This window comes from Rhinichthys klamathensis, unplaced genomic scaffold, assembly GCF_029890125.1.
Source record: "Rhinichthys klamathensis goyatoka isolate OS25496 unplaced genomic scaffold, OSU_Roscu_1.1 h1tg000521l_1, whole genome shotgun sequence".
Classification (NCBI taxonomy): Eukaryota; Metazoa; Chordata; class Actinopteri; order Cypriniformes; family Leuciscidae; genus Rhinichthys; species Rhinichthys klamathensis.
Genome location: NW_026607000.1, coordinates 108,237 through 396,594, shown reverse-complemented (window position 1 = coordinate 396,594; position 288,358 = coordinate 108,237). Strand labels below are relative to the sequence as shown.

General features: G+C 41.8%; 4 protein-coding genes and 1 long non-coding RNA gene across 12 annotated transcripts in view; all 5 read right to left on the bottom strand.

Annotated features, from left to right (window-relative positions):
- Positions 1 to 6,773: 6,773 nt before the first annotated feature.
- Positions 6,774 to 112,184, bottom strand: syt2a (synaptotagmin IIa). 4 transcript variants are annotated; one of them, XM_056238361.1, is made up of 9 exons: positions 112,110 to 112,184; positions 37,374 to 37,595; positions 27,280 to 27,440; positions 18,386 to 18,517; positions 16,342 to 16,509; positions 16,053 to 16,220; positions 13,682 to 13,799; positions 8,071 to 8,204; positions 6,774 to 7,987 (listed from the first exon to the last, which is right to left on the bottom strand). In XM_056238361.1, the coding sequence occupies exons 2-9, from the start codon at positions 37,567 to 37,569 to the stop codon at positions 7,772 to 7,774; spliced, it is 1,293 nt and encodes a 430-aa protein (XP_056094336.1). In that variant the 5' UTR covers positions 37,570 to 37,595; positions 112,110 to 112,184; the 3' UTR covers positions 6,774 to 7,771. The 4 variants fall into 4 exon arrangements, with proteins under 4 accessions (XP_056094336.1, XP_056094335.1, XP_056094334.1 ...); XM_056238360.1 differs by lacking the exon at positions 112,110 to 112,184 and adding an exon at positions 111,857 to 112,081; XM_056238359.1 differs by lacking the exon at positions 112,110 to 112,184 and adding an exon at positions 66,745 to 66,961.
- A 24,056-nt stretch (positions 112,185 to 136,240) lies between these two features.
- LOC130073000 (uncharacterized) lies at positions 136,241 to 145,575 on the bottom strand (the record flags this gene model as incomplete). The annotated part of the gene is made up of 8 exons (XM_056238358.1): positions 136,241 to 136,838; positions 136,996 to 137,043; positions 137,701 to 137,769; positions 138,012 to 138,065; positions 141,366 to 141,422; positions 141,944 to 142,045; positions 142,252 to 142,518; positions 145,314 to 145,575. Coding segments are annotated over 8 exons (867 nt in total), but the record flags the coding sequence as incomplete, so codon positions are not given.
- Positions 145,576 to 152,976: 7,401 nt separating this feature from the next.
- Positions 152,977 to 245,984, bottom strand: LOC130072998 (titin-like). Its single transcript, XM_056238357.1, has 15 exons — positions 245,957 to 245,984; positions 243,201 to 243,485; positions 242,684 to 242,938; positions 242,066 to 242,350; positions 241,513 to 241,767; positions 240,931 to 241,215; positions 240,469 to 240,720; positions 164,190 to 164,471; positions 163,799 to 164,062; positions 157,313 to 157,594; positions 156,922 to 157,185; positions 155,432 to 155,713; positions 155,041 to 155,304; positions 154,421 to 154,702; positions 152,977 to 153,275 (listed from the first exon to the last, which is right to left on the bottom strand). The coding sequence occupies exons 1-15, from the start codon at positions 245,982 to 245,984 to the stop codon at positions 152,977 to 152,979; spliced, it is 3,864 nt and encodes a 1,287-aa protein (XP_056094332.1).
- Positions 209,054 to 223,585, bottom strand: LOC130073002 (uncharacterized). Its single transcript, XR_008804200.1, has 3 exons — positions 223,496 to 223,585; positions 209,554 to 209,601; positions 209,054 to 209,204 (listed from the first exon to the last, which is right to left on the bottom strand). It is a non-coding gene; the product is annotated as an uncharacterized LOC130073002 (long non-coding RNA).
- Positions 245,985 to 285,012: 39,028 nt separating the features above from the next.
- The window catches only part of mybpha (myosin binding protein Ha), a 28,662-nt gene continuing 25,316 nt past the window's right edge, over positions 285,013 to 288,358 (bottom strand). For all 5 annotated transcript variants that reach the window (XM_056238390.1, XM_056238391.1, XM_056238393.1 and 2 more), the window contains 2 exons: positions 285,510 to 285,556; positions 285,013 to 285,282 (listed from right to left, as the gene is read on the bottom strand). The gene's annotated coding sequence lies outside the window, so the exon portion shown is untranslated. The remainder of the gene's footprint in view (positions 285,283 to 285,509; positions 285,557 to 288,358) is intronic.

Below are 288,358 nucleotides of genomic sequence, written 5' to 3'. Positions count from 1 at the left end.
AATTTGAGACCGGCCTTTATTTGTCCGCGTTGACCACGCCCCCGGCCACTATCAGAGGCCCGGCGTTTATTTGAATACCGGTCTTTATTTGAGGAATTACGGTATTAATCAAAGAACAAAATACAAAGGAAAACTCACTTGACTGAATAACCTTCCTAACTTTAAATGTAAGCATTAATCTGTATAATGTTTAGAAAGAAGACTATCCAGTGTTATTTTTACATTTCTTTACTTTATTTAATTTCTGTAGTAATTCTTACCTGAATTCTATAATGTAATTCTATACTGAAAAAAAAAGCGTACAGCTGTTTATTTAATTTGTCTCTAAATTCTATTTTATTTATTTGTGCTATCGTTTGCCATTTGTTTACCATTTGCTGTGTGCAACAAATTTACTCAAATTATCAAAAATTATGTGATAATAATAAAAATATCTTTATGGCAGTATAGATGGCAGATTTCCCTGTGGTATCGGAAATGATATCGAAAATCGATGTTTTCCAAGGTATCGTATCAAAATTCCAGTATCGTGAGAACTCCAGTAGAAGCCGGAAAGTCCAGTTATGACATTTTGATTAAATATTATGAGATCAAAAATAAATAAATAAATTAATTAAATAAATAAATAAAAATGAAGTGATTTCCTGCTGATAAAAAAATGGGTTCTTTTTAGAATTGTTCATTGAAAGGTTCTTTGGGGTGCCGAATATGGTTCTTCTGTGACATTACTACTACTACAAAAAAAAAAAAAAAAACGTTTTGGCACCTTATGGTAAACCATACTTTACCACAATTTAGTTTGTGTGGCTGGTCAACTAGGTTTTTTGGTGAAACTGGTTGACTAGACTAGTGAAACGCTTGCTGTTAAGAAGCTTTGTGGGAACACCAGCACACAACAAGCATCCAAACCACCATTGTTCACCAACTGGCCTTTCAGCAGGGAAGAGCTGTACAAACTGCCATTCCTTTAAAGAGTATTTGATCATCTATCAAATCGAATTGTCCTGAAGCGGTCTAATATAGTCCAGCATGATCTTCAGAAGCTCTGCCAGAACATTCTAAAAGGAATGTTCTGATGAATGATGTCACTCATTGAACTCGATTCCTGTTCACTTTTACAATTGCAGTGTTTATATATGAACTGACGGGCTGGAGAATGGATACATGATGGCGCCATTATTGAATGTGTTTTATATTTATTTATGCCTTTTTGTTTGTAATTAAGAGTGTCTATATGGATAAAACAGAAAACACATAACACATATAATATGCCGTTTCAAATGCTTTGTGTTTATTTTCACTGTCCACTGTTTTTAACCTGTAACCTTGAACCAAATCTCACAGCACTTTGTTTATGATTGCGTTTGTTGTTTGCCTGTTACGATTATTAATAACACTGTAAAATGCAGACAATGTAGTCAAGTGCCTTTTAATGTGCAGTGCTGCCCTCTGCCTGCCAGCATGATCACACAGCCATTTTAGCTTCCACCGCTTCACTGTAATGTGGTGTCCTTATGCGCCTCTGAAGAAAGTACAAGTCAGTTACGTGGAATGCCAGGTGTGCATTTAGACTTAAATTCCATCAGCCATTTCTTATCAGACCATCTATTCCTTTTCCCTAACAAAAATAAACTTAAAGTTCATTTTATTATGTAAAATTAAGTATAATTTCAAGCATTCTATATGTGCACTGCAAAGGGGGATCAGATGTATAACTTAAAAAAAGTGAGGAAACCCATTGCCTTAAAACTATCAAGTAAATAAACTTCATGTAATTAAAAAAAAATTGTCAAGTTCACATAACTTATTTTTTGAATTACGCATGAAGTTTATTTACTTAATTTTAAGGGAACCGGCTTCCTCACTTTTTTTTAAGTTAAGTCAACTGATTTTTACAGTGTTGTAAGTATACAAATATCTGTGTACTAGTATGTATTATTAAAACACTTCTTGGGAGTAAATTGGCGTGCTTTTAAGTGTTACTACAGCTGTTTACATCTAACTTTTCTTTACTATGACACTACATTAAGTTTACTTGGAAAATATGTGAATTTTACCTAATAAAATAAACTTGACGTTTACTTCTTTTTTGAAAGGGTTTTTGAAGTCAGTACCACCTTTTATTAAATATCTGCTTCCTTAATCATTGTCAGAGCTGTAAAAGATACAAAATAAATAAAGCAAACAGAGAAGAAAATCAGTGTCAAATAACGTACACCAACATTATAATCAGAATGAAGTGTAATTAAAAGGCCTTTATTTTCTCATTTGTTTCAGTACAGAGCTGGTAACACACATGATAAATCTGTAGAGCTATTTGGTTCCCTTGACGTCTTTACAAGGATTGCTGATGCTCATGTACTGTCCACTAGGGGGTTGTGGGAAGAGTCTGTGAGCAACGTTTTCTCAAAGTGTCCCATCAAGGGCTAAAGCATGCGATTGATCCACACTAGGCACGACAATACGGACATGAACACACGCACACATACGAGAACACCGAAACGGGTACGAACATAGCCTGAGGGCTAAACCCTCGCAGTCTCCCACCGACGAAAACAAAAAAAGACCACCACAGATAGAAAAAAAGAGCATTTTACAACTCCAGATAAGCAGAATGAAAAGTGCAAGAGAAGAATCAAATAAAAGAGATACAATGGCAGGCTTTTAAATCCCCCCCCCCAGAACTTTTGCTATGTGATTAACCAAAGCAGACATGATAGCATCGGCTAGCATTCAAAAACAAAGGTGATGACGTCTCTGTTATGGGCGTTAGAGCAGACTCTCATTGATTTTGTATGACATAAAACAGTCACAGAGCATTAACAAAGACAACTGAGCTGGTCTTGTAAGCTGATTTATACATGGAGAGCAAGATAAAGATGGAATCCATCAGCGTTTTTTTTTTTTTTAACTGCTCCCACATATCTTTGCTTGCAAGTCTATGGTTGGCGATCAGGAATGTTTCAAACAAATGCTCATTGTGCATGCTGCCATATAGGCAGAATGGCAGTGCTCGAGTAATTCACAAAAAAAAAATAAAGATTATTTATTAAAGGGCCAATGCATTATTCTTTTTAAAGTCACACACAATCACACTCAAACCTCAAGGAATGCTGATTGAAATGACTCGGACAAGCTGAATTTCTGCTTCATCCCACGAATTTGGGATTGTGAATTATTATTAAAATGGTAAAAACAAGAACTTTTACATCCTGTGTTTTCATGGCTAGACAGCCATTCTAAACCTCCTTTTTAATTGCCCTTTTAATAATGCATGTGTACACATACACAGTGGAATGGCAACGAACACATGTGTGTGTTCATACAGACGTCCCTAGCACACTTTGTGTTAAATCAAGGCGTTTACAAAACTCAATACAGACTGAAATCATCCTAATAAACATCAAGACACATTGTTAACAGAAAAAAAAAACGGACTATTGCAAGTTGAACTGCCAATAATTCTTATAACTTAGCACATTTTAGGAAACAGTCTGGCCCCGTAGCTTCACAGACTACATGGAATGTCGAGGAGGAACTTCGGCCTATGAAAGGAGGACACGTTTTAGGATCATCTATATAGCTGAGCTCCAAAGATTTAGCTCAAGTCTTATGGCTTTATCTTAGTCACACTCGCACACACAAACTTACTGTTTATTGGCTAGTTAAACGCTGTTATTATGTAAAAGACTCATAAAGAAAAGCTTCTTTTTTTTTAGAAAACAATGGGGACTCCAAGTTTTCTGTAACACGATTGATAATATTGTGCTCTGGCGACGTCGTCGCCAAGGTAGGAATCAGTTGGTCCGAAAAAAAATCACGTAAAAATGACGTAAAGTCAGATAAAATGGCAGTAAACGTGACTTCTCTCATTGGCACTGACAGTGAATAAGAAGGGAAAAAATAATAATAAAAAGATTCTGTATGATCCAGAACTTTCAGACAGAGATACTGATTACTGCTGATTACAGGATCCTACAGGATGGAGGAAAATATTCACTTGGAGCCCCCGCTGGAATTTTTTTACTTCCCAACAAACAAGAGGACAAAGAAACGTAGAAATATCACTCTGAAAAATAAATATAAATAAATAAATTAAGACATAAACATTTTGTTCCTTAACAATATTAGTAGACGGCAAGCATGCGGCTACGGTTTCATTCTATATTATTTCACACAAAGCACTTAACATACAGTATTTGCTCATGATGTCCAGGCATGGATTGAATCTGAAAATGAAGATTAGTCTAGTTTACTTCATATTCTCTCCAGTACCCACTCACAGAAAATAAATACATATTTGATTTGATTAGAAAATATACACAGTATCTTATCCTCCTCCGTTTTGTTATTAAAATGACAAAGAACACCTACTTAGGTACACAATATATTATTTTTTTTGCTTCATCTCTGAAACATGCGCATCTTTTTTGTATTGTAACATGCAGTATCATAAAGTAGGAACTATGCATATATAGGTCAAACTACACGCCTATGGGTTTGGGGAGGGGGTGTTAGTTGCAAGTTACGACTTTTATTTTTTTTGTGAACGTTCTTTGAAATAAGGGACATATTTGTGTAAGAGATTAAACCTGAAAAAATGACATTGACAGAGTAAACAAAGACAGCGATCCCTAAATGATGTTTCGATTCTAGCGGAAAAACAAAAGCATGATAAACAAATAATCACACATTCATTAGACCTGCAAAAATTTCAAACGGCACTGTGAATGTGGACGGAAATACCTGCTATTGCAACTGAACACAGCCTTTCAGAAGAGCTGCTTCTGTTTTATCAAGGGAAACGTCACTGAAGCAACTTTCAAACAAAGATTCTTTCTGAGTCTCTGCTGTCTTCAGATATTTCAATGACACAAAATGGCTTCAACTGCAATTTGATTTACTTTGTTTACGAAATAAACTAGGATCAAATAATTAGCCCCGCCCCTAACCACAGCAGATGGTGGTGGGAAATATTTAAAATGTTAAGACTTAAAGGTAATGCTCATCCAAAATGGAAAATTCTGTAATCATTTACTGGTATGACTTTTAGTTTTTTTTTTTTTTGTCCATACAATGAAAGTCAATGGGGTCCAATCTTGTTTTGGACCCCATTGACTTTCATTAATTGGACAAAAACTGTCCTTAAAATATCTTCTTTTATGTTCCACAGAAGAAAGAAAGTCATACCGGTTTGAAACGACACGAGGGTGAGCAAATCATGACAGAATTTTCAATTTTGGGTTAACAGTGTAAATTTCTCTTCCTCACACAAAGCTATTGTGGGATTTCTGAAGACTTGGAATATAGAGCATGAGCAGAATTGAGTTCTTTTATTGTGCAAATCTGTCCTGTTTCATTATTATTTTTTAAAAAGGTCTCTAACATTCTGCAATAAAAACCTTTGTGTGCCCGCAGGAAGACAAAATCATAGGGCTTTCGAATTTCACGATCACAGACTTTACCATGAAATTGGAGAAACTACTGCAATCATCCAATCTGATTGTGGCAGTAGAGTGATGTTTTCTTGTTTTTTTGGTGGGGGATAAAAGCCGCTAAAGTGACGTTTCCTTACGAGAGTGAGTTTTTAATGGGTTACAGCATGTACACAACAAAGTCTCCCTCAAATCCACTCGTGGGTCTTTACATGTAGTTTTTGGCCTGGTTTAAAAGTCTATACTCAATAAATTATGCTCCACAAAAAGGTCTTGATCCAAATCAGGTTTGCGGATTTGCTTAATTTCCCAACAACTTAATAATTGAACCGATATCACAAGGTATCATCATTGCCAAAAGAGTTTCTCCAGGCAATATGAGGATAAAACGCACAAAGATTTACTTCTCCGTCGGTCTTAAGCAAATCATATTCTGAGATTCACATCCTCACACAATGACTCATCATACTGTAAGCCCTAAAGCAGCTTTCAGTTGATACAATTTCCCTTTTTAAACAAATGCAAACTCTGACAGCTCATATTGATATTGACAGAGCAACATGTACAGAATGCAGTTCCAGTAGTGCAAATAAGTTCAGTGGTTTGGTAAGATGTGCAGTAAATACACACGTAACAGTACCCTCCATCAACTCTTCTCATAAATCCATAAGAACTTCTGGTTTAAACATTGAGTATAAAATGAAAACAAAAAGTGATGGAAGTTCTCAGAAGGAATAGTTCACTCCATGTTTTTCGAAATCTGAATGACGTACTTTCTTCCGTCAGACAAAGGGAGAAATTTTGAAGAATGTCCAAGCTGCTCTTTTCCACACAACGAAAGTGAATGGCGACCAAGCAAGATGTTTATAGAATTTTGTGAAAAACAACTTGAGTGTCACTCTGTCAGATATGTTGGGTTCACTGGGGTTCTATATAGAACCCTATGGTTAGAACCCTATCTATATATTCTTGACTCAGTTTTAAAGAATCCTATATGCTAAAAAGGTTCTATACACTGAGAAATGTCTTAAATGATTGAATAATCCTTTCAAGCTTAATGAGTTTTTTTCTATTGATAAAGTATGTTTACAAGCTGTTTAATTCATACAATATAATTCGCATTATAAATTGTTGAATTAAGCTAAATCCTTAAAATGATAACATGGAGGGAACCCCCAAGAGATTCTATATAAATTAAACTCCCGACCTTTGAGGTTCTAGAACTTTTTCTTCTAAAAGTGTATGGCTTCAGAGAAGACTTGGGATATAAATGGATGATTAATTTTTTTTAAGCTTGATGGTCCCCTTTGACTTCCATTGAATGGAAGAGAGCATGCTGTGAAACATCTCCTTTTGTGTTCCACTGCCGCAAGAAAGGCAAGCGAGTAAATGATGACTTAATTTAAATTTCTTTTGGTGAACTATTCCTTTAATGAGTGGGTTCAGAACATCAAAAAACACACGAAAACTCCAGAATGCAGGTACAAATAAAAGCAGATTAAAACCGAAGCATTGACTGGAACAAAAACACACCTTCGTTTAAAGTGCTCAGGCAGAAGACATCTACAAGAAATCAACACAAAGAAACAAATATACCGATGCTAACAGGAAGACGTCCCTGGAAGCTAAGAATTGCTTATTTCGTGATGTTTCAAGGCTTGTCTCCTTTTTGTCAGGGTTTGTTAGGATGTTGGGCAGTGGAAGAACCCAGCTGACAGCTGGAACCAAAGAATGGAAGAAGAGGTTGTTTTGCAGGCAGTGTAATCGACACCTGAAATATACCGTCTGGTTGGGTCAGGAGCATCTAGTCCAACTATCTCTCCAGTCCCCATTTCCTCTAGTTTTTTTTTTTTCACTTTACTTTAAACCATTCTTCAACTGTCCTTTCAGACTCAACAAACGTAACAACTGATTTCATCTAGATGACCAGCGAATCTAGAAGGAATGTGTTAAATTAGGCAGTGGAAGAGGCAGTGTTTTCTATCCCTGGTCCCCGATGGAAAACTTTGGAATGCTTTTGATCTGTTGGATATATGGGTGTGAATGTGAGCTTACATCTCTTCTGTGAATAAACCTCAAGGATACACAGGCCTATGAGCTTGGCCTGTCTTCAAAAACTTCTGTGGAAACAGTCTCGCTCATCACACCCTGATCCACTATCTCATTTTAGCAGTTGATGAGGCCGAATCGTCTTCTTTAATACCTTTAGGCTGGTGGCCCATGGCTGTAATTCGGTGCTGACTTGGTAAGATGACATGTAGTGCATGTTGAAAAGTGGAAGAAAGAAATGTAGGAGGTAAAGGAGAGAGGGAATGAGGGAAGGAAGAAGAACAGGATTACTTCTTGGCAGTGAGGGCTGCTAACGTGGCATCCACCTCCTCCTCAGGTTTGAGTGGATGCCACTGAGCGACGGGCCTGCGTGGGTTTGCCAGCATGTCGGACCAGTGCCGAAGCTCAGTTCCCTGCGCTTTGCTTCCCACCCAGATCTTCCCGATGGCGTCGTTCTTGCCGATCTTATCGTAGTCGAGCACCGTGACCACAGCTTGTATTTTCTAAGAAAGAAACAGATATTGTGCTCAAAGTTTGAAGGAGCACAAAAAGGGTAAACTCTTGTGTTGAGTCGTGTAAAGCGTACCTGCATCTGGTCTTGTGGGATCTCAAAGCTGAAGGACTCGTTGTAGTACGGGTTCAGCGTGTTCTTCTTCACAGTCGTCTTCTTCTTCTTCAGTCGCTTCCCATTTTGCAGAAGATGAATCTTCACATAGGGATCTGTAAAGGTTTACAAGTGCCAGTCGTTATGCAATTATATTAGATAGGGGAAGGAAGTTGATTTAGCGATGTGTAAGACTGTAAAACTGGTTGGAGGAACTGTCCTGACCTATTGGTCTATTGGTCTATTGAAACAAAGGAACTTGCTGAAAATTAACATTCGACCTCCCCCTCACGCAGTCTCACCTGATTTACATTTCATTCTCTCACCCAGTAACAGCTAAAACTCACATAAGAATATATATATGGTTTAATGTGAATGATTATTGTGTTTAGTATCATTTTAAAGGTCTCAGGGTGGCTGGTTCAGATGTCTCATTCCAAAAGAGTAAAACAAAAGGAAATAAGGGTTTTAAGAGTTTAGGAATAACTGGCACACAAAGGAATGTGGTCTCTAGGCACTCCCAAATGTGTAAATTCTACCCCCAGTAATGGTGGGGGAATACAGTAAATTTCCACTAAACTCTAGTTTTACATATCAAATAAGGTCTGGCTATATAAGGAAAATGCAACGAGAGCTCAGGGCTCTTTCTGTATTTCAGATAGACCGTGAGGTAGCTCATGTAGTTCTTAAATGTTGGGTTTGCATCTATTTCTCTTATCCTAAAGCATTTGATGTTTTGTATTGATGATCTTTGAACTGATTATGAAATTGGCTTAATATTTTTACCTGACATAATAAATTGTTATATTTGATTATTCTAACAGACTTTGACTTCATTTTCATTGGAGTTAAAAGGAATAGTCAAACATTAACGTATATTTAATGATGCACAGATATCATTGAAAAACTTTTTCATTTTATGGAGTCAGATGAAACGAGTTAATACATAAGATAAAATGTATTGCATTTAATTAAAAATCCCTTTGCCATGACGGAACACGCGTGAGACCTTATTTACAGATGTTATGGGAAAAACAAAGATGAACATATCGCTATTCTTAGCGGATATTCAAACTAATATTTTTGGATATAATATTATGAACATCGACCTGAAGAATGAATGCTATATCGGATGCAGGTAATACACTCGTTTAGTTGATCTCTCTCTCATAATACCATAATGTATTCTACATAATACAATAAGCTTCAATGAGTACTAGTTCTAAAGTGGTGTTTTAGAATTAGTAACGGAGGCTTGGGCTCAACTATCAACTTGCGATTTAAATCCTTGGCGGAAGGAAGTAGTTCTGCACAAGAGTTTTTTAAAGACACTCCGTTGTTTTTTATTTTTTATTTACCAACCCGATCTCACGGCAATTCTTACGAATTTCACAAGGTGGCTAATTCGTACGAATTTATACGACCTCACTCGTACAAACTCGTAAGATTTTTGCTAATTCGTACATATTTTACGAGTTACTAAATTCGTATGAATTCGTACGAATGACCTACCCCTGACCCCGCCCCTAAACCTACCCATCACGTGGGTTTAGACAAATCGTACTAATTGTATCTTTTAATCACTTGTGAGATAGCTCCCTTGTGCCGTCGAACTGTTGTATAAACGCAATATTACACACTAAATCTGTGTTAGTGAGCACTTCTCCTTTGCTGAGATAATCCATCCACCTCACAGGTGTGGCATACCACGATGCTGATTAGACAGAATGATTATTGCACAGGTGTGCCTTAGGCTGGCCACAATAAAAGGCCACTCTAAAATGTGCAGTTTTACTTTATTGGGAGGGGAGGGGGGGGTCCGGGGGGGCTTCCACACATGAATTTCCCACTGCAAACACACCCGACCGAAATTACTAAAGCTGCCACGACTCCTACAAATCAAACGACGATATCGAAAAGATATTTTGTGTAATGTTTCCCGATTCAGAACTATTAAAACGTGTTTCTTGGTGAAATTTGGACTAGCACCATTTATTAAATGGCAGTTGATTTCAGAGGTGAGCAAAGACTCTTTTGTGTGGTTATGTTCGACGAGAGCCTTAACAAAAGTACCAACAACAAACAAACTGATATGCATATTCGCCACCGGACTGGTGACTGCGTTCAGTTTCAATATTTTGGTTCCCAGTTCCTTGGACATGCTACAGCTCAGGATTTACTTCATAATTTTATGGTGAGTTTTATGCATGCATAATCTCTTATCCTGTCAGCTTTTATGATTTGATTATGTAACTGTCTGAACTCATATTAACAATAATTGTAACTAGGAAAGATATTTTTGCCAAAAAGCAGGGTTTTACAAAGCATGGTCTAAAGATGCTCGTTAAAAGATTGCAATCTCTATTCAAACGGACATTCAGAGAGAGAGAGCAGTTGACATTTATGTACTTATGTACTAAGGATTGATGAGCCAACACAATGATTATAATGTAAACTCTTGACAGCTGACTTCTGTATGCAATCCATAATTTTTTGATAGCCCACTTATGAATAGCCTGGGGTCTGTAGAACAGAAATATTTTATGACACATCCTGTTACGGAAGCAGACTCAAGAGATGGTAAATGAAGTTAACAGGAGTTTATAGACAACAATGAGCAGGGACAGAATGCAGGGAAGTGATATGGACAATGATACTTTGGAGAGCGGTGTGCAGGCGATGAGTGGAATGGTTCTTCTTACAGTTGTGGAGACAGATTGCTGGTACGAAGAACACTGAAGATGTTGGAGATGGAGACGCTGGAGACAATGGAGATAAAGGAGAATCTGGAGATAAAGGAGATGCTGGAGATAAAGGAGATGCTGGAGAGTCAAGATTAGTAATATCAGGGTAAGTAGTCCTCTTCGAATGAACGAAACTGGACCGTGAACAGAAGTGAAGAGTGAGTCTTTATAGAGGTGGGGATGATGAGGTGCAGGTATGTGTGATTAGGAATGACGTGCAGGTGGGAACACAGGAGAGTAATGGGAAATATAGTGCAGGATCCTGGCAGACCTGTAACACGTCCTATATTAAATTGCCATTCAGATTTTTTACTTCAATGAGTATGTGGAGAAACTAAATGTACGAAATATGGTGTCTACAGCAATGGACAGGCCAAACGTAAATAGGAAGTTTTTCGAACTCCTTCAGCAAGAACAATTGGAGCAATTTGGAGGATCACATCTTGCTGTTGTTGGAAGTTGTGGACTCCACACTCTGCACAATGCCTTCAAACGTGTTTTTGCAAAATGGCAGATAGACAAACTGTTGAAGGCTTTACATTCACTGTTTAAATGCAAGAAGAGAAGATTTTTTGTTCTGTGACCAAGTCTTCTAAATTCCCATTGCACTTCTGTGGTCACCGTTGGCTGGAGAACTTGGAGTGGCTGACAGAGCTGTGGAGATTTGGCCATCCATGGAGACATATGTTGATGCAGTCAAATCTTGGAGTAGTATCAAACTGATCAGCCGGTCATGCATTTCTTACACAAAGTCTTTAACTTTAAGCATATTAACTTATTAACTTAACTAAGTTTCTTGAGAACAAGCAGCTTCTAGGAGGGGTCTCAGCTGGTATTTAATACTCATATTTTTTTATGTATTTTGTGTTTACTATGTAAAATTTGTAAAAAAAAAAAAAAAAAAAAAAGTTCAGGTCAGCAAGACTAGAGTATTTAAAAAAAAAACTATAATAATAATAGTAATTTATAATTTGGTTTATATTAACATTTATTTTCCCAATATAATTTTACAATAAAAAATTTATATTTCTTGGTATCAGGTGATACAATAACCCAGCAGTTTGGCAGTCTACTTCATCTTAAAGCCAAGTCTTTTGTCTTTTTCCGTCCCATGAACTAACGGCTTGACGAATTTTTACATGGTGTCATCTGTGGATCTTACAGCTTTGGAGCTTCTGCAAAAAATCCTCCTTTTGTCTTATGGACAGGCAATGGTCGGAAGAGGGTTTTCTGTAAGGAAGTGGAAACATACAACACGAAGGAAGACACAGGCTGATCTGTGATTATGTCAGGATATCAGGTGGAATTTCGAATGTGCCTTTATCAAAAGAGTTACTGAATGCAGCTAAATGCTGCAAGATCAAGATACAGACTCCACGTGGATGAGGAGAAGAGAAAGAGAAAAGCCAATGAATGGCAGCAGAGGAAGACATTCAGCAACTGAAGAAAGAAAAGAAAACATTGGTTGATGTTTGTTCATCTCTGGAAAAGAATGCTGACCTCTGTGCTGAAGAGGCAGAAAGGAAGCACGTAAGTCAGATGGTACAGCTCATTAGCAAATCAAATGCACTGCGGAGACGGTTGAATGATAAGCAGAAGGAAAAGGAGGATTTGGAAGAAGAAATTGCAAAGAAAGCTGTTGAACTTGGCCAAATTGATTAATGTTTTGCTCCAACATATTCAAAATCTTCTCAGTATTTGCAATGCTGATGTATTTGAGCATTCTTTTGTCTTCAAAAGAAAGAAAACTAACCTGTGTTCATAGTTTGTCCAATTCAAATCTATTGTCCATTTCAAGGTACTGTTTTACAACAAGATTTGATGGAGATTGCTTGTATTTCATTTCAGGACTTTGACATAAATGTTGAGAGAGTTTAAGCTCTATTCAGGAGAAACAGCATTGTCATAGAGGTACATAGATATACAATGGGTCTGATCAGAAGGTAAAAGTTAGTTCCACATTCAAGTAGTTGAAGTAGAGGTATTCAAGCCTTAACATACTTTATGTAAACTTAATTAAAAATAAAAAGTAAGTTAGATCAGTTTGTATTTTTACTTTGAAATGTTGCCATAAATACAACTCTTCATGTGCTCCCTAGAAACTATACTTAGAGAACACATTGCCATTTAATTGTTGTCCCTTCGATTTTTTTGTTCCTTCAATTTTTTTAGTTGGTCTTAAAAAGTTATTTAAAAAGTCTTAAATGTAGCGTCATAAAACCTGCAGAAACCCTGCCACCAGTGTCCCAATATGTAGTGAGCCAGGGTCTTTACTGTCCTTACCAGTGCCCGAATTCGTGTACACAATAGGGAGCTAGGGAGCTGATTGAGACGCATCCTAGGTCTTTGTTCTGTAATCACTCCCAATTTCACTCAAGATTCAATAATTAAGAAAGGCTTTTAATCCTGGTCCTTGCAATGATTTGGGCAGTGCAGTTCTCATAGCCACCAGCAGATGGCAGCAGTGAGAACTGACTGGAGGGGAAGCGTGGCGCAGGACTGCAGAGTCAGCACGTGAGCGCTATCTTCTTCTGCATGGCTACCGCTGACACTAAAGCACAGGCGTGACACGAGTGCACTGCTGCAGCACTGAAGCCTGCTGTGCATGTCTGACAGAAACATGACCAATTAATGAATTCATTAAAGCGGAGACAAAGACTGAATAAAATATGCACATAGCATATGCACTAAGCCTAAACCGAAAAGAGAAAACATTATTTTATTGTTATGGCATGTGCATGAACATCCAGTCTTCTGCGTGCATTTATCTCCACCCACTCTCTGGAGGAGAGAGAAAAGAGAAAAGCTGTGCATTATGTGTGTGTGTGTGTGTGTGTGTGTGTGTGTACCTGAGAGTCCCCCAACATCCATCTTTTTTAGGTTCTTCGCCTCTAGGATACAGATGGTGAGTTTTCCAGCTGTAGGTACATAGCGCAGAGAGATGCAGATATCTCCAAGCTTTTCAGGCTGTGTTGGGGAAACATAAAATAGTTGGTCTTAAAGGGACAGTCTGAAGAACTCAGTCTGATATGAATGATGCCAAATGTTGGGTGTCCGATCATGACATGACCAATTCAAATATATTAATGTTGTAAGATTTAAATATGCAAATCATATAGGCCTATATAATTTAAATATAATATAAATATAGTTGATCATCTCCTAACAAGGCCACATATTAAGGTCTGGGTAGATGGTAAGCAAACAATCAGTTGTCGTAATGAACGTGTTGGATCCCGGAGAAAAGGGCAGGAATAAAGATCTGAGCGACTTTGACAAGGGCCGAATAGTTATGGGAAGGCGACTAGGTCAGAGTGTCTCTGAAACGGCAAGACTTGTGGTGTTTCTCCAGGTCAGCAGTGGTGAGAATTAACCGTGTCCGAGGAGGGACAAACTACAAACCGGCGCCAGGGTGTTGGGAACCCAAGGCTCATCGGTAACGCTTCCTTTTACAGTCCTGTTACCCATGTACTTGCTATGTGCTTATTATAGTAATTATAATTACTGGGTAATAACTAGGTACTAGCCCTGAACCTACCCCTAAACCTACCCCTAACCCATGTACTTACCTTATATTAGCCAGCACTTTCTAGGTAAGTACACTGTAAGTACACGTAAGTACTGTACTGTAAAAGGAAGCGCTACCGGCTCATCGATGCACGAGGGCAACAAAAGCTATCCCGTCTGGCCCAAGCCAACAGAAGCTCTACTGTGGCACAAGTCACACAAAAGTTTAATGATGGTTATGGAAGGAATGTGTCATAACCAACCCAATCTTATGGCAATTCATACGTATTTTACGAGGTGGCTAATTCGTATGACCTCACTTGTACGATTTTTGCCAAATAGTACGTATTTTACGAGTTGCCCAATTCGTATGAATAACCTACCTCTTACCCCACCCCTAAACCTACCCATCATTAGACAAATTGTATGAATTCGTACGAGTGAGGTTATACGAATTTGTACGAATTAGCCACCTCGTAAAATACGTGCGAATTGGTCATGAGATAGCGTTGGTCACAACACAGAGTGAATCACACTCTGCTGTGTATGAGGCTGCTTAACCGCAGACCAATCAGAGTGCCTATGATGACCCCTGTCCACCGCCGAAAAGCCTACAATGGGCACGCGAGCGTCTGAACTGGACCTCAGAGCAGTGGAAGAAGGTCGCCTGGTCCGACGAGTCCCGTTTTCTTTTACATCACGTGGACGGCCGTGTACGTGTGCACCGTTTACTGTGGAAGTGATGGCACCAGGATGGGAGAGAGTGTGATGCTCTGGGCATCTTTCTGCTGGGAAACCCTGAGTCCGGCCATTCATGTGGACATCAATTTACACGTGCCACCCACACCAAGTACACCCCTTCATGACACTGGTGTTCCCTGGTGAAGGTGGCCTCTTTCAGCAGGATAATGCACCCTGACACACTGCACACATTTTCCAGGAATGGCTTGAGGAACATGATGAAGAGTTTAAGGTGTTGCTCTAGCCTCCAAATTCCCCAGTTCTCAATCCAATTGAGTATGCGTGGGATGTGCTGGATCAACAAATTCAATCCTCAGCAGCTCCACCTCGCAACCGACAGGACTTAAAGGATCTGCTGTTAATGTCTTGGTGCCAGAGACCACATCACACCTTCAGGGGTCTCGTAGAGTCCATGTCTCGGCGGGTCAGTGCTGTTTTGGCAGCACGCGGAGGAACAACAGCATATCAGGCAGGTGGTTATAATGTTTTGGCTCATCGGTTTGTATATTTTTATTTGCACATTTAAATCTTACAAACTAGATTCGATTAGGAACATTTTCTGTAAATAACAACATCATTTCGGTCTTATCCTCACAGAAAGCTATGGACTATGCACCTCTATGGTATTTTTCTTCACTGTTAACTTTAAAATGTTTTAAAAAGAGCAGCATGAACATTCGATCTCCATCTGTGGTCTACAAAAGAAAGAAACGGGTTTGGAACAACATGGGGGGCTGTAAATGAAGACACAATGACAAAACAGATTTCATTTTCAGTGAATAATACATCAATAGTTTCTCTTCAGTTATTAAATAGTCCTTCAATTATTTGCTAAAGGGAACATCACATTTGTAACATGTGTTAAGGTAGAGATTATTATATGAAAGCGTTATGAACCATTATTGCAGTCTATTATTAGATGGCCACAGCTGCTCGTTAACAATGCGAATGACAGATGAAGGACAGGTTTACCTCTTCTTTCTCTGCGCTGTCCAGGTCTCTCCATTGCTCGATGGGTTGTGCCAGGTCCAGGGTGTTCATGGGAATCTTCACCTCACCGATCACGTCGTGCTTCGAGAAACGGTCAAAGTCGTACACAGACATGACCAGAGTCTTTCCTCCCATTTCATTGAACGCAATCTAGAAATCAACAATAGCTCATGAGTGCCCGGGACATAGTAGTGATCGGGGTGTCTAAACCCTGCTCTGCACACATCTGATGATGACGTTAACTGGAACCGTAATTAAATCAATACTCTACCTTAAAGTTGAAAGTCTCGTTGAAGGTAGGGTTAAGGGTTTTCTTGTGCACCTTGGTGTCATACTTCTTCTTCTTGTCTGGGAGAATGAAAACTCTGACGTACGGGTCGGAGGTGCCGCCACTGTCCATGGAGAGAAGATCTGCAGCTTGCAGGATGCCCACTGTCAGCTACATTGTAAAAGAGTGTCGATCTTAAAAATACGCATGTATTCAAGGTGTAAGGAAAATATGTTATTACATTGTATTTGACTTCAGAAAGTCCCTAAGTTGAAACTTTTTAAAAACTAGATGAAATCAAAAGGATTTTCCCCTTTCCTATCTTATCTTAGATCATCTAAAGGTGTGGTCCCAATAACAGTCAAATGTTGCAGGAAAAAAAGGTCCATTGTCTATTGTTACTCTCAAACCAAGCAGATTTCTCTTGGACAACATGGCGAATCAGTGTGACCAACTTGAACTTGCTGCTAAATCTGCTAAATTCTAGATTGAGTTTATTCCTATTCGAAATAACTGGATTTCGCTCATTGAAATTCACCAAACAAAGGTAAATGTGACCGGAAAGCTAAGTAACACTAAAACCAGAAAGCATATCCTTTTCCTGAAATAAAAGTAACTGAAATAAAAAATAAATAAAAAAATTGCAGTAATAGTAATAGTATTTTATTTCCACTAGCTGCCAAAGCAAAATTTCTCATTTTCATTTATAACGTCCATCCATCCATCCATCCATCCATTCTTCAAACCGCTTTTCCTCTGTAGGATTTAGTTTAGTTTATATTGATGTACTAAAAAATAAGTAAAACTGAAATACAAATTATTTCATGAACATATTTTTTCTTCTTCACACAAAATCACAAAAACTAATTAAAAATATTAATAAAAACTATAATGGTATCTCAATGATACAAAAAATTGGTGTATACATGGTGTTAACATAAATCTAGACAGAGTCATTTGGAACTTTATTCATCTGCCTTTGTCTGACTTCCTTCAAACGCTTGTGATACTGAGTTAATACTTGTTCAAAACAATCATTTTAGCAAAGTTTGTACTATTTTATGTTTATTTTGAAAAATAAAAGAATTCATTTTTGTTCAATAAATATGTAATTAAAATATGTTTATTTAAAAAAAAAATAGAATCAAAATTAAAGTAAAGATTCTGAAAGCATTGAGGGACATCCCATTATAATCTTATAAAGCTTTACAGTAGTCCAAAAATATGATATTTTATTATATTATATATGGATAATATAATTTTTTTTTTTTTTTAAATATGGTTTCATTAGAAATATGGTGATTATCTCTATGGACACCCAATTTGATATATGATATTTGTCATCTTAATCTAACTGTCATGTCAACAAATGGAAAAGTCAGCCAGCTGTTTATCATGTTCATCATTGTGCCTTACTTTTACCCCAAATACCATACTTTTACAAATTCTTTTGTTATTGAAAAACTGTTGCTTTAATTACCTTGAACAAAACTGAAAATCATTAACAAGACATTTGTCTCAAAATATAGTCAATAATTTTATCGATTCTCCTTTGCTACATAAATCTACAACATATTAAAAAACATTAAATATTAGATCAAATTAGTGCAGAATTAACGTTGCTGTCCACAATCGCATCAAAGATCAGCCAAATTTCCATGTGCATCATCAAAAGTGGTTGTTAAAGTCCCCCTGCAGTCAATAATTGTATCCCTTAAAACCCATCTTTCAATTAAAATTGAAATTAAACATTTATCATTTATAATCAAAATTACATATTTAAATGTTTTTCCTTGAAAACATTTCTTCATGCCTTAAAATAGCTTCAATGTAACTCTACACCCTTGCCTCATTTAGTATACGCGGTTCTATGAATATGCAAATTATCCCCGCCTCCACTCACTCACAACAGCTCAGAGATCCACTCGTTGACGATCACGCGTTGACGTGATTGGTTACAAGGTAGTTTTACACATTTCTCTTTCCCTTTAGATATTAAAGCTGGTTTGTTTTAAACATACTGTAAAAAGTGAAGTGATCAAGTTACCTTGTTGTCTGAGAAGTCATAGTCTAGGGAGAACTGCAGTTTTCCAAGCTTCTCCTTCTCTTTAGGCTCCTCCTCTTTCTCTTCAGTTAATCCCATGTCTATATCTTCTTCATCATCATCATCTTCCTGTTTCTGGAGAGACAAAAGCACAGATGGCCGTTACAGGAGAAACTAGAACAAAGGTGATGGAAGGTAAATGAAGTTCCCCAAACATGGTTCTTTGGGCCAATTCTCCGCTTACCTGAAGTTTGCCGGGTGTCAAACAACCCGGGTGTGTTACTGTATGTAACTGTGTCAGCGATGACCTTCATAGCAACATGACTTGATTTCACTTTTCCTTTCATGACACCATTTGCAACAATCTACATTACTTTTGTTGAGGGAATGAAGGATTCTAGTCCTAAAGCAGTCGGTCCGTAAATTGATTCTCAGTCTGCAGGGTATAATAAAACCCTGAGTCTCGCTTGAAGAAAAGATTCAGAGGATACAGAAGGGAAGTGTTGGCGCTTTAAAAACAATACTCATATCAGGACACATATACAATGTAAAATGATGGACAATTTGGAAGGAACGTTGTGGCAGACAGATACTAAAGATCACAGTACAAGAGCAGAATTAGTGTTATTTTACACATCATTATTTCTCACGGTTCCTCCCTGCTGCTCTTCAAAATGACAATGGGAAAAAAGCCAAAGTGAATCTTAATGAACTTATTTCATCATTTAATCTGTTGGTGATTTAATTTCATGTAATGGTTCTGTTGTAATTAATACTTTTGTGCCCTGTGCTGTAATTGAATATTAAAGAAACATTTCTTTACAAGGCTGTCTATTGTGAGCTATATCTACACAATAGAACATACACAAACACAATTTTGATTGGATTTAATTAAACATAACTTCGTAGTGTAATCATAAAAGAAGAAAAATCAAATGAATTGCAGGAAGGAGAAATAATGACATGTTTTCTGGTGGAAATATGTCCATATATTCTTTTACAGATAAGTCAAGGCCACTGTCTTTGAGAGTCTATGAAACATTCTTTGCTACTAAAATTCTTCCAATAATGTGGAATGTGGGCGCTGTTATTTGTCGCTGGATTTGCCAAAGTATGTGAGGTTTGTGGCATCAAATCTTATTCAAAGATTAGTTTGAGGCACTGAGTAGAGAATAAATTACTGTATGCATAACTATATAATTTACTCTCTAGGAATCAGTCTTATAACATTTGAGTGGACAGAAATGGTGTTGAAGGTCTATCCACATTTACTTTAACTTCTCCTGTGTTTTCTTTATAATCGCTTGTGAAAGTGCTAAGATTTGAATGAGGTTTTAAAATCTTGGTCTATCACCGAGGGTTTATTTAAAGGGTTCACCCAAAAATATGGAAATTTTGTCATCATTTACTTACCCTCATGTTGTTCCAAACCCATAAAATGTTCGATAATCTTCAAGACACAAATCTCAGAGATTTCTGTCTCTCCATTGAAGGTTCATTCCACCAAAACTTTGCTTTAAATGGCTCATAAAGAGAATGTAAAAGTAATCAATATGAATCAAGCCGTTTAAATCTTCCAAAGAGACACAATCACTTTATAAGATGAAGAAATTTAATTTAAACTAATAAACTTTGGTCAACACAAGAGCACATCAAGTACAATAAGTCAATAATATGAACTTTTTGAAGCATCAGCGTTTTGGTGGAATAAACGTTCAATGGAAGGACTATGGAAGTCAATGGGGACCATGAACTGTTTGATTAGCAACATTCTTCAAAATATCTTCTTTTGTGTTTTTAGGTGTAGCCTATTTGTTACACTGTAATTATACATTTAAGTACCGAGTAATATTAAGTAACTACATGTACTTACTAAAGGGGTAGGATTAAGGTTTGGTTTAGGGTTAGTTGCATGTAATTATGCACAATATATAGTTATTACTTTAGTAACTACATGTACAGTAACCTATGTAACAATGACACTGTATAATAAAGTGTTACCAGAAATTCATTCAGGTTTGTAAATGATGACACAATTTTTATTTTTGGGTGAACTATCCCTTTAAGGGAACATTCCATTTTATCTTTTGACATTTTGAAACGAGAAGCAACATGTTAGACAAACGTCCAACTAAATCGTGCCATGACTAATGTATGTTTTTCTGTTAACGTTTTAAGAACAATATTAAAGACCAGGTAACTTTGAAAGAATGTTCTATAAATGTTACTTGAAGAACGTTTGTTCATAACTTGTTCCCTGTAAGCAGTAAAGTAGAGCAGACTTTATGCTGATAACCAAAAGTCTCAGTCTGCTAGTCTAGCATTTGTGTCCTCTGAAAGAGAAAGAGTTAATGTGCTACATAACCCTGTTACATGACTAACACTGCTTTTGGGGTTAGCAGTGACTCCAAGCAAGTTTAAACCGGGTCCCCACTGTGACTGTTCATGAGATCAAGCATGTGTTATGCACGGTGAAGAATTTATGAAGCCTCAAACGCAATGCTAGTGAAACAGCAAATATTAGCTTACATAGATGGAGATGTCTGGTTCAGCTTTGGGAAAAACAAGAAAATAAAATAAATACAAGAATACAAGACGAACGAAAAGAGTTGAATCAGAATGTCTCTAAATAGAACAAAATATGCTTGGGGTGAGGATTTGTCCTTCCTGACCACTCACCCCAAATATACATACACACACAAATTCAAAAACACACACAGAGACACTCTCTCTAACACACACGTACATAAAAAAGCACCATTTCTTATATTCTAACTGACATGGTAAAATGCATTCATGCATGCCAAGACACAAAATGCACAGTCTGAAAATGCTCCGTATTGATTGCATAATTGTTCAAGCCATAGTGAATAAAATCATTGCGATGCTGGCATTAAATCTGGAGGATGATTAATGATGTAACAGACTAATGCAGTTTTCTTAATATGAAGTGTGCGGTGGTTCTCTTACGTAACTTGCATTGAGCATTCAGAAGCAGTCATGCTAAGTTACGGCACATTCATCTTAGTAAAGGTGGCAGATGGAATAAGAAACGGTGAAGGAGAAATCAATCACTCACAATAAACGATTATTTGCACCAACAGCCCAGTGATCAAATCAGCACGAAATGATTAACCATATTGCATTATGATTTAAGTTCATAATTTCAGCTTCTTTCCTACCCCAACAATAAATACTGGCCTGTTATGTGCCCAAAGTGTATGATGTGCTTTATTTGTGAACAACCAAGAAAATGTATGCGTGTTAGGTCAAATTATTAATCATGAAGACCTTTTAAAAAGGTTTTTACATAATAAATTAAAGTTATTGGGGCAGTGAGATATCAAATGTGAAGTGTGTAATTTCGGCGCCACTACCTTAGTGGAACTGCAAAGATAATGATTGTTTTCAAAAAGCAGTAGGGGGCGTGTTCACTCATGATGTGGGAGGAGAGAGTGAGCCAATCAGCAGTAGAGGGCGTGTTCACTCATGATGGGGGAGGAGAGAGAGTGAGCTAATCAGCAGCAGGGGGCGTGTTCACTCATTATGTGTGAGGAGAGAGAGTGAGCCAATCAGCAGTAGGGGGTGTGTTCACTCATGATGTGGGAGGAGAGAGTGAGCCAGTCAGCAGTAGGGGGCGTGTCCATTCATGATGGGGAAGGAGAGAGTGAGCCAGTCAGCAGTAGGGGGCGTGTCCATTCATGATGGGGGAGGAGAGAGAGTGAGCCAATCAGCAGTAGGGGGCGTGTTCACTCATGATGTGGGAGGAGAGAGAGTGAGCCAATCAGCAGTAGGGGGGGTGTTCACTCATGATGTGGGAGGAGGTAGTGAGCCAATCAGCAGTAGGGGGCGTGTTCACTCATGATGTGGGAGGAGAGAGTGAGCCAATCAGCAGTAGGGGGTGTGTTCACTCATGATGTGGAAGGAGAGAGAGTGAGCTAATCAACAGTAGGGGGCGTGTTCACTCATAATGTGGGGGGAGAGAGTGAGCCAATCAGCAGTAGGGGGCGTGTTCACTCATGATGTGGGAGGAGAGAGAGTGAGCCAATCAGCAGTAGGGGGCGTGTTCACTCATGATGTGGGAGGAGATAGTGAGCCAATCAGCAGTAGGGGGCGTGTTCACTCATGATGTGGGAGGAGAGAGTGAGCCAATCAGCAGTAGGGGGTGTGTTCACTCATGGTGGGGGAGGAGAGAGTGAGCTAATCAGCAGTAGGGGGCGTGTCCACTCATGAGGGGGGAGGAGAGAGTGAGCCAATCAGCAGTAGGGGCGTGTCCACTCATGATGGGGGAGGAGAGAGTGAGCTAATCAGCAGTAGGGGGCGTGTCCACTCATGAGGGGGGAGGAGAGAGTGAGCCAGTCAGCAGTAGGGGGCGTGTCCATTCATGATGGGGGAGGAGAGAGTGAGCCAATCAGCAGCAGGGGGCGTGTCCACTCATGGTGGGGGAGGAGAGAGTGAGCTAATCAGCAGTAGGGGGCGTGTCCACTCATGAGGGGGGAGGAGAGAGTGAGCCAATCAGCAGTAGGGGCGTGTCCACTCATGATGGGGGAGGAGAGAGTGAGCTAATCAGCAGTAGGGGGCGTGTCCACTCATGAGGGGGGAGGAGAGAGTGAGCCAGTCAGCAGTAGGGGGCGTGTCCATTCATGATGGGGGAGGAGAGAGTGAGCCAATCAGCAGCAGGGGGCGTGTCCACTCATGGTGGGGGAGGAGAGAGTGAGCTAATCAGCAGTAGGGGGCGTGTCCATTCATGATGGAGGAGGAGAGAGAGTGAGCCGATCAGCAATAGGGGGCGTGTCCACTCATGGTGGGGGAGGAGAGAGTGAGCTAATCAGCAGTAGGGGGCGTGTCCACTCATGAGGGGGGAGGAGAGAGTGAGCCAATCAGCAGTAGGGGCGTGTCCACTCATGATGGGGGAGGAGAGAGTGAGCTAATCAGCAGTAGGGGGCGTGTCCACTCATGAGGGGGGAGGAGAGAGTGAGCCAGTCAGCAGTAGGGGGTGTGTCCATTCATGATGGGGGAGGAGAGAGTGAGCCAATCAGCAGCAGGGGGCGTGTTCACTCATTATGTGGGAGGAGAGAGAGTGAGCCAATCAGCAGTAGGGGGTGTGTTCACTCATGATGTGGGAGGAGAGAGTGAGCCAGTCAGCAGTAGGGGGCGTGTCCACTCATGAGGGGGGAGGAGAGAGTGAGCCAATCAGCAGTGGGGGGATGGGGGAGGAGAGAGTGAGCTAATCGTTGTTTTTGTATTTTGTGGGCGGAGCAATGAAGGGACGGCGTTGATTGTTTGGGTTGATTTCAAATATCAATAGTGTTTCTCATAACTTACTGCACCTTTAAGCGCTGGGATAGGAGAAAGTATTTTAAAAATGAAGATACACACATCACCTTTAACGGTATTTCAAACTAAAGTGCAATAAACGTACGCGCGCGCACCGACACACACACACACACACACACACACACATGTATATACAAAAGTAATATAAAACAAACGAAACCATTGCAATAGGTCTCCTGGTGAAAGGCCGTTTCCCACGCCACCTACTTCATCCCACGGCTTATCTCTACATTTCAGGAAGAAAGTAACAGATTCTTTGATTGTTTCTACACAATGGGTCATCCAGGAAAGTTACTCTCAAGTCAAGTCATGGTCATTCACTGGTGCCTGTATGAAGGGCATGCATTGGGCTTTGTCTCAAATGCTGCTTCACCTCATCTGGACATTTCTCCTGCTTTCTTTTACAGGCTAACTGCTTTAAGAAAGGTTTAAACTATGCAGATGTGTACTATTGTTAAATAACAACTTATCTTAGGGATCATTTAAGGGACCAAATCGTGACGCTAAATGGGTGGAGCAGCTTTTAGAGAACAAACCACCAACCGTACCCTTTCAACATGCATGTTAGTGAGGATTGGTGTGTTGGTGTCTCTTAATAAGCTAGGATGAAATTTAAGTTCATAACCAAATGCACATACAATTCTAAAGGGCCATTCCTTCTACCCGTTTGGCTTTAACCCCCCAAACCGCCAGTGTTCATGTTGCATGTCAAACTGGTGGAATGCGAGCCCTCCCCAAACCAACCCCAAACTAGTCCTCAAGCAAACCTCAGCACCCCTGCAGCTTGCAAAACTCAAGAAGAAGCCAAATATTTCATTCCCAGCCATATGTCATAGCTCATTTCCCCAGCCCTGGTTTGAGCTTTCACCAGGCGGTCAGAGAGGGGCGCTGCAAGCCATGTCACACCTACCGTAAGATGACAGGTCCACGACAGTCAAGATACACGGAGCACATATCAGACACAAAGCGGGGAGGATAGAGAGAGATGAAGAAATGGAGAGAGAGGAAGAGATTGAACTCACAGAAGACAGAATCAAGTAGAGGAAATCAAGTAACACTCAATGGCATGTATCAAAAATGACACATTTTACTTTAAATAGACACATTATGTTATTGCATAATACGTTAAACATTGCATATAACAAATTAAACCAATGAAATTTGAGAAGCAAACCACATAGAGGCATTTTACTGTACAGGGCAAGTGTAATACAGTAAATGTCCAAAATAATGCATAAATAGCCAGATTGGTGACACATTATAAACTGATATTCAGTTTATCTTTAGGTTGTTGGTGAATGTTTGCTGGTACCATATAGGATTTTATCATGACCTTTTATCAACACAGTCAATAATACAAATAATAAAATGGTTGAAATGAAAATTAAATATTTAAAATGCATAATTTTTGTAATCATAGTATCAAAATGAAGACTTGTTTTGATTATTTCAGATAATTATTAAGTAGGTAAAACTAAGATTTCTTAAAATGCACTTAATTACAAACAGTTAAACAAATGAACAATATATAAAGGTGAAAAATATTAAATAATATTAATAGGTATTAAAGCAATCAAATTATTTTGAAGTGTGCTCTTATTTGAGAGAGTGTATCATTTGAGATACTATTTATTTAATTTAACTTCATAGATTTGTCATTCTCATTATACATCTATTTAAGAGTTACTTTTGCGACATATAAATGGGTATATAAACTACTTATATTTACAAAAAGCTAGCGGACAGATATGCATAAAAAAATAAGTTACAATAGCCCCTGGTCTCCCATAAATAATAAGCCTAATTTGATGGAGTTTTAGCACAACAACGATTTTTTTTTAAAGATTATTTATAAAGAAAATTATATATTAGGATATGACAGGGAGAACTTTAATGATTCTCAAAGGAAAATTAGCTTGTCACAATAGCAAACATACAGCACACAGCGGGATCTGACACAACACGGCAAATATAGAAAAACGGTTTAGCTTCAGCTATTTTATTTCCAAAACAGAGATTAAAAAAAGAGAAAGATTTAGTGCTGCTGTGCATTCGCTGGAAAATGTGTCATTTTTAACACAAAAGCACAAGAGATTAACAGCACATACATTCTTCTGGAAACCAAATTATACGAACACGGCAAATGAATTGATGTGGCGGGAAATCTTTCATGTAGCTTTCCTGCTTTACAGGCAGCAAATGACGTACAACACTGAATATTTTATATTCCATGAATATTAAATGGATAAAAAATCTTTCCAGAATACCAACCATCCATTTGCTTGACCTAGAAGCTATATTAAGGATATGTGAGGTAGTAACACAGACGTTTTTAAATCAAGCTTTGGTGTTTTGAGAACGCTGAGTCTTTCAAATATATTGCACGACCAAAAGCTTTAAAAGCCATAAACAAGGGAAAGATTCAGATTAGATATGTCTCGAACCCTATTAAACTCATTAGCGACAGTCGGAAATTAGGCAGTGGAAAAACGTTAATCTTTCTGTCTCTTTCAACACAGCCGTGACTTGAGTTTTAAAGGAATAGTTCACCCCAAATTTTAATTTTAGTTATCATTTACTCACTGTCATGCCACTCTCACATTTTCTTTTCTTTTGTGAAACATAAAAGGAGATGTTTAGCAGAATGTTCAAGCAGCCGCTTTACCATTCAATGAGTGAATGGTGATTTTTCAACGCTATCTCACGAACAATTCGTACGTATTTTACGAGGTTGCTAATTTTTTTAAACCCCAGTGACAGGTAGGTTTAGGGGCGGGGTCAGGGCTAGGTCATTCATACAAATTCATATGAATTGGGCAACTCGTAAAATAAGTACAAGAATTCGTACGAGTGAGGTCGTAAAAATTAGCCACCTCGTAAAATACGAACGAATTGCCGTGAGATCGGGTTGGATTTTTACTGCCTAGCTCCGAAAGGACAGAAAAGCACCAGGTTGGTGTGATTAACGGTGTAAGCTGTTTTCATCTAAATGTATGATACTTTATGTTATTTTCTTAAAAGGTTATTATAGTTAACTAAATGTAAATACCACACACACACACACACACACACAGACAAAAAAACACTTTAGTTTCATTAACAAAATAAAACTTTAAACACTTAGGTAAACTAATTGCCAAGTTGATGTGGAAAAATAACTAAATCTAAACAATTAAAATAATCATTAAAAAAACAACTATATAGACATATTGAAAAACTATAAAAATACCATAAACATACAACAAAATAACTAAAAACTTTTACTAAATTACTTAAAATCTGAAATAAAACCTAATTCAAAATCTTAATAAAATAATAATAGTATCTCAGTGATCTCAAAATAACATTGTTTTCCATATCATTTTGGTGCTTGGCATTATGAATGACCCTCTTTATTGTCTCTAAAAGAACTAAAGTACTTGGACTTTTTGTGTGACATCTCATTTTATGTAATGAGAAAGGCTTAATCAGAATGAGCGAGTACTGTTTGATGATAGAGTTTTTCATTTTGGGGTGAACAATCCCTTTAAGGCTGAAGAGCTGGTGTCGGGTGGTCGTACCTCTCCTCCCTTCATGTTCTTCATGCCCATCTCTCCCTTCCCTTTCTTTCCCTTCTTGTTTTTTTTCTTCTTAAGGCAGGTCTTTTTAACGATGCAGAAACAGCAGGTGAGAATGAGGACCACAGCTACGATGGCGATGGCGATGATGGCCCAGGGAGGCACTAAAAGTGAGAGAAAGACAGAGAATAAGGGGCTGTAAATACAAATCTAGATTTATCAGGGCCATAAAAGCCCTTAATCAATACAGAACAGGACCATGACTTAACTTGCCAGCAGCAATCACCCTGTTGCCCGAGACTGGTTTCCCACTGAAGCTAAGCAGTTGCTACTACTCATGTTTACTCTTGGAGATCACTAGGGCATTGTTAGGTGGTTGATAGGATGTTCTAGATGGTTGCTAGGGCATTGCTAGGGTATTATGAGTGGTTGCTATACAGTTCTGGATTTCTAGTAGGGCTGCCCCCTAATAGTCGACTAAACATTAGTCGATGAGAAGTGGCTTAATCGACCAAAATTGTATTAGTTGTTTAGTCGCAGAACAACAACAACAACAATAAAAACTCCACAGGAAGTGGCGAAGTCACGCAGTCCGTGAGGGACAGATCGTTAATGGCGAGTCCTTGAGGTAATTACAATATGCCGGGCAGGAAATCCAAACGTTCGCCTATAATTCACCGACCTCAAATATGGCTTATTATTGAAACATGCAAGTAGTTGCAACTTTACTTGGTCACTCGCTCTAACGTTAACCTAGATAAATGTGCGCTACTATTAGGCGCACATCCAAGTGTTTGTTCGGAGTGTGGAAGCTAAAGTATTAGCGCGATTACAGCATGACGTGTAAGTGATCGCTCTGGCGCCTCTATTCATTCCTGACAACAGCGGAAACAACTTTATATACTTTGGCATTTTTGGTCGTAAAGATAAGAGTAATTCGTTATCCGAATTAAAATATATATATATACTTTTACTGTGGAATGGAGCATATCTCAAAACTGAACCGAAACTCAGAGTATAGGCTACTTGCTTCACAGACATGAGGAAATACATCTATAGAAAGCTTGAAATGTCTACTTTCCAACAAACCAAGTAGAATTAAAAACACTCTCTGATTATGTCATTTGTATGAAAGGTGCATTTACCATGGTTTAACCATGTTTTTTTTGTTGGTTTTATGTGTAGTAAAACCATGGGCAATTTTTGTAAGGGGTCAGCATAGTCAACTTCACGTTTGCATCTGACACTTACTCAGAAAACACTAGATTATTAATAAATAAAATGTCTCCTTGCTATTTTATTCGGACACATTCACAACCTTTTGCCAGTGCTTTGCGGCAAGCTTTATGCGTGCTTGAGCTTGGAATAGACTACAATATGTCTAATATATATATATATATATATATATATATATATATATATATATATATATATTAAAGGTTCATTAAGGTTTAGTATTCCCTCCAGTATATATTGAAGTAATTAAATTAATATAAACGTGTGAATAGTTGACTAATGCCTTAAATGAATGTCTACAAGAGTGGACATTAATATCTTTAGTCTGGGGCAGTTTCTGTAAAAATAGTTTCTATTGCTAGATTGCAGCAAGGGTGTTGTGTTTGTTTATTAGGGCATTGCACGGATGTACTTAGTGGCAGCTAGGGTTTCACTAGGATCTTCCGAGTGGTCACTAGAGTGTTGTTAGGTGGTTGCTAGGCCATTACCAGGGTGTTGATATGTTGTTCCAGATGGTTTCTAGTCCATTGGCTGGTGGCGGCTAGAGTGTTGTGGTTGTTTTCTAGGGTGTTGCTCTGTGGTTTCGAAGTTGTTCCATGGTTACTAGGGCATTGCTAGGGTGTTCTGAGTGGTTGCTCTGCAGTTGCTAGGTAGCTCTGGGTGGTTTCTAGGGTGTTGTGGCCACTTTCTACGGCATTGCTAGATGGTTTATAGGATGTTTCTATGGTTGCTAATATTGCTACTGTGTTCTGAGTGGTTGCTATGCAGTTGCTAAATCTAGGCAGTACAGTACTGTCTGACACGGTCCATTTGTGATGCGATCTGGGAAAACCCGTCAGATGTCGCGCTGGGGCGTTCCCTTTCGAGGGAACTCGCGATGCGTCACTTGACGCTTTGGGAACGCCCCCAGCGTGCATGCGTCTGAGCATCAATGTCAACTAGTCCAATGGAAAGAATGAGCGTCACGGGCGGGTGACGTCATGACCAGGAAGGGATAAAGGCTCACCCGGTGAAACGCGGCATTAGCTTCTGCGTCTCAGCAAGCGATCTGTGTCATTTTGTCTCTGTCTATTTACTGTTGTCTGTTGCGGAAAAGGATGGAAACTAAACAAGTGTACAAACAGTGTGCTTCTCCCTGCCCGCGTTATTTAACGGGTGGGGACACACACGAGCTTTGTGTCGTTTGTTTGGGAGTGGAGCATGCGGTCTCAGCCTTCGAGGGGGCTGAGTGCCAGCATTGTGAGATGTTACCGCTTCGCATGCTCCGCTCTCGCCTGTCACTCTTTGATAAAGAGAGTGGGCAGGCTCGCGATCCACAGGGATCAGGACCCGCGTCTGCTGAGGCAGCGCGGAGAATGCATTCCTGGGGATCGCAAAAGGATCTTTCGGAGGGGTTGGTGACGGGTCCGAGGGCTCTTTCTCCTTCTTTACCCGAGAGATCCAGTGCTCTCTCCCCGGTGTCGGAAGCACGCTCTGCGGTTTCTTTCGCCCGGGGAGAGAGCCCTCCATTACTTTATTGCTCTTCCTCCGAGGAGGTTGATGCGATGAGTGTGGAGAGTGTAAGCACACACATGGGGGAAAGAGATTCACAATTTATTTCCCCAGCATATGATGAGCTGGTGGATGTTATGTCGCGGGCTGTAGAGAAATTTAAATATTGAATGGCCATCTGAGAAGAAGGGCGCTCGTCCTAAAAGCAAATTAGATGAGCGCTTTTTATCTTCCACCACATTATCTCCACCACGAGGGCTTCCATTTTTTCCCGATTTGCACAATGAAATTTCTAAATCGTGGAATAAACCATACTCATCACGTCTTTTCAGCCCTCATGTTAACACTTATTCGAGAATAAGAGGGCTGAAAGAGTATGGTTATGAGGCGATGCCCCAGGCGGAAGAGAATTTAGCCAGTTATCTTTCCCCTGGTCCCGCATCGTCTCTGAAAGCCTCGGCTTTGCCCACTAGACCGCTTAAAGCCACTTCGGTGTTAGTGGGCAAAGCTTATACGGCAGCAGGTCAAGCTGGAGCATGTCTGCATACTATGGCAGTGCTCCAGGCTTATCAAGCTGACCTGCTGGGGGATCTGGATAGTAGTGAGGGAGTCAGTCATGACGATATTCGTGAACTTCGTCGGGCTACCGATCTTTCTCTCAGGGCTACTAAGGAGACCGCCAGAGCAATTGAGCGGTCTATGGCAGCCTTGGTAGCTACTGAGAGACATTTGTGGTTAAATCTGTCTGAAATTAAAGAAAAAGATCGAGCTTTTTTATTAGATGCTCCGCTTGAACCTTCTGGTCTCTTCGGCGACGCAGTCCACGCGGTCGTCGAGAGATTTCAGGAGTCAAAGAAACAAGCGGACGTTTTTAAAAAGTTTATCCCTCGCCGGGTCCAGCCCCCTGGGACTGCTGGGCGTGAGCAGCCCCAGCCGTCGAGCTCATCATATCGTGTGCATCAGAAAGAGAGTGTTGCGTCTCGTGCACCTCCACGTAGAGACTGGAGACGGACGCAACCCTCTCAACCGAAGTCTTCTAAGTCGAAGCCGGATCTGAGGACCGTTCTTCAGGCGAAGAAGACTTCGGTTCAAAAAAAAAAAAGGTCCTGATGTTCATGCATCAGGCCTGTGAGGACAGCCCCGACCGAAGTGGAGCGGTGTACACCTCATTATACGGTGCCCGTTCCATTTCGGGGTCCTCACGAGACCGTTCTGCCAACCCTGCCACCCTTGGTGCTTCAGGGCGCAGCGGTCTCCAGCGAGTCGCTGATGCTATGCTGCGGCACAGCATCGGTTTCGCGCCCTCTGAGGGGGGCCTTAGAGCGGCCAGTTCAGGTAGTTCCTGCCATTATGTTTCAGGCTCCGGAATTGGCTGTCTCGATAACACCAGAGACCAGCCTCGAGAGGCTGGTTCCCTTAGTAAATTTTCTGGCAGCGTGGAAGCTTCTGCCGAATATTTCTCATTGGGTCCTGCAGATTGTAGAGAAAGGATACAGAATCCAGTTTGGTTCTCGTCCTCCTCGTTACAACGGGGTGCTGCCCACAGTGGTGCATCCCGAGCAGGCTCTGGTAATGGAGCAAGAGGTAAAGGCCCTGTTAGCAAAGGAAGCTATAGAACAGGTGTACTCACCCGACAGAGAGTCGGGTTTTTACAGCCGTTATTTCATTGTTCCAAAAAAGGATGGGGGGTTGCGTCCCATTTTAGATCTTCGTCTGTTGAATCGTTCAGTACAGAAACTCAAGTTCAAGATGCTGACACTCAAACAGATCGTGACTCAAATCAGGTCCGAGGACTGGTTTGTCACGATAGATCTGAAGGACGCCTACTTCCATATCTCCATCCTCCCTCAGCACAGGAAGTTCCTAAGGTTTTCTTTCGGGGGCAAAGAATACCAATATCGGGTTCTTCCTTTCGGTCTAGCTTTATCACCCCGCACGTTCACGAAATGCGTGGATGCAGCTCTAGCCCCTCTCAGGCTTCAGGGCATACGTATTCTGAACTACATCGACGACTGGCTGATTCTGGCGGAATCAGAGCAGTTGGCGGTTCGGCACCGAGGTGTCGTTCTCGCCCATATGCAGATGTTGGGGTTGAGGCTCAACGCCAAGAAGAGTGTTCTTTCTCCAGTACAGAGAACCACTTTCCTTGGTGTGGTATGGGATTCAGTGACGATGCGGGCCACTCTATCGCCCGTTCGTGTAGCTGCTATCCTGACAGCCACCAAAGAGCTAAAGCTAGGCCAGTCACGCACTGTGAAACAGTTCGAGAGACTGTTGGGTCTCTTGGCGGCAGCGTCCAACGTGATTCCTTTTGGCCTGCTGTACATGAGACCTTTACAGTGGTGGCTAAGGACCAGAGGGTTCTCCCCGAGGGGAAACCCACTTCGTATGATCAAGGTCACGCGGCGGTGCCTTCGTGCCTTAATTATATGGAGGAAACATTGGTTCTTAACCCAGGGTCCGGTATTGGGAGCTCTTTGCCATCGTGTTACGATCTCGACAGATGCTTCCCTCACCGGCTGGGGAGCGGTAATGGAAGGCCGCTCGGTTCAGGGTCTGTGGAAAAGTCATCATCTTTCGTGGCACATCAATTGCCTGGAGATGATGGCTGTCTTCAATGCGTTGAGACAGTTTCTCCCAGACCTGAGGGGCCATCATGTGCTTGTACGAACAGACAACACATCAGTGGTCTCTTATCTGAACCGTCAGGGGGGTCTGCGGTCGCGTCCGCTCTGCAAACTGGCGCACCAGATCCTCCTGTGGTCTCTGGGGAAGGTACTCTCCCTGAGGGCAGTGTATATTCCTGGGGACCAGAATGTGGGGGCAGACATCCTGTCGAGGCAGGAGCTGAGGCCAGGGGACTGGAGACTCCACCCCGAGAAGGCGGTGGAGAAAATTTGGGAGTTTTACGGCCAAGCAGAGGTGGATCTGTTTGCGTCTCAGCACACGACGCACTGTCCACTTTGGTTCTCCCTTACTCACCCAGCCCCCCTGGGGCTGGATGCTATGGTGCAGACGTGGCCGAGGCTACGTCTGTACGCATTTCCCCCTGTTGCTCTGCTCCCAGGAGTTCTGGAACGAGTCCGCCAGTACGGAATAAGCCTACTGCTTGTAGCACCACGCTGGCCGAGTCGGATCTGGTTTGCGGACCTGATCCATCTCTTAGACGGTCCTCCCTTGGAGATCCCGATCAGGAGAGACCTTCTGTCTCAGGCCGGGGGCACAATATTTCACCCTCGACCAGAGATTTGGAACCTGTGGGTTTGGCCTCTGAGGGGGCCCAACTCATAGAGAGTGGTCTCTCAGCTGAGGCTGCTGAGACCATCCTAAGCTCCAGAGCTCCAGCTACTAGGAAACTATATGCGCTGAAATGGAAAGTTTTTTCTGTATGGTGTCACCGACATCAGTGGGATCCGGTTAACTGTTCTGTGAACACAGTACTCGAGTTCTTGCAGGAGCGCTTTACGTCAGGTTTATGTCCTTCCACACTTAAGGTTTACGTGGCGGCCATTGCGGCTTACCACGCCCTGGTTGGGGGTACATCGTTGGGTCGAGACCCCCTGATTACACGTTTCCTTCGTGGCACATTGAGGCTGAGGCCTGCAACTCGCACTAGGGTGCCAGCTTGGGATTTGGCAATAGTACTAGAAGGCCTGTCTAGGGCTCCATTCGAGCCCTTAGATTCGGTTTCAGAGAAATTTCTTACCCTTAAGACTATCTTTCTGCTAGCTATTTCGTCCCTTAAGAGAGTTGGAGACCTTCAGGCCCTTTCGGTTTCCCCCACTTGCCTTGAGTTTGCACCGGGGATGGTCAAGGCATTCTTATATCCAAAACAGGGATACGTCCCTAAGGTGCCGACCTTGATTCCGAGGCCTATCGTGCTGCAGGCTTTCTGTCCTCCTCCTTTTACATCTGCGGACCAGGAAAGGCTGAACCTCTTGTGTCCAGTGCGAGCACTGGATACTTATGTTCATCGGACATCTTCTATGAGGAAGTCCGACCAGTTATTTATTTGCTTTGGATCACCTAAGAAGGGTCTTCCTGCTTCTAAACAGACGGTTAGCAAGTGGATAGTCGAGGCTATTTCACTTGCATACGAGTACTCTGACCATCCGTGTCCCTTGGTGGTCAGAGCTCACTCAACGAGGGGTATGGCGGCCTCTAAAGCCTTGTTATTTGGGGTTTCCCTCCAAGACGTTTGTGATGCGGCAGGCTGGTCCTCACCGCTCACATTCGTCAGGTTTTACAGTTTGGACCTGGATGCTGCCCCAGGTTCTCAGGTGCTTAGTGCTTAGTTCCAACAGACTGACACTCAGGTACTTGGAATTCTGGCGTTTTGGGTATTCTCGTTCCCAAAGCGTCAAGTGACGCATCGCGAGTTCCCTCGAAAGGGAACGTCTCAGGTTACTACTGTAACCATAGTTCCCTGAGAAAGGGAACGAGACGATGCGTCACCCTGCCATACTTCCTGCTTCCCTGTGATCGGCTTGCTTCGACTTTTTGAAGCTAATGCCGCGTTTCACCAGGTGAGCCTTTATCCCTTCCTGGTCATGACGTCACCCGCCCGTGACGCTCATTCTTTCCATTGGACTAGTTGACATTGATGCTCAGACGCATGCACGCTGGGGGCGTTCCCAAAGCGTCAAGTGACGCATCGTCTCGTTCCCTTTCTCAGGGAACTATGGTTACAGTAGTAACCTGAGACGTTTTCAGGAAGATCAGAAAATAGTTTGAATGTCAGTCTTTTGTCCAAATTTTTTTTCCAGTAAATTATTATTCTATAACATCTTGTCTCTTATCTCTGAAAATATATTGGCAAAATTCCCTTGTTTAGTGGAGAAAAATAGCGATTTATAGTGGGAAGCTGAAAGTACTTTCTTTCTCTAATGCGACCATTTCCCTCACGCCCGGCGAAGGTGCAAACAATCGACCACAGGGGCGGACTTAACCATTAGGCAAAGGTCGGCAATTGCCTTGGGCCCCGAGCTACCTAGGGGCCCCCAAAATGCCCCATTAAATTCTACTTAAGTTTTGTTTGTTTTTTTACTTTTCGCAAATTATATATTTCTAAAAAAACATTTGCGAAAAAAGGCATCAAATCATTAGTGTCGCAGACAGGAGAGGGCCCTCCACCTCACTACATTGGACTATTCCATTATCTCACTTTCTGAGTGTAAGTGACAAGGCTGTAATGCGCCAAAAAACTGACGGAGAAAAAGAAGTGATTGACAGACAGTGTAGGCTACAGAGTGACAGACAGATAAGCTACTCAAGCGGTGCTGAAAAAGCAGGAAGCGGGAGGAAAGCAAAACGTTTTTAGCAAAATTGCAGAAGGTAACAAACTTTTTTGTGATACCCGGTATGTGCTAACGATATGTTACAAGTCCATGGTCGTAGCCAGCTATGAGGTGGCCGAGGTCCGGAACTCTGTCATTTTTTACATTCAAAAATAAAATGTCAAGCTCTCTGAATGATTAATTAGCCGTTTAAACCACCTCATATGAGTGTTTGCAATTCATGTTGCTGCGAGAAGCTAGCGCAGTGAACGGGGCTTGAGAGCGCGTTGTGAGTGAGGGCGCGCGCGGGTGCCAGATCCAGTGTTGCCAGATCCACCTAATGGAAAGGTGGCAGTAGTCTTCTGGACCTGTTTTTCTGATTTAATGTGACACTTTAGGAAGTTATTAAAGTGGAAAGTTGCATGTTAGGGTTAATGATATATTAATCTTATTTCCAAAAGATAATAATCCGAATTATTTCGGATTATTATTATTTTTTTTTTCTTGTTTTTCGTAGCAATATCTGGCAACATTTTACTGTCGGCATTAATAAAAAAAAAGCTTATAGACAAACTGTAATTGCATTTAAGCTACCACATTCGGTAAGACAAACGCAATGATCATCGTGATTATCTGTAAGAAATGTATAATAACACTATCAGAAACTATAGCATAATACAGATCTGTATGAATGAAATTTGCCAAATAACTTACTAGCCAGCAGGAAGACGGCTCATGCTGTTTAGTTAACCTTTCACAAAGTCATCATAAAAACATTAATTAAAGCAGTGTTTCTCAACTAGCAATCTATTCAGTCAGTATATTTGTGTTTGATCTGTGTGAATTACAGAAATATAAGACTTGCTAGACCTACTTTTTTTCTATATTTCTTTGCACAAAACTCTCCAGAAAGTGCCATTTAAATTTTATTTTTTTAAATTCTGAAAAAACATTTTTTTTCGTTCTCTTTTAAAGATCGGATGGGGGGCCCCATACTACCTTCGCCTTGGGCCCCCAATTTGCTAAATCCGCCACTGATCGCCCATACCTGTCCGTCTCTTAACACTACCTATCAAAATAAACCACATACAGTATCATGTACAGCGAAGGTGTATCAGTGCGCATTTCGCGACAATCCTGTTTAAACTGTAACGACACGCAGTTTTATAACGTTATCTCGAGATGGAGGAGAACAAGAGAACAACAGAGTCTGAAATAGCTGCTCACTTAAATGATCTTGCTCGCCTCAATCTGCTAATTCCTGGGGATGACAGTGCCCTAAATGATGTCATAATGAACTCACAGGATGAATTTTTGAGTTTGTAAGCTTTCAAATGATACCTAATTTATGATGATTAAAATATGTGATATGAAAAAAGGCAATAAAAAAAGAGTGCCAGTTAATTAAACCTGTTTTCCTCAAAATTCCGTTCCTGAAAATCAAAGCCAACTTCAGATAAACATAACTTTTGCTACCAACAAGCTATGAAAAAAATAAAAACAGATTTGGAAAGGGCTTGATATTCCATGTGGTGGGTTTTCCCAGATCACATCACATTTAGTTAGAAAAGATGCAACACACTAAAAAACAGAGTCAGGAGCTCTGAGCTGAGTTTGGAGCTTGAGTCAGAAATGTCAGTATCTGATCAGGAATTTTGAAATGCATAAAATCACACTGCACCACATCTAGGGCCAGATTTACTAAAAAGGGCAAATTAGCGTGAGACACATTAAAGGACACATTTCCATAATGACCAACACAATCTACAGTTAGCGTCTGGTTTAAGACATGTTTTTTGGGTGGTAAATAATGCTTCAAATACCTGTAAATTGACGAGCGCAAAACTTAGTAAATCCCTTTGTGTGATTCATTTAAAAACTCTCCTCCCAAAAATTTTGCATCTGAAAGGGAAACTCCTACAAATGCATATGCAATAATGTCAGCCCGCAAAAATTACTGTGTCCACGCCATTTCAGCGCAAATTTTTCACTGCGTGTCTTTAGTAAATCCTGACAGTAGTTTTTTAACGCCGAAAGAGGGTTTGTGCTGGCGCAAGCTGTTAGTAAATCTGACCCATATAGTCATATACTCACGTGGAAGCTTGTCCATCTCATTGAGGAACTTGTTTTTGATGTCACCAAAGACATCATTCTTGCTGACTGGGCCCTGATTCTCGGTGGAGTTGTCTGCAGGTGTAGAAACAACTGGGGCCATTGTCAGGACACTGGCACCGGTGGGCTCGGGGCCAACCATGGCCGCAGGTTTCTTCTTTAACAAATTCCACTTCATGCTTGATGGCTACGCCAACAGAAACCCTGATGGAGAAAGAGAAAGTCAAGATGAAATGAGTGTGATGAGATGTTTCTGAATCCTCTTTGATGGAAACGGAATGAAACGACTTACTCCATTTAACATGCACATGCATTGCCAGCATAGACAGTTGTAGATTTGCAACGGTCAACATAATATGACATATACTCTCAGATCTCTTGATTATTGATTATTGAATTGTACCCAATAATGTGAAAGGTGATGTGCTACCTGTCAGTAAGTGGATTTCATCAGTAATAGTGTAGGGAAGGATTGAATAAATGAACATTAGGTTTAGGGTTATAAATATTATCAATTTATTTAATCTAATTAATGCAGGAAATAAAATGCTCATTTATTTCAGCCAACAAACATGAAAAGTGGCCTGGTTTTATGCCCTGAAATAATCTTTTTTTTTGTTGTTACTTCAAAGGACAACATTTTTGGAAATAGACTTTCTTATATTTTTAAGCAAATATGTATATTTATATATATATAAACATAGATAATTGCAATATATTATGTTAAATATTGTCACATGGCAGGACAGCTTTCACCTTTTACTAGAAATTTACTTTTCTAGTTTCTCTCAGAGGTAAAAGTATGAAACTCATTTGTATGAGTGCAAAAGTGTCTGTTAAAATTGTTTACTTTATTCCTGCCACATAGAAAATATCAGATGGAAGCGTAGGTTTAGGCATAAAAAAAATAAAAAATAAAACTCTTGCTTCAAAGTTCCAGATGACTCAACAGAAACCGGTCCATCCGTGCCGCAAGGAATGGTAAACATAATGAAAGGAGACTTAGCCCTCTGATTTCATTAAAAACACAGAGATATAGGCAAACAAAAAGGATTTCTCATTTCTCAAGCGTCAATTCTCTGCTCCAGTGGTGGAGAGCCTGTCCGTACCCATTGCATTGCCTGAATAATTTAATGAAGCTGACAATTCAGGGGATAAGCCATTTTATTATTCGAGGTCCCATTCCTGCACTAAGAATGTATGGCAAAATGCGCTATGCTGCAGTTATGCAATCTGACATTGCATAAGTCAAGTGGCCCACAGACAGACTGCAGGAGGAGCTAACAAAAGAGAAGATGCAAAGAAGGATAGAAACCGCCACTGTGAGTCAGAGCTGAAGCCAACAGCCTCTCGAGAACGCCAGTTTGATTAATGCCACTTCAACACCTGCGAATCTGAATGAAAACATCTGACATTCACACTCAAGCAGAAGTTAATTTGTCCCCCTGAAGATTGTCAATTCAATGAAGAAAATACACTTAAAAACAGGCTGCGTACTTAAGCCTGTGTATAAACAGTAATAGAATAAAAAATATGTTTGAATAATTTAAGAAGCAGTTAAGTTATTGTTTTAAACATAAACCTCTCAAAATGTTGCTACATTTAAGCATAAAACAAGAAATATCTATTTTGCAATTAAGAAAAGAAAAATTAAAGACACATTAATCAACTTAAAATCTTTAAAAATAACTAAAATACGTATACTGAAAATTAAATTATTTAGATACTATTCTATTTGCTTTGAAGACATTTTTAGTAAAGTAAATTTGACAATTTTTTACAAAGAAACAGCAAGTAACACACTGAATTAACAGTAGACAGACTGAAATAGTATTTTCTTCTAAAACATACTGAGTTTTTAGTGACTAATATCAGAACAATAACCCCTGCCTCTGAATTGATATAAGAAGAATTTGCGGTATGAAGCTGTTGTATCTGACATATTTAAACAATTGCTGAATTCGGAACCGCATTCTAGTATACTACTGGTACTACTTTTACAATATCTTTCTATGACAGAAATAGTAGGAGTAGAATGCGATTCCGAATTCACCCCATGTCTCAGAGCCTGGATCAGTTTCAAGAATTAACAAATACTGACAAATAATGCACTTGTTTGAACAGCTTGCAACCAGCCCACAGCTGTCCAATTATAAGATATTACTAATTCAAAGTGGAAAGAAAGAGACCTGTGATTTACGGAAATTGGCCGATTAAACGATCCCAAGGTAATTTCAACTGGGTTGCAGTAAAATGATGTAAATGCTCAACATGGAAAATGATAGACAAATTCAGATACAGGGGAACACATAACTATGACAACCAATGAGAACATGACACATGCAACAAAGGAACCAATGAAAACAAGACATTGTTTAAGATTAGCTCAAGGAAAATATGAATAATTAATTATAACTCATAGTTAATTATAAATATTTGGATCAGTTAATAGAATTAACTTGATGTTGCAGAATTAATGTTACAATCAATTAAATTAGCCTGTTCATCCAGTGAACACTCATCTATCAACTCTCGTGACCACAGAAAAATAACTCTTTTTCCTTTGAGTTTTCCTTTGAGATTTCCGCATAGAGACGACACCATTGTCAAAACGATCCCCATTCACAAGGATCCGCGAAAACGACTAAAACGCTGTATTCTGCTGCCAGGCCATTAGATGGCGATGAAACACTAAAGACTGAACACATTATATGCATGTGCATTATGTCATCGTTTTCAGAGATTCACGTTCCCTTTCCAGAGAACTCGCAATGCGTCGATGACGCTTTGGGAAAGCTTCCAGTGTGAATGTGTCTGAAGCATCTATGTCAACTAGCCCAATGGATGGAATGAGCGTCACGGGCGGGTGTCGTCATGACCAGGAAGAGATAAAAGCGCATCCGGTGCAACCGGCATTAGCTTCTGTTGCCTCAGCAAGCGATCTGTGTCAATCTGTCTGTTATATTTACTGTTGTCTGTCTGATATATATATATAAACACTATGGCGAAACAATTGCACAGACTCTGTGTTTCTCCCTGCTCGCGTTATTTAACAAGTGGGACACACACAAGCTTTGTGTGCTGTGTTTGGGAGTGGAGCATGCGGTAATCAGCCTTCGAGGGGGCTGATTGCCAACATTGTGAGAAGCTTTCGCTTCGCATGATCCGCTCCCGCCTGTCACTTTTCGGCTCGCGGTTCTCAGGGTGCAGGACCCGCGTCTGCCGAGACAGCGCGGAGATTGCATTCCTGGGGATTGCAAATGGATCTCTTTACGGGGTTGGAGACGGGTCCGAGGATCTTTTCTCCTCCCTTTCCCGAGGGATCCATTGCTCTCTCTCCATTCGGAAGCCCGCCCGGGGAGAGAGACCAATACTTTAGTGCTTTACCTCCGAGGAGGTAGATGTGCTGGGCATTGAAAGTGACACAATCAGGGGGGAAGAGGATCGCCATCTCTTTCCCCAGAGTATGAGGAGCTGGTGGAGGTGATTACTTGGGTTGTAGATAAATTAAATATTGAATGGCCCTCAGAGGAAAAGGGCTCTCGTCCTAAAAATAAAAATAAATTAAACGAGCGCTTCCTTCCCTCTATTGTTTCACCCCCATCACGGCGCCTTCCATTTTTTTCTGATCTGCTAAGCGAGCTGTCTAGATCATGGGAAAAACCTCTCATCTATATCTATATTCAGATATTAGGGGGTTGAGAGAGTATGGATATGGGGCGATGCCCCGGGTAGAACAGACGCTTGCGAGCTATCTGTCTCCCGGTTCAGCATCGTCCCTGAAGGCGTCGGCTTCTCTCACTAAACCATTAAAGGAATCTATTTCTAATCTAGTGAGAAAAGCCTTCGAAGCATAAGTCGGTTCCGAGGGCCGTTCTTCACGCTGAGAAGGCTTCGGCTCAAAAGAAATGGCGCCACCGGCGTCAGACCAGTGAGGGCAGCCCCAACCGGGGTGGAACGGTGTACACCTCATTATACGGCGCCCATCTTGGTGTCCTCACGGGACCGTTCTGCCAACCCCGCCACCGATGGTGCTTTGGGGCGCAGCGTTCTCCAGCGAGCCTCTGGCGCAGTGTCAACTCGACATTGCGTCAGACTCGCGCCCTCTGAGGGGGGTTCGAAAACAGTCTCTCTCAACTACACCAGAGGCCAGCCTCGAGGGGCTGGATCCCTTGGTAGATTTTCTGGCAGCGTGGAAGCTACTGCCAAATATATCTCTATGGGTTCTGCAGATAGTAGTAAGAGGCAGATTCCAGTTTGGTTCTCGTCCTCCAGGCTACAACGGGGTGTTGCTCACGTTAGTGCATCCCGAGCAAGCTCTGGTAATGGAGCAAGAGGTAAAGGCCCTGTTAGCAAAGAAAGCTATAGAGCAGGTGTACTCACCAGACATTCCCTCGGATCTTTACAGCCGTTATCTCATTTTTCCAAAAAAGGATGGAGAGCTGCGTCATTTTCTAGATCTTCGTCTGTTGGAGTGTTCGGTGCTGGAACTCAATTCCATGTTGCTGACACTCAAACAGATTGTGACTCAAACCAGATCCGAGGACTGGTTTGTCACGATAGATCTGAAAGATGCATACTTCCATATCAAATGAGCACTGGAGAACAGGGGGGCATGGAAGAGCAGAAGACCACCAGAGATCAGGAGGCCAGAACAAAGACCTGGGCAGTCCTCCTGGCCATTACATGAGTTTGTCATGAGTTTGTGGACATGGCTTCCTGTAGTAGACGCCACCGCCTCGGGAGGAGCTGCAGCAGATGCGGCTGCCTCTGGGGAAGTTTGTGAATCCCACACACACAACATAGCTGTGGCCACTATTGAAAGCACCATGGACAAAGGGATGATCCCCGGGACCACCGGACTTTGACTTGGGAACACTGGACTTGGAAACGTGGAGACCACTGGACTTGAAACCAGCAGCATTGGAAGTGCCGAGACTACTTGAATAGGGACTACCGGACTTGAAAGTGCTGAGATCACTGGACTTGGAAGCACCGGACTTGAGACCAGGACTTGAGACCACGATGGTCATGATTGGTAAGTTTAAAGTTGGATCAAGCTCCAGGCTATGGCATGGCAGCTATGACGTGACAAGGCTCTGGCGTGGTCATGACGTGTGGAGAGTCTGGCGTGGGAGGACTCTAGTGTGGTGGGTACTGTGTGACCCCTCGTCCGCAATTTCCACAGTAAATGAGAAACTGCTCAGTAATACGGCAAGGTCAACAACTGGGAACAGTGCCTTCAGTTCAAATGATCATTGAGTCCATTGTGAAAAACACCTTTTAGTGCAATGTCATTAAACCCACCTTGTGGCAAAGAGCACAGAACTCCTCAACATAGTCCTCAATGGTTTGGTCACCTTGACACAGGAGGCAAACTGCTGGGTTAATTTTTACAATAGTCAACTTTAGGCAAGTCGACAAAAAAAAACACCCCACCACTAAACCATGCAATAAACAAAAGCAGACATGACCTTATATAACTTGACATGACTTGAAACTCACCTAACAGCGGGTACATGAACAAAGCTAGATAAGAGACAATGGGAACATGAGGGCTATATACAGTACACTGAAAGCAACGAACCAATAAGAACATGACACATGAAACAAAGGAACCAATCAAAACATGACACATGACACAAAGATCCGAAGGGCAAGATCTCATGAGGGCAAGGGAATCACATTACAGGAAACATGACTATGACTTACTTCAAAATAAAAGATATGAAACCATGAACGTGAACAAACCAAACACCAGCAGGACACATTTAGTTGAATAAAAGACTAATTTTTTTCCAGTAATTTATTTCGATTTCATAAAAAATAATGTTAAAATATTGTCTCATCTAGTCCTTGTGAACTATTACTCTGAACTATCACACCACTATTATGCATCATCACCACCAGTAGCTGTAAAAGCCCGTTTACACCAAGACGATAATAACTCTAATAATAACGATAAAGTTTTCAATTTATCATTTATAATTGTCAAAGAATAGCCGAGTCCACACCAAAACTATAACGATAACAGCACAGAAGAATGATATTGTTAGAATCACTTTCAGAACAATTTTTGTCCAGCTGATGAACGATAAAAACATTGACAGCCAATCAGAATCCATCATGTTTTAAAGAGCTCCAGCATTTAAAGTGGCAGACAAGCCCTTATAAAAAAAAACAGAACGATATTGTGCGTTGGTGTTGATGCTGATGTATCTAATAGTTATCATTGTATTAATAGTTATCATTCTTGGTGTGGCCTCAACACCTTCAAAAACAGGCCATTATGTTAGGATGTCAGCAAACACACATAATGACAAGCCTGCAATGCTCATGCAATTACAATGACAGTTATTTAGATGATTACAGAGCATATGAGGCTGAAATAATAACTCATTGTCTAAATCAGACCGTAATGAAAATGTGATGCAATGTTTGCCGTTTCCTCCACTTGCCTTTTCTCTAGAGTGTCTTGTGCGTGTTTAACATGGTGATATGATCACTGGACTCAGTGAGATTGAGATCCATCCCCCTGTTTGTATAGAGGGAGATAGAGATGTGCGAGAAGCTTGTGTCCGTGTCTTTTCACTGGGGTGACTGCATACACTCAGAGGACAAGAGACACTTTGCTTTTTATGGGACCCATTATCTTCACTACACTCACACTGATTTTACAGCTCTCTGAGATACTCCTGCTGTTTTATCTGTGCGACTGCCAGAGCACATATTGTAAATACAACAGAACAAATAAACAGATACAAATACAATAGAAGTCTGGCTCAGATAAAGCAGTCTGCTCTGAGTGGATATGATGTCTAGAAATAATCAGATGTAATCAGCAGAATGGCCATTTATTTTGTCCTTTTCGTTTGCCAACAAACTCACTGGATATGAAACATTTGACTTACTCAAAGTTTTAGTGAGCACAAATAATCTGGATCAGGATGAGTGATCTAGGAACAGAAGAAGTAGAAATGGACCTGCTCCAAAGGACTCTTTTGGCAGACCAAATCAAACCTTTGGAGATGCGTCTAGATATGAATGTTGAATTCCATAATGATAATTGCTTCAAGGCATCAGCCCAACTTCTCTTGTACAGTGTGGGAGGAAATTCTCTATGCAATCCACACATCAACACTTTGCATTCACTGTACGTGCTATTGCTTCTTAAAGACGCTAATTGTCCATGATGATCCATTTTATGACATTGAAGTTTACATATTGACTACATGAAGTCTTTGAGGGAAATCATAATATTTTTGAGAAGAGAAAAAAGACAAAAAAAAAAAAAAAGAAAGAGAACAAAGAAATAATGAAATGATCTTTGAAAATAAAGCCCATTCGATATTTTCTTTAGCAGTGGACACTAATTTCATGACAATTAAACACATTTCACCCCCTTCCCCATTCTCATTACTGTAATGCAAAAACCTCATTCTTATTATGAAACAAAAGCAATGCACAAAAACTTAAACTATGAAGCTGCACAGCTTTGAATTAGTTAATTAAAAGTATAGAATTACAGTAATTGTACTGTTATAAAAAAATCTGTATTACAGTAATGATAACCTAATGAGAATCACAACTGTGAATAATGGGAAACAAAAGATATAAAAAATCTGGAATATGTATGATCAGTTAAAAGTGTGGGAATGTGCTTATTTGGTATATATATGTATATATATATTACAATTAAGCACATTTCCATATATAGGCTACTGCTACAATGTCAAAATAAATCTTTATGGTCCTTCACAGGCTTGATATTCGTCATGCAAAATATAATCTCTTTATTTTTTCTTTTGTTCTTGGTGACTTTTAATTTTTGAGAGATTCACTGCCTTTTTGTTGTTAACAAACATGCACAATTAAATAAAAAACAGACTAATAACCAATTATGACACAACTGTTACTAATAAATCAAATGATCACTGTAAGTCCTCTATTATGTACAGTAAATGGTCTTACTCAAACTGAGGTAAACTTATTCGTGATAGCAGGACACTTCTGGCAACACAAAAGCTATATGTCCTGCCAAACGTTTGGCTGAACAGAAACTAGAGAGAGAGTGGGTAGTCTCTACAGAATCAGAGCTCACAGTTATGGCATGGTGCACGATATTGCTCAAAACAACAAAATAATATTAACAAGAAACATTGTTTTGTGTCCTTGTATTTAGATGAAAGGACCTTGAATACAGTTTGACATTGTGTCCTGATTTGATTTTTATTATGTCCAAAACACAGCAATGTCACAGCCATTTTATTAGTTTCTTCAATCTTGCAGTTATGTTTGCATAACAATGCTTGTATGTGCCAGTGTGGCATCATTAAATATTAGACAAGCTTCCCTTTTACTGACAGGATCAGTTACCGAGAGTAAGATGGTTTCTCATAGGGAATGAAAAAGTTTCATCATTATCAGCAATCCAACATAATTTCATCTGTTTTCTGAATAGCACCCATAGCACCAATATCTTAATATCATAAAATGCACATACATGTAGTGTTGGTCAAAAAGTCTGGAACACTTACATTTACACATTTATATGATAAAATATGTACTCTTTTCAGTTTTAATATATTTTAAAGAAAGTAAAACTGGATCTATTCGCAGCAGCGTGCTTTATTAATACACTCCAAAAGTAACAAATCACTCTCAAAATATATATAGTAATGAATCTCTGAGACGGTCGGAAGTTGTGAAGAGGCTGTCATCGTCATATTTAACAAGATGAACCAGGTTTAAAAAATCACTTGTATGGTCCTCGAGGGAACGATCCCCCTGGGAGAGGAGGAGGATTTGGACCGCTGCTGTTTTCATATTTCTATCACAGCTGGCTGACGCGGAGAAGGAAAACAAGCTGGATCTATTCGCAGCAGCGTTCTTTATTAAGACACTCAAAAAGAAACAAATCAATCTTTAAAGGGACATTGTGTAGGAATTTCTCCCATCTAGCGGTGAAAATGTATTTTGCATTCAAACGAATTGTGCTCTCCAGTGCCTAGCTTCTCCAGCGCACTGCTCTGCTCCTCCGCTTCTGCTGCGTTCAGTTACATGACGCTGGCTCTGAACGAAATCGCGTTGTGGAAACGCGTTGGCCTAGTACTTTTTGTCCCTTTCTGTTATTATAGTTTTTCAAGATGGCGGAACTACATGGAAGCCTCCGTGGACCTACCCGTCCCATGTATATAAAGATAATAAATTCTTCGTTTACGAGGATAAGTCAGATAATTGGCAGAGGTATTTGTACACCATTGAGGACATATTTATGAATAAAAATATTGATTTTAAATAATAAAATACATAAAAAAGTACACATTGTCCCTTTAAGGGCAAGATTATGGAACAAAGACAAACTGAAAACAAACTCAATACATACTAACGCAAACCAATCAATAAAAAACGATAAACAGGTGCAGTGTTATAATCAAGCAAAAAGTCACCAAGGAAACAAATGCAAACAAAGGAAACGGATCAGCAAACACTGAAAAAACAACTCAAAGTCCAACAGAAACACAGACCAAACGTGACATTGTAGCATTATAAATGTCTTTACTATCACTTTTGATCAATTTAATGCATAAAGTATAACTTTTTTTTTTACCCCAAACTTTTGAATGGTAGCATATCACATTTTCCACATAAATATAAAGTAGCACAACTGTTTTCAACATTGATACTAGTAATGATATAATAGTAATTCAGCTTTGATCACAGGAATAATTACATCTTAAAATATATTCAAATAAAAAGCAGTTCTACTAAATAAATATATTTCACATTATATTATAATATAATACTTCATGTATATAAACTGATTTATTTGGACATTTAGAACAGCTAACTGCTAAACTGCTAGGTACATTTCTAAACTAAAAATAAATTTAGTTTAAGTAACAGCTAAACCTTTTGAATTGTCACACTGTTATGAGTTCTTTCATTGTTTGTAGCTGATACCTCTGAAGCTGGTAGCTCAGCCTGTTCTGCCTCACAACCTTGTGTGCGTAATGTTGACAAACTGCAGCTGTTCAACAAGTCTGCAGTTGACAGATAATTTAAAACGTCACAGTCAGACGACCAAGGACTATTGCCCTCTCTAGCCTTCACAACTAGCTTCCGATTCCCTTTACACAGCCGTTTGCCAGGACTTTATCCCATACATGAGAAAACTACATAAATAAGCTCACCCTATCTCAGGCCCTCAGCTGTAACAAAACGGAGCCCAAAAATATAGTTATGGTGTGGACGTGCATTGTCACACCACTTTTCTGCTTTATGGTGGGATTTATTCAAGGTGCTGCTTTTGTAAAGAGCGTATGGGCTCACTGAAGGGACAAATGTAAGACACTGACCGGTGACACTTCGGCTCAGCAGGATAAATCCGCTGGAATGGTTGGGTCAGCACTCGTAATGCTTGAATGAGAACCCCAGTCATGAAATTTGCCTTAAGGCAGGTATTTTGCCTTATAATTTTATTACTGTCTAAGAGAGGGAGGACTTTGGCTGATAATGATGGCAGTGTGTTTCTATAGGGGCTTTGCATATGAAACACTCTCATCTGTAATTTATTTTGCTGGGGTTTGATGGCATGCCTTTAGGAGGTGTGGTTTTGGACAGAGGGGGTGTGATTGATGTTAACCCTCTGGGGTCTGAGGTGTTTTCAGGGTCCTTGAGATGTTTTGGTATGCTCTGACATTTCTGCTTTTTTCAGTTGCTTATAAACATATTAATGGCACAGGTGAAATTACACTCTATATAGCACACACAGGGCTACCATAATATGTGAGCAACATGTTAATACATGTTTGTATTGTTGAGAGAATATTGTTTATGCGTGGTTATTGAAGAAACTAAAAAATAAAGTTTCTAATATAAGGCCACAAATAACATACTAAATATCTGTCCACAAGACTTTTGACTAGTGGATGTTGTCGCCTAGAGTTTTTGCTTCGAATTGATCTGAAAATCATTCTGCCTAATCATTCACATAAAACAATAGATTGTTTTAAATTGTGAAAAACATTTTTTTGTTTGCAAAGGCAATATGCGGATGGGCGGAACGGCCCAACTCCCTCATGAATAATTAGGCAGTTCTCACCTGAGCAGACTGCATACTAATGAGCCTTTCATTCAGTGGTGTCACACAAGAAAGAATGCAAGGACAATATATATATATAAATAAATAAATAAATATGTATACACACACACACACTTAATACTATAACTGATTTTTGTTGTATTTTTAATCAAATAAGCGCAGCCATGGTTAGCAGAAGAGAATTCTTTTAAAAGTATTTAAAATCGTACCGACGCCAAACTTTTGAACGGTAGTGTGTATATATATACAAACAATCAAAATATAAATGAAAGCCAAAAGCACATTTTTAGTCACACCTTTTAGCCATCCACATACCATTTTTAGCCATCCACCGCGGTAAAAATAAACCAGTCGCATTTCAAAGTCGTTCGCGAAACGACCGCCAGGTGGCGCAAAGGGACATTTAGCAAAACGTAAGTGGGGCTAATGTCTGTAGCCTAAGGATGAAATACTACAAGTTATGGTAATTTCCAAATAAGCCTACAACAAACATTTATAGCCTACTCCGTAATTGTTGGTCATACAGATAAGATATAATCTTTTAAAACTGTAAAAGGCTAAAGTATAGGCCTACACTCACAGGCTAAATGAAAAAATCGCTCATGTGAGAAACAGACGTTTGGATATTTCTCAGTGAGAAAATTCATAGCCGAGCGGTAGAACTTAGGGTTCATCATCAAGATGACACGGGTTCAAATCCCGCACAAACAAGATCTGCTGTATTTTTTATATTTATTTAGATTTGTCTAGCTCTAAAACTTTGTTTCACCATAGTTTTTTTTTTTGCTTATATTTATAAAATACAATTATCATGCATTTCCATTTTACACTAAGGAAAAAAAATATTATCCAACAGAACGACTTTGCATCTGAATAATAATAGGCTACCAATCGTAATTTTAAAAGCAGTTATGTAAAAATTAATTATATATAGCCTATATATATATATATATATATATATATTTTTTTTTTTTTTTTTTTTCAGGGCTGCCAACTCTCACGCATTGAGCGTGAGAGGAGGCTACTCACGCAATTGACCCAAATCTCACGCTCTCACGCCACACCCCCGATTTCTCACGCTGAAGTGTCAACCCGGTCGGTCAAATTCCTAAAAGATATAGTTTATCTATAGATCTACCTGTTGAGCCACTCGTGATCGACTAGTTATACCGCAAATTAGTTAAAATATCCCGTAATCTATCTAGAGCGAGCGTGCATGCGAGACAGATATTGTGCTCCAAACCATGCGCGCGCATGGCAGAGAGGTCTGTTCCCCACAACCTAGAGTTTTTAAAAACATGGTTTTAAGTAAAGTGTGATTTGCCAGGGGGGACTAGGATTTCCTTCTGGTCTAAACATCCCTGCTTCTGCTGAATTATTTTAATCCCCCCCGTATTTTTTGGTCATACAGATAAGAGTAGGCTTACATCGTTCAAAACTGTAAACTTGTATTCATATAGGCTAACGACAAAAACAGTATAGGCCTACAGAGGATCTACTCAAACATGCAATGTAAGCGCTTCCCAATGAGAAAATGACAAGACAAGGGTGAAAATCTCGCTCTATGTAGGCTAAATCGCCCTGAATTAAAATGTAAAAACAAATCATATAATGTATTTGTCGAAATGTTGCGATATTGTTTCATTTAAGTTCATAATTATTCTATAAATGTTATTTAATTTAGCAGCATTACCACGAAGCACCGTGTTTCGATATTTATTTGAATAATACAAAATAAAATAAAAACTTAATTCACAAATTGCATGCCTTGTAAGGATCCAAAAATCCCTGTAGAATTTAATATTGAGTTGAACATTTTGTTCATGACAACAAATTAACATGCGTTTTTTCAGATTATATTTAGTTTTGCTTGGAAAAAGCTGGCCCAAACAAGTTTTATTTCATCAATTATTGAAATAATGAAATATTTAGTAATTAACTTTTGTGACAGAAATATCACTAGGCTACATGTAACTTAAATCATTTAATTCCTTCATTATCAACACTGTCTAGAATAGCGATTTAAGTGTGAATTGCGACTTCTCTTTGTGTTAAGTCAGCCTCAGACTCCGATAGCCTGTGGGGGGTTGGAGGGACATTGCTGGACAAAGGTGTTAATGTTCCTCTTTCATATGGAGAGTGTCGGATAGCCAGCCTGATGAGCAGGCAAAATTATAGTAAGGATAAATCTGTGTCCAAATGTAGACCCCATATCTTATTAAATTATAAATATTGTAGTTTATTTATTGTAGCCTATTTAAAGTTTTTTTCACACAAAATTTCAATTGAAGTTATTGTAAGGTGAATTCAACAAGGCATGCTGTGTCTTTGAAGCAACAATTAAAGGTTAAATAATTTTTTCGTGATTTGTATGGCTGACACGCAGCGACATATACAGTATTATCAGCTGTATGATGTGTTTTTACCCTGAAATGTTTAATTTCGAGAGAGAGACCCGCGCGCGCAGCGAGGGAGACTAAATAAACTTGTTAAAAAGAGATCCAGCGCGAGAGAGGCAAAGAGAAACGCATGTTTTTAATTTAATTATGTTTCTTTGGACAATTTTCGTTTTGTAGGCCTACTGTTTTAATTGTTTAATTTAGCTGTAATTTCTTTGGCAATACAAATTTAAAATGTCGCAAGAATAAGATTAGCCTAGTGTTTCTTATTTTGCATCGCAAAAGAAATAAACTCTAAACAAGATGCAACCCTGTTTTAAATTAAAAAATTTAAACCTTGAAATGTTCGAACTTGGTTTCAAACTTAAGTAATTTTAGTGTTCTTTTACATTACACAATAATTTCGCAGACTAAAGACGAGCTTCTTCATTTTCATTTTCTGATGCAATCGGCTGACAATCTTCCTTCATCAGTTTTTGTCGTTTGTGCAGCGGCTGCGGTTCTACAGGAATTAAGAAACTCTTGACTTTAAATAAGTAAACAGATATAAACAGTTACCTATTTAAGCATCAAGGTGGGAAAATATAAACGTAGGACAACATCGGTTAACAACATGTATGCTACAATGAGATTCGATCTCGGGTCGATTGAAGCTCCTCAAAGCTCGTGTCGTTGCGTTGATCACTGAGCTACCGTCTGTACGCTGATAAAGTTGTAAAGCCTCATTCATGTAGCCTAAATGTTTTTATTGCAATGTTTTATGTTGAAATGTTTTCATTATTTATTCAATTACATTTCAGTAGCCTAATTTCAGTATTGTGATTATGAATTATTTTAACTACGTTTCACTTGTTGAATTCATCTGCTACCAGCTTTCAATCGCTCTGAATCAGCGCGGTGCGGCAGCAGATTACACATTAGAGAGAATAAACCGGAATAAACGAACACTTTTCAGAGTCTATGATTGTAGCGCCTCTTAGCGGTAAAAGGCAGCAAATACACCACACATTTTACCGCCGCGGTGGAACGGCTGATGTGGGCATTGTCATGGCTTGCCTCGACATTTGCGTTTGAATAGCGCGCGTCCTCCGTGGGCGTGTCAGATTAACGCGTAATGAAGTGTAATGAGCTGGGGAAAAAAATACTGACAGCACTCTCTTTTCATACAGATTGCATAAACTGAGAATATTTGTTTTTTATATATATTACAAATTTATATAAAAATATATGGAAATGTGCTTATTTAAATTTTTATATAAATTTAAAAGAAGAGAATTTAAGCTTCATAAAGAAAAACCTCTCGTGCCTGTGTGACAAGTAATCGCGGAGTTACAGTTAATCTTAGGACGCGTTTCAGAATGGACATCAGTGACAGAGAGAACGCAGAACTCGCATCATGTTTGTTTTTCTTTATTTGGTGAAAAGCACAACACTTTGTTTTTATTGTGAGTATCCACAAAAAAAATAGAAACTTAACAGGATCTAATGATGTACAACACTTATATGTAAGATCAAAATTAACCGAGTATTTTGAGTCTCTTTTACACTGATAAGAAAAAAAGCGAGACAATCGCGCCGGCGCGATAGCCGACCCCAGGGGGTTAACAAAATGGCAGAAGTTAGCAAAATGCTAATAGCATAACAGCACCATTATGAGGTCTATAGGACAATTCAGCCCTCTCCAGGGTTATTATAATTAACTGAAACGGAAACTAAAATCATAAAAAAAAGCCATTTGTTACTTGAAATAAAATATGATAAGACAATGAGACATGAGAGCTATACATATACTCAAGGGCTGCATCCGAAATCGCATACTTCCCTACTATACAGTAGGAGAAAAACGGTATGACAAAAAAAAAAAAAGTAGTATGTCAAAATCAGTTGGCCTATTGGCCCTAATTGAGACCTGGATCAGACCAGAGGACACTGCCACACCTGCTGCCCTCTCCACTAACTTTCTCACACACCCTTCGCCTGACCGGGAGGGGTGGAGGTACTGGTTTGCTCATTCTCAACGATTGAAAATTTGATCCTTTACCATCTCTGTGTGACAACAGCTCATTTGAAAAGCATTCAATTACTATCCCCAGTCCTATTAAAATCCATTTTGTAGTCTTTGACTTACAAGTAGACTTGGCAGTTTCTTGGGGGGAGTTGGATGTGTTACTCTCATCCTTCCCTGAAGATGGTACTCCTCTCGTAGTTCTTGGAGACTTCAACAACCACCTAGAAAAGCCTCAGGCTGCTGATTTCCACACTCTGCTCGCCTCATTAGACCTCAAACGAGTATCTACTGCGGCTACTCACAAATCAGGTAACCAATTGGACCTTATTTACATGCGTTTCTGCTCCACTGACCATACACTGGTTACTCCACTGCACACCTCATATCACTTCCTCCTCACTCTTAACCCCAACCTGTCTCAGGACACAACACACATTTCTCCACAGGTCACCTTTCGGCGAAACCTACGCTCACTCTCATCCTCCCGCCTATCCTCTTTGGTCCACACTCCTCCCCCTAATCAGCTCTCATCACTAGATACTAACAGTGCAACTGAGACTCTTTTCTCCACTCTAACATCATGCTTGGTCAATTTCTGCGCCCTTTCATCCATGCCAGCCCGCGCCACCCCCTCTGCCCCCTGGTTATCTGATTTCCCTTGCAAACATCGTTCTAAACTCAGGGCTGCAGAAAGGAAGTGGCATAAATTGAAAGATCCCACTAACCTTGGGTTGTATCAATCCCTCCTCTCTTCCTTCTCAGCTAATGTCTCTACTGCTAAAATGACTTACTACCACAACAAAATTAACAATTATTCCGACTCTCGCACGCTTTTCAGATCCTTCTCCTCTCTTCTTAACCCTCCTCCTCCTCTTTCATCAACCCTAACAGCTGACGATTTTGCCACATTCTTCATAAATAAAACAACCGCCATCATTGGCCAATTTGCCACACCACAGACTGACACACACATCTTAATAGCTAACACACACATTCTCCACTCCTTCTCTCTGCTCTCGGAGGCAGAAGTCTCCAAACTCCTCCTTTCCAATCACCCTACTACCTGTCCGCTTGATCCTATTCCCACTTATCTTCAAGTCATTTCTTCCTCAGTTGTACCTGCACTTACTCACATCATAAACACCTCTCTTCACACTGGTACCTTTCCCACAGCATTTAAGCAGGCTTGGGTTAACCCAACTGCTTAAGAAACCCACTCTAAATCCAGCACATCTGGAAAATTACAGACCGGTATCCCTTCTTCCATTAATTCCTAAAACACTTGAACAAGTTGTTTTCAACCAAGTCTCTGCCTTTCTTACACAGAACAACCCCATGGACAACAACCAGTCTGGTTTCAAAAGCGGCCACTCAACTAAGACCGGCCTACTCTCGGTTATTGAAGCTCTGAGGCTGGCAAGAGCAGCATCCAAATCCTCAGTTCTCATCCTGCTGGATCTGTCTGGTGCGTTTGACAGTTAACCACCAGATCCTCCTGTCAATCCTAACAAATCCTCAGTTCTCATCCTGCTGGATCTGTCTGCTGCGTTTGACACAGTTAACCACCAGATCCTCCTGTCAATCCTAAAGACGAAGGGCATCTCAGGAACCGCACTCCAATGGTTCAAGTCTTACCTCTCAGGTAGGTCCTTTAGGATGTCGTAGAGGTGTGAGGTGTCTTAAGTCGCAACATCTAGCTACTGGGGTGCCTCAGGGCTCAGTGCTTGAACCACTTCTTTTCTCCATTTACATGTCATCACTAGGATCTGTCTTTCAGAAACATGGTTTCTCCTATCACTGTTATGCTGACGACACACAACTCTACCTCTCATTCCAACCAGAGGATCTGACGGTAGCTGCTCGCATCTCGGCCTGCCTGACAGACATTTCTTGCTGGATGAAGGACCACAACCTTCAACTAATCCTTGCAAAGACAGAGCTGCTTGTGGTTCCAGCCAACCCAACACGACACCACAACTTCTCCATTCAGCAAGGTTCATCATCCATAACTCCATCAAGGTCAGCCAGGAACCTTGGAGTTGTGATTGATGATCGATTGAACTTCACAGACCACATTGCTAGAACTTACCGGCCCTGCAGATTTGCCTTATACAACATTAGGAGGATCAGGCCCTTCTTATCAGAACATGCTACACAACCCCTTGTCGAAACTCTTGTTCTTTCCAGACTGGACTATTGTAATGCTCTCTTGGGAGGTCTTCCAGCTTGCACTGTCAAACTTCTGCAACTGATCCAGATGCTGCAGCTAGAGAGCTATTTATCGAGCTGAAGAGAGCACACTTTACACTCTCCACACACATTTGCACTGGTTGCCAATTGCCGCTCTCATCAAATTCAAGTCACTGATGCTTGCCTACAGCACAACCACCAGCTCTGCTCCCTTTTACCCAAACTCATTACTCCAGACTTATATTCCATCCATAAACTTGCATTCTGCAATTGAAAGTCGCTTGTGGTGCCATCTCAAAGAGGCACAAAATCACTTTCACGGACCTTCACCTGGATTGTTCCCTACTGGTGAAATGACCTGCCTAACTCAACCCGAGCTGCTGAGTCCACAGCCATTTTCAAGAAACGACTGAAGACTCATCTTTTTCGGCAACACTCGATCAATTAATACTAACACTTTCTTTTCTTTTCTATTTTCTTTCTTTTCTATTCCATATCTATTAAAAAAATACGTCTACCGTGTTAGACTTAACTGGGGATGGTCACAGCACTTACATATTGTTGTCCTGTTGCTAGTTTAATTGCTTCTACTGCTCTCCTCATTTATAAGTTGCTTTGGATAAAAGTTTCTGCTAAATGACTTAATGCAAATCTAAATTAATCATGCTTTTAGATTTCTGTCATTTAGGGTGCAAATATGCAGGGGCCCCTTCAATATGATATGATATGATATCTGATCTGATATGACATGGTATCTGATCTGATATTATATGATTTGTTACAGCAGGGCTCTGACCATATGAAGGGTCCCCTTCACAGCTAATAATATAATATAATATAATATAATATAATATAATATAATATAATATAATATAATAATACAATATAATACAATATAATATAATATAATATAATATAATATAACACTTTTATAAACCCTGTGTCCCAAGGGCGTAGGTTTAGGGGGGGACGCTAGGTACTAGTCCCAATCAATATTTTGAGACGACAAATTTGTCCCCACCAATATTTAGCAAGCTCCGTTAGGCTACACGCGCGGGCCGGGACTACTTTTTGTGCTTGCACTCATTGGCAGCGAGCGGGTGGTGTGTGCGTGCGTGTGTGTGTGTGCGCGTGACGACGCCGACGGTAAGTTACCAGGGCTGTCTCTCTGCCTGCCATATATAAAGGCCAGAGTAAAATATTTTAATATTTCGTTTTTTTGCCCCTTTTTGTACTTTGTAGATCAGCTATGTCACCCAAGAAGAAGAAAGGGGACATACAAAGCTTTTTCATAAAGCAGAGTGTAAGTAGGCAAAAATAACTAGCCACACAAATAACTAGCAGTAGTAGTGACTGACCAGGCTTTCAAATGCAGATTCTACTGTGGAAAACTGGTGATCCTGGTTACCCAGGATATTGTTACAGTTAAACCTAGCTTCTGCAATCTTTCAAGGTTAGGAGCATTAATTAGGGGTGTGCAGCACGGATAGACTCATAGAAGTCATGATAGAATGCTACGTTAGCAAGTCACTGAATGTTAATTAGCCTACCTTAACTTAGAATCTTGCAGTCATAAACAGTAGATCATCTGAGACATTTTTCGTTTCTACATTCTGTTTATGTAGCTAATGTATTTGTGAGTGTAGCTTGCTAGACACATGTGCTGGAAAAACATGTTGGCAATGTTAAAAAGGCAAAAGTTAACACTGTTGGTTATTCAAATATAATGAATCATTATTTGATTGATAATATCCAAATAACAATATCTGGTAGGAGGGTTGAACTTGCTAGGATATCAGCCACAGAATTTATGTTAAATAAAATGTTTGGTTGTTCAGCATTACACAGTCTCAGGTTTTTATTTTTTAAGAGTGCATTTTTGAGATTATACAGTTATACTAGCTCTTTATTGACAGTATACAGGATGCTGTATCGGGGTCAGGATAGAATATAATGAGATAAAGTAGATGTCCCCACCAAAGCTTAGACCAAACCTACGCCCATGCTGTGTCCTGTTGTCAGATTGACATCCATGAAATATTTGCAATCGTAATAATCCTGCATTTAAAATTCTACTTTGAAGACAAGAGACACTCTTATTTCTCATTTTTATATGACAACTAAAAACATCTTCCAGAACATTTATCACAGTTGCACTGCTATTGCATCACTCACAGGGATTGTAAGATGCTCGATCACAGTAGAATGAATGAGGATGAAGATTGCAGTGGTGAGTGTGATTCAGAGCAGTGGATTCAGCAGCAGTCTGACCTGGGGCTCTTCCCAGCCTCTGCTGCATCATCCGCCTCCTCACGCTCAAAGAGCAGTAGCTTTCCCTAATTAAATTGTTTTAATTAAATTAACGAGCATCACAAGCCAGACTCCAGCTGACCAACTTCAACCTTAGTTCAACTCATAAATCACTCAAATGATTGCATTCTGGTTTGCCGATAGGTCAGAAATAACAAAATGTCATGTTTGATTTTATGAAATCGTTAAATATCATGATTCTGTCTAGACAAGTGTTAGGGATGTGAAGTGCTGTCAGTGATTCAGTTAATCTCATGTTGTGTCCACTGTTGTAAGACTAGATTTTTTTCCTATGCAGTTGCTAGGGTGTTGCAAGGATGCTCTGGCAGCAATACAAGTAGAAATTTGAATTAGAAACAAAATAAATTTGTTGTCCATTTAATCACCCAAAAGAAGAAAATCTTTAAGTCCAGTTGCTTAACCGTGTAAGGCCTGACATATGAAAATAATAGTCAGAAAAATATATTCTTTTTTAAAGTAGGGGAAGACCTCTCTTTAACAAGCTGCATGATTTGACATAATTGTTCATCCAGTTATGCAGTTTAATAAACTGGGTTTAAATCAATGACCTTTTGTATGAGAAATATTAATAATAGGGATGCTTGCATTGCCAAACACCAGTAATTATGTACTGAGATTGAGAATGACAGACAGGGCTGAATGTGTATTTAGTCATTCAAATATGTCAAAAGTACCATTTAAACGAGCTGTATAGGCTTATTGCTTTTGCTTAAAAAACAGAGGAAGAGACAGCGAAAGAGTGACAAACAAATAATCAAAAAGTATAAAGGAGTATTAAAGGGAAGTTTAGTTCCACAGCATAAGCGTGACGTTTTTGGACTGAATTCTAATACAAACCAATTATTTGCTTATTATGTAATGCAAGGTACTCAAAATACCATTGAAAAACATCATATCTTTAGTGTTTTTTTTTTGTACCAATCTAAAAAGGGGTTTAATTTTCAAAGCACAGTGCTCAGTATTTTTGTCTTGATTTCCAGTACAGAAGGTCATTTTGCTCAAGTCAGTCAAGTACCTGGCTGCAGCACACTTTTTTTAGCATCTCGATTCATGAGCATCTCATTGCACCTCGCTGTCACGCTATGAATGATTGTCACCATGAACTTTTTCTTGACACAAACTGTTGCCTGACGAATTAGCAGACTTGACACCATAACCAATTAGAAAATGAGAAATGAGTTAACACATTTGAGTTTAGTTGATACTTAGGCTAGATGTCGCTTGTTGGCAAAAAAGACATACAATAATGATAGAAAATCATCCTTAAAAAAGGATATTGTAATGGATAGTCCACTGAAGGCTAACAGAGTGCAGTTTATTGATAACTGGGAAACAAGATACAAAACAAACAGAACTAAGACACGGCATAAACATGAGCACTAGAACTTGACTTGAACATCACTATAAAAGACTTGACAAACTCACCAACAGTGGATTACATGAACAAAGCGACAATGGGAACATGAGAGCTACATATACTCAAGGGCTGCATCCGAAATCGCATACTTCCCTACTATACTGAACAAAATTATAAACGCAACACTTGTTTTTGCCCCCATTTTTCATGAGCTGATCTCAAAGATCTAAGACTTTTTCTATGTACACAAAAGGCCTATTTCTCTCAAAAATTGTTCACAAATCTGTCTAAATCTGTGTTAGTGAAGACTTCTTTGCCGAGATAATCCATCCACCTCACAGGTGTGTGACAGCGTGATTATTGCACAGGTGTGCCTTAGGCTGGCCACAATAAAAGGCCACTCTAAAATGTGCCGTTTTATCACACAGCACAATGCCAAAGATGTCGCAAGTTTTAAGGGAGCGTGCAATTGGCATGCTGACTAACTGAGCTGTTGCCCGTGAATTGAATGTTCATTTCTCTACCATAAGCCGTCTCTAAAGGCGTTTCAGAGAATTTGGCAGTACATCCAACCTGCCTCACAACCGTAGACCACGTGCAACCACACCAGCCCAGGACCTCCACATCCAGCATCTTCACCTCCAAGATCGTCTGAGACCAGCCACCCGGACAGCTTCTGCAACAATCTGTTTGCATAACCAAAGAGTTTCTGCACAAACTGTCAGAAACCGTCTCAGGGAAGCTCATCTGCATGCTCGTCTTCCTTATCGGGGTCTCGACCTGACTGCAGTTCGTCGTCGTAACCGACTTGAGTGGGCAAATGCTCACATTCGATGACGTCTGGCACTTTGGAGAGGTGTTCTCTTCACAGATGAATCCCGGTTTTCACTGTACAGGGCAGATGGCAGATGGCATGTATGGCATCGCGTGGGTGAGCGGTTTGCTGATGTCAACGTTGTGGATCGAGTGGCCCATGGTGGCGGTGGGGTTCTGGTATGGGCAGGCGTATGTTATGGACAACGAACACACGTGCATTTTATTGATGGCATTTTGAATGCACAGAGATACCGTGACAAGATCCTGAGGCCCATTGTTGTGCCATTCATCCACGACCATCACCTCATGTTGCAGCATGATAATGCACGGCCCCATGCTGCAAGGATCTGTACACAATTCTTGAATGCTGAAAACATCCCAGTTCTTGCATGGCCAGCATACTCACCGGACATGTCACCTATTGAGCATGTTTGGGATGCTCTGGATGGGCGTATACGACGGCGTATTCCAGGTCCTGCCAATATCCAGCAACTTTGCACAGCCATTGAAGAGGAGTGGACCAACATTCCACAGGCCACAATCAACAACCTGATCAACTCTATGCGAAGGAGATGTGTTGCACTGCGTGAGGCAAATGGTGGTCACACCGGATACTGACTGGTAGATCACGTGATAATGACAACATGGCGAATGTAGTACATCCAGATATACACTCATACTATATAGAACACACTTTTTTAGCGGTCGGGAAAAAATTATTCAAAATTAGGAAATACTCAAGAGAGTATGCGAGACTTAGGCTTACGATGCTTTTGGGAACGTTGCTTTATGGCCTCTTGACAGCCAATGTCAAAACCAACCACCTGACAGTTTAATGTAATGTTAACCCATAAAGCTAAGTGGTTTCTTAAGTTTGATAATTAATCTGCTATGTCATGTTTATGACATGTTTATGACAGGTTGTGTTGTATTAGTAATGTCAAGTTGTCATGGCAAAGACACTGACAGGTTATGATGTATTGGTTTATGTCAAGGTGTCAAAACGGACATCTCAAACAATGTCATTGCATTAAAAATTTCATAATTGAGCAATTGACACTTAATGACAGTTGTCATAAACATGCATAAAACCTCCTTCATATTCATGACATGTGTACAGGACACATGTCATGAATATGAAGGAGGTTTTATATTTATGATTATGAAGGTGTCATGACAGTCTTATGCACACCCCTTCAAGTAAAGTGTTACCGATATTTTTTTCCAGGAGAACAAGACAAAGATACTGATTACAAAACTGATTTTTTTTCTTTTCAATGTAGCTGTGACTGCAGCAGACTATATTTATTTCTGCACCCCAGCAGCACAGTCACAAATAGCAATGACAGCAAGCAAATACGACAGAAACCGAAAGCAGAACACAGACCGACTATCAGCCGAAACACAAAGTGACAAAGAATTAATGGAAACTATAACCATTCTGTATGTCATTACTGTCAAACGCAAGAAGAATGAGAAGAATCTAAACTGTAGTCCCAATAGTACAGAGGAGCTTACTATCAAGATCCTACAGCTCACCACATAATGCCAGAGGATGCAGGAACAAGAAGTCCCGCTGTAAACAACAAACCTTCTGAGACAGTGAACACGTACTAGACAGTCAGGGCACCACACACTCGGACATGAGGACATGCACTGGCTGAAAACTCCTTGTTCTCCAGCAAGGCCAACTATAGATGGAGCATGTTTTCACCTTTACTTTTTTTCTGTTACTGCTGATCAGTGTTTAGTAAGAGTTTTCATTATGACTGTCAAATGATTGCAAACTTTAATTGAATTAATTACATGATATGCCAATTATTTAATTGAATTAATCACAACTAGCCACATTAATTAAATTTGTTGAGATAGTTGACTATGGTAATTTAATAACGACATCGTCTCCGGCTCTGTTCTCACACGTAGATGCATTCCGGAATTGATCCCGACAATGTTACAAGGGTCAGATACCAGTATCAAATTCCTAGTTTGCATTCACACAGAAGGCTCTCTGTAATTTTAAGGAATTCAAGGCCAGTGTGAATGTAGCTTTAGGGCCGTTCACACATGGGGCATGTTCTTGCAATCCGTCTTTTGGCCATTCAAAATTACAGTATCTGTGCATTCTGCCAAATTTATTTTTCATTCGTAACTATCAATTTAAGTAAAAAAAAAAAACTGACATAAAATAATTTTAGCTCAGAAATGAAAACATGCATCATACAACATATTCAACATTCAATCACAACTGAAATTGCTAAAAATCTTAGTGTTTTTTCTAATCTCTTAACTCTGGTAGGTTAAGGGATGTTCCCATTCATTCTCAAACGTACGGCCATATTAAAAACAGATCTTGTCCTTAGGCATTTCATTACTGATGGTAGAACATTTCCGCTGGAACGCCATCTGATTGAGCTCAGTGAGATGAAAATGAGTGTTCCCCGCACATCCCAGCGGCTCCAGACCGCTCTGTTTGCCATTTAATGAGGTTTTTGCGGCCCTTGGGCCGAAGCTGGACGTACAAACAAATGCGAGGGTGGAAACTATTCACAGACTATAAAACGACTGCTCACATCACATATATTAATTCAGCTCTCAGATTTGTAGATTACAACTGAAATGTCACACATACTAATTTCAAATCAGTGTATGACTTCTACTCAAACAAATTTGTAACACTGTTGGACAACAAGCATTTTCACAAACCACCCCCCTAATAGCTCTGGGTGGACTCCTTTAACAAGTTCCATGGGCTTGTTTTAGCCTCAGTGCTTTATCCTCAAGATAAAGCTGCTGTTCCTCATTAATTACGAATTGAATGTTTCAGTTTATTGTCACCACTATGGCTTTTCAATTAAGCAGCTGTTTTTACTGAGGGCAATACGGCTTCACTGCACCGTGACGAACAGGCGCACAACCACACCCTCTTTTCAGAGATACACATTAGCCAAATAAGCTAGTTTCACACTGGCTTCCTCTACTCGTGGATGGATGTCACTGATGCAGATATGGCCAAATCTGAGGTACAATTTCTGGGTAGGAGCTAAGGCTCTACCTGAACTGATGCTGAATTAGTATGTCCAGTACGGGTTTGGTGGTAGAGTAATTGGAGTATGATGTTACCAATGGAAAGTAACTGTAACTGAAAGTAAATGTAATTGTGTTGTAGTAATAAATTTGACATTGATATGAGGGTAGGTAGGCAGGCATAATCAGAGGCATAAGGTACTGTAAGTAGTAGGCCTACATACACTGAAACAATAACAAAACAATGCATTGACATTTACTTTTTTTACTTTTGATACTTAACTACTGTTAAAAACGAGTACTTTTGTACTTTTACTTAAGTAAAAATCGGTCTTTACAACTTTTACTTGTAACGGAGTAATATTTGACCTCTCAAGTAAGAAAGTTGTGTACTTTGTCCACCTCTGAATTAGAGTATGGTGTTACCAATGGAACAGGGAATTCTATTCCCAGGAAATGTGTGTTCATAAAAATACTTTGGATAGTGGGTTTGCCAAATGTGTAAAAGTAAATTCTGACTTAGAATATTAACATGACTTGACTTCAAATTACCTTTCTTCAAATGAGATTGCAAAGTGTTAATGAAGAATCTTTCAGCAGTTTTTGTCCATACAATTAAAGTCAACGGGGTACAACATTGTTAAGCTCATTGGTTCTTGCATGTCACGTGACTTGTCATGATGTCATAAGCCCCTTTCACACAGCGTGTTGATCCCGGGAAATTGCCGGGAAATTGCCAGAACGCCTTCTGTGTGAACGCAAACACGAGCCGGGATTGATGCCGGGATCGAGGCCGGGTTGGGGACCTAGTAACATTGCCGGGATCAGTCCCGGAACGCGCGCTGTGTGAACAAAAGCCATAACCAATGCCGTGTCGTAATGATGACGCTGAAGTGAAGTGAAAGCAGGCTAGTGAAACCGTAGTAATGCGCTAGTTTATGATCGAATCAGAGAAAAAAATGCACAAGCATGGTTTCTCCAGAGAGAAATCGCAGCTCATAAGCAAAGTATACACGCTGCTGATACATTACATGTCACATCGATGTCACGTGTCTTTACGGGATTTTTACGGGTTGTGTGTGAATGCACTCTCTGATTCCGGAAAATCACTGGCAGTGTGAATGAACCAAAATCAAACGAACCCGGGTCAAATCCCGGGTCGCTTTATCCGTGTATTTTCTGGAATCTCTGTGTGAAAGGGGCTATAAAGTGATCGTATTACCTCAGAATACTTTGATTAAACCACTGGACTACTTTTATGTCTTCTTTATGTCCAACTTCTAACTGTAAACTTTTGGACCCAATTGACTATGTGTGGACAAAACAGCAAGATACAATAAAATCTCTCATTTGTGTCCGGCAGAGAACAGAAAGTCATACAGGTTTTGAATGACATGAAGCTGAGTAGACAATGTCAGACTTTATTCTTTTGTGTGAACAAACCAGGTCGGGACACCTGCATGCAAAACACTATTTTATGGCTCCTGAACACTTTTAATATAGAGAATGGTTGTTTTTATGGGGGTTGTCCTTTATGCAGCTTCACAACCATTTTTTTTTTTTTTATCTACAAACAAAAGAATCACAAGGTTTGAGCGAATGCGGGCAAGTATGATAACTTTGTAAGAACACTTTTTTCTTGATTGAGTTTGAGACAGAACACTGTCAATAAGGGTTAGGTTCCCAAACTAATGAGCTATATCCCGAAAGCAGGCATTTCTCCCCATAAAGAAGAAGAGAGAGGTATTACACAGCGATTTTGTCCTTTTTTTCGGTCTGAATTGACCTCTCTAACAATCCCACGGGGCAACTTTTAAATAATGTTCTCCTGCTATTAAAAGCTATGATCCGTTGTAGTACTGACCATCACTTGTGTCTTATCGAGTGTAATTCATCATAACGCAAAACTGTTATGCGAGACCAGATGGGAACATGTGTCCATGATGATAAATGACACTAGCTGTTTTATGGTTTCTCTCAGATTTATTATTGGTCAGCTGCATACTGGGAAGATACTCTTTTCATTTTTTAAATGATGATACTATTTATTTTTAATACATTAGTTGCCAATCCGCTGACAGAAACCATAAAATATAGATGAAGGGAAAAGTTTAGTCGACATACTATCTTTATCATCATAGAAACATCATTGGATAAACATTCCTCATGTACAACTCCAAAAACATTTCCTATATTCACAATTCACTGCAGTTTCCAGCTGAAATCAGTGTTTTACTGACAGTAAAAGTATTGTATTTATTTTTACACAAATTATGATTACAGGGGCAGATTATTAATTAATTGGAGTTCCTTGCACAATGCTATGTTATGACTATAGTGCATTTACATTTTACAGCTACTAATTGGCCATTTAATTTCTGAACTTCCGAGACACTGTAAGTAAAACAGACTTTAGAGACAATGGATAAAAATAAGAAAAGGACCCTATAGTTATCTCACTTGTGTTTCCTCTGGCAGTTTCAGATCTCAACAATATTCAGAACTCTGAAATATCAGTGTAAACTTAAATAGAAAGACCAGAGCTTATGTATCCACATTAAATGTATAGCTCTAACTAGACACCAACGTTTATCTCATTTGATTCTATTGTATTCTTTCTAAGGAATTTTGGGATGTTCTCATGTTCCTCTGTAGCATCAGAAACATGGTAATTGAATATGCAGATATCTTATATGATGGCTAATCCTTCACATTTCATGTATCAAACACATATGAACATACACACTTAACACAAGGACCCTAAAAATGAGCAAAAACAACCCAACCGCTTCAATGCCTGAAACCAGAGTGATCAGACAAGCTATAAAGCACAAACACATTTTCAAATTTCCCTTATATATCTAAGCTCAATGCCACACTGTACTGTACTCAAGCTCAAGGTCTAAAGCCTTGATGACACAGCATTTGTCCTTGAGAATGTCCCTTCCTTGTGATCCCCAGTCCTCTGCAGGAGAATCCCAAGAGAGCGAGAAAGAGAGAGAGAGAGAGAGAGAGAGAGAGAGAGAGAGAGAGAGAGAGAGAGAGAGAGAGAGAGAGAGAGAGAAAGAAAGCGAGAGAGAGCTGCCGAGCATCTAAGGAAGTTCCCTTTTCATTCCACTGTGTCAAACTGACACTTCTAGCATCCAATATAACCACCAATTCAAGCGTTAAGCAGAAACACTATACAGCAACCAATGTGACAAGAAATGTAAAACCAGTTCAATCTGAGAATATTTGATAAAAAAAAATACAAAAAAATGTTTGAGAATCATGCTGATTATCAAGTTTTTTATAAAGTGTTTTTGCAGAACACAAGATTGCAAAGGGCATTTAAACGAAAGCAAGCAGCATGTATTCGGTTTCCAGCCTCTCTTTGCTGTACCGCAGAGCTCTTTTAGTGCACACCATTGTCTGTGGTCTCCCTGTGATCTGCTCTTACGGCAGCTGAACCAACGAGCCGCAGCATATTGTCTTGCCGCTGTTCGGTGGTGGAGAGGAGGGTGTCGTTCCTATTGCCCCTCTGGGGAAACGCGGCAGCTGTCAGCGGGACTGACCTTTGGAAACTCTCCAGGAAAGAGACCAGCTCCCATTGACGGACGGAGTAAACACCCACCAGCCGACAGCTCTCGGCTGACTTTGCCCTTGCGCACTGTTCCGGGACCAGCTTCCCGTGAGGGGTCTGTGACTCCAGTCTTTGTGAGGTGTGACAGAAAGCTGACCCGAGATCAGTGTGCAACACAAGTTCAACAAAAACTAACCGATAAAAGCTGATAGAGACGCGCCGACTGGGACAAACACTCCAAGCTCGGGACCATTGCAGCCCTTCCAATCAAACATCTTAAAGCATCACTAGGGATCACTTTAGAGACCACTTTTCTTCAGACTCAACCTATTAAAGATGCTTTAGAAGAGTTACCCAAGAGTAACATATGTATGAATCACACTGCAGTACTCTAGCATTCAGCGAGGCCACTCTCGAACGGGCTTCCCTCTCCGCTGCACGATTAAGTCATAACCATCTAATGCCGTGGACAATCTTTCCAGAATCCAGCACAGCACGTATCCGGATTATCCCATTTTGCAGCACCTCTGAGAATAAAACACATTGATAAACCACACACCTGACTGCAGTGATCTCCTCGGTCCTAATCCTCAATGAGCGTCTGGGCCATACACCAGCGAGGCACTTAAGGGTTAACGTTTCAGCGGCGCGTGGATGTCTCCTGCTCGTGCTCTTCCATCAGCCCGAGAAACTGCAGTCATTCCCCCTCTCCACTCGTTACTGCAGCACTACACACACACACACTCCAGTGAACACACACATACACCCCTCCCCTCCTCCTGTGCGCTTTCTCAGCCACTTTCTCTCTCCCACAGAGAAATCCCCCCCCCCCCCTCTCAAATACACACACCCTTTTCCCTCTCTCTCTCCGTTTTCCTTCCCCCACCCTTCCCATTCCATCCTATTCCTAAGCTGCCTGATTGGAGATGCTGCTCACACAGCTCTGCATACATCCCGCTTCTTTTTTTCTCATGTCTCCATCTCTTGCGCTGTGGGGTAATCAGCTCGGGTCAATATGAAACACTGCCATGCCGTCCTCATCAGACTCTGTGACCTCAAAACACCCTGTTGTTTTTCACCTAAATGTAGTCTGTGAGACTGTAAAAATGCAATACTGAATGGCTCTCTGGACAGAGGAGGGACAATGGAGCGATTGAATGAATTTATAAAGAGGGGTGCTGCAGAGGTTTTGCTGTTCACAATATGTTGCAGCAGAGAGAATGAAAGACAGAGGAAAACCATAAAGATAGGGCGTGAGAATAGCCGTGGACTTATGTGTAAGGGATAATGTACAGTCAGCTGTCATTATTGCTAAATAAACTCACTGTACATTATTCCACTTATTACGTGACAACTTGCCTAGTAAATAAATATATGGAGATGCAGAGTGACATGAGCGACATGAGACTAGCACACAAGCCTGGGACAATGGTCAGCTTTGTACAGGTTAGTGTTATTACAAAAACATATCCGAGTAGAGAATGCCACGATTGACCAATCAGAACCATTTCAGAGAGCTGTGTATTAAAAAATAACTAAATAATCAGTGTGGTAATACTAATGAACCATAGCTATTTTTTAATTTTAATTATTTAATAATAATAATAATAAAACATTCTCTGACCATTTTATCTGTTTACTTGCATGTCATTTCACCATTAACCAATATTAGAGAACCATGAACGTGATAATGTGTCGTTAAGTTATTATTATTATATATATATTTTTTTACGTTATTCTGTTTTGCCAAGCAGATCTATACAGGTGGAGCTGGGGAAGGTGGAGGGTTTCTGAAAGCATACTGCTCTGCTAAGGCAAACGCTGACCAAGTATTTGAAGGTTGAGCAGCGAGCTCATTGGCTACTGATACAGCCGTAACCAATCAGCTGTGCCCTATAGAGAATGATGCGATTGCAAGCAGATTAAGTTAAGGACTATCAACCTGCGCCATCTAGAGTTTCATGACAGAACTTTGTATAGTTTATGTAAGGGATAATGTACATCCAGTCGGTTGTTGTTGATGTACATTATCCCGCTTATTACACGGCTACTTGCCACATTAGTAAATAATTAGACACAAAATATTGATCTGAGTCTAAATATTTTATTAGCTCTTTAAACGCAAAGCTTATGCGGAGAGAGCAGTTGCTACTGCGGTAAGTTCAAACTAGACGGATATTTAAGGGATATGGTATACAGTCATACCACTTATTACACAGAATTTCGCCACATAAATAATTATGGAGATAAGAGTTTTTAAAGTTTAGAAACGTTTTAAAATAGTCACAAAATGGCAGCAGCTGCGTTTGTATGAAACAAGAGAGAGCGCGTCCACGATACTGGATGGCATAATTAAATAACTGTACACAAAATATTGATTCGACTGAGTTGTATTAGCTCACCAAAAGCAAAACTTCCATGAAGTAAACCCGTTCCTAGCAAGCGTATAGCACTGCTGACTTCAGTAACCCGGATGAGCCTGCGTTATCAGTCATCAGCGGTTGTTATCAGGGAATAACATACCGCTGGATGGCAAGATTGACCAATCAGAATCAAGTATTCCACAGAGCCATGTAATATAAATATATATGTATATATTTATAGCAAAATATTGAACTACAACTGAAATTTAGTAGTAGAAAGACATACTTGACTAATCTTTGTTTTTGTTTTGTTTTTACAAAAAAAAGGAAAATATACTGGTAATTTTATTCATTAAGTTTGCGTACATTTCCTTTAAGCCTAAAACACACAACAATTCAATGCTTAATTCAAAACATGAATAAAACCTAAAAAAAAAAGAAAATAAATCAATATGTAAAATTCGGTATTCTTCCGTATATACTTATATGTGGTGCATAAGATGTACACACAATTTCTACAACACTTATTTTATGCAATATTTATTAAAGATTCACTAAACAACATTGCACTGGCAATTCATTAGCAAGGCTGTAGGTATTTTAGTATTGACAATTAATTGATTTTAGTGATGTCCATACTCATGAAGTCATGCTTGCTATGAAACCATATGTGGGCTCAGAGCATAGCTGTCAACATTTGGTTTTCAAAATCCGGGAGATTTGTGTGTGTGTGTGTGTGTGTGTGTTGGGGGGTGGTGCTCGCTTTCGGTTTGAGCTTTCTGCGACTGTGCAACTGGGGTATAGGTTGCCAGGTTGAGATGACAAACGGGTTGAAATTGTATATGATGTGTGGATTGTGTGAATATAATGCATTTAATACAAGATCTGGCAACTGGTCGACATTACACAAACATATTGGTCCGATTATTCATGAAGGAGTTTGGGCCATGCAAATTACGGGAGTTTCCCGGGAGAAATAACAAACCGAGAGGGGTCCGGGAGATAGGGCTAAAAAACGGGAGAAACCCGGGAAAAACGGGAGTGTTGACAGGTATGGCTCTGAGAGAAAACCATTAAAATGTGAAAACGTGATAAACATATAGCCATAGTCTGCTGTAAAAACCTGTCTTATAGGTGGCTTATTATGCATTATGATTGTTTGTCATTTGGTCAAATATTAAGTGTAGCAGCTGTACTACCAGATGGTGTAGATGTGGTTGAGCTGGTAGAAAATTTGATCAAGCTGATTAGAATAATCTAGAACCACCAAGCTACCGTGTTTCATAACCAGATGTCTACCTTAAGCTGGTATATGAACTGGTTTTTCAATCTGAGCCCATGACGAATATAGTCTACCAGGTAAACCAGATCCACACTTGATGGTTAACGCATAATCCAGCTTGGACCAGCTACAACCTAGTCGCCATGTTTAAAAAAAATGTTAAACTGAATGTTTGCTTGATTTTACTACAGTCAATTACTGAAATACATTTTTAAATAATGCAACATACTCTCCAAAGTCACTAAAAATATCTGAAAAAAAAAAGTGCTTTATCCATTTTGGATAGAATTTGGACTGGAATTGAAACTAAGCAAAATGGCTACTTGGGTTAAGCGCACACAGAAAAAATGTCAGTCAATACCAAATATCGATATATATAAAAACCAAATATTGAGTGTAAAAACACTAAATAATGGGTTTCAACTCTGTGACCTAAAGTCACATCTAAAATGTCACAAAAGCCATTTCACCATTTGAAGAGCTCTGAAAATTCTTAATGATACAGACGTTCAACCTATAATTTAACATATGCCTCATATACAGTCCCATTTTGCAGCATCAAACGGTTTCGTCAACCCCAAATCAATGCAAAAGCATTTTTTCCAGCAGCTAATGGAAGCACTGAAGTGCTCAAAACCCCCTCATTATTTGTGACTGAAAATAAAATGATAGCCGTGAGGTAAATGTAATGAGAGAAAGACGTACAGTAGACAATTCCAGGGTTTAACAAGTGTTCCCCAGCATTCATCGCTGATGTAAGTGTTAATGCACACCAGAGTAAAACAGCACGGGGTGGCGTATTCATGGTTTGCATGTAGTCTGTGTTGGTCCACTGTGATTTCAGTCTCGGCCACCCGGGAGATCGACAGCTGGAGACTCGCAAGGCTTTTATTACGTGTCACAAAAAATTACCCATCTCCCTTAAGTGTGTCTGCCTCCTTCAGAGCTGATGAAAACGAAATCAATAACGCCTCAATCACTCTAAGCAGGAAAGAAAGGTATGGCCTTTTCCAGTCCTCCACCTAGTTCACAGTGAGAGCCGGATCGTTTGGTCCTTACACACTGTCAATATTTGCCACAAACACAAGCACAACATTATTTACATTTACGGGGAGACTTGGATTCTTTTAGAAGCAGGATCTTGGAATGGTTTCAAAAATGCACAGTTCTCTTTTCATGAAGCAAATACACTTACAAGTGCTCAAAAGTGTCTAAACATGGCCTGTGGTAACTGCTACACCCAAGTGTCTCCAAATCGACAGACTACATCAGAAAATACAGATGTACGTTAGCAAGTCTTGAGCACTACATAAGACAATCGAATGGTGCAAAACAGCCTTTGTAGAAGCTACAGTATAGTGACCAGCCACCAGATGTAAGTGATCGAAGTAAGATGCTTTCAGGAACTAGCCCTTCAGTGACCACAGAGTATTGACTGATTCTGGATCTATTACACACACTGGTGACCTCAGCTTGGACCCCAAGTGAATTTTGTCCTGAAGCGTAGCTGAGACCGGATGGAGCTCGGCATTCACTCTTTCTGTTTTCTGTCTTTCTTCAACACTATTCTTCATTGATATCATGATCTAGATCTGGGTTTCTGAAATGGTGGTTTGTGAGTGTGGCTGCACGATTAATCGATATAAAATGTGATATAGCTTGGTGCAGTTATCAAACAACGCTATCTCACGACCAATTCGTATGAATTCGTATGAGTGATTAAAAGGTGGCTAATTCGTAATTCATACGACCTCACTCGTACGAATTCGTACGATTTGTCTAAACCCACGTGATGGGTAGGTTTAGGGGCGGGGTCAGGGGTAGGTCATTCGTACGAATTCATACGAATTTCGTAACTCGTAAAATATGTACGAATTAGCAAAAATCGTACAAATTTGTACGAGTGAGGTCGTATGAATTAGAACGGGTAACACTTTATTTTAAGGTGCTTGTAATAAGCAGTAATTAACAGTTAATAAGACACTTATAAGACCTTATAAGACACTTATAAGACCTTATAAGATGCATATAAGATGCATATAAGCATTAACTACTTCATATAAGGGTTAATTAAAGGTCCAGGCCCTGAAGAGATCAGGGAAACTACTCCCTCTTGGGAAGGTCAATTTTTAAGGGCCTGGGAGTTTGTGTTACCATTTATGTTTGTTCGGCTGTTCTAAAAGTGCAATGTATTGATACTTGAGAAATGTATTATTTAATTTAATTTATTTATTATCATTAGTTAATGCTTATATGCATCTTATATGCATCTAATAAGGTCTTATAAGTGTCTTATTAACTGTTAATTACTTATTACAAGCACCTTAAAATAAAGTGTTACCCTTTTCATTTCTTAAAGAACCATGTAGGAAGACCCACCATGGCCATTTTCCGGGATGACAATGTCAAGATTCATCAGGCTCAAATTGTGAAAGAATGGTTGAGAGGGAGCATGAAAAATCATTTTTACAGTTTTACTCTGAGTCCAGACCTTAAATTCACTGAAGGTTTTAGGAATGTGCTGGAAGAGACTTTACAGAGTGCTGGACTCAAGATCTTGACCTAAAATGTATGCACTCCTTGAGGCAAATAAATGTTGTGATGTTACTTCCATCAAGAGGTGCAGGCAACTTAAATCCAAAGAGCAACTTTTTTTTTAGCCGGGCAGTGTGCATATGATGTGATTATATAATATTACAGAACCATGAACATGTGTTAAATTCTTAAAATATTTGGTCACACTTTAGATTAGGGTCCAATTCTCACAATTAACTAACTATTAACTATTGAGGGGTTCAAAAATAAAATATTTTACATCTATGTGGTTCGGCTGACAAAACAGTTTGGGACTCCCTGATTTAGATCAAAGCCAAAATGAGCGAACAAACAATCTTGCGACAGCTGAATTTTCAACTTCAACCCTAAATGATTCACAATGAAGCCTCTCCATATTTAATCAGATACAGTCATTTGAATAGTTGGAATTTAAATGAAGCAACATTTCCAAAAAGGAGAATTTTCTGCTCTAGTCGTTTTTGTTCATACCAGGAGGCAATTAAATACATTTCATGAGAGTAGTTACAGATCTCTAATCTAATAAATTTTAATAGTAGCAGTGCATTTGCAGTTAAAGGCGGCCATAGCCAGAGGCCTATGTGACTCATAACCTACTAAAACTACTGTGGAGAATCAAAAAATATTACATAAGCTTAATGTTATGTCATTAGAAAGAATCTAAAACCCACCGGTAGTAACCTAAAAACAATACTCCCTCGTTTTGCTTTGTAAAAGGCTTTCGTAAGTGTTTCCCCATGCAGTCCCACATGGGAGTGTCTGGCCTCTTCAGTAGGGTGTAGTGTTTCAGCTCTGGAGCTGGTGTGAGTGTGGAGGGAATACCTCCAGATAGAGCATCCTGCAAACAGCTTGCAGTGGGAGCGGGGCGGGGCGGGGCGGCTCTGGCACGGGCACTGGCTCTGGCAGGACGTTCTTGGCTGCTATAAACCAGGTCCTCTCACTGGGCTTGTTTTGTTTATCATAAACAGACTGAAATATTATGCTAACTAACATTTTAAAGGTGACAAGTGTCATTCACTGTAAAAAAACAAAACAAAAAACTGTAGCTCTATCAGAACATCCCTCTGATTGTCTGAGCATCCAAACACAGCAACATTGACTCGACCAACATCTGCTGATTCTTTTTAAAGATATGATAATACTTGATGATTTTATTCAGCAAAGGTGCATTATATTGATCAAAAGTGGCAGTAAAGACATTAATGATGATACAGAAATGCTGTTTTTTGAACTTTCTATTAAACAAATCCTATTGAAAAAACTATTGTCAATATTGATAATAATAGTTTTACTTTACTTTTAATAATAGTCTTTTACGTGGTGAAGAAAAATCTTAGATCGGTTAGAAACTAGCTATCATGCTTGAAAGCCAGCAACCACCGTAAACTGGATTAAGATCAACCATACAGAAGGCCAATTTTAAAAATGTCCTATTTTGACATATATGCCATATGATTGTCACTGTGGTTTCCTCATGCACAGACTGAAGACTCCGATTATAGATACAAACTCAAACTTTAATAATAGTACTCTACAAACAAGCTGACAGGCAGGGAAAACACAAATAAACGCAACGCAACAGAGATCGGACAAAGACTGAAAGAAAGGGTGAATCTTAAATAGCAAACAGAAACGAGATAATGAATCATACACAGATGGGACAAATGAAATTACGATGATAGTAACCATAGAAACGAAGGAGTTGAGGGAAAAGAACAAAGAAAAACAGGAACCATTCAAAACACAAACTGAAAGTCCAAACATGCACTGAAACACAATGATATGTTCATAATCTGTACGTGTTAAATATATTTTTTACATTCAATTCTTAATTTTATTGCTGTTTCTTGTTGTTGTATTTGGATGTGTGCACTGGAAGCTTCAGTACCAAGAAAATTTCATTGTGTGTGCAAGCACTTGGCAATAAAGCTCTTTCTGATTCTGATATTCCATTGAAATACAGCAAAATGCATCAGAAGTCTCTTGAACTTAGAAACTTGAGCTGGTGTCCACAGGACCTCAGAAAGACCTAAAATAAGCAGCACTAGAAATATTGACTTGGAGAAACTGACGTCAATAATCCAATGGCTGAGCACAAGCCTCTGAGTGTGGAGTAATCAATAGCTTTATGACGGGGACTGAGACAGCTCTCTTATAGTTAAAGGGCCTATAATAATGAGGTTGAGCACTGCACATTTACGTCATTGGAAACGCATAGGCACAATGCCATCACACCTCAGAGATCTATAGTAGATATAGGATTTAAAACATCATAATACACACTTCTTTATCAGTGACCTCACATGAAGTGTTTACACCTATATCAGTTAAAAATCAATAGTCTTGCAAGTCAGTGTAAATGTGATTGTTTAGTTTTTCTCGTCTTGATCGACCATCTTAACCAAACACACGCACACACACACACACACACACACACACACGCTATCATATGTACATTATTCGTATTTCATCAGCCCCTCTCATGGAGTTTTAAGGCAACTATCAATTAGGGAAATGACTCAGATCAATGTTTGGGAGTGGGGTTTCCAAAGAACAAGTTTCATAACACATAAAAGATATCCCATAAATCACAGTCCTCCCCTGCAGCTCTTGAATTATCACACTCCAGCACACCCATCATGGCGCCGTCTGGCTGAACAAATCTCCTTCATAAAACTGCATTGTTGTATCATTGTTGTATTGAGTATGGTCCACTTAAATGGGTGAAAGAACCCTGGACATAAACTGCCGAGCAGAACGTAATTCTCAACCTTTTTCATTTGAAGGACCACTGCTGTCCATCACAATTTTCAAAGGCCACTCTATGTTTGCCAACATATCTTGGATATTTCTGCTGGAACTAGGACAAAGCTGCTTGTTTTCAAACTTTGACTTCAAACTGAAATTTTGAATATTGATATATTAAAGTAATGAATTATATTGTGATTCATGTTTCAAGAACTGCATGCTCATCAACAAAAAATCTATTAAAATCTCAATGTTATTCTTTTTAGATTTTAAATTAAAATATGTATTTTTAATTATTTAAATATATTATTAAAATATATTAAATATATTATTAATATTTATTTTAACAATTAATAATTGCTTTATTTAAATACTTTTAAGTCACCTATACAGCCACCTTGAAAGTTCATTGAGGCCCACTACAGGGAATAACCAACGCTATCTCACGACCAATTCGTACAAGTGAGTAAAAGGTGGCTAATTCGTACAAATTCGTACGACCCCTGACCCCGCCCCTAAATCTACCAATCACTGGGGTTTAGACAAATTGTACGAATTCGTACGACTTCACTCACGGGTAGGATGGGTAGGTTTAGGGGCGGGGTCAGGGGTACGTCATTCGTACGAATTCATTGTATTTGCATAAGGTCTAGACATGATTGAAGTACTTATTTGGCCATCTAGAGCGTGTTTCCATTGAAAAATAAAGTAGCACAGTCCAATGGAAAAACTTTTTCCAATGCTATCTCGCGACCAATACGTACGAATTCGTACGAGTGAGTACGAGGTGGAAAATTCGTACGATTTGTCTAAACCCCAGTGATGGGTAGGTTTAAGTGCGGGGTCAGGGGTAGCTCATTCGTACGAATTCATATGAATTGGACAACTCGTAAAATATGTACGATTTAGCAAAAATTGCACGAATTCGTACGAGTGAGGTCATATGAATTCGTACGATTTAGCCACCTCGTAAAATACCTACGAATTGCCGTGAGATCGGGTTGGATTTTCGGTACAGGATGAGAGCTTATTAATTACGAAAACGATTATTTATTTTTGCTAATTATTATTTTTCAGTAACTGTTGTTTCATTTTGTTTTATGTTGAAATGTCTATTTTAATTCAGTTTACGAAAATGTTTTTTGACCAATAGTTTTACTCTTAGTTTCAGTTTTCGTTTACGGAAATAGCCTTGCTTGGTAGAAGTTTAATTTTGAAGACATTTTTGTGTGGTTTTGTATTTTGGAACTGCATGTGCTGGGTCTCCAATTAAGCAAAACCTATATATAAAATAAAATAAAACTATATATATATATAAAAAAAGATTTTGGTTTAGTAACAGCCACATTGCTGTATGAGTAATAGAAACATAGCAGCATCTCTAAGAGAAAAGAAAAAAGGCATTTAGGGGTTGCTGAACTGCAGCTGCTCTGCTCAATGTCTCTGGGATAGTCCCAATCCCCATAATAACCATGACTACTATCTCCAGATGCGGGAAAAGTCAGAGATAAACTGGTTTAATCTCTCTCTCCGCAAGATTTCCTTCTCTCTGCTTCTCTCTACACACACATATACACACATTTTTTTCACCTCTTAACAGCATTTTTCAGACTCCTGCTATTTCTTGAAATTAGTACTAATGTGAGAGCACATTAAAAGATTTGTTCGCCCATGACTAGCTCATCCCCTGAGAAACTAGAGGAATCTTTCATTTGACTACTTCATTTCTACTTTCGATATGTTTCTAAACAATTGTGGCCTGCCACACAAATATGAAAAATGGCATTATTTTGACACAGCTAAATCCATAACCGAATTACACCTACGCTGTCTTGTTAGCTCTTCCTGTAGGGTACACAGACAGGCAGGAGGTACCAGGAAGCATCATTTGGCATTGGCCTTCCAAGAGAAATTCGAAAGAAGACAATTGCAAATAAAAACACATAGACCTAAACAGAAACACTCCAAGGCAGAAGCTTGCAACCCTTTGATAATATTACGGTTGTTAGCCCTCCCAAACCATGAAGAAACAAACCTAATGTGGCAGATCTGAGACAATCACTTTAAGGAGAATTGCCTCTTCTCTTGAAGGAGGTAATTGGATCTTTCTCCTACTTGTTTGTTTCCCAAGAGGACAAAATGGCAAAAAGGAAGACAAAGCATCCCTCAATGGTTGTGAATCTCTGGTTAATTGTTTTATTCGTGTCCAGGCTGAAAGCACTAAGCGCTTCTGTCCACTCTGATGATTCAATTCCAGGAATGAGGACACATAAAAGACGAGAGAATTTGAGGACAAAATGACATGCTGCTTCCTTTGTGGCATAAAGTGCAAAATCGCCTTTAAAAGCCACAGTCAAAACACATTTAAAAGGAACAAAGTAAAACTGAGGCTTAAAAAAACCCTCTAACTAGGTAAGAAACTTTAAAATGTGCTTTTTTTTTACACGAGCATTTGTTTAGCTAAAGACACAAAATCTGCAAAAGTCTACAGTAGGGTTGTCCAATCCTGCTCTTGGAGTGCCAGTTTCCTGCAGAGTTTACTGCCAATCTGCCCCAACACACCTGTCTGGAAGTTTCTAATAATCCTGACGACCTTGATTAGCTGGTTCAGGTGTGTTAGGATTGGAGCAAAACTCTGCAGAATAATGTCCTTCAAGGAGCAGAATTGGACACCCCTGTTTGAGCAAGTCATGTGACTGGTGACACACAAAATACAAGCCAAAAGTCCTCTAAGTTGTTTAAACAACACTGGATACGTTTACATGCAATCAAATAATTCGTTAGTAATCGGATTGTCGGCTCGATCGGACAGAAAAGCCTTCATGTAAATCGATCCGATTGAGCTCGATCCGAATGATATTTCGATCCGATTGAAAGGTGTGGTTTATTCCTTTTCTATTCTGATCGAGAGAACATGTAAACACTTGATCGGATTGACAACCTAAACTGAAAGGACTGCGCATGTGCAATGACGTTGAACTAGCGTAATGACGTATGACGCGCGGAACGAGCTGTTCTTCCTGATGAATAAAGTGTCATATAAATGAGTGTCCCGTCATCCTAAAATTCTCATTTCACTCAGCGTCTGTGAAGTGAAGCAGGACAACGTCCCACCAGTGCTTGTTTCGGATTCTCATCCACAGACGCAGGCATGGATAGGGGCGTTTTTACTGCGTGATAAGCAGCACGGGACAATGGTTCATATGCTCATTTACTCCAAATTATGACCAGAAATGGAAACTTTTTTCCTTTGTGTTTTCCATGTACAGACGTGTCAACGTCAACGCCATGTCAACGTTGTCAAAACGACCCCCGTTCACATTGATCTGTGAAAAAAAAACCCTCTGTGTTATCCATTCCAGGCCAGTAGATGGCGATGTCACTTTGTAAAGAAACACTACACGCCTATAGACTGATTTTGTTTTCACAAATTCACGTTTTTTGGGGTGCACTTTGAATCCTGCTTGAGTTTTCAGGCCCCTAAAGCCTAGTTCACACTACATGATTTTAAAACGTCGGGCTGAACTGTCCGGTTCACACTACATGACTTGCTCTCTGTGAAATCAGGAGTGTTTAAGTTGTTGAGCTGTTCACACCACACGACACAACGTGATTGATCCGCAACAGGAGGTAACGCACTACACGAGTTGACAACAACTCTGTCACCCAACGATTCAATCTTGTCTACAAACCACGTTTTGTCACAAAAAATCACACGATAAAACGAACCGGAAATGACGCGAAACATCACGCGCCCTAATGCCCAGCGAAGAAGACGAAGACCCATGCCTTGCTCTGATTGGAGCAACCCATGCCTTGCTCTGATTGGCTGTAGCTCATGACATCACTGAGGTTGAGTCGGGCGACAGCTCTGGATATCTAGCATGCTAGATATTTTTCTGGGCTCGGCGACACGTCTGCGAGGCGTCAGGGAGCGTCTTTGATGCGTTGTTGGCTCTTTCATACTAACAGATTGGCGAGCGTCCATCGTCCGCTAATCCCCCGCGATTTGCACGCGATAACACCCTGACCTGTCGGCGAGCTCAACGATTTGCAAATCGGGCTTAAATCGGGCTTATAATCCTGTAGTGTGAACTAGGCTTAAAACGACGTTGTCGTGACAACGAATGGCCAAAACGCATAAAAAGTTTTAAGTTTATAGTTTAAAACGATTTTTGTGTAAACTGCACCCTAATCAGTGGTTTTCAATCCTGGTCGAATTAGTAAACGACAATGGATGGCAAGAATTGATCGTTTAATCTCGTAAAATGTGTCATAGTGGACGACAACCGATGGCGAAACGGGAGAGAGATGATGATGTTGGTGCTACTAGGTGGAATTATACAATTGAGGAAAGGTTTGTGCAGCTATGGCAACAATACTCCTGACTTTATAATGTTTCCACAAGGGACTACCACGACAGGGTGAAAAAAGATAAATGCTGGCGAATGATAGTGGAGGTGCTTCAGCCACCCGGTCAGTACAAAGTTTGTTCAAGCTCTTGTTTCCAGAAGTCAGTCGCTATTTCCGCCTTTTCTATGACAACATGCACGTCGTTAAATATAGCAAGCAATGATTGGTTGGAAAGCAATTCCTGGACATGTTCCTGGAACAACAATTCGCTCCAAAAATGTTGTCCTAACCATATCCCTACCCCTAAACCTAAACCTATCCATACCTTATCCTTAAAATCAGAGGGAAATGATAAGTGAATAACACTGATGTAGAAGCACCTAACCCTGGCTGTAAGCCTAAACTTGACATGAACTGTAAACCTCAAATCTGATTGGTTGATTGGAATGTTGTTCACGGATCAACAAAGATGTTGATCCAGAAACATGTTGTACTTGGTGAAATCACGTTCACCATGTAGTCTAACATATTTCTTGTCCATGATAAGATTTTAGGGGTCAAAATCGTATAATCTGACATAGTGACTATCGCGATTCATAACCGACCAAAATATTGTGTCGTCTGAAACCAGCATTAAAGAACTACGATAGGAACTAAGATAGAAAATGCTAATAAAACCAACGTAAGACGAAAATAGTGGAATCAACTACAATGGATGTGCGAGGAAATCGGTCATGCATTTGAACATCTCACATATGAAAAACTGTAAAGATAACAACTCAGTGGTGCCCTCTACAGGTCACAAAGCAGTCATCAAGCGAGCCAGTACAGGCTCATGATACAATGGAGGTGAAACAGATGGTTGAAAAACGAAGCATTCCCTCAAAGTATGTCCATGCAACCAAAAACATGGCTCTGAATCACCACTGAATTATTCCTCTCCAATTTCCTATAAGCCAGGTCTCAGTTCAGCCTCCACCAGTGCACATGGACCACAAGAACCCTATGCAAATCCATACTTCTGCTAGAGCTTTCCACACATTGTACAGAAAAGCCCCATGGAAGGAGATTGGGAGTTAGGCTTTCATTTACTCCCGAGCAGTGCCAACACCAAAGCAGCCCTCTGGAGAGGGACACACAATCACAGCGAGCAGGTGTGACCAGATCAACGTAATATCTCAGCTGTGTAACGGTAGAGGAACTGAAGTGCAAAGGGTGTAAAAATACTCAAATACTGCTGGAAATGCCACAGGGCTTCTTACAGATTGACTTTGAGGTTTCCAGCTATCAGAAAAAGCAGCACTCTTTTGAAAATGCCATGCTATTCAACATACACGTGCTATTAAGATTATTAGGCCTACACTGTAATAAGATTTGTCGAAGTTGTAAATAAAGCAGAGATTATTGCAGTATGTTTTACAAGGATTCTACTTAATTAAAAAGTGTTTCCTAAACCATTGTCCCCATGTATTTCACAACAAATACTGGTAAATACAGCAACATTTAGTAGTAATTGGCTAAATAATATTATCTGCTTTTACTTTGCATATGGTTGTTAAGGTCCGAACACAAAGTCCACTAAAGAAAGACAAGTCCTGGGCCCGTATGTATAAAACTTCTAAGAAATGCTCTTAAGAATAGTCTTAAGCTTTGACTTAAGTGTCCAAAAATACTTAGTAAAAAGTAGGTCTTCTCTAAGAGTAGGAGACTTTTATAAAGCAGCTAAAAGCAACTTTCAGTAAAGTATAAGACTGATTCTTAAGTGCTGACTGAAGTGGCACTTAAGTGCTGCAAACTAAGGACTACAATGATGTGAACCCAAAATGGCCGCCCTCAACCTCTGAATCAGCCAATAGTGAGCATGCAAGGGTGAGGTCACAGCAGCATGACACCAATTATTTAATGTAATTATAATAAAATAATTTAATTAAGACACTGAAACTTTAATATTTAAATGAATTTTTTTATTGCTTTGTATTGTGAAAAATTATCACAAATTAGTATTGAAGGAAAATTGTCAGATTCACCCTTTATTCAAATAGAATTAAAAATGTGTTAAAGATTTTGTAAGCGTATTGTGTAGTTGTGCCTGGAGTCAATTGTTTACTTGTGATAACACAATGAAACGTTGCAAATTGTACAGACATAATTTTTAGCCAGGCTGTCATACAAATAAATTATGAACAGGTGAAAAAACAAGAGAGAACAATGAAATATTAAGAAATGATTATGTTGCAGACAGTGTATGATTTTTTTCTTATCTTTTTAGTTTTTCTAAAACCTGTAGATGTAGTTTGTCCTTATTTGTCACTTAATATTTAAAAATAATATTGATCTGTCTTCATTGACACCATTATATGAGGACTGAACTGAGCTGGACAATGACATCACTGTTTTCACCAGAGTGGCTGCATAGATAACTAAACTAAATAGATAACTAATGATTTTTTACAATGGAAATTAAAGCTTTAGCTTAAGTTCTGCCAGGAAGACTAAATTGTCACGTCACTTATTACCTTCTCATCTATCCAATCCCGGGGGTACTTCATCTGTCCATACCTCATACCCCCGGGGGTCGGCTGCGCCTGCGTCTTCAGGCAGTAAATACAGATTCCGTTACCCTCGGATTGCGAGCTACGGACGGGGCCTACGCAACATAACTTTATAACACAATACTTGCTTGCTGGGCTGTTAATAAATGTATACTTTGTCACGTCATTTTGCCTCCCGAGTCTTTGTGGTTGAAATGAATAAACACTGAACTTACTTAAGCAGGACAATGACACTATTTTCTTCTAGATCTACAGCCAAGACTAACTTTTGTTGCATTATTTTCCTGTAATCTCAGTAAAGCTGCTTTGAAACAATCTGTATTGTAAAAAGCACTGTAGAAATAAAGGTGACTTGAAATAATTTTGTCAGATAAATACCTTCACTAAGTTTAGTGTTTTGTTCTTCCCTCATATTTTAAAATATTTAAAAAATTTAAGCAAACTTGTAGGGTCTTAAAAAAAAAAATCCACACATCACTTTTGGCCACCATATTTGGTGTGGTCAGTGTCACAATAGTGCTATTCAAGAGACTAACTGTGGACTGAAGGGCCCGAGTCATCACAGGTGCACTGCTGCATTCCAGTTGCCAAAAATATAATTATTACTTTAATTGCATTGTCATAAAACTTTTTTAAAGGTAATTTACAAAAAGAATACCTTGATGATTAAACTTTTTTTTATCGTTTGATCAACTCATTTAACTACAATACATCATATTTTCATTGAAAAGTGCATGGCCTAACCTCTCTGCTGCCATCTTGTTACTCCTAACTAGGTTAGGAGACCTCTCCAGCTCTCTTAAATAATTTAGGAGCTGAGACCAAGTCTTAACACTTAGGAACCTTTATGAATCACGCTTATTCTTAAGTTTAGGAATAAGAGTAAAATTTTGTAATTCTTAGAATTTTGACAGACTTGAGACTAAAATTTTACTCTGAGTGGCTTTATACATACGGGCCCTGATCATCTTCATTGAGTATTAGCTGCACAAGATGGCAGAGTTTTGTGTGCCGTGGCAGATTGCTGACAGTTGGGTGTCTGTCATAGGCAGCATAGAGGTTATGTAATGAGTTTGGCTTTTGTCTCTAAACTGCTGATACTGCATATGGAGCTGTGCATGGTTAAAAAGAGCTGCCTTTTTACATTCGATACCTTCAATGACGTGCAGAATGCTTGAGAACAGTTGGTAGATACAGCAAACAACTAGGACTCATTCTCTTTCTACTGGCCTATTTTTTATTTTCTCACGAATCACAGTATCATGCAGTCTTGTATAATAATAAAAAAAAATTTTTTTAAAGTAACAACATCCAGCAAATTTTACAATTTAAAACTAATTTACAAACTGGTGGATCTAACAGCCATTTTCTGCTGAATTACTAAGGCCACACTGGTTCTAAAAAAGCTTTTTTCTTTTAACACTGACAACCACCATAATAACAAAGGAGGTAAAGAGAAAATGTCTAGGTTACGATGTAACCTCTGTTCCCTGAGAACAGGGAGCGCTCTCCACGTGAACCGGTGTCTGAAAAACTATCCAATCACGGCAATTGAAGTTGACCGGCGACAGCCTATGACGTCACTACTAGTGCGACCCGGAAGTATAAAGGGGCGCCTAGAGAACATGTCATCCACTTTCGTCTGAAGGGACTGTTCAGCAGGCATCCCGAGGCATGGCTTACGGTGCAGTGTCTCGTTCCCTGTTCTGAGGGAAAAGAGTTTACAGTCGTAACCTAGACGTTCTCTTTCGAAAGGCAACTCGCACTGTGTCGATGATGCTATTGGGGAACGAAGTACAATCCCACGATGCAGAGGGGAGTGCACGCCAATTATGACTTGTGACAAAACGTCAGGACTGGCAGTTTCAACCTGAAATGCCAAGAAAACACTTCCCCTTTGGGTCACATACAGGCTGTCAGTGTCATTATTCCCTTATTACATTATTATTATTATTAGTCACTGCCCAAGCAATAAGCCTCAAAGAGGCCTCCAAACAAGTAAAAGCCTACCAAAGTCGCTTAATGGCTTGAAACCAACAGCTTCCATGGAAGGGGTTCCTTTAAGGGAATATGGCCAGGGGGTCAGAAATGAGTCCCGTCCAGTCACTTTCTGAGGGGGACATAAAGTCAACCCCATATGCCACCAGGGAGGCTGACCTGATCAAGTCTACTGACCTAGTCTTGCCAACAACCTGTCTGTTTTCATAAACAGTCTCTCACAAAAACCCAATGGGAAAAACTGCAATTAATGGCAGTAATCACTCACAAATCAGATCATAGAGACGGGCATCCTGGAGAGTAGAACTCAGCATAGTGCTTTATAACCCTTGCAAACGAGGGGAGTAACTCTACTTGATCCTGAATCTACACAGTGCTTCAAGGCCCTGTGGAGGCTGGGCACTCTAAAGGGACCCTAATAAGGGGGCGCCTCCAGCTCTAGGGCTGATCTAACAGGGAGGCCCTGTGAGAGTCCTTCGACCTTCCGACCAGACTTAAGGAGTTAAGTATTCAAACAGAGCGATCCTCAGATAGATTCTGGAACACTATGCTCAACCTGATATGTTCTGACCAGGCTCTGGGCTAAAATCAGGGAGGCTCCATGGGACCTGCAACGTGATACTTAATGCCTTTGCAATGCTAAGCGTCTAACTCTTTGGGGGCTTCAAGGAGGCCTGTTAAGGCCTAACTGCTTGATAGCGAGGATGTTAGCAGAGCTAGCCTTCAGAAGCCTAGGTGCTCTCACAGACATTTCTGTGGGCCTAGTTATACGTATTTAAGATTGCCAAAAGGCAGTGTACTCAGCAGAAGTGCTATCGATTCTTTAAGCAAGGAGAGTACAATCTTACGCTACCGGAGTATCGAGGAGGCCTACTGTGAGGCCTACAACTTTGATTGTCATGGGCATCAGCCCGGGCAGTGCTTTGGCTCTAAGGGAGCATACTCAACCATCCCAAATGGGAGGGAGTACTAATCTGTCTCTACCTCAGCCTAGGTGGTAAAAGGTGATGGCATATGAGCTAAGGGTATCAAAGTACTCTAATTAATGACCCTAACAAGGGGAGCACTACCAGTATGACCCTGTGTATGTATCAGGGTCGAGGCCTATTATCTTGTAAATTTACAAGACAGATTTTATATTCTCTACTAAACCCAAAGGAATGGAGGCCTCAGTAAGTGACCAACGGCATTCGATCTCATGACTCGAATTCTATATTCGAGGGGCTTAGATGAAAAATCCTTTTTTAACTTAAGGCCTTGCTGCCAGCTTCTACAATCGATGCTGTAAAGGGCGGAGGCCTGAGCACACTGCTTCTTACTCTCCTGAGAGAAGGGCCTGACAACGCCCATAGATATCTGCATGGGAGGCTTATCGAAAGTAGCCTGCTACCTATGCTGTTATCTACCCTGTTACACCCCTAGCATTTACACATAATGCAAAAGGCGGGCCTTGGCCAGACGGCACTTGTAGTAAGAGGAGGCTAGTACTAGGACTTGCAGGAACAATTTCCTGATGGTCTAAGAAACCTACACTCAGATACTGAGAGGCTCGAATGCTTAGCAGACCACCACCAAAAATCCTAGATTTCCCTAAGCAGACCACCACCAAAAATCCCTAAGCATTAGCCAGATATCGAGGTGGCCCCATGAGGCCTACCTATATATATGGGAACTTTAGGGCCCTATTTCCTATAAAAACCATAACTAACACACCCCTTAATACCTTATAACAGGGAACCGAGGTCAATTGTTCAACCGTACAAAAAAACTCTTGTAGAGGGAGGAGCTCAACTTGCTGCCTGTAGAGCGATGGCCTAAATTAATTTTTTTCTGTCCTATCACCATAAAGAGCTCGGAAGAGCGCACTTACTACCAAACCCGATGTCAGACCTACAGAAGGGTTCCAAATTGAAGGAATCACTCATCACAGGTCCAGCCTCAGGGCTGATTCAAGAAGTGCCTGGGGTGAGGAAGTGTGCAGATTCGGAACGCAGTGTTATGCAACATTTAATGCAGCCGAGTGTGCCTTCGCCTCTCTGAACTTTCCCATCACCGTCTCGACGGAGGTGCCGAAAAGATCAGAAGGCGACACTGGTGCATCGAGAAGAAAAGCTTTCTTTTTCCCCAATGTCATCCCAGTTTAACCATAGATGCCTATCCTTGGCGACCATCGCCGCCATCGAGTTCGTCCAATTGCGGCGGCTGTTTGTTTTGTGGCCCAGAGAGCTAATCTGTGCAGCGCAGCTCATTTACACTGCGTCAGGGGAAAGACCCCGACCTTGGTCCAAATCTTTCAGCAGATCATCGTGGTGTGTTTGCATCACCAGCCAGACCCGCCATCGCGTATGCCCTGCCATTTAAGCGCAATGTTTGTTTAAAAAGCAGGGCCAGAGCACTTAGTGTTGATGCCTCAACAACCGCGAGATAGTTTGAGAACCTCTCGTCAATTGAGGCATTGACACATACCCGTGTCCGGGCATCCCCTGAACATCAGCGTAGTTTGCTCGTCGCTCGACAGCAGTGTCTCGTTCCCTTTCGAAAGGGAAGCACATGATGAATCAAAGTTGACACTAAAATAATGCAATAACCATTCTTTTTAAGAACATAAGATGTGACATTAAAAACCCTAATGTACATAACAACAAAAACTATCAAATGTGGAGTGTCACACAGGAAGAATTTTAGTTTTAATTACAACATTACAAAATAGAAAACAACGTTATTGACATTTATTTGTTTAAAAAAGCAGTAAAAACTTCAATATTGTGAAATATTATTACAATTTAAAATAACTGCTTTGTATTGTAATATATTTTAAAATGCAATTCATTCCTGTGACAGCACAGCTTAATTTCCAGCAGCGTAGCCTATTTCATAATTAAAGGCATATGAGTGGGGGAGTTTTTGATATGATGAAAATAGAATATAATCTGTATAGTAAATCAACTATATATATATACACACATACAGGTATAGTAGCTATAGATTAATCATATTATAAGTTAATTTTGCTTATATGTGTTTTAGTCTATCCTGCTTATAAACTGAATTAAGGCGACAATGACCGACAGCAGCAAGACAGAGTGGGCACTAAGCAACAGTTGGAAAGTCATTGACTTGAGGAGAATGTCACATTCCTATCACAATGGCATGGCAAAAAAATATAATAAGAAGCAGCTAAGGTCACAAGAATCAGCCACTCCAATCACAACTATATCATTCGAGGAGACATTCAGCATTTCCTAGAGCTGGAGAACACATTCAGCAGTGAGTGAAAGTCAGCGTGAAATGAACAGAACACCTCAGTCATCGCCCACTGCTAAACCCACAAGCAGTATCAGAAAAGAGCAAATGGTATATATGTTTCACTAGCACCATATCTGTACACCTGTATATCTGTGGAACCTCCAGTTCATCCACAGGCCTTTATAAATATTCATCAACTGGTATGACTAAGTCACCAAGAAAGAGCTGTGGAGAAGAGCGGGGCATAAAACGTGTCAGTTGACATGCAGATTAAACATCAGAAGTCATCAAACTTTTTCAGCGATTTTTATCATATTTTACTGCTGTTTCTATACATGCAGTTTTTATGTCCCGATGACCAGTGAAAGTGCAGTTCTGACTCTCTGCCCATTCATTTAGATAGGAGCCTGGTCTTGTTAGTCGGAAATAGCTGCCCGGAGGCGTTGCCAAGATGGCGGCCGAGTGGCATGACTTGCCTAAAAGGACTTTGTATAAATTCAATAAACATTATTCCTGTCTATAGAAATCTGATGTAAACCTATGAGAATCTATCAATATTTCTCCAAATCTGCACGTTTGAGCTAAAAGCCCTGAGGGACGTTGTTTTGTCAAGCGCTGTCATGACGATCGCACGGGAGTTTTTTTCTGAATATGAGCAGCTGACGCTCATAATTCACATTAAAGGTAACGACTCGTTTTTTAATTTCATAACTCCTGACACAAATTAAGACATAACTGTCACTATAAGTTTCTCAGACTACAATAGTGGTCAAATACTGAAACTTGAGTCTTATATCTTTTTAATGATGTAAAGTTTGTCAAGTTAATAACATTAATTATGATAGTAACTTTGAACTATTTAAAAAAAAAACGCTTCAGAGCGCCCACGCTCTGGTGAAGCTTAACAGGTTAAATCACATGAGTCCAGCCAATCAGATTTGAGCATGCTGTTTTTTGTGAGCTCTTACTATTTTTGTGTGCAATTTGCATCAGTCGGTCTGTGAACAGTCCATGGGGGGTTTATTGGGGTGCTGAGACTATTGCATAGATATCTGACCCGAAGGCCTGAAACGCTCCAGATTCATAACTCTGTGGTTCACTTCTCTTCTCTTTAGGATTTGATTATCTGTTTCTATAAAGAAAATCCCTCTTTTCCTAAAGAGTGTGGTGATAAATCTATTGGACGGTGACTGGCTCTCCCCCAGCTGTTCTCTTGGACAATGCTGCTTGTATGGAGAACCAAAGTCATCCATCACCGGCTCCCTTTACAGCTCTACACAGTCACGCCTGAAAATAATGTTCACTCAGCTGCTGATTAATTGCAACTCTCTGTGGCTCAATATGAATGTCCTGGAAATACTACTGTGCTGTGACATGCTGTTTGAAATTACACATACACACAAATACTGCTTATACTGTACATAAGAAGTACACCAGCTCCAGATTATCATTATAGAATGGAAGCAATTTTTTCACTGTAATATATATATATTTAAAAAAAGATCAATATAGTTTGCAAAACAAATCTTTTAAATACTGAGTTTGATTATTGTTAGAAATACAGAAAGAGAGAATATGTGTGATATCCAAGATTTCAAAATACAAATTTGTCATCACCATTCAATTAATAGTAATTATAAAATAACACGTCTTGTCTTGGCATACAAACTGCAAAGAAAAAAAAAAATGTTTGCCTTAAATGGATACTTCACCCAAAAATAAATATTCTGTCATGATTTATTCAAATCAAAATGATGAGATATCTTGTGTTCTGCAAAAGAATGTGTCATACAGGTTTGAATGTAGTTACTTTTTCATGGCTTATCCATCTTAAAGTACAGGGATAACTGTACGTGTTACTGAGACTTAACACTCTAAAATAGATTCAGTTTTCATCTGGTGGATATGCACATGCACTGTCTTCCCATCCTTAAATGCAAATTATTATAATCTTTCCCAGAGGCAAACAGTGAAAGTAATGCAGTATGACAAACTGGCAATGAGTATTAACCTTTGGCCCTTCAGGATTTTGAATATGCGACAGGATCCTTTTTTTGCAGGATGTTTCATTTAAATAAATAAATGAGAAGTATTAACAAAAGGAAATAGACTATTTTACTTACGTTTAAGGTGCAGTCAGTAATATTTAGTTTGTACAATAAAAAGTATTCAGCTGGTCATGTGACTTAATTATGTCTGCCACTATGAAATAACCAGTGTGGATTAAGAGCAGGAAGATCAACAATGGACATGATCTTCTCATTAAGGCAACTTCAGGAGAAGTCCCACGAGTAGAGGCGACCACTCTACATCACCTTCATTGATCTGACTCGGTCAGGAGGAATGGACATTTTACTTTACTTTAGAGGATTGGATGCCAGGGAAATGATCAGGGAAATGCTATTTGAAGACGATGCTGCCCTAACAGGACATGTTAAAAAAAGCATTAAAGCGCCTCATCAACTGCTTCACACATGCTTACAGCGAGTTTGGACTCGCTATTGACCGCCTCATAACTAACATCATGGGACAAGATGTCCCCAGCATCTCTATTGGTGATTTAGTTTTTTATGTTTGAGCTGATATATCTCCATATTAATAACAGTCTTGAACTGTAAACTCTCAAGTGTTGGCTTTTTAAATATTTGTTATGTTTAAGTGTCTATTCAGAATGACTTATGAGCATGTCATTTATGCCCCACTTGCCAAATGGGGCAGGGGGAAATGGGGTGGGTCGGGCAACACAATGCTCCCATAACAGTTTTGGGAAGGTACTGAAGCTACTATTCTCAAAAAAGGAATCTAGACCCCTTAGAGCAGAGCTACCAGTAAATGGACAAAGCCTCAGCTGAGCCCATGACCCACCAGTTTTCCCAGCCGCCGCATACACTCTGCCCACCAACCTCAATGTCATCTGACATGGTTTAGAGGGCAAAACGGGAGCCTTCAGCAATGAGGATGCACCCTAGGAAAGGTGCTACCCTAAATTTCTTTCCACCTGATGCATCCTCCCATAATCCTGCTCGCGCAAACCCTCTGCATTCCAACACTGTAAAAAATAAAATCCCATTTTTACGGTAAAATACCGGCAGCTGTGGTTGCCAGAACTTTACCGTCAAAAATATGGTAGAGACGTTATTGGTTTTACAGACTTAACTTTAAGTTTACAGTAATAAACCGTATTTCATTATCTGATATAATGTTAATTTGCCAACCTATTTATGTATTAATATCTGTTTTGAACCATTGTAATGGTGATGATATTGACAACAACCATCAATCATCACAGCAGTGATGATAGTCACATGATAAACCAAAGCTCATCGCAAGCAGCTCTTCCATAAGAAAGTTAATACTATTATATAGAAGCTGCACAGTGTCATTCACACAAACATTAAACACCATCATGGTAACATACATGAAAGTTTAAAAATGCAATAAACATTAATTTAACAACATTAAATGTAACATAAAACTCTAATGTACATAACTGATTAGAAAAGAACTAAGAAAACTAAGAAGAAATGTAGTTTTTTCAACAAAAATACATCAAATGTGAAATGTCACGCAGGGAATTGTGGGAATGTCAATTTACGTTTTTTCACTGTAAATTACAATGAGTTGTTCTTTTTCACTTTCAAAAACTGTAAATTTAACGGTATTTTACAGTTAAATTACATTAAATGTACCGTTAGGTCTATCACAGTTATTTACCGTATATAGTAAGGAAACTTTCTGTTAACCAATTAACAGTTTTGCACTGTAGCATTTTTACAGTATTTTACCGTTAAAATCACGATCATTTTTTACAGTGAATAATTTGAAGCCGAATGAACCATGCGAGAAGAGTATGGATGTCTCCATGAACCAGACACATCAGTGTGCAGGTTTGGGAGAAAATGAAGGCTTACCAGAGCTGCACACTTATGGTTCTTCAGACTAAACGACCTTCTGCAGTCTCGCGTTTCGAGCCGGACCTGTTCAAGCTTAGTTGGGCTGCTAAGCTTATTTAAGCTCTACTAGCTCATCGTAAAATAACACACAGCTCGTGACCATCGCCGGGCTTTAAAAAAAAACAGGGTATGGAGAAATGCAGTGTTTGAATTGCCTGCTCGCCATATTCTGCTTACCTTCTATTTTTCTACCTTTCTTTACACACACTGCTATTTACACAACACACAGCCAAGCGGCTTCCTGAAGACAAAGAAGCTGATGACATGTTCTTAGGCACCCTTCTTGTATGCAAGGGCACACTTTGCGACGTCATCGCTGCATCAGTCATTGCTACGTGTCTGAACACATGCCTTAGGCATTGGGTTACGTGAGGATGCGTCCCCATAGCGTCAGCAGCATAGAAATTCTCTCGATGGAAACTGTATTGTGTATCCTTTTGATCTTTCATTTCGTTGGTATGAGTCAAACATATTTCTCTTTAAACATACTACAATATGACATTTTTACTATGCGCTTGTATCAAGAAATTTTTACTGTTGATTTGCCAGTTGCTTTACTAGTGTCACCATCATGACTAGTTGTGGTCTACTGGGAGGCCTACATTATTTACAATGCAGATAATAAGGCATATTTTGTTTGCTTTAAGCAATAGTAGATCATTTGCATTCACCCTGCCTCAAGTTACCTTTGGCTAGAGCATGTATTATGGCAGAAGAGGCATTTTTCAGGCTGATCTGATAGCCTTGGGTATGTCAAAGTTATTGTTTCACATAATTCTTCCAGGCAAATAAATGTTTAATTCAAGTGCTTTTATTGTTCATTTTGTATACATAAGTTTCCCGATACACCGTTAAAATATTTTGCCAGTTAATTTAAAACATGATTCATATTGTAACATACAGTATAAATAGCTGATTTCAGTAAAGTAAAAATATATATATTCAAATGGTCTGAATTAACCAGAATAAAGATCACACGATTACTTTTTAATGGTCAGATCTGCTTGAAAAATAGATTACAAAGACCCCCTTGAAATACAAAATCAATAATTCTTACTTTTTTAATAGAAAATTGCAGTATTTATAATAAATGATTTGTCTATGTACATTATTATTATTATTTTTAAAAATGAATGTTCCCTCATAATCTTTAAACATCGTGCAGCGACTTCTCTTCTCTTCTCTTCTCTTCTCTTCTCTTCTCTTCTCTTCTCTTCTCTTCTCTTCTCTTCTCTGATGATGTGTTTACTGGCGTGAGAGCGGGACAACCTGTCACTCACATGAGATCCACCAATAGCAAACCACAACCATCAACCATCCAATCATCCAATCAATTTCACATGGACAAAACAAGTCCCACCCTTCATTTGTCCTTGTTTGAGAAGTCAATTCACTAATAGGGAATAGAGAGGACCATCCGACCACGCCACGCACACACGCGCACACACACATTTCAAAGGTGTGAATGTTTATCACCAAATTACACATGGCTCTATAATCTTGGAGTTGAATCAACAATCATTCAAGGCCAGGAAAGGAGAGGACAGGGCTAATCGATTCTCAGTTAGCAGCCATGTGGTAATTGTGGAGGTATCAGCCTCCCGAGGTGAACTGCTGTGAGCTTTAAAGTCTACAAATGACTCCAGCCCTTCAGGGAGAACGTGGATAGCGCCTCAAATGGGTGGATACACAAATGACATGCGTTGTTTAGTGCTGCTTGTGTTAAATGTGTTACTTGTCAGCTGATTTTCCAGTTAGACTAGTAGTTTATGACATTCCACATATACGACTGTAATTTATAGTATAATGCTTGTAAGAAGACTTAATATATTCTATAACATCCCCATGTTTATGTTTATCTGAGTGTTAACTGTGATTTCTGTGACATTTATTTATGTTGTTCTCCCTAAAAGAATTGTACACTCCACTGCTGCAGAATTTCTATTTAATATGACTTATGAGATAATGTTGCTGATGCCAATGCAAAAACAGCCTTTAAAGGGGAAATTATTTTTCCAATAACTTCTCAAATTATTATTTCTCTGCTGAAAGAACACTTTCTCGCTCTATTAGTCATATAAGATGCAAATGACGCCAGACAATGTGCAGTCTTTCCATATTCAATTTGTCATATCAATGCCTTTGCATTTGGGTGTTTTTTAATGGTTCCGTAAACATTTCATTATTCTTTTTTTGTTGTTGTACATTTTCTGTTTGCCTGTTCAAAACTCACCACCACAATGCTAATGTGTTTCCAGGGTCTTGCTGTGCAGTTGCTAGGGGTATTACTAGGGCGTTGGGATTTGATTGCATATTGCCTCAAGTCAAACGACCTCATGCTCAGATTTCCACCATATTGTGGTCTGTAGACATCCTTAACATATAGGTGCTGTTTTCAGTGCAGTGTTGAAGTGTTTACAGTGTTGAAAGGGCAGGACAGCTCTGTGTACAGGCCTCATTTGGCATTCATGTCTTGGGTGGCCAGTCTGTCTCTCTCTCTCTTGCTCTTTTGTAGGATTGCTCTTGCTCTACACTAGAAGTAAACAGCAGCTTTGATCAATGATTCCTCCGCGCTCTCCTGCCTCACACGTCCACTCTCCGGCAGATGGTGGACGTGCAGCACAATTTACTACAGCAGAGAAACCTCAAAGTCTTGACTTTAATGCACCTCTGTGGCGCCCTCAGTCCAAATGTTCAATATCTAAACCTAAATCATTTTTAAAACGCAGCATATGAAGGTCTGTTACCGGGAGGCTACTATGAACCTGTATAATTAATGATATAGGACTTTCTGAGCGATAGTTAACAGCACAGAAATATAAAATTAAAAAGCAAATTTTTTGTTCAATTTCACACATCCATGTATAAATTTGCATTAATGTTTCTGCGTTTACAGTATGAATATATCCAACATTAAAGTCAGGGTGAAATTTCTATGCAAGTAGCGATTTAGCACCAGACACCTCTCAAATAGCAGCTGAAACAAAATGATCAAATACTTCGAACCAGGGGCATAGCCAGAATTTTATTTTTGGGGGGTCCCGTCTTTAAATGAGGGGGCAATATATATATATATATATATATATATATATAGCCAGAATTTTATATACCTATTCTGGTGGGTGCGGTGATGCGGTGGCGACTCATGTAACATGTAAGGGTGGCGCTGCCAATAAAGTACCTAAAAGCTGTCACAAAGAACCGGCAAAAGTAATGATTATGAATATGTCAAATATAGCAAGGAGATATTTTCATTGTTTATTAATAAACAAGTGTTTTCTTTGTCGGCTAAGATGAAGTTGACGATGCTGAGTGATTCGCGATCTTCAGTAGTGAACGCGCCAGAGAGAAATGCACATTTCATAAGGATTAGCTATATAAGCAGAGAGCAGTCTGTAGTCTGTTTTCTTTCGTTTAGAATTGTTCTGTTTAAAAGTAGACATGTGAGGCAAGTAGGCTACCTTATATGCTGAGTTTCGGTTCATTTATGAGACGAGCTCCAGTTCACGCGCCGGCGCCTCCGTTTTTATTAAGTCAAGGCAATTGGTTGATGAAACATTCATTAAAATTAAGATACAATTAATACAAAACGAAATTCAGGTTAAAGAAAGGGTTTGTGCTTTCTGTTTGATGTCTCTGTGAAAGTTTTAAAGCATCTTTTAGTGCCGCTTTCAGAGCGCTCACGTCCGTAACGGAGAACACGTCTGTAACATTGTTTTTTCCTCATAAATGCGAACACGAAAAATAAAATAAAATAAAATGAATATTTTATGTAGGCTACTGTGGAGACTGAGGAAACCCTTCTTCATCCGGTGGGTAGTAGGCCTATTACTTTGGTTTGCGCAGTGTAATTCACATAATCACTAAAAAAATATTTTGCCTATAAATATTTTTTTTTACGCAATCAGAAATCTGAGGGGCCGGACATGTAAATGAGGGGGCCTAGGCCCACCCAGGCCCCCTCGTGGCTACGCCACTGCTTCGAACTGTTGAAGTATCTTGTGTTCAGATGCAATGAGCTGTGGCTCTTATGTAGCCACTGCTTGTTCAAGTCTGGTTTAGTCCTTTCATAAAAATTTAGTGAAAACACTTAAGTCTATAAAACCAAAAGTTTACAACGCTCTCAGTAATAAATAAATAAATCACATGAGATGAAGACTGTAACGAGCATAAACATTGCTTCGGCATACCATAAAGTGGAAAGATTTGATGGGAGAGAAAATCCCTAGTAATGTTTAAGTTGCTCAGCTGCTTCTTTTTTGTTTGTCAGGTAAGGGAATTAATTGTTGTTACTGTATACCACTCTCTAAAACTCACTAGTATGAGTGTAATTTACATAAAACTCAGAGATGAAAGAGCTGGACCACATCGATAGATAGCAGCGCAGCATCTAACACCATTGTGGTATCGATACTAAAGGTAGGCAATTTCCGAAGAGGCTAGCTAGCTTTAATTAGCAAGCTAGCTTTAAACTTAAGCTTCAAAGCTAGCTCGCTGTTGCTAGCCTCTTAGCCTCATTCCACCCTCCCTTCAAAACGTCTTCAAAGCCACTACAGCAGGGAGCAAACAAAAGTGTCACGAGAGACACCGTTAAACTACCTCATGTCTCAAAGCATGTAACGTTACAATAATAATGAACATAAAGAGCACTGACCTGTACCACCTGACAGCTGCAGATTCATTTCAGCGTTGATAGTGTTGCCATTGAAACGCATAAATTTGAGTCATGAATTGCTTTGAGTTTAACGTCGCGGGTTTCCATATAAACAGCATAAGCTCGTTGTTTTGGTTCAGGAGGAGCTGTAAAAGGCGGCTGCTGTTTCGGTTGCGGCGCAAGGTGACTGACGTCTGTCTAACTCTGCACAGCATGAAACACGCTGATGACGTGTGATGTCTGCGCGAGCAAGTGTATATAGAAATGCATACGTTGCATACGTTGACAGGCAGGTAGAGTATCGTATCATTGCATTCGGACCGAATTAAATGATTGGACCTAACTTTGTTATTGCTATCAGGATGTGAAGAGACTTTCAACAAGCATAGCAAAAAAAAAAAAAAGAAAAAAAAAAGGAACAAATCACCTACCCTGTTTTTAAAGTACACTAATAAAATTGATTTGAACTCTAGCTAAAGAACTACTGAATTCACCTTTAAAGAGTCATTTATTTTTAATTTGTATACATTTTACGTTTATGCATTTGGCATAAACACTTTTATCCAAAATAATTTACATTTTACATTTACAAGATATAGCCTAAATACACTCACCTAAAGGATTATTAGGAACACCATACTAATACTGTGTTTGACCCCCTTTCGCCTTCAGAACTGCCTTAATTCTACGTGGCATTGATTCAACAAGGTGCTGAAAGGATTCTTTAGAAATGTTGGCCCATATTAATAGGATAGCATCTTGCAGTTGATGGAGATTTGTGGGATGCACATCCAGGGCACGAAGCTCCCGTTCCACCACATCCCAAAGATGCTCTATTGGGTTGAGATCTGGTGACTGTGGGGGCCATTTTAGTACAGTGAACTCATTGTCATGTTTAAGAAACCAATTTGAAATGATTTGAACATGGTGCATTATCCTGCTGGAAGTAGCCATCAGAGGATGGGTACACGGTGGCCATAAAGGGATGGACATGGTCAGAAACAATGCTCAGGTAGGCCGTGGCACTTAAACGATGCCCAATTGGCACTAAGGGGCCTAAAGTGTGCCAAGAAAACATCCCCACACAATTACACCACCACCACCAGCCTGCACAGTGGTAACAAGGCATGATGGATCCATGTTCTCATTCTGTTTACGCCAAATTCTGACTCTACCATCTGAATGTCTCAACAGAAATCGAGACTCATCAGACCAAGCAACATTTTTCACAGTTTTTAACTGTCCAATTTTGGTGAGCTCTTGCAAATTGTAGCCTCTTTTTCCTATTTGTAGTGGAGATGAGTGGTACCCGGTGGGGTCTTATGCTGTTGTAGCCCATCCGCCTCAAGGTTGTGCGTGTTGTGGCTTCACAAATGCTTTGCTGCATACCTCAGTTGTAACGAGTGGTAAATTCAAAAGTCAAAGTCAAAGTTGCTCTTCTATCACAATCTGCCCAGAGTCTAGCCCGGGCAGCATCGCAGGGAAACATATTCAACCCAATTGGACTTTTGCACCACGAAAACAAACACTTGCGTCCCATGATTGCCTCTCTCATCTACTACGCGATGTCACAGTTTGACATGTCTGTCATTGGAAAGATCCACGTGGTGTCATGAATAATTAAGAGACGGTGTCTTCTCATAGGATATGAAAACTCAGACTCTCATTAATAATTATGAGACACCGATGAGTCATCAACGCACACACAGTGCACTGCCACGTCACAGCCTGTGATGAAGATTTTAAACCCGGAAGACGAAAAAAGCGGAAAAAAACTCAAATTTAACCATTTTAACCCTACTATTAAATCTAACTGATGCTAACATTGTATTCAATGGTGTTCAACACACATACCTCTGTAAAAATCTCAGAAAATTTGGTAAGGGGTTTCATGACCCTTTAAGGTTAGTAATTAGCAATTATGCATAATTTACTGTTATTAATATAGTAAGTATGTAACATGTAACAAGGACACTGTAAAATAAAGTGTTACCAAATTGTCTTATGAATTATTGTTTAATTTATACAACAAGGTAAAAGGTTTCCTTTTTGCTTTTGCTAGCACTATTTGGAGCAACCCATTCTAAGTGTATTACCAAATTTTAACATTTATTTATCTTAAAAAACGTAATAATTAAGTCACTTCCCTCTACATGACTTTTAGGATGTGCAAATGCCAGAGAGTCCTGTTTCTGTGCTCCATTGCAGGTTCATGTGAGAATTTAAAGCTGGAATTATAAGAAGAAGAAAAAAAATTCAGCACATATGAGACAGCCCTGATCTTGAAAAGCTTGTTAGCCGTTTCAACAATCTTTACTTGGTTCAAGCCATAACATTCCTTCCTTTCTTTCACAGCAAAGGAGGACTGCTTTTAAGATTCTCTCTAGGCACTGCTGTGTTCACTCACTGTGCACTCCTTTACAGGAGAACAGCCATTTTATTTATGGCTAAATGAACACATCCTTTCAGCCGGATTGGCAGAATCTGAATTATTTGGGATGCACAACATGATGCATCGCCACAGACATGCAGAGGACAGTGTGTACTCTTTGAGAATACTGTCATCGCTTAAATATGAATTGATGGCAGATAAGCTGTGATGTCCTCCTCTGTCTGTAACATCCCCCCATAGCACAGAGGAACACAATGTGATAAGCCTAAAGTACAAAGGGAATACAGTAATAGCGAAGCACGAGAGCAGCACGGTAACGCTCAATCATGCTTGCTCTAAGCTCCGCCCCTGACTCCTCCTCTCTGCCTTCCCTTTGGATTAATTATGCAGCTCACTGCAGCATTTTCAGTGGTGCCTGCAGTTTGTCCTGCCACAACTCCATGTTCCTCTCTCTCTTCCTCCTCCTCTTTCTCTTCTCTATTCTTACCGCCTCTATTCTTGGAGGTCTAAATTTGATTAAATTCTTCCCCCCTCTCTCTCACTCCCTCCCTTAATTCTCCGCTCTTCTTACAGCACCATGACAAGAAATAAGGGTGCAATTCAAGCTTGTCTGAAAACACACACAGATAAAGCTTCAAGCACTGCCATGCAGAAAGCATCATGAAGGGAAACTACTGCATACTCCCCGGTTAATGCATGGATGAGAGCATTTAACCCTTGTGGGCTCAGACCGCAACTGCACGGTCTTATTTCAGCAATTCACAGCAGCTGTTCATCAATAAATCTGGCTGTAAATAATGCAGTTATTCCAAATTGTTGTCCCTGTTAGTTTCATTGTATAGTTTGCATTCCTTTTTGTATCTTTATATGACTGGAATGCCACAAATAATAGTCTAAGATGGGCATAACAATTTACATATTAGAGAAGATGCTGGAGGACTTAAAGGGGAGATGTCATGAAAATCTGACTTTTTAAGTGTTTAAGTGATATAATCTGGTCCCCGGTGCATCTACCAACCCAGAAAATGTGAAAAGTGACAACCCAGTAACTTTATTTCGGTAAGCCTTTCACTGCAAGCATGTCAAACAATAAGCCGATCAGATTTCGCTCTCCTTCTGATGTAGGAAGGGGATCTTATTATAATATTACAGTCCCTTATCTGCATGTTTCCACCCATGGCGCCGCCATTTGGTTTTCGCAAGTGACAACAGTGTAACCAGTTCTAACGCAATGGCACAAGTTTAAGCAAAGCATGCAAACTGTTCTGTCGTTGGCTGCACAAACACAGAACACTATTTGACCAAACAATCTCACAGCTGTCTTATAAAGACCTCGGGAAACTGTGTCAACTTGTGTAAAAGTCACACATGCACCGAATGCCAAATTTTTGTAAATATCATAATCATTTGTTAACAAACAAGTATTCATTACATCAATGAGCTCATTGTTTCTGCCTTAAATTATTATATTGTTTAATTATTTTTTTTAAGTTAACTGTACATTTCTGAAATACATAACTTAGACAGTTACCTCTGATAACAGATCACTCTAAATTGTAATGTGAACTTATGCATTTTCTGTAAAGCTGCTTTGAAACGAAGTGAATTGTGAAAAGCGCAATACAATTAAAATTGAATGACGGTACATGCAAGTCGATGAGTTTCAATGAGTATCAATGAGAATTAATGTAACTCTACAACAACTACATAAATGTTTCCACTAACCATTCAGAATTGTCCAGGTTCAGTCTAAAAGTTGCAACCTCTTCCCAACTCTCTCCATGTCACGGGTGGCTGCTGGCAGACAGATGAGGAAGACGTATACGGTTCAATTCAAAAGGTTTACATTACATTTACATTTAGTCATTTAGCAGACGCTTTTATCCAAAGCGACTTACAACTGAGGACTAAACCAAGCGAGTCATCGTGAAGAGGCAAAAACAACGCAAGAAGTGCTCAAAATACAAAGTTCAGACATAGCTCGGAGTAGCATAAGCCAGGCAAGCGAGGATTTAAAGGAAAGGATTTTTTTTTTTTTTTTTTTTATGTTATGTTAAGTGCTCCCGGAAGAGATGAGTTTTCAGTTGTCTTTTGAATGCTGTCAGGGATTCTGCATTTCGGATGAGGGTGGGGAGATCATTCCACCAGCATGGAACCGCGAATGAGAATGTTCTGGAGAGTGATTTTGTGCCCCGCTGTGATGGTACCACGAGCCGTCGCTCATTGACCGATCGTAGGCTTCTGGTAGGGATGTAGACTTGTAGTAGTGAGTGGAAGTAGGAGGGAGCTGAACCTGTGGTCAATCTGTAAGCAAGCGTCAAAGCCTTGAACTTGATGCGAGCAGCGAGTGGTAGCCAGTGCAGAGAGATGAACAGAGGAGTGACGTGGGCCCTTTTGGGCTCGTTGAAGACCAGACGAGCTGCAGCATTCTGGATCATTTGTAGAGGTTTAGTTGCACATGATGGAAGTCCAGCCAGAAGAGCATTGCAGTAATCAAGCCTAGAAATGACCAGGGCCTGGACGAGAAGTTGTGTTGCATGCTCAGTTAGGAAAGGCCTGATCTTCCTGATGTTGTGCATAGCAAACCTGCATGATCGAGCTGTCTTTGTAATGTGGTCTGTGAAGGTCAGCTGATCATCAAAGATTACTCCAAGATTTCTGACCGACCTTGATGGGGTGAGTGATGATGAATCTAGCTGGATAGTGAGGTCGTGCTGAAGAGACTGATTGGCAGGGAGGATGAGGAGCTCAGTCTTTGCCAGGTTGAGCTGCAGGTGATGTTCCTTCATCCATGCCGAGATGTCCGCCAGACAGCTTGAGATCCGTGCAGCTACTGTGGGATCATCTGGTTGAAATGAGAGGTAGAGCTGGGTGTCATCAGCATAGCAATGGTAAGAGAAACCATGTGCCTGTATGATGGGTCCCAGTGATGTGGTGTAAATGGAGAAGAGGAGCGGTCCGAGAACTGAACCCTGAGGAACCCCTGTGGTCAGTTGATGTGCTTTGGATACCTCACCTCTCCATGTGACCTTGAAGGACCTACCTGTGAGATAGGACTCAAACCAGTTGAGGGAGGTTCCAGTGATGCCCAGTGATGAGAGGGCAGACAAGAGGATCTGATGATTCACAGTGTCGAAGGCAGCAGACAGGTCCAGTAGAATGAGAACTGATGATCTGGAAGCAGCTTTTGCGATCCGCAGGGCTTCCGTGACTGACAGCAATGCAGTCTCAGTTGAATGTCCTTTCTTGAAGCCAGACTGGTTGACATCCAGCTGGTTGTTCAGAGACAGGAAGGATGATACTTGGTTAAAAACAACTCGTTCAAGTGTTTTCGCAATGAATGGTAGGAGAGAGACAGGTCTGTAGTTCTCTAGAAGTGATGTGTTTAATGTTGGTTTTTTAAGCAGAGGAGTTACCCGAGCCTGCTTAAATGCTGTAGGGAAAATGCCAGTGTGGAGGGATGAGTTGATAATGTGTGTGAGAGCTGGTAGAAGTGTGGGAGAGATGGCTTGTAGAAGGTGTGAGGGGATGGGGTCTAGAGGGCAGGTGGTAGGATGACTGGAGAGGAGAAGTTTAGATACTTCTTCCTCGGTTAGTGGAGTGAAGGAGGAGAGAAGGTTATTGGCTGTGGGAGAGGTTAGTCTGGGTTCCTGTGTGTGTGAATCTGAGAACTGACTGCTGATAGTTGTAGTTTTGTTAGTGAAGAAGTTAGCAAAATCATCAGCAGTTAAAGAGGAGGTGGGTGGTGGTGGAGGTGGACAGAGGAGAGAATTTAATGTCTTGAACAGTGAACGTGTGTTAGAGGCGCTGTTGATCTTGTTGTGGAAATATGAAGATTTTGCGGCGTGAACTTCAACAGAGAAGGCAGAGAGCAGAGATTGATACCTACTGAGGTCAGATGTGTCTTTTGATTTGCGCCATTTCCTCTCCGCTGCCCTGAGTTCAGTCCGGTGTTCACGAAGAACCTCAGATAACCAGGGGTTGGAGCGAGCAGTGCGTGCTGGCCTAGAGGAGAGAGGGCAGATATTGTCTAAAAAAGAGGTTAGGATGGAGCATAAAGTATCCGTTGCAGTATTCACATCCAGAGATGAGAAATGTGAGGGTGAGGGAAGAGAAGATGACACAGCAGAGGAAAGATGGGATGGAGAAAGTGAGCGCAGGTTTCGTCTGAAAGTAAATGGTGGGGAGGTTGGTGGAGCATGGGTAGTGAGTTGTAGATTGAAAGTAATGAGGAAATGATCTGAAACTTGGAGAGGTTTAACCAAAATGTTGTCTGTGATACAGTTGCGTGTGTAAACCAGGTCCAGTTGGTTGCCTGACTTGTGAGTACCGGTGGTGATGAGCCGTTTGAGATCGAAAGAGGCTAGGAGAGAGATGAAAGAGAGGGTTTAAAAGGTTTATTCTCTAAAGATCCAACAGAAAGGGGTTGGGGTGGACAGACGACGGGGACGAACAACAAAGTCCAGGGTGGTGATGAAGGTGGTGTGAGCCAAGGGGTGGCCTTGAGCAGGGGCTGATGGATTTCCATCCAGGCCACAGCCAGGGTGGTGCCCCACGGCAGCGTTGATGGAGGGAGGAGCCATGGAGGAATACTGATGAGGGCCGCCATGGGGCTGACCGGAGAAGACGATGGCGAGGACAAGTCCACAAGTCCGCAGCGGAGGTGAAGCGATGTCTGACCTCGGTGGAGCCGGCGAGCCGAGGGAGTCCGGGCAAGACCGAATGGCCGATGGTCCACGGCGAGGTCGAGGGTGGAAGGAGCCCAGTTGCGGGAGCCAGGGCGACAGGTCGAGGCAGGGAGTAGCGCACCGAGGCAGGACGGAGCTCCTCATGCCCAAGAGGGGATGGCTCCTGACAGGTCCGAGGTGGTGCCGAGGTACTGAAGGTTGACGGAGATGACTGGGTGGCACAGATGGCTGGAGACTGGGGGAGAGACCGAAATTCCAATGCAGAATCCCAAAAAACTAAAGTGTTCGGGATAGTTTGGAGAGTGATGGGAGAGGCTGTGATTGGCTCACTACGAACCCTCGAAGTCCACCAGCACTCCCTCGGTGATGAATGGCTCGGCCGGCTCACACACCTGGCCAGGCGCGCGCTGCTCTGGTTCCGTGGCGATATGGTCCTCGGTCGCTCTTGTGGGTGCGGACTCATACATCGCGACGGTCTCCGTCACGCTACCTGCGGTGGGCTCAGGTAGACGATCCTCGCCGTCTGGGTGGTTCTGGCTGGGCACTGGATGGGGAGTGAGGCTGGCGGCATCCTCGACATCGAACGCAGATCCGAAGGGCGCCAGCACCCACTCAACATGCGACGTGAATCTCCCTCGAGGAACCTCCCCGGACAACTGTGCACATGTGGGAGCGTTGAGTCCGACATGCAGGAACGTGCACAGGCAGTTGTCCGGGAAGGTGGTCTGATGAGCGAGACTCAAAAACTCTTCTAAGTATTTCTCGAGGGAGTGTTCTCCCTGCTCAAGGCACATGAGTTTAACTGCTGGAAAGTCCATGGTGCAAGCAGGGGTGAAAACGGAACAAAAACACTGAACACGAAAACAGGGAGAGAAAAAAAAGAAAATCCAACAAACGCTTTCAACTTGTTTGGTCCGGTATTCTGTCAGAGGTGGTTGCTGGCAGACAGATGAGGAAGACGTATATGATTCACTTCAAAAGGTTTATTCTCTAAAGGTCCAAAAGAAAGGCAAACGGATAGCAACACACACTCAACATAGATAGACAATACCGGTCACTGAACTGAAACAGAACAGAACAGAACATATATACAGGTGTTAATGATTAGGGGTGTCACGATTCTCCAAATATTCGATTCGATTGAAATTTTCGATTCTAAGGTCACGGTTCGATTCGATTCTCGATTTTTCCATTTTTTTTTTTTTAAAAGCACAGGTTTTTAGAATATACTTTTATGCAATATAATATCTGACCTTTGTTCGTAATGTACCACACTACATTGTCAAATTTAAAACATTTATTAACAACATAAAGTGCTTATAATATAATACAATACCTTATATCTTTAGTCAATTGGAAACTTAAGCAAAATAACCTGCCATATTTTGCCATAACCTGCCATACGCAGATTATAAAATCAAATCAGTCATTTTAAACTGTCTGCGAAATGCAATTTCACAAACAGCGTGACTGTTCAGCGGTGCCACGTCTTCTCTCTCTCTCTCTCAAAATGGGTTGCACAAGGCAATCGTCAAGCGCGCTGCTCTCACGTTTCGCGAGTCGTGACATGACGCAGTTGTCACTTGCATAATCGGGCAAGCATTGCATCGCGAGTAACTAAAGTTTACCATTTGCACATCTTTTTAAGTCTTACCAGTTTGAACATTCAAGCGACTTTAAACAATTCAGTACGCGCGTGCTCTCTGAGAGATGGTTTTCTTTGCACACATACATAAAGCCGCCTCGCAAACAGGCAGATGACGACATTCAAGTTCACAAAACAAACAAACAGTTGTTGATTTAAAAGATAAAACTATGTTTTCGTGGAGATGCCCTGCCATGTTAGTCGTGCTGCCAGTGGAAGAATATGGTACACGCACATAGCTGAGCTTGCAAACTGTGGCTCCTTTGAAGCGCAAACGTTAAACGTTGACAACATAACTCACTGGAAATCCAAAATACTTCCACACCGGTGACTTCAATGAAAGAGTAGACGGTTCAAGTTCTGTCGATGGGTCTCCTGCATCTGCAGTTGCCATGCTATCTTTTGACTGGCTGTAGCTAAGTTAGAGGAGGTTAACTCGCAGCACTTCAACACGCGTGTTTATTTCCGTGACATGGACGTGACATGGGGGCGTGAGAGCATCGACGATTCCATTTTTTTATTCAAAGTTCGAGATTGTGACTTTTAATTTCGATCGATTTCGATTTAAAATCGAAATCGTGACACCCTTATTAATGATGGTGACTGATGAGTGCACAGCTGAATGTAATTAGTATCCATGACAACAGATGAGTGACGAAGGCAGGTGTATTAAACATAACGAGTCAAAAATTGAGCGTCAGCGTCAGTTCTGGCAGGCCAGGTAGTCAAGACGCTGCTAATGCTTTGCTATCAACACTGTCCCGTCAGCTGATCTGCTCCAGCTGAGCTGCATTAGCTGATTAACTCCCCTCGCTGCTCAATGGCCAAAGCTCAAACAAGGTGCCCTATTTAAAGCTCATTCACCTTGCTCATACATGCTTGCTGCTCGCTCTGCTGGTTTGCTGCTCGCTCTGCTGGTTTGCTGCTCGCTCTGCTGGCTCGCTGCTCGCTTCTGCTGCCCGCCACCTCCCCAGCTCCTCCTTATGCATAACGTGGCATTTGCTTATGTCATGTTGCCTGCTCTGTTCACAGGGGGATATTTTAGCTCTCACAGTCTTAAACCGTGTGAGCGTTCCCTAATGCTGCTGCTGCTGTCCTCTGACTCTCTGCTATTTCATGGTGCTCATGAAAGGTCAGAGGACTCCCTGAACAGAGCCATACCGCCAAATTTTAATTCAGGAACATCAACTTGTTTGCAATCTATTCAATAAAATTCTTAAATTATTTTTTTGTCTGTGTGTTCTTGACTTAATGGACCTGACAGAACTACATGAATGTGACACTCCATAAGGCTGCACTCCGCTACTGTTTTTTTCTGAGATTCTTGATTAATCAGATTTGTATGTTTTTTTTTTTATTGCCAGAGCATCCGAAGCATGTGTGATCAGCCATCTTCTGAACGAGGGCGGGGAGCAGTAGCTTATTTGCATTTAAAGGGACACACACAAAAACGTCATGTTTCCACTCACACCCAAAAAGGGGCAAATTTGACAAGCTATAATAAATTATCTGGGGGGTATTTTGAGCTGAAATTTCACATTCTGGGAACACCATAGAATTATATTACATAGTGAAAAGGGGCATAATATGTCACCTTTAAATTGAACCTATTATGCTTTTTTTTCAGATATTACCTTTAATGCAGTGTTTAATATAGCGTTTTGTGAATGAAAAAGGTCTGCAAAGTTTCAAAGATGCACGATAAATAAAATGCACGATAAAGTGCACGATAAATAAAGTTATTGTCTCCCAAAAGAAAGAACCCATTCTGAACTGCCGGAAACATTTCGTCAGTAATTCCAGTCTCACTTCCTGTTACAAACCTACATAGGGTTTGTAACAGGCACACTTTTGCGGACTTTTGATGATCGCTCTCCACGGCAGACCTGACAGTTGAAGTGTCGTTACATCTGGTCAGAAAACGTAGTTGTGACAAGGCAGTCTGAGCCTGACTATTTCAACGCATTCTCATCCTTTGGCGTCATATAGGTGACGCCATATGACAAAACGGCGAAATACTACGCACATGGCACCCTTTAGCGTGAATATAGCACGCACTGTGATGGGTAGGTTTAGGTGTGGGGTAGGGTCTGCGTCTCATATTCACGCTAAAGGATGCCAGCCAACTTTATGACGCCTTGGGATTGCGTGTTATATTCACGCTAAAGGGTGCCATGTGCGTAGTATTTCGCCGTTTTGTCATATGGCGTCACCTATATGACGCCAAAGGATGAGAACGGGCTCACTATTACATCTTAATACAAATAAATTTGAACAGAGTTCAACAGAAAAATATGTCGACTGTACACGTTGCTGCCTTTCACAGTTTCACAGACCTTGAGAGTGGCTTGGCAGTTCTGCAAGTGTTTATTGGAGTTCTCAAATTGATATAATAATATTTTTAACTGTGACTTTAACTGTTTCTGCGCTATGACAGGCCTCATGGATCGATATTTTTTAAATACATGTTGGTGATATATCAACCTTTCAACAAAACTCCTTTCCCTATAAATCATTAAATATGCTAATTAAAAACAAATTGCCTAAATTTAAACTTTCAGCACCAGTGACAAAACAAACTGCCGGTGTTGATACAACATACATTCAAGTAGTATTTTACAAAGTTGGTGAGATAAAAAAACAACATATTGCTTCTCAAATGCTACCCGTGCTTGTTTAGAATCTGTTGATCTTTCAAATCCGAAGTGATGCATAAATGTGTCTGATAATCTAATATAATATAGATATATTGACATATATCTATTAAAGGTTGCTTTTCCATTTATATCCCTCTAAAAGCATATTTAAATGAGTTTGTACTGAAGCAATGCACTGCTTTTACCTTTACTCTCTGAGTAGGATGACAGGACAGAGTACTAAGTAAAAACTATTGAAATTTTAACTTAAAACCAAAAATGCACACTGTCCACTCAAGTGGACATCTGAAAATCTCTTTGAAAAAATGTGAGAACAAAATAATAAGTTAAAATCTTTTTTTTCATGCCCCAAGAGCAATAAGAATACATAGAGGGAAAAAAAACCCTGAGGCTGTGATAACTCATGCATGAAAGGGTTAATAGTGTATTCAGGATCGGTTTTTCTATTCCCTGGGATTCGAAACCCATGACCTTGGCATTACTTAGTGCCATGCTGTCAAATATGAATGACTTAAAAGCTCTTCAACACAAAAGAATGTGAAAGCATTTGACGGTCATTTAGAGACATAGAACATTTTGACAGGGGATGTCACCTTGTGCGGCCGGACCTCGCTGTGACACCGCATCAGATTGAGTGATGCGCTCAGAGGACAGGAATAGTATTTTGGATGCACCGCGTGGGGGTTGGTCAAACGCTTTATGAATATCACATAGAACGCACGAGTATGATACACATTAGAATAAGAGTAATGTTTGGAGTGTGCATGCTGCACTTTCAATGGGGGGGGGCTGGGCGCTGCAACATACCGCAGTGCTTGAAGCTTTCAGCACACCCACTCCATCATCTCCTCTCTCGCTCATACTCACCCACAGTGCCCCTCTGTCTTTTATGTTCCTGTACCATTCTCTCTTTCTCCAACACATGCTCCTCCCTCTTTCTTCTGCCCTACATAGACTATTTCCTCTCCTTTACACTGCTTACACAACACCACTCTCCCGTCCTCATATACACACACTATGAACAGATAACACACACACATGGCCTACACACTTCCCCTAATGTAGTAACACGCACAGTCAAGCTTTGCTGTACCAAGATTTATCAGCTTGTCATCAAGCCCAGCAGGAAGACCAGTCTTGTCGAATGAATCGATTGCCCATTGCACAGGGATTAGTTGGGGAAAATTTACCAGAATGTTTTAATTAAAATCTGTAATTAGACCTAACTTCTTGCCTGGTTGACTTCTATTACCTCATTAGGATTATTTAAGGATCGTATTCAAGCAGTTTTATTTGCAGTGGTAATGTGTTTCCTATTGAAAGAGGAAGTTATAGGGCAGGACATTTTGAAGGACATGCCTATAGTCCTTTAGGCTACGTCTACATTAAACCGGATACATTTGAAAATGTCTTTTTCGTTTCAAAACGCTCTCCATCCACACTAGCGTTTTCAAGCATTTTCCAAATGTAAAAAAACAACAAAAACCCCCGCTAAATTCACCTAACAGCGAGTGTTTAAACCCTCATGAAAACTCACTGAGATGATACAGACGGAACAGGCATCATAAAGTTCTCATGCTATTCTTCAGACAGGATCATTTTATTTAACAAAATATCTCACCATTCACTGATGTATCCAGGTCGCACTCACTCACCATTATATATTTAGTCTAAAACGCAACTGCTCTCATGTTTTGCTGCAGTAAAGCAATTGCGAGTACATTTTCTGCCCTCTTTGCAGGACTGTGATATAAAGATTGTACAAAGAAACATATATTTAACAACATTATGAAAGTGAATGGCACATAACAGGCACAATACCGCTATACACATATCTATCGATTCAATAAGCGTTGCAAGACTGAACCTGCGTACCGTTTTCAAATACCTCCGTTTTCGCAGTCCACACTACAACGCAAAAACACCATTTTCAAAGTTATCCTCTTGGGAACGAGTTTACAAAAAGCTACGTCTTCGCATGACAAAAACGTTTCAGTGTGGACGGAAGGCCAAAACGGAGAGAAAAAGATGCGTTTTCAAACGAAAACGTATTTGTGTGGACGAGGCCTTAGGTGATCTGTTTCTGGGTCACATGCTAGAGAAAACAAAGGAGCATTAGCTAGCATTGCAAAGCACAACATGATTTGCTGTTTGCTATTGCTAGAATTACAATGTACTTATAATTGAGGTATAATTAAGGTAATTATGTATGTTGTTTGTTGCATGTATCACAACAGTTCATGAATGAAATGTCTGGCGAGTGGCGCTAAAATGCTAAAAAAATGTAGCCTTATGAAATAATGTGCCACCTACACTAATGCCTAAACCTTACTGATAATGTTATCAAAAGCAAATATGAGATAAAAACGCATTTTCTAAAGCATGCCATACCATTTTAGCTTGCTTCTACAAGTTCTTTTGTCATGACTCGTGTTTCAAGGTCCACATCGCAATTTCAATCCTGTATCAGGTGAGCTACTGAGCAAGTTTACTAAATCTGAAAAGCTAAACATGGAGCTGACACAAATCATGTGATCAAAATTAATGCATTAAAGGTGACATATTATGCCCCTTTTCACAAGATGTAATATAAATCTATGAAATTGTAGCTCAAAATACCCCCCAGATAATTTAGTATAGTTTGTCAAATTTGCCTCTTTTTGAGTGTGAGCAAAAACACACCGTTTTTGTTTGTGTCCCTTTAAATGCAAATGAGCTGCTGCTTCCGCCTCCTTCTGAAGAGGCCGGTTCTTTACATGAGCTTCAGATACTCTGGCAATTACAAACACACAAATAATTTAAAATCTCAGGAGTAACCAGTAGCAGAGTGCAGCTTTACGGAGAGACTCAGGAAGACTGCAACTTTTAGACGCACAGACGTTTCTGAATGGTTAGTGGATACACTTATGTAGTTGTTGTGGAGTTACATTGATTCATCTCATCGTTGTACCATCATGTTTAACTTTTACACAAGTTGACACAGTTCCCTGAGGTCTTTATAAGACAGCTGTGACATTTTTTGTTCAAATAGTGTTCTGTACTCGTCTGTGCAGCAACGACAGAACAGTTTGCATGCTTTGCTCAAAATTTTGCTTTAGGATTGGTTAACGTTACACTGTTGTCGCTTGCGAAACCATATGGCAGCGCATGGGTGGAAACATGCAGATTAAGAGACTGTAATTTTATAATAAGATCCCCTTCCTACGTCAAAAGGGGAGCGAAATCTGATCGGCTTATTTTTTGACATGCTTGCAGAGAAAGGTTTACTAAAATAAAGTTACTGTTGTCACTTTTCACATTTTCTGGGTTGTTAGATGCACCGGGGACCCGATTATAGCACTTAAACACAGATAAAGTCAGATTTTCATAATATGTCCCCTTTAATGTACAAATCATGCACTATGGTAAACATGTTTTTAGATCATAGCATAGTGTTGTGCAAAGAACTGCACAAAAATAAATATTTTTTAATCAATAATCTTCTCCTGTAATCATAATAGTGTGAAAAGGAATGAAAGTTGTTGGTGTTTTACTGCATGTAACATTAACTTAAGCTGATGACTGATGTATGTATAGATACATTTTTGGAGGTTTACAGATTTTTCTAACGAGAGGTTGCATTTAGATTAACTCAAAGCTAATAAAAGCTACAAAACTAGAAACCTTAAAGGGCCACTGTCCTGCAGTGTTTAGCTCCAAAACACCTGCCTGAAAGTTTCTAGCAATCCTAAAGACCGTGATTAGCAGGTTCAGGTGTGTTTAATTTGAGTTGGAGTTGAAATCTGCAGGACAGTGGTACTCCGGGAACTAATTTTGACACCCCTATTTTATAGTAAGACATGGCGCCCTCTACTGGCCCTCTAAGCTGATAAAAAAGGCATTTAAGCGGGGGTTAAGGTGCAAGGGAAGGGTAAACAGTATACATATAGATGTAATTACTGAAAAGAATTACAGATGTAATTACATGCAGGTAATTATAATAATAAAAGTACAATGTAAAAACATGTATGTACATAATAATTGCATTGTTTCAAATGATTGATTTAAATGTTAGCACATACAAGTTAAAGACACTTTATAAAGTGGGACCAACAAAGCTATTAACATTTGATAATTTGTGCTGCTGATGTGTTGATATGATATCTTAACTATTGATATAACTAACACTCTTTATTACTTTTTATTTCTCATTATTTCAATAATAAAGGCTATCTTGTAATTGATTATATAAAGAACCCTAACATAAAATAGAAGTAGGCTATAATCACCTAGATCTTTAAACACTACAGCCAGTAATACAGTCAAAACTAAGCGTTGTACACCTTGTAGTTATCCATCAAATGAATAATAAAATCATTGTTTGCCTTTAGTAATATAATAGGTATATGTTCTAATGCTGGATTTTGAGGTTACACAATAGTCCAATCTGCACTGTCCCAATAACGAATCACCCATGCAGATTTGGTAACATGCCTTCAAATTAAATGATTTCTGAGTATTTTGTACAATGCAAAAGTAAATAACTGGATTTTTATGCAGACATCATATTTTAAAATGGCTACTTACCATATGTGCCGAGTGTCCCAAAGAGAAACTTAATGGGATGTTAAGCCAAAAGCCTCAGAAAAGCACTATATTGTCTAAAATCTCCTCTCTTGAGGTGCCTTTAAAGAATACGCAGTGGCTTCAGTCGTCCGGCGTTATTCACAGTAAACTGACTCAGAGTTGAAGATCAGCTGATGCAGAAGCAGAAGAGAACATACATGCAGGATATTTCCTCTGCTCACTCAGCCCTTTAATATTTTACTGCTGTACTTACCAGCAGTGTCTCCTGATTGGCTGAGCTGCTGCACAGTAATGTATGCTCTTGCCTTTAATTGGATGGAGACAATTTATGAGGCCCGTCCAGCCAATATTCCTGTTCACTCTACTTTGTGTTCTCTCTCTCTCTCTCTCTCTCTCTCTCTCTCTCTCTCTCTCTCTCTCTCTCTCTCTCTCTCTCTCTCTCTCTCTCTCCCTCTCCCTCTCCCTCTCCCTCTCCCTCTCCCTCTCCCTCACACACACACACACACACACACACACAAAGAGAGAGATAGAGAGAGGATAGCTGAGCTGTGCAATATCAGAGGAAGCGCAGGGGATGAATGACATGTAGACTAAAAAATATAGATGAAGGCAGAAGAGAGAACAAACTGTTAACATTTACTGTAACTAGCTTTCATCGAGATCAACATACTAATGAGGAAAAGCACAAGGAATCAATAATATATTAGCAGTTCCACAATAATTAATTTTGAGAGTGCAGAAGTGTGACTGTATTTGTGTGTGTGTGTGTGTGTGTTAATAGGAGGAGTCTTTATGTACGATTATGGATTATTTAAATGTTCATAAAATAGATTCAAAGGGTCATGATAGGACAAAAGATACTTGCTATAATAAGTGTATGTTGGCAGTGTTAAGTGTTCTTGCAGTAAATGGTAAAATAATCTGCGTGAACAGTGCGTTTATGATTACAATAATAAAAAAATATATAAGTGGATGAGACCGGAAGCCTCTACACATTCAGGTTACTCTATCAAAGTTACGTTAATAACAAGGTGAATACGCATACGACCCGTGTTTCTCACTTTAAAGGGAACAATGTAATTTTACAGGTTTATCACTCAGAAAAGGTTTTGAACATTTGGACATTTACCAGGTGAACAGCATTTTTTTTTTTTTTTTTTTCAAAATGATAAATTAAGATGATTTCACTGTGATTTTTTGATAGATGAGTTTTAGACTCTCTCACTATTCTGTTGTTATCTGTGTGACATCAGTTTGTGTGTCATCAGCCTAAACAAGTTGATTTCTGTCAAATGTTCTCTTACGAGAGGTTCTCTCGTATTGCGTAAGTTTAGCTTACGCTACGGGAAAGATTCATAGTGTCTTCATAGTGTCACAAAAGTAGGGGCTGTAGGCTGACTTCCCTGATTTTTCATCTCTTCAGTGAGCTCTTCGCATCGCTGGATCTGAGAGAACCTTGCAAACCTATTCCTAAAAGAGCGCGAGTGTCTTTTAAAAGATGCCTCGCACTTCCTGCGGCTCGTGTAGCACCCCGCTCAGCGTCGGAGACCGCCATGTGATCTGCGCTCTCTGCCTGGGCCTGGAACATGCAGAGCTCGCCCTCGCGTCCGGGGGCTGCGAGCTCTGTGAAGCGCTTCCGCTGTCGACCCTGCGGGCTCGACTCGAAGCCTTCAACCCCAAAGCAGTCACTTCGCTCTCTGTGGGACCGCGCAGGAAGAAGCCCCGTTCCCTGAGACAGCCGGAACCCGTGGCCACAGCGACGCGCTCGCCGGAGAACCTCCCTCGAGCCTCGCTTTCGCCTTCCCCGCCTCCCCTCACCAACGCGCAGCTGCCGCTCACGAGCCTCACTGCCATCGCATCTGAGGATGAGGCCGAGGGACACGCCACGAGAAACTGCTGCTCCATCCTGGCATCAGACAGCGAGGAATGGTCGCTTCACTCCGCCTCCTCGTCGATCCAGGAATCCAGCCGTCCCCGCGCTGGAGCTGACGCGGAACTGATGCGCCTGCTGACGCAGGCTGTAGACCGTCTCGGGCTCGAGTGGTCGCTGCCGAAGGAACCCACGCTGAACAGGCTCGACGGCTGTTTCCTTCAAAGTCGCCACTGTGCAGCTTCAGCGAGCAGGCCCGCTCCATTCCTGCGGGAACTTCACACGGAGCTGACGAAGTCATGGAATGCACCATTCTCCTCGAGACTTCAGTCCCAGGCCTCCGCGTCGCTCTTCCAAGTGGACGGCGCCGCCGAGAAAGGGTACACGGCTATTCCCCCTGTGGAAGAGGCGGTCGCAGCGCACCTTTGCCCGTCCTCCCTGAGATGGCGGTCACGGTCAGCCCTCCCGTCAAAAGCCTGCAGAGCAACGTCCGCCTTGGTCGGCCGCGCATATGCCGCCTCCGGCCAGGCCGCGTCTGCTCTCCACTCCATGGCTGTGCTACAGATCCTGCAAGCCGACCTCCTCCGTGAATGGGATGAGAAGGGCCGGGATCCAGCTGGAGTTACAGACCTGAGAAGCGCGATGGATCTCTCTCTCTCCGCGCCACCAAAACCGCAGCTCAACCCATTGGACGAGCCATGGCCGCGTTGACTGTAACAGAGAGGCACCTCTGGTTGACCCTCGCGGATATGAGGGAAACTGAGCGAGCCAGCACAGCCTCAGCCTTCGCAGCGACGTCAGGGCGGCCGCCCTAGGTCGCGCTCAGACAGCCGTCACAGACCGCCGCCCCTCAGAGGGCCTCGGCAAAAGATCACGCTGAAGCCTGAGCACGCAAAGCCCTCCTAACAAAGAGAGACGCTGCGGCCGGACCGCCGTCAAAGTTTATTTCCCTGTCAGTCCCCTTCAAACAGGCTACTGCAGTGGTTCATTTAGCAGCCAACGAGCCGGTTTGTTCACCCTCTCGCCTGCACACAAACGCCGTTTTCACGGCGACCCAGAGAAATCTCAGAAAGAGTATTATGTCTGGTCCGGCTCACGCCGTTGGTGTTTTAAGTGTAGTGAAAGTGCCCACGCCCCAGTGTTCACCCCTACACACAAGCACTTCAAATCTCGTGTCACTCACAGAGCACACTCTCATAAAGCGCAGAAAAGCCGCTCGAGTGTTGAATGTAAGAAATGTGTCCACAGGTCTGTGCCCACTATCTGCCCGCTCTGTTACACGATCAAGAAAGCAGGTTATGAATGTAAGTCTCATGCCCGCCAGAGAGCGTTCACGCTTACTAACACAAACCTCACCCTGGGCGCCGCCCGCGCGTTTAAGTGTTATCACAAAACGCAAGGCATTAATAAGACGCTCCCCATCCATTTCGATCGGGGCGTCAAATACACTTGTAAGTCTCGTGCCCGCGCACACGCGCTCACGCTTACAGGAAGCTTTTCCGCCCAGAGCCCTGCTCGCGCGTCAAAAAGTGAGAAGAAAATGTTCCCCATCCCTTATGATTGGGACATCTCACATAAATCAGCCGGTTTCGGTTTTCAGCAAGCAGCCATTGGCTCCGGTTCAGTCTCACAAGCCCGCAAATGGCGGCGATCTGAACCCGGAGGCCATTCGCCCCCTAGCGAAGCTGCTGTGCAAAGGGGCTTTAGAAAAGGTTCCGCCTTCTCTGAGCGAGTCAGGCTTTTACAGCCGATATTTTCTCGTACCCAAGAAGGACGGAGCCTTCAGACCTATCCTAGATCTGAGAAATTTGAACAAAGTGCTTGCAAAAAAGGCCGTTCAAAATGCTTACGACCAGGAAAATCCTCGCGCACATTCGCCCGAGGGACTGGTTAATTTCTCTAGATCTGAAGGATGCCTATTTTCAGATTCAGATAAAACCCCGTCACAGGCAATTTTTGAGATTCGCCTTCGACGGTCAGGTATATCAATACACCGTCCTGCCGTTCGGCCTGTCTCTAGCACCCCGTACATTTACGAAGTGCATGGACGCGGCGCTCGCCCCCCTGAGAAGTCAAGGGCTGCGAATAATGAACTATCTGGACGAATGGCTGATTTTGGCACAGGTAGAGACAGAGCTGCTATCTCACAGAACAGTGCTTCTCAGTCACCTGGAGAGCTTGGGTCTCACGGTCAACTGGACCAAGAGCTCATTACTGCCCAGCCAGTCAATTTTCTTTTTAGGAATAGAACTGGACTCGCTGACCATGACGGCTCGTTTATCGACACAGCGCGCGTGCCGTGTTCGCCATGTTCGCCATCTTTCCAGAAGGGCAGCTTTCTCCCTTTGAAAACATTTCAAAGGATGTTGGGCTGTATGGCATCAGCTGCAGCGGTGCTTCAGCTGGGCCTACTGTGCATGCGCCCGCTCCAACGCTGGTTGAATGCTCGCGCGTCCTGCCGAGCTTGGGTTTCTGGCGGCCAGAAAATCAGAGTGACTCAGACCTGCATAGCGGCACTGCAGCCCTGGTTAGTGGCCGACTGGTACCAGCAGCGAGTGATGATGGGAACCATCTCTTATCGAAAAGTCATTACGACAGACGCGTCCAACTCGGGTTGGGGCGCGCTGTTCGAGGGCAGACCGGTCTTCGGCCAGTGGTCAGACCAAGAGAAGTGTTTTCACATAAACTGTCTGGAAATGATAGCGGTCGAGAACGCGCTGAAGCGCTTCCTCCCGTTTATACAGGACCAACATGTTCTTGTCCGCTCGGACAACATGTCTGTGGTATCCTATGTAAACCGTCAGGGTGGTGTCAGATCCAGAAATCTCTGCAGTCTGACGGAACGCCTCCTTATTTGGTCTCAGATGCACCTGCGCTCGCTGAGGGCGGCGCATGTGCCTGGCCATTTGAATGACGGCCCAGAAAAACTGTCCAGGGACAATGTTCCCCCAGGGGAATGGTCCCTGCACCCCCAAACGGTCCAGAAACTGTGGCGCCTATTCGGCAGAGCGGAAGTCGACCTATTTGCGTCAAAAGACAACGCTCAATGCCCGACGTTCTTCTCGAAGGACGAGCTGGCCCAGGTTTGGCCCAGCCTCCCGCTATATGCTTTCCCTCCGGTCTCTCTGTTACCACAGGTGATCAAGAGATTCAGGGAAACGCGCCACTCGGTGCTCCTCATAGCCCCGCGTTGGGAGAATCAGACTTAGTTCCCGGAACTAGCACGGCTGTCACACACAGCTCCGTGGCCGATTCCGGTGAGGACAGATCTCATGGCTCGCGGTGCGATCTGGCATCCCCATCCAGAGAGCTGGTCTCTGCACGCATTGTTGATCAACGGTTACTCGTTGCCCTGCCAGAAGGAGTGATGAACACGATCACGCAGTCTAGGGCTCCTTCCACGAGAAGGCTCTACGCGTCTAAATGGTCGGTCTTCTCCGGATGGTGCACCGACAGAGGTCTGGACCCACGGACATGCGGATGTCCGTGGGTCCAGAGCTGCTGGATAAGGGGAGGTCCCCATCCACGCTCATAGTATACGTGGCGGCCGTGGCAGCGTTCGCAGAATCGACGCACGGCCAGTCACTAAGAAGACATGAGCTGGTCATCTGCTTCCTTAGAGGAGCTAGAAGGATGAACCCGCCGCGCCCCCCGTCGGTTCCTATGTGGGATCTTTCTTTGGTCCTCGAGGCCCTGAAAGCCTTTCCATTTGAACCACTAGACTCCGTGGGGTTGAAATATCTATCACTGAAAACCGTCTTTCTGACTGCACTGTCGTCAGTAAAACGTGTGGGGGACCTGCACGTGCTGTCTGTCAGCGCGTCGTGTCTTGAGTTCGGGCCGAATGACTCTAAAGTCATCCTCAGACCTATACATGGCTATGTTCCTAAAGTGATGGGCACTCAGAGCGCAAGTTATTTTGCTGTCAGCTCTGCCAGCATCTGACAGCGAAAGTGATGTGAATCTACTCTGCCCTGTCAGGGCGCTGAGATTTTACGTTACGCGCTCCGCCTCCTTCAGGCGTTCAGAACAGCTTTTTGTTTCGTTTGGTGGGCGCACCAAGGGTCTCGCCTCCTCGAAACAGAGCCTGTCCAGATAGGGGACGCTATAGCAGCTGCTTACGCGTCAAAAGGTCTGTAATGCCCTCTGGGCATCAGGGCTCATTCCACGAGAGGCGTGGCCTCGTCGTGGGCGTGGTCCAGTGGGATTTCTATCCATGACATATGTGTAGCGGCGGGCTGGAGCTCCCCGTCTACCTTTGTCAGGTTTTATAACCTAGAAGTTCCTGCCTTGCAGGCTAAGCTTTTGTCAGTTTGAAGGAGATGTGTATTCTGCCCAGATATCCCTGCTCAGATCACTCTTACGTGACTCAGCTCTCCTGGTTGAGCTGCACTAGTAGGGTATGTGCCAGGTGCCTATACAGACCAGCGCGCTGCTTTGTATTCCCTACGTGTGCTTATGTACGAGTGGTGGCCCGCGTGTCTGGCCACCTTATTTTTTCCACTTATGGGATTCCCCTGAAAGTTCGGGGTCTCATGGTGGATGCTTGGCGCGCACGGCATTGACAAAGTGTTCCCGTAGCGTAAGCTAAACTTACGCAATACGAGAGAACCTCTCGTAAGAGAACGATACTCGGTTACTAACGTAACCTCGATTCTCTCTAGAGAGGGAACGAGTATTGCGTAACCGGACGTGCTCGCGCCACGAGCGACTTCGCTTCAGTCGACGAAAAACCAGGGAAGTCAGCCTACAGCCCCTAATTTTATACGCTAAGCCACGCCCATTCTGGCGGGCTGTGACGCTATGAAGGCGCGGGCGCCCTTCATTGGCCGTGACGTCACGCCGGGCTCACTGGTAGGCTGCAGCAGTTGCCGCAGGGCAGCCAACGAGCACGCGAGATGGCCTGCTCTAGGTCTGCTAGCTGCTGCACTGCGTTGACAATGAATACAAAATTAAGGATAATTTTTTGGCTTCAATATCTCGAGAAGATGAATCTTTACGAGAATTCGTAAGCTAAACTTACACAATACTCGTTCCCTCTCTAGAGAGAACCGAGGTTACGTAAGTAACCGAGTAACGTTTTCTAGCATTTTATCACTAGGCTAAGCTAACTTTGAAATACATAAAAGGACAGAAACTAAGCTACTATATTTCACCACTAGATGGCGATGTCTAATCTTTTGTTGTTGTGGGAAGGAATAAGGTTGATCAATGAGAAAGAGGATAGTGTTAATTCCTGGGCTGGCCGATGTGAAATAAAATATTATTATTATTATTATTATATTATTATTAGTACTGTTTTTAATTTTATTATATATTATACTATTTTATATGACATGTACAGTATGCAAGACATTGCCTTTTTCTTAGGTTCTAGTGTAAGCTCTTGCAATGCTACTAGCATAATACTGTATATCTACAGCTATACATGTCATGTAGCATATGTGAACAATATTCCTTTTTGACATTTTTTTTCTGAGCCTATATGATATAAATATAAATCAGCAGTAGTTATTTTCTCATGAAAATAACACACTGTCATTAATAATTAAAGACAATGATTAATTATGAACTGTAACATTGACCTAAGCATTAAGCATGCCTCTAGCAGTTAAAACATAAAATAACATTGTGCTGTGCTGTAAATTTTTTTTTTATAAAAATCACAGGTCACGGATTGCTTATATTAAAAAATATGGGTCCTAGGAAAATATGATAAGCAACTTCGTTTCTTTACATTTATGGTCATTGTTTTCTCCAATGCATTGATTGACACTGTCTGCCAATAGCCAATAAGTGCTGTAGCGTAATTCGTCCTCGTAATGCTAATCCATTGCGCCGCATCATCGTGTCCAATGGTGCGAAGCAAGCATAGCAGTGCGAGCCTTTTCCTATTGAAGTTGAGCGTGAGAGTGAAGCTAAACTTCTATAGGAATGAACTGAAAACACTCGCTCTGCTTCGCGCCAGTGGACACGCACCGACACCGTATTCTTGGCTTGCTTATTGAGAGTTGTTTAATGAATCCGCTGCATTTATCAGTCCTGGGGTGCACACTTGTTTTACATGTATTTGGCGCTCCCTATTGTTGCAGGTGTATTATAGACGTGTGAAAGTCCAGCCCGTTCTCATCCCAAGGCGTCATACATGTGATGCTTTGGACATTTCGTCGAAATCTTACGCACATGGCATCCTTTAGCGTCAATATGAGATGCAGAACCCAAGGCGTCATACAGGTGACGCTCGTCTAAATCCGACGCACATGGCATCCTTTAGCGTCAATATGAGACGCAGATCCCAAGGCGTCATAACCGTAACCCTACCCCAGACCTAAACCTACCCATAACAGTGCGTGTTATATTGACGCTAAAGGATGCCATGTGCGTAAGATTTCGACGATATGTCATATGGCGTCACCTATGACCCTGAAGTCAGTCTAGACCCTGAATATAAGACAACACCATTTTTTCAGATGTATTTCCAAGAAGAAGAAAAAAACAGTCTTATATTAACAGTTCAATTGATCATTTGACCAATTAAATTCTGTCTTTGAATAGGTCATTGAGCATCCATCGTACAAAATGCACAGCACTTATTAGCAATGTCATAGCCTATTCCATGTTCAAATACTTAGTGGGTATGCAAGGAGAGATGGCAGAAGCATCACCATTGCAGCTTTCAGGCACTAGATGGCTCTCCATATATGACTGCTGTGTTTGCGTTCTAGAGCAATGGGAAGAGGTGAAGTTACATTTCTAGCTGTGCAAAGATCCAAAACGATGCTATGCTGCAAAAGTACTCTACCAAATGTACTGTGATCCCTTGAACAAACTCTACCTGGAGTTTCTCATGAAGAGTTTTCAAAAGTCAACAAATTGTTCCAACTCGAAAATGGGAATGCATTCAAAATGCTGGACTGCCTACAAGTAATTCTTCCATACACTTAGTTTCTAAAGAGCAGTGAGGACGGTGAAATAATTATCCAACGCACTCTAGTCCCGCATTGAAGGGAAGTAGTTTTGCTACTGCTTTGTGAATGAGTGGGCTTTACCCCGCGATTTGTTGTAAAGAGTTGAGCGATTCACTTTCCCCTCCTCGCAGTTCCGGGCGGAGTTTCCACGGTTACCATCCATTGAGGAACGCTGTCGACGGGAGGCGTGAGCTACCCTGCATCGTTATGAGGGACGAAGAGGCCAAGACGGCGGTGACTTCCATGTTCTGCGATTACGAACTGTTGGCCGCCGTGAGTGGTTGCTGGGCTATTAACTTATCTCCTGTGTACTGACTGGGGGTTTTATTAGGCAGGCTTTGGTTAGGTTATAAGGTCTGGCTGCTCGTTGTAGTTTTTCTTAACAGTGAGTGTGGCGAAAGATGATCCTTTGTGTAAACAGTGCTTTAACGCAGTAGCATTTAACTGTGTGTGCGTGTCACTTCTGGCTTGGTTTATTGCGTTATGCTGTTTGATCCTGTGTACCTTTTATCACCTATGTTTATGGCTATTCAGCCCTTTTCTCAAGAAAGTGTGATCATATGTGTGATGTGATTTGTACACGAGTGTAGAATTGTTAGTAGTATGTCTACCTGCGTTGGAGTAACTGAGACCTTAGGACTTCCCTCCCCTCTAGAGGGTGCCATATCTTTCACACTGGGGTTTGAAGCAGTAGTGTTAATTGCTTATGCATAATATGCATACTTAACTAGCTGCTATCCCTAGATTTTCCACATTGACTTATAGCAGCTGTGCATAGCTGCACATATGTAGTCTATGTACTTGCTGCACCTATCCACATTGGTAATGCTGTGATTGTAGACTACGTATATGGACATTACTAACCTCCCTGCCCAGTCGTGCATATACTTGTATATATTGTGTGTGTGTTTTAAATGCATTTAAATATTGTTAATAAAACTGAGTTTTATATACCTTTTGTCTCTTGTTGCTGTACCTCAAGGGTCAACAAAAAAATGTCCTGTTCCCGTTACATTAGCTCTGTCTCTTCTTGCAATGCCTCTGAGCAATGTCGACATAGAAAGGGTGTTTTATATTTATTTATCTTTTTTTTTTTTTTTTTTTTTTTTTTTTTTTTTACAAATGAACAATGAAAAATCTTAACTGTGGAACAGAATGGGCTAGATGAATCTCACTAGCAAATTTGCTTTTGCTATGGCCTAAGGTGACTTTTGATTTTTTTTAAAGGACTTTGTCCCAAGCCAGGAGATGTTGTAAATCTCATTTAATTTGTGAAATATTTTTGTATGTATTAATTATTACAGCCTATAATAAACAAACAAGTGTAAAACTAACTAATACTATACACATTATATCTACACAGTGGATATAATATTTTATTATAACTATGTGTCTATATTACTGCTCCCCCTAAGTGCTATTTTCCTTTTCTCCTTTTCCATCTCTCCAATCCTATTCTTCTCACAGGTGATGGGAGATGAGTGAATAGTGCGTGCCCTCTTGTTTTGTTGCAATTTGAGGATTTTTGTAAAATATCAGAGTGGTTTCAGTTTAATATGTTCCAGGCTCATTTATTGATGATACATACAATAATGATATTGGGCTTGTTTGGGGCTTGTTTTTGAAGTTGTGGGTGCTTAATTATTTGTCTTCAGTTTGAATTGGCAACACTGTTCACTACTAGGCTTAAGAGATATAACCAGTTTAGATGTAAAGGATTTCAAGCTGACTAGCTGAAGATGTTACTGTATCTTTACTCATTAATAGACACAGTACTTCCTTAAAAAATCAATTCCAGCACAGCGCTATACTGAAATTACCCTTCACAATTGTAAGGTATGGACTGTCAATTGACTTCCCCCTTTCCTCAAGCAAGAAAGTGTGTACAACAAACACACACACACACACACACACACACAAAGAACGGGGTGTTCTGATACAAGACTGAGTTTTACTACCCCCTTGGAATGTCCCAGAGAGTGTGATTTTTTCCTAATTCTTGCTGAGAAGGAGAAATGAACCCTAGCTAAACCTATATATTCTATGTATGTATGTATATATATATATATATATATATATATAACCATGTGATACATATATCTAATGTTCCATCTCATGATTTTCCTTTATGTTGTTTGGTCTGTGTCCTTGTAAACTCAAATGGGTTAATGTTTGAGACATGACTTGCATACTATGAGAAACAGAAATCACTGTGTAGCATGTTTAGTCTCGATAAACTCCAATCTTCGTTCCCCATTTGTTGATTTACATTACATCTTGCTCTGTGACGCAGTGGTGTTATAAGAAATCTTGAGGGTTCTTTCTCTTAAACACCAAATTAACTGACATAGCCTATTCAAATGTCCTGCGAGATTCACCAGAACTGTGGCTCAAGCTTCAAAGGAGTTCCACGACCCCATCCATTAAGCCATTCATCCCATCTGCTCCGCCCCGGTCGTCGTCCTCTGGCAGTCTGTTTACCTGTTTTACCAGCCCTTCCCTACTCCTTTTATCATCCCTGCGCCATCTCCTCATGTGCCTCCAAAGCCCCCACCATCCCTCCCTCTTAGGGAGGTCCTTCCAGGAGGGGGCATAATGTCATGGTTCTGTTCAGTTTGTTTCATTTTAATTAACTTTTAGTTTTGTTTTCACTAGTCATGTGTTTCTTTGATTTTGTTTCCCGCCACTCATTCATTTCTATGGACACTTATTATTCTCACAGCTGCTTGTCATTTAGTTCGGTACCTCTATGTATTTAATTTCCTCCCCGTTCACTCTCAGTTGTCGGTTGTTGTTCATGTTTGTGTTTCACGCATGTTGTTACGCCTTACTGCCTTCCTGTTTAATACATTTTGATGTTATTTTTATATCCAGTCTCCAGTCTTCTTCTTCAGTCTACGTGCCAGAAAAAAGTACATAAAATGGAATTTACTTGATTTCATGGAGAGATTTTGCTGTGTTGCCGTTACCTGCCCCTACGTCTAAAAAAAACCCTGAAATCGTTATTCTGGATAGGGGCAAACTATCACCATCCCGTTGACCTCCCAGTTGACACCTCTGAACTAGACTGGAGAGAGGCTGGTATAGGCCCCCAGTAGAAGTGGAAATGAATCATGACTGTCTTGACTGTGCTAGATCTTTTCCATCGGCGAGAAGTCTGAGGATGCACAGGCACCATCAACATGCCTCGGAAGTGAACCTTGAAAGGATCGACGCCCTTCATGGCAAACGGAAAAGATGGACAGAGATGGAGGACTCTGAATTGCAAAAACTTGCAGACTCTCTGTGGGAGGAAGGGATGATGAAGAAAGATCTATTATCTCTCCTCCAGGGAAGTTTTCAACATAGTTCCATTGAAGCCCTGAAAAAGAGACTTCAAATCATCAAATGGGACCCTCAGAGATCTAACATCGAGCTAAGCCAGAACATCCCAATTGATACAGATAAACAAACAGATCTACTATCACAGCCCCGATCATTAAATCTGAGGTCGTGGACCGAGGAGGAAGATATTAAGCTGTACTCTAGAGCGGATGCGGAGTGGAGAATGGAGAAGACCAAAAAAGAACTGATGGACAGTTTACGTCTAACTGTGGCTGAAAGATCAGCGGAAGCTATTCGGAAACGCCTTTCGAAGTTGGGGTGGAAGCCGGGGGTGCTTCTCATTTCTTATTTGTGCATCCTCGTTTCCTTTCCTCGCTTCCTTTCCTCGCGTCTCAGCTCCACCCCCTGTAGGACGCGAGGGAAGGCTGCAAGGAAAAAAAATGAGGACGGAGGAATTGAATGAAAGCTTTTTTATACATTGGAATACTTGATCACTCGAACGTCACTTCACTGCGTCATCAGCAGTGCTCAAAGGATCTGCCCTTATGTTGTTAAAGTTTGTTTATTTAAGAAAGTAATAATACATAATAATAAAGCAAGATACCTTGTTGAAATATGTGAGTTGTGTGGTTTATGTAAACTACAAAAGTAAAGTATAAATTCAAATGATTGTGACAGATGTGAAGGGGGAGGAGAATTGATACGTGCGTCATGTTTAGTCGATAAAACTCTTCTGCAAAGGGTACACCTGTGTATCCTCGCTCATAGCTCCTCTGGAAGCCTCCTCACTCCTCGATCCTCGCCTCCTCGCGGTGCAATTAGAGAATTGAGATGTCCTTCAAGATGGCTGAGCTCGATCGGTTTCCGGGTCATAGGATGGAGGACGGAGGATCGAGGAGACGAGGAGGGATATTGAGAAGCACCCCTGGTGTTGGTAGCCAGAGGGGACACCCATCCACGACTTTAGACCATCCTCATCCACAGATGTCTCTCCGTGGCCACCATCGCCGCCATCGACCGACCGATCACGGCAGCGGTTTGCTTGGTGGCCTGGAGAGCAAGAATTGTGGTACGGCGCAGCTCAGCCACCGCCTCAGGGGACATTCCTGCCCCCTGGTCGAGATCCCCCAGCAGGTCGGCCTGGTATGCCTGCACCACCGCCATGGTGTGCAGGGCAGCACCGGCCTAACCTGCTGCCATGTATGCTATGCCATTCAAACGAGCCGATGTTTTCAGCGGTTTGAATGGCAGGGTTGGAGCTCTCAGTGTTGACGCCTGCCCAGACACGAGATAGTTCGCAAACATCTCATCAATGGGTGGCATCGACACGTACCTATGCTCTTCGATCCCCTCAACATCAGCGAAACTAGCCCGTTGATGTCGGTGGATACGGTGGATATGGCCGGGGAGAAAGCGATCGTCGAGCCTTCAGAGAAAAACGCTCCCAGTTTGCACAGAGGGTTCCCTCGAGAACCTCCCTTGCGTGCTCTTCTCCCAGACAGGAAACGCACAGTTCGTGTGTGTCACCCGGCGTCAAAAACCTTGGGCACGGGTCGGCATACTTTTGAAAGCAATCGGCCTTCGCTGTACGTTTCATTCTCTTACCGTTTCTTGAGTAGCATTTTCAAACAGACAGCCCCTGAAGACGAAAAGATATTGTCATGTTTGCAAGGCGCCCTTTTATACTTCCAGGTCGCATGTTAATCATTCACATTAATGATTCACGGGCTGTCGCCAATTAATATGATTGCCGTGATTTGATTGTGATTTCAGACACCTGTCACGCCTGAGGCGTTCCCCAAAGCGTCATTCGACGCAGTGCGAGTTCCCTTTTGAAAGGGAACACCATTTCCACATAATTTCAAATACCACAACATTTCAAATCCCTTAGTTCTCACATCTTCGAAAAGCTAAGCAAATCTTGATTCTCGGTTTATTACGAGCTCTGTTGCATTTGCTTTACATTTTATTTGAATAGTTTGATTAGTAGCCTATTATCATTCGGTGAATATACTGCAGTGTGTTGACAAGTTATATAAATGTTTCTGTGCCCTAATAAAATGTATATAATGTATACAAAATAAACAAGAAATTAAGGATGACACAGTATACTCACACCAGGCTAGCTTATATACATTTTATCAGGGAACAGATACATTTGCAGAGGTTTATTTCAGGTATAACTATTCAAATAAAATGTAAAGCCTACCAAATGAAAAATAAAAGTCAAATACATCACATCAAAGACAAAATAACTGCATTAGCCTAGACTAGAGCATCCTTAACTACAGTATGTTGAATGTCTGTAATCAATCAGGGAAACATCTCAGAGGATTTATCATATTACACAAGCTATGCATTGTTTGGAATATGTGAACTGTTGCAGTTAACCCTCTGGGGACCAAGAACGCACCCGTGCGTTTTGGCAGATTTTTTTCACATAGCAGAAAAATAGACTTAAACTACTCCATCATTTCTGGTCATACAGAGTTATGAAACATACATAAAAAAAACTGTTAAATGTCTACTTTTTTTATGTGCCCACCTACAATCGAAATAAAATATTGTGCTTTTGTAAAATAAAGAAAATAAACAGGGTGTGCGTTTTGCCTCTCCGTGTCCGTGAACTTTTTTCTTAAAAGTCTCTTAAACTTAAACAAAACTCAGCTAATACTATTCACCCAGACATGAGCAATATATGTTTATGATCATTTAAGTTTGTACTTTTAAATGATCTAATTTAAAACTAAAATAAATATTCCCTGTTTATGTAACAAGTGTTATTTAGAAACACGCAGGACTACCCTTGTGATACACAAGTAACAGACATACACAAATCGTATAAAAAGTACAAAATTTATTCAGACAGCAGTTCAAAAACTATTCGCAGTAATATACACGATCAAAAAGATAAAAACACAATAAATGTTATGTAGCTGGCTGCTTCAGTTCAATGGTTAGAAGTAATACCACAATCTGGCGCCCCTTGTAACCAGTGAATAAACCAAGAGAGGCTATCACACGAATTACCCTAATACGTTGAAGAAAATCGCACCTAATACAGCACACATTTACACGTGAGAAGTACACAGCAAGAGCAGATGATAAGTGTAACAATGTACAGGTGTAAGCACTTCAAAATAAACCCCACACAATAAGAGATATCATTTCTAAAACTACATTAGTTTAATTAATAGTAGCCTCCAAACTAATTCCTTTTGGATGACGCCAGACAGATAATAAAACCTAGGCGAGCAACCACAATAACCACCTCACTAAGCCAATAGAAATTTAAATAAGCAAAACAACAGTTGTGTGCATTTGGCAGAGTTTCTTAAAACACCGTCAACATCAAGTCACTCACGACCCCGCCCACTCGGCGCTCTTAGTATGGCAGGCGCTAACGGCGAAACAACAGTAATCTGCAGTGGCACACACAAGTCCCGGCTTCGGGCGATTAGCAGTAGCCTACACTCCGAATGGCCAGCAGGGAAATCCGGAACATGTGAATCCTAGATGCGAGACAGAGGAAGGGAAATGAGTTCTACACAAACGCACGTCAGTGCCCACTTGTTCATTCGTGATAAGAATTCACACTTCCCTTAATCAAGAGGAGTAGAGTGCGTTGGTTTATATCGTAGACCTCTCGCTGCCAGGGATCAATCGATAGTCGTCACGGCGTGAAGTCGTGCGTGAATGCTTCGTTGGGCTTAGCGCCGATTCGTTGGAGACCGTCGAACTTGTCGCGGTCTTTTTTTTTTTCACTCACTGGACCGCATATTGTAGCTTTATTGAGTGGATCCGCCAATCGCGCTGCAACGCCGGCTTATCAGCAATATTGGACGCACCTGTAAACAGAGCCTTACCGATACACGTGCACACCTGATAAACATTAACCCACCCTCACAGGTTGCCAACAGTCAATGTTCCCCTCCTGTTACATTTATGTAATCTATATAAAAAGAGAGAGGTGTCAGCCGTTCTCATTATCGTTCTCGGATCTCATTATTCCGCTAATGTCAGCAGCCATATCACCCTATATAATATATAAAAAGAGAGAGAAGTCAGCCGTTCTCATTATCGTTCTCGGATCTCATTATTCCGCTAATGCCAGCAGCCATATCACCCTGTAGCCCAAGACTGGTTGCCCACTGAAGCTAAGCAGGGCTGAGCCTGGTTAGTACCTGGATGGGAGACCTTCTGAGAAAACCAGGTTGCTGCTGGAAGAGGTGTTAGTGAGGCCAGCAGGGGGTGCTCACCCTGTGGTCTGTGTGGGTCCTAACGCCCCAGTGTAGTGACGGGGACACTATACTGTCAAAGAGCACCGTCCTTCGGATGAGACGTTAAACCGAGGTCCTGACTCTCTGTGGTCATTAAAAATCCCAGGATGTCTTTCGAAAGAGTAGGGGTGTAACCCCGGCATCCTTGCCAAATTTGCCCAGTGGCCTCTGTCCATCATGGCCTCCTAATCATCCCCATATATATATACCAATTGGCTTCATCACTATGTCTCCTCTCCACCAGTAAGCTGGTGTGTGGTGGGCGTTCTGGCGCAGTATGGCTGCCGTCGCATCATCCAAGTGGATGCTGATTGATTGATTGATTGATTAATACTTTATTTATCCCGAGGGAAATTTAGGTATCCAGTAACATACAAAAACAGAAACATACATAGAAATATACATACATTAAAACCTATAAAATACAATTAAAATACAATTACCTTATAACACCGTAGTCACAGTAAGCAGTGCAAAAACAGTAAATAGTGCTAATGGAGTGGAGATGTAGGTAAACCATACAGATTACAGATGGAAGTACAGCTGGAGGTAGAAAAATTGTCCAATTATCTATTATCCTCCCTGTTGTACAGTCTGATGGCCAGTGGGACAAAAGAGTTTTTAAGTCTGTTGGTGGAGCTGGGCTGAGACAGCGGTCTGCCACTGAACACACTCCTCTGCCTGGCGAAGATGTTGTACATAGGGTGGTTGGCATTGTCCAGTATGGACAGCAGTTTGTCCAGGGTCCTTTTTTCTGCCACTATCGCCAGAGAGTCCAGCTCTGAGCCTACTACTGAGCCAGCTCTCCTTACCAGTCTGTCCAGTCGACTGACGTCTCTCTTCTTGCTGTTTCCTCCCCAACAAACTACAGCATAAAAGAGGACGCTGGCCACTACAGACTGGTAGAACATCAGCAGGAGTTTTTTGCAGATGTTGAAAGACCTCAGCCTTCTCAAGAAGTACAGACGGCTCTGCCCTTTCCTGAACAGAGTGTCCATATTTGCTGTCCAGTCCAGCTTGTCATCCATTTGCAGCCCCAGATATTTGTAGGTCCTGACAACCTCCACATCAACCCCATCGATGGACACAGGCTGTAGATGTGGTTTCTTCCTTCTGAAGTCCACCACTATCTCCTTTGTTTTGGAGGGGTTCAGCTGTAGATGGTTGATCCTGCACCACCTCACGAAGTCCTCAACCAGGCTCCTGTACTCCCCCTCCTGTCCATCCTTAATACAGCCAACTATCGCAGTATCATCTGAGTACTTCTGTACGTGGCAGAGCCCGGAGTTGTATTGAAAGTCAGATGTGTACAAAGTGAAGAGGACAGGAGAGAGCACGGTCCCCTGTGGCACTCCAGTACTACTGACCACAGTGTCTGATGTCCAGCCCTTCAGTCTGACGTACTGTGGTCTGTCTGTGAGGTAGTCTGTAATCCATGTCACCAGGAGTGGATCCACCCTCATCTCTATCAGCTTGTCACTCAACAGGAGCGGCCGTATGGTATCAAAGGCACTGGAGAAATCAAAAAACGATATTCTCACAGCTCCCTTCTCCTTGTCTAGATGTGAGTAGGCCCTGTTAAGCAGATAGAGGATGGCGTCCTCCACCCCCATCTTCTCCTGGTATCCAAACTGCAGTGGATCTTGTGCGTGGTGAACCTGGGGTCTGAGGACACGGAGCAGCAGCCGTTCGAAGGTCTTCATGAGGTGTGATGTCAGTGCTACTGGTCTATAGTCGCCCGGCTCCCTGGGTGTTTTTTTCTTGGGAATCGGGATGAGACATGAAGTCTTCCAGAGCACTGGAACCCTCCCCAGCTGCAGGCTCAGGTTGAAGACGTGCTGAAGTGGCTCCCCCAGTTCCGCCGAGCAGGCCTTAAGCATCCTTGGACACACTCCGTCCGGGCCCGCTGCTTTTCTTGGTCGTAGCCTCCTCAGTTCTCTGCTCACCTGTTCTTTGGTAATGGTGATGGGGAGGGGTGTTGAGCTGTCCCTGTGTGTGGAGGGTGGTGGTGGTCTGCAGTCTGAGGTGGTAATGTACATGGTGGTGGCATTGGGGGAAGTGATGGACATGGGAGCATGAAGTGGGCTGTCGCTGGTTATGGGAGGTGGTGTATCAAACCTATTAAAAAACTGGTTCAGCTGGTTTGCTCTCCCAGCATCCCCCTCTCCTGTGATACTGCCCTTCTTCTTACAGCCTGTGATGGTTTTCATGCCATCCCAGACATCCTTCATGTTATTGTGCTGCAACTTCTGTTCTATCTTCCTTCTGTAATCCTCCTTCGCTTCTTTCAAGTGGACCTTGAGTTCCCCCTGTACACGCTTCAGCTCCTCTCTGTTACCATCCTTGAATGCCCTCTTTTTCCTGTTTAGGATGTCTTTGACATTACTGGTGATCCAGGGCTTGTTATTGGGGAAGCAGCGTACCGTTCTAGTGGGGACCACAACGTCCATGCAGAAGTTCAGATAGTCAGTAGTACAGTGTGTGACCCCCTCAATGTCCTCACCATGTACTTCCTGCAAGACGCTCCAGTCAGTACATTCAAAACAGTCTCTCAGAGCCTCCGCTGCCTCAGGAGACCATTTCCTAAAGGAACGTTTGGTCGTGGGCTGTCTCTGTATATGTGGTTTGTACTGTGGCGTGAGGAGGACCAGATTATGATCAGACTTTCCCAGTGGAGGCAGAGGAGTGGCGATGTAAGCTTCCCTCACGTTGGCATACAGGAGATCTAATGTCCTGTTTTTCCTTGTGGGGCAGTTTACATACTGGTGAAAGTCTAACAGTGTGGAGTCCAAAGTCACGTGGTTAAAGTCCCCAGAAATGGCGATGAATGCATCCGGATGTTGTGTTTGCAGTCTCGCAATGGTGGAGTGGATTACGTCACATGCGCTCTCTGCGTGCGCACGCGGAGGAACGTAAACAACAACAGCAATGGCGTGGGAGAACTCCCTAGGCATGTAATACGGTCTGAGACCTACCGCCAGCAACTCGATATCTCTCTTGCAAATGATCTCCTTCACCGTAACGTGCCCCTGGTTGCACCATCTGTTGTTAATAAACAGTGCGAGTCCCCCTCCTTTGCTCTTGCCGCTGTGTCCACAGTCCCGGTCTGCTCTCACTGAAGTGAAACCAAATAGATCCACATTAGCCGCCGGAGTGTTCTGGGTTAGCCAGGTTTCAGAGAGGCAAAGTAAACTGCACTCTCTGAACGTCTTGTTCGTCCTTACAAGGGCAGCGAGCTCATCCGTTTTGTTGGTCAGACAGTTCACATTCCCCATCACTATCGACGGAACTGCGGGTTTGTACTTCCACCGCTTAGCCGCTTGTCTAGCCTTCACCTTCGCTCCGGCTCTGCATCCTCGGTGCCTCTTCCTCAACTCCTCAGGTATGTGGTGAAAAATGCCAGCTCGTCGCATTGTTTGGAGTGAAAGCAGCTTCTCCCTTGAATAAACAAGTTGTCCACCGCTGTATTGTCCGTAAAAAGTCATTGTATCCATAGGATATATAAGGATTTACACAGCAAGTTTTATATAAAGAGTTTAGTGCTTTAAGCCACTTAAGTACTAAAAATAACACAAACACGTACGGAGCTACTGGATCTGCGTCCTGCTCGCGCAATTGAATCGCAATTGAATCTAATGAATCAACCCAAATTGCGCGCTGCACATTGGTGGTGGTTGAGGAGATTCCCCCCTCCATGTGAAGCGCTTTGAGTGCCTAGAAAAGCGCTATATAAATGTAATGAATTATTATTATTATTATTAATGTGACACGCCCACGGAGAGCGCGCGCTATTCAAATGCTAATGATCTGAAGCAACACATTGAGACGTGTAAACGCCCAAATAAACTCTGTAAACACACTATATTTAGTCAGATTAATGTACTGTCGTCTTGCGCGGCTGTGAGGAATAATCCTGGGACATTTCCCTACCTCAGAACAAGTGCTGGTTTATTTTCACTTCCAGGAGCGAGCTGAACTGTAAGTGTTTTTATTTTTGTGCTTTGTTCTAATCGCGATATATAATAACGCTAGTGTCTGTAAACGCAAAAATAGCCTACTGTTTAAATTTGAATCATGTTTCTCTGTGTGTGTGTGTGTGTGTGTGTGTGTGTGTGTGTGACTAGTTTAGGATAGATTATAAAGTTTTAACTCTAAAATAGACATTAAATAAGCTTTTGTTAGCAGTTTCTGCTAATATGTTAAATATATATAGTATGTTTTGTCAAAAATAAACTTATCAACTGTTATAGTGTTTGTTCCAGCTAGGCTATATCAAAATAATGAATCCTTAACTTTGAAATATGTATAATAAAATGTATTGGCATACTTTAAAAAAATAATACTTTATAAGAGATTTATGGAAAAAGACAATTTTCTTTCCAGCGGGTAGGCTGTAAAGGTGATGATACACAGGGCAACTTTTTGAGCAATGTTGCTGGGCAATGTTGCCGTCAACGGGCAACCAGATGAGACACAGGGCCCACGACTAATCTAAATTATCCAGATAGAAATGTATTGCCCATTTTTAATGGGAAAGTGCCCAAGCAACAATCGCTCTGCAAGATTGCCCTGCAACATTGCTCAAAAAGTTGCCCTGTGTATCATCACCTTAAGAGGTAGGCTCATGCTGTTAAGTGTACTGCATGTGTTAAGTGTATTATTTACATTGCAATACCCATAAATGAAGACAACTTAATTTATTAATATTTTTTTATTTGTAATTTTATTACAACAAAACATCCGTTTTTAACACTGTAGTACAAACACATAACACTGTGGTACAAACTAATTTAAAACATTTTATTCACAGTTCGTTCCTTGAGCATTCCTTGTCTCTCTTGTAAACATAAGTACAGTATGTTTTGTAAACATGAATATGTGCTCACTTTTTTTTTTGAAGTGCTGTAATTGTATGTGGCAGATTTAGCTGCTCTCAATGCCCTCTTGGAAGGAGTGTATTTTGAAACCAAACCGGTGTGGTTTATTTTGCAGGATAGGAGAGAGCAAATAGTGCTGTTATTCATGCTCATGCGATTTTCTGTAACTATCTTTTTCACCATGCTGAAACTCCTCTCTGAGGAGGCATTGCTATGGGGAATGCAGAGCAATGCTTTCATCAGTCTAGCCAGCTCACTGAACCTGGTCTCATTCCTCCCTATAAGGCCCCAGAATCTGTCAACTCTCTGCTCCTGGGGCAACTTTTTGCTGTCTGTGACCTGGTAGTCTGTGAACTCCCCTCTCAATTTATCTGGATCCTCAAACTTTAGTTGGGGAAACATGCGACCTAGCCTTGCCACTATGTAGTATGAACAAATGTCCAACAAATATTCAGTTAGGGTCACGTGAAAGTACTGAATTAGTATTCCTACAATACTTTTTACCTGTTTCAGGGGAGATATCAAGGCGAGATATTGGGTCCAGTACCTCCAGGTCTTTGAGCAGCTGAGATTGTAAGGGAAAGGCCTTCAGCATCTTCCCAATGACTTCCACATAGAAAGCTCTCACTGTCCTAAGAGCACAATTGTCACATAATCACATAATATATTAACCAGGAACTATGAACAAATGAAGCATCTAGGTATGATTATTACACAAGCTACAACTTACTGATATATCCTTGTCACTGACATGGAGGAGAATTCTTCCTTTTCGAGGAATGCTCTGGCCTCAGCTCCAATGAAGAGATCCTCATTTGAGAAATCTCCGGATTATCAAGGTAGCCTGCCAGGTTCCTGATTTTAACACTTTTCTCATCCTCATGGCTGTTGAAGTAAGCCTGCAGAGCAGCCCATTGATTCAGCACTCTTTCAATGCAGATGTGGAGGCTGAGCCATCGTATACTGCAGTATCTGAGCAGCTTGCATCACGTTTTCTGCCTCTGTCTGTCCTTTCGTGATGAAGGATGAGATCGCCTGTGTGCCCTTACTTGCATCTTCTGCGCGATGGTGCCGCTGTGTTTTAATGTGCTGGCTAATGTCATTTTTCCCGCCGTGGCCTACATTAAAATCTATGCGACACACCTTACAAAAAGCGTGGAGGTTGTCGATATGACTTGGTAAGATGCACGTAAATTGTTGCGTCCAACATTGTTGATATTTACAATTGTACTTTAGTTTCTTTGCGGGAACACCGCCGGCGCCTTCACCTGCCATCATGTCTATCGGCTCGCTTTTGGGTTAAACTTTCCGCGACTGCGCAGTGCGCAACTGGTTTATAGGTTGCCAGGTTGAGGTGAAAAACTGGTTGAAATTGTAAATAGTGTGTGGATTGTGTCAATATAATGCATTTAATACAATCTGGCAACATTAGACAAACATATTGGTCCGATTATTCATAAAGGAGTTTGGGTCATGCAAATTACGGGAGTTTCCCGGGAGAAATAACAAACCGGGAGGGGTCCGGGAGATAGGCCTAAAAAACGGGAGAAACCCGGGAAAAATGGGAGTGTTGACAGGTATGGTATATATGTATATATATTTTCCTTGCATTCTTTCTTGTGACACACCTGAATGAAATAAATGCATCTTTGTCTTCTCAAGTGAGAATCACCTAATTATACATGAGGGGGTTGGGCCGTTCACACCCATTCGCATATTGCCTTTCAAACAAAAAAATGTTTTTCACAATTTAAAGCAATCTATGGTTTTATGTGAATGGTTAGGCAGGATGATTTTCAGATCATTTTGAAGCAAATACTCTAGGCCACAACATCCATTAGTCAAAGGTCTTTGTGGACACATATTTAGTATTTTGTGGCCTTATTTCAGAAACTTTAATTTTTAGTTGTATCAATAAACATGCATAAACAATATTCTCTCAAAAATACAAACATGTACATACATGTTGCTCACATATTACGGTAGCCCTGCGTGTGCTAAATAGAGTGTAATTTCACCTGAGCCAGTAATATGTTTATAAGCAACTGAAAAAGCACAAATGTCAGGGCATGTCAAAACATCTCAAGGACCCCAAAAACACCTTGGTCCCTAGAGGGTTAATGGTTAGATAATAATAGAACATTGAAACTTCATTACCTTTTTGAAATAATCCATTAAACAATTTTGATGAGCTTGCACTAATATTTTCAGTTCCACTTGTTGGTGCGTTTTCCCGGCGGGAAATCTAAAAGGGGTTGGTCTGAAGTAGCTTCATTATTCATAGGTGTGGTTTGGGCGTAACGTGAAATAAACCAATCAGAGCGTCATCCAGCATACCCTTAAGAGCAGGTGCGCATGTTGCATGGCGGATTGCTACTATAACGGCAGATTTACCAAGCGCGCGCCAGGAGCGGTTCACAGCCGAGGAGACCAACGTTCTTGTCAGGATCGTGAAAGACAGAGAAGTGACGTTGTATGGGGATGGGAGAAACCCACCCAAATCAGCGTCGGTTAAACAGGCGTGGGAGGAAAAAAACTACATTTTTTACATCTTCATGGACACCACAATGATTTCCCTAATGTGTTAATATTTTTCCTTGTTATAATGTATGATTTGCAAAAATAACTGTTGCATCTGTGTAGATTACATGAGCAAAGTGTTTGCGCATTGTGCACGCTATACATTATGGTCAAACATGCGCCCTTAAAATAGCATAATGAACAACGCGCAACATGCCACTGACTTTAGACTAGGTTTTTTCTGGTCAGTGGTGCAATTGTTTTCTGGAACTGCAAAATAGCATGAGGGAAAGTTTGCGCCGGAACACGCCTCCTCTTTGCGCTGAACCACCCCGGGGAGCGCAAGTGTATTTCTTAGTTAACCGACGTGTGTCTGTGGAGGGAAAAGTCCGGTTTGCGCTGGTGCAAAATAGGAATGATACATGCGTCAGTGTCCAAAGTCATTTGCGCCGGGTGCAAGATAGGGCCCTGGGTCACATTATACAATTCTCATAGTTTTGACTTCAGTACGCAGAAAATGAGTGTATTTGGCGTTTGAAAACGAGTCAAATGAAAGTCTAACTTTGTGTTAGTCTAACATGTTTATTTAAATGTAAAAATCCAGAACCAACACACTAAAAACCCAAACACACAGAAACAATTTCTCAAATTAAAGGTGCATAAACTACATAATTATTTTGAAGCAGGTGGCACTCATACAGTAGAAAAAAAAATATTTTGTTCAATATGCAAATACAAAATAACAACAAAACAATCCAGTAGATGTATTACAATCACAAAAAAAAATCTATGGTGTCCTGTTGTAATATTTGTATTTGCAAGTAACAAATTAATCAAACTATGTACAGATATAACTTCGATTTCTTCTAATAATTGTCATTTCTTGCTGTCCGTTATTCGTCTCCCCTACAATCACTGTCTTCATTTAAGGCAGCATGCTGTCTCCATAACAGTGCTGTTCAATTCTACATTTTCTCAAGCAGTAAACAAGCTGGTTTTCAGCCTTTAAAAGTGCAGCTGCTACTAGACAAAATGCCATGCTAATGCAATCTTTTTTAATATAAGCATATGTCATTTAGCTGTCTCAGTGCAAATATAGAAACTCCATTGCAATGTTGATTGCTGACATAATGGTTCAGATTCCTGGAGAGGCAGAAACATGACAATAAATTCAAAATAAGGTTTTTATGGGTTTATCATACTTGAATTTGTTTATCTAGTGTCTGAAATTGTTCATATGACTTTTAAGACCCAGCAATAAAAAGCACAAAGAGCCATTAAAATAGTGTAACTTAACTACCTTTAAATGATGTCAGGCCATTAGCTTCTGCCGCTGGTGAGTCTTCATCTTCAAGAGAACAATTGTGAGAGTCATTTGTGATAACTGATTTCTGAGATTGTGCAATTATTCTTTAGAAACATTATTATACTCCTGCATTTTGTGTACACTATTAAAAATAAAGGTTATTTTTTGGCATTGATGGTTTCATGAATAACTTTTAAACATCAGTGGAACCTTTTCATTGCACTGAAAGTTTTTTATAGTGCAAAAATGGCTCTTTAAAGATCTAATCACTAGTAATTCTTCATCTCTGTGAAAAAAACTCATTTGGAACCTTTATTTTTATATGGACACTCTAAAAATATCGTGTTTGCTCAACTACAACAAATTGATGCAGAAGTTTGCATCAATCTTTTTGAGATATGGAAAATTTGAATGAAATTATGTTGAGGAACTTAAAGTTGATTGCTCCAAAAAATTTAAGTTGCCCCTACTAATTGAGAAATGCAGAAGTTTAAATTACACACAATATTAAGTTAATGTAATGATCAACATTATTATGTCACCAGAACTTAAAATGTTTAACTAAATCAATAAATTAGTTTTTTACTTTTAAGGTCCCCTGAATTACTTTTTAGAGTGTACTCAAATTGATAGGATTAATTTATGTTATTTTATGTTATGATATGATAGACTCTAGTAGATGTTTGTTAGGTATCTTACCTTTAATCACACCATCCACATGAACGTCTGAAACACGATCAGTGAGCAGTTCTTCTTTTTCCTCACATTCTGAATGATATTAGAAAGAGTGTAGTGATTTAGTTTTAAAATCCAAAATCATAATTCAATTAAATGTAATACAAGCAAATTCATGCAAAATGGCAGAAAAACTTTACTTGTTAATTCACTAATAGTTTTTCATATAATATTATCACAAAGGCTTGGGATATGAAATAGTACCATTTGTTAAAGTGAGTGAGTACATGTGTTTTAGATTGTAATGTCAGCCAGACACAGTTAAAGGCACATACCTTCCATCTCTGTGGGACTGTTGTCCATGTACTCCTCCAAGGGTGAAGCCGTTTCTGCAGAGTGATTAAAGACCCATAAAAATTTAAATTTGGATACATTTCACACACACACACACACACACACACACACACACACACACACACACACACACACACACACACACACACACACACACACACACACACACACACACACACACCCACACACACACATGTTGTGTTTTCATGTTTTATGGGGACTTTCCATAGACATAATGATTTTTATACTGTACAGACTGTATATTCTATTCCCTTACACTGCCCCTATCCCTAAACCTACCCATCACAGGAAACATTCTGCATTTTTACATTTTCAAACAACATCACTTAGTATGATTTATAAGCTGATTTCCTCATGGGGACCAAAAAATGTCCCCACACGAACAAGGATTTCGGATATTGCCATCCTTGTGGGGACATTTTGTACCCATAACGTAGGGTTTACCAGGCCACACACACACACATCCACACACACACATCCACACACACACCTTGTTTTTTCATGTTCCCTTTTGAGGGAACTCGCGATGCGTTGAATGACGACACTTTGGGGAACGCCCTTGGCGTGCATGTGTCTGAAGAAATTGTGAAATTAGCTTCTGTTCTTCAATAAGTTCTCTATGTTGAACCTGTCTGTCTATTTGGAGTTGTGCGTCCAACAGTCAGGAGTATATATATAAAAATGAAAAATAAGAAAGTGAAAATGGCGAGTGATAAGCAGTTCAAGAGGTGTGTGAATTCTTGTCCCAGATACATCACGGGCAGGGACACACACAAGCTTTCGATTTTTCTCTGCCGGGCATCTGCTTCAGGGTACCGAAAACGATACCCTGAATTATCGTTTTCGGGTTCTTCCCTTCGCACTTTTACCAAATGCATGGATGCAGGGCTGGCCCCACTGAGGCTCCAGGGCATCCGTGTATTAAACTGCATCATTACTGGCTGATAATGGCCCAGGCTCAGGAAATGGCACTTCGGCATTGAGATATCGTCCTTTGCCAAATAATGCGCTTGGGGTTGAGACTCGGAACGAAAAAGAGCGTGTTAACACCTGCTCAGAGAACTACTTTCCTGGGCATGGTATGGGACTTGACTACGATGCGGCCTCAATTGACTCCTGCACGTATCAAGTCCATCCTGGCGATGATGTGCAGGATAAAGCTAGGCCATACCATCACAGTAAAGCAATTTCAGAGGTTGCTAGGGCTCATGACAGCTCTATCCAACGTGTTACATTTTGGCTTTGCTTATGAGACCCCTGCAGTGGTGGTTGAAACCCAAGGGGTTTTCCCCGAGTAGTACCTAACATAAATTGCCTGGAGATGTTGGCTGTTTACAGAGTTTTGAGGAGCTTCCTTCCAGACCTCAAGGGCCACCACGTCCTGATTCGGATAGACAATATGTCAGTGGTGACCTATATAAATCGCCAGGGAGGTCTGAGATCGCGCTTCTTTGCATTAGATCCTCCTTTGGTCTCAAGGGAAATTGTTGTCGCTCAAAGAAATGTATATCCCCAAGGACCAGAATTCAGGAGGAGACATCCTGTCGAGGCAGGGGCTGAGGCCTGGGGAATGGAGACTCCACCCCGAGATGGTGGAGTCGATATGGGAGAGATTCGGCCCAGCGGAAGTGGATCTAATCACATCTTAAGAGACGACCCACTGTCCGCTGTGGTTCTCCCTCACCTGATTTGCCCCGATTGCTCTGCTCCTGGGGGTTCTAGAGAGGGTCCATTGGGAAAGGGTCAGTCAGCCATTGGTAGCCCTATACTGGCCAACTCGAGTATGGTTCTCGGACATTATATCACTCCTGGCAGGCAGAGACCTTCCCCTCAGGAGGGACCTGCTTTCCCAGGTCGGGGGCACAATATATCACCCTTGACCGGAGTTATGGAAACTGTGGGATTGGCCCCTGAGGGGATTCAGTACCTAGAGGCTGGTCTTTCAGCTGGAGTGGTCGAGACTATACTCAACTCTAGAGCCACATCCACGAGGAGACTGTACGGCCTGAAATGAAATGTGTTCTCCTCTTGGTGTAAAGAGCATGGGTTGGACCCAGTTAGATGCCCTCCAAGATCGCTTTTCTGCTGGTCTTACCTCGTCCACACCTAAGGTGTACGTGGCAACAATTGCAGCTTTCCACACTCCTGTAATTGATGGACCGCTGGGGAGACACCAGTTGGTTGTACGGTACTTCGTGATGGCTTTTTTGCTGGCTATTACATCCATTTAAATGGTTGGGGACCTTCAAGCTTCATATTTATCCTCCCTGTCTAGAATTTGCTCCTGGGAGGGTGAAAGATATCTTGTATCATGAAGTGTGGCACGGTCTACGATTCTACAGGCATTCCACCGCATGTGTCTGCGTAACAAGAAAGACTTAATATACTCTGCGCTGTGCGAGCTTTAGAGGTTTATGTTTAGAGGTCTTCTCGATGGAGGAAGTCAGACCAATTGTTAGTGCATTGGGTCGCCCAGGAAAGGATCCCTGGCCTCCAAAAAAAACAACCAGTCACTGGATTTTTCAGGCAATTTCCTTGGCCTACCAGGTGCACAGTATGCCTTCACCTCTGGCCATAAGGGCTCATTCTACTGGAAGCATGGTATCTTCTAAGACCCTTCTCTCTGGGGTTTCCCTGCAAGGAATATGTGATGCTGCGGGCTAGGACACCCTGCATACTTTTATAAGATTTTACAGTCTGCACCTTCCTTATATGCCGGACACAGAGGTGCTCTCGTCCTAAGCTGTGCCTTGACAGTTTCACACTAGGACAGGCATAAGTCGGTGTGGCCTAGTGGTTATTTCATTCCCCAAAGTGTCGCCATACGACACAGTCCGAGTTCCCTCGAAAGGGAACGTGTTGGGTTTCGACTGTATCCCTTGTTTCCCGAGAAGGGAACAAGATGATGCGTCTCCTTGCCACACCTCCGTAAGCCTGAGAGCAACTTACTTCGACATGTAAGAAGCTAACTCTATTTTGTGCCGGCATCCTTTTATAACATTCCGCTGGTGCATGCTACGTCACATGTTACGTCATCATCAAGATTGGGCTAGTTTCACACGTGCTTTAGACGCTTGCACGCCGAGTCGTGTTCCCTTCTCAGGGAACAAGGGTTACAGTTGTAATCCGAGATGTTTTATGGGGACTTTCCATAGACATTTTGGTTTTTATACTGAACAAACACACACACACACACACACACACACGTTATGTTTTCATGTTTTATGGTGACTTTCCATAGACATAATGATTTAGGAACCAAAAAATGTCTGGGATTACTGTACTTGTGGTAACATTTGGTCCTCATAACTTACGGTTCTTGGAGTCTGCCATTGAGAAAAATAAGTCATCTGGTACTGTTTCTTTTTTCTCTAAAGATAATGATAAGAAACAAACGTTTTGAGTTGAACACACAACTCTCACTATTATACTACCAATGGGCATAGAATAGTGCATAAGTATGCAAACTGGGATGCACCGTCAGTCTTGGTGAGCATAAGAGACTTCTTTCAAAAACATTTACAAATCTTGTCAAACACAAACTTCTTAATGGTAGATTATGAAAACAAACTCAAAATGGCTGAATCCAAGTCAATGGCTTAAATTTTTAATAGCAATTTAATATTTTTAGGCAGCAGCTATTTACACTAAGTGTACTCGAGGGTATCAACAAATTGAATCCAGTCTGCACTTCATCCATCGATACATACTATTCAAAGAAAATAATGCAGTACCACTTCTATTTACACTTTAAGTGAGTCTGAGCAATCGGCGACACAAGGCTGGTTGTTGGTGCTTGGTGTAAATAGACACTGCTTGTTTTTTAATGATTAGACCAGTATCATAAATAATGCTTTTTTTCAGAAGTATATTAATTGGTTTCGGTTTGTACCTGGTTTACGGGTGATTCTTAGAACGAGGCATCCAATGATCAGGAATACAATACAGCAGACGACACATCCTGAGATGGCCAGCAGAATTTTTCTTTTTAATACTGTAATTATGAGGGAAATGATAAAGTCAATCAAGTTTAAATGTCTATCATGGTAACAGAATGCTTATCTCACTGTTTTTCCCCTAAATGTTGAATCTAAATCTATGATCTTTAAAATCTTGATGATAACTTGACATTGTTCCAATTCCCAAATCATACATCTATTGTATGAAAGAAGTTTAAAAATAAACATTTGCATTACTCACTAATATTATTGGCTGTGAAGCCCTCACTCAGAGCAGAGTACAGTGGTCTTTCTGTCCGTATTCCCTTGCACTTGAATTCACTTTTAATAGTTTTTTCAGTTGCTGTCACTTTGAACATATCTGACGACCCATTGAGCCTCTGTTCGTTCTCGAACCAGGCATAGCTCCACTGTCTGCCGTCTGAGACGTTACACCTGAGGGTCAGGATATTCCCAGACATGATGTCGCTCAATTCAGTCTCCATATTTAGAACCGCAGGTGGAAGTGCTTAGAACAAAACAAAAATAAAAATTTAGGGGGGCAATGAAACACAAAAGCAATTGCACAGAGGTCATTGGTGCACAGATTTTTACATGAAGCCACATTAAGACACATTTTTACCGATGGAGACCATTATTGCACTGGATCAGTTTTTGTATTAAGCCCGGGGGCTACAGCTTTATCTGCGAATATGTGTGTTGTGTGTATGTTGTGTGTTGTGTGCGTGTGTATACGGGAGCTGGGTGTTGGTGTTGTTGATGTGGTAGCAGCTCTGGGAAAAAAGCTGTTCCGTAACCTGTTAGTGCATGTTCCTGGAGTTCTCAGTCTGCATTAGGGAAGGGTGGTAAAAAAGGGGTTTCCGGGGTGTGAGGGGTTCTGCTGGGTGTTTGTGGCCCGTGTGAGGAGATGGTTTGAATGGTTTGAATGATTTGTGTCTCACATGATTGGGAGGGTGGAACAGACAATCCTTTCAGTCATCTTCACAACCCGTTGTAGGTCTTTTTTTTGTCCACAGCAGTGCAGTTGGAATACCACACAGTGCAGCAATATGTTAGAATACTTTCTATTGTGCAGTGGTAAAAGCTGATCGGCAGTCTCTGAGGAAGCCTGTTGCATCTCAGAGTCCTGATTGAGATGCAATCCTCACATGATTGGGAGGAGGAACAGACAATCCTTTCAGTCATCTTCACAACCCGTTGTAGGTCTTTTTTTGTCCACAGCAGTGCAGTTGGAATACCACACAGTGCAGCAATATGTTAGAATACTTTCTATTGTGCAGTGGTAAAAGCTGATCGGCAGTCTCTGAGGAAGCCTGTTGCATCTCAGAGTCCTCAGGAAGAACAGTCTCTGCTGGGCTTTCTTAATTGATGCAGGTGGTTTCCTTAGGAAAGTACACTCCCAAAAAACGTGAGACTCTCTCCAACCTCTCTCCATTGATACACAAACCATTGTGGAATGTTTTTTTTTTTTTTTTTGCTTCTCCTGAAGTCTATTATGATTGATTTTTTTTGCTTCTTTTTTGTGTTAAGGTTGTTGTCCTTGTAGGTAATGTCTGTGTAGTCGTGTGTGAATAGAGAGTAGAGTGGTGGACTAAGATCACAGCCTTGGGAGACCCCGGTTCTGACAGTGATGGTGGAAAAGCAGTGGTGGACAAACCTGACGTGCTGGGGTCTATTAGTTAGAAAGTTTTTAATCCAGTGGCAGAGAAGGGCTCCCAGACCCAGTGTTTGCAGTTTGTTGACCAGTTTTATTGGATTGATGGTGTTGAACGCAGAATAATAATCCAAAAATACCATCCTGATGTAACTGTTGGGGTTTTCCAAGTGTGTAAGAGCTGCGAGCAGTGCAATTACAATACCGTCGTCTGTGGATCTGTTGATCCTAAATGCAAACTGGTGTTTGTAGACGTCAGGAGGGATATATGCTTTAATGTGGGACAAAAACAGTATCTCAAAGCATTTCATAATCACGGGGTGAGAGAGCAATTGGCCTGTAATCATTCATGCTGGTAATGGCTGAGGTTTTGTGTGTGGGGATTATAGTGACAGTTTTCAGACAGGTGGAAAAAGTGGCTTGCTGTAACGACTTGTTAAAGATGTGTGTGAATACAGCAGTGATCTGATCAGCACATGCCTTCAGTACTCGTCCTGAAATGCCATTTGGCCCCATTGCTTTATTGCAGTTGATGTTAGATAGTGCTCTTTACCAGATAGTTCTGGAAAGTAAGTGGCTGGTCGCTCTCTGGAAAGCTGTTGTCTGTGTCTGGATCTGGCCTCCTGTTAAAGCTGGAGCTGTTCTCAAAGCGGGCAAAGAAGGTGTTTAGCTGATCAGGGAGGGAGGGGTCAGTGGAGGTCCTCAATGCATTGCTTGTACTCCCGCTTTACTGTTATGATGCCTTTGTGTAGGTTGGCCCTAGCCCTCCCGTACTCCTCCCTTTCTCGTGAGCTAGGAGCTGTGTCCTGGACTCTGAGCAGCTCCCGGACTCTGTTGTTGAATTGAACCAATGCTTTTGATTGGGGGTACACATTTTTTTTTTTTTTTTGAGATTACAATGTCTGTGCAGAAATTGATGTAAGACAGTATTGTGGTGGTGTAGAGGTCTATGTTTAACTGTTCCCACCTAGCTCCCAGCTAGTATGCTGTAACTGTTAACAGTCCTGGTTTCAGTCCAGGGCTGAAGACTGTCTTGATTTGTGGTTTTGTTCTGTCAATAAAAATGCTCTCTGGGTGATTTGTTGCTGCTAACAGATAGCATCATGTTGCTTTGCCATGGCTAGCTTAACATGAGCTCGAGGATAGACGTAAACATCAGTCATACTAGTTTTAGTAACTACTGTATTTAAAATGCACTTACTTGTGAAATCAATACTTAATTCATACCACGTATGTTCAAAGCACATCCTGCAGTAAACTACACTTAAAGGGATAGTTCACCCATAAATGAAGATTCTGTCCTCATTAACTCACCATAATATCCATCCGAACCTGTATTTCTTCTGTGGAACATAAAATAAGATATTTTGAAAGTCAGTGGGGTCTAAAACAACATTAGACCGCATTGACTTTCATAGTAAGGACAAAAATTAAGTACATTCTTCAAAATATCTTCTTTGTTCCACAAAAGAAAGAAAGTCGTAGAGGAGCAACATGAGGGTGAGTAAATGCTGATAGAATTTTCACGTTTTGGGTTGAACTGTCACTAACTTCATATTTTAATTTCATTCAGTGCTTTGCCATGGTTATATTCTATAAAATAAATGGCCACAAGAGGCAGTTTATATGGGCACAAGAGACTAACTTACCTTCAACTTGTACTTGAAAAGACTCACTGTTCACTGGGAAGTCTCCTCTCTTTGCTGTGCAGTGATAGTCACCAGTGTCAGAGAGAGATGCTGAGTTGATGGTATGATTTGGATTTGAGATCAAGTGTTTTGAGCCTTTATACCAGTCATACTCCCAACCATCACCAGGCATGTTACAACCAAGCTGGACTTTCTCCCCAGTGTAGAAGGAATCAAACCACTGATCTTTTCTGATGTCTAGTTTTGGTGTGTCATCTAGGAGCAACAGAGGTTAAAAAAAAGAAAAGAAATAATGGACCACTTTCAAACGATAACGAATCGGTTACCTAACGTAACCTCGGTTCTCTCTAGAAGAGGGAACGAGTATTGCGTAAGCTAGCTTACGCTGCGGGAAAGATTCATCTTTGCTGAGATATTGAAGCCAAAAAATTATTTCATAATTTTGTATCCATACACAACGCAGTTCCTCTGCGGCAGACCTAGAGCGGGCTAGCTAGCAGCTCATTGGTTCGCTCAGAGAGAACTGCTTAAGCCTATGGGAGAGCGGGGCTGAACCCGCTTCCAATGAGAGGCGCCCGCGCGCTCATTGCGTCATGACCCGCCAGAATGGGCGTGGCCATGGTGTATATAAGGCGCTCTCCCAGGCTTATATGTTGATTTATTTCAGCGTGAAGCGAAACGCTAGTAGCGCAAGCACGGCCGGGAACGCAATACTCGTTCCCTCTTCTAGAGAGAACCGAGGTTACGTTAGGTAACCGATTCGTTCTCTTACGAGAGGTTCTCTCGTATTGCGTAAGCTAGCTTACGCTGCGGGAACACCTGGCCAACGCCGTGCGCGCTACGAATCCACTCATGAAAAACCCAGGGATATACCGGGGGAATTTCTTAACGTGGAGTGAATGTACAAAGAGGCCGCAGAGCGGGCTCATGAAGTGTACACATAAGCATGTATGGGGCCAGCAGAGCGGGCACATGAAGTGTATAAGCATTACAGGAGAGCACAAGGGGCGAACCGGTTGTGAGGGACCTCCAGAAATGCAGCTTCTTAGAGAGCTGTTCGTCAGACAGCTAGTAATTTTGCCTGCAAGGCGGGAACTTCCAAGTTATAAAACCTGACAAAAGTGGACGGGGAGGCCCATCCCGCGGCCACACAAATGTCATGAATGGAAATTCCACAGGACCATGCCCACGATGAGGCCATGCCTCTAGTGGAGTGCGCCCTGATGCCCAGAGGGCAGGGCAGGCATTTAGATGCGTAAGCAGAGGCGATAGCGTCCACTATCCATCTAGACAGTGTCTGTTTTGAGGCGGCCAGACCCTTGGTGCGCCCCCCAAACGACACGAAAAGCTGCTCAGCGCGTCTGAACGCAGCAGCGCGCGTAGTGTACAATCTCAGAGCCCGCACCGGACAAAGGAGATTGGCATCGCGCTCACTATCGGATGAAGGCAGAGCCGATAGGGAGATAATCTGAGCCCTGAACGGGGTAACAATCGCCTTCGGGACATAGCCATGCCTAGGTTTGAGAATGACAATCGAATCATTCGGTCCAAACTCAAGACACGCGGCGCTGGATGAGAGCGCGTGAAGATCCCCAACGCGTTTAACTGAGGACAGAGCCGTCAGGAAAACGGTTTTGAGCGAGAGGTATTTCAGATCCACAGACTCGAGCGGTTCGAACGGGGGTGCTTTCATAGCTTCAAGGACTATAGAAAGATCCCAAACCGGAACCGACGGGGGCCGCGGAGGGTTCATCCTCTTAGCTCCCCTGAGGAAGCGGATGACTAACTCGTCTTTGCCCAATGACTGAGCGCGTCGGGGTTCCGCGAACGCCGCGACGGCTGCCACATAAACCTTGAGAGTGGAGGGGGACCTGCCCTTGTCCAGCATCTCTTGAAGGAAAACAAGCAAAGACGGCACCTCGCACGACCGTGGGTCCAGCTGTTTGTCGGTGCACCATTTTGAGAACACAGACCATTTAGACGCATAGAGCCTTCTCGTGGAAGGTGCTCTAGCCTGTATGACAGTGTTTCTTACTCCCTCTGGCAAATCAACGAATAGTCGTTGATCACCCATGCATGCAGCGCCCAGCGCTGTGGATGGGGGTGCCAGATCGTGCCGCGAGCTTGAGAGAGGAGATCTGCTCTGACTGGGATGGGCCACGGGGCTGTCTGTGACAGCTGCGTGAGCTCCGGAACCCAATTCTGACTCTCCCAACGCGGGGCTATGAGGAGCACCGAGTGGCGTGTGTCCCTGATCCTCTGAATTACCTGTGGTAACAGAGCGATCGGAGGGAATGCATAGAGCGGGCGGCGAGGCCATTCCTGGGCTAGCGCGTCCTCGCTCTTCGAGAAATATATTGGGCAGTGAGCGTTCTCTTCTGACGCGAAGAGGTCTACTTCTGCTCTGCCGAATAGTCGCCACAGTAACTGGACCGTCTGTGAGTTCAGGGACCATTCTCCTGTGGAGATGAGGTTCCTGGACAGTATGTCTGGACCGTCGTTCAGATGGCCCGGCACGTGCGTCGCTCTGAGCGAGAGCAGGCGGCTCTGAGACCAAACTAGAATGCGGTGCGTCAGTCGACAGAGATTTCTGGATCTGACACCGCCCTGACGGTTGAGATAGGAGACCACGGCCATATTGTCCGAACGGATCAGGACGTGGTGTCCCTGGATGCGCGGGAGAAAGTGCGAGAGCGCGTTCTCGACCGCCAGCATTTCCAGACAGTTTATATGTAATGGGCTTTCCTGAATCGACCAGTGGCCGAAGGCCGGTGAGCCCCCGCAGACTGCACCCCAACCCGTGTTGGATGCATCTGTCGAGATGACTTTACGGCAGGAAAAGGTCCCCATCGTGACGCCTAGACGAAAACCATTCTGCTACTGTCCATGGCTGCAGCGCCGTGAGACACGTTTGCGTAACCCTGATCAGCTGGCGACCCGTGTTCCACGCGCGGTGGGGTACACGGCTGTTCAACCAGAACTGAAGCGGGCGCATGTGCAGAAGGCCCAGCTGAAGTACAGCGGAGGCTGAGGCCATGTAACCCAGCATCCTCTGAAAAGTTTTCAGAGGCCTGCGGGTGCCCATCTGGAACGAGGCGGCTAGACGCTGAACACTGCGCGCGCGCTGTGTAGACAGGCGAGCCGTCATCGTGACCGAGTCCAAATCTATTCCTAGGAAGGAAATCGATTGACTGGGATGAAGGGAGCTCTTTGTCCAGTTGACAGAGAGGCCCAGCGTTTCCAAATGGTCGAGGAGAACTGCGCGGTGCGACAGAAGCTCCGTCTGTGATTGGGCCAAAATCAGCCAGTCGTCCAGATAATTCAGAATGCGCAGCCCCTGGCTTCGCAGGGGGGCGAGCGCCGTATCCATGCACTTCGTGAATGTACGGGGCGCCAGAGATAAGCCGAACGGGAGAACGGCGTATTGATAAACAAGACCCTCGAAGGCGAAACGTAAGAATGGCCTGTGACGGGGATTTATCTGGATCTGAAAATAGGCGTCTTTCAGGTCTAGAGATATGAACCAGTCCCCTTGGCGCACCTGCGCGAGGAGTTTCCTGGTAGTGAGCATCTTGAACGGTCTCTTCATGAGCGCTTTGTTCAAAGACCTGAGATCTAAGATCGGTCTGAGGCCGCCGTCTTTCTTGGGAACCAGAAAATAACGGCCGTAAAACCCCGACTCGGTCATAGATGGCGGGACTCTCTCTATCGCGCCCTTTTGCAACAGCGTCGCAATTTCTGAGCGGAGCGTGCCGGCGGCCAGCGGGCTGACAGAAGATTCGAGCTGCGCGCGCGCACGAGGCGGGCGGCGGCGAAACTGTAGCAGGTAGCCGTGCTTTATAATGCTTAACACCCACGGGGAAATGCCTGGAATGGCTTCCCACGCTTTGGAGCATGCGGCTAGTGGCCGAATGGCTGTATTGCCCTGATTGCTGCACATAGCGGGCTGGACACAGTGTGTGGGCGCGCTTTGAATGTGTGTGGCAACGGGATTTGCACTCAGAGAGGAGTCTATGGGCCGTGACACAGAGCGAGCAGAGAGGGGACACGTGCACGAGCTCGTGGGCGTGTTTATGTTCTCTGATATTAGAGCGGGCTGTGCCCGTTTCATGTGATGGGGCTCTGATAGAGACACGGGATATGTTATGCTTGTGTGTATGGGTGAACACATGATTGTGGGCACATTTTCTACACAACTGGCAAAATTTCTCTTTTTGAGATTTCTCTGGGTAGCCGTAAAAACGGCTTTTTGTCGCTCGCAAGCGGGCTGGGACACCGGCTTGTTTGTGGCGGTCAACACTACAGCAGTCGGCGAAATAACGGGGACTGGCAGAGGGCGAAGCTTTGACGGCGGTCCGGCCGCGGCGGGAGAGCACCGTCGTTTTCTTGACATTGTTAGGCAGACTTCTGATGATCAGGCTTCAGCGTGATCTTGGGTCGCGGGCCACGGGGGGGCGGCGGTCTGCGGCGGCTGTCAGAGCGAGAGCGAGGGCGAGGGCGGCCGCTCTGACTGCGCTGAGTTGTTTGAGTCTGCGGAGGGGGGCGCTGTGATGGGGCTCTGGCGGAGGGCTCGTGAGAGCGGCCCGCTGAAGAGCTAGCGCGGCGGGGTAGAAACAAGTTCATCGCCTGAGAAGCTTTCTGTACTTCAGAAAAGCGATCGACAATTCCCGTGACGGCAGATCCAAACAGGCCCGTCGGGGAGAGGGGCGCGTTGAGAAACGCGGCGCGCTCAGAATCTCCCATGTCGGCGAGCGTGAGCCATAAGTGTCTCTCAGCAACACAAAGGCTGGCCATGCATTTCCCCAGAGCTTGTGCGGCGGCTTTAGTGGCGCGAAGGGCGAGATCCGTAGCACTTCTCAAATCCGTGACGGCGGGGGGGGGTTTTCTACCGCCTTCGGCCCATTCACGGAGAATATCGCTCTGTAACACTTGGAGGACAGACATAGAGTGAAGCGCAGCGGCGGCCTGACCGGCGGCGGCGTAAGCGCGAGCATGAAAGCTCGAGGTCGCTCTGCAAGCCTTCGAAGGAAGCGTGGGTGAAGAACGCCATCTAGCGGAGGGCGGGCAGAGGTGTGTGGCGACCAAGTCCTCGACGGGCGGCATGGCTGCATAGCCTTTCTCGGCGGCTCCGTCCACCGAGCGCAGCGAGGCGGATACATCGGAGCGATTTCTAGCCGAGAGCGGTGCATTCCAGGATTTTGTCAGCTCTGCGTGAAGTTCAGGCAGGAATGGAGCGGCCCGGGTGCACGCGGGGGTCGAGCGCCGATGAAAAAAGCTACCGTCCATTCGGTTCGGGGCCTGCTCGGGTGGAGGAGACCACTCGAGACCGAGGCGTTCGACGGCCTGTGAGAGGAGGCGCATCAGCTCCTCTTCTATCCCGGCGCGGGTCCCCGTCGACTCTCTCGCGGATCCGAGAGATGACCAGTCTTCACTGTCAGAAGCGAGCAGTGAACAGGAGTCCTTCTCCTCCGCGGCGTCATCGGAAACAACAGAGCGGCCACTCGGCGGCAACTGAATGTCCGGCAGGGGCGGGGAGGGAGAGCGGGAAGCGGGAGGCGGCGGCGGCGGCCCGCATGTTTCCGCTGGGGGCTCCGGCGGCCTTTGAGAGCGGCGTTTCTTTTTACGCGGCGAGAGAATAGGCGGCGCGGGAGCGGTTTTCACTGCCAGAAGTCGTGCCCGCAGGGACGATAACGGCAGGCTTTCACAGAGGTCGCATCCTCCATCAGCGAGGGCGAGTTCTGCATGCTCGAGTCCCAAGCAGAGAGCGCAGATGACATGGCGGTCTCCGTCCTCGAGACGAGCGCGGCAAGAGCCGCAGGAAAAACGAGACATCTTTAAAAAGACGCTCGGCTCTTTTAGAAATAGAGAAAGGATACAATCGTCGGATGGCCTAGCTTGCTGGGCGGCTGAAGGTGGCGAAGACGGCCGGCTTCTTCAGGGTCCTTGAGCTCGCTAGAGGATGCCTTCTTCGACGGCGATGGCTTTTCTCAGGAACAGCAGAAGCGTGCAGCTTGCTGAAGATGAAATGAATCAACATATAAGCCTGGGAGAGCGCCTTATATACACCATGGCCACGCCCATTCTGGCGGGTCATGACGCAATGAGCGCGCGGGCGCCTCTCATTGGAAGCGGGTTCAGCCCCGCTCTCCCATAGGCTTAAGCAGTTCTCTCTGAGCGAACCAATGAGCTGCTAGCTAGCCCGCTCTAGGTCTGCCGCAGAGGAACTGCGTTGTGTATGGATACAAAATTATGAAATAATTTTTTGGCTTCAATATCTCAGCAAAGATGAATCTTTCCCGCAGCGTAAGCTAGCTTACGCAATACGAGAGAACCTCTCGTAAGAGAACTGCCTTGAGTATGTTTGTTATTCTAGGTGATCTGGGAATATGAACTGAATTTCCAATTGAAATTCACTTTCCACTCTAAGATACAAAGGTGCAAGAGTAAAGAAGTTTATTTGTTTATAGTACATAATGTATTAAAGGCATAGTTTATACAAAAATGAAAAATCTGTCATTATTTACTCACCCTGTCGTTCCAAACCTGTAAGACTTTCATTCATCTTCAGAACACAAATTAAGATTTAATTGTATATTTTTGTCCCTCCATTGACAGCTATGCAACTACCACATTCAAGGTCCAGAAACTTAGTGAAGACATAAAGACATTAAGGTAATCCATGTAACTCAATTTAACCTCAATTTTATGAAGCGGTGCAAGCGTTGACGCATGCTTATGTTGACAAGAGCAGGCTCTTGCGCGAACACATGCTGGAGATTAATATTTTGTAAATAAAGTGGTAAATTATGCAAACAAAACCCTTGCATGCTTTAAAAAACTGAGGTTCAACCACTGGAGTCACATGGATTATTTTAATGATGGCTTTACTACCTTGACATAATGAACCAAAATTGATTAAAGTCTTACGGGTTTAGAACGACATGAGGGTTAGTAATTAATGACATCGTTTTCATGTTTGGGTGAACTATCCCTTTCATTAAAATTCAGCATAAATCAGCATAAATCTGTTAACTGTATAAATTGTATACAAATAAATGGCATTAGTATAAACAGGGTTCAAAAATGGCTTTTAAACAAGCAAGTATCAATGATAAATATACAAACCTGATTATGTATTTTAAACATTTGGTTGATTAGAACTATTGCACAAATCTCATTATTTATTTGTTTCGTTCGTGCATAACTGACACATATGCATCACTTTAAGTGTGTTAGTTTGTGTTAAAACTGTGTAATCCATAGACCTAAATTATTGGTTGAGTGAATAGAAAGCCTAACAAAATCCTCATTGACCTCTTTAAGGCAACTGACTGTCTCTATCTGAATTCTTTTGTTAATTTATGACTTGTACATTTTCATTTCCATCGTTTTCTCTTCAAGTATACGATTCTGAATTTTTGTTTTCCATTGAGATGCTATTTTCAAATTTGTACTTAATAGTGTCTGACCTCTGAAAGTTGTCAAGAGTAGACAGGAAACAGCAAATTCTGATATGAACCACTGTACATTGATACAGGCCAATCTAAATCAAAAACATCTTAAAATATCAAAAGCTTATTCACTGAACTTTTTTGGGAGCAAGTCTCTCTTTTTTTCCACATATATCAGTCATAGAATGTCATTTTTTTTTTCTGAAGCAGTTTTACTTGCCATGAATATGAAGTTGCAAAGCTTCTGCTTGTCTTGTAGTCACTGGCGTTCTCTTCAGATGTTTTCCTCTGCAGGTGTACTGTCCTGAATGACTCGCTTTTGCTGAGCTGATTGTGAGTGTGTTTCCAGAAAAGGAAATGTCCTTGTTACCTGAAACACGAGGTCCATCTTTAAACCATTCATGGCCCCATTCTTTTGAGTCTCCATCAATTGAACACTTCAGAGTCACTTTTTCATTTGGGTAAAATTTTTTCCATTGAGAAACTATTGACAGTTTTGGTTGAGGCGGCTCTGCACAGATAAACACCACAATAATGTAAGAGAACTGGACATTTTTTATTAACATATTAGACATTGTCTTATGCTTTGATGTATAAAACAGATTAATCTTACCTCTTATATTCAGTTTTGTGGAATTTGCAAATGTTATCTCTCTCCTTGTTATGGTACAAGTGTATTCCCCAGTATGATCAAGTGTAGCACTTAAGATAATGTTGTTCACTTGCACTGAATCTTTTTGCCACTTATATTCCCATTTTGATGTCTTCTGTTTTATGCTACAATTGAGTTTGACTTGTTCCCCAGTGTAGATTTCTTGGTATGATGGATCTTGCTTCAAAACGACAGTTGGCTTTGATCCTTTAGAATTATAAAATAAATAAATAGTAATTATTTATTTATAAAATAATGCATAATTGTTTTTATACATAGAATATAATGTATATTATATTTTATAATTATCCTTTATAACTATAAAATAATTCAAAGACTAAAAAAATAAATGTATATTTGTGCATTTATTATAATTTTAATTGAAGCCCCTTGGAAATTTTCCTAAATTGAGGCTGGCCTGGCAATAAACAGCACCAAAACTCAATATAAATAATTGCAAGATATACAAGATATACAATGTTGACATTATAAAATAAGCATGAGGTTATAAATTATGCAAAAATAAAGAGCTGTGTTCTGTATAATCTGTATCTGTATAAAGTATAATCATATAATTATAATTATAAAACGGTTAGTTCCAATCCCTATGTTGTTTTTAAATGAGCTTTCATGCATTTACACATTGGAACGTTGTTGCTGTTCACGGTCAGGGACTATTTTTTTTCTAGCGGAAGGAAGGCTTTAAGTGATTTTACCTCATGAAAGTTGCACTAATACATTTTGAATACACTTGAATATTTTTATTGTGTGGTAAACGTTTTATAAAAGCAATAAGGTACTCAAGGCTAGTGCTGTATCGTGAATAAGTCACGGCTGAATGGCGTTGCTAGGCACGATGCGAAGCGGAGTGCCTGAAACCCCTTCACCCGTGACTTATTCACGATACAGCGCAGCCTCTCGAACCTTATTGCTTAAATATAACTTAGTCAGGACATGCTGATTTTAGCTAAACTGACAACAGATGTTTATGTGACAAAACTTACCATGAACCGTTAACGAATGTGATTCGCTTTTTGCTGTTTTCACCGTCCTGTCCTTCAGCTCAGCTTGACACGTATACTCCCAGTCCCCTTTATGACTGGACTTCACTGAGAGAGTGAGAGTGTTGTCTTTTATGCTTGTTTCATCAGTGGGGACTATTTCTTCGGAGCCCTTGAACCACATATAGATCCAGTTTTCGGATTTAGGAATCACACACTGCAAAGACACTTTTTCACCAGGAAACGCTTCTGTCCAGTCTGAATTGACTTGGGCTTCAGGCAAATCTAAAGAGACGAAAACAAACCAAACTGTAACTTGAATATGTTCATACAGGGCCTAATGCTAGCATTAAATCTGATGAGCGTCAACATTCATTTTGGTATAGCTTAATCGTTTCTTTTTTATGAAATCAATTAGGCTAAAATACCTATTTAACTCTCTTGACTCCATGTCATTTCATTCAAATGTAAACATTTGGCGGACGCTTCCAAAGCGGGTCTACATTTAATCAGTGCGTACATTTCCTGGGAACTTTACTAAGGCATTGGAAACTCAATGAATGTACAATGGGATGAATATTGCACAATACAAATGACTATAAACAGGTACATTATGGACTCACCTTCAACTCGCACTTGTAGAGTCTCACTATCCACTGAGAAGTCTCCTCTCTTTGCTGTGCAGTGATAGTCACCAGTGTTAGAGGGAGATGCTGAGTTGATAGTAAAGGTTGAACCTGTTATAGGAGGTTCTGTTTGCTTTTTGCCTTTGTACCAGGCATATGTCCATCTCTCACCAGACATGTTACAAACAAGCTGGACTTTCTCCCCAGTGTAGAAGGGCTCAAACCACTGATCTTTTCTGATGTCTGGTTTTGGTGTGCCATCTAAGAATCACAGAGGTAGAATTAGTAATAATGAACTAAGTATAATAATATAATTATAAATATAACTTAGTCAGGACATGCTGCTTATAGCTAAACTGACAACAGATGTTTATGTGACAAAACTTACCATGAACCGTTAACGAATGTGATTCGCTTTTTGCTGTTTTCACCGTCCTGTCCTTCAGCTCAGCTTGACACGTATACTCCCAGTCCCCTTTATGACTGGACTTCACTGAGAGAGTGAGAGTGTTGTCTTTTATGCTTGTTACATCAGTGGGGACTATTCTCTCAGAGCCTATGAACCACATATAGATCCAGTTTTCGGATTTAGGAATCACACACTGCAAAGACACTTTTTCACCAGGAAACGCTTCTGTCCAGTCTGACTTGACTTGCGCTTCAGGCAGATCTAAAGAGACGAAAACAAACCAAACTGTAACTTGAATGTGTTCATACAGAGCCTAATGCTAGTACTAAGTCTAATGAGCGTCAAAGTTAATTTTGGTATAGCTTGGAAACTCAATCCTTTTTTATGAAATCAATTAGGCTAAAATTACGGTGGCCGAGAGAGCTCAACACGCTGCAACTGAAGCAAACACATGCAAATAGAAAAAAAAAGCGTGCAAATAGAAAAAAAAACACCTGCAAATAAAACAAAAACATCATCATCAGTTTCACAACACACGTGTGCTCCAAATACAAAAAAGCGCTGCAAATAACACAGACCACAACGGAAATGTTTCCAGGGGAACCAAATAAGTGTCGAACCCGGCTAGGACGTGCTTATTGCTCGTGAGCTTCCCTATGCCCTACTCCCTTTGAAGGGCAGACGGCAGAGCCCTTGAAGTGGGACTTTGGAGGGAGCAGAGCTCTAGTGTGCTGTTAGGCAGCCGTGTGGAGCGCACTTGATGAAGGAGCAACGAAAGACAACGTAATTCCTCATTATTTTCACCTGGGATGTTCCCATGACAACACAGCATGGTGTCCATCAGCTGAAGAGCTGTCTTACTACAGAAATATAATGCTGTTAACATAACGGTTGCAAATACATTTTGTATATTGTATACAAGGTGTATGTCATAAAAATGTAATCTCTGTATGTTTTGCAAAAATAAATAAATACATAAAGCATAATTTTAAGCTGTAAGCACCAGCACGTCCCAGCCGGGTTCGTCACTTATTTGGTTCCCCTGAAAACATATCCGTTGTGGTCTGTGTTATTTGCTGCGCGTTTCTTTATTTGGGTGGTGTTGTGAGTATTTGGAGCTCACGTGTGTTGTAAAACTGATGATGTTTTCTTAATTTGCGGGTGTTTTTTCTATTTGCATGCGTTTTGTTTTCTATTTGCATGCATTTTTTTTATTTGCATGTGTTTTCTTCAGTTGCAGCGCATTGAGCTTTCTCGGCCACCGTATAAAATACCTATTTAACTCTCTTGACTCCATGGCATTTCATTCAAATGTAAACATTTGGCGGACGCTTCCAAAGCGGGTCTACATTTAATCAGTGCGTACATTTCCTGGGAACTTTACTAAGGCATTGGAAACTCAATGAATGTACAATGGGATGAATATTGCACAATACAAATGACTATAAACAGGTACATTATGGACTCACCTTCAACTCGCACTTGTAGAGTCTCACTATCCACTGAGAAGTCTCCTCTCTTTGCTGTGCAGTGATAGTCACTAGTGTTAGAGGGAGATGCTGAGTTGATAGTAAAGGTTGAACCTGTTATAGGAAGTTCTGTTTGCTTTTTGCCTTTGTACCAGGCATATGTCCATCTCTCACCAGACATGTTACAAACAAGCTGGACTTTCTCCCCAGTGTAGAAGGGCTCAAACCACTGATCTTTTCTGATGTCTGGTTTTGGTGTGTCATCTAAGAATCACAGAGGTAGAATTAGTAATAATGAACTAAGTATAATAATATAATTATAAATATAACTTAGTCAGGACATGCTGCTTATAGCTAAACTGACAACAGATGTTTATGTGACAAAACTTACCATGAACCGTTAACGAATGTGATTCGCTTTTTGCTGTTTTCACCGTCCTGTCCTTCAGCTCAGCTTGACACGTATACTCCCAGTCCCCTTTATGACTGGACTTCACTGAGAGAGTGAGAGTGTTGTCTTTTATGCTTGTTACATCAGTGGGGACTATTCTCTCAGAGCCTATGAACCACATATAGATCCAGTTTTCGGATTTAGGAATCACACACTGCAAAGTCACTTTTTCACCAGGAAACGCTTCTGTCCAGTCTGACTTGACTTGCGCTTCAGGCAGATCTAAAGAGACGAAAACAAACCAAACTGTAACTTGAATGTGTTCATACAGAGCCTAATGCTAGCATTAAATCTACTGAGCGTCAAAGTTAATTTTGGTATAGCTTAATCGTTTCTTTTTTATGAAATCAATTAGGCTAAAATTACGGTGGCCGAGAGAGCTCAACACGCTGCAACTGAAGCAAACGCGTGCAAATAGAAAAAAAAACACCTGCAAATAAAAAAAAAAACATCATCATCAGTTTCACAACACACGTGTGCTCCAAATACAAAAAACGCGCTGCTAATAACACAGACCACAACGGAAATGTTTCCAGGGGAACCAAATAAGTGACGAACCCGGCTAGGACGTGCTTATTGCTCGTGAGCTTCCCTATGCCCTACTCCCTTTGAAGGGCAGACGGCAGAGCCCTTGAAGTGGGACTTTGGAGGGAGCAGAGCTCTAGTGTGCTGTTAGGCAGCCGTGTGGAGCGCACTTGATGAAGGAGCAACGAAAGACAACGTAATTCCTCATTATTTTCACCTGGGATGTTCCCATGACAACACAGCATGGTGTCCATCAGCTGAATTGCTGTTCTTACGACAGAAATATAATGCTGTTAATATAACGGTTACAAATACATTTTTATTTTTACTTTACAAAAAAGCTTTTAAAATATGCGTGTATGTGTGTCTCAACTTTAAAACTTTGGACCCTACATTACCTAACATTTCTTATGAAACTTTTCTTTATGAAAATTTAAACATAACATGAAACAATTTGTACAGTGTAGGCTAACTGATGAAAGATAAATATCTTTCCTTCATGTTCTTCTTCTCTATCTTTTTTATTTATTTATTTTAGTTTTCAGCTCATTGTTCTTTTCTCATTTGTATTCTGATGACATTGAACATATTGTTAATACATTTTGTATATTGTATACAAGGTGTATGTCATAAAAATGTAATCTCTGTATGTTTTGCAAAACGAAATAAATACATAAAGTATAATTTTAAGCTGTAAGCACCAGCACGTCCCTGCCGGGTTCGTCACTTATTTGGTTCCCCTGAAAACATTTCTGTTGTGGTCTGTGTTATTTGCTGCGCGTTTCTTTATTTGGGTGGTGTTGTGAGTATTTGTGTAACAGGTACAGAAAGTGTACTGTTGAAACTTATGTATTGTTTATTATAATTTACACAAAATGGTTTATTTTCATATATATCTGGTACACTTGCCTGAGAAATGAGCGTTTTCCCCTTTAAATGCTGTGATGTCATCATGAGCTACACAATTTCCTGTTTTGTCTCCTCCTCTTCTTCTTGGCATTGTTAATGCACTGAAGAGGTGGGTTATTTTTGGCTCCTGTCAATCTTAATTCATTTTTATTTTAATTGTTGCTTTTGTGTCTAAATCTTCACTTCAATTTATGTCTATTATGTTATTTTTAGGGCCGGGACTTTAACGCGTTAATTAAGATTAATTAATTACAGACTTTAACGCGTTAATTAATTACACAAATTATTTTAATCAAACTTAGTTTTGCACCGCGGAACGTTTCTCACTGGTTGAGTTTCGGCGGACCGATTATACTGGTGCACCAACTAGCGCTCATGACGAAGAAGCTGACGAGATCGCTTTGGTTGGCCGGTGGATGGAAAATTTTGTTATAAAAAGCGAATGGATGGAAGCGTCGATAAGAGCATGGTTGTGTGCAAGCTATGCAACAAGGAATTCGCTATTGCTATTATGGTGTGTTCACACCGAACGCGAATAGAGCGTCAAATACGCGTCTATCGCGTCTAGTTAGACACTTGAACATTCGCTCGAGTCCAAATTTTTCAACTTGCCGGGAAGACATTCGAGGCAAACGCGTTGCCCAATTCGCGTCATTCGCAACGCCCGGCGCGAATGATGCGTCTATTCGCGTCTTTGCATTGACTTTGTATGTAATCTACTCGCGCAAATAATTAAAGGAGCTGTATGTAAGATTGTGTCCAAAACTGCTACTGCAATCACTTTCAAATTACTGTAGAGCGGTGTATCCCCTCCCCCTCCCCCCTGACTCGAGGTTGCCAGATCGGCTGCAGGATCCAGCAGGAATGTAGTCTGCTCCAAGAAGTGGTAACTAGAGCAGAGCTGGCAACCCAGATCCCGCAACACTACTGACTTTGTGATTGGTAGATAGGTGGAGGGTGGAGCATCAGACCAAAACACAACATGACAACATCAACATCAGTTGAGGGCTGCAACTTCACTTTTTAAATGACAATATCCTGGCCGGACTACTGTTGTCAGTGATATAAGTATTTGAAATGAACATGATTTCTTAATGTCTAATGACATATCAGGGCCATTTTATGATTAATTGAAATAAATTTCTTACATACAGCTCCTTTAAATTCGTTCGGTATGAATAATTAAATTCGTTCGGTATAAGCGTTCGGTATGAACACACCATTAGTGTGTTCAATATGCTATTGCTACACTTAATGGCAAAAATTGCACTGGTCTGCTGGACTTGGTTGAACAAAAATAAACTATTTTGTTGCTTAAGCTTATGTATTCAGTCATTATTCAATAGTATACTAAAAATCCATGTGAAAAAAATTACTTCTCACTGTTCTCAGGTCAAATATTTATGCAAATAAAATGCGATTAATTTCGATTAATTAATTACAAAGCCTCTAATTAATTAGATTAATTTTTTTAATCGAGTCCCGGCCCTAGTTATTTTACTTATCTGTGTGGTTATTTTTATCATTTTTTCCCTATTTAAGTTATATTTTTGACTTTGGTCTATATATGTGGAGATGAAAGCACATGGTGATTTAAATGTACATCACATTTGTGTTATAGAGCAATTTGAGGGTGATTTATACAGATGCTTCTCTTGTTTGTGTATATCAGGTATGTTTTCTCAGTTTTATGTTGCTCTTGGCATTGTTAATGCACTGAAGAGAGCAATTTGAGGGTGATTTATACAGATGCTTCTCTTGTTTATGTAATAATAATAATAATAATTCATTACATTTATATAGCGCTTTTCTAGGCACTCAAAGCGCTTCACATAGAAGGGGGGATCTCCTCAACCACCACCAATGTGCAGCATCCACTTGGATGATGCGACGGCAGCCATATTGCGCCAGAACGCCCACCGCACACCAGCTTACTGGTGGAGAGGAGACAGAGTGATGAAGCCAATTAGTGTATATGAGGATGATTAGGAGGCCATGATGGACAGAGGCCACTGGGCAAATTTGGCCAGGATGCCGGGGTTACACCCCTACTCTTTCGAAAGACATCCTGGGATTTTTAATGACCACAGAGAGTCAGGACCTCGGTTTAACGTCTCATCCGAAGGACGGTGCTCTTTGACAGTACAGTGTCCCCGTCACTATACTGGGGCGTTAGGACCCACACAGACCACAGGGTGAGCACCCCCTGCTGGCCTCACTAACACCTCTTCCAGCAGCAACCTGGTTTTCTCAGAAGGTCTCCCATCCAGGTACTAACCAGGCTCAGCCCCGCTTAGCTTCAGTGGGCAACCAGTCTTGGGCTACAGGGTGATATGGCTGCTGACAAATGTGTATATCAGACAGAGTAAATCCAGTGAAACCGCCGCCTGTTGTCCCGTGTCTTTCTACACAACGCAGACAAGCGCTTTTATAACTGGTGTCGCGAGCCACCGGTTACATTTGGAGCTCACGTGTGTTGTGAAACTGATGAAGATGTTTTCTTCATTTCCACACTGTAAAAAATATTTTAGCAATTTAGTTATTTCAACTTATTTTTTTGAGTAGAGATAACTAGATTGTCCAGACAACAAGAAATTATAAGTTTTCTTGTTCTCAACTAGACTGAAAGTTGAATGAACAAGTCAAATTGTTATTTTAACTCAAAAATGTATGTTTAAACAACTGCACTAGATTTTCTGTTGAATTAACAAATATACTTGTTATTTTAACTTATAAATGTAAGTTGAAACAACTGCACTACATTTTCTGCAGGTTTTACTTCAATTATACTCTAATGCTTTGATATTAAACTAAACTTAATTTATCTATCTATCTTGCTGTCTGGTAGACTGTATGGTCCTAAAACCTCAAAAATAAATCCTCAACTTCAACAATGTTTTTACAATATGAGCACAGATTCATTAAATTGCACAAAAAAAAAAATCTAGCCACTTTAGTTTTTATTCATGGTCAGATTTAATCCATAATGGGCGGATTTGAGCGATTCATTAAAATGAACCGGTCAAGATGATTCGCTGAATAATGTTTTTCTCTGAGAATTTTCGAGAGAAGCCAGTGGAGACCGGATGATTTTCCATGTTGGACCTTACACGTGTCTTCAGAAGAAATAGACTGATACAGAGTAAGTGTGACATTTTATATTGTGAAAGTGATTGTTGCGAGTTTTTAGTTCGTAATAAGCGTTTATAGTCTTGTGTTAACAAATAATATAAAAATAAATCATACATTAAATTCATAAGTGCAAATGAACATTAGTAAAATTATGTTTTTCAGAATTATTCACAGCAAAAACTCCAGTGTTAAATGAACTCTCCTGGGAGTTTATATGGCTTGTTAAAGTTGGGAGTGTTAAAGTTAAAGAGCTAATTAAGTGATTCATTGAGTGATGATTGACCATTATTGAAGACACCTGATGTTAACAAGCAGAATCACTGAAGGAGCAAATCTATTTTTTAAGCCACCATTATGTTGATTAGTGTTTGCTTTAGTTGGTCTTGTGAGCCTTAAACTGTTAACATTATATTTAGTTTTGGCTGTTGTACTTGAGTTATAACTGCCAGATGGTCGAAAAGAAAAGATTATCTGACGGTGTTGGTTATGTTATGACATAATCATCACTTGACTTGCATCACAAAACTCATTTAGAGCCTAATCTCTGACTTTAAATGTATAATGTTGATTACAACATCACAGTGATTCTACAGTACAAGATCTAGAAATTTCTACACAATCCAAAGGATTTCTTAAAATTTGTTTTAATAAAAAAATGAAAAAATTTTGTGCCTAAAAAAACTTTTTTTAGGCAAAGACATAAAGAATCAGTGTATTAATCTCAACAATGGTGACAAACAGAATATTTAATTAGGAAAAGGATATTACTAAGACATTTCAGATCATAATTTATTCATACCGCAATGCATGATGGGAGCCATAAGTGAGTTTTGATTGGTGGCACCCAAAATACACTGCAACATGCTTTATTATTGTCACCATTGTTGAGATTCACAGGCTGATTATTGATGTCAGTGTGTCTAAATAAAATGATTTTTCAGAGTGTTTTGATCAGAAACACTTTTAAGAAATATTTTGGACTATATTGAAAATGCTGAAAATCGTTGGCTATAGAATCACAGAAAAATTCTCAAGTGATGATTATGTCAAAATATATCCAACACCATCGGAATCACCTTTTCTCTTTGATCATCTGCCAGTTATAACTCAGAAACAACTCCCAAATAAAATCTAATGTTAACAGTTTAAGGGTCACGAGCCCAACTAAAGCAAACACTCATCACCATAATGGTGGCTTAAAATTCGATTTTCAAAACACCACTTTAGTTGGCTGAACTTATTGGATGTAGTTTAGAAAACTTAACTTTAGTTGGCCGAACTTATTGGATGTAGTTTAGAAAACTTAACTTTAGTTGGCCGAACTTAGATTCAAAGTTCACTTAACTAAATTAAATCAGTTCATTGTACTTTATAATTTGTCAGGTTAACCTTTCCAAATTTGTCAGGTACACTTTTCGACATAAATTAGTTAAACTAAAAAGAAACATGCAAAAAGATAACACAAAATAATGAGTTACGTCAACAAACATTCTTTTACAGTGCAGGTGTTTTTTCTATTTGCATGCGTTTTTTTTTCTATTTGCATGCAGGTTTTTTTCTATTTGCATGCGTTTTTATTTTTCTATTTGCATGCGTTTTCTTCTATTTGCATGTGTTTTCTTCAGTTGCAGCGCATTGAGCTCTCTCGGCCACCGTATAAAATACCTATTTAACTCTCTTGACTCCATGTCATTTCATTTAAATGTAAACATTTGGCGGACGCTTCCAAAGCGGGTCTACATTTAATTAGTGCGTACATTTCCTGGGAACTTTACTAAGGCATTGGAAACTCAATGAATGTACAATGGGATGAATATTGCACAATACAAATGACTATAAACAGGTACATTATGGGCTCACCTTCAACTCGCACTTGTAGAGTCTCACTATCCACTGAGAAGTCTCCTCTCTTTGCTGTGCAGTGATAGTCACTAGTGTTAGAGGGAGATGCTGAGTTGATAGTAAAGGTTGAACCTGTTATAGGAAGTTCTGTTTGCTTTTTGCCTTTGTACCAGGCATATGTCCATCTCTCACCAGACATGTTACAAACAAGCTGGACTTTCTCCCCAGTGTAGAAGGGCTCAAACCACTGATCTTTTCTGATGTCTGGTTTTGGTGTGCCATCTAAGAATCACAGAGGTAGAATTAGTAATAATGAACTAAGTATAATAATATAATTATAAATATAACTTAGTCAGGACATGCTGCTTTTAGCTAAACTGACAACAGGTGTTTATTTGACAAAACTTACCATGAACTCTTAACGAATGTGATTCGCTTTTTGCTGTTTTCACCGTCCTGTCCTTCAGCTCAGCTTGACACGTATACTCCCAGTCCCCTTTATGACTGGACTTCACTGAGAGAGTGAGAGTGTTGTCTTTTATGCTTGTTTCATCAGTGGGGACTATTCTCTCAGAGCCTATGAACCACATATAGATCCAGTTTTCGGATTTAGGAATCACACACTGCAAAGTCACTTTTTCACCAGGAAACGCTTCTGTCCAGTCTGACTTGACTTGCGCTTCAGGCAGATCTAAAGAGACGAAAATAAACCAAACTTATTCTAAAACCCCAAATCTAAAACACAACACTAACCTAACAGTCTACTAATACTCTAATGACTAGTTGACATGCAGTAGCAAAGTTACTACTAGTAGTACTACTAACTCATAGAATGTACTGTATAAAGTGAACCATCGAAATAAAGTGTAACCAAAATACAATTACTGAATATATATTTTATATTATGATATCCATTCACCTTCTAGAATTACATTGTACGCAACACTTTTTTTAGACTCAGAAGATCCATTTTTTGCCTTGCATTCATACATTCCACTATTTGTCACATTGATGCTGGACTGATGTTCAGTTTCGAGATCAGCGGCGTTCTTGTACCAGTCATATTGTAACTCAGATGCTCCTTCAGGAACCTCACAGTGCAGAGTGACCGTCTCTGTGCTGTACAGCACCTTGTGAGTTGGATTCAGAGAAATGTTGGGCTTGGGAATTGTAGGGTCTAGTGGATGAATAATCCTTAGGTTAGAGTGGCTAAATACCAACACTTTTAAATACATTTGTGTAACTAAAAAATAAAACAGTTTAAAACAATACAATAAAAAATATTCCTTAAAAATTCATATAAAAAACCAGAAACAACTTATAGTATATATATATATATATATATATATATATATACATCTTACCTCCAGTGCTCTCTTGAGACGTTACTTGCACACAGACTGCCACTATAATAAAATAAATTCAGAGAAACGCTAGGTTACAGTATAGTGATTTCCTAGTTTTATTGGTTTCGATTATAATTAATTATAATAAAGGTACCTTACCTGTCAAAAGTATTTTTTTAAATGTTTCCATTTGTAGCTGCAGTCAAAGTGAACACAGATCTTGCGTGAGTCTCTGCAACAAGAAACGCTTCCTGTTAAAACCACTTTTGATGAAAACCTGACAGGAAATCATGACGTCTTGTCTACTTCCATTTCACCTTTAAAGCTGACCAAATGTTTGATATTTTGAATAACCTATTTCCTTTTTTTACGTGTAATAAAACGATGTTCAGCGAACCTTGCAAGTGTGTGCTTATCCAAGCGTTGTGTGTTGTCTGAGAGGCAGATAGTGAGCCTGCAGTATATAACAAAAACGAGTAGATACATGATTATGTGCACTCATGAAAAACGTTTTATTTAGGCATATTTAACCTCTAGAATGCACCTGTGGACAATTTAATATTATATTATATAATATTTTTTAATTATGAATACTTACCAGTTCTGAAGTTCTGTTATTGTTCTGGTTTCTGTTTTAAGTATTGTGGGTGTGGTTTGCACTATTGTTAAAAAAATATTGATGAATGCAGCTTTATCTGAACTTCCTTTTTTCCTCCATAGCTCTGCTGGATTATGACATGCATTCAAACGGTATCACACAAAATCAGAAACAAATATCACAACAAACATTTCTTGGCTAGCAATGAAATACTTTTAGTTTGAAAAAGAGGAACCTAAATTGTACCTCTCTAAAATTTGTACGCATCAACAACATATAGAGGGGAAGGACTTGAGGAACGTTTAAAGAATATGATACTTGGGATTACAGAGAGATTCATATTTTTCTCATATGTATTTGAAACAATGATGGACTGCAGCTGAATGTGCACTTTCAGCACATTTACAGCACAACTACAATGTCTTCTACAGCATATTTCTTAAGTTTTAAACAACAAATAAATATTGACAGTTATTATATCTGACAGAAGTTGTTATATCGGATAGTTTTAAACAGTTAAAGGTGGGAAGTCATTTTCTGACTAAGTCACATTCAGCCCAGCCTCCTGATCTGGCATGTGGTGAACCAACATCCTGTAAGCAGTCTTTAACAAAATGTATTGAGGTGGGGCTGCAACAAACCCAAAGCATTTTCTCAAAAAACAGCCCGGCAATAATATGTATAAGGGTGGCTTTTCTACATGGGTTCCAGGACTGCAGAATGACTTAAGAAACATTATCAGCAAGATGGTAGAAAAATGAAAATTTCTTGTCTATTAACACCCACTCCACTTATAGCAATGATGGAAATAAGTGCAGTTACAATAGCAAAATATGTTGGAGAGCGTTGCAATAGTGTGACAATATTGTATTGCAATATAGCACATTAATGTTAATACCAAACCAAAACTAATTAGTACACCAATTGTAATTGAAAGGGCTTAATGACGATATCTTAAAAATACACTTAAAATAGTAACACAATAGATGTATGAGATGATAAAAACTTAACCATTAATCGTACCCAGCATATATGTAAAATGTTACCTAAGGGATAGAAAGAGAGAGAGAGAGAGAGAGAGAGAGAGAGAGAGAGAGAGAGAGAGAGAGAGAGAGAGAGAGAGAGAGAGAGAGAGAGAGAGAGAGAGAGAGAGAGAGTGTGTAGGGAGAAAGAGACAAAGAAAAGAGGAGACAAAGAAAGAGTGCCCCAGAAAAGGGGCCGAGAGAAAAAGAAGAGAAAGAGCAACATTTACAATTATCTTTTAACCTTTCCTTGACTATGTGACTGAAACCCAAATATGAGACATTCAAACTGAGCAATTAGACCCACCAACCCACCCACAACCAATGACGCATTGTTAACTTGTTAAAGTTTATTTTGGTAGCCTTGTGGTTAATGAAATGCCAACCAACATGTACACCCAGTTCTTCCATTAAAGTAATTAGCACTTAGTACATATTTAATAGAGGTTAATGATCTGTTGTCAATATATTCAAATAAAGCACACTATTAGTAGACTCTGACTAATGGTAAATTGTGTAACCAGTGTTGTTAGTAACTGGATTAATTGGTGTGTATTTGCAGAGTGTTCCAGTTAAAGCTTTTTTAATCTATGTACAACCTTTGACCTAGCAGATAAGACCACAAGTCATATATTTGAAACCCTTCACACCTCTGTTTCTAAATCAATCATCCGGCTGGTTTATTAGAAACAGACAAATGGCGACTGCATCCGGTGCAAACCTGGGACCTTTAAATAAAATTTGACATAGAATTTCACAAACAATAGGATTTTTTTTCTTTGTTCACTGCAGGACTCCAATAAAAAAATAAAAAAAGGACAATATATTGTATTTGTAATTTATAATATATTATTATATATTATTGCAATAAGATTATTATGTCATTGGAAACACTCTCAATTACAAGGAAACCTGTTACTTACTATGCAGTTTTAATGTCCCAATGACATCAAAATTGGTGAATGGTACATAGAGCACTATATAGGGAATAGGGAACGATTCAGATATACTTCCCAATGGGGCGAATGAAGCCTAGTTTCATGTTACTGTATGTACACAACGCCGCCGACTTGAGCTTGCAAAGTTACCAGAAGTCATTTATTTTCAATGGAAGCTGGCTTCTCTCAGCTGCAAGGAGCGTCAAATCCATCGGCGTCGCGTTTTGGGCGTTTTGAGCGACCAGAGCGTCAATCGGAAAGTTGAAAGAAGCTCAACTTTATGGTAATGAGCTGTGACTCGGTTCAGCGGCAAGCAGCGGCAAAACGCCAGCAACCAATCGGAATATAGACGTCCTTCGCGCTGGCTGATTCCGGAGAAACATACAATGTAAACTTTCGTTCCTACCAAAACATCATCGCCGTTGCTGGGTTTCCTATGATTTATGATATGACGTTGTTTGCATATAGGGACCAGTTACAAAAGTACGAGGCATTGGAAATATTTACGAACGCTCGTTTTAAGCAGGAATGCAAGTAATTTACTCACGGTAACACCGATTTGACCAATTGCACAATATATGCATAATATAATTATGCAAATAATAATAATAATAGCTAATTCTTCTTTTTTTTTGGACCAAATGTGACCAAAGCGGTTATAAAAATGCTGTCATTATAAAAGGTTTCTAGTGTCAATGTACTGCTTGTTTTTTCAATTACATTTCATGTTGTGACACTTCTCTTCTCCCATTATCGAACATAGAATGCTGCTACGTCAGAGCGGCCAAAGTGTCAACAAGCTTCCCCGTACTTTTTGACAAGCGTCCTTAACAGGGTGGCCAGAGCTTCTTTGCAGTTCAAGTCGGGCGGCCACAGCTCCGGTCCAAAGACACGATAGCACAGAGGGGATCATATGTGTGAGTTGGCGCAGACCAGAAAATGTGTCAACCCATTTTAATTCTGGATAGAATGCTATATTTGAAAGCAATATGGAAGATATTGGGAAGAGACTGCGGCTTTATCGAGCTCAACTACTCTGGCCGAGTTGTGATAATAAACTAAACGCTATTGGCTATTGGCAGCTGATCCACGTCTACCTAGGAATATGAGACCTATCACTGTATACATATATAAGCTCCTTCAGTATTATCAACAGCTATCACGTTTCTCTTTAGCTAATTACCCTCCTCCATCCCCAGCTCCTCCTCACTTTTCCAAGTCAGGATTAGGCATTCTGATTCCCCTTGAATAAATTCTCAAATTATGTTGTACATTAAAATATTGACACTAATGATATCTGCAATAGATTAATGTTGGGTTTGTTCTATTGTTCCACGTTGTGATGTATACTTATTATGACGAGTGAAATGGCTTCTTGAGCAAGACTAAATCTAGGGCGGGACTTGTCCCGCACTCACGCCAGTAAACACATCATCAGAGAAGAGAAGAGATGTTGAGAAGAGATGTTGCAAGAGGGAGGAGAGGTTACTTTGATTAAAGATTACAAGGGCCCATGAAAAACAAAATAATTTATAATAAATACTGCAATATTCCATAATTGTGAATTGTCAATTTTGATTCATGGTGACTTTAAGAGGGTAAAAGTTTAATGTTACATTGAAAATATGGTATGAACTTTTTACTTTTTCTTTGTAACTCTTTCCTGAAACCTTTCAGTGCTTGGAAACCAAACATGAGGTGTCAACTTGAGGTGTGTCCGGCAGTCATAATGCATTGTTTTCCGTTCTCTGCTCTCTGCCAGATCATTTTCATTTTTAGCACACACAACCGCTAACAGTCACTCTGGCCTCTTTGAGTTGAAGCTGCTGCATTCTCACAGTTTGCACAATGTGGTTCCTCATAGGCATAGTTCAACAGGAGTTACTACATAAAAGACATGTTTTTGATGCACATCAGCTTTTCAGTGTTATTTGAGTTATCTTACAGAGTGTAACGGCATGTCCATGGTGGGAAAAAAACAAGTACAGTTGTTATTTTCAGGTTCAACATTTTTTGCAATGTGACCAAATTACTGCAATAATAATAATAATAATAATAATAATAATATATTTTATTTTATTCCTTTATATTTTTTTATATTTTATTTTTGTACTATATTAAAAAGCAGTAAATAATATTTATATCTTATTCATTTATTTATATATATTAATATATTTAAAACTATAGATAAGATAATATATTATTGTATTATAATCTGTATTTAAGGATAACTTTTAGTGGGAAAATAAAGCCAGTGACACTCTTTTGTGAGATGCAGCCAAATACATTTTTGCACATACAATATCATTTACATTTTTACATATTTCAATCTAATGTATTTTTTATGCACATCTTATTTCCTATAAAGGATGGTCACCTCTGGTGACAGAGAAAAGCAAATTGTCATCAACAAATCTCTGTACCCATTCAGTACTCACACCCACTCATTATACATGCTTTAAAACAACTCAAATTAATCAGTCAGCAAAAAAAAAAAAAAAAAATGCTTGCTTTGCATTCCTCTCCCAGATAAACACAGTAAAGGATAAATGTAACTATAATCGGCTGAAAATGCAACATGTGGCATATTAGCGTGTCAGGCACAGAGCAAACGATCCTGTACTTACGCAACTGTAGCCTCACCAAGGGAATTCTTGGCCCTGCAAGTGTAGACGCCACCATCAAAGCTGGATGGTTTGCGGATTTCGAGCGAGCACACTCCCTGGTTGTTGATCTGCCTGTATTTGGGATCATCCCCTATGAGCATCTGAATCTTCAGCCACTCGATCTTAGGCTGCAGACAAAATACATGTCATTTCAACTGACCTAGCCACAACTAACATCAGCATGTCATCCATCAAACTGGACCATTTCACAAGTATGTTTAACACATTACCGTTTAAACACTCACGCAATTAAACAAAATCAATTTTAATAATGTGTAATTAAAACAGTTTTTGACAAATGCTAAGATGAGCCTAGTGGAAGTGGCTGGTAAGACTCTTGTTTGCACAGAAACTGGGTATACAGTAAGATCAACAAGACAATTTATCTTCTGTTGAAAAAATTTAGAGAGACACGGAATAAAAAAGAGTGGACTTTTTAATCATCATCATTATCCACCTGTCCCAAATGAAATGGATCGCTCTTGGGGCAAGAGTTTATATCAAGTGTGTGTAAGAGTGACGAATAAAGACAATTACAACGTGCGGATACGCCATGGAGAAACCATTTAAATGTTGAGGATGGTTTTAAGCCTTTTTGGGGTTCAATTTACACCATTTAGTCCACCATTGACTAAAAAAGTTGGAGATCTGCTGTGGCGAGTATTACACGGCATTATTGCTGTCAATGCTTTTATTTCAATCTTGAACCCAAATGTGCAATTGCCCTTTTTGTATTGACAGGGAAACCATTTTCACCGTTTTATACATTGTGAGAAACTGAAATCTCTTTGTTTTATTGGAAACTTTGTTTTCGTCTGTCAATGAGAAGTTTACAATGTCTGTTTATATTTTTGGCTTTTTGATGTTGTAAAAAAAAAAGAAGAGGAAAGGATGGTTGTAAAACTTAATTTTAGGACAAGCAAAATTGGCTATGCTTGTAGAAGATACAAGATTGTTTATGAATCAAATTGTGTGGTAGAATTGTGTTTTAAAAGACTTATAAAAGCAAGAGTAAAGCATGATTTTGTTTTTTATCTATTCATGAAAAATGTGGAAAAGTTTGAAAACATTTTGAGTGTGATAATGATGTTTGTTTTTTTTTTGCCGAAGACAATGGGATAATTTTATGATGATTTTGTAATAGTTTTTTTTAGAATTTTGTATTCAATAAAGGTGTTATAAAAATTATTTCTCTCTCTCTCTCTCTCTCTCTCTCTCTCTCTCTCTCTCTCTCTCTCTCTCTCTCTCTCTCTCTCTCTGTGCGCATGCGTGAGCGTCTGAGCTGAACGGGTGTGGAGGGTGGAGTGTGAGAGCGTTGGCCTGCGGGCTGTGTGAGTTTTCTAACTTTTCTTCTTTCTTTGGCAAAGTTGTTGGTGTATTTGTGGAGGTTTTGCTGGAGTTAGGGAGAGTAAAACGCTGTTGTTCAGCGTGTGCTGTCGGAGATGGCAGCATCGGAGAGCGTACAGCTTGATAAGCTGACGCGGAGGAATGGCATTAAGGTCATGCCCGCGGAACGATGCTCTATAGAAGACTGCAGCATAGCAGTTGCGCAAGTTGTGGGATATAGGAGTATTTTGTCGGCATCTAGGATGAACAGTGCAGTTGTTTTGTTCCTAGATGACGTGAGCAAGGTCAATGAAATAGTCGCGAGTGGAATTGTGTTAAACGAGTCGTACACACCGGTGATGCCTTTGATGCTACCGGCGAAAAAGATTTTGTTGTCGAATGTTCCACCTTTTATAAAGGACGAAGTGATCCAAAGAGAACTGGTTAGGCACGGAAAAATTGTTTCGCAGTTTAAAAAAATCACCTTAAATTGCAAATCGGTGCAGTTGAAGCATGTTGTTTCTTTCCGGCGGCAGGTGTATATGATTCTGAACAATGAGAGTGCGGAGTTGAATCTCGCAATAAAGTTTAGAATTGATGATTTTGACTATGTAATTTACGCTACATCGGAGACAATGAAGTGTTTTAAATGTGGACAAGGAGGACATCTTGCTCGTGCGTGTCCTGAGAATGTGGAACACGATGCAGTACAGAATAATATTGAAGGTGACGGACTGAAAGATAATGTGGAGAATGAAAATCAGGAAAAGGAGGGGAGGTGCTTGAGAATGGTGAACAAACTAATCAAAAAGAAACTGAAAACAGGAGTAATGAGGAAGAAGTAGGAGAAAGGGAAATTGAAAAAACAAATGATGCTGCTGGCCCTGTTGTGAATGTAGAAGTCTCAAGAGACATTGATATGGCAGAGGATGACAATCTGTTTAAAACACCAACCTTAAAGAGAAAAACAAGTGGAAAAAGTAGAGGAAAAAAAGCTAAGAAAGAGCAGGTTCAAGAAGGACAGACAGAGGAAAAGATGGTTCAAGAAACCGTGTCTGACATTGAGCACAGTAACTCAGATGATTCTGTAACAGGAAGTGAGTGTGAGTCTGTAAGTTCAGTTGACTCAGTCTCTCTGAGAAGAGCTGGGAGGAGTGCTTACACCCTTGAAAAAATTAAATCTTTTTTGCAGAACACAAAAGGCATGAAGGGTGTTCAAGTACAAGAGTTTTTTCCAGATCGTGAATTGTTTATTGAGTCAGCAAAAATGTCAATAAAAAGAAATTGGGTTGGGGGGTCTCACAGAACAGGAAGTATATAGGTTAAAAAAAATTGTTCAAAAGGTGAGATCCAATATGTTAAATGATGAAAAGGAAGTGTTTTAATTTATCTTTTTTCTTTGTCAAGTTGCTGTTTTTGTTTTGCACAGTTTCTTTTTTTTCTCATTTATTTATGAGTAATTTAAGACTGGGCAGCCTGAACATGAATGGTGCAAGGGATTTTAGGAAAAGAGCAATACTTTATGAGTTGATAAGACAAAAAAGATTGATGTTATGTTTCTCAAAGAAACACATAGTGATATAAACAATGAAAGTGAATGGATGATGGAATGGGAAGGAAAGGTGATATTGAGCCATAAGACTACCACTAGTGGAGGTGTAGCAATTTTACTGAGAAATAATATAAATCCAGTCTCATGTGAAGTAGAGCATGTAGTCGGGGGGCAGTTGTTGAAATTACGGCTCGAGTTTGAACATTTTACTGTTGTATCTATAAATTTGTATGCCCCAGTATTGGGAAGTGAAAGAGTGTTGTTTTTAAACAAAGTTAGAGATATTGTAAAAAGTTGTAAGTCTGAAGAGTTTCTATTTCTAGGGGGTGATTTTAATTGTACAGAAGATGATAAAATTGATAGAAATCACAAAGAACCACATATGCCTTCACAGTGTATTTTAAAACAAATTCTGAAAGAATGTGAATTGTATGACATTTGGAGGGTGTTGAATAAAACACAGAGGCAGTACACTTGGGCAAAAGTGAGGGAACATTATGTGACAATGGCTAGACTAGACAGGTGGTATTGTTTTAAACATCATTTTAATATTATTAAACAATGTGCAATTTCTCCTGTAGGCTTCTCAGATCATGGCTTAGTCAGTTGTAATGTTTTTATCACCAATGTAAAGCCAAGAAGTGCTTATTGGCATTTTAATACGGTTTTATTGCAAGATAAATTTTTTTGTGAGGTGTTTGGTCATTTTTGGCAACAGTTTAAGAATAAGAAGTCGTCCTTTGATTCATTGCAACAATGGTGGGATAATGCAAAAATAGAGATACAGCAACTGTGCCGTATGTATACTTTCAATGCTTCGAGAGACATTTCCCGATCTCTGAAAGATCTAGAGAAAGAGATAATTGAAATGCAAAATTTAATGGAATCTGTTAGAGACAGAGAATGTGTCAAAGTTTTAAAGGATAAAAAGAAAGTTTTAGATGATTTGTTGGGGGTTAAAGCACAGGGTGCTCTGGTACGCTCGCGTTTTCAGAGTGTAGCACAGATGGATGGCCCAACCAGTTTCTTTTTTGGACTTGAAAAGAAAAATGGCCAAAATAGAAACATGCATTCGTTGTTATCTGAATCAGGCACAGAAATTATAGAGGCGAAGGAAATAAGAAAACGAGCGGTAGGTTTTTATTCAGAGTTATATAAGAGTGGTCACGTGGAGGTAAAGGATATAGCCAGTAAGTTTTATGTGAGTCTGCCTAAGGTTCCGGATGAAGCAAACACTGAGCTGGAAAAACCTTTTACGAAAGGTGAGCTGTATAACGCCCTAACGAGTATGGAGTGCGGGAAAGCTCCAGGGATCGAAGGAATTCCTGTTGAGTTTTATAAATCACTCTGGGCAGTTTTGGGTGATGATCTTCTGGAGGTGATTAATGACAGCGTGGCCCGAGGGTCACTGCCGATAAGCTGCCGGAGAGCAGTGATCACCCTGTTACCGAAGAAAGGAGACCTCAGAGACATAAAAAACTGGCAACCTGTGTCACTCTTATGCTCTGATATAAAAATCCTATCTAAAGCCTTAGCAGTTAGGTTGAGAGAAGTGATTGGTGGGGTCATACATATAGACCAGACATACTGTGTTCCCAATAGATCGATCTTTGACAACATTAATTTAATTAGAGATATTTTGGACGTCTCTGGATCATTGGGTTTAGATTTTGGGCTTATTTCCCTAGACCAGGAGAAAGCCTTTGACCGGGTTGAGCATAAATACCTCTGGCAGACTCTGAGTGAGTTTGGTTTCAGCCCGGGTTTTATCAAAATGATTGGGGTGTTGTATGAAAACATTGAGAGTATACTCAAAATTAATGGAGGGTTGAGTGCTCCTTTTAAAGTTACAAGAGGTGTTAGACAAGGGTGTGCACTTTCCGGCATGTTGTATGCTTTAGCCATTGAACCTCTGCTGTTAAGGATTAGGGCAAACATTGATGGGTGGAGTATACCGCAATCTGAGTTTAAGAGATATCAGCTTATGCTGACGATATTGTGGTTATGATAAAAAAACCAAGAAGAAGTAAACACTTTACAGGTAATTTTAAAATAGTTTGGTAAACTGTCTTCAGCTAAAGTAAACTGGTGTAAGAGTGAAGCCATAGTAGGCGGAAAATGGGAAGGTAGATGCCTTCCTAAACTACCTGGTGGACTTGAGTGGAAGAAAAGTGGTTTTAAATACTTGGGTGTTTATCTTGGAGATGATTCAATGTTGCAAAAAAACTGGGAAGGGGTTTTGGAAAAAACAAAAGGACGTCTGGAAAACTGGAGATGGTTGTGGCCAAAAATGTCGTTTAGAGGACGTGTGACAATTATTAATAACCTGGTGGCTTCAATGTTCTGGCATCGTTTAGCATGTATTGAGCCGCCAAGTGGACTTCTCGCAAAACTGCAGGCTGTAATAGTGGACTTTTTCTGGACTAAACTTCACTGGATACCGCAGAGCGTACTCTATCTTCCTAGAGAGGAAGGGGGACAAGGGCTGATACACCTGGTCAGCAGAGGAGCCACCTTTCGCTTGCAGTTCATTCAAAGACTTTTAACAGGTCCAGAAGATCTGGTTTGGAGAAGCGTTGCTGGATCTATTTTAAAACAAGCTGGAGGTCTGGGTTTGGACTTTACTTTGTTTTTAATGGATTCTAACAAGATTCAACTGAATGGACTGACACCTTTTTATAAAGGGATTTTTAGAGTGTGGAGCTTTTTTAAAAAGAGAAGAGGGGTTTCTGAGACATCTTTATTTTGGTTATTAGAAGAACCGACTGTGTTTGGAGCCAGGTTGGATGTATCTAATGAAATTGCATATGGGTTTGAAAATGTAATGTTTTCTTCAAAAAAGGTTAAATTGTGTGATCTGATAGCAGCTGGGGGTCCTGAGTTAAATAACTCACAAGAGGTAGCATCTGGTCTAAAATTAAAGTCGGAAAGATTGGCAAGAAAATTGTTGGAGGTTTTAAAACAAAGACTTACGATGGAAGAAAAGTCTCTACTTGTGAGTTATGGGGAAGGGAGGGTTTCTCCAAACAATAAAGATCCTTTTCCTGAGGTTTTCTTTACTCCTGATCTTAAAGGAGCTAATGGCGGGATGTTGGAGAACTTGGAAGATTTAAGTATTCACGAGGCTGACCGTAAGAAATTGTCTCGAAGCTGTGTTAAAGTTTTAAATATGAAAGTTTTAAATGGAAGAGTAGACACTGTTTGGAGAGACAAACTTGGCTTGGATCAGAGTATAAAACCTGTGTGGAGAGTGTTGTATAAGCCTCCTTTGGGAAAAAGAGTGGGGGATCTTCAATGGAGGATTTTACACGGGGCAGTTGCTGTCAATGCTTTTATAAGTGTTATTAATCCCAATGTGTCGTCTGGGTGTCCTTTTTGTAAAAAAAGAGAGACAAATTTTTCATTGTTTTATGGAGTGTTCAAGGTTGGGTTATTTTTTTGATTTTCTTAAATTGTTGTTTAACAAGTTAAGTGAGGTTTTTATTGTTCAGAGTTTTATTTTTGGTTATCGGTATGTAGCAAAAAATAGAATAAAATGTCAACTTTTAAACTTCATTATAGGTGAAGCAAAAATGGCATTATACTTAAGCAGGAAGAACAAAATGGAAGGGTCAGAAGGATGTGAAGTTGTGTCTATTTTAAAAAACATTATAAAATCAAGAGTGTGGATTGATTTTAAGTTTTATAAAATGATGAAGGACTTGACGTTTTTTTTTCAAATCAGTGGTGTTATAATGATGCAGTTTGTTTTGTTGTAGATGAACTTTTATTTTTTTCTTGTGTGATACAATAAGTATCACTAATGTGATGTGTTTTGTGGTTATTTATATTGGAACTGTGTTGTAATGTCTAAGAATTGTAAAATAAACGTTTTGTTAAAATTCAAAATTCTCTCTCTCTCTCTCTCTCTCTCTCTCTCTCTCTCTCTCTCTCTCTCTCTCTCTCTCTCTCTCTCTCTCTCTCTCTCTCTCTCTCTAACAAGATGCAGGTGTTTTTAATTTGCACTGTCTCCCGATCCTCTCTCCTGTCACAGACTTCGCTAGACCACCCCCCTTGCCACATAGATCAATGATTACTTAATTGACCACCAATAATAATACTTGATAATAACTGAGCATCAAATAAGCATATTGGAATAATTTCTGAAGAATCACGTGACACTAAAGATTAATGACGCTGCATCAGAGGAATAAATTAATTTTAATATTAAAACATAAACAGTTATTTTATTCAATTAATTGTTGTTTCGAATGAGAAGGAAGGTTAAACTTGTAATCAATCCTCCATGGGTGCTATTCAGAATACAAACGCCAAGTTCTGTCATGAAACTCTAGATGGTGCAGATGGGTCCTTAATGCAAACTGATGATATTAGCTACATTGCACAATCCGATTGGTTGTGCTCAAAGAGTTGACATGACAGAAATAAATATAACAATCACAGTAAACAATTCGTCCACTAAGTAATATAACTCACTAACCTGAAACTGGAGGTGTGTGGTTGCACACACTACTGTTCAAAAGTTTGAGGTCAGTAAGATTGATGTTTTTAATGTATTAATACTTTTATTCAGCAATGATGCATTACATTGATCAGTGACAGTAAAGACTTGTATAATGTTACATTTTTTATTTTATTTTAAATAAAAGCTGTTTTTTTTTTTATTTATATTCATCACAGAAACCTGAAAAATGTATCAGGGTTTCCACAAAAAATATAAAAAAAATCTGCAGAGGGTGCATAATTGCACACATAATCTCACATTATTTATTAATATGGAAAGATGCAAACAGCCTACAGATAAATTACTACAACTACTTCTTGATATTAATAACTAAATTAACTGTTCCTTGAAAACGTGAGTTTTTTTTGGGCAGCACACACTGACTGACAGCATATAGGTTTATACTTCTCACTGTGTGGAGATAAGAGTTGGCTCTGCCTTGAGTGCTAATGACAGTTCTCGTTCACAGGAAGTGAAACAAACATTGCATTCGGACGTGTCTGATGCCTTCCGACCTAGGAATGACCCCTAATACTCTAGAGTAACATCTACTAGAGTAACATAATACTCTAATTGACATGTTGTTGACATCCCCCCCATTTTCCAGACTTATTGTTGGGGAAAAATAGATTTTTGTGGAAAAAAATATGGTTTTCAACAGAAAATAATTTTAAGAGAAAATTTCCGAGGCGTTGTTCCAAATGCCTCGCATCACCTGTGCCTCGTGTAGAGGCCCGCTCGTCGGCGGACACCGGCACATATGCGCTTCCTGATTTGCCATGACTGCGGCTGCCATGAGTGCGACGGGATGGATTTTACCTCCCGCTCTCTCTCTCTCTCTCTCTCTCTCTCTCTCTCTCTCTCTCTCTCTCTCTGCTCGAGCCGCGCAAGAAAAAGCGGCGTTCACAGAGGATGCCAGAGCGGACGGAGAGAAGCGAGCAGAGACCCCCCCCCCCCCCCCCCCCACCGTTTACATATCGCGTTTTTTGCGCGCTCAAGTTCGTTATTTCAAATGTAGGCGCGCGGTATGCGCGCTCAAAATGGAACCGACGCGCTCGTTTTTTTCAAGCGCGTCCACGTCGCATCGAGATCCTCGCTCTCTTGTCAGTCGATGGCTCGGAAGAAAAAGGCTATCAATCGATTCCTCCACTCGAATGTTCTTACACTTTTTTCAACCGGGCTGCTACAGTAAGAGCTTTAATCTCATTGATTCCATTTGCTGATGTAAATGATGACAGACCAAGGATCCAAGTCGTGCACTCCTGTGAAAGAAATGGAAGCATTAAAAATCCTACCTTCTCAAAGCAAAGAAACAGATGAGGAGATGGAAGAACATTCTGATGGTGTAAAGACAGATGAAGTACGTCGCTCTGGTCGTGAATGAATTCCAACAGAAAAGATGCTCGCGTATCAAAGAGAGGAGTCACAAAGGGCAGAGAGAAGGCTCATGCATGCATATGAGCAATGTAAAGCTGAGGCTCGAAAGGCAAGAGGGCAGCTGAAAACGGACATTTCCGAGAGTCAGCTAGCATCACTTATAGGAAGTCTTCATGAATTGCTTGATCGAGATTATGCTCGCTCCGTCTACAGTTCTACAGTCTCATGTTTCAGCTCCAAGTCAAGTACACCCATAAGTCAACCTTCACTGAATTCCATGCTGATGGCTAAACGAATAGAGGCAGAAGCAGAGCTTGCAGCAAAGGAAGCAAAATATGCAACAATAATGGAGGAAAAGGAACAAAGGGAAATAATACAACTTCTAGATGAAAAGCAAAGAAGAGAACTTGATGCTCAAAGGAGTGAGTTTGAAAGATTGCACGCAGTAAAGGAGGTAAGAGCAGCTAGAGCCAGACTAAAGGTGTATGACAAGGAAGACATCATTCCCTTTGCTAATCAGAATGACGTTCTGCAGCAACCTGTAAGCATTCCCACACAAGACCCCGTGTATTCATCCTCCATTGAGCCAACACTTAATGCAAAAGCATCATCGCCAACTCCCAATGCGGATGTGTCATACCTTGCACAGGCTGTTCAAGACAGGATAACGCTGAACAGACTTCCAATGCCAGAGCCTACAGTCTTCAGTGGTGACCCCATTCACTTTATTGAATGGAAGGCTTCATTTCAATCACTCATCGACAAAAGACATATCTCCTCAGCAGATAAGTTATACTACTTGAAGAAGTATGTCACTGGTTCCGCTCGGAAAACTCTTGAAGGCATGTTTTACAGAAATGATGAGGAAGCCTACAAGGATGCATGGAAAAGAATTCAGGATCGCTATGGACAGTCGTTCATTGTACAAAGAGCATTCCAGGAGAAACTTGCATGCTGGCCCAGAATCCAGCCCAAGGCGTTGAAGGACTCAGAAATTTCTCAGATTTCCTGAATGCATGTAAAGACGCTATGCCTCATGTTAAGGGACTGGAAATACTGAACAATTGTGAGGGAAATAGAAAACTCGTCAGTAAACTTCCTGATTGGGCGGCTGCCCGCTGAAATCATCAAGCTACTCAAACACTGAGTGAGACTCAAGATTTCCCACCTTTTCATGATTTCGCTAACTTCATGTCAGTTGAGGCTGAGGTAGCCTGCAACCCAGTCTCTTCCTTCTATGCTCTTCACACTTCTGAAGCTAATAAGGATAAACAGAACCTCAAGGTTAGTAAGAACAAAGCCAATGTCTTCCACACAAAGATAATCACACAACATGAGAATCCGAAGCACGCTAGTAAAGTCTCTAAACCACGTCTGTTCTGTCAAAGCAGTGAACATCAAATTCATGATTGCTCTAAATTCTCTGCAAAGTCTCTTGAACAGCGGAGACAGTTCATAAAAGATACTAATCTGTGCTACGGATGTTTGAAGCTCGGTCACAGTGCCAGAGATTCTCGTTCCAGACATAGCTGTGATACCTGCAAGGGAAGACATCCTACCTGCTTACACGATGACAGCTTCATTAGAAGGGTGAAGTCCTCCCCTGCACAAAGGTTGTGACAACGTCTTTAAGTGTAGAATCTGGATGCACTTTAGCTAACACCTCAATGATTGTGCAAGTGTGGTTGTCCTCACAAAATGACCCAGCCTCTGAGAAACTCGTCTATGCTCTGTTAGACACACAAAGCGACACTGTCTTCGTCGAATATGCAGTAAATGGTAAATGGACTGCATTTATATAACGCTTTCACAGACCCAATGGCCACCAAAGCGCTTTACATTTTGCCTCACATTCACCCATTCATACACTCATTCATACACCAACAGCGGTGTCAGCCATACAAGGCGCCATCCAGCTCGTCGGGAGCAGCTGGGGTTCGGTGTCTTGCTCATGGACACCTCGACACTTGGTCAGGTGGAACCGGGGATTGAACCAGGGATTGAACCACCAACCTTCTGGTTTGTAGACAACCTACATGAACCCCTGAGCCACTGCCGCCCCACTGCCGCAGTAAGTCAAAGTCTAAAGGTTGACTCATGCCCAGTGACACTTAGGCTCACTACCATGGTTGGAAGAGATTCATTGATATCTAGTGAAAGAGTTTCCGGTCTTCGAGTCAGAGGTTTTAATTCTACGGTAATTCTAGACCTTCCCCCTGCATACACTAAGGAATGTATCCCTGTAGATCGCGCCCACATCCCTACCAGTGAGACTGCCAGGTGTTGGAAACATCTCGCTGCTCTGGCAGACCGAATTCCCCTGCTTCAAGACTGTGAGGTTGGTCTATTATTAGGATATAATTGTCCCAGAGCTTTAGCATCCAAAGAAGGGATTCTTGGAGCAGACATTGAGTGGATGTTTCACCAATTCCATGTTGATAAAGCAAATCGAGATTACTTACGATTTCTGTGGTGTAAAAATGGAGATTTCGACTCACAGCCTCAAACGTTCCGCATGAGAGTACATCTTTTTGGTGCCTCATCGTCCCCTGGATTCGCTAACTACGGACTGAAACATCTTGCAAGAGAAGGTGAACATCTGTACCCCCTAGGTTCACAATTCATTATGCAAGATTTCTACATGGATGATGGAGTCTCCAGTGTTGAATGTGCAGAGAAAGCCATCCAGTCGGCGCGAGAAGCTCGCCAGGTGTGCGCACTAGGAGGTTTAAGATTGCATAAGTTTGTGTCCAACAACAAAGCAGTTTTGAAAAGTACACCACCCTCTGAGTGTGCTGTGGGCGTTACAGCTGTCAATCTGTCCCTCACTGACCAGCCTTTGGAAAGAGCCTAGGGCACTTACTGGCATCTAGAACATGATAACTTCAGATTTCGTGTCAACCTAAAGGACCAGCCAGCAACCCATATAGAGGCATACTGTCTATAGTGGCCTCATTGTTTGACCCCCTAGGGTTTCTTGCACCATTCTTGCTCAATGGAAAAGCTGTTCTGCAAGAAATGTGTAGGAATGGCATGGGCTGGGATGATCCATTACCTGATGGTTTGCGGCCAAGGTGGGAGCATTGGAAGGCTGATCTTGAAAACTTAGAGGAGATTAAGGTGCCTCATTGTATTGTGCCTGCTAGATTTCAGAGAATCACTGTGGCGAGGGGGGCGTGGTTCAGCGAAGTCTGTAGCGGGAGAGCGAGGGCGGAACCGAGCGGTGAGTAAGTGGGTCAAGTGCAAATGACAAACACCTGTTTGTGATTTCAGTAATTGGCGTGAGGAGACCACATATAAGCGGGCCGTGCTGACAGCGGTTTGAGAGAGAGACTGGAAGCTCGTGCATGCTGCCGTTTGTGGCTGCAGCTTCTCAGGATGCCGATGAAGCAAAACTCTTTCCGCTGTTCACAGCTTCCCGATCTTTCCGTTCCGCCCTCGCTCTCCCGCTACAGACTTCGCTGAACCACGCCCCCCTCGCCACAATCACAAAGAGAGAAATTCATCACTTCTCGGATGCCAGCACGAGAGGATATGGCCAGTGCTCATACCTCAGGCTCGAGAACGAACAGGGTGATGACCATTGTTCTTTGCTCATGGCAAAATCTAGAGTAGCCCCACTTAAGGTAACAACAATCCCTTGGTTAGAGTTGACCGCTGCAGTTGTGTCAGTTGCAGTGAATGATATGTTAAAGGAAGAAATGAACCTTGCAGATGCAGAGGCATTTTTCTGGACTGACTCTCAAGTGGTGTTAGGCTATATAAACAACGAAGCTCGCCGCTTCCATGTGTTTGTCGCAAATCGAGTTCAGAGAATTAATTACAGTACAACTCCTCAACAGTGGCGATACATTCCCTCAGATGAAAATCCAGCCGACTATGCATCACGAGGTATGAGTGTCAATGATCTTGTCACTTCCAGCTGGTTCAGAGGACCGAACGTCTTGTGGGAAAGGCAAATGGCTTCCCCTGTGGATGTTAAAACACAACTTCCAATTGGAGACCCAGAGGTCAAGAAGTCTCAGTCAATTAACACGCAAACGGTACAGTATTCCTGCTTATCCAACCGTCTCACAAAGTTGTCCTCATGGTCCAAAGTCATCCAAGCAGTTGCACGTCTACTTCGTAGAGTCAGGAAAGACAAGTCAAGTGACCACAGTACAGTGGCAGAACGTGAGGATGCTAAGTGCATCATCATCAAGGACTTACAGAGTCAGATGTATGCAGAAGAGATAGCTTTACTCTGTAAGGGCAAGCAATTCTCACACAAAAACAGGCTATGCAATCTAGATGCTTTTGTCGACCACGACGGATTGCTCAAGGTGGGAGGAAGGCTTTGCAACTCTTCTGTCCCTAACTCCATTCAATATCCAGTAATAATTCCAAAGGAACACCATCTTACAAAACTTCTGATTGCCGATTGTCATGAGAAAACTGAACATCAAGGAAAAGGCTTGACTATAAATGAGATCAGATCAAGAGGATATTGGATAACAGGAGTAAATAGGACGGTAGCCTCCTTTGTACGATGGTGTGTGAGATGTCGCAAGCTTCGCAGACCTACAGAAGAGCAAAGAATGGCCAACCTGCCTTCAGAGCGTACAGATCCATCCCCTCCATTCACGTACTGCGGAATGGATGTTTTTGGTCCGTTCATCACCAAACAAAGCCGTAAATCGTACAAGAGGTGTGGACTTCTCTTTACCTGTTTCTGTTGCAGAGGCATCCATATTGAGATGTTGGATGACATGTCCACGGACGCCTTTATCAACGGTCTGCGCTGTTTCATCGCTATCAGAGGAGCAGTTCGTCCAATAAGGTGCAACCAAGGCAGTAATTTCATTGGAGCTAAGAATGAGTTTGCTAAGGCCATGAAAGAAATTGACACCAATTGTCTGGTAACGTTCTTAGCAGGAAAACAATGTGACTTTGTCTTCAACGCACCCCATTCAAGTCACACAGGACAGGAGTTTGGGAGAGACAGATTAGAACTGTGAGAAGTGTTCTTGATTCCACTCTGTCCTTATCTTCTGGAAGGCTTGATGACTCTTCCCTTCGGACCTTCTTCTACGAGGCTATGGCAATTGTAAATAGCCGACCGCTCACAGTAGACAATCTGAATGATCCTAAGAGTCCTGAGCCCCTTACCCCAAATCACCTGCTCACTTTGAAAACTACCCAAGCTCTACCACCTTGCAAGAGATGGCGCCATGTCCAATTCTTAGCAGAGAAATTTTTGGGGCCGTTGGCAGAAGGAGTATGTTTCTAACATTGCAACAAGACAATGCTGGCTTACTCCAAGAAGGAACATGCAAGTTGGAGATATAGTCTTGGAGAAGGCAGATGATCTGCCCAGGAATGAGTGGCGCTTGGCAGAAGTTATTGAGACTGTAGTTGACAAGGATGGCTTGGTGAGAAGAGTGAAGATACGTTTTGGAGACAGAAAACTGGGGAAGGATGGTAAACGTCTGAACAAACCTTCAATAGTGGATCGTCCAGTGCAGAAGCTGGTCCTGCTGCTAGAGGCAGCCTGAACTTCCTGATATATCCTTTGATCTATGCAGTTCATAGTAGAACATGTTTCAGTCTTTCCTTTACATCTAGCCTTAAACCTGGGTAATTTATTTTGGAAATCATTTGTGATTGAAGTTGAGATTTGTAGTCACTCATGATTTGGTGGGAGTGTAAATAACCCTCAGTTATTTGAATAATATATGCAGTAATTAATATATTATTCTGATATTGTTATTCTATACTTCTTAATATTAGTTTAATATTCTTAATATTGTTTATTATATTTTTGAAGATTTTCTTTGCACTCTTAGTTATTTAACCTGTAGAGACCTTGATTTTGAAAGGTGGCTTGCCGGAAATGAACAGATCGCTCGCGCATAGGAAGCGCGCATACACAGAGATTGCTGATAGACGAAGACACGGAACCATGCGGTCACGGATTCACGGATGTGAATTATATTATTAAGGCAACTTTAAAGTTAATTTAGGCATCTAGTTGCCGTTTGTTTTTATTTGAGTAGTATTTGTTTTGCATCTGTTGTTTTAGCACCTGGTTGGGAAGGAGTACAAGGTATACTTAATATATATTTATGCACTTGTATAATGCTACATAGCATATCTTGTCTTTATGATTGTTTTATATATGTTTGTTTAATTTTTGAGCAATTTAAGGCGTTTATGATAAATGTTAGTATTCATTTAGTATTGCTATATTGACTAGCAGCTACTGGTTTTTGTTTCATTTATATGAATGTGAATTATTTACATATTCCAATAATGTTAATTCATCTGTTCTAGCTCTTACGGTGTTGTGAAGGTGTTGTGAAGGTGTTACGGACAATAAACAGACAACATCAGTGAGAGAGCGACTTTTCTTTATTCAACCGGGCTGCTACACCCCCCATTTTTCAGCCTATTTTTAGGACAAAAACCTTGTCTTATATTCAGGTATATACGGTAGTTGCAAAGTTACTTATAGTCAATAGAACGTCTAAAGTGGACTCGAGATAAATTATTAAAGTTCACTATTAGAAGGGACTACCATTTGTAATGATGTCCGAAACCATAACAGACATTATCAGAATCATTCATTCAATCCTATAATGCACCTCAATAATGAGTGTACAACCGATGTACAATTAAAAGCTAGCTTCTAAAGAATGCACATGCTCTTGAGAATTACGCTGAATAAATACCCATGTCTTGCTCTGAGTTTCCAGATTTGCCAGGATTGGACACCTATGTCTTAAATTAATTTAGGTGCTACGGCCATAAACATTCAGATGGACATCTTTTGTTGTTGCAACTTGCATTGCACCCCTTCTATGGAACGTGTCTGATTGAGGTTTCTACAAGGCTCCGTTTAGCCAACTAGGAACCCACCAACTAGTGGATTTTAAAACCTGTTTTGCACAGCCATAGTCCTAATGTCATGTAACAGCTATACCCTCCTGACAACTGCCAGTCCCGGCTGAGGTTGTTGTCCCATGTCCTGTAGGAATTGTCTACAAATCACCAGAGTACAAGGAGCACGATTTCAGTGAGGCTCCCAAATTTTTAGCTCCCCTCAATGACATTCAAAAACCCTTGCTCCAGATTGTCATGATGGGACCCAATTTCTATTTTACACCAAACAAGTTCCAGTGTGTCTCAAGCTTTTTGGATGAAGTTGGAAACCTAAAACCTTCAAAGCCACAGGAGAACATCATGATGTACTTCATAGAAGGATGGCGTAGATTATTTTCCCCCATTGTTGTAAAACTTTGCTCTTCCATGTTTATCCAGACCACTGACACGGTTAAACGTACTTTTTCCACTTTGGTGCTACAAAATCAACATACATCTGGGACACAAGAGTTGGTGACAGTGTGGTAATGTACAGTAACTAAACATTGGAGAAAGAAAGCTCATGTACTGGAAATGCACTTGGAACTGTTCCTCACCTTGCTCTGAACTATTAGGCCGAGTGGAGCTTCATGGTAATTGCTTCCTCAACAGGATTGTTATGTTAGCTTCTTCCTCCCATTGGAAATGATATTTTCATAACTAAAAAGAATGACATGTATTAACCCCCTGGGATCGGCGATCACGCCGGTGTGACCACCTCGCTTTTTTTCTTATCAGTGCAAAAGAGACTCAAAATACTCTGTTGATTTTGATCGTACATATAAGTGTTAAACATCATTTGATCCTGTTAAGTTTCTATTCTTTTGTGTGTATACTCACAATAAAAAAATTTTTTGTGCTTTTTGCCAAATAGAGAAAAATAAACATGATGCGAGTGCTGCGTTCTCTCTGTCAGTGAAGTCCATTCTGAAACGCGTGAAAATGAACTATAACTCAGCGAATACTCAGTCACACAGGCATGCAGGCACACAGGCATAAAGCTTTAATTTTCTTCTTTTAAATGAAAATATTCTCAGTTTATGTAATCTGTATGAAACGAGAGAGATGTCAGTCATTCTCATTTCAGCTCATTACAGCTCATTAAGTGCTAATGTGAACATGCCCACGAAGAGCACGCGCAAACGCAAATGATCTGAAGAAAATCCATGCAAAAGTGTCAACGCTCACATCAGCTCGATAAAACACAAAAAGTTTTATCAGACTCATGTACTTTACGACGCTGTGAGGAATAATACTATCGTAATAATAATCCTGGTAAATTTACCTCAGAAGTGCTGGTAGTTTCATTTCCAGGAATAACAGATCCAGCTAAGGTGGAATAGTACATTTTTTATTCTTAAGTGCTTTGTTTTAATCGCAATATGGAATAGTGTCTGTAAACCGCAAAAAGACTGTTTAAATATTAATCGCATTTTTGTGTGTGAATGAATGAAGGGCACAGATGCACGCTGTTGTTTACAACAGCTCGCAGAAAGACTGTTTAAATATGAAACTATATTGCTATAGGGATCTCCCAGTAACGTGATCCCTCAGCCATTTTGATGGAATACCAAGCTACTCAGCTACTCAGTGGCAATGGATCTATTATTAGGGGTGGGCCACCCCCAATATTAGATCCATTGCCGTGGTTATTATTTATTATTAGTATATTATTATACCAATAGTATAATTAGTAGTATAATTATTTTTATAATTAGCCTAAATATTGCAATACTTAGCCTAAATATTGCAATAATTAGCCTAACTATTGCATTTTTTTCCCCCCACCACTATCTATTATTAGCACAGCGTTCGTCAGCTAACTCTTCACATCATGTCATCGCACTTATTATTAGCATCACAAAAATAAATATACAAGAGGAAGATAAAGGAATTAGGAATCATAGATCTATATGAAGCACCACAAGTTATTTTTACAGGCATTAAATGTGTAGAAAAACTTCCTGACATTGAGTTCGGTGTCATTTACAGCTACCTTATTCACTTCCCATCACGCTACACCGGAGCTTCATTAAAAGCATACAAAATCTTAGCAGGCTATCGGTATCACGAGTCCGGATTGGTCAGCAACTCTTTGATTTGGACGCCAGCGGGGAAGGATTTTTCAATCATCACCGCAAAGGTTGGTCAATGTATTTTTATCACCAAATTATAGTACCTGTAATAGTTTTTAAACTGAGTTTACAGGGAAAAACTGAAAATAAAATCACCAAAAAGATTAAGTGTATTTTAAATTAATTTGCTGAATCTAGTTTGATCCAAGAAAAACGAAATAATATGCTTATATACTTTTTTATTCTTGTAACTATCAAACTACTGTGACACTGACTGTCACTAGTATGATAAACTGTCATTGCAGACGTATGTATGACACGCCAATTCGTATTTCCATTTTTGCTATCAACACGCATAATCGCTTTTCAGCGTGTTTATCAACGCCTTTGACTTAACGTTATATTACTGTATTATGTATATATGAATATATGACCTACCCCAACCCCGTCCCTAAACCTACCCGTCACGGGTTAATACCATTTATGAGTCTTCTCCTACCATCCTAGGAAAAGAAATATCGCTCCACAGATGTAGATATAGATTTTGCTTCGTTTCGCTCGGACATTTAACGGCGTACACATACACGCGGAATCACTCGGACATTTAATGGCGTAGACATACACGCAAAAGATTTCGGCGAGGACATACACGCGGATAGCTCAAAATGCGTATAGATAACACGCCACTTGAATTGAAAGTGGCGTGTATGTTTACGCAAAGTCATGATGTCATGTTGGTCATTGAGACTGTTGTCTCAACCTGTGTTTCTAACGATTTATAAGAAGTGTCAAATAAAATACAAGATCAGCTTTCGGTAAAGATTTCCTTTTGTATGATCACGTATCTGTTCGCATCCAACTGCACAGCATCGTTCGGGCACGATAGGAATATTTTGTGACGAGCTGTATTATCACCGGCGTTTTAGCATTTTCTATTCCTTCAAGATGGCTGCTCCAAATGGCGTGACGTCACGCGGGACGTCCCTATACTGAGATGAGTAAAATTGGACTAAAATATGTTGAAATAAAATGTCTTTGTATAAACAACGTATTGCACTGCAAATTAACATTTATATGCCCTAATATATCATAAAAACGATTGGTCTTTGTTACAGACGGAAAATATGAAAGACAATATTTTGTTGACTAGTTTTGGATAGATTATAAAGTTTTTACTGTAAAATAGACTACTGACACATCAAATAAGCTTTTGTTCGCAAATATGTTAAATATATATATTATGTTTTGTCACAAATAAAGTCATCAACTTAGACGTTATTATAGTGTTTGTTCCAATGCAGGCTATATTCAAACTAATGAATCCTTAACTTTGAAATATGTATGATAAAATGTATACTTTAGTTTTTACAAAGAAAGATTACACTTGAAATATTGTTAAAATTTTAATTGTTGTTGAAATTGTAACCTTTTTAATAAAATAGCAAAAAATATATTAACAAGGTAGATGTAAACAAAATCTTAAAAGGTCAATATAATATAAGCCTTCTCATAAAATGATTTTTATTGTGTTTCATTAGTGACAAATTTGGGGAGAGGATACGTATTCCAAAACTTTCTGAAAATACAGTATGAGAATTAACTGCACAATTTACATTTACATTTAGTTATTTAGCAGACGCTTTTATCCAAAGCGACTTACATCTGAGGACTAAAGCAAGCGAGTCATCGTGAAGAGGGAAGAACGACGCAAGAAGTGCTCAAAATACAAAGTTTAGGCATTGCTCAGAGTAGCAAAAGCCAGACAAGGAAGATTTAAAAGGGAAGGACAGATTTAAAAGAGATTTTTTTTTTTTTTTTTTTTTTTTTTTTTTTATGTTAAGTACTCACGGAAGAGATGAGTTTTCAGTTGTCTTTTGAATGCTGTCAGGGATTCTGCATTACGGACGAGGGTGGGGAGTTCATTCCACCAGCATGGAACCGTGAATGAGAATGTTCTGGAGAGTGATTTAGTGCCTCGCTGTGATGGCACCACGAGCCGTCGCTCCTTGGCCGATCGTAGGCTTCTGGTAGGGACGTAGACTTGTAGTATGGAGTGAAAGTAGGACGGAGCTGAGTCTGTGGTAGATCTGTAAGCAAGCGTCAAAGCTTTAAATTTGATGTGAGCAGCGAGTGGTAGCAAATGCAGGGAGATGAACAGCGGAGTGACGTGGGCCCTCTTGGGCTCGTTGAAGACAAGACGAGCTGCAGCATTCTGGATCATTTGTAGAGGTTTAGTAACACATGATGGAAGTCCAGCCAGAAGAGCATTGCAGTAATCAAGCCTAGAAATAACCAGGGCCTGGACGAGAAGTTGTGTTGCATGCTCAGTTAGGAAAGGCCTGATCTTCCTGATGTTATACATTGCAAACCTGCATGATCGAGCTGTCTTTGTATATGGTCTGTGAAGGTCAGCTGGTCATCAAATACTACTCCAAGATTTCTGACTGACCTTGATGGGGTGATTGAGGATGACTCTAGCTGGATAGTGAAGTCGTGCTGTAGAGATGGATTGGCAGGGAGGACGAGAAGCTCAGTCTTTGCCAGGTTGAGCTGCAGGTGATGTACCTTCATCCATGCCGAGATGTCAGCCAGCTACTGTGGGATCATCTGGTTGAAATGAGAGGTGGAGCTGTGTGTCATCAGCATAGCAATGGTAAGAGAAACCATGTGCCTGTATGATGGATCCCAATGATGTGGTGTAGATGGAGAAGAGGAGTGGTCCAAGAACTGAACCCTGAGGAACCCCTGTGTTCAGTTGATGTGCTTTGGATACCTCGCCTCTCCGTGTAACCCTGAAGGACCTACCTGTGAGATAGGACTCAAACCAGTGGAGGGAAGTTCCTTTGATGCCCAGCGATGAGAGGGTGGATAGAATGATCTGATGATTCACAGTGTCAAAGGCAGCAGAAAGATCCAGCAGAATGAGAACTGAAGATTTGGAAGCAGCTTTTGTGATCCGCAGGGCTTCTGTGACAGACAGTAGTGCAGTCTCGGTTGAATGGCCTTTCTTGAAGCCAGATTGGTTGACATCCAGCTGGTTGGTCAGAGATAGGAAAGATGATACTTAGTTGAAAGCAACTCGTTCAAGTGTTTTCGCAATGAATGGTAGGAGAGAGACAGGTCTGTAATTCTCTAAAAGTGATGTGTCTAATGTTGTTTTTTTAAGCAGTGGAGTTACCCGAGCCTGCTTGAATGCTGTAGGGAAAATGCCAGTGTGGAGGGATGAGTTGATGATGTGTGTGAGTGCTGGTAGAAGTGTGGGAGAGATGGCCTGTAGAAGGTGTGAGGGGATGGAGTCTAGAGGGCAGGTGGTAGGATGACTGGAGAGGAGAAGTTTAGATACTTCTTCTTCGGTTAGCGGAGAGAAGGTAAAGAGAAGGTTTCTGGTAGTAGGAGAGGATGGTTTGGGTTACTGTGAGTGTGGAGTTGAGAACTGACTGCTGATAGAGGTTGTTTTGTTGGTGAAGAAGTTAGCAAAGTCATCAGCAGTTAGAGAGGAGGTGGGTGATGGTGGAGGTGGACAGAGGAGAGAATTGAATGTCTTGAAAAGTGTTCGTGTGTTAGGGGCTGTGTTGATCTTGCTGTGGAAATATGAAGATTTTGCAGCGTGAACATCAGCAGAAAAGGAAGAGAGCAGAGATTGATACATACTCAGGTCAGACGTGTCTTTTGATTTGCGCCACTTCCTCTCCATTGCCCTGAGTTTGGTCCGGTGTTCACGAAGAACCTCTGTAGCGCGTAGCGCGTGGTGGCCTGGAGGAGAGAGGGCAGATATTGTCTAAAGAAGAAGTTAAAGTGTAGCATAAAGTATCTGTTGCGGTATTCACATCTAGAGATGAGAATTGTGAGGGTGAGGGAAGTGAAGATGACACAGCAGAGGAAAGATGGGACGGAGAAAGTGAGCGCAGGTTACGTCTGAAAGTAACTGGTAGGGGGGTTGGTGGAGCATGGGTAGTGAGCTGTAGATTGAATGTAATGAGGAAATGATCTGAAACATGGAGAGGTTTCACCAAAATGTTGTCTGGGATGCAGTTGCGTGTGTAAACCAGGTCCAGTTGGTTGCCTGATTTGTGAGTACCTGTGGTGATGAGCCGTTTGAGATCGAATGAGGCTAGAAGAGAGATGAAGTCTGTTGCATACGCCTTTTCCAGATGAATGTTGAAATCACCAAAGACTACGAGTGGGGTGCCATCCTCAGGGAAAGAGGATAGCAGCACATCTTGCTCCTTAACAAAGCTTCCCAGTTGACTTGGGGGGTGATAAATAACTACAATATGGATCCTAATGGGAGTTGTAAGTGTAATTGCATGATATTCAAACGAGTTGTTATTGCATAGAGAAGAGAGAGTTGAGTATATCCAGTTGTTAGAAATGAGAAGACCAGTACCCCCACCCCTCCCAGACTGGCGAGGGGTGTGGGAGAAAGAGAAGTTGTTAGAGAGAGCAGCAGGGGTTGCTGAGTCTTCTGGACGGATCCAGGTCTCAGTCAAGCCCACAATTACTATAAATGTTTACCTTGGATATTATACAATTTGCAAGCATACACAATTTGTGGAAAAATTTTTTTTTCGAGATGTTTCCAACTGTGAACCAATTTTGTGGAATATATATATATATATATTGTCCTTGCATTCTTTCTTGTGGCTCAGCGACACATCTGAATGAAAGGCTCCTTATGCAGCTCATTATTCAGGTTATTATATTCTCAGGTGTGAATCAGAGCATTATTCATGATCATTCACACACCCACGCATATTGCCTTTCCAAACAAAAAGTGTCTTACAAAATTTAAATCAGTGTATTGTTTAATGTGAATGAATAGGCATGATGAGTTTCAGATGAATCAAAAGCTCTAGGCGACAACATCCATTAGTCAAAAGTCTTGTGGACACATATTTAGTTTGTGTTTTGTGGCCTTATTTCAGAAACTTAATTTTTTTTTTTAACCATGCAAAAACATTATTCTCTCAAAAATACAAACATGTACATACATTGCTCACATATTATGGTATTTGCCATTATTATGTTTATAAGCAACTGAAATAAGCACAAATGCCAGGGCATGTCAAAACATCTCAAGGACCCCCAAAACACCTTAGACCCCAGAGGGTTAAAAATCTTTCTCATAATGAAATCGTGTTCTTCTAATTCTTCTGCATTCCTTCACATGGATATTTGCATGTGAATAGCTCTTGCGCGTGTGGGTGTGGTCACATTAGAACTAATGAGCTTGGGCTGGAGAAACTGTACATATTGATGCTTTCATACGGATTACTTTAACATAGAATATATGTTTTTGATATTATTTACATCATTTAAAAATGGAGACTTCAAACTTTGTAAAGACATGTTTCATGTCACAGTGACAAGCATTCGCTGAGTTACAGATCATTTTCGGTCGCGTTTCAGAATGAACATCACATTGAGAGAGACAGGAGAATGCGCATGTTTATTTTCTTTATTTTATGAAAACACAACATTTTGTTTGTATTATTATTGTACACAAATATAAGAAGACATTTAACAGTTTTGAATGATGTATAACACTTGCCTGTATGACAGAAATCGACGGAGTTATTTGAGTCTATTTTGCACTTATAAGAAAAAAAGCGAATAGCCAACCCCAGGGGGTTAAGGTAAGACACTCATAGTAAGCATGTTATTGTTGAATAAACTTTACATTATAGCTACTAGTTAAACTGGTGCCAGACTAAAATGTACTAAATGAAATGAGATTGGAGTAAAAATATGAAGCCTAATGCTAAATGTATATACATGTACGACACGAGAATGTTTTTTATATTCGATAAATAAACACAGCACGATATAAAAGTAGACTAGTATGAGAGTTTATTCTAATATGGTGAATATTATAATGTTTAGACCCGTGTTTACTGTTAAATACTGTGTTTGTTGATATCTGCTCAAACATAGATATGTATAATATGGTAACAATAATGTTACCTCTAGTCATTTGTAATAATTGTGGAGGTTGTCTGTAATCTTAATCCCGTGCAAATCGGCCATGTCTGTAATTTGTAAAGTAAAAATTCTCCCTCAGGTGATAATATTAGTCCCATGCGAATCGGCATCTCTGTGATTTGGCGGGGTCGTTTATATTTTTTTAGCGGTTTTTGTTTCCTGTGCGCTTTTATATCCATCTTTCGCGAAGAATGGAGTGTTTTGATAGTATTTTGGGTGCTGGGTCATATCGCTATACACCAAACAATACAATTTGCAGAAAGAGAAATCTGAACACCATCAGAAGAGCAAAAACAAAAAGATGGATGGAGATGAATGACATGTATAGCCTATAGCAGCATGCGGTAAGGAACATTCTTCTGTTTATGATATATAATACAGCTAGACCTATAATAACGAGAAGACATTTCCAAGCAATAGCCTATTGACATCATATCCGGGAGATAAGTCAGTAAATTCAGTAAATTAAATCCCGTGCGAATAGGGCTTTATCTGAATGAGTAGTCCAGATGATTTTCACATAGTTTTGAAACAAATATTCTAGGTTACGTGATACAGTTTTCAAAAGTCATATGCTATATGCTGACATATGCATTTTCATTGGGTAGCAGAGTTTGGGCTGAATACAGTGTAAATAGACTTTAGCCATGAAAATGTCACAAGTAACAGAAATAAGCACAAATGTCAGAACACCTCCAGGGCCCACAAAACACCTCAGACCCCAGAGGGTTAACCAAGGTGTTGTGTCATCACATTTATCCAAACGCGCACCGTTAATCAGATGTTCTTCTAAAAACCACTGCCCACTGCACAAAGTTACCTCCAGATAACGTAGTTTCAACGGTGTGCTTGTCCGTCCTATGTCTGTATCAGGAGGGTGCAGACTGTGACGCCAATCAACATATTTTTCCGACGTCTACCGAACTTCCTGTATGGACTTCCACAGGACTTCTGTTTAAGGGCTAAATGTAGTCCAGATATGGTCGTCATTTTGGTCCCCTATGGGTGCAGACTGTAACGCCAGACAACGTCTTTTTTTGTCGTCTAATGATCGTCCTGTATTAACGACCAGAGGACCTCTGTGTAAGGGCTAATTGTACTCCAAATGTGGTCATTGTGGACGTCCCATGTTGATACTTTAAAGGTGCAGACTGTGACGCCAAATGACGTCTTATTTAGTCGTCCAACAAACGTCCTGTATTAACGTCCGTAGAATTTCTGTATTAGGGCTAATTATACTCCAAATGTGGTCATTGTGGACGTCACATTTTGATACCTTAAAGGTGAAGACTGTGACGCCAAACGACGTCTTATTTAGTCTTCCAACAAACGTCCTGTATTGACGTCCATGGAATTTCTGTAGAAGGGCTAATTATATTCCAAATGTGCTCATTGTGGACGTCACATTTTTATACCATAAAGGTGTAGACTGTGACGCCAAAGGACGTCTTATTTAGTCGTCCAACAAACGTCCTGTATTAACGTCCAGAGGACCTCAGGAGGTGCAGACAGTGCTTTTATACTGCACTGTTCATAACCTTTGTCTCATTTTAACTGTTCCAGTTCATTTTTCTGTAGCTTCATTTGATTGCTTTCCTTTCCACCACATAACTGGAAACACATTCCAATGTAGCCTAATCCATTCATTTCCAGTTCAAACCTGCCTTTGAGCCAAATGCTACAGGAAAATTAACTGGTACAGAAAACGTCTCGGTTACATATGGTAACCCTCGTTCCCTGAGGGAGGGAACGGAGACGTAGGTCAGACTGACCAATAGGAATCTCGCTAGAGAGAGTATGATTGCACACTAGTTTTTTGCTGAGGAGCCAAACCTGAAAAAGCTGGCCCCCCGGCGGGCGGCAGCAGATGTGGCGACGGGACCTACGTCTCCGTTCCCTCCCTCAGGGAACGAGGGTTACCAAATGTAACCGAGACGTTCCCTATCGGTCAGTCCCTACAACGAAGGTCAGACTGACCAATAGGAATCCCTAGGGACCTCCCAAGCAGAGGATGGCCCACTGGATAGTGGATGCCATCGCCTTGGCTTACCAAGCTCAAAGCATGCCCTGCCCGCTCAGGTCGCATGCACACTCCACGAGAGGCGTTGCATCCTCCTGGGCGCTGGCACGTGGCTCCTCGCTAACAGATATCTGTAGAGCTGCGGGCTGGTCGTACAGGGGAGTTGCCCCAAAGGAGAGTGTCTGTTCCAGGGCCGGAGCCAGTGTCTGCTGTTCCAGGGCCGGAGCCAGTGTCTGCTGTTCCAGAGCCGGAGCCAGTGTCTGCTGTTCCAGAGCCGGAGGCAGAGCCAGTGCCCGTTCCAGAGCCGGAGACAGAGCCAGTGCCCGTTCCAGAGCCGGATACAGAGCCAGTGCCCGTTCCAGAGCCGGAGACAGAGCCAGTGCCCGTTCCAGAGCCGGTGCCAGAGCCAGTGCCCGTTCCAGAGCCAGTGCCAATGTCTGTTCCAGAGCCGGTGCCAGAGCCAGTGCCAATGTCTGTTCCAGAGCCAGTGGCTGTTCCAGCGCCAGCGCCAGTGTTTGTTTCTGGGTTTGTGTCTATTCTTGTGACTGTTACAGTTCTTGTGGCTATTCCTGAGCCGTTGTCTGTTCCTGACCCGTTGTCTGTACCTGAGCCAGTGTCTGCTGTACCTGAGCCGGTGTCTGCTGTACCTGAGCCGGCGTCTGCTGTTCCTGAGCCACTGCCCTAGCCGCCCGAGGGGTCTTCACCGCCCTGGCCGCCCGAGGGGTCCTCACCACCCTGGCCGCCCGAGGGGTCCTCACCGCCCTGGCCGCCCGAGGGGTCCTCACCACCCTGGCCACCCGATGGGTCGCCTGCTTCGCCCTGGTCGCCGGCTAAACCATCACCCCCTGTTTCTGTTCCCTTCCATGGACCTGGCCCCCCATCCCTCCCCCTGATCCTCCTCCGTTCCACCTCCCTCCTGGACTCTTGTTTTGTTTGTTTTTTGTGGGTCTTGGAGCGTCTGGTAGCCGCTCCGTAGAGAGGGGGGGGGGGGGGGGGGGGGGGGGGGGGCTTTGTCACAGTGTCTGGGTTGTGTTCCCTGGGTTATCACTAGAGGTCCTCGTTTCCACGGTGTCATTCACGATTAACTACATTTCCCAGCATTCTGTTCTGCCACTCATCTGATCATTGCATACAGCTGTTTCCCGTCACCTTGTTAGTTCTGTGTGTGTATATAAACCCTGTCTGTGTTAGTGTTTGTCATGGAGTCCTTATCTATTATCACACCACGTTTGAGGTCTGTTTCTGTCTATTTATTGTTCCTTGTGTTTTGGATTGCTTATGTGGATGTTGACCCCTGCCTGGACTGTTTTGTGAGTAACGGATTTCCCTAAATAACTACTCTACTGCATCATTGGATCTTCTGTGTCTCTGTGAGTGTGGATCGTGACAATTACGGCATTAGAGAAGAGTCTAAAGGAAAATAATTTACATTTAGAAATCAATAGAAGAAAATATGTTCTGTGGCCACAAACACATACACAAATAATATGTTGTATACACACAGTCATGTCAGTCAGGGGGGTTTACGCCATGGAGGTATTAATATAACTGGAGACAGTGAGAAGCTCCTCCCCCTCCCATCCATTTCTATACATTTCTAGCAAACTCAGCCTAAACGGGCTGAAATTGGCCGCCACCATGATGGATATTTGTGGGCTTAATTCCGGGGTCAAAAAGTAACTTCCTATCATCGGTCTCGGTACCCAATAAGGTGCTCCATCAATGCATGCATCAATGCATGGATGGCCAATGAAACTGATTGTGATTCAGACATTGAAAAAAACAAAGCACCTGGACATTACACAAAATCCATACTGTATGTACTAACGTACCTGTCAAGGGCTTTGTGGACACAGTCCTTGGTGGTCTTTCCACCAACTTTTGATATTTGCAGCACCTGTTAGAATAACTTCATTAGTCAGTAAGGTTGACTGGCCCTCCCCAAAATAAACTAAAAATGAGTGAGTGCATTGTATTGTATAAAGCTATCTTTTACTTCCATACTTATACAACTATCAAAGCATCCTAGGCCTCCGCATCATGGAGACATTCCTCTTCACGGTCAAAGTCCTCCATAGTCTCCATCTTTTCGATGTTTACTGGTGAACTGGCAGGTTGGCTTTGCTTTAAGCAAGTTCTTATGTCAGCGAGTATGTCTAGGACTTTTTTCTGGTACACTGAAATCAATAAACACAAATAAAGATCACAATCAGTCATCTCCAAAGTTATGGGAACAGCAAGGCAAATTTCTTTCTTTTTGTTGTACATTGAAGACATTTGGGTTTAAGATAAAAATACGAATGTGAGACTAAAGATCAGAATGCCAGCTTTCAATTCCTGGTATTTACAGTACATCTTGATCTGTTAAACAACTTATATCACCCCTTGTATGGGAACATGTGACTGACAGGTGGTTCTCGTTGCCCACATGTTTACTTTTAGGTTGATTGTTAGAACATTAAATAGTGCTGCATGACTAATGTTTATTTTAGCCTTGAGTTTTACCTATACAGTTTGCATTTTTATGACCAACATTATGTTTTGTGATGTTAGTGGGTCACTGGCATAAAACAGTTGCAAGCAAGGGTTTGCAAACATTCTGTTATGTTATTGTTATGTTATCATATTTTAGTTTTTTTTATGACAAAGGCAGTGGCAGACCACAAAAAACACGGCATTAGTCAGTTTAAAGTATTGCCATACAGAGAACCAAGCCATAGTGGCCTTGGAATGTGGGATTTTTTTTTTATCACGGCCAGATCATTGGGCAACCAACGACGGCCAAAATAAAACCCCAGCAAATGTACAAAACATGTAGCGGAATGATGTTAGCTGCTACTTGTTAATCTTCGGTGCCGTGCGAAAGTTGGCCAATGTTTAGCTAACGCTAGCTAGTGGAGATTCACTCCCTCCCCCACAACAGGTTTAAGTAGGCTAGTTTAAGACAATAACACTAAAACAGCTAAAATTAGTAAAGCATAATTTAACATAAACTTCACTAAGTTGACCGAACCTACCTTGAAAAGAAGGATTTTTCAGATTTAGGCCTATATCTTGCTTGAAGTTGCTGTCGTTCACTTTTCCTGTGGTGTTTCCTGTGGAACTACCATACTGCAGGCGGGACTTCCTGTTTCATGTATATATATGCGGACCAATTCCGGACGTCATCACGACGTGCAAACTACTTTTGCTTTAGACCTAGGCTACTAATGAATCACGTTGAAAAACAATGTTATTATTTAACATAAAAAAATGCATTCACAAAGCTGCAGTCAATGATTAATGCCTCAGTCAATCAAACATTTCCCTACATTAATTTTTCATGTCAATTTCCTGCACCTGTCTTAGACGTCCACATGGCGTCACAGTCTGCACCTTCAGGGGACCAAAGTCTGACTTCCAAACATGAGGTAAAAAAATCCTCATTTGGAGGTAACTTTGCATACCTAGATCATGTCGATTTCCTGCACCTGTCTTAGACGTCCACATGGCATCACAGTCTGCACCTTCAGGGAACCAAAATCTGACTTCCAAATATGACGTAGAAAATACTTCATTTGGAGGTAACTTTGCAAACCTAGATCATGTCAATTTCCTGCACCTGTCTTAGACGTCCACATAACATCCAGAAAATTACCTATTCCGGCGTTCAAATATTGAACGTTATATTGACGTCCAGGTGGGGTCATAGTTAGATGTCCAAATAGCAGACCTAGATTGCACGTTGCATAAAGGTCAAAAATTGGTTTTGGACCGACTGACGCAATATAGACATGATCTGCCTGTCCAATAGACGTCTGATGTTTAGTGGGTGTAAAGACTTGTATGGCGAGGATCTTCTAATTTGTACCACACACCAAGCTTTTGTCACACTTTCATAAAAGGGAGAAATAAACCCAAAATCATATTTATTGCAGTCCGTCCAAAAAAGATTTTTGGAAATTAATCCAGTCCACAATACATTTGATTTATATAAGAATTTCTGAACAAATTTTTGCCTAAATGTTGCTTTTCTACTTGAGGTCTACAATACCTTGACCACCTTCTTCCTTTGGAAGATACAACATAGCCCTAGGCACCCAGTGTAATTTAAAAACCCAAAAAAGTTTTTCATTCTGACTTTTTTCAAGAATCCCAACAGGAGGCTCTAAAACAGATTTAAGCTGTGTCCCAATGTGAAGGCTGCATCCCACGAAAGGCCATATTTGAAGGTCGGTTGGCCGCATTTGAAGGCCGATTGCGTCACCGCGGCGAGATGAAGGCTGTCCCAATTTAATTCTGTATCCTTCGAAGGCTGTCTTTGAAGGCCGATTGCATAATCGCGGCACGACGAAGGCTGAAGCGACGCCAAATGCACCCTTCGTTCCCCCGTGAAAGGAAGGATACAAAAAAGGATCCATAGCGGTCTATCCTACCCCATAAGTCATTGCGCGCCGGTGACGGCAGCATTTTTATTTAAAAAAATAATGGTCTAGTGTTCGGTGGTGAACGGCAAATACACATTTAAATGTAAGTATTATGTTTTCATTTACTCAAATAGCTAGAGAAACCAGAGTTAAAAGTCCCAAGTTTTTCTTTCTTATAAACTTAATCTTAACTCATTCATCACCTTTGCGTGGCTTCATTTGTCAGGTGGTTTGAGGCTAAACTTGTGCTAATATTACTTTAATAATTGTTTCAGGGAGCAAGGAGCAGACAGCTAAATGTATTAAATTGCGATTAAATAAATAAATAAACTAAACTAAATAAATTTAATTTTATTGTAATATTTGCACAAGTCTGTCTCACTTGTGTATTATAACAAACATCACTCACCCTATAAAGCCCACAACAATAAGAAAAGCAGTAGATAAGGCAATGGGGTTTTACTTGTATGTGTTTTTAGTGCTGTCATGCAAGCTATGTCTACAAAGGTTTTAACCACATTTGAGTATCCAGAAATATGATTTCTGAAGTATTTTGTATGCATGTTGTAACCTTTGGCTAAATAATAAAAAACCGACTACGCCACCTAGGTTACTTCACCCAGGAAGGTCTAAAAATAAACAAAATACCCCCAAAAAGAATTAAACCCAAAATAATTACAATAATTTGAAGGACCCTGCTGGTTCGGATTGCGTCAAAGACGGAGACGTGACTTCCAAAAGTACAAAGTTTATTTCACACAGGAAACATTCAGTTTAAAACATCCTAAAAATAGATCTTATACAGTTTACCTATTAAATACCCACAGTTTAGAAGAGACCGTAATTAATCCACTTTAGCAGAAGGGACAAACCACACAAAACAGTGAATAAAAAGTTCTTAAAGCAAGTGATAAACAAAAATAAAAAAAACAACATCAACAGAAAACAATACACTCTCCTCTTCTGCTAGGCCTCAGTATCACAAGTCAGATAATTTGCATGTGGACATACATTGGCAAATACATTTTAAATACGGATTAGGGCAGAGGTAGTTAAAAAGCTGTGGTTCGAAGCCGCAAACGTCCACTGCGCTGTACAAATAGGACAATGAGACAACACAACCGGGTAAACAAAACAGCACAAAACAGCAGCTAGCGCTCTGGGCCGCACCTCATAAGTGAAATTTAGACTATAGTGAGCTTTATGCCACCTGCGCTCGCCATTTCACGCACTCACACGTTCCAGGGAAAGCAACGGGAATAGGAACGGGTAACCCGTTACAGCACACAGAACAGAGAAGACTAACAATGCCACATGTAACCCAGGGAAAAAATGGGTATTATAATAAATCAGACCTGAGTCAGAGGGTTGTTAAATTTGTTTATTTTCATATTGTACATTTTTTCAGTTCTGTAAAAAGAAATTTACATTGTTACCTTTATTTTACATGTAAGATGTTTACTTTATTTTATAAAGTGAAAGTTACATATGCTCATTGGTTGTGTTGTGCGATTGCCGAAGAAGAGAGGAATGACGTCAGACGAGGAAGAGAACAGTGTACAGAGAGCACGAGGAGTAGAGACCGTAATATGTGAATAACATATTTATCTGGTAACATCTGGTAGATTAGGGTGACTAATCCTCACAAACTATCGGTTGATATCTCAACGCTGAACAATGCTTTGACGAAGAGCTCCAGCCCATTCTCATCCCTAGGCGTCATGAAACTGACGCCTTGGGAATCATTTTGACCATGCTTCAATATTCTACGCTTTAGGCACCCTTTAGCGTCAGTTACGTGAAGCGATCCTAGGGCGTCATCTTACTGACGCTTTACCTTTAACGTCAGTTAGATGACGCTATCTAATCCTAACCCTACCCCAGACCTAAACCTACCCGCGTCATCTAACTGACGCTTAGGTAAAGCGTCAGTGAGATGACGCCCTAGGATCGCGTCATGTAACTGACGCTAAAGGGTGCCTAAAGCGTCGAATATTGAAGCATGGTCAAAATTGTCATTTTAGTGACGCCTTGGGATGAGAATGCGTTGCAGCAGAGCTCAATTCAGTTTGTTTACGGACAGTTGAAAGTTTGACGCGAGCTGCTGACGGCTAGTGAGTGATCGGCGGTGACGAGAGACTGCCTGTTTGTTGACTAAACAGACGGAGCTACAGTCTGGGACATTCGATTGCATCGAGAGAGTCGCACCGGCGGGGACGGTCCTGTTGCACAACACACATGTGGTGAGCTCATTCATTTGATTTGATTTTGCTCCACGGAGTGAAGCAGCCACGAGTTTTAGGCTACAACGAACCCGAGCGTCGATTCAGCATGTTGAAATTGCTCAGATTGAGGATACACTGCATACAGTGAAATGTCTTGGCCGCGTTCGTGTACGAGGAAGGACATTTAGTGTTAAACATAACATGACAATGGCTTTGTGCGAGTGTAAAGAACAGTTGAAAGCTGAAAATGTCCCACAGGAGATTTCGCCCATGGATGGTGAAGAGGCCTCTTGTTATAATTGGTGAAGCCCCTGCCGCTGCTGATGAGTTCAGTCGCAAACTGTTGAGTTTGTTACAAGCAGAAGGAAAGACAGTTGAAGATCTTCGTGATTTTTTTCCATGTTCTGAACCGACTACCAGCACTACGGATGTTCTGCAGATAGTGGGTAATTTGTTGGAAAGGACTACAAAGCCGCCGCTTGACACGGGTAGCTATCGCCGTATTCGTCTCTTTTCTGGTGTGTTGCCAACGCCATGTGGAGAAGAGCAGTTTGATAACTGGTTAGAGCAAGCTCAGTTGATGGTTGAGGAAAGTGAATGTGCAGACAAAGAGAAAAGACGCAGACTAATGGAGAGTATTAAAGGGCCAGCTCTCGAAATAGTCAAGTCTGCAAGAGTCACTGACCCTGAGATAAGTGCGGCAAAGTGCTTAGAAGCCCTTGAAAAGGCTTTTGGTACTGCATAGTCTGGCGAAGACTTATATTTTGCGTTTCGCATGATGCGACAGCAGCCAACTGAGAAATTGTCTAAGTTCCTGCGACGGTTGGAACAGGCGTTAGTTAAAGTTGTGCAGCAAGGAGGTATTTCCGTCACCTACATGGACAGAGCCAGGCTAGAGCAAGTGCTGAGAGAAGCTACTGCTTCTGACCTTATGCTGGTAAATCTTCGTTTGAGAGAGAGAGAAGAGATAAACCACCTACTTTGCTCCAATCGCTGAAGGAGATAAGGTCTGAGGAGGAATATGAGGCTTCAAGGAAAAAGATTAATCCCTCAGCACAGTGTGTTCAAGCTAAACAGGAAGTGGATGTGAAACAAGCTGAGATTCAGAGTCTAAAGGCTGAGGTGAAAGAGCTTAAGACTATGGTTGCTTCGGTGGTAAGAAAACCCATGCATGAAGTACAGGAGTGTGTCGAAAAAAAGCCTGAAACGAGCACACATGGTCCGACCCCTCTGGATGCTGAACTGATAGCCCTGAAGAAACAAGTGAAAAGGTTACAACAGAAAGTTAGTGTAGTGGGACTTATTGTGGCTCAAAAATTAAACTGATGTTTTTGGGGTAGTGCGGGTCCAATCACGAACAGGGTGGGACGGTATAAAAATAACATGTAGTCACTTCTTGAGTGTGCTTGCCGGTCGAGGGTCGCGTCATTGCCCGTGGGACCGCCCCTTGTTCCTGTAGTGCTTCCGCTTTGAGGTAGGTCTGTTTGAGCTGGGTAGTGAACACAGATGTGGGATTTTGTGTTAATTATTGTGTGATTTATAGCTGCGGGGATAGCTCACGGAGTGAGCGTTGAGCGGCGGCGGCTCTCCCTTTTGTATGCCCTCTCGCATTTCCGTGCTTCGGGGGATGTTGTGTCCCGTGTCCTGTGTATGCGTGGCGTGGATGGGCGACGGGTATGAATTAAAGGTACAATAAACGTCCACTTTGTACAGCGCTCATTCTTTTATATATTGTAAGTATGCTCATGGTTGTATTTTTTTAGGAGGAATAGATGTGTTGCGACGCCTGGTGGGCAACGCTGATTTGACGCTGCTGTTTTATACCTAAAGATTATCTCGATAACAAACTCGTCCCAACACATGTGTGTGTGCACAGCCTAAGCGTCTAGTGTGACGCCTGTTCGTTCTCCAGTAGCTACGGGCCACCGTGATCGCTGGTGTCTGCCACATACTTTCCAAGTGTTTGTATTTGTTTTGTTTTTGGTATTTTTCTTATTTTTTTCAGTATATTCATTTATTATGGTTTTGTGCTATTGACTGTTCTGATTGGTTTACTTTGAGTGGTTGCAGTGTTGTATTTGGTTGATTTGTGATTTCCATCAAGGTGCTGATAGAAGGTCAGTGAGGGTAATACCCAGCGTTGGCACTAAACCTTGAGCTTCATATTTTCATTTTTTTGTGGTTTCTAGCTTACTAATTTATTATTTGTGTATGTTGGAGTGCATTGACAAGTACGACCTGCGCGTGTGCGATTTATTTTCTACTATTTGCTACTGCAATACCGGCGCATTGCTGAAATAACAGATCTGTCTATTCACTGCCGATCATAATATGAAATTGCTATATGGACTAGTGACTGTGAATATTAAAGACTGCTATCAAATCTGATTGTTCAGCGAGTCTCTGCAAATGAGTGCCGCAGGTTCATGTACTACACATACACAAGTACACATTTATCTTCAGCATTTCATCGTCAGAAACCCGTCAAAATAAAAGTTTGGTTTATCGTGAAGAAATTACCACAGATATATTTTACTGGAGTGAAGCTATATTGTCATTTAGTTATTACTAGTACCTAGCAGTGGCAATAAAAGTAGGTTGGTGTTTGTATCAGTTTTAACACTGCTATTATGAGGTATCACCATATGTCATCATTCTTTTTTCTTTAGATTAAAGATGATATCAAGGGGAATGTCTATACTTAAAAATCCTGGGTGTTGTGACACTGTTTTTGCTTTTAGATCAACAAATAATAACCCAAAATGATTGTCTTGATAATGTCATGCATACGTTTTTTTTTCCTGTCCTGGACTCGGTCTTGACTCGGACTCGAACCTTTTTGGACTTGGTCTTGACTTGGACTCGACTAGTCATGGTCTTGGACTTGTCTTGGACTCGACAAAGGTGGTCTTGACCACAGCCCTAGAAAAAAGTACTTCACATTTGTACGTGAATACTAACGAAGTAGTTCCTTACATTCCACCACTGGTTATTTTGAAAATTAAAGTAACAAAATGTAGGCCTATTGTCACAATATAAACAAATTGTTGCGAACTACAGCTGCGTCCCATATCATAGTGCGCGTCTGAAGCGCTTGGACCGGTCTAGCCTAGGAGGATTGTTCTTGTCGCCTAGCAACTGTGACTGACAGCTGCTGATGACGAGCGGGAGTAACATTTCACTGGACTTTTTTTTTATATTCAACTGGGCTTTATATTCAAATAGGGTTGAAAACCTGTGAAAATATATTCACCACGGTCCATTTCTGTACATAATAAAAAGAATACACTAGCCTACAAAATCGCATCAAGGTAAGATATAAGTAAACATTTGAACCATATATATATATATATATATATATATATATATATATATATATATATATACTTACCTAAAGGATTATTAGGAAGGAACACCATACTAATACTGTGTTTGACCCCCTTTCGCCTTCAGAACTGCCTTAATTCTACGTGGCATTGATTCAACAAGGTGCTGAAAGCATTCTTTAGAAATGTTGGCCCAAATTCTGACTCTACCATCTGAATGTCTCAACAGAAATCGAGACTCATCAGACCAGGCAACAATTTTCCAGTCTTCAACTGTCCAATTTTGGTGAGCTCTTGCAAACTCTTTTTCCTATTTGTAGTGGAGATGAGTGTTACCCGGAGGGGTCTTCTGCTGTTGTAGCCCATCCGCCTCAAGGTTGTGCGTGTTGTGGCTTCACAAACGCTTTGCTGCATACCTCGGTTGTAACAATTGGTTATTTCAGTCAAAGTTGCTCTTCTATCAGCTTGAATCAGTCGGCCCATTCTCCTCTGACCTCTAGCATCAACAAGGCATTTTCGCCCACAGGACTGCCGCATACTGGATGTTTTTCCCTTTTCACACCATTCTTTGTAAACCCTAGAAATGGTTGTGCGTGAAAATCCCAGTAACTGAGCAGATTGTGAAATACTCAGACCGGCCCATCTGGTACCAACAACCATGCCACGCTCAAAATTGCTTAAATCACCTTTCTTTCCCATTCTGACATTCAGTTTGGAGTTCAGGAGATTGTCTTGACCAGGACCACACCCCTAAATGCATTGAAGCAACTGCCATGTGATTGGTTGATTAGATAATTGCGTAAATGGTAAATGGACTGCATTTATATAGCGCTTACACAGACCCAATGGCCAACAAAGCGCTTTACATATTGCCTCACATTCACCCATTCACTCACTCACTCATTCATACACCGACGGCAGTGTCTGCCATGCAAGGCACCATCCAGCTCGTCAGGAGCAGCTGGGGTTAGGTGTCTTGCTCATTGACACTTCGACACTTGTGTCAGGTGGAACCGGGGATTGAACCACTTTGTTTGTAGACAACCTACATGAACCACTGAGCCATATATATATATACATATATACACACACACACACATATATATATATATATATATATATATATATATATTTTTTTTTTAAAGTAGGTCAATACATTTTATCATACATATTTCAAAGTTAAGGATTCATTATTTTGATATAGATTGCATTGGAACAAACACTATAACAGTTTTGATTAGTTTATTTTTGACAAAACATACTATATATTTAACATATGAGCAGAAACTGTCTAACAAAAGCTTAGTTGATTTCTATTTTATAGTAAAAACTTCATAATCTATCCAAAACTAGTCAACGAAATATTGTCTTTTATTTCGTCTGTAACAGTGCGCATCTGTGCGTTCGTTCATTCACACACACAGACACCCGATTAATTTAAACAGTCTTTTTGGTTTTACAAACACTATTCTATATCACGATTAGAACAGATCTCAGTAGGCTATAGCAATATAGTTTGGATGTGTTCATGTAAAATAATGTGGAAGCGAGAGTGAATGAACGGCACAGATGTTGTGGTAACATCGTGCGCGCGTCTGTGCCATTCATTCATTCATTCATTCATTCATTCATTCACACACAGACACGCAATTCATATTTAAACAGTCTTTGTGCAGTTTACAGACACTATTCAATAACGCGATTAGAACAAAGCACTTAAGAGTAAATTACTTCCTACATCAGCTGAATCCGTTGCTCCTTCAAATGAAACTACCAGCACTTCTGAGGTAACTTTTCCAGGATTATTAAGATAGTATTATTCCTCACAGCGCAGCAAGACAAGGTAAAGTACAAGATTCTTATTAAACTGGATGTTTTATGCAGCTGATGTGGGCGTTTTCATGGCTTGCCTCAACATTTGCGTTTGAATAGCACACGCTCTCAGTGGGCGTGCTCACATTAACACGTCATACGCTATAATTAGCTGAAAGGAAAAATACTGACAACTCTCTCTTTTCATACAGATTACATAAACTGAGAATATTTGTTTTTTATATAAATTACTTCATTTAAAAGAAGAGAATTTCAGCTTCATAAAGAGAAATTGCTCGTGTCTCTGTGACAAGTATTGACTGAGATACAGTTTCAGAAGCGTTCGAGAATGGACTTCAGTCACAGAGAGAAGGCAAAACGCGCATCATGTTTATTTTTATGTTTATTTACACTTTGTTTTTATTGTGAGTATACACACACAAAAATAGACACTTAACAGGATCGAATGATGTATAACACTTATATGTAAGATCAAAATCAGCAGAGTATTTTGAGTCTCTTTTGCACTTATAAGAAAAAAAGGGAGCTGGTATCGCCGGCGATACCGCCGACCCCAGAGGGTTAAATCATATTTTCAATTACTGTATATATGATTTTGCAGCCATTTTGCCTAAAATCATCTTTAAATGTCTTTAATTGCTCATTGTTGCAGTTGGTCTGACACTCCCAGCCATGTTGGCATGTCTTATCGTCTTATTTGCGCTTGGCCCAGATAATTGCTGCTTGCAGCTATATTTATTATTATGTCTGATACCTGCAATGATGTTGTAATCAAGTCAATTGTGAAGGCGTTTGCGTAGTATTGTAGTTCTCATAATCAGTACACAGGAAATTAGTGTATTTGGTTTTTGAAAACCAGTTGATTGGATGCTCAAATGAAAGTCTAGCTTTGTGTTAGTCTTCCTTGTTCATTTGAATGTAAATAATCCAGAACCAACGCACTAAAAACACAAGCACAGACAAAAACAATATCTCAAATAAAATGTGGGTAAAATACATATTTTTAAGCAGGTGGCACAGTAGAAAAATCTTTTGTTCAATATGCAAATTAATTACAACAAAAAAATAATCTAGATGTATTACAATCAATATTTTTTTCTATGGCGTCATATTAATACTTAATATTTATATTTGTAACAAATTAAACAAACCATATAACTTTATTACTTCTGATAATTTTCACTTCTTGCTCTTCGTTATTCGTACTAGACAAAGTGCCGTGCTAATGCAATCTTTTTTGATACAAGCATGCCATTTACAGTAGCTGCCTCAGTGCAAATATAGAAACTCCATCATGATGTTGATTGCTGACATAATGGTTCAGAGTCCTGGAGAGGCAGAAACATGACAGTAAGTTCAAAATCTGTTTTTATAATAATAATAATTTGTTACAGTTATATGGCACTTTTCTCTGCACTCAAAGGGTTTTTTATGGGTTTATCATACTTGAAATTTGTTAACCTAGAGTCTCAGGTTTCGAGATTTCACACTGTACATTTAAAAACCCTGGATGGGACTTTTTATTTGCATATTTACAGGGAGAATATATTTTTTTTATGACAGTACAAAATGCATGAATATTTAATAAAACATTGAGGCAGTTTATGACCCAGGGTTAAAATATGTTAACTCAGGCTTAGTGTTCAAAACGGCTTTAAACTATCTTCATTTTACTACCTTTAAATGATGTCAGGCCAATAGCTTCTGCCGCTGGTGAGTCTTCATCTTCTACAAAAAAAATGTGAGAGTCATTTGTGATAACTGATTTCTGAGATTGCTCCCTTATTGCTCAGAAACATTATTATACTCCTGTATTTTGTGTACACTCTTAAAAATAACGGTTCTTTATTGGCATTGATGGTTCCATGAAGAACTTTTAACATCAGTGGTGCCTTTTAATTGCACTAAAGGTTCTTTATAGTGCCAAAAAGGTTCTTTAGTTTATTAAATTGTTTTTCACACAGAAAAAAAAAACCTTTTAAGAACTGATAACTAAAAGTTATTTGGTTCCCTTTCAACCCATCACGTTCGACTGGCGTAGTAATGTACCAACGAATTGGGATCTCACCTGAGAGCCCAATCACCTTTGAGTGTAAACCTAAACGAGCCAATGCATATTTGTATGCAATATTTGTATCGCATGCTCTGCCCCGCAGCGTGGATATAAATTCGGAAGCGGGTGCACTCACAGTTCAGCTTTTTGTTTCGGAGCAGAGCACTTGTGGCGCTACAGTGGTGGTCGCGATGTGCAAGAGCATTTTCTGCTGTTTCAATGAGAGCCTAAAAGAGCTTTCCTTTGGGCCGTTTCCCCTGTGGGCTTCAATTAACTCAGCTAACACGGGAGTTACACAGCGTCCTTTTAAAGTTGTTGTTCCACCCTTGCATTTCTGCATGTAGTCGTTCCTGTCCTCATCTAACGGCCATGATCGCTGCGTTTGTGGGTGGTTCATGTAAAAGCACAGCCGTCGGTCTTCTTGACACTGTTGGGAGATCGAGGATCTCAGTGAGAATTTATCAGCTGGGCAAAATCCCCATGGACTTCCCGCTCCTCAGTGTGTCGTGTGCCATCGAGGGCTTTTGTAGGTCTTTAATCTTCCTACTGAGAGTCAAACTATATTTGAATGTTTACATAGTATTAGTTCTTGTGACCATGTGATGTTTTTACAATTTGTCCAAAAGTGCTCCCTGGCTAAACCTTGTAAGCCTGCGAGATATCACAAGGCTCCCATCTCACAAGGGGGCCTTGTCGGCGACGCTGTCAAGCAGTGTGCCCAGCAGTTCTCAGCAGTCCAGAAGCAGGCTGAGGTAATCAAGAGCCTGCTCCGAAATGCTACCAGGCCATCGTAAGCGGGCCCCTCAGTCTGCTCGTCACCAAGGGCGTCCATTCACCTTCGAGGAAAGAAAAAAAAAGCTAGCACTATGGCGTGGCCAACTCAGCCGTGACGTCTAGCCCCCACAGGAAGACGACGACGCCAGTCTCAGCTGCTTATCCTCCAAGCGGTCGGTGAAACACCACCCCTGAGATGTGCGACTCGGAGATGGACGAAGCTGCTCTTTCCCCGGAGGAGGGACGGGTGGAGAATCTTTTGTTCAGTTTTGTTTCTGTTACACCACTGGCCACACAGCCAGCAGTACCCACATTTTCAATAAGAGAGCAGTATCCTCTATATATGGGTCCCAAGAGGGCGCTGTTGGTGGTGTACGATGTTATGCCTTACCACTCTCAGCCTTCTCTTCTGTCGTCAGCAGGCAGCAGCGTGCGCTTTGAGGATGCTCCTCGAGGAGGAAGCCTCCTCAAGCACCCTCTGCACAACCGGTGAACCAGATAAGTATTGCACCGCACACTCAGACCCCACTTCGTGGGTCACTACGGGGGGAACACTTTGCCTTCAAAGGGTGGGCATATCAGAACGCAAAGTCCTCCCCTTCTGCGGGGAAATCCCGTCCCGTCCCAATGCCAGAAGAATCACTCCCATTCCCTCCCACTCCCGGAATATGTCAGTTACAGTAAAACATACAGTAGAGATATTATACAGTACCTTGGTTGAAAAAAAAATCAATGAACCATTACTTGACTTGAACGGGTACATGAATAGACCCAAAACAACTCTAAAAATATTTGTACAAGCCATTTGGTCTAGTCTGGGTTCTTAAGGGAAAGTGTCAGAGCAGTCTTTGGGACATACCTGTCAAGTATCCCGTTTTGGCCGGGAAAGTCCCGTATTTTACCTTTCTTTCCCGCCACCCTCCCGTATTAGGATTTCCCCGTAAATCTCCCGTATTTTAACCTGCATTATTGAAAAATAATAATACCCCGGGCGGAGTAAAAAAAACCCATTCCCAATCTGAGCTCTAGCTGTCACTAGCATCGCGATAACTACAGGTAGGCCTACTGTAGGTGGCAGTTGTCGCGAGGTTAGTGTGCAGTGGTGGACGAAGTACACATACCATGTACTTGAGTAAAAGTAAAGATACTCAAGGTAAAATATTACTCAAGTAAAAGTAGAAGTGCTGCTTTTAAACATTCACTTGAGTAAAAGTACAAAAGTATTTGCCTTCAAATGTACTTAAGTATCCAAGTACTTTGATTTTTTTATGGCTATAATGTCCTATTATAATTTGTCACAAGACTCTTGCTTAACCCAGTCTAAGTGAAGACTAATGTCACTCTTGGCACACCAATCTATTAATTAAATGACATTAATAAGTCTGATATATATATATATATATAGTATATACTGTATGTATATATATTTGAATTTAATTATTTTTTTGTGTGTTTAATTTTGGAGGGAAGGGGACTGTTCCCATAAGGTATAAAACATTTAGAGTATTTACTGTATATATTTTTCTCCAGCGCCTATGGTCATAATTATTAACATCTTAATGTTATGATACATTCACATAAACCTGCACAACGCCATTAAATATATATATATATATATATATATATATATATATATATATATATATATATATATATATATATATATATATATATATATATGCACACATACACACACACACACATTCACACACGCACGCGCGCGCGCGCACACACACACACACACACATATATATATTCTATATTCTATGTTATGGGAGCCAATTTCCCTCCGAAATTAAACACAAAAACGTATTAATGCAGTGTTTCTGCTAGGCTAACGTTACTCCCCAGAAAAAAAAGCTATTACATGCAAGTAATTTTAGTGGCAACGTAAGCAATGTACATTATGCGTCAATACTTACCGATAATTGCTGCAATAATAGCTGCTGCTCTCTGTCCCGCTTAAAATCATTGTCAACGCGATTTGTTTGGAACTATTGAAAGCTAGCCTACACGAATAACGTGACCGCGCGTCGGCGAGATCACTGTCACATCTATGTTCGCAACTCTCATTTAACGGCTCTGGTTCGCGCTTAGTAGATACCGCCAAGGCAAGTTCAAAACAAAGCGCGCGCGCTGTACTGTGATTGGTGGCTCGTTCGACCAGTTACGTTTTTATCCACTCATAAATAAAAAGGAACGACTGATTTTGAAAATGTAGTAGAGTAAAAAGTAAGATATTTGACTTTGAAATGTAGTGGAGTTAAAGTAAAAGGCTCCCAAAATTTAAATACTTGAGTAAAGTACAGATATGCAAAAAAGCTACTTAAGTACAGTAACGAATTACATTTACTTCGTTACTGTCCACCACTGTTAGTGTGTGAGGTCAGATGATGAGTGACAACGCGGGGAAAACAAAAAACAAACAAAAACAGAGACGGATGATGGACGCAATGACAGAGCAAGGCACTCCTGCCAAAAAACCAAAACCCTCATGTACTAAATACTGCGATCAATGGGATAGCGAATATACTTTTCTGAAGAGGAGCAGGGTGGGGGACAGTCACGCGTTTTGTAAGTTTTGTAACTGCGACTTTAGCATCGAACACGGGCAGGGCCGTCGCTAGTGGGGTGAAAGGTGGTGACAATTATAGGGGCCCCCGCTGCCCAGGGGGCCCCACAAAATCCAGCAGTTATACTATTTAGGCCCCAGTAGTATGAATAATTCTAGTATTTATATTAGTTGTATGCCTGAGATTTAAATAAAAACCACAAAAACGTGCAATTTGGGTAAATATTTTTCCAAATATCTACTTCTCTTACCTCCATAAAAATGGTTTAGTCCGACCTAGTATTTATTAATTATTCAGTCAGGGTCAGTGACAAACATCAGATGGACCCAATAAAATTGTAAGTCCCACCCCAGCTCGTGAACAGAACCAATCAGAGTTGAGGCGGCAGCCTGAAGTTAATGATGAACTTGGTGGAAGAGCAGGAGACTTGCGTTTACACTTGGCATTAACATGCGATCACCGTGATCCGATCAAGCAGATCGGATCATTAGGCAATCAGGACATCGCGCGTTTACATTTATTCAAATTAAGCAGCCTCTGGATCTGGATAACCGATCGGATTTCTGTTTCCCGCATAATATTTAAATCAGGTCTGTGGCACGACACCAGATTAATAGTAAAGATGATACAAATTAAACAACATCCCAATTGCTTTCACTCACTCACTTTACTTTCATATGCAATCTCCATTAATTAGATCAAATTATATTTTTTGAAAGAAGGAATACTTCCAGAGTTGATCTTACAAAAATAACTGGGTTGATCATGTTAAACAAGTCACATCATCGATCATCTGGGTTTAAGGTTGCGTGCAATGACTATATTGACAGAAATGGGAGATTGATAAACATGCTAAAACAATAAAAACATTCAACATTTAAAACATTAAAAAATTCCGATTCTGATTATTCCTCTGTCAAAGCAGCTCTTCATTAAGATCTCATTACTGACTGTGAGTGTACAGGCGATCGCCTCGTTCAGATAATGTTGCACAATTAAAATGAAAAATGACACACATAAATAAACTGTTTTAAAGATTGACGTTTATTGTTCAAATAAGTTTAATTTCGTGTCTAAACTGCGTCTGGCCATTACTTTCTGACAGTCACGCGGGGAGACTGGGCGGGGATTTAAATTACGTTCACCTGTGAATGCAGACACGATGGCTGGATTGCGTTTACATTACACTGAGATCCGATCACAATGCGTCCTCGACTACCTCCGAACCGGGACACCCTGATCGGATAACATTCCGATCAGATGTGCGTTTACACTCGTCTTTTCAATGTGTATGTGGACAACATCCAGATACAGGTCGCATGTTAATGCCAAGTGTAAACGCAGGGAAAAGAAAAAATAAATCAGGGAACCAGAAATGCCAGGAAAAGACGGAGAGGGAGGCAAGAGTGGTTATCCCAGTCGATCAAGACGTTCTTAAAGACCGGTTATGCTATATTGTTATTTCACTGGGAATTAGAAAACTTCCGTCTACAGTCTGCCGTGTACAGTCATTTTTTATTATCGGTGCGCGCCACAATCGACCGAATGATTACGTGGTCTAAATTCCTATCTTTTTACACTATTGTAAATAGAGTTTTAAAAAAATTACACGAGTCACGACGCATTGCATCATGCATCTGACCTGCCGGCTGATGATATTTAAAACATAGAGAAAACACGAATACAACACACTGCACTTGGATGAATAAATGTATTCGCTTTATTTAATAATATTACCAGTTCCGTATTATCTTTATTAAAAAATAAGACAATGAATGGTTTTATTTTTTGAATTAGACTGCATTCTTGTCAATTTCTAAATGTTTACTTTTTGATTTATGAATTGTAACAGACTGATGGGGGAAAAAATATTACTTTTTAAAAATTGGTTTTATTATTATTTAACAATTTCTTGCTTTTTTGTTAGTTTTTATTAGTTGTAATTTGTATATAAACATTTAACTTTTAAAATAAAGGTTCTCTTACGAGAGTATCTCTCGTACTGCGTAATAGCTTACGCTAGGGGAAAAACTCTTTTCCGCGAGATATTGAAGCCAAAAATTATCCTTAATTTTTTAATAATGTAAAACGCTTTGCAGCAGCAAGCAGACATAGGCGAAACAGCTCGCGCGCCTATTGGCTGCTCTGCAGCAAATGCAGCAGCCTATCGAGAGAGACTCTGCGTGACGTAATGACCAATGGGGGCCATTCGCGCCCATATCGTCACGTCCCGCCAGAAGGGGCGTGGTCTCACCCTATAAATATGCTTGTTAGGCTGATACAAACTGATTTTTACCTCTTCAGCGAAGCACACGCATCGCTGGATCCGGAGTGAGAAGCCGCGCCGTCGAAGCAAGCCTTTCAGCGGGACGAGCTCTGGAGTCGCTGGCCTCGCCGCCTTCAACTGCCGTACCTGCTGCGCTTTCCGGCGTTATATATCCTTTTCATACTCTGTGTGTATTTACTCTGTTGAGAGTGTTTGTCAGCTTACTTCGCGACTCACACTTCTCTCACAAAAGAGCTGCGTCTTTTTAAAGATGCCTTCCTGTGGCTCGTGCCGCGCCCCGCTCAGCGATGGAGACCGGCACGTCATCTGTGTTTCCTGCCTGGGTGAGGATCACGCGGCTCTCGCGCTCGCTGAAGGCGGATGCCCTCATTGCGAGCCTTTGCCCATGGTGACTCTGAGGACTCGCCTGGCATCATTCTCCGAGCCTTCACCGCAGCCCGCCGTGGTGCCGCGCCGCAAGAAGCGCCGCGCCCAGCGCGCTCCCGAGCTCTCTCCAGCCCGCCAAAGCTCGCCGGTTCGCCCGCCAGCTTCGCCAACGGCCACCGCCTGCCGCCGCGTCCATCCACGAGTTTGACGAACCCACCGAGGCGTGTTCTCTTCTGGCATCCGATAGCGAGGATTGGGCGAGCTCCGTGGACCTCCCCTCCGCTAGCGTTTCCCGCCAGACCACTGGTAAGAGAGCCGGCATTGAGACTGAGCTGATGCGTCTGCTCTCTCAGGCCGTGGATAGCATCGGCCTCGATTGGGAAGCGCCCGCGCAACCACCGCGCAACAGGCGAGCTCTGTGGACCTCCGCCTTCTGTCCGCGAGTCGTCAAGGAAACGGGCCAGCATTCTACCCCGCCCCCCATGGGCGTGCGTCACCGGCAAATGAGAAAAGAGTGTGTTTTAGTCCCCGCCGAGGCCGGATTAATCTCCATTTCTCAAACATTTCTCAGCTCCTAGTTTGAGCGGCTGAAAATGTCATTATTGCAGCAATGAGCCTGTTGTATAACACGCACACCTGCATACAAACGCCGACACACACAAAACTGTGATGACACTCTCTTATCTGCTTGCGCTAGTGTAGTTCTCCCTGTGGCCCAGTGGCGGAACCTGAAGCTTTCACGTGGGAGACCCGTGTTCGATCCCGGCTCTCGCAGCAGATAAAAATTTAGTCTCGCCGCGGCCAGACTTCCACCGAAACTTTTCGCTCGTTCAGTTCCAGATAATGCGACTGTTCCAGTGTATTTTGCAGTAAACAAGCTGGTACCACGGCCCGCTTGCCTGCACATAAAGGCCGTTTCCATGGCGACCCAGAAAAATCATTGTATTTCTGGTTTTCCGGCCACAGCCGATGGTGTTATAAGTGTAATAAAATGCTCACAGCCCAGTGTTCATTTCTACACACAAACACAGCCCGCCACGGTACAGGGCTCGCACAATTGTGCATTAAATGTAGTGAATGTGCCCACAACCCAGTGCCCACATACACTACCACGGTTTCTGTAAAACGAAACCAACACAAGTCTTCCTAGCCTCCTAGGAAATTTACGGTGTTTCAGTCTCGCCGTGGCCAGACTTCCACTGAAATTTTCGCTCGTTCAGTTCCAGAAAATGTGACTGTTCCAGTGTATTTTGCAGTAAGCAAGCCAGTACCATGCCCGCTTGCCTGCACACTAATGCTGTTCCCACGGCGACCCAGATAAATCACATAAATGGTGTATTTTCTGATATTCCGGCCACAGCCGATGGTGTTATGAGTGTATTGAAAATGCCTACAACCCAGGGCTCATTTCTACACACAAACACAGCCCGCAAAAATGCAGGGCTCGCACAAACAATCCGGCCACGGCCGATGGTGTTATGAGTGTTGTAAGAATGCCCACCCAGTGCCCATTCCCACACCCAGACACAGCCCGCCACGGTGCAGGGCTAGCACAAATAAACTCGACTCAGGTCGATTGTGCAAACAATGTAGTAAACGCGCCCATGTCACCATGCCCGCTCACACTACATGCTGCGTGTCCCTTGGTTTCTGTAAAAACGAAACCAACACACATTCAGTCGGCCATGAACGACGGTGTTTTCAGTGTAATAAATGTGCCCGCAGCCCCGCGGCCACATTTTGTTACAGACACGCCGATTCCTACGGGATCTCCCCCGCTCGCTTTTTCTGCACTATCTGCCATAAAAAAGCTGAGCGCGGTCAGGCCGCCCGCTGTGATCAGCGCGCCCCCCGCCTCGAACGCTGTAAACACGGTGTTGTGTTCCCAGTATGCCCGGGCTCTCGAGTTGCCGTTTTGCCGCGACCAGAGCCCGGATTTCATTCTGCCCCTAGCTATTCATGCAGATGCGTGGTCAAAGCTTCCCGGGGTATCAGAATGGGTGCTGAACACTATAAAGAGAGGCTATTCGCTACAATTCGCTCGACGCCCACGCCGCTATACGGCGCGCGTCGAAACTACGGTGAAAAACGAAGTGTCTCATCTACTTCGTGCCAAAATAGCGAAACTACTGAGCAAAGGGGCTATAGAACCTTTATCTCAGGCTCAGAGCGAAGGGGGCCTATACAGCAGATATTTTCTGGTACCGAAAAAGGATGGGGGTCTCAGACCCATTTTAGATCTGCGACAGCTGAACAGAGCGCTTGTCAAACGCCAGTTCAGAATGCTTACGACCAGGAAAATCCTCGCGCAAGTGCGCCACGGGGACTGGTTTATGTCAATAGATCTGAAAGACGCCTATTTCCAGATACAAATAGCGTCCCATCACAGGCGATTTTTGAGATTCGCCTTCGAGGGCCAGGCATATCAATACACAGTCCTGCCGTTCGGCCTGTCCCTAGCACCTCGTACATTTACGAAGTGCATGGACGCGGCGCTCGCACCCCTGAGACTTCAGGGCATGCGAGTCCTGAACTACTTGGACGATTGGCTGATTCTAGCTCGATCACGATCGGAGCTCATAGAACACAGGGCCGCATTACTCGAGCACCTCGAGAAGCTGGGCCTCACAGTCAATTGGGCGAAGAGCTCACTGTCTCCCAGTCGGAAAATTTCCTTTCTGGGAACCGTGTTGGACTCGCTGTCCATGACAGCACGCCTGTCACCAGAGCACGTACTGAGTATTCAGCGCTGCGTGAAATCCTTCCGCCACGGCGCGATAGTTCCGCTCAAAAGGTTTCAGAAAGTGCTGGGGCTGATGGCCTCAGCAGCCTCTGTACTCCAGTTGGGCTTGTTCCGCATGCGCCCACTGCAGATGTGGCTGAAAGCGCGGGTTCCACCCAGGGCATGGACAGCGGGTCTGTTTCGCCTCAGGGTCGACCTTCAGTGCGTTTCAGCTCTGGAACCTTGGAAAGTGACCGACTGGTATCAGTCAGGTGTGAGTCTGGGGACCGCTTCGAGTGTGAAGGTGGTGTCTACGGACGCCTCCACCTCGGGGTGGGGAGCGCTGCTCGAGGGCAGACCGCTAGCTGGCCTGTGGTCAGAACGGGAAAAGCTCCTTCACATAAACTGCTTGGAGATGATAGCAGTCGACAAAGCGCTACGGCTTTTTTGTCCCCAGATAACAGGCCACCACGTCTTAGTCCGGTCGGACAACATGTCAGTGGTGGCATACATAAATCGCCAGGGCGGCGTCAGGTCACGAAGCCTTCTCAGGCTGACGGAACGCCTTCTGGTCTGGGCTCAGCACAGCCTGCTCTCACTGAGAGCGGCGCACGTGCCTGGTCACCTGAATGTGGGACCAGACAGACTGTCCAGGAACAAGGTCCCGGCAGGGGAATGGTCGCTGCACCCGCAGACGGTCCAGCTGCTGTGGAAAACGTTCGGCAGAGCACAAGTGGACCTGTTCGCGTCCCACGAAAACGCTCATTGCCCGGAGTTTTTCTCGAAAAGCAAGGACGCGCTGGCTCATGTTTGGCCCCGCTGCCCCCTATATGCTTTTCCTCCCGTCTCGCTCCTGCCTCAGGTGTTGGAACGAATCAGGGAGAACGGATGCCCAGTGCTGCTCGTAGCTCCGCTCTGGACAAACCAGACGTGGTTCCCTGCCCTGATGCAGCTGACCAGCACTGCCCCATGGCCTGTACCATTGAGGAGAGACCTCCTCTCTCAGGCGGAGGGCTCGATTTGGCACCCTCGCCCGGAGTTGTGGTCCCTGCACGCATGGGCCATCAACGGGTACCCGCTAGCCTCCCAGAAGGAGTGTTAAACACGATCGCGCAGGCTAGAGCTCCGTCTACCAGGCGGCTCTACTCCTCGAAATGGTCTGTTTTCTCTGCATGGTGTCAAGCCCAGAGCTTTTCACCTGTGGAGTGCGGGGTTTCGGAAGTGCTTTCCTTCCTTCAAGAGCTACTGGATAAGGGCAGGACCCCATCCACGCTCAAAGTGTATGTGGCGGCCATAGCAACGTTTGCAAAACCGGTGTCTGGCCAGTCGCTGGGGAAAAACGACTTAGTCGTGCGTTTCCTTAGGGGAGCTCGGAGGCTGAACCCTCCCAGGCCCCCTTCAGTCCCGACGTGGGACCTTTCCACGGTCCTGGAGGCCATGAAAGGCGCCCCGTTCGAGCCAATCCAGCTGGTGGACATGAAACACCTGTCGTTCAAAACAGTGTTTCTCATGGCTCTCGCTTCAGTGAAGCGCATAGGGGACTTACAGGCGCTTTCAGTAAGCGCGTCGTGTATGGAGTTTGGGCCTAATGACTCGAAGGTCATTCTCAAACCAAAGCACGGGTATGTCCCGAAATCCCTCAATACACCGTTCAGGGCCCAGGTAATTTCCCTGTCCGCCCTTCCGGTTCTCAGTGAGGAGGATGATGCGAGTCTCCTTTGCCCCGTCAGGGCATTGAGAGCTTATGTGTCACGCTCGTCTGTTTTCAGACAGACGGAGCAGCTTTTTGTTTTGTTTGGCGGGCGTTCTAAGGGACTCGCCGCCTCAAAACAGAGCCTATCCAGATGGATAGTGGATGCCATTGCGCTCGCTTACTCTGCGAAGGGCCTACAGTGCCCTTTGGGTGTCAGGGCGCACTCCACGAGAGGCGTGGCCTCTTCGTAGGCGTGGTCGAGCGGGGTTTCCCTGCAAGATATCTGTACGGCCGCGGGCTGGGCCTCGCCGTCTACATTTATAAAATACTATAACCTGGAGGTACCCGCCTTACAAGCTAAGCTTTTGGCGGTCTAAAATTCAGTGCTATCTGCCCCGCTGTGCGGCCCAGATGCTGAGTTTACTGCAGCCCCATGAGTGTTGACACACGTATGGCTACCCAGATCAGGCTGAAAGCTTTCACCCTGGCTGCGCGTTTTGTTGTCATATAATAGCCCCGCTGGGTGCTTTTTTATAAGGAATGACGCTTCCAGCCTCTCTTCCTCCACTCTATGTGAGTTTATGGTGATTATGCACTACATGAGCCCTGGGCTTCGGCCCCCGGGACTTTGGTGTTGGATCCCTGTACGCACGGCGTGTTGCATTGTGTTCCCCTAGCGTAAGCTATTACGCAGTACGAGAGATACTCTCGTAAGAGAACGTACTCGGTTACTAACGTAACCTCTGTTCTCTCTAGAGAGGGAACGAGTACTGCGTATCTTGCCGTGCTTGGAATACGCTCTGGTTCGCTTCAGCGGTAAAAACCAGTTTGTATCAGCCTAACGAGCATATTTATAGGGTGAGACCACGCCCCTTCTGGCGGGACGTGACGATATGGGCGCGAATGGCCCCCATTGGTCATTACGTCACGCAGAGTCTCTCTCGATAGGCTGCTGCATTTGCTGCAGAGCAGCCAATAGGCGCGCGAGCTGTTTCGCCTATGTCTGCTTGCTGCTGCAAAGCGTTTTACATTATTAAAAAATTAAGGATAATTTTTGGCTTCAATATCTCGCGGAAAAGAGTTTTTCCCCTAGCGTAAGCTATTACGCAGTACTCGTTCCCTCTCTAGAGAGAACAGAGGTTACGTTAGTAACCGAGTACGTTTTACAACAACATCACCATCTTCTGTTATGTGGGCCTCCATGTTCATCTATTGTACAGTATATGATATTGGTGGAGTGTGGTGGGGGCCCACATCAATATTTTTTCAGGGGGCCCCGAATCCTCTAGCTATGGCCCTGCACACGGGGAAGGAATGATGTATGTCAGCACGAGAAAGGGTGTTTAGCATGGTACGAAAGATTGTTACAGAGAATAGGACGATGTTAGACAACAGAACTGTTTGCTCTACTCTCATGTAAAATTAACCACTCTGGCCCAGCCCACAAATACACTCCTTCCAAAACAGTTAATACAAAGTCTGCAACAAATTTGTTCAATAACTCACTAAAAGAGTAAAGAAAAGTTATGTGAAATGAAAAGAAAAACTGCAAATGAAAAGAAAAACTGTAAAAGAAAAGCAATATGAAATGAAAATAATGTGTGGAATGAAAATAAAATGTAAATGTAAAGACAAGCTATGTTAAATGAACAGAAAATATGCAAATAAGCCTTTAAATAAATGCTCTTAATATATACCCTATATATACCATACACATATATATATATATATATATATATATATATATATATATGTGTGTGTGTGTGTGTGTGTGTTTTCATTTAGGCTATAACACCTCTCTTAAAATGTAAGGGATACAGGAGCTTGGTTGGGGTGGTGGGAATACTCGCGGTGGGCGCCGGAAAAAATTTTAAAGTGTAATGTACACACTCTAAAAATAATGTGTCAGCTCAATAACAACAACAAACTGACACAACAGTTTGCATCAATCTTTTTTGAGTTATGACAAATTTGAATGAAATTATGTAGAGGAACTTAATAATATGTAACAAACACAACTTTGTTTTTTAAAGTTGATTCCTCAAAACTCCAACTACTTGAGTAATGCTGAAATTTGAGTTTAAATTACAATATTAAAGCTGCAGTCCGGCATTTTTCCTCTTTGTCGCCATCTCTGTTCGAAATCTGCAATTGCAGTCATTCGCGGAATTATCAACTTTACGTGGGTTGTAGTTCAACACCCTCGACAAGGCACAGCGGGGATGAACACAATGTTTGAGGAGAGTGTGCAGCTGTCAGTCACCGCTCCGATGTGGATATTGTCATTCAGAATCACAGATTATTCTTTTTGGAAGTATGACCAACATAACAATTTTCACCGGGAAATGTCATCTGAACTAGTAAGAAACATTCACTTTTGTTCTGGTTCTGACATTGCAGTAAATCGCGCTGATTAAATCTAACAATTGCTTATAAGTTATCATTTCACGCAAAACCGTGCAAAGTAGCTATACTATGTTCTCAAATTGTTAATGTTAACAACGTCAGCAAGCATTGCGTGACTACATCATGTAATGTCCTTCCGATATTATCCTTGTTTTCGCATGGGTCCGGTTGCAGTCTCTTTTTTTCTGTAGCCACTCCGAAGTCCGAACGAAGTCTTTTGCATGTTACAGCGGGTGAGTCTCTAGTTGTCACTGATGATGATCGTCGTTTGAACCTTTCTGGATCCGCCATCAAATTGATAAGTTTAATTATATCAAGTGCTGTGAGAAAAGGCTATAAATCTCTACCTCCAACATCCTCACACGCAATTTAGCTTATACTAGCCGAGACTCCTTCTTTATGTGTACAGATGTGACGTAATGACGCAAAGACATGCTCGAATCTCCCGCGGAAATCCACCAGTACCACTAAAATTAAAAACATTATTACAAGCTTACCGTTTTGCATCGAGCTAAGGCAAGCAGATAGTTTTGAACACTGGCTGGTTATGTATTTTATCAAATATGTATTTTGGATAATTTTTAACCCAAAAAAAGCTACGGACAGCAGCTTTAAGTTAATGATAAACATTATGTCAACACAACTTAAACTGTTTATTGAAATTAAAATGAAAATGAAATTATTAATTTATGTTACAAATGTTAATATATGATAGATATTAGTCGATGTTTGTTAGGTATCTTACCTTTAATCACACCATCCACATGAACAGCTGAAACATGATCAGTAAACAGTTCTTCTTTTTTCTCATATTCTGAATGATATTAGAGAGATTGTGGTTTTATTATACCTGTTATACAAATCTAAACTCATAATTCTGGCTTGTTATACAAGCAAATTCATACAAAATGCCAGAAAACTTTATTTGTTGTCTTGTCACATAATATCATCACAAAGGCTTGGGATATGAAATAGTACCATTTGTTAAAGTGAATGAGTACATGACTGTGTTTTTGATTGTAATGTCAGCCAGACACAGTTAAAGGCACATACCTTCCATCTCTGTCGGACTGTTGTCCATGTACTCCTCCAAGGGTAAAGCCGTTTCTGCAGAGCAATTGAAGACCCATGCAAATGCATATATGGATACATTTCACACACACACACACACACACACACACACACACACACACACACACACACACACACACGTCGCGACTTTATGGCGACTTTTCATAGACATAACGATTTTTGTACTGTACAAACTAACCCTACCCATAACAAAAAAAACATCAGTTAGTATGATTTATAAGCTGTTTTCCTCATTGCGAACAAAAAAATGTCCCCACAAGGTCAGACACTTCTGGTATTACTATACTTGTGGTAACATTTGGTCCCCATAACTTACGGTTCTTGGAGTCTGCCATTGAGAAAAACAAGTCCTCTGGTACCGTTTCTTTTTTCTCTAAAGATAATGAAAAGAAATTAAAGTTTTGTAAGTAGTTAAATGTAAAATGTAAATAATATAATTAAAAACACAGAAGCTAAATGTTACTGTTTTTACTGTATTATTGATCAAAAAAATTAAAATAAAGTTTTGTCCCAAATGACGATTGAAGTACCATGATAATCCATATATTTTTCCCTAGTGAAGTGTACTGTGTTCATTTTTAATGATTTAGTTATAGGCTGCATTCATTTCTTTCTAGGTTTCTTTATACAATATATATTACATATATATATATATATATATATATATATATATATATATATATATATATATATATATATATATATATATATATATTTCTTTTTTTGTGTGTGCAATTTTTTTTTTTTTTTTTTTTTAAACTAACATACTTCACTATTGGGTTACTCACTCACTCTCTCTCTCTCTCTCTGGTTAATTCATTCAAATTCATTAAAAAACATATATTACAGGGCTTCTTTATTTCACTTCAGAATTCTAGATCTGAGCTGTAGATAAACGAAAATTATTTCCAGACTATTTATCCATTCTGTCAGATTTTGCGCTGCAAAACATTCACGAGTCATGACAGCTGTTATCTTGTCTATGCTTGTAAAATAATCATGACCACCAGCCGACATGAATTATATAAATAATTTTAATAGCACGGCCATTCAAAACCAGGGTCTACCATGTGCATAGTAAAAAGATCACCGAAAATAATTTTGGGGTGGAATTAATGTGAACACAGATATCGGATACAGGCCAAAAAATCAGATATGAACAAAAGATTTGATCTGTACATTGAGACTTGCCGTGTAAATGCATCCTGGGTGACATGAGGCTGGTTTCTAGTACTTGGTGTAAATAGATATTGCTTGTTTTTTTTAAATAATGAGACCAGTATCATTAACTAAGACACTTAATTTCAGAAGTATATGAATTGTGTTATGTTTGTAGCCTACCTGGTTTACAGGTGATTCTTAGAACAAGGCATCCAATGATCAGGATGACAATAAAGCAGACAAGACATCCTGAGATGGCCAGCAGAATCTTTCTCTTTAATACTGTAATAATGAGGGAAATTATGAAGTTAATCAAATTAAATCAACATTCCATTAAAACATTTATGTAGAAATTATATATAAAAAGTGTTTGTTTTTTTTGTCCATCATAATAACAGGATATTTATCTCACAAAATGTTTCTTTTCCTCATTTTTAATCTAAATGTATGTTCCCTTTAAAAAGTTACTCTCAATGCTGCGCTTGATTCAGTGCTCTGGGAACACTTTTTGTTGTGACCAGCTGTGAAATATGTGTGCAACACATCAGTGAAATTGACTTGGACAGTGATGTCATCGGAATGCACGCTCATCAGAGGCTATAGTTTGATGTGCCACAGGTGCATTGGTCTTTTTGTCTCCAGACCATACTGTGTGTGTGTGTATGTGTGTGAATAAAGCTCTATCTGACTCTCTGCTGGGAGTTAGTTTTCATTAGGCAGTGTGCAAGAATTTCCTCTTTATCCTCTCACTCTTTGTGAAAAAACATGAAAAAGGAAAAGAAAAGACAAATGAGCGATGTGCATAATAAACGGTGTGTGCCTCCATGTTCACAGCCTATGTTTAAATGCAACACACACAGTATTGCTTTGTTTGGGGGAGGAGCACGCTGCCCTTGCGTTGGAGAAGGGCGAGTGCGAGCATTGTGAATTATTCATGGTTAAGATGCTACGTGCTCTTCTTGCTTACTCCCAAGGGCCAGCACCCGCTATGACATCATGGAGCTCGCATATGGATCTGCCTGAGGGGCGATAAACGGGTCCGTCCATTGCACTCGCTCTGTCCCGGCGCTTCTTCGGCTCGTGCGGAGGTCAATGAATCTCTTAAAATCCTGTATGGATTATGAGTTGCCTATCTCCGAGTGTTCCTCACGTGATGACAAAGCGTGTGAGGAATTACTCAAGATGGTTACTTGCACGGTGGCCAGATTACAGCTAGACTGGCCACGCGAACAAGAGACCCCTTAACGCTCTAAACTGGTAGACAGATTTCAGTCTGGTGGCCAAGAGGAGGGACCCCAACAGCGGATCTCTCCCATTCTTTGATGAGCTCCATAACGAGTTATCTCGTTCATGGGGGAAACCATATACTTCTTGTGTCTTTGTGTCTTCGACGTCGACATTATCGATTATCGATTATCGTTGGTGCGAAGGCACGGGGATAAACGATGATGCCACAGGTTGAAGGGATGCTCACAAGCTATCTCTCACCTGGTTCAGTATCATTAAAGGTGACCTATAATTCAAAATTGAATTTACCTTGGTATAGTCAAATAACAAGAGTTCAGTGCATGGACATGACATAGAGTGAATCTCAAACTGGACTGTTTTCGCGTTCTCATTTAATTCACGTTTATGAAAAACACCCCTGAAAAACGGTCGGTTCTCCACACAATACCGACTGTGACGCAATAGTCGGGATCATTAATATGTACGCCTCCAAATATTTGCATAATGCCAGCCCTCAATGCCAGGCAGAACTGCGCAGCCGAAGCATGGCAGTTGCTCAGTGTGGATGTACACATGAACACAAAAGTATTTTTTAGTTCCTTCATCTGAGCCTCTGAAGAAACAATGGGTTAATTTTATTTTCTCTGGAAATTTCCAAACATTTCACCGAGTGTTTCCTCAACTTGGGCCAATACAGAGCTGGCCTCGGATCGAGCTACCAAGCAACACTTTCTGATGTGTAATTGTTCAAGTTCAGACAGGTAATCTTTCTCTCAAAATCGTTCAATACTGTTTATGCATCAGTAAGTCAAGCCAGTGACTAAAATATCAGCTTCACATCGTTTCTTTTAGTAGGATGAAAATAATCGTATTTAAATTGTGAACAAATTATATACAGAAAGCGATCAAAGAACAATCTTTCCACACAGCGCGAGTTTATCTGGACACTTGCCAAACTCGTTATGAAATCAATGACGCACGTTACACTGCACAACGAAGCTATTACTGTATTTACATCATCGTGTTTCCATTGGTGAAAGCAGAGAGAGTGCAGAAACTGCTTTGCAATGATAAGATCTTCATTCTCGCGATCACTGTCATCTGCTCAATGCTCATTACGGCAACATTTTATGTGATGGGAATAGATCTAAATACTTTAAAAACATCTCACGATTCGTTAATCTCGATAGCTGTTATAGTAAAAACGTATAATAGCAGTAGTAAAAGTATTCGGGAGAGAGTTTCACATGTAATGCGTTGCTATTTCATATGCAAGCATGTCAGCCAATCACAGCAGTGGCCGCGGTTACACTGAATCCCACAGCAGACACGCCCCTTCAAACAGAGTGTTCAAATCAGAGGCTAAAGTCAGGCTAGGAAAAATGCCATTTATTTCTAAATTATGATTATTTTTTATCTAAAAAACATACTAACATTATAAGGGTAACCCAGGAAACATTATAAAATAATAAAAAAAACATTCTAGGGCACCTTTAAAGAAACCAACTCTCCCCACTAAGCCGTGCAGAACCACCTCAACACTAGTGGGGAAAGTGTTTCAAACGGCAGGTCATGGCACACCATGGCGGTGTTACAGGAATACCAGGCTGACCTGCTGAAGGACCTGAGTGCAGGAGGTTCCATTGACAAGGAGGCATTCTTCGTCGAGCCACAGATTTGGCACTCAGGGGGAAGGGCTGCCGGCCACCCAGCCTCATCCCAGTCCTTCTGTAAAACGTGAGGCACAAAAATAGAGTGTGGCAAGTAGCACTCCCCCCTCATCAAGACTGGGGACCGGCTTACCGCCCTCAGCAGCCTCCAAAACGGCCAGACCTCAGGACTATCATCTTCAAAAAGAGGAAGACCTGATGGTCTTGCGCCCAGCTCTGTGGGGGTGGTTTTTTCTCGGGATGGGGTGCATGAAAAATAAATCAGCCCGCCCCTTCCCGTCACCCCCACGAAACCTCTGTACCATCCCCGCCGCTTCTGGTGTTTTGGGGGGCAGCGGTTTCCAGCGAAATGTTGAGTGTTCCGTTGCTTCCTGTTGTTGCCCAGGACTCATGTCTGAGACCTTTACGCGTGCTTGTGAGTTCACACTACACAACCGTGAGGGGTCCAGACACCCCCAGTTCTAAATCAATTTCATTGACGTGTTGCACACATATTTCACAGCTGGTGACAACAAAAACTGTACCCAGAGCGCTGAATCAAACGCAGCATCTCGTTCCCGCTTTTTCAGGGAACAGGGTTACAGTCAAGAAAACCGAGACGATCTTGAAAATATTAAAGATAACGTCTCGGTTACAGATGTAACCCTCGTTCCCTGAGTAGGGAACGGAGACGTTACGTCGGATGACGGAGAATGGGGGTTTCGCCAGAAAGCCTATCATCTTCGAGTATTAAAAAACAAGCCTATGGCAATGAAATGCCATGGGTCTGCGGAATTTGCATAATGTATCTCCGCCCCACCGCGTGGGTATTTAAGGAGAGACACCTGCAACAGCAGATCATATCTTCGCTGAGGAGCCGAGACTGAACTCAGGCGTCTACCCAGCGGTACAGCGGAAGTGGCAGGGAGACGAAACGTCTCCGTTCCCTACTCAGGGAACGAGGGTTTCATCTGTAACCGAGACATTCCCTTTCGTAGTCACTCCGAGTTACGTCGGATGACGGAGAATGGGGGTCCCCGTGTAATCACGCCACCTTCACAGCTGTCTTCCAGTGCCCTGCGAAGTCTGACCTCCCTGTCGTGATATAGGCACGGACGAAGGAGTCCTACTTAACACAGGAATACCAAGGTACACTGGGAAGCATATCTCAGGGGAGATATGCCACAGCATGCCTACCCATAGGGAGGACTTAAGAATACACATATGGCCGAGGGGGCTTCATATGGAGGAACACTGGAGTGACCAGCCCGTGGGGTGGCAACTTTCAACTCCAGGAGTGGCAAGGTGGCTTGCCGAGGGAAAGACACATACTCAAAGAGGCTTACAGTGGAAATACACATGTGGGGGTTACTCAGAGGAGGAACCATGCACACGGAGGCACCTAGCCGACGCACAGGCAATAGACACTGGCGCCAGCGTCAACAGTGCTGGAGGAACTCAGGGCTTCAGAGAGGAAGGCTACCTGAGGAAATATCGCACGTATCCAGTCCGTGGATTGGAATGGCGAGCAAGCGAGACACCTAACGGCTCCCATGTTAGCTTGAAAAAGACAGTACATGGGCGGAGACTGGCTCCACTCGGAGATTGTAAAATCTGGCGAATGTGTTGGGTGTCGCCCAGCCTGCAGCTCTGCAGATGTCTGTTATGCTGGTATGCCAAAGCAATGGCGTCCACTATCCAGTGGGATAACCTTTGCTTGGAGAGAGCCTTTCCCTTCAGCTTCCCACCATAACAGACAAAGAGCTGGTCTGAGGTCCTGAAACACTGCGTCCTGTCTACGTAAGCACGGAGGGCGCGTACTGGACAGAGCAGTGCCAAGGCTGGGTCTGCCTCCTCCAGGGGCAGCGCTTGCAGGTTCACCACCTGGTCCCGGAAGGGAGTGGTGGGAACCTTGGGCACATATCCAGGCCGGGGTCTCAGGATCACGTGAGAGCAGGCCGGCCCGAATTCCAGGCACGCTTCGTCAACGGAGAGTGCGTGCAGATCCCCCAACCTCTTGATGGAGGCCAGTGCAACCAGGAGCGCTGTCTTCATTGACAGGAACTTAACCCTCTGGGGTCCAAGGTGTTTTTGGGGTCCTTGAGATGTTTTGACATACTCTGACATTTGTGCTTTTTTCAGTTGCTTATAAACATATTACTGGCAAAGGTGTAATTACACTCTATTTAGCACACACAGGGCTACCATAATGTGTTATCAACATGTATGTACATTTTTGTATTTTTGAGAGAATATTGTTTATGCGTGGTTATTGAAAAAACTAAAACTTAAAGTTTCTGAAATAAGGCCACAAAACACATACTAAATATCTGTCCACAAGACTTTTGACTAATGGATGTTGTTGCCTAGAGTTTTTTCTTCAAAATGATCTGAAAATCATCCTGGCTTATCATTCACATAAAACAATAGATTGGTTTAAATTTAAAAATGACACTTTTTGTTTGGAAAGGCAATATGCGCAGGGGTGTGACCTGCTGTGATTCACACCTGAGAAGACAATGGGCCCGCATAATGAGCGCATAATGGGGCTGCATACTAATGACCCTTTCATTCAGGTGTGTCACTGAGCCACAAGAATGCAATGCAATGACAATATATATATATATATATATATATATATATATATATATATATATATATATATATATATGCCTATATAATACAAAATTGGTTCACAGTTCCAATTATTTATTTATTTTTCAAATTGTGCTTGCAAATTGTATAATATCAAATGTAAAAAATTCTAGTAATTGTGCAGTTAATTATCATACTGTTTTTACAGAAAGTTTGGGAATGTATCCCAAATGTGTCACTAATAAAACACAATACAAATAATTTAAAGAGGAGGCTTATATTGAGCTTTTAAGATTTACCTAAGATTTATTTATATGTAGCCTACATATATTTTTGCTATTTTAATAAAAAGGTTACAATTACAACAACAATTAAAATTTTAACTATTTCAAATGTAATCTTTCTTTGTATTATATACTAAAGTATACATTTTATCATACATATTTCACAGTTGCGGATTAATTAGTTTGAATATAGCTTACAATCGAACAAACACTATAATAACATCTTAGCAAACAAGCTTATTTCATGTGGCAGTATTTTACAGTAAAAACGACATCTTGTCTTTCATATGTAACATATCGTTTTTATGATTAGGACATATAAATGTTAATTTGCAGTTTAATACGTTGCTTATACAAAAATATTTTATTTCAACATATTTCAGTCGATTTTTACTCATCTCAGTATTGGAATATAGTTAGGTAAAAGCTGTTCATTCATTCACACACAAAAACGCGATTCAAACAGTCTTTTTGTTTACAGACACTATTCCATATCGCGATTAGCACAAAGCACTTGAAAATAAAGAATGTACCTATTTCCTCGGCTGGATCCGTTGCTCCTCCAAATGAAACTACCTGTAGGCTACTTCTGAGGTAATTTTTTCCAGGATTATTATTAAGATAGTACTATTATTCCTCACAGCATCGTAATATGAGTCTCTTTCGGTGGTTATCCAGCTGATGTGTGGGCGTGGATCGCCTCAGAGCATTTGTGTTTGAATAGAGCGCGCGCTCCGTGGGCGTGGTCAAATTAACTTTAATGAGCTGAGACGAGAACGACTATCATCTCTCTCTTTTCGTACAGATTACATAAAATAAGAAAACATTTTTTTTATAGAAATTACTTCATTTAAAAGAAGATAATTCAGGCTTCATGCCTGTGTGCCTGTATACCTGTTTGACTGAGTATTTGCAGAGTTACAGATGATTTTTCGGACGCGTTTCAGAATGGACTTCACTGACAGAGAGAACGCAGAACGCGCATCATGTTTATTTTTCTTTATTAGGCGAAAAGCACAACACTTTGTTTTTATTATGAGGTTCCACAAAAAAAATACAAACTTAACAGGATCAAATGATGTACAACACTTATATGTAAGATCAAAGTTAACAGAGTAATTTGAGTCTCTTTTGCACTGATAAGGAAAAAAGTGAGCTGGTATCGCCGGCGAGACCGCCGACCCCAGAGAGTTAATCTCCACTGATTGCAGAGGCTCAAAGGGAGTCCTCTGCAGGGCATATAAGACCACTGAGAGGTCCCAAGAGGGTACGAGAGGAGGGCGAGGAGGATTCAGTCTCCTCGCTCCTCTCAGAAACCTGATGATCAGGTCGTGCTTTCCCAGAGACTTACCTTCAACTGCATCGTGATAAGCGGCAATAGCGGCCACATACACCTTCAGGGTGGAGGGAGACAGCCTTCACTCCAGCCCGTCTTGCAGAAAGGAAAGCACGACACCAATCGAGCATCTCCTGGGGTCTTCTCGCCGAGAAGAGCACCAGTTGACGAAAAGGTTCCACTTCAACGCGTAGACGTGTCTCGTGGACAACGCTCTAGCGGAAGTGATGGTAGCCGCCACCGCAGGTGGCAGGGTACTCAAACCTGCCTCGTCCCATCCAGGAGCCACACGTGGAGTCTCCAAAGATCGGGACGAGGGTGCCATAGGATGCCCCGTCTCTGAGAAAGGAGGTCCTTCCTCAGAGGAATTGGCCGAGGAGGTGCTGTCACGAGGAGTATCAGTTCGGAGAACCAGGTCTTGGTGGGCCAGTATGGGGCGACCAATATGACCTGCTCCTCGTCCTCCTTGATCTTGCACAGAGTCCGTGCGAGAAGGCTCACTGGGGGAAACGCATATTTGCGTAGGCCCTGCGGCCAGCTGTGCGCCAGTGCATCCGTGCCGAGCGTTCCCTCGGTCAGGGAGTAATACAGGGCGCAATGGGATGAGTCATGGGAGGCAAACAGATATATCTGTGCGTCCCCGAACTGGTCCCATATCAGCTGGACCGACTGGGGATGGAGTCGCCATTCGCCAGAGGTTGGCCGGAGCCGTGACAGCTCGTCGGCTGCAAGGTTGCGCTCTCCTGGAATGTAAATAGCACGAAGGGACCTCAGGTGCTTCTGACTCCATAAGAGGAGGTGGCGTGCGAGTTGCGACATACGGCGAGAGCGTAGACCACCCTGATGGTTGATGTACGCTACTGTCGCGGTATTGTCCGGACGGACAAGTACGTGTTGACCCTGGAGCAGCGCGTGGAAGCGGTGCAGGGCAAGGCGTACTGCCAGCAACTCGAGGCAATTGACATGCATGAGGCGCTGGGGTCCTGTCCAGGAGCCCGCGGCTGCATGTCCATTGCACATGGTGCCCCAGCCCGTGGCAGAGGCATCTGTGGAGACAACAACATGCCTGGAAACTCGTTCTAGGGGAACTCCGGCCCGTAGAAAGCTGAGGTTCCGCCACGGGGTGAAGGACTGACGGCAGGTCGGAGTTATTGGAACTCTGAGCGTACCGTGATGCCATGCCCACCTCGGGACCCGATCGCGAAGCCACAGCTGAAGCGGTCTCATATGAAGCAATCCGAGTGGCGTTGCTGCGGCTGCGGATGCCATATGCCCCAGGAGCCTCTGAAAAAGTTTCAGTGGGACCGCACCCTTGCCCTCGAACTGTCGAAGACAAGTCAGCAGTGAGTGTGCGCGCTCGCTCGTAAGCTACGCGGACATGGCGACCGAGTCTATCTCCATACCGAGAAAAGAGATCCTCTACACGGGGCAAAGTTTGCTCTTTTCCCAGTTGACCCGAAGGCCCAGACGGGCTAGGTGCCGGAGCACTAGGTCTCTGTGTTCGCAAACCTGGACTCGAGAGTGAGCTAATATTAGCCAGTCGTCGAGGTAATTCAGGATGCGAACCCCGTGTTCGCGCAGGGGACCAAGGGCTGCCTCGACGACCTTCGTAAAGACGTGAGGAGACAGAGCCAACCCGAATGGGAGAACTGCGTACTGGTATGCCTGCCCCTCGAAAGCAAACCGAAGAAACGGTCTGTGTCGAGGTAAAATGGAGACATGAAAGTAGGCGTCCTTCAGGTCTATCGCTGCAAACCAATCCTGTGGTCGCACGCATTCGAAAATGCGTTTGGTCGTGAGCATCCTGAACGGCAGCCTGTGAAGGGAGCGGCTCAAGACGCGCAGATCCAGGATTGGCCGTAACCCACCGGTCTTCTTGGGGACAATGAAGTACGGGCTGTAAAACCCTGACCTCATTTCGGCTGGAGGGACAGTCTCGATTGCACCCTTCGCCAGCAGGGTGGCAACCTCCGCTCTCATGATCGGGGCATTGCCACCGACCAAAGTAAACGGACTCCCCTGAAGCGGGGAGGAGACCGTGCGAATTGGATCGCATAGCCGAGCCTGATAGTTCGGGCGACCCAGCGGGACAGGTAGGGAAGCTCTAACCAAGCTCCCAAGAACTGAACCAGCGGAAACATCCGAACGACAGACGTCCCCCCGGAGGGGCAGCGAAGCGGAGTGACCGGCCCAGGCGTGGGTGGCATAGCGGCCCGGTGCGGGGGCACGGTCATGCTCCGCGTCCTGACAGAGGAGACCAGGGAAGCACCAGCGTTCCACGGGGGTCTGCTCTGCCAGGGGTCTGGCGACAGAGGGGGACGAGAGTGGTGTGGTCCGGAGACGGCACACACTGTCATCCGCGCCCTCAGAGACAGAGGGGGACGAGAGCGGCAAGGCCCGGGAGCGTCGCGCACTGTCTTCCGGCCCTCTGAGGGCTCAGAGATGGGATGCAGCTCTTTGGTTTAGAAAAGATTCTCCCCCAGCCCTCCACCGGGGGAAGGAGTGGCCCTGCAACCACTCCCTGAAGAACTGCAACCCACATCTGAGCTGCCCGTAACGGGAGCGCCGCAAGCCTGGCCTTGGCGGGGCTGCGGGACCGGTACGGGCAGGGGCGCCTTCCTGCGACCACCTCCACGGCGCGGCCCGGTGCTGCTGGGGAGGGGGCGGAAGTCGCAGGAGGGCGCATTCGGCAGCAAGCGGACTGAGGCGTCTGAGCCGGCAGCTGGAGGCAGCAAAGCCGCGGGGTCAGACAAAATAGCCACAGTCCACTTTTGGGCGGCCGAGAACTGTTGGGCAGAGTCCTCGACCGCGCCGCCGAAGAGGCCAGCCTGGGATATGGGGGAGTTGAGGAAACGAAATCACTCAGCCTCGCGCACATCAACCAGGTTAGCCAGAGGTGTCTGACCACCTATGTGGACATCACCTGACTCAGGGAGCGTGCGGTCACCTACGTCGCTCGGAGAGCAAGGTCGGTGACGGCAGGCAGCTCAAGGATGAGCCCTGAATCAGCCCTACCCTCGTGCATGTCATTGAACACCCAGGAGGATGGCAATAACACGCAGTGAGGTGGCAGCCTGCCCCGCAGCACTATAGGTCCCCGCCACCGGAGTAGACAAGAACCTACAGGCATTGGAGGGGTGCTAAAGAGTCGCCACGCCAGGTGGAGGCGCTGTGGGGACACATAAGTGTTGCCACAGAACACTCCACAGGGGGAACCCCAGTGCACCCTAGGCCGCGGCCTCTGCAAGGGCAGAGAAGGCGGAAGAGGCCACTGAGCAGTCGCGAAAAGTCAAGGAGACTTCCACGATCTCATGATCTCTTCATGCACGTCCGGGTAGAATGGATTTGGGTTTGCCACCCCCAAAAACCAATCAACAGCCTTAAGTGCTCGGGACATGGCAGAAGGTTCCACACAAGCCCGATACTCACGGCAGCCCGGGAAGCATAGCTGTGCACTCTGGATCAAACTCGTTATGCTAGCACATCCGAGGACGGCAGCACAGACGAGCCATCATCTCTAGAGGACTCCAGCTCACCTTGTGATGCGGTGATACATGATTTCATCAGCCGGGGGACCGAATGAGACCGCGGGCCCGCGGGCGGGCCGGCGAACTCACCTGGGACCACGCAGGTTGCAATGTGAAAGACGGGGTGTGGACCGAGGAATTTTTTGTCGGTTTAGTTCCAAACCTGCCGTCTTAGGTCACCCTGGCCACCAGCCGAAGTATTATCTCACGTGGAAAAAAATAGATCGGGGTGTGGATGAGGGGACTCTCACTCATTGAGCTCATCGAGTCTCGACCGTTACATTGCGATGGTCACGTTCCCAGTGAGAGAACGTGACACACCCACGAGCGCTGTCTGAGCGCGATCAAAGCCCAAACACTCAAAACAGCGCTCGCGCCCATCAGCTGAATCTATCAGAATACCACACTCAGAAAAACACGGGCAGATCGTCTTTAGAAAGACGCGTCTTTAAAAAGACGTGCCGCGTGCAGCTCTTTAGTGAGAGGAAAAACTCCGCGGATGTTGAAGCGACCAGGGAGAACACACAGACTGGCAGACCACTGCTCAGCTCGCAGGCAATGTGAAACTCGCTGGATACCGCCGTCACACCAACACCGGATAGTTCGCTCGTCTCGAAGAGATGTAGTCACTGAGAAAACTCAGGATTTGGCTTGTGGAGTGAAGAGATGCTCTTGGCTCCGAAGCGAAAACATGATCTGCTGTTGCAGGTGTCTCTCCTTAAATACCCACGCGGTGGGGCGGAGATACATTATGCAAATTCCGCAGACCCATGGCATTTCATTGCCATAGGCTCGTTTTTTAATACTCGAAGATGATAGGCTTTCTGGCGAAACCCCCATTCTCCGTCATCCGACGTAACTCAGAGTGACTACGAAAGGGAACTTGACATTTCTTTCATCCAATGTATGGATGTGAATGATTTGTGGATTAAAACAGTTTAATAATTAATATTCACATTACTTACTAATATTTTTGGCCATGAAGCCTTCACTTAGAGCGGAGTACAGTGGTCTCTCCGTCCTTATTCCCTTGCACTTAAATTCGCTTTTAATAGTTTCTTCAGTTGCTGTCACTTTGAACATATCCGACGACCCATTGAGCCTCTGTTCGTTCTCGAACCAGGCATAGCTCCACTGTCTGCCGTCTGAGACGTTACACCTGAGGGTCAGGATATTCCCAGACATGATGTCGCTCAATTCAGTCTCCAGACTCAGAACTGCAGGTGGACGAGCTTAGAACAAAACAAAATGTTGTTTTATAAATAATTTTTTATAAAATGTATTTCATACTGACTCTTCTAATTATTTATAATCAATAGGCATCAGTGCTTTTACTTTTACTAGTTTTATTTAAAATGCACTTACTTGTGAAATCAATACTTTATTTAAATATATATGTATCATATATGTTCAAAACATACCATACAGTACACTACACTTAAAGGGATAGTTCACCCATGATGAAGATTCTGGGTAACAATTTATTTTAATGGTCCTTTTTGAACGTGCAGTTGTCTATAAGTACCTTTGTAACTATATATCAACTAGCTCTCATCAGAGTATTAGTAGACTGTCTGCTCAATATCTGCTAACTCTTTTATTGTGATGGTCCCCAACAGACATTCTACTGACTATAAGTAATTTTGCAACTACATGTCAACTTAATCTAACCCTAACCCTACCAGTCTACTAATACTCAACTAACACTCTAATAAGAGTTAGTAAACATGTAGGTGCAACGTTACTTATAGTCAACAGAATGTGTTAAAGGGACCATCAAAATAAAGTGAAACCAGATTAGGTCATTATTTACTAACCATCCTGAATGCTCTGCTAGTTAACTAGAGATGTTTTATTTATTTGTATTAATTACATCTGTGCCGCGAGATGTTTCAAAAGTGGTGGGGACAATATCGACCCTAATTGGTGGGAATATGTCCCACCCGTCCCACCCGCAAATTACGCCTATGATTCATGTCCTTCCGAACCTGTATTTCCTCCGTGGAACGTAAAAGAAGCTATTTTGAAAGTCAGTGGGGTCCAAAACAACATTAGACCACAATGACTTGTATAGTATGGACAAAAATAAGTACATTCGTCTAAATATCTTCTTTTGTGTTTCACAGAAGAAAGTCAGTCATAGAGGTACAGCACTAGCTTCATATTTTCATTTCATTGAATGCTTTGTAATGGTTTTATTCTATAAAATTAATGACCACAAGAGGCATTTTAAATGGGCACAAGCAGTTTGGGTAGTAACTCTAATTACAAGTAACTAGATTACGTAATTTAATTCCAAAAATGTAACTGTAATCTGTTACAGTTACTGATAATTTTTTTATGAATATTTTCTGTAAAAAGCTAGGATATGTTGAATTATGTTTTTGATGTGCACTATGTCTCCTGCCATTTAAAGGCCGTTTATTAAAGCTATGCTAATATGATGCTTTTGATTGGTTGTTGAATTTGCAGTTCCCCCCATCAGCCAATTACATCAGTCCACATTGCTGCTTAAATATTTAGGCTACAACCTGTCTGAGAGTTGCCACCATGGCGAGTGATAAAAATGTTTGTTAACTAACTAACTAATGCTATCGGGGAAGCATCTGCATGTCTGTAACTTAGCCTACAGTTAACTGTAAGCAGTCATTAAAAAAAGTAGTAAAGGCATTGCCTACTCCCGCCTGCGACACCATGCTACTAATGTGTATTCAAGATTGATTTTAGGTCTGTTTTGCTTGGTGCATGTCCAGTGGGTTTTTTAACAATGTTAATCTCCATTTATAACAAATTAGTTATGTCTAGTCTGCTAGCTAGATAAAGATGTCTTTAACAGCCACACTTCTATTTATGAATCAGTGGTGAGTACTACTGTTAGTGTTACGATGTGGTTTTGTGTCCTGCCATGTTTAGTCCTGTCTTGTCATTAGTTTTCCCAGGTGTTTCCCATTTACCACGCCCCCTTGTTATCCTATCTAGCTCGTGTGTCCCTGATTATTTAAGCCCTGTGTTTCAGCCTTGTCTTTGTGAGTTCTTGTCTAATGTTTAACGTCATGTTGGTTGTTCCTGTTCCCGAGTCCTGTATCTAGTTTTGCCTGTTGTAAAGTTTGTTAATTAAAGCGTGTGCTGCAGTTGGATCCTGCCTCATCTTTATTTCAACCGCATCACGTTACAGTTAGGTTAACCCTCCCTGGTTTAAATGTTTAAAAATAATTAACAGTTGAAAACATTTGTTAGAAATTTAGAAAAGTAATCAGTTGAATTACTTTAATAAAGTAATTGAAATAGTTACACTACTTGTTACATTTTAAAAAGGGTAACTTGTAATCTTTAACCTATATACAAAGTAACCTTTACCAAAATAGGCACTAGAGACTCACCTTGAACTCGCACTTGTAGAGTATCACCATACACTGAAAAGTCTCCTCTCTTTGCTTTGCAGTGATAGACACCGGTGTTAGAGAAAGATGCTGAGCTAATATTAAAGGTTGGATCTGTGATCAAGGTTTCTGAGTCTTTATACCAGTCATACTTCCAACCATCACCAGGCATGTAACAACCAAGCTGGACTTTCTCCCCAGTGTAGAAGAAATCAAACCACTGATCTTTTCTGATGTCTGGTATTGGTGTGTCAACTAGGAGGTAAACAGAGGTATAAATAATGGACCACTTTCAAACAATAACTGGCTTGAGTTGCATGTGCTTGTTATTCGTTATAATCCTCAAACAAAACTAAACAAAATTGCTCACTGAAAATACTTTTGAACATAGTCAGGAATCTGTAAACGCTGATACAAACCTCTTCATAATACCAATGTCAACAGTAATGCAGCTAAACATTTTCTATGGAAAGTAAAATCCTCATCGACCTTTTCAAGACACATGGCTGTCACTATGTGAATTGTTTTTTCGTTTCATTTCTGAATTTCATATTTTTCAAAAGTAGATTCACTTGCCATAAATATGAAGTTGCAAAGCTTCTGTTGTTCTTGTAGTCACTGGCGTTCTCTCACGATGTTTTCCTCTGCAGGTATACTGTCCTGAATGACTCGCTTTTGCTGATCTGATTGAGAGTGTGTTTCCAGAAAAGGAAATGTCCTTGTTACCTGAAAGCTGATCTCTGTTTCTAAACCATTCATAGGCCCATTCATTTGAATTGATTGAACACTTCAGAACCACTTTTTCATTTGGGTAAAATGTTTTCCATTTAGACTCTATTGACAGTTTGGGTTGAGGCGGCTCTGCACAAGAAACGACAACAACAACAGTAATGAACAATTGACGTGAAAAAGTGAATGAAAAGTATTCTTTAGCCAGAAACCTCCCTAGAGAAAATGTATTTTTGTAGGTTATAATTAAAGCTTTTTTTGTGCTCAGATAACATCATTATAACGATAACACTTTTAACAAGTTTATTTTAAGAACCTAGCCAGTATACTTTAAGAATTAAGAACCTAGCCAGTATACTTTCTTAAAGATTAATATATATATTTCATGCTTCCCAAATTGCAATCGTAAAATGTATATTACTTTTGATTTTAAATTTAAATTTAATTGATTTGTAGTGCTTTTTGTAATTTGTAATTAGTTTGTGTGCTTGATGAAAGCATGAACTGACTACATTTACTGTGTATTTTCATTTAGTACATAAGTCATGTCAAACTATTTTAGTACACTTATGAAATAAATGCATTTTAAATACAACCCTAACCCTAATCATTTAACTCCATTCCTTGTTGTTTCATTTACATATTGCATTTCCTGGACTTTTCTAAGGCATTGTAAACTCAATGAATGAATATTATTCCACAATAGAAATGACTATAAACAGGTACATTATGGGCCACCTTCAACTTGCACTTGTAGAGTCTCACTATCCACTGAGAAGTCTCCTCTCTTTGCTGTGCAGTGATAGACACCAGTTTCAGAGAGAGATGCTGAGTAGATAGTGAAGGTTGGATCTCTGATCAAGTGTTTTGAGCCTTTATACCAGTCATACTCCCATCCATCACCAGGCATGTTACAACCAAGCTGGACTTTCTCCCCAGTGTAGAAGAAATCAAACTGATCTTTTGTTATGTCTGGTTTTGGTGTGCTATCTAAGAATCACAGGGGTAGAATAAAAAATAATAGACTCTCTCCAAACAATATCGGCCTTGATTTGCATGTGCTTTTCATTATCTATGAGACTAAATTAATTGAATCATACTGCTAAAAGTGTCTGGCTTCTTCACTGAACTCTTTTTTTTTTGAGTGCCTGTTAATTTCATTCATATTTATTAATTATAGAATATAACAAGTAGTTTTACCATAAATATGAAGTTGCAACGCTTCTGCTTGTCTTGTAGTCACTGGCGTTCTCTTCAGATGTTTTCCTCTGCAAGTATACTGTCCTGAATGACTCGCTTTTGCTGATCTGATTGAGAGTGTGTTTCCAGAAAAGGAAATGTCATCATCACCTGAAAGCTGATCTCTGTTTCTAAACCATTCATAGTCCCATTCATTTGAATTGATTGAACACTTCAGAATCACTTTTTCATTTGGGTAAAATGTTTTCCATTTAGACTCTATTGACAGTTTTGGTTTAGGCGGGTCTACACAGAAAAACAATAAAAAACAACAACAACAGTAATGAACAATTGACTTGGAAAAGTGAATGAAAATTATATTTATAGCCAGATGCACAACTCTCTTGATTCCATGTCATTTCTTTTACATATTTGGCAGATGTTTACAAAGCGACTTACATTGTGTGCAAGGTAAGGGTCTGAATTTCATCAGTTTATTCATTTCCTGGGAACTTTACTGAGGCATTGTAAACTCAATGAATCAACAATGAGAAGAATATTCCACAATAGAAATTACTATAAAGAGTTACATTGAGGACTCACCTTCAACTCGCACTTGTAGAGTCTCACTATTCACTGAGAAGTCTCCTCTCTTTGCTGTGCAGTGATAGACACCAGTTTCAGAGAGAGATGCTGAGTTGATAGTGAAGGTTGGATCTCTGATCAAGTGTTTTGAGCCTTTATACCAGTCATACTCCCATCCATCACCAGGCATGTTACAACCAAGCTGGACTTTCTCCCCAGTGTAGAAGAAATCAAACTGCTGATCTTTTCTGATGTCTGGTTTTGGTGTGTTATCTAAGAATCACAGGGGTAGAATTAGTACTAATGAACTCTCTTCAAGCAATAACTGCTTTGAGTTGCATATGCTTACTATTATTTATAATTCAAGACTAAATTAACTGACTCATACTGCTAATAGTGTCTGGCCACTATCAACAAGAGCAGACAGGAAACTGCATAGCATGAACACAGATACAAGCCAATGCAAATGAAAAACAGCTTAAAATATAAACAGCTTCTTAATTGAACTATTTTGGGTGCCGGTCAATTTCATTAATATCTATTAATCATAGAACATCATAAGTAGTTTTACCATAAACACGAAGTTGCAAAGCTTCTGTTGTTCTTGTAGTCACTAACGTTCTCTCACGATGTTTTCCTCTGCAGGTATACTGTCCTGAATGACTCGCTTTTGCTGAGGTGATTGAGAGTGTGTTTCCAGAAAAGGAAATTTCCTTGTTACCTGGAAGCGGATATCTGTTTCTAAACCATTCATAGCCCCATTCATTTGAATTGATTGAACACTTCAGAATCACTTTTTCACTTGGGTAAAATGTTTTCCAATCAAACTCTGTTGACAGTTTTGGTTGAGGCGGCTCTGCACAGGAACAAATAAAAAACAACAACAGTAATGAACAATTGATGTGGGAAAGTGAATGAAAATTATATTTATAGCCAGATGCCCAGTTTCTTGGTTATAAAATTGTTTAGTCTAAAATACATATTGAACTCTCTTGATTCCATGTCATTTCTTTTACATATTTGGCAGATGTTTCCAAAGCGACTTACATTGTGTGCAAGGTAAAGGTCTGAATGTCATCAGTTCATTCATTTCCTGGTCCTTACTGAGGCATTGTTAACTCAATGAATCAACAATGGGAAGAATATTCCACAATAGAAATGACTATAAAGAGTTACATTGAGGACTCACCTTCAACTCGCACTTGTAGAGTCTCACTATCCACTGAGAAGTCTCCTCTCTTTGCTGTGCAGTGATAGTCACCAGTGTTAGAGGGAGATGCTGAGTTGATAGTAAAGGTTGGATCTCTGATCAAGTGTTTTGAGCCTTTATACCAGTCATACTCCCATCCATCACCAGGCATGTTACAACCAAGCTGGACTTTCTCCCCAGTGTAGAAGAAATCAAACCACTGATCTTTTCTGATGTCTGGTTTTGGTGTGTTATCTAAGAATCACAGGGGTAGCATAAAAAATAATAGACTCTTTTCCAACAATAGTGGCCTTGATTTGCATGTGCTTGAAATTATCTATAATTTGTGTCTGGCCGCTGTCAAGAAGAGCAGACAGGAAACTGCATAGCTGACATGAACACCGATACAAGGAAATGAAAAACAGCTTAAAATATAAACAGCTTCTTGATTGAACTCTTTTGGGTGCCTGTCAATTACATTAATATATTAATCATAAAATATCATAAGTAGTTTTACCTTGAATATGAAGTTGCAAAGCTTCTGCTTGTCTTGTAGTCACTGGCGTTCTCTCACGATGTTTTCCTCTGCAGGTATACTGTCCTGAATGACTCGCTTTTGCTGAGCTGATTGTGAGTGTGTTTCCAGAAAAGGATATTTCCTTGTTACCTGAAAGCTGAGTTCCATCTTTAAACCATTCATAGCCCCATTCATTTGAATTGATTGAACACTTCAGAATCACTTTTTCATTTGGGTAAAATGTTTCCCAATCAGACTCTATTGACAGTTTTGGTTGAGGCAGCTCTGCACAGGAAAACAAAAACAACAAAAAAACAACAGTAATAAACAATTGACGTGGAAAAGTGAATGAAAATTATATTTATAGCCAGAAGCTCAGATTCTTGGTTATACAATTTGTAGCGAATTAGCTAAAAATTAGGGAATATATAATTAATAATTATTCATACTGGTTATGATCAATTATTACCTACATATTTTAAATCACCCAGAAAGGGGATACATAGCCCATGTATTTGTATCTATAAATATGGATAATTAATTACAACAAATTATAATCAATTATGAATAAACCGATAGGCTAGAATAGATACATTTTCAGAATAACCTTTAACAGAATTAATTTCACAGCGAATAATATGTTCGTCCACCGAACCGACAGTACGATCTTCTTATCACCTCTAAAGAAAGATTATTCTTCTTATCAACTCTCAAGAAAGGTTATTCTTCTGGTCATGAAAACTAACTTTCCTGTTCTATTAGATCTTAAGCTTGTAGCTTAAGATCTCAAATTTAAGAGACGTTGTTAGGTGAGCAGGAGACAGAGGCAAGAAAGAAGAAATTGTTGTGTAGAAGGGATCAAACCACTGCTCTTTTCTGATGTGTGGTTTTGATGTGTCATCTAAGTCATAGGGGTAGAATTAGTTATAATGTACTCTCTTCAAACAATAAATACTTTGAGTCATTATAATTTTTAAAAAATAGTTTATAATTATTTTATTATTCTAACAATAATTTAAAGATTTATTAAACTATATTTATGCTAGGTTTGCGTATGATTTCAATAAAACACCAAGAAACAATCTTTACTAACGCAAGCTTGTTTCCCTGAGGTAACGGGAATGAGCATTGCGTTTAGTTCATGCAGTGAAATTTGTGTAGCCTATATTTTATATGACAGATGTACAGTTTCAGAAGTTTTGTTAATGGCATTTATTCCTGCAAAATAAAAGGCTGATAACTTACACTTAGTGATTAAGAAGATTGAGTGAATGTTGGTAATAGTTCTGGTGGATTGTCACCTTTAAAGGGGTGGTATAATGCCGCTTTTTACAATATGTAAAATAAGTCTCTGTTGTCCCCAGAGTGTGTATGTGAAGTTTTAGCTCAAAATACCCCACAGAATATTTTTTTACAGCATGTTAAAATTGTCCCCTTTTGAGGGTCAGTAAAAACGCGTCATTTGGTGAGTGTCCCTTATAAAAAAAAATGAGCTGCTATTCTCGGCACAGAGGGCGGAACTCCTGTGTGTTAGCAGCTCACACAGACAAGCACTAAAATGTCAGAAACTGTTTTGCCTTTTATTTTTAAACTGGAGTCGGACAATGATGGAGAGACTCAAGAAGTGACAACATGTAGAATGCAACAGGACGTTTCTGAATGGTTAGTTGATGAATGTCATCAACATTCAAGTCATTGATTAGCATATTCTGTAGGGGTGTGACGAGACAATCATCTCACGAGATGATACATGAGATTGGGGAGAACAAGACTTTTGCACAATTTTTCAGACATCCTCAATGAAAAAAATTATGATTGGAACAGTATGCAGGTGCATTTTGTAATGTTTTAACTAATAATCTTCTAATGCATGTCATTTAAGGTCTACTTTATGAGTATGAATTATCAAATGCATTGAAAGAAAACAATATACAAGCACTGTAAAAGGTTTTTACTGACTGGATTAGTGATTTTCTCCTGTATGAATTCACATCAGTCTCTTCAGACCATACTGTACCTTTATGAGCTTTTAGAACTTCTGATTGAGGATGTATATGACCTGCTAACTGAACTATTTTCCACAAATTGAACATAGAAATAAAAACAGTATAAATTAAAAAAAATAAACAACAGATCCCTCTCGTCTGGGAACTCCTACGTCTCGTCGGAGGAGTTTCCAACGAATTGGGATCACGCTAGGGAGACCAATTGCCTTCGAGTGAATAAAAACGAGTTAATAAATATTGGCATGCGGGATTTGCAATCCGCGTCCCGCCTACCAATGCGGGTATAAAGTGGAAGCAAACACACACACCTTTGCTTTTAGCTTCGGAGCCGAACTTAGTGTCCTCTGAGTGATGAGCTACAAAGATTGATTTGATATATTCACGCTCAACGAGTCTGCTGTTTCAGGAAGAACCTCTCTGTGTTGGTGTGACGGCGCTTCAGTGATCCTCGCGATCTCCCGGTGTCAGCTGTTGCTTCACGCGATCTGCCTTGTTTTCAAAGAGCTGTTGTAACAGCTGGTATTCGGTTGAGTGCGCGCAGCGGGCTTGCAGTTTCCCCGCTGTGTTGCCGCGTTGGTCCCTGTGTGTCTCGACACAATTAAGAGTGCGTTTCTTTTCTAAAAGAGCAACACGAGTGAAGTTTGCGTCCTTTTCAGGATGACGTTTCACCCGTGTGTTTCTGGATGCGGTCAACTTCTGCCTCCGGCCGATGGTCACGATCGCTGTGTCACGTGCTTGGGCCTCGCGCACGCAGAAGCAGCGTTCGTGGATGAGTCATGTTCTCATTGCGGGAACATGACCGTCGCGGTGTTGAGACTAAGACTGCGATCCCTCACCAAAGGGGGAGTTCCTTTAGAGAGACCCCGATCTAGTTGTTCTTCTGGTTCACTCCAGAAGAAAGCTACTTCCGCTGATCCCATTGGTGGTCTGAGGGTTACAGTGAGGAATGATCTGCCGGGTGAAAGACCCCCTCGGACATTCCATTCCTCTTCAGCCGTGCCACTGGGGTCTTCGGAGGAGCGTGCTGGGTCATCCCGAGTGGCTCCAGTCGGTTCCTTCGGGGCCCCTCCGGAGGACCAGATGTCGATCGAGGCATCGGAGGGAGATGAGTCGCGATCTGGGGATGACGACTCGGCTATATTGCCCCCTTCGGGTGTGGTAGTGTTGTCCGAGCCTGACCCGGAGATGACACTTATGCTCCCCCGGGTGGCCGAGAAGGTCGGGCTCGTGTGGAACCCTCCACCGCGTCCCGAACCGTCTCAGCTCGACGATTGGTATCTCGGGGCGGCCCGTGCTGGTACTCAGCGCACCGCTCCGGTTCCTTTCTTCCCGGAGGTGCATGAGGAGGTGACGAAATCTTGGTCGAACCCCTGGCGGCTAGACTGAGGTTGACTCCCTCCTCCTCCCTCACCACTCTCGATGGCGGAGCAGCTCTGGGATACGAAGGCATCCCCCCAGTGGAGCGCGCGGTGGCGATGCAACTGTGTCCCACCTCCGCTTCCTCCTGGCGGGGTAACCCTTCGCTCCCCTCTCGCGCTTGTAGGTTCTCTTCCAGTCTGACTGGAAAGGCCTACACTGCTTGTGGAGAGGCTGCCTCTGCCCTGCATGCCATGGCACTCCTGCAAGTCTACTAGGCCCGGGCGCTCTGTGACATGCAGGAGGGTGGTGTCGACCTAGGGGTGCTCAAAGAGCTGCGCACAGCGACGGACCTTGCCCTACGGGCGACGAAAGTCGCAGCGCGTTCCCTGGGTCGAGCGATGTCCACTCTCGTGGTCCAGGAGCGACATCTTTGGCTCACCCTGTCGGATATGAAGGACTCGGACAAAAACAAGTTCCTTCCTTCTCCCATATCCCAGGGTGGCCTTTTCGGCGATGTGGTGGAGAACTTCACCCAACAGTTCTCAACCGCCCAGAAGCAGTCGGAGGTGATCAAACACATCATGCCTCGGAAGCGGGCTAGGGCTGCCCCGCCTCCGACGGTCGCACCTCCAGCTGCTCGTCGCCGAGGGCGCCCTCCTGCCGCCGCCGCCGCCTCCGCCCCTGCCCAGCCCAAACAGCAGCCCGCTAAGCGACAGGGTGCCGGCCGTAGGAGAGATGCGCAGCCCGCTCAAGCCTCGTCTAAACCACTCGGCAAGAGGAAAGGTAAGCGACCCTGAGACGGGCCACCCAGTTGCTGCTCTTCAGGAGAGGGCCTCTGCACCTCTCCTTCCCCCGGAGGAGGGCCGGGTGGAGAATCTTTTGTTTCCTTTTATTTCTGTTCCGCCCAAATTCTCAATAAAAGAGCAGTTTCTGTTTCCTCTGGGTCACCCACGGTCGAGACTGGCAGTCAAGAACGACGCTCAATTGACCGTTCGCAGCTCCCTCCCCCAAAACGGCTAATGTCCAATCACACATCATAGCAACCGTTACTATGTGAGCAGGTCCGTCAAACATTGACTCCAAGCAAGATGGTGAAGCGGTGCGCCCACGGCGTTTGTAAATCGGACACTAGATACCCCGAGAGATTGTCTGGAGGAGTTGTGTTCTTTCCGTTTCAAAAGCCGAAAACACAACGTGAGCGGTCCCTACAACGGCCTCACTCCCAGTTAAATGTGTCGAACATGGTTAACTCGCGTGCAGCGTGCGTGAGACTGAGACAATGAGTACGTTTTCTAAAGTGTTGTTGTTAACATGATATTTTCGGGGGGAAATGAGCAGCAGTCACTAGCAGTGCATGCAGCACCTGTAGACTACAGTTTAGACCAGGAGTGCCCAACCCTGCTCCTGCCGATCGACTGTCCTGCACAGTTTATCTCCAACCCTAATTAAACACACCTGCCTTTAATTTTCAAGTGAGCCTGAAGACCTTAATTGGTTGCTTCAGATCCTGAAGACCTTAATTAGTTGCTTCAGGTGTGTTTGATTAGGGTTGGAGACGAACTGTGCAGGACAGTCGATCGGCAGGAGCAGGGTTGGGCACACCTGGTTTAGACTAACGTTAGAGGAGTGCACGTTCGCAACGGGGAACGCATGAAGCTTACTTGACAACATCAGTTCATATCAATATCGTAACGAATAGAAATAATGTATGGTTATCTGCATCTTTCCGTCTATTATGTATAGTTACTTTTTAAACACGACAATCGCATTCAGCATGACACGCAAGTGGTTGCCGTGGTAATGAACAACCTGCTTGTTAAAGCGAATGAATAATCCTGTATCTGAGGCAAAATTACTAAATATGCAGCGCGAGTTATATATTTCTAACTCCAAACAATTAGCCACTGAAACAGCTTATAAAATCTTCTTCAAGGCTGTGCTGGTTGCATTTGAGGTAACGTTACAGGTCATGGGGTTTCTCAGATTTCGCTTGAGACCGGTTTGAGAGCTTGAGAGCATTATTAGGCTCGATAGTAGTCGTGTCTCCTTCATTGCGTATTTTTATATTTTGAATATATCCCTCCACTGCATACTGTAACCCCTTTTGCCTCTATCTGGAGGATATCGCGGAGGTATTGCTCCAAAAAAGGTCACTGACGCACCTCTTCCCGTCATGGCAATCTGTGGTGCTGGTCGTGTTTGACCATTTGTTTGACGGGCGTAGCAACAATAACTAGGGGGCGTGGCTTTTGCGAACGGTCAATTGCCTCGTCACTCTCAGTCTCCTCCGTCGAAGAAGGCGAGAATGTCTGCGTGCACCGCCACGTTGCCTTGCCACACTCATTCCCTTCGCTCCAGCGCTCAGATGCCAGTGATGCCGCCCCGGTCTCATCACTCTCGTCTGTCGTTGGCCAAGGAGGTGCGGAAGCAAGGACTCGACGCCCCTCAGCCTCGCTCCTCGTTTCCCCTCCGACCTTTGCCACGGGACAGTCAGCAGTCGAACGCTCCAGAGAAAGATGGGCCTTCCCTGCTGCTTGCCCCCCAGTGGAGGCAGGTAAGTGTTGGACCACACACTCAGACCCCACCCTCGGCCGCAGCAATGCCTCGGAGGGCGGGTCCCTGCCTTCCACCTCGCTGCCCCTCCGCGGGTACGCCGGTGGTCCGAGTGGGTTCGTTGGTTCGGTTTCGCGAGGCCTGGCTAGCGCTTCCGAGGCCGTCCAGGTGGCTCATTCGCACCATCCGGTTCGGCTATGCAATTCAGTTTGCCCGTCGGCCTCCCAGGTACAGGGGTGTCCTCTTCACCCAAGTGCAGAGTGGCGACGCCCCTGTCCTGAGGAAAGAGATCGCTGCCCTGCTGGCGAAGGACGTGATCGAGCCGGTCTCTCCAGCCGAGATGAGGTCTGGATTCTACAGCCCTTACTTCATTGTACCCAAGAAAGGCGGTGGGTTACGACCAATCCTGGATCTGCGTGTTTTGAATCGGGCCCTTCACAAGCTCCTGTTCAAAATGCTTACGCAGAAGTGCATCTTCGAGTGCATCCGTCCCCAGGATTGGTTTGCAGCGATCGACCTGAAGGACGCGTACTTTCATGTCTCGATTCTGCCTCGACACAAGACCGTTTCTTCGGTTTGCGTTCGAGGGTCGGGCAAATCAGTACAAGGTCCCACCCTTCGGTATGGCCCTGTCGCCCCGCGTCTTTACGAAGGTCGTGGAGGCGGCCATTGTTCCCATGAGAGAACATGGCGTTCGCATTCTCAACTATCTCGACGACTGGCTGATAATGGCTCACTCGCGAGATCTGTTGTGGGATCACAGGGACCTGGTGCTCCGTCACCTCAGCCGTTTGGGGCTTCAGGTCAACCGGGACAAGAGCAAACTTTGCCCTGCGCAGAGAATCTCTTATCTCGGTATGGAGCTGGACTCGGTCAACCAGACTGCGCGCCTCACCGAGGAGCGCGTCCAGTCAGTGCTCAACTGCCTCAGGTCCTTTCGAGGCAGGTCAGCGGTCCCACTGAAGCAATATCAGAGGCTCCTGGGGCATATGGCAGCCGCAGTAACGCCGCTCGGCCTGTTACATATGAGACCGCTTCAGCGCTGGGTTCACAATCGAGTCCCGAGATGGCCGTGGCAGAGCGGCACATTCCGGGTCAAAGTCACCCTGCACTGTCGCCAAACCTGCATCCCTTGGTCGGACCCTGCGTTTCTACGGGCCGGAGTGCCCCTAGTCCAGGTGTCCGGGCATGCTTTAGTCTCCACGGATGCCTCAGCCATCGGATGGGGGGCCACGTACACGCCTCAGCTGCATTGGCACATCAACTGCCTAGAGTTACAAGCAGTACGCTTAGCCTTGTGCCGCCTCAAAGGGTTGCTTTGTCACAAGCACGTACTGGTCCGTTTGGACAGCACTGCGGCCGTTGCGTACATCAATCATCAAGGTGGTCTACGCTCCCGCCATATGTCGCGACTCGTCCGCCATCTCCTCCTATGGAGTCAGAAGTTTCTGAGGTCGCTTCGTGCTGTTCACATCCCGGGTGCGCTCAACCGTGTGGCAGACAAGCTCTCACGACAACCACCCCTTCCGGGAGAATGTTGACTCCATCCCCAGGCGGTCCAGCTGATATGGTGAATCTTCGGAGCCGCTCAGAGAGATCTGTTTGCCTCTCCGGACACGACCCATTGCCAATTGTTTTATTCCCTGACCGGAGGGTCCCTCGGCACGGATGCACTGGCACACTACTGGCCCCGGGGCCCACGCAAGTATGCGTTTCCCCCAGTGAGCCTTCTCGCACAGACACTGTGCAAAGTCAGGGAGGACGACGAAGACGAGGACGAGGACGAGGCAGACCCAGCCCTGGCTTTTCTCTGTCCCGTACGTGCACTACTTTGTTGTGTGGACAGAACGCAAAGCTTCAGGACCTCAGAGCAGCTCTTCGTCTGTTACGGAGGCCAGCAGAAGGGGAAGGCTGTCTCCAAGCAGAGGTTAGCCCACTGGCTAGTGGATGCTATCGTCCGGGCTTATGAATCCCAGGACGTACCTTGCCCACCCAGGTTGACGGCTCACTCCACAAGGAGTGTCGCTTCCTCTTGGGCTTTTGCGCAAGGTGCCTCACTGACAGATATCTGCAGAGCTATGGGCTGGGCGACACCTAACACGTTTGCCAGGTTTTCAAGCTTACGTGTTGAACCAGTTTCCTCCCGTTTACTCGCTACGGTCAGTGGCGCGAGGGAATAGGTTCTGTCGGCTTGCTCCGCCATTCCGCCTTATGAGCTGTATCCGTGCGCCTTTTTGCTCTTTGGTTCCCCAACAAACGGCTAACCTTCTGAGCTCCTCCATCACCCCTCGGCATCAGGCGTGGCGGACCGCCTGACGCTAGGTCTATTACCTCTCTTAAGAAGTTGCTAGTAGACTGGGTGACCTTCACGATGACTTTCTCGTGATCATTTTTCCACGTTCCTGCTACCCTACGGGCTAGCTCCGTGTCTTCCCCTCGACAGACTCACTCTGTCGTCCTTGCTGAGTATGCTCCCCACCCTACGGGCTGGGACTACCTCGAGGACACCCATATGTTTAACTACCCTACGGGCTAGTTCATATGTGTATTCAGTGCCTCCCTTCGGGCTGGCCAGGGCTCCGCAAGGTTCCCACATGGGCACGTTTCCCCAGTGTTATCCAAATCCACTGAGCGGGTCTTGCGGAACAGCAGTGTGATTTCCTCCTAGCTAGCTCCCGCCCGGAAGAAACTGAGAAACTGCTTGGCGGGCAGCTTAGCTGGGCGCTGGAAGGGGCCAGCATCATAGCGTCTTATTTGGGATCCCAATTCGTTGGAAACTCCTCAGACGAGACGTAGGAGTTCCCAGACGAAAGGGAACGTCTCGGTTACATATGGTAACCCTCGTTCCCTGAGTAGGGAACGGAGACGTCTCGTCCCCTCGCCATGCTTGCTGTACCTTCGCGAGGACTGGACACCGTCTGGCTCCTCAGCATAAAGCAAAGGTTTGTGCGTTTGCTTCGGCTTTATACCCGCATTGGTAGGCGGGACGCGGATTGCAAATCCCGCATGCCAATATTTATTGGCTCGTTTTTATTCACTCGAAGGCAATTGGTCTCCCTAGCGTGTTCCCAATTTGTTGGAAACTCATCGGACGAGACGTCTCCGTTCCCTACTCAGGGAACGAGGGTTACCAGACGTAACCAAGACGTTTTCTCTTAGTCTTATTAAGTGCAAACAATAAGTTTAAGTGTTTTTTGGACTTGCACTTATTGTTTAAGTGCCAATCAAATAAGTTTGACTGGCACTTAAGTAAGTTTGCCAGTTTTTGGCGAAGGCTCACTGGGGGAATGAGCCTTCGTCAAATTGACCAATCAAAATACTGCTGTTTTCAAACTTGATCATGTGTTGTGCGTAACCTACGCTGTCATATTTGCGTGAAAGTTCATTAATACAATGGCATGTGCGCAAGTAAAATATTACACTTTTTCAAAAAAAGCACGGAAAGATGACGAGGAGGTAAAAATGTGCGATCATCAACATTCTGTTTCAGCTTACTACGAGGCGACAGCGAGTGAAGCGGCACCTGAGGCTTCTCGGGACACAGAAACGCATAGGCCTTTATCACAGGAGTGTAGCGTTGAGACTTCCACGACACAGATCGGCACAATGCCCAATTGTCTGCAACTGATGAACAGCCTTTGATGACCACATTTCCTTACACTAAGTTTGCCCGAAAGAATCGTTGCTTTTTCCCAAAATGGTACAATGAATTCACATGGCTTGAATATAGTTCAACAAATAATGCTGTGTTTTGCAAAGCATGTCGGCATTTACAGTACATAACAAAATAATCTTTCCCTGCTATCTTTTGAACGGGAACTGGTGGATTCTTCGGACTATGATGACATCATTGGCATTTTTAATAATCGCCCCCATAGACTCCACCTTGTCATGAAAAAGGTAATCCCATGGTTTGAATTAGGCTATAGCCGCTGAGCTATGTTGTGAAGGGTTGGTCAAAATCCCTTGCCTCTTCAAATACATATATAATCATATATCATTTTGAATGGTTATATACTTCCTTTATAAAAATCAATAATCAAATATATTCATTATCACATAATAATTTTTATATTCTTGTGCTTGTGAAATTATATTTTCTTGAATGCATGGATGCAAGTAACCAGTTTCTTTTAGGTGCATTCCAATCTTACTTTGAGATTGCACGTAGTACACGCAGGACACGAAGGCCACGTAACCCACAAGGCCGTTTGTCTCTTTCTCTGGGATCAGTAGAAAGGTTAGAGGGTCCTAAAGGCAGCGTGGGCACATATGATTCTTCGATGGACATATGGTCAAGCTATATTGAGCGTTACTATCAAACTTTAATTGTTGTATTAAAATGTATTCTTTCCAGTATATTTCCTTCCTTGGGAGTAAATGCCAGTGATCTGTTTTTCTCCCAAACGAGTGAATGTTTTAGCATTATGTTTTGGTATACTTAACTGATAATAAGGAGCTCAGACTCTCTTCAGCCTTGATGGGAGCTGTTATTTGCTAGTGTCTGTTATTTGTGTGTGTGTGCGTATGACATTCTATGTAGGTTCTGGACGTTCGGACCAGACACCCCGGCGCCCTTCTCTAACCTGCGAGGCCACCACAGACCTAAATCTAATGAGTGGACGACAACTATCTTTACTAATGGCGATAGGCACCCCTATCTCCTCACATGTGTTAAATTGTTTAGGCTCTTAATGTTTCTTAGCCAATGAGAATCATTCAACCTGTAAGCAATGACGTAGCTTAGACCTTGGAAATGGTATAACTGCTGTGATCTTTGTAACTGTAAGCGGGGCGGCCTACGAACTCCTGTGTGAGTCTTGAAGCTGACTTCTGCTGATGAAAATGCAAACTATCTTCAGTAAAACTTTTCTTTAATTTTTTATAATTCTGACTCCGGGTCTTCATTCTTCATATCTGGTTCTGGGTCTTTAACTGTATACCCCTTACAGTTATGGTGGAGAATGCGGGCAATTATTCTCGGTGACACCCCTGGCAAATCAACAAACAAGGTAGTAAGCTTTTGTTAATTGTTAGGGCTGTCTGACTGGAAGAGATTTTGAAGGAGAGCGGGAGAGCTTCACTCCGATGAGGCGAGTGAAGCTTCACTCCGATGAGGCGAGTGAAGGAGTAAGTTAATTATACTGCTGACAGTATAAGAAGTCGCTGAGAGCGTCGTTAAGGGTAACGGCAGCAGACAGCGCAAGCGAAGCGTGCTCTGTGGGGGCCCCGCTGGGCATTACTGGTGTAGCACCACCCCAGCAGAGCACGTCCCTGGGCTAGAGGTCCAGTGGCACCGTAAACCTGCTCAATCTCTTCCATCTCAGATAGGGGATCCCCGAACTTAGTGAAGTGAATCAGGCAGTTAGGGATACTAACAATAATAGGGTTGTTTGCCAGGGATGCATCAGGAACAATTCCGAGAGAAAAATTTAAAAAGTTGTGACCCAAATTGGCATGGACCAGTATATGTAACTGTGATTTTGGAGTATACTTTGCAGTTTCATCACGCAGAAGCCAAGCTGTGTTGTTCAAAGATCGCCGCCTCCATTTCTGCAATAACTTCAGGTGAGTATGAACCATGATTAAGATATGGCAGAAAAAAATGTAATAACTTAATCAGTAACCTGAAGAGTCCTGAAACAAATAGTGAGTCAGGAAAAGCAAACGCTGTAAGCAGCTGTGCTCTAAAGCCCTCACTTTAAATAAATTTGCAGAAATGATTAAGTAAATGGTAGTCAGGATTTTGATTCTGATTGGAAATTTAAACAACTTGACTGGCTACAAACAAACAAAGAAACAGAAAAATTAAAATGTTTAGCCTCGTATTGCTTACGATGATTACAATTTCAAGTGAAAGAAATTCTGGGTCAGGGATAATTTCCCTCGACAAGCGACTAAAGTTAAACCGACACTTTGTGAAAACAACTTAGAATATTTTGCAGCTTATGAAGATTAATGTTCTGCCAATAATAATGATGAAGATTATGATTGGGCTATTATGATTAAATCCGCCACTGGTGGACTGTAAAAGAATACAGAGAACTGCTTAATCAGTGGCTCTGTTTGCATTCCTGAATGGGACACACTGCTTCAAGGGTGTGATACTGTAGTTGAGGCTGAAACAAATTCACCAGATGACAGAGAGTGTTTTAATGGTGGTCATCAGGACCATTTAATACGTAACTGTAAATTCCCACCGAGAAGGTGTTTAAAAATGTGATAAAATGACAACACATTTCTGGTAATAATATTGGTTTGAAAGTAGATCAGTGTTTAAATGACGACAGTGACATTTTTCGTCTGAGAAATAAGAGATAAAACAAGGTCAAAAGATTGAAGTCTTAAAGTGAATCCTTTTGAAGAAAAGATCTATAATAGTAATTTTTATAAGTTGATGTAAAATTAATGACTCCAACAAATGTGAGTTGCAAAATATATCAAAGTAACTTAAAGGATGATTGTGTTGCAATTAAAATTTTTAAAAAGGTTTTAGATGATATAGAGAGACTAATCTCACAGATGATTTACAATAACTGCAAAAGTATCACAAGCAGAGAGTGCTTGCCTCGTCAAACTTAGTGTGAATCCTAATTGGAGATTGATAAACTCCAAGAGAAAACTTAAGTCAAATATTAAACTATGGTTGAGAACTTGACAATTAAAATTGAGATTGAGAAATGTGAAACGTTATTGAGAACTAGAATAATTATTTTTATGTAAAACAAATAAGCAGAAGCAGTACTGGATTAACAGTTGCTAAATGCTGATTAAACAAACAGCTTGAAAAGTTGACCATGAAAGAACTAGAAGCTGATGTTTTGCTTTCAAAAGATAAGTTTGTTATTGGCTGTAAGGAAACAGTTTGCTTATCTGAATCTGATGTGTGCTGTGGCTGAAACTGCCAGTGCAACAGACTCAATCTGAGTGGAAATTTGTAATGCCTAAATTTCCTGATGTGTGGGCAAAAGACAAATATACATAATATGTTTATTTGAAACTGTATGTAATATCTGGCAAAGATGCCTTAAGCTGGGATAGAGTTAAAAGATGGTAGATAAAGTTAGACGTTCAGAGTGCAGTGTACCAGTCCCTCCCTCATTCAATGTCTCTCTCTCTTCAATGTCAGCTAAAAGCTGTAAAACTGAATGACTTTAAAGAAGTCTTTAAAATAATAATGCAGATCTTAAACGATAGAAGACATTTTATTTTATTTTAGGACCAGTAACTTCTTTGTCTCATTTAGTCTCCACCATTCAGGACCGATGGCTCCGGCTACAGATGAAGTACACTGAATGTACGGTTGTGATCTAAATTCACTGAGTATAATCCAAGTAGCTAGGTTGCTGCTTTTAAGATAGTTAATGGATTTAAGTGATTAAATACTGTTATTATTGACCTGTCTCCCTATGTGAACACTATTAGGCAATCCGAATGGCTCTGGTGACTCTTGAACGTGCCTTTCCTAAGCTCTAGAAAACAGCTGAGTTCTGTTGAAGCAAACAGCCTGTGATGGGAAAGAGCGGTCACCAGTGGGCACGAGTGGCCATCTCGATGACGGGTAAGACCTTCTATTGGCCAGACAGGGGGCAACCCAAGCCAGAGTGGATCACGTAAAGTCACTGGGCATCTCAAGATGGAGGTGTTTATGTGAGAAAGGTATGAGAGTGGAGCGGATGACTGTGAGGCCAGCAGCATCCTTTATCGTTAGGGCGGATGAGCTGTGAGGAGTTACAGACAGTCTGACCCAGAAACGTGAGTGTTCCTCTAATACCAATCACCAGAAACCGCATTCATTGTATGGCTTGTTTTTTTTATTGTGACAAGCGTCTGCAAATATGCCAGGGGAAAACACCCTGATGGAGATTATAGATAAAGGGCTAACAGGAGTGGGCTTTCAAGAGCCAGCTGAGGCCATGAAGTGATTCCCATTAGTTGTTGTGGAGACAGTAGCAAAACTTTTTATGTACTGGTTTGCCTTATGGGCAAGGAAAATCATAGTGTTGATTTTGAACTAATAGGTCTATGACATAGTTTTAACTCCTGAAGGTCGTTAGACATGGTGGTGGCTAAAGATGAAGACAGCTCTTGTAGATTTGAGAAAAGTCTGGATAACAAAGGTGAATGGTCAAAGGTTATTGTAATTAATTTAATATTACATTATGTCTAAGTTACAGCCTTAGAAGGCTGTTGAAAAAGATTATTTATTTATAGTGAGAGGGACTGCTTGAGCAGAGGAAGGGATGGTAACTGTGTCTGTCTTTCCATTATTGGCCTGCTAGAGCAAGCTGAAGCAAAATAATGATAATGAAACAAAACAACCCAGCTGACCTTGTTAAATTCTAATGAATAATGAACAGGCATGCTTTGAAACTGGTTGGGAGACCATGTAAAATTAGGTAGAAGCTACCGGAAAATGGGAAGTTTAAAATCTTATTTAAAATTTAAATCTTTTAGCAATAATATAAAGAAAAATGAACATTGAAAATGAACAGTTAACATATGTGTGTCTAGTATGAGTGCGTATGATGGTGACAGCACTTTATGTCTTGTATGTATTAGTTCGGGGTACTATTATTTCCTGATTTTGAGGATATTGTGTCATTAACCTCTGGAATTAGTGTTTTATCATTACAGATGGGTTAAGTGAAATGACCAACTTTAGAAAAGTTGATAATTCTAAGTCAATCTGATGAAAAGACAATGCAGAACATGGGACGAGCTTTAATTGGAGTGGTTTTCCAGCTCTGTCTGCTATTGGTAATTATGAATGCTTTTGTCATTTATGATATTGAACTGAATTACTCTCTGGATTAGTATTTTATATAAATTGGAATTGTAAAGAAGATTGCCGTCCATTATGGGGTAAAACTCTTGTCTAAATTCAACTGAGGGTCTAAATTTAAATAGACAACTAGGTGGGATCATAAGGATAAACGTAAAAAAAAAAAAAAAAAAAAAAAAAGATATATATATATAGACTTGACGGCAGAGAGACAAAGTGGCACATTGGCTAAGTCACTATCCAAATTATCCAGAGTGAGCTCCCTCATTTTTATTGAAAGGCCGGAGGGCGAACAAAGAAGGAGTGAATATAACTTCTAAAAAGAAAAGGTTTTATTTCTCAATCCCTTAAATGTATGTATGACATTAGATGTCTAAGAAAACTACAATTTAATAAAGGTAAAAAGAGAAAGCAGCTATATGGCTGTGGGCTGGGATCTGAGTAACATAATATTTTGGTTTCTGTAAAACTGTAAAGATAAGTGGAACTGAGACAAATACTGTGAGAAGTAGTTATAATGAAAAATAAAGTTGAAGTTAATGATAAGAAAACAAGAGTATTGAAGAATTAATAAAATACCATGATTCCCCTAACGAGGGAACTTTAAGTGTCACTAGGCTGACAGTGGTGAGAGACTCGGATGCAGAAGGAACTGGCATGTAGGGCAAGATGGAAGAAATATAGTAGAAGAAAATGTATGTTATGAAAATACAATTTCTGATAGGATTTATGGAAGTCAAATTAAGTTTAAATGGTATGAAAAAGGTTAGGGTTAGACATTGTATGATTGACAGGGATTCAAGTGATATAAGGATAAGGAATGAACAAAAGCTTTATTAAGCAGAATGGGGAACGATCCTATATTTTAGTGGTAAAATAATGACTGAAATGATGATGTGAATTTGTTTTATTTTATTTCTATTTTTGAAACAAACAAAAAAGGGTATAAGATGTTATACAATTAAAATGGTACATGCTATGTGACTGTAAACTGAAGGATGATTTCAGTAAAGACTTAAAGTGCTTACATCGATTATTATGGGTCTTAATTATTAATATTTTATTGTTTGTTGTTTATTTTTAGTTAGACAACCATTGTGTTTTAAACCTAAAGGGTCTATAAAAGGGGTAGTGAAAATAATGGATTAACCATCCAACTTTGTTTATAATAAATGGATTTGGAAATCATAATTTTATAAATAAATAAAAAACTAGTGCATATATTCTGGTATTCATGATTATAGACAATGTCTTTATTTAGGATCTGAGTAGTGACTGTGGATCTAGCCCATGCTAGTAGGAATACAGCAATAGTGCTTGCTTATTTAGCCTGGCTTCCAGAGAATAAATATGTACTTGTTTCGTAATCAGTTATGTGTTTTATAAAATTTTAACCTGACTGATAAACTGAGGAAGAATGACATTGATGTCCTGTTGTGAGTGGAAGGTGGGAGAGCCTCTTAATGGGGACTGGAATTTTTAGTATCCAGCATGTCCGTGACGAGGTGAAGAGACAAGTGTGACCCGTCAGGGGAGCATGCGTCACCACTCCTCCCTTCCGTAGTGACCTCACTGGTTAGACCAGACGTGGCGGTATTGGACCCCACATTGGTCTAAAACGGGGGACTGAAGGGTTGGTCAAAATCCCTTGCCTCTTCAAATACATATATAATCATATATCATTTTGAATGGTTATATACTTCCTTTATAAAAATCAATAATCAAATATATTCATTATCACATAATAATTTTTATATTCTTGTGCTTGTGAAATTATATTTTCTTAAATGCATGGATGCAAGTAACCAGTTTCTTTTAGGTGCATTCCAATCTTACTTTGAGATTGCACGTAGTACACGCAGGACACGAAGGCCACGTAACCCACAAGGCCGTTTGTCTCTTTCTCTGGGATCAGTAGAAAGGTTAGAGGGTCCTAAAGGCAGCGTGGGCACATATGATTCTTCGCTGGACATATGGTCAAGCTATATTGAGCGTTACTATCAAACTTTAATTGTTGTATTAAAATGTATTCTTTCCAGTATATTTCCTTCCTTGGGAGTAAATGCCAGTGATCTGTTTTTCTCCCAAACGAGTGAATGTTTTAGCATTATGTTTTGGTATACTTAACTGATAATAAGGAGCTCAGACTCTCTTCAGCCTTGATGGGAGCTGTTATTTGCTAGTGTCTGTTATTTGTGTGTGTGTGCGTATGACATTCTATGTAGGTTCTGGACGTTCGGACCAGATACCCCGGCGCCCTTCTCTAACCTGCGAGGCCACCACAGACCTAAATCTAATGAGTGGACGACAACTATCTTTACTAATGGCGATAGGCACCCCTATCTCCTCACATGTGTTAAATTGTTTAGGCTCTTAATGTTTCTTAGCCAATGAGAATCATTCAACCTGTAAGCAATGACGTAGCTTAGACCTTGGAAATGGTATAACTGCTGTGATCTTTGTAACTGTAAGCGGGGCGGCCTACGAACTCCTGTGTGAGTCTTGAAGCTGACTTCTGCTGATGAAAATGCAAACTATCTTCAGTAAAACTTTTCTTTAATTTTTTATAATTCTGACTCCGGGTCTTCATTCTTCATATCTGGTTCTGGGTCTTTAACTGTATACCCCTTACAGTTGTATCTGAAACAGTGAAGTAAAAATGCTGTAATAGTATGCTGTATATATTTGCTTGCAAATCTTTCCCTGCTGTTTTTCGAACGTGAATTGGTGGATTCTCTGGACTGAGTATGATGACATCATTGACACTTTTTATAATCACAGACTCATGTAAAAGGTAATAATCGTTGAGCTATGTTGTAGGCTGTTATTTCTGTTCTTCTGAAACGGTGAGGTAAATATGCTGTTTTAAATGTGTGCAGGTGTTAAGCTGTTTTATTTATAGGTGTTAAGCTATAGGCTATATATACATATTAGTTGCCCCCTCATTTTAAGATTGGACCCCCCAAAAATACAATTCTTCCTATGCCGCTGCTGTACAGGGAACACGATGCTGAGTTCGCATTCTACAAATAAGACATATCAGATTCTTAGGCTCTGTTGCGCAACGAATCCTCCGCCATCGTCACACAATCAGTGAATGTCTCGGTTACGTATGTAACCCTCGTTCCCTATATATTTGTCAGTGTCTGACAAAATGGGGGTTTCGCTTAGAAGCCTATCACCTTTGAGTTCTACAAAACGAGCCCATGGCATGGGTCTGCGGAATTTGCATAGCGCAACTCCGCCCCACCACATGGGTATAAAAGGAGGGATGCTGGCAATCTTGCATTATGTTTTCCTGCTGAGGAGCCGAGACTGAACTTCAGGCCAACTCTCAGCAATTGTGGCAGAGGGACGTAACGTCTCCGTTCCCTCCTTAGGGAACGAGGGTTACATGCTTAACCAAGACGTTCCCTTTGTTCAGTCACTCCGAGTTACGTCAGTGACTGACGAAATGAGGTCCTAATTTAATCACGCCACAGCGGCTGTCTTCCAGTGCCCTGCGCAAGACTGAGTTCCCTGTCGTGAGTTTGTATTTTTGAGAGAATATTGTTTATGCATGGTTATTTAAAAAACTAAAATTTAAAGTTTCTGAAATAAGGCCACAAAACACATACTTAATATTTGTCCACAATACTTTTGACTATTGGATGTTGTCGCCTAGAGTTTTTGCTTCAAAATGATCTGAAAATCATCCAGCCTAAACATTCACATAAAAAAAAAATACACTGATTTAAATTTTGTAAGACACTTTTTGTTTGGAAAGGCAAGGGGGTGTGAAGGATCCTGAATAATGTTCTGATTCACACCTGAGAAGATAATGACCTGCATAATGAGTTGCAGAATGAGCCTTTCATTCAGGTGTGTCACACAAGAAAGAATGTGAGGACAAAAAATATATATGTACTGTATGTGTGTGTGAATGTATATATATATATATATATATATATATAATCAAAATATAAATGAAAGTCAAAAGCACACTTTTATTACATTGTCATAGCTGGAAACAAATCCTGTTCAAATAGGCTGTATGGGCCATTCTACAGAATTGGTTCATACAATCTTTTTCCACTATTTTTTTATACAAATTGTATAATAGCCTTGGTAAACATTTCTATTAATTGTAGTAGTTAATTCTCATTCTGTACTTTCAGAAAGTTTTGGAATATATCCTCTCCCCAAATGTGTCACTAATAAAAAACAATAATAAATAATTTAATGAGAAGGCTTATATTGACCTATTAAGATTTTTTTTTACATCTACCTTGTAAATAATTCTTTTTGCTATTTTATTAAAAAAGTGTTCACATGTAAATCAACAACAATTACAATTTTAAAAATATTTCAAGTGTAATCTTTCTTTTTTTTAAAGCATACATTTTATCATACATATTTCAAAGTTTTCGTTAGTTTGATATAGCCAATATTGGAACAAACACTATAATAACATCTTAGGTGATGAGTTTATTTTTGATAAAACATACTATATATTTAACCAGTGTTGGGAGTAACGCGTTACAAAAGTAATGCATTACAGTAACATATTACCTTTTGCTGTAACGCAGTAGTGTAAGGCATTACTAATCAATTTTCAGTAATATTTTACTCGGTACAACAGACTTTTAGTTTTAATTGTAAAAAAAAAAAAAAAAAAAAAAAAAAAACAGCAAGACCGAGACATTAACGAATGAAAAATGCAAGTAGGCTAAATTACCTGTTCGTGGTCAGTCAATAGCCGCGTGTGGTGTCCAAGTCTGTAAATAAAGACTAAATGGCAGCGTCTGATATATTTGTATAGCGATTTATTTTTTACAGGAGTGCCGTGAAGTATGATTTCGGCCTCTGTGCTCGCGCTGGCCAGTGGAAAAGCGGTTAATGGTGAAGATGGCATGAAGAAGGCTATACATTCGCGAGATGGACGTATGCGCATTATGCTATTCGTTCTGCGTTTTCCTTTCTAAACAGTTAGGCTATGTTTATGTGGTATTTTTCATGTTTTCATCACGCAATCATGTTTTTGATGCGGTGGTGACGCGTTCATGTAAGGACGGCGGCGCTGCCAATAAAACGCCTAAAAGCTGTCACAAAGAACCGGCAAAAGCAATGATTATGAATATGTCAAATATAGCAAGGAGACATTTTAATTGTTTATTAATAAAGTCAAGATGAAGTTGACGATGCTGACTCGCGATCTTCGCAGCTGTGAATGCACCAGAGAGAAATGCACATTTCATTTCATAAGCAGAGTCTGTTTTATTTTGTTTTGAATTGTTCTGTTTACAAGTAGACATTTCAATATAGATACATTTTTCAGGTCCGTGAATAGGCTACCTTATACGCTGATTTTCGGTTCATTTATGAGACCCGCTCGATCCAGTTCACCTCCGTGTCGTGATCTATAATTGTCTGCTATATTTAGCCTACTTCTTATTTAAATCCAAGTAATTGGTTGATGAAACATTGATTAAAATTAAGATACAATTAATACAAAACGAATTATTATGTCGAATAATTGTGTCTTCTGTGTAAGGTCTCTTTGAAAGTTTTAAAGCAGTCTTTTAGTGCCGCTTCAGCGGCCGCGTCCGTAATGGAGAACTGTCACGTCTGTAACATTGTTTTTTCCTCATAAATGCGAACACGAAAATAAAATAAAATGAATATTTTATGTTCTGTGGAGAGCCAACCCTTCTTCATCCGATTTGCGCAGTGTAATTCACAGAATTATAACAACAACAAAATCGTTGCCCCCTAAAAGCTAAAGATTTTTTTTGTCACGCATGACTGTCTATTTCCCTAATATTAAATATAAAACGCATGTGTAGACTGATATTTTTCTAATGTCTGGACTCCTTTCAGGGAGGAGCCTAGGATAAACAGACGTTTCAATATTTTGGTATTAATGCATTTTCTGAGAATTTATATTTCAAGTTTTGACTGCAAATGTCATGTCCATAACGCTGGAATTCCCAAATTTTAAATAATTTATCCTCAACTAGTTTTGTGGTGTAGGTCTTCGTATTTTATAATGTTAAAGGGTTAGTTCACCCAAAAATGAAAATTAAGTCATTAATTACTCACCCCCATGCTGTACCAACCCCGTAAGACCTTCGTTCATCTTCGGAACACAAATAAAGATATTTTTGATTAAATCTGAGAGCTGGATCACTGCTACATAGGCTGCCAAAGGGACTGACATTTGACGGCCCAGAAAGTCATTAAAGAAAATGTTTAAATGTTTCATGTGCCTACAGTGGCTCCACTATAAGTTTATCAAGCGACGAGAATACTTTTTGTGCGGAAAAAAAACTAAAATAACGACTTTATTCGACTATTCCATTGCTTCCTTGTGGGCCTGAGACGAGAGTTCAAGAGATTTCCAGGACGCATGCGCGAGAACTGACACTCTTCTTCTACTACACAGCGCGCGTCTTACAAGCAGAGGAAGGCGCGTGCTGTACATAGTAGTAGAAGAAGAGTGTCAGTTCTCGCGCATGCGTCCTGGAAATCTCTTGAACTCTCGTCTCAGGCCCACAAGGAAGCAATGGAATAGTCGAATAAAGTCGTTATTTTAGTTTTTTTTCCGCACAAAAAGTATTCTCGTCGCTTGATAAACTTATAGTGGAGCCACTGTAGGCACATGAAACATTTAAACATTTTCTTTAATGACTTTCTGGGCCGTCAAGTGTCAGTCCCTTTGGCAGCCTATGTAGCAGTGATCCAGCTCTCAGATTTAATCAAAAATATCTTCATTTGTGTTCCGAAGATGAACGAAGGTCTTACGGGGTTGGTACAGCATGGGGGTGAGTAATTAATGACTTAATTTTCATTTTTGGGTGAACTTACCCTTTAAATTAACTTCAAATAATACTAATAGTAATTTAAAGATGTGGTAGCATTGGATCTGGACGGTATGGATAACGCTGGGAGTTGGAAGAGGTGTGTCGCGATTCTGCAGGTTCGTGGATCTGAGTGTCGCGATTTCGGTTTCATATCGCATATCGTTACAGCCCTAGTCATTTATAGTTATTTTGGTGAAAGTAACTCAAAAGTAATACAGGAGTAATGTAACGCATTACAATTCTGAGACAGTAATATTGTAAGGTAATTGTCAGGAATCAATCAGATTCATTCCCATCCACCACTCAAAGGTCACTCTCCCCGGAATATTAACCAGTCACACCTGTTCACAATCAGTCACCTCGTTACCCAGCCCTATAAAACACTCACGCACACCCCAGTCATTGTCAAGCCTCCAACAGGAGAAGACCGTTACCCACGATTTCCCGAAGTTTCCAAGTCTGCCAACGAAGATCCATCACGTAACTATACTCACCCCTGAATATACTCACCTTTGTCTCCCTGTCTTGCTGTCTCCAGTATTCCTGTCTGGTTCCCTGTTTCCCGAGTCCTGCCATTTGAATCCAAGTGCTCCACGTGTCCACCGAGATCTCCCTGTTCCTCCCTGGATCTGAAACAGAAAAGTATTCGTATCACTGGACATTGTCTACCCACGTCCAACTCTCTGAAGAAGGGTCTGCTCACCTGGGATCCTCTGCACGACGTGATCGTCAACGCACCTGCACATGAACTTTGTCTCTGCACATATATCACTGTAAATAAACTCACGTTTGCTTTCACTTACCTCCGCCTCTGTGCCTGTATCCTGACAGAAGGCTTGACCTGAACAGAAAAGTGAAACAGCGCGATGGAAGCTACCCGCCATGGTGATAACCCTGTACAGTCTACAGCCGCTGTTCAAAATTCCGGTCAGTCTATGCTCAGCACTTCCGCAGACTCCACTTCTTCGATGATATGCTTCGCTAACCAAGCATCACGTCCAGCGCCATTCTCCGGACGGGCGGAGGATTGCAACGGGTTCCTGCTTCAGTGTTCGCTCGCTCTGGAACAGCAAAATCAGTTATATCCCACAGAAAGATCGAAAATCGCTTTTATCATCCAACAGTTATCCGGGGCTGCTTTGAGATGGGCTGAAACCATGTGGTTACAGGAGTCCACTACAACCTCATCGGTACAAGGGTTTGTAGACCATTTTAAAGAAGTTTTCGGACGACCAGTTGATGATTCTTCCACCAGTGACAAACTACTGCAACTATACCAAGGTCGAAGATCGGTTTCTGAGTATTCGTTGGAATTTCGCACTTTAGCCTCTGCAAGTGGGTGGAACGAGAAGGCGCTCATTTCTGTTTACCGACGTGGTCTGAATCCTGCTCTCCGTCTGCAAATGGCGATATATGATGACAGTCTGGGTGTTGAAAAATTTATCCAACAATCTCTCCGTGTGCATCAACGATCTCAGGGCTGTTATCTAGAAAATCGCCGACCCACTAGTAATTCTCAGTATCCCACGGAAGCTCCGCCCGAAGCAGATGGAGAAAAGGTGCAATTGGATACTTACCGACTGTCCCCAGCGGAACGTGCCCGGCGCCGTGAACTCAGGTTATGTCTGTATTGTGGAATGGGAGGACACTTTCGTCAGTCATGTCCGACTCGACCCCCCAGAATGCTTGTGAGTTCTGTCTTTACGGCCGATTCGGTATCAGCCCCACTAACTATTTCAGTGATCTTAAAATCCACGACTTTCCATATTTCTGCCACAGCCATAGTGGACTCCGGGTCGGCAGGAAACTTCATTTCCGGACGGCTCTGCCAAAAACTCCAGCTCGAGAAATCAGCCACCGCCAGACCATACTCCATCCATGCAGTGACGGGTGAAACCATAAATAAGGGGTATGTCACAGCTCAGATTAAACCCATCATCCTGGGTGTCGAAAATACACATCACAAACTTTTTGAACCTTTCATATTAGAGAACAGTCAGACTGATCTAATTCTGGGTCGCCCATGGCTTATTCGACATCAACCCAATATCAACTGGTCATCTGGTAAGATCCTGAACTGGGGGTGTAAGTGTGCATCCAGAACTGCCGAGTTGGCGACCACATCCATCGTTGATGCACCTAACATTGTCCCAGTAAACTCAACCTCCATCGAAAGCCCCACTGAGAGTCTGTCCGTTTCCATACCTACCTGTTATTCCTCGTTTGCAGATGTGTTCAATCCTGTCGAGGCTGCTAAATTACCCCCTCATCGAGCTTGGGATTGTGCGATCGACCTTGTTCCAGGAGAACCCATTCCTAAGGGACGAATCTACTCCCTGTCTATTCCCGAACAGAAAGCCATGCAGCAGTACATTGAAGAAGCTCTGAAACAGGGGTATATCCGTTCCTCCACGTCACCTGCTGCTGCCAGCTTTTTCTTTGTTCCTAAGAAGGATGGCGGACTACGTCCTTGTATCGACTATCGAACCCTGAACCGAATAACCGTGAAGTTCAGCTATCCACTACCGTTGGTTCCTTCCTCACTGGAGCAGCTGCGTAAGGCCAAGATGTTCACTAAACTGGACTTGAGGAGCGCATATAACCTCATCCGAATTCGAGAAGGCGACGAATGGAAAACCGCGTTCATCACCCCTGCTGGCCACTACGAATATTTGGTTATGCCGTATGGACTGGTCAACGCTCCTTCCATCTTTCAAAGCTTTATGGATGAGGTATTCCGAGATTATCTGAACCGATTCGTAATAATCTACATCGATGACATTTTAATCTATTCCAAGGATCCAGTGGAACACCAACGACACGTCTCCTTAGTCCTCCAACGGCTACGTGAGTTCTCTTTGTTCCTAAAAGCAGAAAAATGCTCATTTCACCAAACTTCAGTCGAATTCCTAGGCTATCAACTCAGTGAAAGAGGAGTACAGATGGACGATCGCAAGACCAAGGCGATCACTTCCTGGCCAACCCCACAGACGGTAAAAGAATTGCAAAGATTCCTTGGCTTTGCCAACTTTTATCGGAGGTTCGTTCACCAGTACAGCCTGCTAACAGCTCCTCTAACGTCACTCCTAAAGGGAAAGCCAAAAACGCTGCTCTGGACTGAGGAAGCCAACCACGCATTCCAGTCTTTGAAAACCGCCTTCACCACTGCCCCTCTACTCCGACATCCTAATCCCGAAGAGATGTTTATCGTAGAAGTCGATGCCTCCACCACTGGAGTAGGAGCAGTGTTGTCTCAGTATTCCAATTTGTCACCCAAACCTATGCCATGTGCGTTCTTCTCCCACAAGTTATCACCCGCCGAAGTAAACTATGATATCGGCAATCGGGAACTCCTGGCGGTAAAACTTGCGCTTGAAGAATGGCGACACTGGTTGGAGGGCGCCAAACACCCGTTCCTGGTTCTCACCGACCATAAGAACCTCCAGTATCTGAAAGAAGCAAAACGACTCAATCCACGCCAGGCTAGATGGGCGCTTTTCTTCACTCGATTTCACTTCCAGATCTCCTATCGTCCAGGCTCCAAGAACGTCCGAGCGGATGCTCTGTCTCGTCTCCATGCTCCTGAAACTCACCATGAAGAACCCGAGAACATCTTGCCAGAGAAAATCTTTGTCAATCCCATTCAGTGGGACTTAAACGAACAACTGATGGAATTGTCTCGAAACCAACCCAGTCCTACGGAATGCCCAGCTGGGAAAATCTACGTACCCGATGAATTCCGTATATCACTTATCTCCTCAGCGCACTCCTCCGTTGGTACGGGTCACCCAGGAGTCACCAAAACCTGCTCCACTCTCCAAAACTGCTACTGGTGGCCCAACATGCTCCGAGACGTCAAATCATTCATCCAGGGGTGCATCCTATGTGCAATGAACAAAAACCCTCGTCATTTGCCCGCAGGAAAACTCATGCCTCTACCCGTTCCCCAAAGACCCTGGTCGCACATTGGGGTGGATTTTGTGACTGATCTTCCACCCTCCGAAGAGAACACCTGCATCCTGGTGGCCGTCGACCGCTTTTCGAAAGCGTGTAAGCTGATTCCCCTGAGAAACTTACCCACAGCATTTGCAACCGCAGAACTTTTAATGGAACATATCTTCCGGAATTTCGGCCTCCCAGAGGACATTGTATCAGATAGGGGGCCTCAATTCATTTCAAAAGTTTGGCGAGCCTTCTTTGCACTGATGAATGTCACCGTAAGTCTCACTTCAGGGTATCACCCACAGGCTAATGGTCAGGCAGAACGAAAAATCCAGGATGTCAGCCGTTTCCTCCGAACTTTCTGCCATGCCAATCAGCACCTCTGGAGTCGTTACCTCGTGTGGGCAGAGTATGCCCAAAATTCCCTTAGACAAACCTCCACCAACCTGACTCCGTTCCAATGCATTCTGGGTTACCAACCTCCACTGTTCCCGTGGTCCGGGGAACCCTCAGAAGTCCCAGCAGTTAACGCCTGGTTCCGGGACAGTGAGAGAATATGGAACCAAGCTCACCATCACCTCCAACAAGCCATAAACCGCCACAGTCACTTTGCAGACGCTCACCGAAGCAACACCCCCGAATACCAACCTGGACAATTGGTTTGGCTCTCAACAAAAGATATCCGGTTGAGACTACCCTGTCGCAAGTTAAGTCCAAGATACATCGGTCCGTTTCCCATAACAAGACAAATCAATCCAGTTACCTACCAGCTCCGTCTGCCAAGTCACAACCGCATCCACCCCTCATTCCATGTTTCCCTCCTGAAGCCCCATCACTCACCTGTTCCAGTCCCCTTTACAGATCTAGCACAAGATGAAAATCCTCCGGTACCCCCCATTGAAACAGAATCCATCTTCGCTGTAAGAGAGATCCTGGACTCCCAACGTCGGGGTGGTCTACTCGAGTATCTGGTTGACTGGGAAAATTATGGACCGGAAGAGAGGTGTTGGATACCTCGTAAGGACATCCTTGATCCCATGCTACTCACTGCCTTCCACGAACAACACCCTGACAAACCTGCTCCTCGACCTCGAGGTAGACCCCCACGACGTCGGGGTCCTAGGTCCGCTGGCGCGGACGCTGGAGGAGGGGGTAGTGTCAGGAATCAATCAGATTCATTCCCATCCACCACTCAAAGGTCACTCTCCCCGGAATATTAACCAGTCACACCTGTTCACAATCAGTCACCTCGTTACCCAGCCCTATAAAACACTCACGCACACCCCAGTCATTGTCAAGCCTCCAACAGGAGAAGACCGTTACCCACGATTTCCCGAAGTTTCCAAGTCTGCCAACGAAGATCCATCACGTAACTATACTCACCCCTGAATATACTCACCTTTGTCTCCCTGTCTTGCTGTCTCCAGTATTCCTGTCTGGTTCCCTGTTTCCCGAGTCCTGCCATTTGAATCCAAGTGCTCCACGTGTCCACCGAGATCTCCCTGTTCCTCCCTGGATCTGAAACAGAAAAGTATTCGTATCACTGGACATTGTCTACCCACGTCCAACTCTCTGAAGAAGGGTCTGCTCACCTGGGATCCTCTGCACGACGTGATCGTCAACGCACCTGCACATGAACTTTGTCTCTGCACATATATCACTGTAAATAAACTCACGTTTGCTTTCACTTACCTCCGCCTCTGTGCCTGTATCCTGACAGTAATGAATTACTTTTAAATAACAGTAACAAGTAATATATAATGTATTACAGTTTGGAAGTAACTTGCACAACACTGTATTTAACATATGAGCAGAAACTGGCTAACAAAAGCTTATTTGATGTCTATTTTACAGTAAACACTTTATAATCTATCCAATAGTCAACAAATGTTTCATATTTCATCCGTACATTCAATCACACAGACACGCGATTCATATTTAAAGTATTTTTGTGGTTTACAGACACTATTGCATATCGCGATGAGAACAAAGCACTTAAGAATAAAAAAAATACTATTTTAAATCCTTAGCTGGATCCGTTGCTCCTCGAAATTAAACCAAACCAGCACTTCTGAGGTATATTTTCCTGGATTATTCCGCACAGCCTCACAAGACGACATAGTACATTAATATGATTAAACTTGGTGTGTTTTATCCAGTTGATGTGGGCGTTTGCATGGCTTGCCTCAGATCATTTGCGTTTGAATAGCGCACGCTCTCCGTGGGCGTGGTCAGATTAACAGATAATGATGAGCACGACTGACATCTCTCTCTTTTTATATAGATTACATAAACAGGATTGTACACACACTTAAAGGATTATACAGATATATTGTTCATGCCTGGGTGAATAGTATTCGCTGAGTTTTGTTTAAGTTTAGAGACATGCTCCCGAAAAAAAGTTCACGGAGACGGAGAGGCAGAAAGCACACCCTGTTTATTTTCTTTATTTTACAAAAGCACAATGTTTTATTTGGATTGTAAATGGACACATAAAAAAGTAGACATTTAACAGTTTATTTTTTCATGTCTGTATGACCAAAAATGAAATTATTAAAGTCTGTTTTGCTGCTATGTGAAAAAAATCGACCAAAACGCGCCGGCGCGTTTGCCATCCCCAGAGGGTTAACAACATTAGGGTGCTGCTGGCCGTGAGACCAGCAGCGGGGTGAGGAGAACAAATGATTCTCCCCCGGCCCTCCACCGGGGGAAGGAGTGGCCCTGCTACCATCTCCTGAAAAGAACTGCAGCCCATCTCAAAGCAGTCTGTGTCAGGAGTGCTGTTTCACCTGGCGTTTGGCAGGCTGCGAGGCTGACACGGACTTTGGCGCCTTCCTGTGGCCACCTCCACGGTGCGGCCCTGGTGAAGACTGCTGCTGGGGCCGGTCGGGAGGGGCGGGAGCCACAGGAGGGTGCCCTCGGCGGCGAGCAGACTGAGGCATCTGAGCCGGCGCCTTGGTGTAGGCAGCTGAACGCTCGTCTCGTAGTACTGAAGATCTCAGACACAGGCTTGCAGAGGAGTGAAGAGAAGCTCTTGGCTCCGAAGTAAAAACATAATGCAAGATTGCCAGCGTCCCTCCTTTTATACCCACGCGGTGGGGAGGAGTTGCGCTATGCAAATTCCGCAGACCCATGGCATTTCCTTGCCATTGGCTTGTTTTGTAGAACTCGAAGGTGATAGGCTTCTAAGCAAAACCGATTACTGACGTAACTCGGAGTGACTGAACGAAAGGGAATATTGATTCCTGCTGCACTGTGTGTGTGCGGCGTCAACTCGTGCTGGATGAGCAGAGCAGACTTTTACATTAGTTTATAATGGTTTTATTTTTTATAAAAACAGCGACAGTTGAGGCAAATGCGAGTGTAGAGGTGGAATATTCTATGATTTATTTCAACCTCACAATTCAGTGGATATCACGAGACAGCTTTTCACTCGACAGGAAATCGTCACATTTTATCCTCGCGAGATTTCATGGCACGAGATCTCGTCACACCTCTAATATTCTGTCATGATAATCTATAAAATCGATTTTGTGGGAACTGTTGTAAGATGCCTACAGAGTGACATGCTATTGCATTAGTGTTACGTACTGTATTGCACGTGAAAAAAAGGATGCAACAGTTTGAACAGACTCACAAATGTGCTCTACTACAACAACTCTTCCTCTTCTCAACATGGACTGCGTATTCCTGGGGCCAGGGACTATGTAAATTTTAGGGTTAGTGATGTCGAGACTGTCCTCGCTGCAGCCTGTAGCATGATGACGTACTTGATTAATCAAATACATAGTTGATGTTCGACACGCATGTGCGGAATAGGATGTTTTTAACATGCATGTATTAATTTCGTATTTAAAGTATTATTATGATCATTATTAGCATTTAATGATATTTTGATCATAACAGCTCTTCAATGGATATGTTAAAATATAATTAATATCATTCGTTTAATCCCACCAGTCACAATTGTGACTGCATCTTTTTTCTTATTTCTGGAAGCTCTAAAAATATTGTTATTGGCTTTGGGCAAGAAATTCAACTTTTAAATGAAAAAATAGATTGTCTTGATTAAAAACTATTAATGTCATGTGACTAATGTGAAAGGTCACATGACCAGATCAGTTTACTTCCTGCTTGCACATCTAGAAGAAGATGTCTTCCTCAGACTACTACAAAAAGTAGTGTGAAAAACATCTTAATTAACAGATAGAACTATTATATTTTGTACATATATTCTTTAAAGGGTCTACTACTGATATGAGAATTTTGAGAATTATACTCCTGCATATATATTTTGCCCATAAGACGTGTAAATTTGTTAACGGTCACAAATGTGACCACTGACCAGTAGTATAACACAGTGCTTCATTTGAAAACACAGGGTTTTGGCTATTAATCCTACACTAAACGTATGCCACACCTGTGAGGTGGACGGATTATCTCGGCAAAGGAGAAGTGCTCACTAACACAGATTTAGACACATTTGTGAACAATATTTGAGAGAAATAGCCTTAGAAAAAGTCTTAGATCTTTGAGTTCAGCTAATGAAAAGCCCATTTGCCAGGTAGACTATTGAATGGCGATCCAGAGGTGAACTATCTGGAGGATTAGGCAGATGTTCATGAGAACCATTTGGTGTGCCCCACACATGACCACAAACAATCCTTTCTACAACGTACGGCCCATCTTCAGTGCACTGAATGAGTGCACACACATCTCCCTGAAACTGGCCTAGGACAGGGCCCAAGTGTAGTCATGGTCTAGCGTCCATAGGGGTCTAGCCGAACAAGCAGAAGTTCCTCCAGGGTATAACTTTGCACATGACAACCTTGTGACTTCACTAAGCCTCCTTCACGAAATTACAAAATGAGGTAGTGGATGTCTTGGAATGTGTTGTGTAAACAGGTCTCATTTAAGAATTTGTATGAATTCTGACTATGGTGTTTCCCACCGGTCACTTTTGTGACTGAGTATAATACCTAATATTTCACTAACTTAACCAACATAAAGTCAAAGAGGGCATAACGTTTGAGTGTTAGGGAGGTCTAAGGAGTAAAATGCATGTACTCAAATTGCAAGAAGAAATTTGGGATTAAACAGGTTAACAATAATTTCATCCTCAAGAGAGCAGTGCAGCAGAAACTTTTTGCCTTACGTGATTTTGTGTGGATTTACAATTTTGTGTGCTTGCCTAAAAGTTTACCGTGCATTATTACATTTTTATTCATACACTGTCATGAAAACACCATTTGACCAATTAATTAAATAATACAGACTGCAAATAAAACTAAATGCGCTAACTGTAAACATTTATTTATGTTAACATGCTGAAACTATTGTTATTGGTTGTTTCACTGTTTTACTTTGAACATGATTGGTTAATCTTTCTGTATTCCAGGAAACTGACCAATGACAATGTGCGTGCCTATTTTTTAAGTTTGAAAATACGTCCGTTACTGTTTGAGTCCGTGTGAGTGAGAGGTGAGCAGCAGCTGCTTGCGTTGATTATTACTTGGTCGGACCCGGATTATTTTGTATCTGCTTGTTAAATTCTAATTTTGAGTGAATTTGAGCTGTGATATGTCAATGAAGAAATGTGAACTGGAATGTGAACAGAGGAAGGGGTTGTACGTGGTCTATAAAAATACTAGCGATATCAGATAAGAACGTCTCCGGTTACTATCGTAACCTTGGTTCACTGAGAGGCGGGAACAACTCCTCCCTCTTCCACTTTTGTTGAAATCTTAAGGGCTAACGCCAGCTTGGAACAGCTGGCCAATTGTCGCAGAGTATGCAAATACTGACAGGCTCGTGGGCAGAATAAAATGCACAGACGCGACAATTGCATCAGAATCACGACTGAACGCTTGCACAGTTGATCAAACAGCTAACACGGCGGCTAACACAATTCCTGTGTCCCAATTCACACACTATCCATCCTAAATAGTATTCGAAAATAGAATTAGTACGTCCCAAATCGTAGTATGTTGAAATGAGTGTCCCAAAGAGACCCGGATGGTCTACTATATCCGGTCAGAATCCGAAGTGCAGATCGTTGCACACTCTAACGGCTGATATTGCCCACAACCCATCGCGCGTTGGACGAGGATTCAGTTAGAACTACAAACACGAGTGAAAAGTGTTCAAAAACTACAGACATGGAGGACGCGCGAGTCCGACGGTTATGTAGAGAGGTTTAGACAAAGGGGTTTGAGTGATTGATTATCAGTATCTAACCTAACGAAAATGTATTTATTCAATGTTGTCCACATTATATTGCATCTGCAGCAGCATTTGTGAACTTTTGCAAAGATACGTTTAGCCATTAACTTTTAAATGCATTATTATATTCAAATTCCAAACACATGAGGAGAGTCTCGGCATGAAAGACCCACGACTGGCAGATGAACGTGCGACAACAATTCTCTCCGAAATGGTAAGAAATTAAATTAGATTGAATGGAGGATTTTAACTGTGACGAGATGATTGACAGGGCAGTTTAAATATGTAAATATGTAAACGAATATCAATAAATATTTTAAATGTTTAAATTTAAATGTTATTTAAATCTGTTGACAGTGTTGTAGTCGAGTCACCAACTGTCGAGTCCGAGTCGAGTCTCGAGTCCCAGTGTTCGAGTCCGAGTCCAAGTCCGAGTCACCAAAGAAGAGTCCGAGTCGAGTCCGAGTCGAGTCACTATTACCTGAGTTCAAGCCCGAGTCGAGTCTCGAGTCCCGTGTTCGAGTCCGAGTCGAAATTATATACACTTAAGCCAAATCAAGCAACATTTTTCAGGCACTCTTTCTTGCAGCTAGAAATGTGTATGATATCAGAATTGGCTTTATGCCCAGCTGCACTACTTCCTGAACTTCAGCCAGCTCCTTGTTTCCTGTCTGCCGTTATTGGACAAATTGATCAATTCAGGTGTGCCTGATTATTGTTGCCGTGACTACTGAGGTCAGGCACACCTGAATTAATCAATTTGTCCAATAATGGCAGACAGGAAACAAGGAGCTGGCTGAAGTTCAGGAAGTAGTGCAGCTGGGCATAAAGCCTATTGCCTTTGACCTTAGTTCAAATCGTCAACTAGCTGTGGCACGATTATTTATTTAATTGTTTAAATACATTTTTGGATGATCAGTCAACTGGAATGGATAAAGAAAACAAAAAAGAAAGCCTAATTGGACAGAGGAGGATAAATGCATTCTTCTTGACGAATATGGTAAAAGAAAAACAATTTTGAAATTTTGAAAAGTAAACTAAATCCCAATGTAACTGTGGCAAAAAAACAAACAAACAGAAAATGCAGTGCTATAAGCAGTTGTAACTCCGCAGGAAAAGAGTGGTTGCGATGTGTGACATAGTCAAGGTCGCCGTCTAGTTTGTTAGCTAAAATAAACATAATTGTGTTATTGTAGGCTATGATAAGCGGAATTAAGCGCTGAGCGCGTCTGATTTTGGCTCAGCGCCAGCCATAGCACGAAAGCACAGTTTAAATCTGGTACCTTTTAATGTCACGTCACTGTACATCGAAATTGAAATTGCTGATTAGATGTAGAGGAACTTATAGTGTTAAATGAGTGTTACGTTAACTCTCTCACGAGAATGCGGCGTAAAGTGAGTGACGTCAGTGAGTGTGTTGTCAAGCGAGGAGAGCGAGCGGTAGCAGTGTCTGTGAGGGAAAAAATAGATCACGGCCGGTCTTGGACCCCGAAACAGGAAAAGTGTAACATCTTATATCAATTTTTTATAAACTATTTAGTCAGAAACAATGTCATTCATTTGATGAATGCTCAAGTACGATTGTTAATGTTTAATGTTCAGTTATTTTTGACATTTAATAGAGTTGTGCAGTTGTTTCGCTTTACTCAAAAAAATAAAATAACACTTCATTTCAATATTTACTAAATTGTTTTAATGAAAATTACAAGACCCTTGATTCATTTTTTAACCGTGTAATAAATTTCTCGGGAAAAATAACAAGGTATAACAATTGTTTATTAATAAACTAGTGTTTTCTGAGTCAGTGTAGGCTGCAAAAATATCAAAATGTATGATGCTGACTCGCCATCAGCAAGTGGATGCGCCTTTAGAGAGAAATGCACCTTTCATACGGACACATAATCAGAGGGTATTTGATTTCGATTCGAATTTGTTCAGTTAAAAGTAGATGTTTCTGTGAGGCAGGTATAGGGTGTGCTTTGGTTCATTTTTGAGACGAGCTCCAGTTCACGGAGACCGAGAAGGCAGAAAGCGTGTCCTGTTTGTTTTCTTGATTTTACAAAAGCACGTTTTCTTCTTATTGTGAGTTTACACAAATAAAAGTGGTTTGTAGAAGAAGTTTTAGAACTAAATGATGTTTTATTATCTGTATAACCATAAATAATAGAGTATTTTAAGTTGTTTCCACTGTTGATAGGAAAAAAATGCCAGTGATCGCTCTGGCGCCTCCATGTCATGCAGTAAGCGGGCGTAATAATGCGCCTAATAATAGAAAACATGTATCTAGGTTAACAGTAGAGCGAGCAGCCCTCTTCATGTTTATCAAATCATGCGTTTTTTACCTACCACGAGTAACCGATGCGCCAGTTTCAAAAAGGCAGCGGTGATGCGGTAAGAGCATAACCTTAGTATAGAGAGAGGGGGGATGCAGAGATGTTGCTGCATCTTTATGCTAACATTTCTGATAGTTTAAATGATCAGCCCTCAGGGGGCCCTCAAAATGCCGGGCCCCAGGCAATTGCCTGCCTTGCCTGCCCTATTGCGACGCCTCTGATTAAAGTATTAGTAGACGGTCTGTTTAATATCTGCTAACACTTTATTTTGATGCTCCTCCAACAGACATTTTATTGACAAGTACATGTCAACTAATTCTACTAACCCGAATCCTACCTGTCTAGCGGATGAATAATCCTTAGGTTAGAGTGGCTAAATACCAACACTTTTTAATGTATAACTTAAAAATAAAACACTTATAGTCAAAATACTCATAAGTTAAAAGTACATTAAACTTTTACATTAAAAGTAAACAAACCAGAAATCACATATATTATTGAAGAAAAAAAAAAAACTTACCTCCAGTGCCCTCTTGCACACAGACTGCCACTATAATATAAAAAGATTCAGAGAAAATCTGGGTTACAGTATAGTGATTTACTATTTTTATTTACCCCCAGAAAAAAAGGTCCAAAAAAGATGTCACTGGGTTGGTAACATTTTTTTTTTTTTAAAGGTTCTAATATGTACCATTTAGGTACTACCATGTACACTTTTGGTACCAATATGTATCTTTGAGGTACTATTCACTCTTTAGGTACAAAGGTGTACCTTTTGAAAGAGAACCGCCCCAGTGTCAGCTTTTGCAACTTTTTATTCTGAGTGTTCGTTTCCAATATAATTAATATTAATAAAGGCACCCTACCTGTCAAAATTATGATTTTAAATCTTTCCATTTGCAGCTGCAGTCAAAGTAGAGCCTCAGTGAACACAGATCATGCATGAGTCTCTGCAACAAGAAAAGCTTCCTCCCTATTACCACTTTTGATGGAAACCTGACAGGAAATCATGACGTCTTGTCTACTTCCATTTCACCTACAGAGGAAAGCTGACCAAATGTCATGAAAGCATTTTTAACCTCTAGAATGTACCTGTGGCCAATTCAATTTTATATTATATTTTTAAATTATTAATACTTACCAATTCTGAAGTTCTGTTATTATTCTGGTTTCTTTTTTAAGTATTGTGGCTGTGGTTAATTGCAGTATTGTTAAAAAAATATTGATGAATGCAGTGTTATCTGAACTTCATTTTTTCCTCCATAGCCCTTCTGGATTATGATATGCATTCAAACGGTATCACACAAATATCACAACGAACATTACTAAGAAATGACACACTTTTAGTTTGAACCAGAGGAACCTAAAGAGTACCTTTCTAAAATGTGAATGCATCAACAACAGATAGAGGGGAAGGACTGGAATAAAGTTTAAATAATTTTCACACTAAGGTCTGTCCAGCAGAGGGAAACAGAGAGCACAGGACATCCCACATCTTCCTACTGATTTCCTGTTCATTAATAGCTCAATGAAATAACCTGGGGGATATTCCAGAAAGCAGGTTATGTGACATACCCAGGTAAGTTTAAGGGTAAGTAATGGCGCTTTTCCATTACCAGTACCAGCTCGACTCGACTCGCCTTGGCTCGCCTCGACTCGGCTCGCTTTTCGCTCCGTTTTCCATTGCAGAAAGTACCGCCACAAATAGTACCTGGTCATCATGGCGGCACCGCAGGAAACTGCCGTGACGTAATCTTCAACGCGACAAACACCCGCTACCCACACACACAGGACTCTCAATTCGCCAAAACAATCTCTGTTACCGTAAATTGTATGTTTATCTCTGTAAAGCTGCTTTGAAACAATCTCCATTGTTAAAAGCGCTATATAAATGAAGATGACTTGACTTGACTTGACAGGACAATGGAGAACATCGAGGGTATGCTGTTTTTGATTCTCGGGATGTGGCTGTTTATCACTGCAAGACGACAAATGTTGTTTCAGGAGAGGCTGAGGACAGCAAAACGAAACACTGCTGAAAAAAACAGGAGAGTTTGGGAATTACTACAGAGTTCAGACTACGAGACGAATCCGGTTGTTCAAAGGCGATGCAAGAGGGTAAGTTATGCTAACGTTTATATGTGTAAATACTATACTATATAAAGTATTTGATAAACTTTATAGCTACCAGTAATTATAATATAGCTACCAGTATCTAGTGTAGTACCAGTTTAGTAATAGGAGAAAAAGTAAATACTGGTAGCTATCCAAGCATTTGTGGGAGGGGAGAAAAAAATGCTCTCAGAAAAGTGTGGGAAAATCAACCTAACTCTTTTTTTTTTGTTGTTTTTTTGTAATACTTTAAAATTATAATATAATTAATATTACCTTTTCTCCTATTATACTAATATCTACCAGTATTACGTACTAAAATGTGTATGCTTTGTGTTTCAGATCTGTTTAGCTTTGCAAAGTCGCCGCGGTAGACCGTCTGTTTGGGCTTTCAACCGAGCTACCGAGTGGTGGGATGTTATTGTTCCCGGTTTCACAAACACGCAGTGAGTTCAGAACTTCAGAATGTCAGAAGAAACATTTATATACTTGTATAATAAACTGCGTCCAGTGATGGAGAGACAAGACACAAGCTTCCGAAAGTGTGTTCCTCTAAAGAAGAGAATGGCCATCGCACTATGGAAGCTTGCGACCGGTTCAGAGTACAGAACTATCGGCCATCTTTTCGGAGTAAGCATAACAACTGTTTGCCGGTGTGTTCAAGAGTTCACTGCTGCTGCAGAAACATTGTTGGTTCCGGAACAAGTTCGGTTCCCAGCCCAGGAGAAGTTTGAAGAAATGGCTGCCTACATTGAGAACAGATGGGGGCTCCCGCAGTGTGTTGGTGCTACTGATGGGTCACACATACCCATTTTGGCGCCACAGGAGTACCACTGTGACTACTTCAACCGTAAAGGCTGGCACTTCATCATCCTTCAAGGTGTTGTAGATGGAAAATGACTGTTCTGGAACGTGTTTGCAGGACTGCCTGGCAGCTTGCATGATGCTCGTGTTTTTAGATTGTCCACATTGTGGGAGTTGGCCAGCCGTGGCAACCACTTTCCAGGAATATTGGTGGGGTGAATGTCGGCTACTACATCCTGGGAGATTCTGCCTATCCCCTTCAGAACTGGCTCATAAAACCCTTCACTGACACCGGACGGCTGACAGCAGAACAGCAGATCTACAACAAAAAAATATGTCGAGCACGGGTAGTGGTTGAAAACGCTTTTGGTAGACTGAAGGGAAGGTGGCGTTGTCTCATGAAAAGAAATGACTGTAATGTTACAACCGTGAAATCTATGGTTCTTACTTGCTGTGCTTTGCATAACCTTTGTGAGAGTCATGGAGAGGACTATGACAATGACTGGGATGCACCTGCAGCAGCAGAGCCTGTGGTGACAGTGGCACAGGGTGTAGAGGAGGAGGGCAGGGATGTACGAGAGGGTCTGATGCGTTACTTTAATTGCTAAAAAATAAATACATTATTGTTAAAAATGTTGTCTCTGCTGTTTTTTTAAGGTCATCACAGTATGAAATCTGAAAATACATGGTCAAACCCTTGGAAAAAAGCAAACCATCAAAAAAGACACAATTTGTAATAAGTTTCAAAAAGGTTTTATATTTGTAATAAGTTTCAAAAAGGTTTTAGTTTCAAAAAGGTTTCACACACATACAAATAGAAAAAAAAAACTATAATATTAATACACAATCAACTGTACACACGTTACATGTAGTGCAAACTATGGGGTTTCAGTCCAGGGGCGGTGGAACAGCGTCCCGCCGGTTCAGTGCCTGTACAAGCTGGCTCAGGGTTCCCAGAAAGGCCTGGTTGAAGGAGGACATTGCAGCGATCTCCTCCCTCCTCAAAGCCATTTCTAGTTCTCTTGCATGTGCTGCATCATCGAGTGCCATCTGTAAATGGCGCTCCCGCTGTGCCCGGTTTAACTCCAGCTGCTCGACATCAGATGTCTGCATCTCCCTCAGGACCGTCAGATGCTCCTGTTCCCTCCGTCGTTTCCTCCGTCCTGGACAACAAATAATTACAATGAACGAGTTACAATAAAGAAAAACGGACAACTCACGTTTCATTCAAAAACCCAGTATTTTAGTAAATGTCAACTTTAAATTACCATGTGTACAGTATAGGTGTACACTGTACGTCTGGAAGGTATAAAAAATATAGTGATATATACTATAGGGCGTAGATTTGGTTTGAACATTGGGGGGGTTGAAGTTTGGGTATGCCTCCTGATATTGTGATCATGGTATAAATGATAGGGGGGTTGTAATGCATAGATTTAAATATTGGGGGGGGTTATATCCCCCCCATCCCCCCCACAAATTACACCCCTGTATTAACTTGATTTTGGCTGTGACCTACTTACATTTTCAATGCTGATTGGTTGAAAATCTAGCTCAACAGTTTTATGTCTCAATACGCAGTCAATAAAGTGCGCCAATAAATTACACTTTTCTCATTAACTGCAGGATAATGCGTGGAGAACTTTTTTCTTGGATACCTTTTATTAACGTTGAACATATTGAGCAAAAGAAAATGTAGTGCCCCGTTTGTCGGAACGAAACTGAACGATACAGCTCACGTACTAACCCGTCCTGGACAACGAATAATTGCAATGAACGAGTTACAATAAAGAAAACCGGACAACTCACGTTTCATTCAAAAACCCAGTATTTTAGTAAATGTCAACTTTAAATTACCATGTGTACAGTATAGGTGTACACTGTACATCTGGAAGGTATAAAAATACTGAACAGGTTTATTAATAAATCCTTGATTCCTATAACTGGGACTGCTTCCTGTTGTTATGCAAGTTAGTTTACGTTATATTAATAATAATATATTAATGAGTTATTGATAAGATTAATGATTAATATTAATGGTATATTAATAAGTGTGTATAGATTCACAGACAACAGGCTAGAAGTGTTTACTTTTTCTCCTATTATACTAACCAGTTGCCGGTATCGATGCTGCTGATCGTGTGGGTGTCGATGGTGCCACTGGTTCTGGTGCCGTTGTTGATGCCGGTGCCAACGTGGCATCAGTGGGAGTCACTGAATCATTCTCGCTCGTCGTCGAAAAGGAATCTTTAATAGAAAGATCATACAAAAGTCAACACACTACGAAAAAGCAATGGCAGCTAGCAGCAATTGTTATCTGCGACACAAGTTTACAGTCTTCGTTGTTATAAGTGAGTTTCAGCTTTCCAAAAGCCAGCCAACAGAAAACAAAACTCTTAAGCACAGTGCGCCTACAGGGTTAATGTAATGTAAACTTAAAACACTTACCATCCTCCATCACCGACTCCAACAAACTGGTAGCCGAGTCAAGTCCACCCTCCCTCCCGTTGCTCGCCAGTCTATGGCCGTAGATACCATCCATCTGTTCGTACCACTTCCAGCTTTTTCGGTCTGAACCACTGCGGCCGTTGTGGTCTTTTACAGCTCTGTAGTCACTTTTCAGTTTTTTTTTTACTTTTCCCTACATTGCTGGAAAGTCCTGTTGTAGCCATATGTGGACAGCAGTTCGGAGACTTCTTGATAAACCTTTTCATTCCTCGTTGCCCCATCAAGTTCTCGCTGAATCCTCTCTTCGGCAACCAAGCAAAGAAAAGTCTACAGCTCCTCATTTGACCACGGCGTATTCTTACGTGTTGCCATGGTTATAAATATATTTAAAATGTATAAATTTAAATGCTATAAAAAAATCGCGCAATCTCTTGCCAAACTATTTAAAACTGGCGGGGTTATTCAGGATACTCCGTATGGCGAGTGCAATGATGAGGCAGTGAATAGTGACGATTCTCTCTGACCAATCAGCAGTCGTCATGGTTTTCACGTCACATTTTAGTATCGGCTTATCGGTACGAAAAAAAGTACCCGAAAGCAACTGTACAACTTTTACACAGTGGAAAACCAAACAAAGGCGAGTCGAGTCGAGCCGAGCCGAGGCGAGCTGGTACTGTGTAGTGGAAAAGCGCCATAAGCGGATGAGCTCAGCTTTAAGTTAAATAAATGGTAACTTTCAAGGTATGTAAGTAGCCATAGCAACTCATTCCTGAACAGCAGGTTATGTTTCAGGGTTAGTTTGTAGAGCATGTGGGAAAGGCAACTGTGTGTAGGGTATACTGTTCGTACAGTATGTCTTGCACTCAAATGGTTCCTACACACTTTTGTGCTGTTCCCTGGCCATAAACCACTGACAGTCATTAAGGGACAGTGCCAGCTCCTCAGCCGGGGTGAGGGAAGGTAGAGGTGGACCCCCGCCTGTTTTACGGGCCTCAGCCTTCTTTCTATTGGCTACATAGAAAACTAAATGACATTAAATATCAAGCGTAGTATCAGTTCTGGCAGGTCACGTTAGTCAAGCTCGCATCAGCTGACTCTCTGATCCATGTCTACCTATAGGAATCCAACGCCTATCACTGTATACAGCTCCTTCACTTTTATCAGCAGCTATCGCGTTTCTCAGGAGCTAATTAAATGGTGAAATTCAGGCAAACCACATCATCTCACAAAGAATCCTGCAATCGGGAATTTAGCGAGAGGAATTCGTTTCCCACAAGGATTTCACCTCAGATTAATTCAAGCTTGTGAACTTGAACACGAGATTCACCACATTTTTCATAAGCTGCCTGATTTGGAAGTGACTTCAGTCTGCACCGTTGCATTATTGACACTCACTCTCCATTCATCTCTGAAAGTCTTCACGAAGCTAAGCTAAGCTATTGCATTCAAGAGATCAGCATTATTAATAATTGTTTTATTAACAAAGTTCAGGAGGAACACGTTCAAATGATCTATCCAATCACCACGTCATTCCAACCAGCTTTCAACAATCAGTTATCAACATGCCTACCCAATCAGCATGAGTTTAGGCCTATATATACATATGTAGCTGACTCACCTATGTTCCTTGGAAAGTTTTCAGCATCCCTCCACCACACCGTCTCCTCACACTCGCCTGGTTTGGGCCAAATTCCGAGCTCGGAGCCCTCTCCTCGGACAGCACGCCAAATACGCATACTACTCTACTGATTATTTGTAAGTATGACCTTGTGAAGTTGTAAATAGAGACATTTGACAGTCTCCATAGCGCAAACACAAATATGCACTGGAAAGTTTGCCAAATCTGTTTCGCCAATATATTATTAAAGTATCAACTGAGGGTGCTCTTGCTTCTACCCCCGTAGAACCGGGCCTGCAATTATAAGCAGAGCTAATGCTTCACCATTTTTTAAATAGTTTATAATGTTTATGATATCCCATAACATCAGCAACAATGGTAAATGGTAATTTGCTAATGGTAAATCGTGTAACCAGTGTTGTTAGTAACTGGTTTCATCGGTTTGTATCGGAGTCGCTCCAGTTAATCCACACTCCACATCGGAGTGTTCCAGTTAAAGCTTTTTTAATCTATGTACAACTTTTGAACTAGCAGATAAGACCACAAGTCATATATTTGAAACCCGTGAAGCCTCTGTTTCTAAATCAATCATCCGTCTGGTTTATCAGAAACAGATTAATGGTGAAAGCATCCGGTGCAAACCTGGGACCTTTGAATAAAGTTTGACATATAATTTCACAAACAATACGACTTTGTTCACTGCAGCACTATATCCAAAAAAAACAAAAAAAAAAACAATATGTTTTATTTATAATTTAAAGATTAGTATATAATATTGCAATAAGATATGTGGGTTTATTATTTTATTGGAAACACTCTCAATTACAACGAGGGATTTCATCATGAATAAACAGGTTCAGACAACTAAAGTGACACTTGAAATACATGCAAGAAATATAAAACTAAACATTCGTATTTATGTCCTCACTAACTGGTTGTAGCTTTTAAGCCAAACAGGAACCTATCCAATGTTTCTTGTAAGAATGAATCACAGAAGCGAGTCTGAGCCTCTATTAATGTGCACACTTCAGCTCATCCTCCTGCACCACTGTAAACATCTACAACAGGAAAAAGAGAGAATAAAGTGTGTCAGACTCCATTCCCCAGAATGCATCTGTTAAACTACACCAAATGCACTGAATATGTGTGGGACAGTACTGCCAGTCACTGAGGCATATTACATATTGATAGACATGCATTCAAATTTCTTATACTATTCGATACAGGAAGACTAGAGTATTTGTATGTTGTATAAATATTGTAGAGTTATTGTAGCTTTGCTCACCATTGTTATTCTATAGAATTATGTCCTGCTGCTCCTTAACATCAGAACTGCAAAAAACAACAACATAAAAACATGATCATTACTAACAAGTATTTCTCCTATTCTCAAAATCAAAAGTAGCCACCCACAGTAACGTAACTAGCATTGGAAAATAAAGTTGATATTTCAGTTAGTTACAAATTGATAATTTTGGCAATGCTGGGAATTTTAAGCTATATTTTGTGTAACTTTGCTATAGTCAGTAAGGTATAGGTAAACAGACGAAGATGGAGGAGGTTCCAACACAAGTTTATTATAAAATATCCACAAGGTTAACAAAAGGTAACAACACACAGTAAATGTGAACGTGACCAGACAGAATGAACGTGAGGGTACAACTCGGGTGTTACGATTTGCGTGGAAGCAAAGGCTGAAGTCGGATCTAAACGCAGCAGTAGACTTTAATACAGATACAGAACAGACACTCGTGGTACGCACATTCAAACATACATTCAATAACTGACCATGAACAAAAGAGAAGACAGGATATAAATACACAGAGGGGATCAGGGAACAAGACACAGCTGGGGCAAATCAGAACAACGAGCGGGACCATACAACCTAACAAGACAACACACCTGAAACAAGGGACCTAATAATGACATGACTAGGATAACAGACTACAATTAACAAGGCACAAACTGAATAAAAGACCAAAGACAGAGAAACCACAAACCAGAAACATGACAAAATGAATAACACCGTAACATTATCCCCCCCTTCCATAAGGCGCGACCCCGCGCCGAATGAACATCAAATAGGGGCGGGAGGGTGGGCGCCCTGGAGGCTGACGAGGGCGTGGCTTACCCGGAACAGGAAGCCTCCAGGGCGAAGGCCAGGGCGGAGCAGGACGAGGCGAAGGCCAGGGCGGAGCAGGATGAGGCGAAGACCAGGGCGGAGCAGGACGAGGCGAAGGCCAGGGTGGAGCATGGCGTGGTGAAGGCCAGGGCGGAGCAGGACGAGGCGAAGGCCAGGGCGGAGCAGGACGAGGCGAAGGCCAGGGCGGAGCAGGACGAGGCGAAGGCCAGGGTGGAGCATGGCGTGGTGAAGGCCAGGGCGGAGCAGGACGAGATGGTGGCCAGGTCGGAGCAGGACGAGGCGAAGGCCAGGGCGGAGCAGGACGAGGCGAAGGCCAGGGTGGAGCATGGCGTGGCGAAGGCCAGGGTGGAGCATGGTGTGGCAAAGGCCAGGGTGGAGCATGGCGTGGCAAAGGCCAGGGCGGAGCACGATGAGATGGTGGCCAGGTCGGAGCAGACTCAGACGAGGATGAGGACCATGTCGACGTCGTCTCCATGGCCCTCACGGAGTACCTTCTGCCCCCCCCCAAAAAATACTTGGGGAAATCCTCGGGAGGAACCTCCATGTGGTAAATGGGTTCCGGGCAGGCCTCCCGGAGCTTGAAGGGCGCAGGCAGGACGAGGCGCAGAGGCGGGGCCGGCAGGGCGAGGCGCAGAGGCGGGACTGGCAGGGCGAGGCGCAGAGGCGGGGCTGGCAGGGCGAGGCGCAGAGGCGGGGCCGGCAGGGCGAGGCGCAGAGGCGGGGCCGGCAGGGCGAGGCGCAGAGGCGGGGCCGGCAGGGCGAGGAGTCTGGGAACGCCCTCCGTAGCCTGGCGAAGCAAACGAGTCCTCCTCCTCCTTCTGCGACGACGCTTCACTGGGCTTGATTCACTACTGGACGTACTTGACTCGGTAGACTCACTTGACTCGGTAGACTCACTTGACTCGGTAGACTCACTTGACTCGGTAGACTCACTTGACTCGGTTGCACTTGACTCACTTGACTCGGCGGCACTTGACTCGCTTGACTCGGCGGCACTTGACTCGCTTGACTCGGCGGCAATTGACTCACTTGACTCGGGAAGCGCGGTCTCACTTGACTCGGCGGCACTTGACTCAGTTGACTCGGGTTCGTCGAGGCTGAAGTGATGTGCAAGTTCGGCTGAGCGGACGAGAAGCGCGGGTTCGCGGAGCGCGGTCTCGGCAGGGCTGGGGTGAAGCGCGGGTTCGACATGGCGGGACCCTGGAATGACGGTCTTCCTGGCAGCACGTGCAGACCTCATAGGAGGATCAGCCACGCTGGAGATCTGTCCCGTACGGCCATAGACCGATCCGGAGGCTGGCTTGATTGCTGGCAAGACGTGGAGCGCGGTCTGAGGGGATACTGCGGGTTCGGCTGAGCAGACCTGAAGCGCGGGCTTGTGGAGCGTGGTCTCGGCAGAGCTGAAGTGAAGCGCGGGCGCGACCGGGGCGACGTGAAGCGCAGGCTCTCGCAGCTTCTCCTCCACGCCCACGGTAAACGAAGAGCCGCTCCACAACAGGGCCAAGTCGATATACCACTCTAAAGACCCGTGCGGACCAGGTTCGGGCATCAGAGACCGGAGTGGTTCCGATAATCCTCCGCGGAAGAAGATCTTCAGGCCGTGGGTGTTCATTTGCGCGAGATATGCCAGCTCGAGGAATTCTGCGACATAATCCTCGATGGCGCGATTCTCCTGGCGAAGACGGAGGATCTGGACATCAGGACTCCAGGTAGGCATGGCTGCTAGATCCTAGTGGGTCAGTTATTCTGTTACGATTTGCGTGGAAGCAAAGGCTGAAGTCGGATCTAAACGCAACAGTAGACTTTAATACAGATACAGAACAGACACTCGTGGTACGCACATCCAAACATACATTCAATAACTGACCATGAACAAAAGAGAAGACAGGATATAAATACACAGAGGGGATCAGGGAACAAGACACAGCTGGGGCAAATCAGAACAACGAGCGGGACCATACAACCTAACAAGACAACACACCTGAAACAAG

Coding starts and splice junctions, on each gene's coding strand:
- syt2a (XM_056238361.1), bottom strand. CDS start 37,569: ATGAAGTGGAATTTGTTAAAGAAGAAACCTGCGGCCATGGTTGGCCCC. Junction 27,441..37,373: donor TGAGATGGACAAGCTTCCAC/GTGAGTATATGA, acceptor TCTCACTTTTAG/TGCCTCCCTGGGCCATCATC. Junction 7,988..8,070: donor TCCCACAAGACCAGATGCAG/GTACGCTTTACA, acceptor TTTCTTTCTTAG/AAAATACAAGCTGTGGTCAC.
- LOC130072998 (XM_056238357.1), bottom strand. CDS start 245,984: ATGACTCATCCACGAACGCTGCTTCTGC. Junction 243,486..245,956: donor TCCACGAACGCTGCTTCTGC/GTGCGCGAGGCC, acceptor TTTCCTGTGCAG/AGCTGCCTCAACCAAAACTG. Junction 155,714..156,921: donor TCTACAAGTGCGAGTTGAAG/GTGAGTCCATAA, acceptor TCGTCTCTTTAG/ATCTGCCTGAAGCGCAAGTC.